The sequence below is a fragment of the Ursus americanus genome, chromosome 13, assembly GCF_024610735.1.
Source record: "Ursus americanus isolate L20-20 chromosome 13, mUrsAme1.1.p, whole genome shotgun sequence".
In the NCBI taxonomy this organism is placed as follows: domain Eukaryota; kingdom Metazoa; phylum Chordata; class Mammalia; order Carnivora; family Ursidae; genus Ursus; species Ursus americanus.
Genome location: NC_142139.1, coordinates 42,352,815 through 42,641,172, shown reverse-complemented (window position 1 = coordinate 42,641,172; position 288,358 = coordinate 42,352,815). Strand labels below are relative to the sequence as shown.

The 288,358-nt window shown below is 39.9% G+C and overlaps 1 protein-coding gene and 1 pseudogene across 1 annotated transcript; both read left to right on the top strand.

The window, feature by feature from the left end:
• The first annotated feature begins 16,540 nt into the window (after positions 1-16,540).
• On the top strand, positions 16,541-19,007 carry LOC148109082 (protocadherin-23 pseudogene; annotated as a pseudogene).
• A 116,381-nt stretch (positions 19,008-135,388) lies between these two features.
• Positions 135,389-257,712, top strand: DCHS2 (dachsous cadherin-related 2). The gene is made up of 20 exons (XM_087866409.1): positions 135,389-135,466; positions 135,984-136,175; positions 153,994-154,225; positions 168,284-168,520; positions 169,666-170,682; positions 173,464-173,651; positions 174,966-175,065; positions 178,431-178,588; positions 180,509-181,352; positions 183,469-183,708; positions 195,699-195,833; positions 196,041-196,250; positions 202,503-203,360; positions 222,659-222,772; positions 232,300-232,511; positions 237,312-237,463; positions 246,183-246,313; positions 248,119-248,405; positions 249,286-249,418; positions 251,556-257,712. The coding sequence occupies exons 1-20, from the start codon at positions 135,389-135,391 to the stop codon at positions 254,174-254,176; spliced, it is 8,139 nt and encodes a 2,712-aa protein (XP_087722535.1). The 3' UTR covers positions 254,177-257,712.
• The last annotated feature ends 30,646 nt before the right edge of the window (positions 257,713-288,358 follow it).

Below are 288,358 nucleotides of genomic sequence, written 5' to 3'. Positions count from 1 at the left end.
CAGCCGATCGTTTCCATGATGAATCCACTTAGACTCACTTTTCAATATTGATTTATTTATAGGGCACGAACTGGTAATTAGTTATTGACTCTGTGAAGAACAAATTATTTATAAAGCATTTATTCTATGATGTCACATGATACAAATGAACTTTAGAATGACCGATGTCTTTTCAAAACAGTTTAGTTTATTCCTAAGTACCAAAGTCCCCAGTGGCTACCATGCTGCTGGGGAAATCCAGTTCTAAGTGATTTGAAAACAATCATTCTGAGTGCAGACTTTTAAAAAAATATGCTAGTATATGTGGTGAAAAATAGTTGAGAAATAGAGTCAAAGAAGGAAAGAGAAGAGCTTAACAAAGCTATTTGTCCAAATCCATATCCAAAAATTTGTGAATTTCTAAGGTTTCCATTTACTTTATGCCCACTCACACCTACTCCATCTTTGCAATGTCCTTAAGTAATTGCTCTGAACCTATTTTTGGTATGTTATTGGACAGGTCACTTCACCTCTCTGCTCCTCCAATATTTTTTTCAACCTTCCCTTAAAAGTAGCATGTTTCCAGGTGTTGCTATTTCTTGGGTCATCAAGATTATAGAACACGTCAATGTTTCGAGATGGACTTGAAATTTCAAAATAAAACAACTGCTTCAAAAAATATTAGAAAACACTTGCCTCCACTTTTGAAGTTGTCACCATATCTGCTCTCCCCTTAGTTATTCATTTATTTTACTTTCTTACCAAGTAGTAAGTAGTTGTCTAGGACTTTTTACATGCCTTGCTTTGCATTTATACTGGCAAATAGAGTCAACACATTTCTCCCCTCCTAGAGCTGAAAGCCATAGTCTAGAGCTCCTATTAGCTTCTCAAAAGACTTCAGAAAGTTCTCTGAACCAATAAGAGACCTAAATCTACAAATGGCACCTAAATAAATGTGTCCTTCGACATCCTTAAATAATCTGGTTAAGGAAATCAATAGAACTCTACAAAAGAGAGTCGCTGAAAGTAGAGACATTGAAAGCAAATTTTGTAATTTAGAGTTTCTAGTGGTAATCGAGTGGCTGTTAATTTTAAGGCTTGGAAAAGGAGCTACTAGGAGAATTTCTCCAATCCTTAGCTCCTCTTGTATATACATATACATATAATATGTATAAATTATATATAAATTGTAAAGGGAGGATCACTTTGCTTTCCACCCTCTCCTGTGATCACAAGATGGCAGTGTTTCTGAGCTTTGCTGCCACAGTAATTTGACTTAAAATGGAATTGGGCAGAATTGCTGTAGGGAAGTCAGAATAAATGATGTGGAGGAAACTTCGCATGTAAAATAAAACCAACCAGCAAAGAAAAAGAAACTGTTCAGGAATTTGCATTTCTGAAGGGGAGAGCTTGTGCCTAGGTCGTGAATATATTTGGATATTTACAGTTTAGTGACCTTTTCTAGAACTCTGAAAAGATTTGAGCTGATTGAGGTCTTGAGAGGAAAGAAAGGTGGTAAGGATGGGAAATAAGCTGGGACTGGATCATGAAGAGCTCTGCATCCCGCACTAAGGAAGTTTGATTCTGGTCCTCAGTGGGCAGCTACTGAAGGGTTTTTAAACAAGGGGAGGGGCAGGAATCATCAGGTTGTGTTTGGAAAGATAGCTCTGGCAGTATTTTATAGGTTGACAATGGCGGAGAGAGAGAATAGATACTGCAGGCAAGCTAGCTAAGTCAAGAAGCAGTCTGATGATTTAAATACGACTTAATTATCTAGATTAAAACAATGTCAGAGAGATGGGCGAGAGATTTGAACCATGTTTAAAACTGTAATCAGGGGCGCCTGGGTGGCACAGCGGTTAAAGCGTCTGCCTTCGGCTCAGGGCGTGATCCCGGCGTTCCGGGTTCGAGCCCCACATCAGGCTCCTCCTCTATGAGCCTGCTTCTTCCTCTCCCACTCCCCCTGCTTGTGTTCCCTCTCTCGCTGGCTGTCTCTATCCATGTCAAATAAATAAATAAAAAATCTTAAAAAAAAAAACTGTAATCAATAGGGCTCAGTGATTATTTGTGACTTTGAAAGAGAGAAATTCCTAAATTAGGCGACTGGTTAGATAGTCACATCATTATAACCAAATGAATTATGTAAGAGAGAGAAAATGGTACATAGGGGTTGAATTGCCTTGCCTGTAAAATATCATTTGGAGGAGACTAGTCACCAGTTGAGAATGAGGAATTAGTGTTTGAGGGGGAAAGAGTGTGATTTTTTTTTTTTTTAAGAGGTGAAAGAGTGAGCCAAGTAGATCTCTGGGGAAGAGCATTCCAAGAGAAGGAAGGTGGTTTATGTGTTCAAGAAACAGTAAGAAGGCCAGCTCAATCTCCTAACATCTATCGATTCATCAAATAGTTCCCGAGTGCCTATAATATGCTAAGCACCAAGCCGGGAGTTGCAGAGAAAAAACTATTCCCTGAACTTCGAGGAGCTACGGAGGAGATAACCACATTAAAAACCATATAGGGGATGCCTGGGTGGCTCAGTAGGTTAAGCATCTGCCTTCAGTTCAGGTCATGATCCCTGGGTCTTGGAATTGAGTCCTCAGTGTGTTCAGGCTCTTGCTCAGCGGGGAGTCTGTTTCTTCCTCTCCCTCTGCCCCTCCCCCCACCCGCTGCTCCGGTACACTCTCTCTCTTAAATAAATAAATAAAATCTTAAAAAAAACAAAGCAAAACATATGGTTTGACTTTGCCACTGCGCCTTCTTTGTTCTAGGACATTTTAAACTCCCTCTCCCCCAGTCTTCCTCTTCCCCACCTCTTTGTTTGATCTCCCTTTTCTGTGGCCATCTCTCTTCTCAGCTGTGACATCACCCCATTTCTTTTTCTCTCTATCTTCTATCTCTCCTATCTTCTCCCCTTCCCCATACTAGCCTCTCCATCTCACCTTTGTCTCTCTAGTTCTCCCCGTCTCTCTTTCTTTTAGGAGTTTTTCCTTACCGTGGTTTTTCTGTAGCCTGAAAATTATATGCCTCGATGTAGTTTTCTTGGCATTTATCCGGCTGGGTGTTCTCTGAGCTTCCTGTATCTGGGGTTTGGGGTCTGAAATTAATTTGAGGGAAATTCTCAGTTCTATTTCTTCTCTTCCTTTTTTTTCTTCTTCTCCTTTTGGCAATCCCATCATGCATCTGTTACATCTTTGGGAGTTATCCTAAAGTCCTTGGGAGAGGGTGTGATCTTAAGTTAGAGTTTGGGGTATCACAGGGTCTAGGAAGAAAGCTGACACCACAGAAGTGGGCAAGTGCCTAGGGTATCAAGAATGAGGGGCAGTTTATCCCCCAAATAATAATCGCCATGGTAATAACAGTATTCTCCATACGACGACTACTATTTCCCGAATCTTATGTAAATCATGAACACATGCCTCTGACAGCAATTGCCTTTGTGTAAATCAGGTGCAAGGGTTACAATGTCCTATTTGTAGCATTCTGAAAACATGAAATCTAAGTAAAAAAGATGTGTTTGCCATACAAAGGCAGTTTTAAGGCCAATTGTCTAATTTCCTCCCCCTCTTCCATCCTGCCAATCACCTTTATGTCCTCCCTATCTACGTTTTAAAGCCAGCCCTGGACAAGAAAACGAGAAGAGAAGAAAGCCAGGGGAGGTGGTCATCAGTCCCGCCTGTGCACCAGCAGCCCCTAGGCCTCTTATAATGACTACACCATGCTTGGGTCTTGAGTATGGAGATTTTGACTCAACAGGTTTGGGAAAAGAAAACCTGGACAGAAAGTTTTTGTGTTAGCCACAGGAAAGGAGGGGCTGGTCAACCTCGTGTGATGCAGCAGACAGACCAGGTAAGGGGCCTAAATGTGGCTTCTGGAAAGCCCCTTGAAGACCTCATAGGAACATTGTCCTTGGGGTGTGGGGAGGATCCCACTTCAGCTAATGGGGGGGTGGTTCTTCTGACTCAAGGAATGGGATTTGCCAATGAAAAAGTTTATTGAAGAGCTGTGGGGTCCCGACTGAAGTTGGAACATACAGATTTGAAATGGTGTCAGTCTGCATTAATTCATACTTTTATTCAATGTTGTTGTAGGCACTGGGGGGGGTGTAGAAATGTAAACAAAATGCACAAAAATCTTACTACAGGCCAAGAGGATAATAAAAAGGTAACCAAATAAAGCTTTTAACTTCACAAAGTGATGAGAAGGACATGGACAGCAGTGATGTGATCCTGAGTGAGAGAAGGATTACCTATAGTGGCAGTTAATGTCTCAAGGAAGACCGAAGCAAGCAAAAAGTCCCTTGTATTAATCCAAAAGGAAAGGCTTGTGGAAGGGGCTAGAGCCTCAGAAGGGTCAAGGGCCAAGGCTGTTCAGGTTGTTGCTAAGAGATGGTTAGAGTAATGGACTGTCTTAGCCAGGCTGGATCTGAATGAAAGCGAAGCTCTCCTTAGTGTTCCATAAGCTTTTTCTCACTCCTTACTATAGCATTATTCACTTTGTAATGTGATTAATCTTCTACTGGTCGGCTCCCCTGGCTGGATTGTGGGTTCTTCTAGGTAAGGGATTTTCTACTACCAGATTCTTCCTTGGATTCCTGATACCTTCTGCTTAGTAGATCTGTATGGTTTCTGGAACGCAGGCTGCAAAACTCTGGCTCTCTCCCCACCTTGCGGTCGCGCAGCATACCCCCATAATCTGCTTGTGTTGCGAGTAGATGACTGAATCCCCCAAAAGGCAGGCAACCGGTTTGTCTATACAATAAAAGAGTCATGTTAGATAAATCCTCAAAAACAACAAAACAGAATTCAGTGGTTTAAACGGTTCATCTTTATGTTGGTTTAAAGAGTATTGGAAGAACCCAAAAGGCAGTCAGGAATGGATTTTGTATATATATAGAAGCCCTCTGCAAGCAGCGAGGAAGACAATTTTTATCCAAATCTGAAGAAAGAGAGGTTAGGATAATTTACCATGCAGTAATTTATTCATTCAATAATACAGAAGATAATTATGTATTTGTCTACCCTGAGACATTATTCTTATTGTTTTACGCCTCTGTCTGCAACTCAGCCCACAAGAGGAAGCTTATATTCATTTAGACGCTTTGCCTTGGGAAGAGCTTTGTAGTCTGATAGTCAGCCTTTCTGGAATTAATAAAGAGATTTCAGACTTTCTTTTTTTTCAATTATTCTTTTAAATGTCTTTTGATTTCAAAAATTACTCATCATAAATGAAAAAAATAAAAAGCTACCTCTAAAAAGAAAACTATAAAATTGAACAGAAATTTAACTCCCTTTTGTAGTTACCCTTAACTGCTCTGTCAAACAGTCCTAGGTCGGGTGTAACACCTTCATTTTCAAATTGACCAGATAGGGACTTCTCAGCTCTTCTGAGTCCAGATCATAGCTCTGGAAGGTTCTGAAGCTCCCGTCCAAATTAGAGATGAAAGCCCCCCTCTGACAATGTGTCCTTAATGTTCCAGCTGCTCATAATTTCTTTCAGCTTCATAAATCAACACCCTACTTCCCTTCAGGGCTGCTAAATCTAAATATAGATATTAAAATTTCCCTTCAAAATCCTTGCTTAGAATTCCGAATGCATTTCTCTCTAGAAACCACATTTCTAACGGAGCACTTAAACCAGCTTAAATTCTAGTTCTGGACAGAAGGGGCAGGTGAGTTTTTCTGGGTTCACGACTGATGTTTTCCTTTGGTATTGCCGGTTTCAAGGAAATAGGTCCAAAGATGTCTTGGTACCTTCCCAACCGCTGTCTCGTGTCCAGTGTTTATTTTCCGCTTCCTTTTCATCCTTCCACCCTTCCATCACTTTCCATAAAAGAGACCCTGTCTTCTCCCATAAAACAAAAAAACCTCAACAGTTTGATGGGATTTAAAGACAAAGTCACCAAGTAGTTTTGCTATACTGTATCGTTAAAAGGCTTCCGAAATAGTAGGCATTATACCTACCAGGGTAATATAGTAAAGCCTTGAATTGTGATCTTTCTTCAATTCTAAATGAAGTGCTATGGGACTCTGCTTCTCTCCCCCCCCCCCTTTTTTTCATCTTTCATTTTTAAAAATCAAAGTAACTGGAGTCACTCATTTACATTACAGTTTATTGACTTGCTGTATTTTGGAGCACATGCAAAGTCATTTTGATATATGGCAATTGAAAATAATTGCTCTCCTCAAAATAGAAGGAAAATTAGCTGGTCTGGTGCATCAGCCTATTTAGGCAATATGTCTCCAATGTCAGCTCGCCGCTCTCCGCACCACCTGCTTGAGTCCCCATCAGGGACACAGACCGATGAGATCACTACAGCAAGCTATAGATCTTGGGCAAGTTAACTGGTCCGTTTTTTGCCTGCTAATAAGGAGAGTGTCTCTGGAAAATGGGAAATTGGAATCTGTCACCACCGAGCCAACTGATGAGTGATTTCTATTGTTTTGCATCTCCGTAGGTTAGCACAGTTTATTAACTATTCCTGGACCCTGAGAGCTTAGTGTTACTCCTATTTTGCAGGCGAGAATCTGAGAAGTATGTGACGAAGCATGATTGTTGGAAACAAAGTGAAGGTGGGCAGTTTTCTGTGAGTCTTAGGAATCTAGCATTACCTGCCTCGAGCAAGCTTAGCGATGGGGAGTGGAGAAGACTTTTGTGGCTAGGATCCCAAATCAAAATTCTCTCAAGGAATGACTCATTTTATCCCTTAGCAGTGACTCTGCTTCCCTAATTCCTGAAATCAAAAGTCACAAATACCCATGCCCATGTGGCCCAAACTGTGACAATATTTTCAAGAGTTCCTGATTGTGATTCGGAATTAGTATCAGAACTATTTTAGGAAAAAAAAACATTTATTTATTAGATCAACTTATTGCAGGGAAGTTTCCAAGTTGTCAGTCCTAGTTTCATTCTATTAAAAAAGAAACTGTGGATAAAATAATGTTTCTTTTGAGGAAAAACTATGAAATCATAAAGTTGGAAAGACCTTCGAAGTAGTTAGTTCCAAACTAGCATTTCATTTTTAAGTTACTAGGTAATAATGAAAAAAACTCTTAGTACTAATTAGGAAGAGAGCACCTATTTTAGTGTTAAACAGTATGCACTGCAGGTGATGTATTTTTTTTAAAGATTTTATTTATTTGTCAAAGAGAGAGAGTGCTAGTGGGAGGAGGGGGAGAGTGAGAGGGAGAAGCAGACACCCCGCTGAGCAGGGAGCTCAATGCAGGCTCCATTCCAGAACTCTGGGATCATGACCTGAGCCGAAGGCAGATACTTAACCCAACTGAGCCACTCAGGTGTCCTGAAGATGTGTTTTTCAACTGCACATCATGACCACTTAGTGGGTCCTGGCCACCATTTAAAAAATTAACAATGAAAAATAACAATAAAATTGGAACAATAAAATTGGATTGTCATGAAACTATTGTTCCAGTTATACTGTGTGTGTGTGTGTGTGTGTGTGTGTGTGTGTGTGTGTGTGTTTGGTGGCATATGGTATTGAAATATATTTTACTACGGTGGTCAGAAAAGTTTGAAAACCACTGCATTTACATCTGAGTATGCTGAGATGAAAAGAAACATTCCTTGTGTGCATTAGCAGGTTTCCTACCTCTTGGGCCCCTCACCCCCCCCCCCCAGTAAGTAGATTTCATGGCCCATTATATAACACTTAACATTGTTTCCGCAGTCAGGATTTATTTCTCTCCACAATGCACCCGGAACCCCATTTTCTGGCTTTGAGGCCATGCATTTTGCTTTAAAAGTAACCTTTGTGTTCCTAGCCCTTTTCCTGAAGACTCTCGCCTTCTTCCGATACATTGTGGCTACCTCTCAACGGGACCCCAAGTGCACATCTAATGAAGGTCGTGGTAAAAGCTATCACGAGGGTGTTTTATTTGCACGGTATTCCTTTACGCTTTCAACAGGAATGCTTTTTGGTTGCAGATATATACTTTTTTAAACATTTTATACAAAGATAAAACTTTGGATAATGCATTTAAATCAAAGAAAAAAATTCATCTTGACAGTATAAGAAACGTTCTCTGAAATGAATCTGCCCACATTTCTAGCTGGAACTAATCCCTGGAGATGCTGTTGGCTGGAAGCAAAGCCAGCGCTGTGGTAACTTCCTCCTTCTTTGCAACTGAGAACTCAGGTGTTTGAGAGACGACAAGACTCTGGGGACATAGGTATCCGCTATGGAGAATGCCAGAAAGAAGACACACCGACCTTGGTACTGTCGAGGGAAGTATTAGTTTCTTGTTGCTGCTGCAAAGAATTACCACAAACGTAGGGGCCTAAAATAATACAAATGTACTATTTTACAGTTCTGGAGGTGAGAGGACTGCCACAGTTCTTGCTGGGCTAAAATCAACGTGTCGACCGGGCTGTGTTCTTCTGGGTGCTCGGAGGAGAATACATTTCCTTGCCTCTTCCACCTTGTAGAGGCTGACTGAGTTCTTTCCCCCACGGCCCCTTCACACGCACCTCTGCTTCCCTTGTCCTATCTCCTTCTCTGACTCTGACCCTCCTCCGCCCACTTATAAGGGCCCATTTCAGTCTCTCCATTTCCATATCCACAATCTGATCCCATGTGCAAAGTCCTTTTTGCCACGGAAGGTGTCACATTCACAGGCTCTGGGGAGGAGGACATGGACATCTTTGAGGGGCGGCATTATGTCACCTCCCACCGGGGACTGCCAGGACGTGTATGTAGGAGCAAGGGAAAGCGAGGTCTCGAATCATCCTTCAGATTACCTTGATTTGTGAAAATGGCTTTGATGCTGGGGACATGCTGGCAGAAGAAGGGCCGAGATCCTGGAATTGTTCACTCCGGCACCTGCGGCGGTCAAGGGTTAGCAGCTCTGGCCCCTCTGCCGCCTCGTGCAGCTCTGCCTCTTCCCCATGGGCGGCATGACGCGCTGGCTCGCAAATGAGCAGTTGTCTCTGTGGGCTCCTGGTTGCTTGTCAGCACTTCATCTTCATCTGGGGCTCGGGAAGGGGGGTCTTTATCATTTGGGTCTTTAAAGCATCTCCTCCACAGGGCATTTTTTATAGCTGTTATTTTTAAGCTTCCCCCTTCTACCTGGATCGGAGAGACCAGGGCTTAGAAGAAAGAAGAAACGGAGTATAACGCCCACAGGTTAAACAGCTGAGCTGGGGATAAAAATACATGAGAAGCTGAGGGCCTTCAAAAGGAATCTTGATATAAAGCACAGAGCAGAAGCTCAGAGGCTGGATGTGTAAGTAACAGATCAGAGATAAAAGCCTGTGAAGGCAGAGGGGAAAAAATATACATTTGCAGACACAGGAAGCTGTGTTTGAGGAGAAACTCCAGCAAATTCAGGAGTGTCTCTTAGTGTAGATACCCTGGAGCGCGTCTGATGGCGAAAACACTCAGTATACAGTGGTCAGAGTGCATATCGTTGACCATGGGACTTAGGCCTGCCTTCCTGCTAGACTGTGGTTTATTCATTGAATGTATGTCAGGCCAAAAGCTTCTGGGATTTCATTCCTCTGTTTTTCTCTCTTTTATAATGGATACAAATAGTCATGGGAAACAAGACATTGGCAGTCAATTGGAGGAAATTTGAGGGGCACTTGAATTCATGAAGCAGTTTCTCCCATTGCCTCCCCAGGTATGGCAAGCCGGTTTTCTGGGGGAAGTTATCCGGTAGAAGAGACTCTCCCAAGACCTCAGGATTTCAGGGCCCTTAGATGTCAAATCTGTGACTTTTCAAAGCAGTTTCTCTCTTTAGGATTAGCTTCAACTGCAATATAAAAACATCTTTAAAAGTATTAAGCACAGGTGGGACGCCTGGATGGCTCAGTCGGTGAAGTGTCTGACTCTTGATATTGGCTCAGGTCATGGTCTCAGGGTCCTGGGATGGAGCCCATGTCCACATCCAGCTTGGAGCCTGCTTAAGATTCTCTCTCTCCCTCTCCCTTGGCCCCTCCACTTGCTCTCTCTCTCTCAAACAAAAAAAGTATTAAGCACTGCTATAATCCTTATAGATTATAATAGCTGTAGGAAACCTCTGCATGACTTAAAGTAGGTAAATACAATAATTATTTAATTGTTGTAAATATCTACCTAATTTCTAGGTTAGTTTCAGGGTCAGTAGTGGTATTTTTATCATGAATCACTGAAAAGTTATATTTGGCAAGTATAGTGAAAATGTTGCATTGGATACAAAAGAAGTTTACATCCAAAAAACCGGAAGTACGTAGAAAATGTAAATTTTCTGATGCTAGAGATACAGGATTTTTTCCCCTCAATTTACATGCTTTCAAAAGGCCTGGAACATTCCTATTATGATGAGGCTGCTGTTTTGATGATACTAAGGAAAATCAAAGCGGCTGTATTCACTTTTTGCATTTCTCCTTACATATACACACCACGAATCTAAAGCATCAGGGCAAGACACTCCGCCCCTGTGTGATCCAGGCAAACCTAATCAAGGAGCGGTGCTGCTGGGGCCCCACGTGCTCCCCGAGAAAAATAACTGAGATATTGACACAGCCAAAATTCTGCGGCATAAGCTTTCTTACCAAATGTCTGTATATCGAAGGAGTTTCTTGTAGATTGTATCTGCACCCAGTATATCCCCATCTGTGTGTGCTAATCGTGAACTGTGCTTGAATCCAGCAGGATCTATTTATTTCCAAAATAACTGTGTCTTGATCAAATAGGATTCATGTGTGCCTGTCGTACCGAGGAGACACACTGGGCCGGATGTGGCTCTTTTCCCTGACTGCCTTGATTCAATGGGATCCAGGCATTTTCCAACTGAACAGCTGTGGCTTGGGGAGAATCCAGGTGTTTTTCTCACTGAATATTTGTGGGATTGGCAGGGTCCTGGGTATTTCCTTTGCTTTCTCTTGCTTGGAATTATTATAACATATATTATGTATATGTATTTTGGTGAATTTTGCTTTGTCCCAGGAAACAGATCAGTTTCCCTTACTTTGCACAAGAGCAATTACACCTAGAAAAATATGGGCAGAATTAACCACTATTTATCTTTTTCTTCACTAACTAAATCCTTCATGCTGTTTTATGTAAATACATGAATATTCTAAAAATCCCTTTCAGTGAAAGCAAGTAAATTACCTTTCTACGCTGAATAATTATCTACTCAGAAGGTGTTGCTTTATTGAATGGGGGTGTCACACCTGTTCCAACATCCACTTGTTAAGAACCTGTTGGACTTGGCTTTGATTTCTGATTGAAGAAGTAAGTCAGCCTCCCTAAATTTGGCAATACATAGACCCTGTTAGAAAATGGTGTGTGGTTTTGGTTTCCACATCTTATACAATATATAGGGAAATTGGAAGGAGTTCAGAGAACAGAAACAAAATGATTAAAGGGTTGGGGAAATAAGGAGCTGGGATTATTTTATCTAAAGAAAAGCTTTCAGGGAAAGCAAGATGGTGTGTGTGTGAGTGAGTGTGTGTGTGTGTGTGTGTGTGCCAAAGACAGAGTCAAAGAAGCCAAATCTTAAAGGCTATGTGTTTGAGCAGGTTTGATTGGCCTTTGTAGGCCATCTGGAGTCTGGTGGAAGGAGTGGGGAGTAGTTGGTCTGCCTTACCAATTATTGAGGAGAAAAAGCAATTTAAGAGAGAGAGGAGACTTGGCAAAAGTCAGGCAGAAATTACTTTAGCTAGGGGTTCTATCTCAGACCTACTTATATTATAATCTTCAAATATAGGGAGAATTTTTGTATATGTAACCCTTACATTCCAGCTTCTACTAGATTTGAAAAATATGATTTGGTATAATATAGCTAAATCTACTTAATGATAAGCCATGTTATCCTTCTCTCCAGCCATATGATGAAATCTTGGGATAAAGTTTTTCTTCATCTTCCCAAAGAGTCAGAGGAAATAACTATATGTTGATATCAAAAACAGAGACAAGTACTCTATAAAATTTAATCACATTCTGTTGGGCTCATAAAATAGAATGGGTGTGTATACAATCTGTGCTCAAAATTTAAAAAGAGGGAGAAGACTATCACCTCTTTTGGACACTTAGATCCTAAGGCAGGAAAGTAGACTTGATTATCTGTCATGTAATCACCTTTCTGGATAAGACCTCTATCATGTCCAGGATTCTGATTTTAATACTTTCAGAACATGAAATATATGTATATCAAATATAGACTATGATAACAGACATTAAATCATTTCCTCTTCTCACAAAGCTCTGTATGTCAGGGTTCTTTAGAGAAACAGAACCAACATATACCCGGTATTTGGCACACATGATTGTGTGGGCTGGTAAGACCAAAATTTGGAGAGTAGACCAGAGGACTAGAAACTCAGGCAAGATTTCTATGTTACACTCTTGAAGCACAATTCCTTCTTCTCTGGGAAACCTCAGTTTACTCTTAAGGCCTTCAACTGATTATGTGAGGCCCACCATATTTTCAAGAGCGCTCTCCTTATCTTAAAGACAACTCATCGTTGATGTCCATTGCATTTACAAATTACCTTCATAACAACATTTGGAGTAGTGCTCTATTACCTATCACACTCGGCACCATAGCCTGGCCAAGTTGGTACGTACAATGTAGCCATCACGAGCTCCATTCATTAGCTCATCCTTTTAGAGAGATAATAACAGGTAAGCCCAAAACAGCAGGGGCATCCCCTTCTGTGAAGGTGTCCTTCCTAGTGTTAGAGGGTCTTCCTTCTCTGGGAAGAGGTGGGAAGAAACCCTCTATCCTCCATAGGCTCCTCCTCCTCACTTGGCTTTAATGCCCATTACTAAATAGTTCCTTCTCGTTGCACTCTCCAGAAGTCACTTCCTTGCGGCCCTTCGCAGATGCCATCCCACCATTCACACAAACATGCTGTCCAGGGTTCTTCCCTCTGCAGTTCAGAAGCCGAAAATCATAGAGGTAATAAATGACCAGTGAAATGCTCCAAAGGCCATGGACCCTGAAACGAAACTCTCTGGGTTTGGATTCCAGTTCCACCACTTAACACCCATGTGACTTTGTCCAAGTTACTTGCAATGCCCTGAATCTCAGTTTCTTCATCTGTATCATGGGATAGTAATTATAATTCCTTCCCTATAGGGTTTTGGTGGGAGATGCTTTGAGCATTTTGAGCATTTAGTAACTGTTTAGACTATTAAGTTAACTAGGGACTATCTACAATCTGGGAGGAAACGTTTTTGGATAATGGACTTCCTGTACTACTTAAACCAGTAACACCAGGTCAAGGTCTGTGCTGAGCTTTTCTGCCCATGATGGCTGCTGTCTGTGATACTGGGAAGTTTTCATCTCCCTCTCCACACTCAGGGGGGCTAAGAAGTCAGAGTTTGATATGACTGAGAATCCCAAAGCACTTCATCCCTAAAATAGTTCAGCACACAAACAAGAGGGGCAAGAGAAGTAATATTTGCTGATGCCTTCTATGTGCTGGTCTACATTCATTGCCTCACTCAAGACTCATAACGTCCTATAAATCAGATAGTACGACCCCCAATTTGGAGAGCAAGCAACTGAAGCCCAACAAGATAGAAATAATTTGCCTACAATTATAGAGCAGAGCCAGGGTTGCCCAGCTTCAATGCCCATACTCCTGCCAGTTACACCATGATACTTCTCCCAAGAGGGCTAGACCTTGACCTATTTCTTGCAAGCTATCGGCTTCTGTACTAGATTCAAAAATAATTTTTTTTTTTGCGTATTTGAGAAATGCTTTTTTTCCCTTAGCCCCACCAAATAGCCGCTCAAGTCATTCAAGGAAGGGTATGAAGTGGGCAGGAGACCTTGAATTGCACATGCGTAAATTATAAAGCCTAAAAACTAATGGGAAAATAGATGTTTGAAGTTTTTGATTTTTCATTTGTTTTTAAACCAAACCACTGTTTACAAAGAACGTCAGTGAAAGATGCAGAATAACTAGCTGCTTTTCCTTTATTTTTAGACTCAAGTAAATATTTGGTAACAATACACTCTGCAAAACAAGCTGAACTTCAAAAATCAGTTCACGAAGCCCTGTAGAATGATTAAAATGAGTAAATTGTGAAGATACAATTCATCACAATAAAGGATTTCATGGTCAATTAATTCTGAATTATGGCTTCAAACCCCTCCTTTAACAGACTTATCCCTCCATCTACCCATCAGCTAAACCAACCATCCCTCCAGTACACATATTTAGCAAATGGAAAGCCATTTATGTGACAGCGCTGATCTGGGTTCTGGGATAAAGCAATGCTTCCAGTCCACGAAGGGGGCTGAGATCACAATAAGCCAATAAACAACTGAATAGAGCAAGCTAATTGCAGGCACCGATAGTTGGTATGAATGAAATCTAATCCGAGGATAAGGGTTTATGGTGGAGAAGTTACTTGAGTAGAGTGGTCATGGGAGGATTCCATAAAGTTGCCATTTGAATTAAGACCTGAATGAGAAAGAGCCAAACCTTCACAATGCAGAAGAAATCACTCCCAGGCACAGAAAGTTTTTAACAATTCAAAAGCACTGTCTTCCTCTGTTCAGGCTGCTGTACAAAGTACCATAGACTAGGTGGCTTAAACAACCGAAATTTATTCCTCCCAGTTCTGGAGGCTAGAAGCCCGAGATTAGAGCACCGGCAGGGTCAAGTTCTGGGGAGGGCCCTCTTCCTGGTTGTGGACTGCTCACCTCTTGTGTCCTCACACGCCAGAGAACAGAGAGCAGCAGGCTCTCCCCTGACTCTTATGACACTAATCCCGTGACCTCATCTAATCCAAAGACCCCGCCTCCTAATACCATCATGTTGGGGGACAGGACAACAACATAGGAATTTTGAGGAAGACACATACATTCAGTCTGATCACATACCAATATTAGAAAAAAAGGCAGTACTTCTGGATCCAGAGTGGTGGTATGAGATGAGGTCGGAAAGGTGGGTAGGGCCACGTTAATTTTATACAGTTGGAAGGAGCCTGAATTATAATCCAAGTACAATGGAAATATATCTGCAGGTTCTAAGCAGGGGGAGACATGATTTGAATTAGCTTTAAAAACAATAATCCAGATGCTTGGCTGAGAATGACTTACAGCGGGGCAAGAGTAGAGGCTGGGGACTAGTTCAAGTGCGATTGAAGAGGTTGAAGTGAAAGAAGATTCTAAAGACTCGCAACTGTTCTCCTTAATGGTAAGGAGACTTCACTGGCCAGAGGCAGCTGAATGTAGTTTAATAATGTCTCTATTTACATGCAGCATATCTGCTTTAAAGTACATTGTTTTGTTATTATTTTGTCAGAGGTAGAGATAATGGTGGAGATTAGCAGTTATATATAATTCCGCCAAATATTAAAAGGCACTTTACTGTTGCTGCCAGGAACCATCCTGCAGCGCTGTTGGTCCTCAAAGGAGCACAACAGAATCTAGGAAATTAATTCTTCCCTTCAGCCTAACTGCAAAATTGCAGAAACCATTTGCTAAATAGGACCAGCCATTCTCAAGAAGGCAGAGAGTCCTTCCTCAGGCATTTTTTATTAGAGGCCATTTATCAATTTCTACCTATCATTACGGATAATTGAAGGGAAACCTGCGACTGGCAATTTATTGGCATTTTTCTTGGACTCAGACAGAAGCTAGTTTGAAAGTGCTGTCAACAGCGGCCCTGGCTGCAAACTTCCTTGCTCAGAGGCGATGCTGAAGTGCAGTTAGGTGGTCTGGCCTGAGCTACCCCATCTTTCTGCCCATAAATCAGCATCGTAAAACATCCTGGAAATGTTGTGATGGCGCTGAATGCATAAAAAAGTGTTCGCACGCCGAATCTATTGTCGTCATTCTCGGTGGCAGAGGGGAGTGACAGGACGCTCACGCGTCGCTGAGTAGCAGCGCGGCATAATAAAGCATGGTTTGCACCCTGGGTATCACACATTTCTCGGGGCTTCGCGAAGGTTTTTCCAAGTTCCGCCTTCCCCTCTTTGCAGTCATCCTGGCCCCAGCTGCGCGTCGGCCTTTGACTCCATCTGTCCTTCCGCTGGGGACGAGTCTCTCTCGCCAAATGCAGAACACAAGTTTGGCTCCCCAAAGTGATTCTAACCCCCACCCTCTGCTCAGCCTGAGCCAAGCGTCAGGCCTGCCGAAGGAACAGTCCAGGGGATGGAGAGAGGAGGGCGTGGAGGGGCTGCTGCTCTCGCCCCCCCCCGCCCACTCGCACGCAAAGCCGGGACAGACCGCCTGCCTCGCGATCCAAATCTGCGCGTCCTTCCTGCTGCGCTCCCCTTTCGGGTCCCCGGCCCCGGCGAGAACGCGCCCCGCTGCAGAGCGGAGACTCGCAGGTTGGAGTTTGCCCGCGTATGCGCCGCGTCACTGGCGGGGAGGGGAAGGGAAGGGGGGCGGTGGGGGCTGGGTCGGAGCTGGAGCCGGGCGGTCCTCTGCTCCCCGAGACGCGGCGGGGAGAGGCAGCCCCCTGAGCCGCCGACACCGCCAAAGCTAGAGCCGCCTCTCCCTCCCTCCCTGCCTCCTTCGCTCCTGCCCGGCGCCCGCACTCGGCCTCCCCGCCCTTACTCCACCCCCTTCCCCAGGCCGACCCCCATCCTCTCCTTGTGTGTGCGCGCTTTAAATAATTTCATCCTTTTTGGCAAACGAAATAATGCACCTGACTTTACCAGGGGGAAACAACAAGCCGAGCAGAACAAGGAACAGATGTAAAAGGAATAAAAGGAGAGAGGAGAAGAGATGAGACTCATTGAAAGAAATCCAGGGGCTGAAGGGGTGGCTGCAACGGCAGAGGCAGCTAGAGCTTCCCTGTCTGCGTGAGCGGCAGGCGGAGGACGTTTTCACCAGTTGCGGATTGAACCTCGGGAACTCCTGGGTATGTTCGTTTGCCAAACAAAGTCTTTTCTTCTTTGGCCCAGACACTGAAGAGGCTCCTGGATTTTTCTGCCACCCCTCCACAAGCTGGCAGTTACCCGGGAGCTTTCCCGATTTGCTGGCGGAGAAATTAGCCCTTCTGGGCGGAGGATGGGCAAAGGGCACCAGCAGCGGGGGGCTCCCACCGGGAAGCGCCTTCTGTTCCCCGGGAGGCGAGGGTCACCCCGCGGGCTGCCGGGCGGCGGCGGCGCTACCGGGGCTCAGCGCTTCCTGCTCGGGCTCTTCATGCACGCGTGGCTGTGGGTGGCCTCGGGTTCATATGCCCAGGTGTTCAACCTCAGCCTTTCCGTGGACGAAGGACTTCCTCCGGACACTCTAGTTGGCGACATCCGCGCGGGGCTGCCGGCGGCACAGCAGCAAGAGGGGGGCGGCTTCTTTCTATCCGAGGATTCGGATGACTCACCGCTGTTGGACGACTTCCACGTGCATCCGGACACCGGCATCATCCGCACGGCTCGTTGCCTGGACCGCGAGCGGCGGGACCACTACAGCTTTGTGGCCGCCACGCTGCTGGGCGCCGTGGTGCAGGTGGAGATCCGCGTCAACGACGTGAACGATCACTCGCCCAGCTTTCCCCGCGACTCCCTGAAACTCGACGTCTCCGAGCTCAGCCCTCCAGGTACCGCCTTCCGCCTGCCAGGTGCCCACGACCCGGACGCCGGCCTGTTCAGCACGCAGGGCTACACCCTGGTGCAGCCGTCCGACCTTCCCGAGGACCCCGCAGGACCGTTCTTCCAGTTGCGCTACGGAACCCCGGGATCACCACAGGCCTCGTCGCCCCTGGAGCCCCTGGACCTGGTGCTGTTGCGACGCTTGGACCGAGAGGCGGCGGCGGCACACGAGTTGCATATCGAGGCCTGGGACGGCGGCCGCCCGCGGCGCACGGGCCACCTGCGTGTGGAGCTTAGGGTGCTGGATGAGAACGACAACCCGCCGGTCTTCGAGCAGGGCGAGTACCGCGCCGCGGTGCGGGAGGACGCTCGGCCGGGCGCCGAGGTCTGTCGTGTGCGCGCCACCGACCGCGACCTGGGGCCCAATGGCCACGTGCGTTACAGCCTCCGCGCCCGGCAGGCGCTCGGGCCACTGGGCGATGCGGCCTACTTCACCGTGGAGGAGCTGAGCGGCGTTGTGCGGGTGCAGAGGCCGCTGGACCGCGAGGAACAGGCCTGGCACCAGCTGGTGGTCGAGGCCCGCGACGGAGGGGCCGAGCCCGAGGTTGCCACGGTACGCGTGTCCATCGCCGTGCTCGACGTGAATGACAACCCGCCCGCCATTCACCTGCTCTTCCTCACCGAGGGAGGGGCCGCGCGCGTTTCCGAGGGCGCCGCACTCGGCGACTACGTAGCTCGCGTCTCGGTGTCCGACGCTGACGGTGATCCGGAGCAGGAAGAGGAGGCCTTTGGGGAGCCTGGTGTTGGCCTCGGAGGCGGGAGCATCTCGTTGTCCTTGGAGGGCGGGGATGGAGCCTTCGCGCTGCGCTCTGGCGGCTCCCCCGGGGTATTTTTCCTCTGCGTCGAGGGGCCCCTGGACAGGGAGAGCCGCGACCTGTATGATTTGCGACTGGTGGCCACGGATGCTGGCTCCCCGCCGCTGAGCACAGAGGAAACGCTGCTGCTTCGGGTTGCCGACCTCAACGACCAGCCGCCTCTCTTCAGCAGGGAGCATTACCTGGCCTCGGTGTCAGAGGCCGCGGCCCCAGGCACCGCGGTCGTGTGGGTCAGCGCCTCCGATGCAGATGAGGCTGGCACAGACCACGCCCGGCTGCGCTACTCACTGGTCCATCTTCCGGTTCGCTGCAACCCAGAAGGTGTGTGGCCCTCGGCGGCGGAGTGTGGACCGTCCTTCACTATTGATCCTGAAACCGGCGTGATCAGCACCGTCCGGAGTCTGGACCGAGAGGTCCAGGAGGCAGTAGAGTTGAGAGTGGTAGCCCAAGACCTCGGAGAACCCCCACTGACGGCCACCTGCCTGGTGAGCATCACCGTGGACGATGTGAATGACAACGAGCCCATCTTCCGGAGGCAGGTGTACAACGCCACCCTTGCGGAGCATGCCCCGGTTGGACACTGCTTTTTGCAGGTGAGTGCATCATGCTTCTGGATCAACCTCTGGATTCCAGAAAGGCCTGGGAAGGGAAGGTAAGGCAAGATTAAGCCCATCCAGGGAAGGAACACTGTGATGTAGGTAGTCGTACCCTGGCTCCAAAAGCAAGGGGGCATGAGCTTCAGTTCCTCCTCTACAGTGAGATGAATGGGTGCCCTCTGGGCACCTAACTTTTCTGTCGGGCTTGCACTGAGTGATCTCGAAGGGGCTTTCTGCTTCCTGTGATATTTGGATCCTGGTTTTGCTTAAGGAATCCGGTTTCCTTCATGCTGGCTCTGTGCACCCACATCGATTTGGGAGGAACCACTCACTCAAACAGTGTGCAAATGGCAGTGTCTCACATTTCTGAGCATCGATGTGTGGCATCTTAGAGAAATAAGGTGGTCCTCAAAAATTATTTTTTTCCAAATAATAATAATAATATACTTTAAACACCAAAACTGTTTGAGTAACTATTTGCAGAGATTTGGTACATGTTGTAACTTCCTTAGAGGCTTACAAAGGCTAGTTGACAACATTAGTTCTTTTTTTTTTTTTTAATTCAGTTGTGGGTTGAGTTCCTCCAGAGACACCTTCAGGACTCTGAGAAGTAGTGGGGCTCAGTTATAAAATAGAAATCTTTACCTTGCTTTTTGGAAATTCTGCCTTTAGAATTCCGATCTCTCCTTCACTCTCAGAATGTTGTGATTTGGCCCCTTCTAGCACCAGTCTTTATTGCTTCCAATTTCCTATTTTTTTTCTCCCTTTCTTTTCTTTTCTTTTCTTTTTTTTTATTGAAGTGTAGTTGACACACAACATTACATTAGTTTCAGGACTACAGCAAGGTGATTTGACAACTCCATACATTATGCTATGCTCACAAGCGTAGCTACCATCTGTCACCATACAACAGTATTGCAAAACCATGACTGTATTTCCCTGTGTGATACCTTTTATCTCTGTGACTTGTACATTCAGCAACTGGAAACCTGTACCCCCATTCCCCTTCACCCATTTTGCCCATCTCCCCACCCATCTCCCCTCTGGATGGGAATTTAAATTGGTGCAGCCGATGTGGAAAACTCTATAGAGGTTCCTTAAAAACCTAAAATTAGAAATACCATATGATTCATTAATTTCACTACTGGATATGTAGCGAAAACACTAAATAGAAAAGCTATAGGTACCCCCATGTTTATTGCAGCATTATTTATAATAGCCAAAGTATGGAAGCAACCTAAGGATCCATCAATACATGAATGGATAAAAAAGATGTAGTATACACACACAACACACACAACACACACACAACACACACACAACACACACATACAACACACACACACAACACACACAACACACACACAACACACACACACAACACACACACAACACACACACACACACAGGAATATTATTCAGCCATAAAAAAAAATGAGCTCTTGACTTTTGTGACAACGTGGATGAACCTAGAGAGTATTATGCTAAGTGAAATAAGTCAGAGAAAGACAGATACCATATGATTTCACTTATATGTGGAATCTAAAAAACAAAACAAATGAACAAACAAAGCAGAAACAGACCAATTTCCAGTTTCTTACCCGGTGTGAGATAAACACATTTCTGAGATTGACTTATTTACTCCAAGATAACTTGAATAAATACAAAGAACCTGAGAGACTAACTAGTGAGCGAACCTCTAACACTTTATTTAGCTCTCAGGCTGGGTTCTTTAGGACCTCTACTGCTTATTTCCCAGTTCTTGGGGGGGAGGGCCTTAACTTCTATACGTTATGTCTCAAATAATAACCTTTAGGTAACCAAGATGCCACTATATTTTAAAAATGAGTTTCAAGACTGCTTCTATCTTCTTAATCTCTTGGATCTGTGAGCAGTAATAATCTCCATCTCCTTCTCTAGCATGATTGGCAGTTCTTTGAGTTATTAGGTTATTCAAAGAAGGCTTGAGAATCAATGAGTGCTTGCTGTTGAAACAGACAAATCCACAAATGTCAGTGAGTAGCACACTGGACGTTTATCTATCTCTCAAGCAGAATTGGATATGACGCAAATTGGCTGGTCTTCCTCCATCCAAGGTAGGGCCAGGCCTGGGAGTGACTTAGATCACGTCCACCAAGGTCGCATTGGCCAGAGCTCAGCTATGTGGCCTCAAGTGCACTCCAAAGGAGGCTGACAAATGTAAACCACCACATGGATGCCAGTGTGCACTGATAATTTCTGCCACGGATTTCTAAAAATGAAGTCATAATAAGTGAGAAGTTGGACTTGATGATTTTTAAGATTTCTTCCATCTGGAAGACCTTGACGATCTTGGTATGAAACAGTACAACTTGGCTCCATTTGAAGGAAAATAGGCAGGGTGAATTAATTGTGATTCCTTTGATTAGAACCTGTCTCTAGAATTGTTTCTAAAATGAGATGATTCTGCCGTGAGGTGTGTTTATCCCGTTAATATTACTCCGTATGTGGCAGATCCATTAGGTGAGCCGAACTTGGCTCAAGGGTAGGACTGCTCCTCCAATTGCAAAAAAACCTTTCCTGTTTGCTAAATATCGCTGTAAATGGTATTACATCGTGTTAATTAGAATTTCTGGAAATTCCAGTGCTCTAGTCCCTCAGGACTGCAGAAACCCTCTTATTCCCTGGCTTCCCTGGTGGCCTTTCCCCCAGCTGTGTGAACTTTCTGTATTCTGTAAACCCACTAGCTGGCTCGGTCCCCTAACTTCCAGGTAAGCCTCACCAGGTGTCTCCCATCTGTTTGTATCTCTTTACTTTCAATCTTTCTTTATACTACTTTGTAAAAAGGAACCTTCCTACCTAGCCTTTGGGTCTCGTGGCCTCTCCTTTCTTCCAGGGCTTTCTTTAATTTCATTGTATTGATCCTTATAACCCTACCTTCTTTCTGTTGCCCTCCACCAGTTTTCTCTGTTTGGACTGCATATCTGCTCAATACTTTGTTCGAATCAAACCAAAACAAAACAAGAAGCAACAGGGGGGAAAAAAGTTGTTTCCTATATTCCCTGCAAGGAAATACCATGTCATCTAGTGAAACAAACCCTTGACCCTTCAAGGTGTCTTGACAGTTAACCCACATTAGTGATCCTTGGGGTTCTTCCGCTCTTGATACTGTTTCTCCTGCCTCCATGGTACTGGCCATCCTCCCACCCCCCACTGCTGCCCAAACCCCTTTATATTCTCATACCCAGATCAGAACTTTACAAAGACTTTAAATGTGGGGCAGAAGGAAGGGATTTAATACCGAATAGGAGAACCGGGAGCAGCTTGAGATCCGTGACCTCTAGTCCCAAAGGGTTTTCCCCCCTCTCAAGCACTCACCTGGATTCTTAATTCCTTTCTTCCTACTGTCCCCCATGTGGAGAGCCCCTTCTTCACAACCCACCCCTCAGGAGCTCTTTCCAGAATCTCTTTATGGCCAAGGCAGAGAGGGATTTCTACTCGGCAGGCACGCAAGGGTTACCTCCCCAAATTCCGTGTCTGGCCTAAAAGACTCTCCTTCTCCTCAGATGACTGTCAAAAAGACTAACTTCAGGGGCGCCTGGGTAACGCAGTCGTTAAGCATCTGCCTTCGGCTCAGGGTGTGATCCCTGCGTTTGGGGATCGAGCCCCACATCGGGCTCCTCGGCTAGGAGCCTGCTTCTTCCTCTCCCACTCCCCCTGCTTGTGTTCCCTCTCTCGCTGGCTGTCTCTCTGTCACATAAATAAATAAAAAATCTTAAAAAAAAAAAAAAGACTAACTTCAGCCGAGTGCAGTGATGTGAACTGTGCTGACGGGCCTTATCGCCAGCGCGTATCCCTGAATCCCAGAAACGCCGTCGCGAGAGTATTGTCTCAGACTGCCTCAACTATCATTACTGTGCATTCACTCATTCATTTATTTGCTCAAACAGCAGCACGGATTGAACAAACACATCATTCCATGAGCAAGTATTTACAGAGAACCTCTTACATGCCAGGAACTGGCCTTCGTGCTGAAGAGGCCCCCGTGAGCAGACCCGGCAAGGTCCCGGTGCTACCAGAGCCTGCGGGGGCTGGTGGGGCTGCTGGGGCTGGTGGGCTCTCTCCTTCCCTCCACTGCCACGGTCCTCACACACGCCCTGCCTTCACCAGCTGATCACCTCGCAGCCTCCTGTTCTCAAAGTTCCCGCATCATTATACTGAATCCTATTTCTCAAAAGGCAGCTGTGTTTTTTTAATTTAAATCCAATCAGCTTTTCTTAATCATAAAGCATTTTGGACTGTGGCCCGCTCCCTCGTGTTTGAATGCGGCCTCTTCTCTTGTCTTACTACCTTCTCTTTCTGCCTCTCTCGTGCCAGGTCCTCCTTTTCCTCTTGTGTCTCCCCACTCAGGGTGGTGGAGGCGGAGCACAGGCCACGGTCTTCCCCTCACTTCTCTCTTTTCTATACCTTCCTGTACATGTTCCCAGGACTGCTTTTTTTTTTTTTTTTTTTTTAACGTATCTACAGGGTCAACCTCTCATACAAACTCACATTAACGTTGCTCTACCTCGTATGCATTTCTACCCGGGGATATTTTGGGCACCTTAAATCTACCGTTTCCCAGATCAAAGTCATTTCCCTTCTAGCACTAGCTTCTTTGTTTCTTAACTTTCGTTCATTACCTCCTTTTCTGAAACTTGCCCATTTTTGTTAGTGTGTCCTCTCCATAGATGTATTTATGCATTTGGCATGTGTCTGCGTGTGTGGGTTTGCGGTTTGTTGCAGTGGTTGTGTTTTGCACTGTTGAAAAGTAAAGTACCAGGGTGAAGAGCAGGTCATGTCTCAAACCGATCAGCTGGGTAACAAGCAGCTCTGAGAGGGCACCTGGCCGTGCTTTTTTGTTCGCTCTTGTGGTCTGACTTTGAGGAACCTGTCTAGGACGGTGTCCCGGCAGTGGACATTAAAGATGGGAAGACCCTGAGGGATGGGAGGACCTGATTCCTCTGGGGCTCCATGGACCAGAAAGGACTAAACTGTGTCTTGTTTCTGACTTATATCTTTTAGGGTTATTTTTTTTTTTTTTAAGTATCTCCTGTTAGTAAAATCTTGCTAAATGTGTTGATTTTGTCTCAACTATACCATGGAGGTAAAAATGGAGACCCCCCCCACCAAAGTCCCCTGGGGGCGGTATGATTTCAGTGAAGGGCATTAATTGGCTTCAGGCAAAGTGTGCAGGGCAAGCAGCCACTCCCCTGAAGTCTGAGTGATGATGAAAGCAGAAATCTGCAAGAGAAGCTGAGATGAAATGGTTCTTACCGTGGTGTGAGGCCCTTTCTCTCCAGGCCTCTCCTAGTGCCTTTGGAAGTAACAGACTTTATTAAGGAAGAAGGTGTTTCCTAAATTCTTAGCATCATCTCTGATTCCTCTGCACATTTGACCACAGGAGTTGACCCATCTTATGGGCTTCAGTATTTCTTACATCCATCCCTTCATTGATGCACATTGCCCTCACCCTAGTTCTGTCCACCATCACTTCTTGTTTTGTATTGCCTATTCTTCAAACTGGAGAGACTGTAGCCATATCTTAAATGCCTCCTCCTCCCACTAAATGTTTTTTCATCTGTCCTGCTCTTTTTTCTTTTTTCTTTTTTCTTTTTCAAAGATTTATTTATTTTAGTGTAGAGACAGGAAGCACGTGCGCGTGCAAGGAGACTGCCCACGGAGCGAGGAGCCAGACGTGGGGCTCGATCTCAAGACCCTGAGATCACAACCTGAGCTGAAATCAAGAGTCAGGCACTTAACTGACATGGAGCCACCCAGGTGCCCCTGTTCTATTCTTTTCTTAATGTTCTTTGTAGTGCTACAGTTGTTTACTTGTATTAGTAAAACAGTGGATTGTAAGACCTTGCCGGGCTGCAGTTTAATGATATTTGAGTCCCCTGTAATTCTTGGTGTCCTCCATCTAATGCATTAGAAGACCGATGACTTTGTTGAATTGTATTGAAGAGTTACACAGTGAAAACAAAAGCTAAGTAAGAGTTACAATGAGTCAGAGATTTTACTTTGTATTTTTCACATTTCATCTGAGTGTATATTACTTTTATTTTAAAGTATATTTCTTCTATATAGTTTATCATTGATCCTTGAAATTTTATGGTCTGAATTGCAGTGCTTATCCCTCACCTTACTACTACCGTACCCTTATTGTTGACCTTATGTGCTTGCTTCCAGACTTACATAGCTCATACCGGCTTTGATGGTCATGTAATTGTATTACCCTTATATGATTGTCCTCTTCTGTCTTATTTATTCATTTATTTATTTATTTTAAATATTTTGTTTTATTTATTCGACAGAGATAGAGACAGCCAGCGAGAGAGGGAACACAAGCAGGGGGAGTGGGAGAGGAAGAAGCAGGCTCCTAGCACAGGAGCCTGATGTGGGGCTCGATCCCAGAACGCCGGGATCACGCCCTGAGCCAAAGGCAGACGCTTAACAACTGCACCACCCAGGTGCCCCTTATTTATTATTTTTTAACTTTTTTCTCTTCTGGCTCTTTTAAATGGACCTGTCCTGTCTGCACACACACATTGAAAGCATGTGAGATTTTGCAAAGCAGTCATTTGCACCTGTCTCCAGGATATGTCTCGATTACCTGCTATCTGTCATCTTCCCTGATTATCCGACTCCTGCTGGCCTTACACCTTAGTTCCCAGCATGTGCTGTATATGCCTCTGGCTTTGCTTTGATGACCTGTTTTAAGCACTGGAACTCAACTGAAGAATTCTCTCTTGGACTTCATCTTGATATTTCTCCTCTTCCTTTCCCCACACAACTGCTACCCAAGACCCATCAGCTGGCTTTCCTTCCTTTTCCCTTTTTCTGTTGAGAAGGGTGATCAGATAATATGTGGATGTGTTACAGGAAGGGTATTGCCTAGAATATGTGGGATGTATCTCTAGTTATGGTCAATATATAACTTGCCAGGAATTTGTCTAGTTCTTGGTTCTATAATTAAAGATACCTGACACTGCATGGTGGAGGGTTCATAGCTTTGAAGGTTAAAATTAAGTTGCATGCAGTGATGAAAAACATAGGCAGACTTTGGGGCTTGAGTGCCTGGGTTTGAATCTCGGTTCCACTACTTACTAGCAGTGTGATCTTGGGCTCTGTGCCTCAATTTCCTCCCCTGAAAAATATGGATAACAATAGTGTCAGCTTGGTAGAGTTTTTGTGTGGACTATGAATTAATACATGTTTGTTTAGACTCATAGTAAGTCCTTAATACATATTATATATTATTAAATGTTAATAAGTAAAACTTCTAGAAATGTTGAGGGAAACTCTTTTGCCTGATGTAGCAATCAGTCATTAAAAATGACATTTCAAATTAAGATTCTCTTGCACTAAAAGGTGGAAGAGGAGCAGAAATATATTTAAATTGTGTATCAGGTTTTAGCTAGATACATATGTTTCTGGCAATGAAAGCAGAAATCTGTTGTACTTAATTTGGACACTTGTAACATCTTATGGGCTTAGGAATCACACCTGCCTTAAGGAAGGCTCAGATGACCTCTGAAGAGCAAGCCTCCCCATCCCACCCCTCAGAAAGTGCCGTGAGGGTCTTAGAGGGTCTTAGAGACACGAGGCACTGTGATGTAAGTGGTGGCCAAGCCCTCTGCACAGTGGATCATGATTCCTCATGGGTCCATCTCAGGGGTGCTCACCCCCACACTGAGACTTAGTGTTAGAACCTGGTCCCTCTCAGCTGGGCAGGGCACAATTCTCATTTTTGAGTGTCTTAGTGTCTTTTTTTCCCTGTTGATCAGTTCTTACTCTTTCAAGTCTTTTATTGGGAAGGCATGGAATAAGACAGCACTGGACTTAGAATCAGAATACCTTGGTTCTGACTTTGACTGCACCACTAGCTCCACTGACTTTTCTGGCCAGGTCCTCATCCATGAAATGTGCATTAGTCAAAAATAAAATGTGTTTCGATGTTATGAGGAATTGGCTCACACAATGATAGAAACCAAGAAATCCCACAATCCGATGATCTGCCGTCTGCAAATGGAGGACACAGGAAAACCAGTGTAAGTCAGTCCTGGCCTGAAGGCCTGAGAAGCAGGAGAGCGATGGTGTGAGTGACAGTCAGGGGGCAGAAGACTGGTGTCCCAGCTAGTACAGTCAGGCAGAGAGACTCCTTCTCCTTTTTGTTCTTTTCAGACCTTCAGTGGATGGGATGATGCCCACACACATTGGGGAGGGCATTCTGTTTTACTCATTCCCTCAATTCAAATATATATATATATTTTTAAAGATTTTATTTATTTATTTAACAGAGATAGAGACAGCCAGTGAGAGGGCGAACACAAGCAGGGGAGTGGGAGAGGAAGAAGCAGGCTCACAGCAGAGAAGCCTGATGTGGGGCTCGAACCCAAAACGCTGGGATCACGCCCTGAGCCAAAGGCAGACGCTTAACCGCTGTGCCACCCAGGCGCCCCCCCTCAATTCAAATATTGATGTCCAGGTGACATCAAGGATTGATGTCTTCCAGAAGCACCTCACAGGCATACCCAGAAATAATGTTTAGCGAGATTCCTGGGCATCTCGTGGCCCAGTCAAGTTGACACATTAACCATCACATGCTAATTCATGTTAATAGCACATCATTGTAAGAGTTTAAAATAATCTATATGATGTGGTAGAAAGTGGTTGGTGTAGGAAGAGTTAAGGGCGTTTGCGGATGAAAGGTTCTTTATGCAGTGGATCAGGATGGAATTCTCACTAGATATCCACTTCTAGTGCACGCTCTCTTTTTTAGTCTCCTGGCCTCTTGTGTGATATATGCTCTTATTTACAGTCCTGCTATGGAAACGTTCTATCATAACTGGGCACTTTTTTTTGCATGCAAAACTATAATGCATTCCTAGGCATGATCACTTCTAAAAGAGAATCATTTCGGATGGATTTCTGAAAGTTGTGTTCGGTGAGATTTCCTTTCTCCGAGGCCTGAAATCTGACATTAAATTAATTTTATTAACACCTTGACACCAGACCTATACTAACGAGCCCCTTGCCTTCTAAATTATAAATTAAAAGTGAGCAACTATAGAAGTAATTTATGCTTTCATAGCCCATTAGGGAAATTATGCTCGATCGTTTTTAGAATGCCAGGTTACTTTTTGAAATCTTACTGAACTCAAATCTTCATGTAAGAGGATTTTGTGCTTCATGGCACAGGTAGATCCGATGAATATCATAACAAATATCACTTTTAATTAAAACACTATTTAGGATTGCGTAGTCCATGTGACACTAGTATGACCTGGAATAACCTCAGTGTGTCTGGTTGCCATGGTGAAGACATGAGAAGAGACAGCCTACAAAAGGACTCGCAGTGTTTGCCTTTGTTATGGAAGCAACCAGGAAAGATGGGAAGTTTTTGAGGAGAGATTGACATATGTCAAGTAAGGTTTCAGGAAGTTCTGTCTCGGGTTAGTAGCAAGAAGGAGACAGGGAACCCAGGCAGGAGAGTCCCAACACTCTTGTCATAATCCCTATTCAGCCATGAGGGCTTGAACTAGGGGAATGGTCGTGCAGGGTAATGGAGAGGGTGGCCTTAGGGGCATTATAAAGGAAGAATTGGCACAACTTGAACAAGATGCGAGGGGAGGCATGCTGGAAGTAAAAGAAGGAGCTGTATTTTCAGCCTGCTTAGTAGGAGGAACAAGAAAAGCGGGAGGTGAGAGTTTTGGGGGAAGGATGCTCACTCAGTCAAGTGTTTGGCACGTTGAGTACGAATTAATAGCCAGTAGTCCAGGAAAAGATGTCCTGATGACTATTTAGATATTTGGAACTAAGGGCAAGTGAGAACCTGAGGTTGGAGAGAGAAACTTGGAAGTCATTCTCGAGGAGGTGATAACCAAAGCTGTGGGAGTGAAGTGGGAATAGTGAGAGAAGAGTCAATGGCTCAGGATGCTGGCTGGCACAGGGGTCTTGCCACCCACATGCAGTGGGAGGTCAGGTCTCTGTGCTGCTACTGCTGCTGTTTTGTTTGCTTGGTCTCTTCTGCCTGGTGGACCAGAGCCCAGACAGACTGTTGGCAGCTTACCCTGTCTTCTGAGCTCTTCTGCACTACCTCTCAAGTACTCAGCATCCCTCTCCGTGCTCCCAGGCTCTAAGTAAGGCCCATGTTCTGGCTCTGCTGTTCTCCCCCCCTGCCCCCAACAGACCTCCTACAGACCTCCTCAGTCCCCATATGCATTTTATTTATTTTTTATTTTTATTTTTAAAGGATTATTTATTTATTTGACAAAGAGAGAGAGAGCACAAACAGGGGGAGCGGGAGAGGGAGAAGCAGACTCCCCAATGAGCTGAAGGCAGATGCTTAACCGACTGAGCCACCCAGGTGCCCCCCTCCATATGCATTTTAGCCATTTTTGTCTCCATTATAACTCTTGCCATTCAGCCACACTGGTCCTATATTTTCCCATTTGGCCCGGTATTGATGTCTTTTGTTGATTTCTACTCCAGGAACCCTATCCCACAGCCAGACTCTAATAACCTAGAATCTCCTAGAACCACTCTTCTCAGTTGTGTATTCCAGACTCTGATCATAGACTTCTGCATTTCAGCTCTCTCAGTCTTTGATTTATACTTTTGAAACTACATTTTCTTCTAGGCCCCTTATTCTTTCTTTAGCTACCAGCCCCCTCCTTGCCTTAGTTCCTTCTCTGTCCAGCTAGACAATCCAGCTATGTGCTCTCCCTCCATACTTGCGCCGTGGAACACTGCTGGAGTAATTCTGAGTGATGGTTGGTTCCATTGCAAATGTGTGGTATCAGCTGGGCCCTCAGTACTGCTGGGCAATCTTGTCTTCACCTTGGCATCTCTTCTCTTTAGCATGTACTGTGCCTCTCCTCTGTTGGCAGTGTTGACCAACCAAGTCTGTGGGTGTGTTGCCCCTGTTTGCTCAACTTCCTTCCTCAGTGCCCCGTAATGATCCAGTCTGACACCTATTGGCCCATCTCTTTTTGGACCTAGCCATATATTAAGAGCCCTTTCTCTCTTGAGGAAGGGTTCTGGAAATTTCTGCTGCTGTCTTCTTTAGTGTCTGGTATCCCTTGATGATGGATTCAACACCTCTAGAGCTAAAGTGGCTTCTTCAACATCTACTAGTATAATGAAGTTGTGAAGAAAATGTAGCTCCAAGTGTGTGGAGGCACAAGTGTGTGGGGGGGAGGGGCAGAGAGAGAGGAGGGAGAAGCAGACTCCCTGCTGAGCAGGGAGCCCAACATGGGGCTCAATCCCAGGACTCTGAGATCATGACCTTAGCCGAAGGCAGATGCTTCACAGACTGAGCCACGCAGGTCCCCCAGTTGTATTTTAATGTGCTCTGTGTACATTTGATATATTAAGATCAAATAAATTATTTTTTATGCTCACATTTAAATATTGAAATTTATGTTTCCCATTTTAAATCATGGTAGTAATTTTCACTGTTGCATTTTTTTCGATGCTTTGCTGGTTTACTTCATACAAAATCCTCAGACAAGAAAATACCATTCACTTGATGCTTTTGGGAAATGCATTACGGCAAAAAACAAGGAAGACCTAGAGCACAGCTTTGTGTTCACAAGGATAGCACAGGGAAAAGAACAAAGCAGAGTTTGGGGCAACTTCTGATCAGTTTGGTTACTGTCAGTTGATCTCAAAGTTCTGTTTGGGAGACTGCTCTCCACCTTTAAAAGCCCTTCTGTTCGGATTATTCTGAGTGGTTTTGTTGTTGTTGTTGTTGTTCGTTTAAATTAGCTGCATAGGAATAACCACTGTTATGGTTATATTTTCAAGAGATTAAATATTATTTCTGGCCTTACCATAAATGGCCTTAAACACTATTTGATTTTTAACGGTTGTCTAGTAAGAAACTTCCGCATCAAGCATTGTGTATTCTGCTTGGTGTCTGCATTTGGGAACATGGAGGACATTATTGTTTACAGAGAGATTGACTTGTCTAGTTCTTCAGAATGTCTGATGTGAAAGAACCGAGTCATGAGGTAAAGAGCAATCTAAGCATATGCACTGTTTACTTTCCTTTGAAGTCTAGATTGTTTTAAGTACTGAACTGTTAAAAAAAAAATACAAAGGCTGTTCTGTTGCATTAGGCATAAACAAGAACACAGTATCTCCGCGCTGGCAGCTACTTTGTTTCCTGGACTCCTCTCACAAGAGTTTTTATATGATTTTTTTTCTTATGTAGAATCTGATTGGCATGCTTATGTCTATTCCATTTTCATTGCCTCTGTCAGTGACCAGCGCAAAGAAGAGAGGTGACGGGAAGTGCAATTTATAAATTAATGTCTGACAGTACTTTAGTAATTTGCTTACATTAAAAATATAGATTCTGTGTTTACAACAGCATATGCCTCATACCACAAGATGAATTTGATAAGTTTATCTTGAGTCTTGAATCTTAGTACATTTTAAAGGAAGGACAGGTGTTTTTTTTTTTTTTTTTTGGAACATGATAATACTCAGTTTTGCTATATATACAGGGAGAACGATTGTGCTCTTGTCCAAATTCATAATACCTTAAGGATGATTCGCTATTATTTCTCTAAATGCATTTTAACATATTACGTGCAGTTAGTACTTTGATCTGTAATTTGTGAAGATAACTGTCCTATTGTTTTTTAAATGAGAAAGTTAAGCTTATTCCATGTATAAAGAGGAATCTTTCTAGAGGCTCTTTTCCCTTTATTTTAAAGTTTTTTTTCCTGCCTCATTCTTTCTTTTCTGTGTTCTTGAGATTCCAAATACACATATGTTAAACCTTTTGATCCGAGGCCTTGAGGTGCTGTTCATTCTCCTTTTTAATGATTTTCCTTCTGTTCTTCAGACCAGATGGTTTCTGTTGCTTTATTTTCAAGTTTGCTGTGCTCATATTCATTCTGTTGTTAAGTACATCCTACAATTTTTTTTATTTCAGACATCGTATTTTTCATTTGTAGAATTTCCAGGTTGTTCTTTCATAATTTCTGTTTCTCTGCTGGTATTTGCTGTCTTTCACTATAATGGCTGTCTTAAAGCCATTGTCTGTGAGTCCCAGCATCTGAATCATCCTGGCTTGGGTTCTTTGTTTTTTTAATCTTGAAAATAGAGCACGTTTTCCTAATTATTCATATGCTGAATAATTTTGCATTATATTCTGGACATTGTGTATGTTATTGTGGATTGTGGATTCTGGATTCTGTTATATTCTTCTGAATCGTGTTGATGTTTTTGTTTAAGCAGGCAATTAACCTGGTTGGACTCATACTGCAAATTCCTGGTGCCAGTACAAATCTCACTTCAGTTCTGCTTTTTCTTAACTGGGTTATTTGCAATCTGCCCCACTCATGTGTAGTTTAGAGTCAGTGAGAGATTTGGGCAAAGTATATATTCAGGATTAGGGACTTGCCCAGAGGGCTTTCTCTCATCTGGGATTTCCCTTCCACTTTCTCATGGTTGTGGTTGCCTGAATTCCGTATTAAAGTTCTTCAATTCAGAAAGACTGTGTTTTTATTGGTGATTTAGTCACCCTGCATGATGTTTTGACTGATACCTGTCCTTAGGTAGCAGGCCAAAATAATAATAATAATAACAATAACAATAATAATAACAACAATAAACTAAACTTAAAAAATGGGAAACCCATTTTTTACCCTATACTTCCAATATTTGACCCCTTGTGAAAATCTGACTACTTTTATTCAGTCCCAGGAAACTTCAGGTATTTTTTTTCCATTTTACTCAGAGTTAATAGTTGTTACATACAAAAGAGTAGGTTTTTGGAGCATACTGGGTCATACCGGAAGCATAACTTCTGCTCTTTCCCTAAACTCAAATCTCTATTAATTTCAATGAGATTCAGTTGATTAAGACTCAATGGTAAAAGCCTTCTGAAAATAAAGCCTGTAGAATTTTGTTCTATTAGATTATGATTGAGTGGCAGCTAATGTGTTCAACTTACAAAGGTTTACTGATTCAATGTTTCAATTAATGTTAGCAGTAGTAAGTGTTAACAGTTTAAAATCATTTAAACGTATTTTAGTTTTACCCAGACTCAAATAATTTCATGTATTTGTAATTCTGTAATTGTAATTGAACAAATGATAATCCTTCATGAAAATGTAGTGATAGAAGTCAGCTCCAGGAGTTATCTGATAATATTTCCCACCATTGAGTTTGGCTGAGAAATATAAGGAAAATAATTTATAGTGACCCATTTGAGGAAAATCAGTTCTTAGCAAGCCCTGTCCAAATGCAAACCACTAACTAGGATCATTAAGACCAAGTTTTTATATGCCATGCCAGAGAATTTTTTTTAATCTATTTTACCCGTATCCCCTCCCACTCTCCCCCTGGCAAACACCAGTTTGTTCTCTGTATCTAAGCGTCTGTGTTCTTGTTTGTCTCTTATTTCTTTGTTTGTTTTGTTTAAGAAACTTGTGTCTAAGTAGAAATTTATTTTCCTATGTTTCTCTTTTTGTAAGTCAAGGCTCTGAGCCCAAATACCTCACAATCATTTTTACCAAGTACATTGTCCCCTTATCATGTATCAGATAGAACCTGACATTGCCTTTGATAAATGCTTTCTTTCGAAATCATCTGTGACACAGATCTGATTAGATTACTCATGCTTTAAAGCCTTCAGTGACTTTGCACTAGTTGTAAGATCAAGTTCAAAATCCTTGCTTAATCCATTCTGCCTGCCTTTCTATCCTTGTTCCAAGGAACTCTCCCCAACTCCTTCATATTTCATGAAGGATCCTGCTCTCTCTCACCTCAGGCCTTTTCTCTATGTTATGGACTGAATGCTTGTCTTATGTTGAAACTCCTGTGTTGAAGCCCCAACTGCACCCCCCCCCCCGCCCTGCCCCAGTGTGATGGTACTTGGAGGTGGGGCCTTTGGGAGGTAACTTAGATGTGGTCATGAGGGTGCCCCTACCCCACCGTATTAATGTCGTTGTAAGAAGAAGAAGACATAGCAAAGGAAACCAGCAACAAAATGAAAAGGCAGCCTTCTGAATAGGAGAAAATATTTGCAAATCATATATCTGATAAGGGGCTCATATCCAAAATATATAAAAAACTTGTACAACTCAATAGCAGAGCAATCTGATTAAAAAATAGGCAGAAGAGCTGAGCAGACATTTTTCCAAAGAAGACATGTGGCTGGCCAACAGGTACGTGAAAAGATGCTCAACATCATTAATTAGCATGGAAATTGCAAATCAAAACCACAATGAGATACCTCTCACTTCATACATGTCAGGATGGCTAGTATCAAAAAGGTAAGAAATAAGTGTTGGCAAGAATGGGAGAAAAAGGTGGTACCCTTGTGTCTGTTAGTTGGAATGAAAATTGGTGCAGCCACTCAAACGAAAAACAGTATGGATGTTCCTCAAAAAATTAAAAATAGAGCTACCTTATGATCCAGCAATTCCATTTCTGGGTATTTATCTGGAGAAAACAGAAGAATTAATTTGGAAAGATATCTGCATCCCCTGTTCATTGCCTACTATTTACAATAGCCAAGATAGGCAAACAGCCTAAGTGTCCATCAGCATATGAATGGATAAGGAAGTTGTGGTACACACACACACACACACACACACACACACACACACACACAATGGAAAATTACTCAGCCATTAAAAAAGAATGAAACCCTGTGTTGGCAACAAAAAGGATGGGCCTCGAAGGCATTATGCTAAGTGAAGTAAGCGGAGAAAAACAAATACCATGTGATCTCTCTTATATGTGGAATCTAAAAAGCATGCAAAAAATTAAACAAAAAGCAAACAAAAACAAACTGAGCTCTTAGAACAGATTGATGGTTGCCCGAGGCAAGGGGTGGGGGTGGGAGAAATGAGTGAATTTTTTTTTTTTTTTAGTTTAAATCCATTTAATAATTTATAATTAAAAAAGAAAAGGGAAGAAGAGACCAGAGCTTGTTCTCCCCACCATGGGAGGAAAGAGTGGGTGTCTGTAAGTCGGGAAAAGGGCTTTCTTCAGGACTGGAAGATGCTGGTGCTCTGATCTCAGCCTTCCAGCTCCAGAGCTGGGAGAGACGAGTTTCTCTTTTTGAAGTCAGCCAGTCCATGGTATTTTATAATGGCAGCCTGAACTAAGGCACTGGTTCTTTTCTTCGCTTGAAATGTCCTGTCTTTGTCCTCTCTGCTATAGGTCTCCCTTCCCCCACTACTCTTACTGGTGCCTTGAGAATCATGTCCTTGGGAAGCCTTCCTTGACCATCTGAGTCTCCTACCTCATCACTGTTAATTAAGTCCTGTACTATAAACACCCGTAGATTATATGCATTCTGCACTAAACCTCTTTCGTAGCACACCTCGCACAGATCAGCTGTGTGGTATGTGCTCTCCTGCTCATGCCAAGCTTCAGGAGAGGATGGTAGAAGCCTTATCTGTCTTGCTTACTGCTAAGTTTTTACGAAAATGCCCAGCACGTAATCACAGTAAGATTTGTCCAATGATAAAATGAAATGACCTGCACCTACCCACGTAGATGAGTGTTGACTGCTTCAGGAATTGAGCATATCCTACAGCCTTCTTACGACTTTCCGAAAAGCAGTGCTGTCACTGAAACATCTACCATAAACATTATAATATGGTAGACAGTACCCTTTTTATGTTGTAATTTAGTACCAGACAATTCTCATTTCATGTAAAAAACATGGTTGTTGTCAGTGTCTCTTTTTACTCTCAGAATATGAAGCCATGAATTTTGCATATTTGCAGAAATACTACTAGAGTCTTTTTGATTCTTAAATTTCTCAAGTTAACAATCTACTGGTTAGTCCTTTAACCTGTCTTCAAAGATACTGTTTGATATATATATATATATATATAATTGTCATCCAAAGAACTAGGGAATGAATTTGGGAATGTAGCAATATTTTAATATTTTAGTTTATTCTGTCTATTCTCTAACTTGAAAAACAAATAAACCAGTTTGAAACTTGAAAAAAAAAAAGAACAATTACAGTAAATGTATTTCCTCTTCTTCTTTTGGAGGAATGCCAGTATTGTAAAGCACTTTCCCAAATCCTTTCAAGCAGAATATGAGCTGGCTTATTAATAGTTCTATGCTCAGTGGGAGACAGCGAGAGGAAAGAACACAGATAGACTTGAGTCTGTCTGGCTCTGCATATTATAGGCTGTGTTCTTCGAACCTCATTGTATTTCATCTGGTAAATGGGATAATAATATGTACTTTGAAGGATTATTATTTTAAACACTAACGTATAGTAAGCACTTAAAAAGTCAGAACTACTTCTTACAACTGGTGACACAGAAACTCAACCACCCATTATTCTTAGGACTGTCCTTCCCGGACTGCGTGATTTCTGCACAAAGCAATGCAGGAAATACTTCCTATGTAACGACAAGGGGAATACAAACCCTCTGTCCGCACGATTAGTTTTCCTTATTTATATTGACTTGCTCATCTTGTGCTAACAAATAATGAGATTGGACACGGCCACAAGTGATACATCATAATTCTGAGAAAAACGAGTTCAAGATATGGCTGCATTATATGCTGGAAGATGTGGCTAATTTACTCCTTTACGATTTCAGCCTATCAACTATATGAACCTACCCTAAATTTATGTTGTTGACCAAGAGTTACTTCACAGCTTTGATGGGCAGAAATTTACAGCACTGATATGTAAGATCCAGAGCTACTCTTATAAGGGGTTCAGTTTATTATTTTTTAAATTTAATTCCAGTATGATTAATGTGCAGTGTTCTGTTAGTTTCAGGAGTACGATATAGTGATTCAGCAATTTTTTATATTACTCAGTGCTCATCATGGTAAGTGTGCTCTTAATCCCCTATTTCCTCCATCCCCTCACCCTCCTCCCCTTGGGTAACCACCAGTTTGTTGTCTATAGTTAAAGCCTTCAGTCGAAATTGTAGTTTTTTTCCTCTTTTTTGATTTTGTTGGGTTTGATATGTTAAGTTTAGAATAAATAGGTGAGTTTATAGGAGGAGTTGAGTACATTCATTCCTTTGATATTTGTAAGGAATAGAAAACCAATTTCATTCCCAGGCTGAAAAATAATTAAGCCTGGAAATTATGATAATGTAATAGTAATTTTTAAAGTATTAGCATATTAATTTCATTGTAATTGGAATATCAGAATGTAACGTAAACTACAACTTATTGCTTTTAGTTTCATTGTTCTGACTTAATGAAAGCTGAAAAAATATTAATCTAAAAATCGAGTCATTCCTTAATGAATACTTTCCCTACAGAAGAAAACATGCCCATAATAATAGCTCATAATAAACATTTATTGAACGTTTACTCTGTGCCAGGCAGTGCTCTAGGAAATTTGCGTGAATTAGCTTGTTCATTCTCACAACACCCCACGTGGAAGGCACTATTGTCATCTCCGTCCTGCACATGAGAAAACTCAGGAGTGGAGAGCTTATGTATTTTGTCCAAAGTTCCGGAGCTAGTGAGTGTCTCAGGTCAAGCTCCCTGGAAACAGATACTGAGAAGGAAACTTGCGTGGAGGGAGTCTTCTGGGGAGAGCGTTTGGGAACAGCACCCCAAAGACAAGAGGGAGCAGAAGGCGGAGGGGAAGCATGACGAAGATAGAGCACTGACCTCAGCCTGTCCTCTAGGGAGCTCTGGGCTGGAGGAGCCCTTCCAATCCATCCTGAGTTGGGTCTTGGGAAGGAGCAATGGGTGAGGCAGCTCTGCAAGTTACGTCCTACCATCCTCGCAGCCCCCTGTGGCTGTTATCTTATTTGGAAATAGGGACTTTGCAGATGTAAGTTAAGGCTCTGGAGATGAAGATTGTACTGGATGGGTGGGTCCTAAATCCAATACCTGGTTTCCTAAGAGAAAAGACAAGGAGGTTTGACACACAGAGGGGGAAGGCCGTGGGAAGAAGGAGGCAGAGACTGAGTTATGCTGCCACACACCAAGAAATTTTGGAGCTCCTAGCAGCTAGAAGAGGCAAGGAAGGATGGTTCCCTAGAGCCTTCAGAGGGAGCGTGGCCCTGAGGATACCTTGATTTCAGACTTCTGGCACCCTTCTAGAACTGTGAGAGAGTAAGTTCTGTTTGAAGCCCCTCAGTGGGAGGGACTTCGTCATGGCAGTTCAAGGAAGTATAGTACCCCATGTGCTTCTGGGGCCCTCTCGCTTCCTATAATAAGTTTATCCCATCTGGGAAGTGCTCCTCCAAGCTTTTGGCTGGTTTCTTTCACTGGGGAGACTTAAAATAGGAAGATCAACAGGAGAAGCCCTGACCCTGCTTGCTGCAGCTGGTTTTCTTACTGTAACTCATACCCAGCACCTCCCTCTTCTTCTGCCCATTCTAGAATCACCTCATGCTTGGCGAATGCCCTCTTGGTCAAGGTGCTGTGACCCAGCTCTCCACCCTTGAGGGGTCTTGAGTCTCTGATTGCCATAGACCTTCTCAGGCTGTATCTGGGGCTTCTGTCCCTTTACTATCAAAGCTGTGCAAGGCAGTACCAACAAATATTTCAGTTTATTTCCTGAGTGGTTTCTCAGGGTTTCTCCCCCTGTCCTCACCGTATGCTATCAGCTCCGCCTCCTCACCATGATCAGGGGCAGTTACTCCTGTCAGGATGGTAACTGCTTTCCTTGCTGCTGGTCACTTGGCACCGGGAGACTGAAGTGACCGAACATCAACATAAGCTTATTTTTTAGTGGGGTTATTGCTGTGTCCCATGAGAAAGTGCTCCCCCATCCAGGGGAGCCGGGATCTCTAGACATACAGAGCCCAGGGTCGTGGTGGTCAGTGTTTCTTTTACTTGGAGGTGGACTGGTCAGCAGGACCCGCTGCACTGAGGGAGTGCTTCGAAGCAGCTATAGACTTGGAATTTCTGGAGCAGTGGCTGAAGAGGTGATAGAGTTCACCTAGTCAACCTTGCTCATTTTAAATATATTTTTTTTCATTTGTTTTTTTTCAGAGAGAACGTGAGCACGAGGGGGGAGGGTGGGGAGGGGCAAAGGGAGAGGGAGAAGCAGACTGTCTGCTAAGCAGGGAGCCCCAGGAAGGGCTTGATCCCAGGACCGGATCATGACCTGAGCCGAAGACAGACAGACTGATGCTTAACTGACTGAGCCACCCAGGGCTCCCTTTAGGCTCGGGAAGGTGCCACAGCTTATCCAGAATAACCCAGCAAAGCAGGAGTTGAACTGGGACTAGAAACACCTTTTCTAGGCAGGTGTCATGCTACTTCCCATTACTTTCTATGGATTAATTTTACTTAATTTAAAATATTGAAAGATTTTCACATTTGGCTTCTAACTGAAATATTATTAGTATAGTTATATAGTATTAGTGAGAGATTCCCATTCTGTGTGTGTGTGAGGTGTGCATATGTGAAGGGGGTGTGGGTGTGTTTCAAGCAGAATTCAATCACCTCTAAAATGTGTATTTAATATCGGTTTTGAGATCCAAGGCGGTGGTGCAGAGTCTTCGTGTTTCCATCCATGTTAGCTGCTCATTTAAAAAATTACATTATAAAATGCATTACATTGTAGACATTTTAATAAGTAAAATCTTTCCTTTCCAGTCAACCAATAAAAAATTTCTGCTAAGTGCTGCATATGCAAAAACGTTAGGGGGCAAATGGGGACTTTCTAATATGTTGGTAGAAAAGCTAATGCTTAAAAACTTAACCTATGACATTAGAATATGTGTGTCTGCTCACCAGTACTTCCAGTCTCACTTAAGTGTGCTGCTTGGTTAAGACCACAGTGGACTGCCGTGCAGACTGCAGTTTGATCTGTCTGTAAGAATATGACAGAACTCATTCCGGGGATCATTTTATTAATGTGAGATGTAGAAGAAAGTAATGGGAATCAAGAGTACTTTCAGACTGTCCTGTAATCACAAATATTAGACTTGGAAGAGATCTCAGTACAGAGTGTTACTGTCAAGGGGGGAAAGCATAGAAGAGGAACGGGCCTTTTAAAACCGTGGATTATTTACATATGTGTGACAGCTGGCCAGAGAGCTGCTCTGTGGTTTCATGTCCTGAAGGTTTGCTGTCATGTTAATTAATAACTTTGTGCAATCCAAACCACCTTCTTTGCCCAGAGCTGTACTTTAAATAGCAAGTTGTTTTTGCTAGCGACTCATAGAACATAAGATACACAGCATTTTCAGTGGAATCCTTAACGGTATCACTTTTAAAATAAGAACATGATTGCATTTTTCAGTCTGAAGACTCCAGCAGGGTTCACATCCCCGACCGAAATGGGCATCGGCTTCAAGATCTGGACTGTGAGCTAATCTATTCTCTGCTTCTGCTAGTATTTTTTTCCACGACACCTTTTGTGAAGATTTAGCATCGATTTGCAGTAATAAGAATTACTCTTCCAGGGAAAAGTTCAGTCTCAGACTCTCAAGCATTCTCTAACATTTAGAGAATGGAAAAGACATGGAACTGATGGCGCACACGTGACTGTGTTGAGGCTTCAGTTCTGGGGATGGCAGAGACGTTTGCTCCCGGAGACCCTTGCTCTCTTAGGCTTGGGCACATATGTCTCAGAAGGGCCAGTGCATCTCAGGAGTTATTAACTGAAAAGTGAAAATCATCTGTGATTGAGGACAGCCAGCAAGGTACTAAGATAAATCATTTCTAACTCAATTAGAAGCATAGCTCCTTTTACAGCTGACCTTGAAAATAAAGGAAAGCATAGTTTGATCAAAAGCGAGAAGGCTTTCACACCAGTTATACCCTCATGCTGTGATATGAAAAGAGCATTATCAGGAACACATTTTTTGAACCATAATTTATTTCAGACCTGTGCTGTAATAAAGCACATGAGCCTTAACAGATGCAAATAATAGGGAGTAATCTTTGTATGAGTAACTTAACACATCGTGTAGATTGTGGAATCATTCTGATACAAAACTGGGCTGTCAGAGGCACTGTGGAGTTGAGACGTGTTTAATGTGTAACCTTAAGTAAGTCAGTGTGTCCTGAACCACATGGCAATGGTTATAAAATCCAGCCAACACATAACAAGTACGTAAGTAAATAAGTAAATAAATAAATGTTAAGTTCTCGGCCAACAAATAGGAACCATTTGTAGGCTTCTTCTGTTCAAGCGCCATGAGTGACTGGATGAAAGCTAAGTTTTGATGATAGATTCTTCTTTAGTCCAGCTGCAGACATCCAGAAGTCCAGAAGATCCTTTTCCAGGTTACTTCTCTTGATTTCTAGGTGTGGTTGCCCAAATCTAGGTGTGGATGAAATTCCATCTATGTTAGAATGATCTTTCGTTAACTTTGACCAAGTATTACCAAGTTTACAATGGAAGTTACAGTGGAAAATGTGGTAATAAAAATCTTTAGAATCCTTAATTCTGCTTTGTAAATGGGGGGTGGGGTGGGGAGAATGCTTTGAAAAACATAAATTTATTATGAATCAAACTTAAATTCAGATGGTAATGACACTTTTAGGATGTTCCCAGTATGGGTTTTCTTAAGATATATATATATAGCTTGTGAGATGAGTGACTGTATATACAATGGCATCAAAATTTTGGGCCCTAAGTGCTATAACATCTGAAACTAATACAACTGACATCCTTGAACAACATGGGGGTTAGCGGCACCAGTCCCGGTGCATGTGGAAATCTGTGTAAACTTCTGACTCCATGAAAACTTAACTACTAATAACCTACTGTTGAATGGAGCCTTACTGGTAACATAGACAGTCAGTTAGCACATATTTTGTATGTTATGTGTATTATATCCTGCATTCTTCCACTAGAGTAAACTAGTGAAAAGAAAATGTTGTTAAGAAAATCATAAGGCAGAGAGAATGCACTTATAGTGCTATATTAATCATAAAAGGTCCGTGTCTAAGTGGACTTGTGAAGTTCAAGACTGTGTTGCTCAAGGGTCAACTGTATACTATTGTAGGTCAACTGTACTTCAATTAAAAAATTATAAAACTAGAAATGAAAAAAAAAAAAAGAGTGACCTAGAGAAACAAACAAACAAACAAAAAAACCCACCACTGCCACCAACAAAAACTCTGGGCTCATCCTAACCATGGTTGAAAATTGTGTATAAGCCATTGACGTCTAAAAATGTTATGCGAGTAATATCAAAGTTAGCTGACAGATCTTACTTAATATTAGCCAAAGAAGCTTGGTTGGTTTTGAGTTTTAAAAAATTCCTTCCTTCCTCTTTCTTCCCTCCTTCCATTCTTCGCTTCACTTCGTCCTTTCATTCTTTCTCTTACTTGCTCATTATTTGTCATGTACTCATTCATTCAGCTAATATTTATTGGCCACCCGTCATGTTCTAAGACCTGGTCTAGGTACTGGGAATACAAGATACAGAGTGAACAACTTCCAGGGGTGTTTTCTTGTGGGAGAAGTCAGAAAATGAAAATAAAAGAAACTAGAACAAACTATTAAATGTTATAGAGAATATAAAACATAGTGATGGGCTGCAGAGTGGTTGGGTGCACGGTGATGCCCCGTTAGTGAGAGCAGAGAGGGAAGGTTTCTGTAGTAGGGTGGGATTCCCGCTGAGGCCTGAATGATGAGTGGAAGGTGCCCATGCTACTCCCTGGGCAAATAGCAGTGAAGGCAGAAAGGAGCAGGGAGTGCAAAGGCACTGAGACAGGTAGGAGCTTGTTATGGTCAGGGTTCAGAAGGAAGACAAGTGTGATTGGAGCTTCATGATCCAGGGGAACATGGGAGGAGAGGTAGGTAGGGGCCAGGTTACGTAGGGTGTCACAGACTATGTGGAGAAGTTGGATTCGTTCTGATGCAATGGAAGGGCATTGGAGAGTTTTAAGCAGGGGCAGGATTTGAAACCTCATGAGTTTGTATTTAAAAGATGTTGCTGAGATTGTCATTCACTAAATCACACATGGCCAATCAGTGAGTATTTGGCAGAGAAACTCCTGTCAAATCTCATATTGGGGAAACAGCTTAACTTATTTTCAACCCTCTCTCTGATTCTTGAAACCGTTTCTCCATTTGGTTTGACTTGTGGAAAATTCAGAGCTAATTTGCAGTTTTCCTCTAGCTATTGCATAGTATACGTTTTTCTTTTTAAAACTTTATTTGAATAGATAAAGATTTATAATACCTAAGAGTGAAAACAATGTAGAAATTTGTATATTGAGAGGGTTTTCTCCCAGTTCCGTCACTGCCCAACTCACCAATACCCCCCCACAGACAGCCTCTTATGAGTCTTTCTAGTGTTTCTTTATACAGATATAAGCAAGTATAAATATATATTCTTACTTCCCTTCCTTTCTTTCTTCACCAAGGGTAGTGTGTGTGTGTGTGTGTGTGTGTGTGTGTGTGTGTGTGTGTGTTTGTGTGTGTGTGTTTGTGTGTGTGTCTGTGTGTGTGTGTGTGTCTGTGCGTGTGTCTGTGTGTGTGTGTCTGTGTGTGTGTGTCTGTGTGTGTGTGTGTGTTTGTGTGTGTGTGTTCTACATCTTGTTTTATTTACCCGAAGTTGAGCCCGGAGATTTTTCATTTCAGCACACATAGCTTTTTCTCTGTTTGAAGGTTTTTCATTGAGTAGAATTGTTGTATCCTCTTTAACCAGGCTTCATTCATGGACTTGGGTTCTTCCTTGTCTTTTGGTATCACAAACAGTGCTGCTGGGAATAACCTTTTCATGTGTCCCTCTGTATTTGTGAGCTGTAACTGTAAGGTAAGTTCTCAGAAGTGGGACTGCTGGATCACGGTGCATTTTTCCTAATATATAATTTTGATAGATGTTTTTATTTTGCTAAATATTGCCAAATTTTCTTTGGTAGGGGTTGTGCCTTTTTGCACCTGCATCGGCAGAGTATGGTAGGTAATGGTGCTCTGATGGGTGGCTCTACTCTTTCCTTATCATTTACCCACATTTCCCCCCCTCAGTTCCAGCTCCCTAATTTACACATTTCTATGCTTCTATGTTGTATATATTTTTGTAGGCCATTTTTAGGCCACTTTCAACTATTGCCCGAAGGAGAAATTGAATAAATAGATAAATTTAACATGCTTTAATTATTGCACTTAACATCCTCTGTTGTTCTTTTGCATTTCCACCCTTTGCCCACTAGACTCCAAGCAGCTCCATAGTAGCATAGTTCATATTTTATTAGTTTTAAGAGACCAGTGCCTGGCAGGTTACTATCTGCAATAAATATTTGTTATATTAATGAATGGTTTAAAGTATAGTAGTATTACTACTAAGCTTACTAAAGGAAGATAATAGCTGGTATTCAGAAAAGAATCAGTGAATAATTCAATGAATGAGTTAATGAATATAGGATTTTTCTTCTAAGAGACTCCATTGTATCAATAGCAATGAAGAAAGATTGTTATGGAATAGACTAATCTTGTTTTATTTAACTGGATGCCATTATAACATAAATTAAAATGATATTCCGTCAGTACATGACTTTAGAGCAAATGTAATCCTATACTATTTGGCAGATGAGAATTTTAATGAAAACATTCATATGGAAAAGTGTCCACTGAATAAATTGGAAGCTTAACATAGAGAATTGGCCAGGCAAAATAATGATTCTGAGGGAGAAAATTCTGCATGAGGGAGCTTAAATGACATAAGTGCTCTACGAAAGGTCTGGAAAACTTTGAAAATGAAATGCTTAAGCTTTTCTATGTGTATAATATGTGATTATAGCTTACGCATTCGGTGATCTTGCTGCATATTATAATATTGGTTGTTTTATGATTTGTATGTAGATGAGCTGCAGAAACATTCTAAATCACTTAAAATGTGACATTACTGCTCATGAGACGTGTATGTGCAATGCAAATCTCTTGTCATTGGGTAAGAATGTCCGGCTAGAGTACTGTGCACGTTTAATAATCCTCTGTATATGAAACAACTAATCGTGGAAGACTGTGGACACCAAACAGGATAGCAGGCAGAGGAGGTTTTGCTTTTAGGATAATGATGGTCAGGCATTAAAACAAACTCTACCTAGTCAAACTAATTTAAATGTGTACCTGCCAGATATTACACATCACAATGACTAAGTGTGCACGTATCTTCAAAATTTTTTGGGGCTTATTCAGTAATCTTGGCATGAACGTATGACAGAATGATTTCATCAGACTTCAGGGATTATGATATTGAATATCACTCTGTAAGCATTCATAAAGCATGTATAAAGACATAGCCTTGCTTTAAACGAGTCCAATTTATAAAAATTCACATATTTTACAAAAAGACTAGAAATGATTTCTTTAAAATTACCTTTAAATATCATTTTTGTCATGCATTTGGATTATAATTCAACCTATAAATATCTGTTTTCATTAACCTTTTTTTCCAGAAACCTGTACATATTTTAAGTATTATTCTTGGAAATAATGATACCACTTAACCTATGGTAACATACAAATATTTCTTAAACTTTCAACATTTCTGCAAGTTCCATACTTCTGAAAAGTTGGCTAATACTTCCCTTGAATATTTTTATTATTTTAGCAATTTTAAAAGATGATCTTCCATGGTCAAATGACTATGATGGCTACAGAGTATGTATATGTATTTAGAATTAAATACTTAGAATTGAAACCATTTAAAATACAATTTTAATAAAAATAAAATATTGAGATATGCGATATACTATCACATAGTATCATTTTATGCCTGGTAATGCTTCTTTACTTGGATAAGACTTAAATTAAATATAGAACAGAAGAGTATGAACTCTATCCAGAGTATCAGACACTCAACAACCAGCACATTTATGGTGTATTAAACTTATAAGTTACTTTTTATTCTGTACTCCATAAACATGAATAGATTTTATATTACTAAACAAATTTCAGTCTTCTCTTTTAAAAAAACGTACACCAGATTAGTTAGAATGATCTCTGGATGTAATTAGAACTTTCTCTTGCTGTGGATTTTCTTTGTTTTTTAAAAATCAGCAATATTGGGTAATCTTCATAAATGTTACAGTAAATGCTTGGAAAACTTTCCTTTCTGTATCAGACACTGACAAAGTATCTGTGTGTAACGTTTAATACTTGTGAATATGGGAAAGAAAGGTAGTTAAACTCTCAACAAAGTCAAGAATTTTGTCACGTATTACTTATCTACCAGCAAAGGAAGCTGTAGTAAAAGAAGAATTATGGTAATAGTTATGTCCTAAGTTCATTTTGTATAAAAATATAGTATATGCTACCTATATTTCTTGAGCTAAAAAAGTTAAGTGTTGGATCAATTGCTTAAGCTCCAGCGGTAATTCTCTTATTTGATCAAGAAACATATTGAGTATAAACAGTCTGGCTTCCTAAGTTGGCAAAGAAGAGTTCAGTTTTTAGAGCTATAATTCTGACCCAGCTGATGTGCTTCATTGTGATGAAAAGTACTTAGGTATAGACGAAGTCAGTTTCCCATAGGTCCTACAAGTCTTGCCCGGTAAGCCAAAAATGCTGGGTCCTGACTCTTTACTTAGGTTATTTATCAGGCAGCATTTGCAGCAAGCAACCTTGAAGGATGAGGTAATGTCTCCATTCAGAACAAAGAGCAGGCTTGCTTACTGCTTGCTCTAAAACAATGGGTTCTTCAAGCTCAGTGTTCCTTTCCTGCAAAGCAGCCCACTGCCTGTGCAGGATCATCTGGCCTGCTACTCCCCCTTAATGATTGCGCATGGGAAACTGACATGAAAATGTTGACATTACGACTACCGCTTTTGCTGTGAGTAAAAGAGTCTCTCATTTCTGTGTGAGAGTCTTGGGTTTTGTGTCTTCTTTCAACCTCTACACTGGGTGATTGTAGCAATCACATTGCTTTTCTCTGCTTAGGGATCACAACTTGAGAAGTGTTGTTTCCTGTATTTTGTCCAGTTTTTTACTTAGCTCATGACAAATTGGTAAGTCCGGTCCTGGTTGCATCAGGGAAGTACATCATGCCTGGAAGTAGAGATCTAGGGCTTTGTTTTTTGGTTTAGAGTTCTATGTGAAAATTCATCATCTTTTTTATTTTTGTTCTCCATGAGCAAAATAGATATATAGCTTTTAAAGCCTTTGACAACTCGACTCCAACATCTGGGACTTTGTGGATCTGTTGTTGTCCATTCTTTCTATTGCATTTTCTTTTTGATCTCTATCTTGTATTTCTTGGTATCTATAATTGCATGTGGCTATTGAATTTGCAGAACTGTTTGTAAAAATAATTTGAGTCTTAGGGCGGTTAGGCAGCCAGGTTCGAAGATGGTCCCTCCCTATGACCCTATTTTTGTGTAGTCTCCTTTGTTGCATGTGGACTGGCTTAGTAAGTCAATTCTGACTAATAGAAAGTGGGAGAAGTAATGGTATGTCACTTTTGAGATTAGATTATAGGTTCATTTTATGCTTTCTGATTTCAAACTATACTACAGAGCTATACTAATCAAAGCAATATGGTGCTGGCATGAAAACAGATACGTAGATCAATGGAATACAACAGAGAGCCCAGAAATCAACCCACACGTATACAGCCAACTAATCTACGACAGAGGAGGCTAGAATATACAGTGGGGAATACATAGTCTTTTCTAAAGAAAAGACTATTATGAAGATTACCCAATATTACTTAAACAAGTAAATGGTTGTGGGAAAACTGGATAGCTACACACAAAAGCCTGATATTAGATTACTACTTTGCACCATATAAAAAAATAAAGTCAAGTGGATTAAAGACTTGAATGTAAGACTTGAAACCTAGAAACAATTTACTCGGCTAGACAAGCATTGTATTTCTACTTTACTTGGATGACGGGAAGCTAAATAGCATATTTTAGAATATATTCTATCTCTTTGAATATTTGTTATTCTATGCATAGTTAATCTTGATGGTTTTTATTTTTTATGTGTTTTCTAGTAAAGTAAATAAGCTTGTGGGGCTTAAGTACCAACTCCAAATCACATGGAATACATATGTTTCTGAAAAATGCCATGATAATAGTTGGGAATCTTAAAACCTTATGTAGGGAATAAGCCTGTAGATATATATATGTTAATTTAGAAAAAAATACCAAGATATATTCTTTCTGGAAAAAAAAGTAGCTTTATATCCAAAACTCAGGGTGTGTGTGTGCGTGTGTACATACTTGTAAATGTATACAAAATGTTTAAAAAGACGCAGAAGACATTGGGGAAGGGGATTGAGAATTTGGTAAGGGAAGAACTCTTACTTTCTCTTTGTACATCTTTGAATTATTTGACTTTTTATCATTTCACATGTCATTTTCCCAATTAACTCGTGGCTTTAAACACTAAGTGGACACACATTAGTAGTATAACCTTACATTAGTTACGAAGAATGATATGCAATTATTTCCTTGTATCATCCTCTTTTATAATCTTTCTCATGGTCTAGGTGAGATATCAGATTTACACATTTATTTGTTTTAAATTGTGGATAGTAGGGATACTATGCCTCTTAAATTATTATTTTTCTTCATCCAAATGTTTAATGCCTTTTGGTTATATATATATATGAGTGGCTCAATCTCCCTAAGTCACATTTCAGACTTGAACAGTTGTCATTTGTAGATACAAAATCCAGAGTGAGAAGTTCTGGAAGGAATTTAAATTCTATCACTTAATAGTTGTAAAACTTTGTACCAGAAATTTAAACAGCCATCTCCCTCTTGTGTATCCCTCAATTCATCCAAGAACATAGAGTCAATATTAACAACTATTTTCCAGGCACTTAGTTTTCTGTCTGAGAGCGTGAATGATGATAAGATTTTTTCTCACTTACCTTATAGGTCCGTGATGAGGAGCAAGATTTGGTATGCATGAGAGCTTTTGTAAATAGGTACAACAACATGCAAACATAAAGTATGATTATATTCAGTCTTTTGCTCCATTATAAAGTGTTAAATAGAGAGCACTGAGTTGAGATGTTCAATTTTCCATATTTTGAAGTAGGAAAACATGTTGAAGGAATCAGTATTTATGAAGCCAAAACTCTAAAGAAAAATGTTAGGTATATCATTTGTAACTTGGGGGGCGGAAACAGGAAAAGATATTGCATGTCAAGGGGATAAACATTCCGGATGATAAAATATGGTTGTTACACTAAAGAGAAAGTAATGGAAGCATCTCATTTTTTGAGGGTGGGGTGGGAGGTAAAGACGGGGTGGGGTAAGAGTGTTCCTGCCAGATGGCTTCTGTCCCTTTCCTTTCTCTGAATTTTATAAGTGTGACCTACCTCTTGTGCCCTTGATTAGTTTAGCATCAAGTGTAGGACTTTGAATATCAGTTCCTGACTTCAGGGAAGACTTTCTGGGAAACTGTGGACATTGAACAAGTATAGTTAAGTCTTCCTTTGGAAATCATCCCCTCCCCCCACCTGTCCCTTGGACAATCCACTGAAAGCTTCCAGGTTCTTGGTCTAGGTTCCTCTAAATGATGAATACAGTTACTGAAGGATTCATCTGATGCAACCATATGGTAATAAGCTTAAGAGTCCAAAGGAGAAAACGGCAACAGTTTTAGCCCTTCTTACTATATATAGATTTAAAGGAGAATATTTATATTTACTTCATTTATAATGATAATTTCTTTTTACTTTGAAGATTTATTTATTTATTTGAGAGAGAGAGAAAGCATGTGTGAGTGGGGGGAGGGGCAGCAGGAGAGACTCTTTAAGCAGACTCCCCACTGAGCAGGGACCCCTTCCCCAACACAGAGCCTGATCCCGAGACCCATGTGATCATGACCTGAGCCGAAACCAAGATTTGGACGCTTAACCGACTGAGCCACCCAGGCGCCCCTGTAATGATAATTACTATTTAATTACCCATATATGTTATTCAGAGTTATGGTGTACCGTTATACCATGGCACAATCTTTTCAATCATATATAATATATATATATATATTTTTTTTTTTTTCCTCTCTCTTGGAAAATGTCCCTAGTAGTATAGAGAATTAAATATTAACTTTTAAAAGATAGGTAAATATAAGTTTCCTGCTGAGATACACTGAATATTGGTATATCGTGAGATAGAAGGTAGAATTATTTGTTTTCATGGTTTTAGAATGATATTTTTTTCTTAAAACTATATCCGTCAGCTTTATTTAACTAGGCCCTGGGCAGCTATATGTTGGACATATAACAAAATGATACTGAAAGAGAACAGAAAATGGTATTTCATAGAAGAAAAGGATCAATGTGTTTTTAATGAAAAACTCTAGGTTCTTAGATAAGATCTAAAATTCTATTTGAATCTCATCTTCGCTGGGGCTGCTGTAACATGTACCCTAGACCGGGCGGCTTCAGCAACAGACATTTAGTCCTCACAGGTTCGCGGGGTGGAGGTTCAGCTGCAGAATGACAGCCTGGCTGGGTTCTGGTGAGGGCTCTCTTCTTGGTCTACAGACAGCTGCCACCTTGCTGTGTGCTGACATGGTGGAGAAAGAGAAAGATGTTGTGTCTCCTCTTCTTTTTATGAGACCACTAATCCCATCGTGAGAACCCTACTCTCATGACCCAATCTAACCTAATTACTTCCCAAATTCCCCACCTTCACATCCCATCCCCCATCACGTTGGGGCTTAAGGCTTAAACATATGAGTCTTGGTAGGACACACAGTCAGACCTTCGGAAATTTTAGTGATGCTATTCCTGATTCGGGGACTGGTATTGGAAAAGCTCCCACTTGTGCCCCCTTCAGGGCTCAGTAGGGCCGGTGGAAATCTTTTCTGGGGATCTGATGTTTCTCAGAACTTCATGCTTCGTATCTTAATCCTTTGCTCACTGAATTACTTCTCCTTTTTCCCTTTTAACTAATTTCAGTTTTTCTTGGTCTGGAAGCTCAATGAGGGACACTGGTATACAATGCTTCAATTATAGCTTTTAGTTGAAATCTCAGGGTAAAAACAGGGTTTGCACATGTTATGTGGATACTCTAGGCTGATGATTTATTATTATTGTTATTTTAATCAGATAATGTATAGGTCAGCGACTTTTGCTCATTGTATTCCTGCCCGGCGACTGGCATGAAGTTGTAGCTGGCAATAAAATAAGAGCTGACATTTACATATTCTTACCATGTGCTAGGCAATGCCATATACTTGATGTGAAATAATCTGATTTAATCTTAACAACAACTCCATAAGGTAGGTCCTGTTATTAAGCCATTTTATAGATGTGGAAACAGAGTCTTACAGCAGTAAAATAAGGTGTGTCAAACATGATAAATGGCATTTTAAGATGTCTTTGTTGGGGACATTACAACTCTCTGGTGACAAAGGGAGTTCCACTTCGCATGCATGGAAAATTTTTGTATCAGCATTGAGTAAATCATTCAAGAAAATATATGTCTAAGAAGGAGAAGTTGGAGGTCAGCAAAATAACACTTAGCATTTACATAGCAGCACTTTTGTTTTGTTTTTGTTTTTGTTTCCTGCAAGCATCTCTAATTAAACCACTGGAAACTTTTGTAGATTAAATCAGTATAATTAATTTCAGATACATTGGGGAAACTGCAGATCAGAGTTTTAGATAAGACTTTAATTTATCTGTGACAGTGGAATGGTCCCAAAGAATTAACTTTTACATCTGGATTGGCTTTTGTAACTTGGAAACAATGAGAGAGAAAAAGAGAGAGAGAGAGAGCGTGAGTGTATGTGGGAGCTAAGACCACAGGGATGCTGCAGCCATTGCTAGAGACACCCCTGGAGGCAGTGAAACACTTTGGGGTTTCCAGCCTGGGGCCCTCCAGTCTCCTGCCACATCCCATTACGCGAACCTCAGGAAGTCAGGAAGCAGGGGAGCCTGTGAAAGGCAGCTTGCAGGGTCATCCTGTGAGACACAGCAGAGCTAGGGAAGGGGTAGGGACTCTTGGGCTTATGGACACGCAAATGACTGGCACAGCATTTGTGGGGACAGCGGTGGGCGCTTGCTGCCTGTGTTCTCCCTTTTGTGACAGGAGAAGAGAACAAACTCCTGGTGTTTGGAATTTTTCATGGTTTTTTGAAATGTCATTTGTTTCCTTTTTAATGAAACATGAATTCCTCTTAGGAATGGGGAGACCCATGGAGGCAGGAGTCTTATTCTTTGGCTGTCGGCTTCAATTCTAACCTTCCTTTGCAGGATTTTTAAACGAGGGTTTCCCAGATGGACCCTGTGCTTGGGAGAATTCTATTTTGGTTGAGAAAATGCCAGAGGAAGCATAACCTCCCCTGACACTTCCAGTTGTGAAATATTATATCATTGATAGGAGCGACTACTCCTGACCCAGCTTCTCTTTACATGTGATGAATGGGAATTCTCCATTAATTCTTCACAGTTCTAGCCTCCATTGGTAACTACAGAGATTTTTTTTTAGAAATATGGCATATTATATAGTTATATAATTATAAAATAATGTATTATATATATATATGCTATAGTGTACGATATCTGTCATATATACTGTATCTGGGGAGCATGCAATTTTGGAAGTGGTTTATCACTACAGTATTTTCTGTTGTTGAGTTTCCATTGACATTTTTTGGGGAAAAGATTTAGTAACTCAAGATACTATAATAATGTGGGTTTTTAAAAATCGTTTTGTAGTATTGGATTTGCTTTGCACGCACGTGTGGAGTGTTCGTGCATCTGGAAACTGCGTCCTTAGAGCAGTGTTTGGAATGAACGCAATCAGACCCGTGAACTTTAGAATCAGTGAGCATTGTAATTTAGGTTTGTTTTATTTTCCTGAGACTTTTAGGCACATATGCACGTATTCATGTATTATGCGTAGCTATTTTGATTGTGACATGGATGATCATTTAATAACTATCTAAATTCAAATTCTAGATTTAATACAGTGTGTGCAAGAGATGGCATATCTCATAATGAACTCACCAACTTCTAGAACTTCGTGAGCCCTGACCTGAATAGCCAATCATCACCTTTTGAGCTTCAAAACAAAACAAAAACCAAGGTGAATTTCATAATGAAAAACACCATGAAGCACTTACAGTCTGAATAATAAAAATTAGCTCTTGTTGCAGCCCCTGGGTGGCTCAGTTGGTTAAGCAGCTGCCTTCGGCTGGGGTCATGATCCCCAGGTCCTGGAATCAAGGCTTGGGGTGAGCTCCCTGCTCAGTGGGGAGACTGCTTCTCCCTCTCCCTCTGCCCTTCCCCTCCATTTGTGCTCTCTCTCTGTCTCTCTCTCTCAAATAAATAATTAAATTGATTAACTAATTAATCTTTAAAAAAACTAGCTCTTCTCTGGGAAGTTATGACTTAGAGGAAGGAAGAGAAGTGCGAAGCCACTGTTTTCTAGTTTGGCCTTTGGAAGCATGAACCTTCTACATACTAAGTTTATGAACCAAGTAACTTGATTCTATAATGAAAATTCCATTCCTCTGGAAATATGGGTCTGATTTTCTATTTACATAGGAAATTTTACTTAAAATCTTAACAAATTGCTGGTCTAGTTTGGGCAAAAGCAACATGTTCTAACTTGAAATATACAATTTTTTAAAAGATTTTATTTATTTATTTGAGAGAGAGAGACAGCAAGAGAGAGCATGAGCAGGGGAGGGGCAGAGGGAGAAGGAGAAGCAGGCTCCCCACTGAGCACCAATGCGGGGCTTGATCCTAGGACCCCTGGATCATGACCTGAGCCAAAAGCAGACGCTTAACTGACTGAATCACCCAGGAGCCCCTTGAAATACATAATTTTTTTTAAAGATTTTATTTTTATATTTATTTTGACAGAAAGAGAGACAGCCAGGGAGAGAGGGAACACAAGCAGGGGGAATGGGAGAGGAAGAAGCAGGCTCCCAGGGGAGGAGCCTGATGCCAGGCTTGATCCCAGAATGCTGGGATCGCGCCCTCAGCCGAAGGCAGACGCTTAATGACTGAGCCACCCAGGCGCCCCTGAAATACATAATTTTTAAAAATAATTTGCATAACCTTAATTCTCTACAGTTACTCACCCCCTTTTGTGTTGTGTAACTTTTCTTCTTCTAACTTATTTTTATTAGCAAGAGGATGAATGAAACTGGAATTTTCATAAAATAATTCATCTCAACAAATATTTATTTCTGTATTTGAGGATTGACGTGGGGCAAAAATGCTTACCAAAGACAGTTGAACATAAAAGCACAGGTCATTCTGGTGTAACTGCAGTCATGGAACCTCGCTGGTGTAATATTTTTGCAACTGGTATCAATAGACTGATCTTCCAGAACAGTGGTTGTCCAGGTGTGGGCCCCAGACCAGCAGCATCAGCATCAATGAACTGGTTGGAAATGTAGATTCTCAGGTCTCTTCCCAGACCAACTGAAACAGAAACCTTTGGTGGGAGGTAGGGGCAAGAAATGTGTGTTTTAACAAACCCTTTGGGTGCTTCTGGGGGTCTGGATTAATTACTGTAACTTGCTATCACTTTTTTTTAATGATTTTTTATTATATTATGTTAATCACCATACAGTACATCCCCGGTTTCCGATGTAAGGCTCGATGATTCATTAGTTGTGTATAACACCCAGTGCACCATGCAATACGTGCCCTCCTTACTACCCATCACCAGCCTATCCCATTCCTCCACCCCCCTCCCCTCTGAGGCCCTCAGTTTGTTTCTTATAGTCCATAGTCTCTCATGTTTCATTCCCCCTTCTGATTAACCCCCCTTTCTTTATCCCTTTCTTCCCCTACTGATCATCCTAGTTCTTATGTTCCATAGATGAGAGAAATCATATGATAGTTGTCTTTCTCTGCTTGACTTATTTCACTTAGCATTATCTCCTCCAGTGCTGTCCATGTTGTAGCAAATGTTGAGAACTCGTTCTTTCTGATAGCTGAGTAATATTCCATTGTATATATGGACCACAACTTCTTAATCCAGTCTTCTGTTGAAGGGCATCTCGGCTCCTTCCACGATTTAGCTATTGTGGACATTGTTGCTATGAACATTGGGGTGCATGTGGCCCTTCTCTTCACTACGTCTGTATCTTTGGGGTAAACACCCAGTAGTGCAATGGCTGGATCATAGGGTAGCTCAATTTTTAACTTTTTAAGGGACCTCCACACTGTTTTCCAGGGTGGCTGTACCAACTTGCATTCCCACCAACAATGTAGGAGGGATCCCCTTTCTCCACATCCTCTCCAACAATTGTTGTCTCTTGCCTTGTCTATTTTTGCCATTCTAACTGGCATAAGGTGGTATCTCAGTGTGGTTTTGATTTGAATTTCCTTGATGGCTAATGATTTTGAACATTTTTTCATGTGTCTGTTAGCCATTTGTATGTCTTCATTGGAAAAGTGTCTGTTCATATCTTCTGCCCATTTTTTGATTTGTTTATTTGTTTCTCGTGTATTGAGTTTGAGAAGTTCTTTGTAGATCTTGGATACCAGTCCTTTATCTGTAGTGTCATTTGCAAATATATTCTCCCATTCCGTGGGCTGCCTCTTAGTTTTTCTGACTGTTTCCTTGGCTGTGCAGAAACTTTTAATCTTGATGAAGTCCCATAAATTCATTTTATCTTTTGTTTCTCTTGCCTTTGGGGATGTGTCATGAAAAAGGTTGCTTTGGCTGATGTCGTAGAGGTTGCTGCCTATGTTCTCCTCTAGGATTTTGATGGATTCCTGTCTCACATCGAGGTCTTTCATCCATTTGGAGTTTATTTTTGTGTATGGTGTGAGATAGTGGTCAAGTTTCATTCTTTTGCATGTAGCTGTCCAATTTTCCCAGCACCATTTATTGAAGAGACTGTCTTTTTCCCACCGGATGTTTTTTCCTGCTTTATCAAAGATTAGTTGCCCAAAGAGCCGAGAGTCCATTTCTGGGCTCTCTATTCTGTTCCGTTGGTCTATGTGTCTGTTTTTGTGCCAGTACCATGCTGTCTTTGTGATCACAGCTTTGTAGTATAGCTCGAAATCCGGCATTGTGATGCCCCCAGCTTTGTTTTTCCTTTTCAACAGTTCCTTGGAGATTCGGGGCCTTTTCTGTTTCTATACAAATTTAAGGACTATTTGTTCCAGTTCTTTGAAAAATGTCCTCGGTATTTTGATTGGGATAGCATTGAAAGTGTAGATTGCTCTGGGTAGCATGGACATTTTAACTATGTTAATTCTTCCGATCCATGAGCATGGAATATCTTTCCATCTTTTTATGTCTTCCTCAATGTCTTTCAAGAGTGATTTATAGTTTCTAGAATATAGGTCCTTTACGTCTCTGGTTAAGTTAATTCCAAGGTAACGTATGGTTTTTGGTGCTATTGTAAATGGGATGGATTCCCTAATTTCTCTTTCTTCGGTCTCGTTATTCGTGTATAGAAATGCAACTGATTTCTGAGCATTGATTTTGTATCCCGCCACGTTACTGAATTGCTCTATAACTTCTAATAGTTTGGGAGTGGCTTCTTTTGTATTTTCCATATAGAGTATCATGTCATCTGCGAAGAGAGACATTTTGACTTCTTCTTTGCCGATTTGAATACCTTTGATCCCTTTTTGTCGTCTGATTGCTGTTGCAAGGACTTCTAGTACTATGTTGAATAATAGTGGCGAGAGCGGGCATCCTTGTCGAGTTCCTGATCTTAAGGGAAAGGCTTCCAGCTTTTCCCCATTGAGAATAATATTTGCAGTAGGCTTTTCATAGATGGCTTTTATGAGATTGAGAAATGTACCTTCTATTCCTACACTCTGAAGGGTTTTAATCAGGAAAGGATGCTGTATTTTGTCAAATGCTTTTTCGGCATCGATTGAGAGGATCATATGGTTCCTGAGTCTTTTCTTGTTGATATGATGTATCACGCTGATTGATTTGCGAATATTGAACCACGCTTGCATCCCAGGTATGAATCCCACTTGATCGTGATGGATAATCCTTTTAATGTACTGTTGGATTCTATTAGCAAGTATCTTGTTGAGGATTTTGGCGTCCATATTCATTAGGGAAATCGGTCTGTAATTCTCCTTTTTGAGGGGGTCTTTGCCTGGTTTGGGGATCAAGGTAATATTGGCCTCATAGAATGAGTTTGGTAGCTTTCCTTCTGTTTCTATTTTTTGAAATAGCTTTAGGAGAATAGGTATTATTTCTTCTTTGAATGTTTGGTAGAATTCCCCAGGAAAACCGTCCGGGCCTGGAGTTTTGTTATTTGGAAGGTTGTTTATCACTGACTCAATTTCTTCATAATTAATTGGCCTGTTTAAGAAATCAATTTCTTCCTTTTTCAATCTTGGTAGTTTATAGGTTTCCAGGAAGGATTCCATCTCTTCCAGATTGCTTAGTTTATTGGCATATAGCTGTTGATAAAAATTTCTAATAATCCTTCCAATTTCAATGGTGTTCGTCGTGACCTCTTCTTTTTCATTCATAATTTTAATAATCTGGGTCCTTTCTCTTTTCTTTTGGATAAGTCTTGCCAGTGGTCTGTCAATTTTATTGATTCTCTCCAAGAACCAGCTTCTAGTCCTGTTGATCTGCTCTACTGTACTTCTGGTTTCTGCTTGATTGATTTCAGCTCTAATTTTGGTCAACTGCTTCCTCGTGCGTGGATTAGGCCTGTCCCTCTGTTGCTGTTCCAGCTTCTTGAGGTGAGAATATAAAAACTGCATTTTAGATTTTTCTATTCTTTTGAGTGAGGCTTGGATGGCTATGTATTTCCCCCTTAGGACTGACTTTGCAGTATCCCATAGGTTTTGGACTGTTGTATTTTCATTCTCATTGATCTCCATAAATTGTTTAATTTGATTTTTGATTTCCTGGTTTATCGAGTCATTCCTGAGCAGGATGGTTCTTAGTCTCCAAGTGTTTGAATTTCTTCCAAATTTTTCCTTGTGGTTGAGTTCCAATTTCAGAGCGTTGTGGTCTGAGAATATGCAGGGGATAATTTCAATCTTTTGGTATCGGTTGAGACCTGTTTTGTGTCCCAGAACATGGTCTATTCTTGAGAATGTTCCATGGGCATTAGAATAGAATGAGTATTCTTTGGTTATGGGGTGTAGTGTTCTATATATATCTATGAGGTCCAACTCATCGCGTATGGCATTCAAAGCCTTTGATTCTTTGCTTAGTTTTTGCCAGGGTGTTCTGTCTATTTCTGATAGTGGAGTGTTGAGGTCCCCTGCTATCACTTTTTTTTTTTTTAAAGATTTTATTTATTTATTCTACAGAGATAGAGACAGCCAGCGAGAGAGGGAACACAAGCAGGGGGAGTGGGAGAGGAAGAAGCAGGCTCATAGTGGAGGAGCCTGATGTGGGGCTCGATCCCGTAATGCCGGGATCACACCCTGAGCCGAAAGCAGACGCTTAACCGCTGTGCCACCCAGGCGCCCCCCCTACTGTCACTTTTTAATTCAGATCTCCCTGTTATAAGCCAGATGTGACAGATGGTATAGATATTCTAAAAAACAAAATCATGGGGTGTCTGGGTGGCTCAGTCGGTTGGGCATCTGCTTTCAGCTCGGGTCATGATCTCAGGGTCCTTGGATGGAGTCCCACATCGGGCTCCTTGCTCATCAGGGAGCCTGTTCCTTCCTCTGCCAGCTCTTCCCCTGCTTGTGCTCTCTCTCTCTCTCCCTCTCCCTCTGACAAAAAGATAAATAAAATCGTAAAAAGAAAAGAAAAGAAATCATTAGGACTAATGATGTTGGTTATTTAATTTGTAAAACTCCTTTCTTGTGGAGAAAACTTTGCGTGAGTACTTTTGGTGTAAGGCAGTGGTAGTACTCCAGATGGGGGCATAGACGCTCTTTGTTGGTTTTGCCATCATAGCAATAAGGCCGCAGTGCTGGGAGCTAGAGCAACCAGGCACGGGGAAGTATGTACTGATTTAAAGTGGGGCTTGCTGGGGCGCCTGGGTGGCACAGCGGTTACGTGTCTGCCTTCGGCTCAGGGCATGATCCCGGCGTTCTGGGATCGAGCCCTACATCAGGCTCCTCTGCTATGAGCCTGCTTCTTCCTCTCCTACTCCCCCTGCTTGTGTTCCCTCTTTCGCTGGCTGTCTCTATCTCTGTCAAATAAATAATAAAATAAAATTAAAAAATCTAAAAAAAAAAAATTGGGGCTTGCTTTCATTTGTCTTGGGCTAGTGGGATAAAGGAAGATATGAAAATGACTTGCGCATTGTAAAAGCACTATATAAATGCGACGTGTGCATTTGTTCAGTCAACAACATTGGCGTGCTCTAGGTACTGGGGAGTCAGCAGTGAAGAAAACCCAAGTACATATACCTTCACAAACTCACATTCTGGGGGGTTGCAGTTGTATCGAAGTAAGCGTATGTTACAATCAATGAAGCCACAAATGGATACCGAAAAGTAAGCTGAGGTCGATCAGTAGACAAAATCACAATTCACACTAGGTCCATGCAGCCATGACAACTTATCTGCTTAGAGCTCACTTATATGACAGTTTCAAGCACGTCTTGCCAGGGACTAAGAAACAGGCCTCTGTAAACCCTAAATACATGTCAGCGGGTCCGTTTACTCTCCCCTGTGCTTTTTACTTGCAGCTCGGACACAGAGTTTATTTTACAGTGTCTTATCTGACTCGAAATTTTTAAACTGTCTATGTTTTCTAAGACCATCAGATCTTGTCATTTCTTCATGCTTTTACTCCTGCTCTTTTCTTTTGTGCCTGTAATGCCCTTACTTTCTCTTTTTGCATTAACAAAGATTGTATGTATACTTCAGCTCAAAACCCCCTCTCAGAGCCCATTCCCAGTCTCCCAGTCCGAGCCACTTGTTCTGGTCTGCATTCGAGTCCGGAGTCCCATTACTGAATTCCCCCCTCTCTCCACTCCTCTCCTCTAGGAGGCTGTGGATTCCTGGGGCCAGCGCAGCGGTCACATCTCATGTACCTGTGTCATCAGCACCTGCTGGCTGTTGGTGACAAATACAAGGGACTCCAAAAATATTTGTTGCATTTGTGAATTTAACTTGGTAGACCGATTTCTCATCCTAAAGCCCTTTAGAAATAATAGCAAATTAAAAGAGAGTTTCCTAGTGGAGACATAGAGTACCAGTGAGGAAGGACCCTTGACAATATTACAACAAAGGACAAAACAGAAAATCTGTTTTAAAAAAAAGATCACAAAAGTATGGCAATCTGGAGAACAAAGGTTAGTCACTTAGTAACACAGAGAATTAGTGTGCAACTTTAAAGGGGGACTTAAATATATTCAAGTATTTAAGATTTACAGAAATGGTTGCCTGAAGATCTAAACCATCAACTCTCCAGGGCGCTTGGCTCTCTGGAGTTTCCAGATACACAGAGCCTTAATGTTTTGTTTTGTTTTTGTTTTTGTTTTTAATTAGAACACTATTTTGACTCACTATAGATTTCAAATATATTTTAAGTAATAACATTGATGATACTGGTCTATCTAGTAGTATCATTTTTCATTAGTTTTAGTTTGATAGCATTCTCTTTCAAAAGAAAACACTATGCTTTGTAATTTAGCTAGAGAAAATGTGCTTAAGTTTTTGAGAGACACAATTTTTTTTTCTCATCTATGTTACTTTTAACCTTTTAAATCATGTGACGTCGTTTGTGGCTAAGAAACACTTTCTTGCATAGCCGTTAAACTGGTGGAGGAAGGAAAGCCTGCTTGATTAAGGCAAAGCTGGGTAGTAGAGCTCTTGTTTGGGCTCTAGTCCCCAGTCTGCCCCAGAGTAAATGTGGGCCTCATCAAATCACTCAAATTCCCCAAGAGCTTTTTCCTTATCTGCTAAGTGAAGCCACGTACAAACCGATAGCACAGGACTGCTTGACAAGTAAATGGAATAGTGTGTGTGAAAAGCATTTTGAAAACAAGGATCCCTTACAGAAACGGTGGGAACTTGAATCACAAAATATCCTATATGGTAAAAGACAGGATCCTAGTAATTTCCAAAAGTATTTACATGTTCCATTCCCAATCTCTTCCTTCCTATGCTATTTCCCATGACAATTTATAAAGTCAGATGATTCTTTGTTTATTTAAAATGGCCCACATCCAGCTGCTCTCATGAGCTGGCCTGGAGCATTCTCAAGTAGGTTTGTTATTGAGCTTAAATGGTTGGTAAATTAATTATAAATCCTAAGAAAGAAATCAGATGTGACGAGATGAGCATTGATGGCAGAAAGTGGGTCTAGACCTGGAAAGTTGAACAGTGGCTGGGATTTTTAAGGCTCGTGGAAGAGCGTTTAGTGCACTGGGCTTCTAACATACAGACAAATTGAATGTTTGTACATCTCTTTTATTTGAAATTTTTGTCTTTACACAATTCTTTAGCATCTGCCTCACATTAACATCTTTGGAGACAAAGTCCGCAGTCACACATTCTGACAAAGAATAGTGAGAAAGCCGTGGTTCAGCCTAACCGTGAAGTCGGCTGTGTTTCACTTACCAAATCCGTGAAGCTTTGCCTTAATCCGTCTGGATCCAGGTCCCAGGGTCAGCTTGGCAGGACAATTTTCACCACAGCCCAGATTGTTTTCTTCCTGAAAAGCAACTGTATTATGAGCTCCTGTCACTCATCAGTACCTTAGCGGACACAAGTTATCTTTACATTTATCAAAAAGAAAAATATTCAGAAGAGAGTGGGACACCTCGATTTGGAAGCTGGTTGAAGGTAAAAGCCTGAAGCCTGAGAGTGCTTTTTGGGGTGTAACGCCTGAAGGGAGCAGTGACGTGCCTGAAGGGGGAGAAGAGCCTGCTAACAACCCCAAAGTAGCGGTGAGACGGGAGAGAGGCATTTGGGAAGAATGTTGAAAGACTCAAAATGAGCAGGCTTGTGTCCTAGGCCACTTCACCTGCTTTTCAGTTTTGCCTCGTTGTAATGTCCTGGGTGCAAACTGAATAAATACGTGTTGTCTGATACAGTTCACACAATTCAGGTCACGAATGTAGTAATTACTCAGTTCATAGGTAGAATCTTATTTTTAAGCCAAGATTTGTGATTAGTCGGGAGATTGCTGACTAATTGATTAAAATCACTTCCCTGGGAAGACCCGCGTGTGTCTGGCTGAGCGCCCGCTTACCCCGGAAAGCAGGGTGCGAGGGTGTGTTGGCGCCATTTGAACTAGGAGGATGGATCCAATCATTGCGCTAGATGAAAACAATTGTAGTTTCCACTTCATGTTTTGTTCTTATCGATTATGTTTGTCAAATCATTTAGTAGTTGGAGTATGAAAGCTAAGAACTATATTAGTATTTGTCACATGAATACTTTTAAAACCAAGCAATTGCTTAGCATTCATGAAATGTAACGTGCTATGTACCTACACTAACGGTATTCTCTTCTCCCCAAACCATATACAAACCAATACAAAATAGCACTGTGGACTATCACGTCAGTTCAGGTGCTCTGAGAAGCAGCCTCTGAGACGGAGTGAGGCCTGCAGATGATTTCATTGGGAGACGAACCTGTAAAGGACAAAAGACAAGGGAGCAGGGATAGGTGGGAAGGGACTCAGATTGTGGTTGAGGTAACATGCCCATGAAAGGAGAGGGGAAAGGAGGAGGGATTAGGTGGAAGGATGCTCGAACTGAATACAGCTCTGAAAAAAGTTTTGGCTAGTCCTATGAGATGCCCCAGAGTGAAGACTGCCCCTTAGAAGGGGCCCTCATTGGGCAAGAATGGCCAGCTCCCCACCACAGTTAGTCATTGGCTGGCAGCAGGTGGGGACGGCATGACCTTGGCCGAGGTGCAGTGGCAGATCCTGAGGGGCGGCAGCTGGAAGCTTCCTCATTCCTCCCAGCAGCTTCTCTCTTGAAGGGAGGGCTGAGCAGTCTGGGATCGTGCTACCATAATCGTGCAGGACGGTAAGCTATTCAACCTATCATCAAGCTTCAGAGTTGCCATTTGAAATATTCATGCATGTAAATGTTACCGCTGGTAATTGGGGATTATTACAAACACAGTGGAGTCATGCAAAATCACAGAATCACCAACCTGAAATTGTACTTTCTCTGCAAACCTACGGTCTAATCTTATTTTATTTAAAGATTTACAACCATTATTACATTTAGTATTTATTTTTACCTATATCTAGGATCTAGAAATCAATTCTCATTTTCTTTAAAAATAGTGTTAATTGCTTTCTCCAGTTTTAAATATGATACATGCTCATCTTAGACAAACTGGAACTATTTTAAAAAACTTTAAAAAAGGAAATAAAAATCACTCTTAATCCCACCACTGAAAATGAGTACATGTTAAATTTTCAAGGTGTGTCCTTTTGTGATCTTTTAAAATAAGTGCATCTAACAGGGACTGTTAGTAGTATCTACAAATATCTATTGAATTAGGGGAGGGCTGTTCCCTGCGAGAAAACCCCAGCGCCACCCCAGACGCATCTCACCTATGAGCTGGTGGCAATGGGCTGACAAGCCTGCCGGTGCCTGGGCTAAGGGGTGAGCTCATGCTAAGAGAAGAGAGACCCAACCAAGGTGAATTTGTCCCATTAAAAAAGCCTCAGACTCCCTCAACTGGTGGGACTCCCTTGGTGACTGCCATTTATAGGTGTCTTTCAGTCCCGGAGCTATGGAACTACGTCTGGGGACCACAAAGACCTGTTTCAAATATGCTTTGGCTCAGAGTATGGCTTTGGGATCATATCAAGTGTACCCCGAGAGAGAGAACAGGGCAACTTCTGTTTTGTCACTGTAGATCACCTCGAAGATGGCGTTTGCGCCAAGCATGTCGGTGGGGCAGGTGCACGCAGGCACTAGCGAGACATGATGGTATTTGGAGGGTGTTCAGCGGATGCCCACAAGATCCCTGGAAGTGCTTAGCTGGAGCGGGAGGATTTGGAAACACACAGGCAAGGTGATGGTGCCCAGAAGTAATGCACAGTTTTGTGCTCCTTTATGAGTAGCTGGGCTGGCCGTTGAAGATGGGCTGTTAACTAGTCTAACCCCATATGGAGCCTGAGAGGTCTACACAGGAAGAAATATACTTTGTGTGTGTGTGTGTGTGTGTGTGTGTGTGTGTGTGTGTGTGTGTGTGTGTGTGAGAGAGAGAGAGAGAGAGAGAGAGAGAGAGATTGAGAGATTGTGTAGTTAATGGAGACCATTTACAGTTTTTCACTGTCTACTTTTTAGCTAACATTACAGTGAATTGGTATTTGTCCAAATCATTAAATATTCCTTGAAAACATGCTTTTAAAATGGATTCAGGATGCTTCGTGATCTATGTGTGCCGGCATGTATTTAATTCTCCTATTGATGCACTGATGTTTGGGGTTTTTTCCTTATTTTTAAAGCATGATGAGCGTATTTTCACTTATATCTTTCATCATATCATGATTATTTAAGATGAATGCCTACAATGAGATTGCTGAGTCAAAGTTTATTCTCACTGTGAGATCTTTAACACATATCACTTAATTGCTTTTAAAATATTTGTTGTTTTTTCTCTCATTAGCAATGTGTGAGATTATCTATCACAAACCCACCTCATTGTTGTATCTATTTTTAAAAAAATCTTTCCAATTTGAGATGTAAAAATATCAGATCATTTAAGCTTTTTAAAAGCAGTTAGATTGGGCATTTTTTCCTGTGTTTTTCTATTTAATCTTCTGTGAGCTCCTGTTCTTGTCCTCCACGGTTTTTTTTCTTGTAGGATATGAACATTGTTCATAGTGATTGGAAAGAGTTCTTCTTACGAGTATCAACTTTTTGTGTTTATTCTTTTTTTTCTCTTAATACGCCTTTGCCTTTTCATTTTATTTGTGATTTTTTTTTTTAATATATAGAAGTTTAAAGCTTTTTTGCAGTCAGATCCTTCTCTCTTTTCCTTTGTGACTTTTGGATTCCCCATCCCTGAATGAAAAAATCGTTTAAGTACTTGGAATAAAATCAAGTTGGAGTCTCAAATTAAACCACATGCCAAAATTAATTCCAGCTGGAATAAGAAATTAAATATAAAAGGAGCCATAAAATTCTGTTTGCCATAGCAGGGATTTGTCGGTCCCCCTCACTGTCTGGTTTGCTGCTGTTAAAGTAATCCTTACAGCTCACAGTGGGAGGACGATGTGAAGCCTGCAGGTTCTTCTCTGACGAGGTTTAAACCCCGGCCCTGAGGGGTCTGCCAGCCAGAAGAACATCTCCAGCTCCGGTTACATGATCCTGGGCCAGTGCAGGAGGAAATTGTTTCTGGAAACTTTGTTTGAAGCAGTCTCTAACTTTTCTCTTGCTAGAAAAGGTGGACACATCTTTGTGATTTCCCAAATACAATCCTCATGAGGTCATCTTTGACCCCACCCTCACCCCTGCCTTTCGCACACATCTAGGATGCAGCATGGCCCCTGTCTCTGTTACGTTACTAGGCAGGGCCCGAAAGGCTCTAGTCTCAGTCCTCTAGCAAACACACAAGGCACTTTTTCCAAGAGTTCTTGAGTGCAGGCTTGACGCCGACTTCTCAGGTTTGGCCAGGAGCAGTCTCAGGTTTGGCTGCCTCCAAAGAGCAGTCTCCTGTCTCCTTGCTTCTACTGCCCTCTGCACCAGGCCTGGCCTTCAGCTTACAGCTCACTGTGAGACCTGCAGTGCCTTAGGCTTGTAATCAGGCCAGTTTGTTTGAACTGTTGCCTCAGGGAGTTTTAGAATACCTAGTCTTCCATACTGCCTGAACTGGAAGTGCTTACCATGATCCTTCAGATGTTTATAAAGCTAGTATCCTGAAAGGATGCTTTTACGATCCACAAATAAAAGGACCTCCAGCTGCCTGGATCCATCACATTCTTTATTTATAGTAAATAACAAATACTGTTTTTTCCCCTGAATACGTTTTTTCCTGGCATACTCATGTAGATATTGTTCAGTTTCAGCTATTTGGATTAATTTAGATTTTTCACTTTTGAGATATGTGAAATGAAACCCAACTTTTGATTCTTTAAGCTTTTTTCGTAGAGATCATTTAAGTTCTTGACAAGCTATTTTTAGAGACTTGGTTCTGACTTTCATTAAATATGTAAACAGCAAATATTCATATTCGTTCTCTTCTATGCAGTGATTGTGCTAAATGATAGTATCAAGTTATATAATACGCAGTATGTGACAACATGGACACCAAACCTATGATGGCAATTGGCCCTGTAGATTTTGTGTGGTGCATCACAAGCACTAGATTATGGTATTAGTACGTCGGCCACGTCGTTCATGAGCTCTTTGGGCAGTGACGGGACATACCTCGGAAAGGTGCTGGTTGGTATCGACGTAGCAGGTCATTTCTCTCCACTTGATTAAAATTCTCCTCTGCTGAAATAACTCTTTGGTGAACATTCAAATGGACACAAATATCTTTAAGTTTGTTTTTTCCCATTTGGAGAGGTCTGTCTACATACCTCTTCCCCAGATCTCCCTCTTACCCCTTTTTCTAATCATATTTCAAGCTCCTGACAACCCAGTCAAACCACTGGCCGCAGCCCATGAATATAGATTCATACCTCTGGCCATGTCTTCCAAGCAAAATGAACAACCGGAGGCACTACTCTTAAACGCTGCCCTCTGGGAAGATTTCCTTCACCACTGTCCTTCATGGATGTTCCAGAAAGGGAATGAGTGTTGTAGCTGTCCAGGTGATGCCTGCATACCATGCAGAACCATCTGTAAACCAGGCCTGAGTCTTTCCTCCTCAGATGATGGAATGGAACTCCCCATGAGATCAGGGGTGTGGGCTGGAAGAGAGGAGGTGAGATAGCAGGAGTGGGGACCATGAGCTTTTGGCACACGTGTTCATGCAACTTACTTGTAACCTCAGGCCATTTGGATCCTGAATATAACACTTGCATTTGATAATTAGATAATAGAGTCACACACAAATGTGACTTACCAATAAGTTTACAGTAGTAGCTACTACCAGAAGCTTTCTATGTGTGTTTAGAATAGTGTCCAGGCATGGTAAGTGCAGAATAAGTGTTACTATTATGATTATTTCTAGGAATTAGTGGAAAAACTTGATGGGAGCAGGTTTCATTCAAAGAAGCCTAGTTGGGCACCTGGGCAACTCAGTCAGTTGAGCATCCAGTGCTTGATTTTGGATCAGGCCATGATCTCAGGGTCATGAGATTGGGTCCTGCATCAGGCTCTGCACTCTATGGGGAGTCTGCTTGAGATTCTCTCTCTCCCTCTCCATCTGTCCATCCCCCCAAAAATAAATAAATAAATCTTAAAAAAAAAAAATAACCAAGCATGGTCTGAACAGGAATTCCAATCTACCTAATACTCTCCATTTTTTAAGATAATACATATGTACACTCTGAGGCAAATGTCAGTAAAGACCCTGGTCCCCTCCCTCTTCTTTGACTTCTCATGACTTTGGGAGACTGGAACTTTCCTACACCAAGAAAATTCTTGCTTTCATCTGTGTAATTTTCCCCTCCTCACTGTCTCTCTCTTTGGATTCCCAAGAACCTCTGAAGTATTCCCCAGGATGACCTTTTTTCAGTAGTTATGCTGCTTCTGCTGCCCGCAGCCTATGAGAAGTACAATTCTTCTCTAAGTATTTTCCTTTGGAAGATCCATTTTCATCGATTTTGTCCTTTCTGTACTCCAAGAAGGGATGGGGGAAAGCCAAGTTGGCCATTGTCTCATGTTGATGGGGGGCTGGGAGGAGGGAAGGCTCTGATGTTTACATGTCAATGATTTTTGTATAGTTACAAATGCTATGAAGAGGCTAATAAAGATATAACAATGATGGTCACAAAATTCAAGGTTAACTAGTTGCCATAAGGGGAGTGTTCAGTATTACCATTTGTTTAATAACAAGTTAAAATCTGAAAATTCTACTTATTATTGAAACAATATAAAACCTCTTATTTATGCACCTTTTTACCTTTTTACTTATGATTATAAGGTTTGGGAGGAAATAAAGATTAATTTAAAAATGATTTCATTTATGCCTTTTTTAAACCTTTTGATTATCTGTGGAATGAACATAGAGAAAACAAATCAAGATTATTTTAGAAAAAGATAATTCAATTAAAACATGCTTAGTGACATTTAAATAGCCATAATAAAAACAATTTGTTAATTTTTGAGATATTTAAATGACAAACTAAATCATGCATGTATTTGTAAAACCCCATCCTCTTCCCCAACCAGTGTGTGTGGGAATGGGAGGAGACAGGAAGGCAGAGGAGCCATTTTTAAACTTACTTTTATGTTTGATGTTATCAGAACTGGTGCATCAGTAGGAGCATCTGAATTCATTGGGGAGCACATCTAAACATGATTCTTTCCTTGTGGAGTTTATGGTCAAGGGAGAGGGCATACATCAGCCAACCAATCACACAAGTAGAAGTTAAATTGAAGTTTGTGAGTACCACAAAGAATGTTCTATGGCAATGCACGAGCCTGTGTTGGAGGATAGCAAGGACAAGCAAGTCTTTCCCAGGAGAATACTGTTTATGGAGTTGGAATCTGAAGTGTGAGAAATTCATTAGGCAGAAGAATTGGAAGGACTGGCTCAGCTAAAGGTAACAGGGACAGAAAAGAAGGCCCACGTGGCTGGAGTAGAGAGAGGTAGGGCCATAACAAAGATTTTTGACCTTATTATAAAAAGCCACTGAATGTTTTAAGCAAGAGGTCACAAGAGCCTTACTTGAAGATAGGGGGTAAGAGTGATGGCAGGGAGATATGTTAGCAGGAGTTTTCTGAAACTCCATCTTGTTAAGAGCAAAACATAGTTTGAGAGATCATTAGGGAAGAGGCTTAAGATAGCAGAGGGGTAGGGCAACCCTAAGCTTGCCTTCTCCCTCAAACACAGCTAGATAAATATCAAATCATTCTAAACACCCAAAAAATTGATCAGAAGTCTTGGAGAACAAAGCTGTGTGTCTATAAACAGAAAAAAAATGACCCATGGAAGCTTCTCTTACCAAGCAGGCCAAAACACACCTAACTTCCTTTATTTACTTTCTAAAAAAAATTTAAAAAATTTTTGTTTTCTTTTGCTTTTTTTTTTTTTTTCTCTGACAATTCAAGATGGAGGAATCACTCCAAAGGAAAGACCAGGAAGAAATGATGGCCTGGAATTTAATTAATACAGATATAAGTAACATGTCTGGACTAGAATTTAAGACAATTATAAGGATACTAGCTGGGCTTGAGAAAAAAAAAGAAGATACTAGAGAATCCCTTATTGCAGAGATAAAAGAGCTAAAAGCTAGTCAAGCTGAAATTAAAAATGCTGTAACCAAGATGCAAACCCAAATGGAAGCCATAACAATGAGGATGGATGAAGTGGAGGAACGAATCAGTGATATAGAAGATAAAATTATGGAGAATAATGAAGCTGAAAGGAAGAGGGAAACAAAGATAATGGATCATGAAGGTGGACTTAGGGAACTCAGTGACTTATTAAAATGGAATAGCATTCGTATCATAAGAGTCCCAGAAGAGGAAGAAAGAGATAAAGGGCAGAAGGTTTATTTGAACAAATTATAGCTGAAAACTTCCCTAATCTGGGGAAGGACACAGACATCAAAAACCAAGAAGCACAGAGCACTCCCATTAAATTCAACAAAAGCCAGCCATCACCAAGGCATATCATAGTCAATTTCACAAAATACACAGACAAGGAAAGAATCCTGAAAGCAGCAGGGGGAAAAAAAGCCCTTAACCTACAAGGGAAGACAGATCATATTCGCAGCAGACCTGTACACAGAAACTTGGCAGGCCAGAAGAGAATGACAGGATAAATTCAAGGTGCTGAATGAGAAAAATATGCAGCCAGAAATACTTTATCCAAAAAGGCTGTCTTTCAGAATAGAAGGAGAGATAAAGAGTTTCTCAAAAAAACTAAAGGAAATCATGACCACTAAACCAGCCCTGCAAGAAATATGAAGGGGGACTCTTTGAGTGGGGGGAAAAAAAGACCAAAGAAACAAGGACCAGAAAGGAACAGAGAACATCACCAGAAACACCAACTTTACAGGTAACACAATGGCACTAAATTCATCTTTCAATAATCACTCTGAACATAAATGTATTAAATGCTCCAATCAAAAGACATAGGGTATCAGAATGGATAAAAAAACAAGACCTATCTATATGCTGCCTACAGGAGACTCATTTTAGAACTAAAGAGCAAACATAGTTTGAAATCCAGCATGGAAAATCCAGGTCTGTTCAAAAGCAGTTTTTCAAAATAGCCAAAACTCCTGAATATATGTAGTTCTAATAATTTGTACCTAAAATTTTTACTGAGATCATTGTAGGTGTACATATAGTTGTGTACGGTTTACTCAGGTTACCCCAATGGTAACCTTATGCAAAATGGTAATATAATAACATAATCAAGATATTGACATTAAATATAACCCATTTATTTAGATATTCCTGATTTTACTTGTATTCGTGTGTGTGGGGAGGTGTGTGTGTATGTGTGTGTGTGTTTAATTCAGTATGATTTTGTCACATGTAGGCTTGCATATCCACCAGCACAGTCAAAAATTTTTGACGAGAGAAAAAGTTAACCTTCTAATTTGGGCAAATTATATGTGAAGTTGTCAAAGAGGAAGCACAGCCAATTTATTTGCCTTCGTTGCACTAGCCAGTGATTTCCTTTGCTTTTGAAATCTGGTCATTTCAAAATGTCTTGGAGAGGCAACATTGCAGGTCCCATCATGGAACTGTGGTGTGGTAGGGTGCTTACATGGAGTCTGGAGCTAGGCTGCCTGGGCTCAGGTTCCAGCCCTATGCCTTTTTTCCTGTGTTCTCCCAGGCAGGTTACCTCACCTCTTTCTGACTCAGTTTTCTTATCTGTAAAATGGAGATGGTAACAGGGCCTATCTCCCAAAGTTGTTCTGAGAATAAAGTAGTGCCTTGTATAAGTCAGAACTATCCTCCTTATTACTTTAGAGTTAATTCCTTCAAGACTATAATCTATACGTCAGTGATAGTTTCCAGAAACAGATTTTGGGACTTCTTCACTCTGTGGAAACCAAGACATTCTCTTGACAGAAGATCTGTGATAACTTTAGAGTATGTTTATCTTTTTTGTACAAATATAAATATGTTGCTGTACATTTGCCTCCCAGAGATGTATCGACTGTGATAAAATATTTCAATTTCAGGGCCATGATGAAACATCTAAAGATAACCCCTTTAACTTTCACATTTTTAATGTAAGCTGTTATAGATTACACTTTTAAATCTTTTCTATTTCTGGAGAAATCTTACTGATTTATTAAGAACTGATACCACATAGGAGACTACTAATATAGACTTGGTTACTGGAAGAAAAGATGAAATGTTTTTTTTCTGACAGAAAAATAGCGATGAAATTATAAGCAATTCTTTAAGGAATTTTCTTATCCTCTGTACATTCAGTTTTGAATCTTGTTTCCAGATTGTACCCGGAGAGATTTTGGAATTATTGTTCAGGGATTGATAAAAACATTGGTACATTTAGGATTCTATAATCAGTTTTTATTCTACTCAGGGGACATGGACAGGTTCAAACAAGAGGGCAGATGACCTATGCTTTCATTGTAGGGGGTAGTACACTTATAAAACAACCAGCTATTTGAGGATAGTCTAGGGTGTCCAGGGAGGAACATGAACAAATATATATATATTCAAATATATATATTCAAATATATATATACCTGTTTTCCTTTAGTTACTTGCAAAAGTGAGATGAAAAATTACCTGCTATCCCAAATACTCTGGAGAAATGGAGTTCCTGTTCACATGATGTAGGTTTTCTCAGCACACAAAGAAGAAAGTTTCACACATTTATTCCTTCAGCAAATATTTATTTATTGAAGCATTATTGGTTCCAGACTCTATCCTAGGCCCTGGAGACATCAGTGAGTCAAATCCCCTCCTTCGGGGAGCCATTCTAGGAGGGGAGAAAGATAATAAAGTAACAAATAATGAATGACATGTAGTGGCAAATGCTGCAGATAGAATTTAAGCAGGACGAGAAGCCAGAGTGACAGACACTACTCTTTCAGATGAGGTGGGCAGGAAAGGCCTTCTGGGGAGGGGACACTGATCAAAGACCAGAGTCAAGTGGGGAGCCAGCTGCCATGCCCATCTCTGCAGGACCAATCATCCAGGCAGAAGACACAGCAAGTGCAAACACTCTGTTGTAGGATCTTGCTTGCTGCCTGTGGGATCACAAAGAAGCCATTGGGACTAGAGCTGAATAAAGAATGAATGGTAAATATGGGAGAGATGAGTTTGGAGAGGTGGTCGAAGACCAGTTGGTAAAAGGCCTCGTATTTTATTCTATGTGTGATTGGAAGTGAGTAGAGACTTTCAAGACCAGCAAAGTTCTATGATCTGACTTATCAAATATATATATATATAATTATGATATATATTTTGCACTTTGTGTGCTTTAAAAATGGACTTCACATGTATTAAGTAAGCTGGGGAAAATACAGTCATTTATAGTATTTAGTTAATTCATGCACTATTAGACTCTCTTTGCTTCCAAGACTGCGGATCCAGTGTCTTCTCTTTCTGGCTCTCAGAGCATCAGTAGGTTGCTACAGTCGATGTAGAAATCTTTTGAACATACTATATTATCATACTGAAGACATTTTGGCCAACGTTTAAAATATGATCAAACCAATTTCCATTTAGCTTTTAAGTCAATGAGGTTTTCCATTCTATTTTCGTACATGATTCCAGCAAAGAGTTAGCATCCTTTCTTTTAAAAGGACCCTAATATCAAAGGACTGTCAGAGCTGCAAGGCCTCTTTATTTTTGCCCTTGCCAGCAAAAGTCTGAGTCATTTTTCTAAAATGCTGGCAAAGTTCAAAGAGACTTCATAGTAACTCTCAACTTACTGGTGATATATATATGTGTGTGTGCCTTTTGCACATTATAACTCCAGGCATCCCATGCTTTTTTTCTAATGACATGTGGTATAATAAACATGTGAAAAACATTATTTGGTGAAACAGAGAAAGCCTAAATTATGTGGCAGGAATGGAGTTCGATTGTGATTTTTAAAAATGCCTCTCTTTATATCCTCTTTATACTGTATTTGGTTTTATACCTTCTTAGTCTGTAGGGATAAAGAGGGTAAGACTGAATTGTTTCTAGAATAATTTATGATTTATATTTCTCAGAATGCACACATGTTCAGTAATTCATAGACTTTCATCTAATCTATGAATCTTTACTGGGGGCAATAATTGGTTTTGCCCAAGAAGGCAAAAATTGGTTTTGGGAGGGGGTTAAAAAAAAAAAACAACCCTAACCCAAAATCTTATACCAATGTTCTTTTGGCCCTCCAAAAGGTCACTGTAAGTAGATATATAGTATATCCCCAAATTTCATGGGAAGGGAGGTAGGAAAAAAATGCCTAAAAATGCTCCTTAGAAGGACAATAATTTTTAAAAAGGTTGAGAAACACAGATATAGTCTTTGAAGATAGAAGGCCCAGCACCAAAATACATGAGGACCACCGGCATGCTGATACAGATAGATTTTGAAAATAAGTTCCAGTTGCATATTCTCTAAGTACAATTTCATTTGGTTTGCTAACTATCAGTCTTAACACCGAGTTTTCCATACATCAGCCTATTTATAACTCATGTTGGCTCCTAATGCGCCAGTGTTCCAAGGCAGAGCATTGGCTGGCTCAGCTTTGTTTCACCCTGTCCTCTCCTCTAGGAGTTGTCTTTTGAGGGGAAATGAGATAAGAAAAGTAAAGCACTTGGCATGGAACACTCTGTAAGTGCAAGTGTAGACAGCTGTGGGATCACAAAGGAAGAAATAGTTAACTTTGTTAGAAGGTGATTGGAAAAGATTCAATAGAGCGATGACTTTAGACCAAGGAGTTTGCAAACTTGGATGGGAAAGCAATTACGTCTTTATTTTCAATTAAATCCGTCAGAAATTTACTGTTTCCTTCAATTATGATGCGGCAAGCTACAGAATTAGCAATATCTGGACTTTGTCACCAATAGAAACTGTAAATATTTCATCGTACATTATGGTTGTTGCAGATATCTTAAAATATAGTTTATAGTCATCAGTGCTTTGAAATTGCAGGAGTTACTAGACCTTCCTCTAGATCTTGTTATTTCATGTGTTAATAACGTACATATCTTGTAAATCTCATATTTAACTATGTAAATATTCCAAACGTTGTTGGACAAGAGGCACCACAAAGTTGAAAGGAACATGGCACCATGTGATGCATATATAAGAGACAAAAGGTATATATTCCTAATAAAAATAGGGGTCCTATGGCAAATTTATAAAATTAAGGAGAAAATTCATGGCTTATCAGAGAGGGGCTATGACAAGACAGGTTATAGGAGAAGATACTGATATGGCCAATGCAAATATAAAAATGCCTCTTAGGTCCTCAGGGAATTATGAATTAAAAAAAAAAATTACATAACATTTTGGCAAATTTGCCAAAAACTGAGAGTGAAAATGTAAAATATAAAGGGTATGGGAAAATGGATCCTTTTATAATGTTGGTACAAAGTGGCAAATCCTTTTTTTAAGACAATTTGATGGTAGCTTTTAGTTTTTGTAAATGCTTATTACTAGAATCCTAGAATCATATCTTCAGAAATCTCTCCTACAAAAATATGTCCGTAGATGTTACGTACTAGAATGCTTGGCAAAGTAATGTTTTCATTGTGAAATATCGGAAGTGACTTAAATGTCCTTTAGTGAAGAAATGCATTGAATACATTATCAGATTCTGATAATAGTATAATAATGAGCTATAGGTATAACTATATCTAGGGACATGGGATGTCTTCTAAGACATACTGCTCTATGAAAAGTCATGGGGAAAATATGCACTATGATCTTGTTGATGTAAAACATAGCAAAGCCAAAAACTCAAACAAAATCCAGAGAGCGTGGAAAATTGTCCTTATGGATACAAGCCCAACTTTTCATAGATGTTCCTGCTAGTGGGAGGTGTGGGGGTTGGCAGGATGAGTGATGAGAGATTTTGTTTTTACTCTTCTGTAATGTTTGGATTTTTTATTCATGCATTATTGCATGATTAAGTAAAAGGAAAAGAATTCTAGAAAATGATTGCATTGACAATGAAAACAAAAGTATAAACTACTTGTGAATAAACCCACCAAGAAATGTGCAGGACTTGTGGAAAGAGAACTATTAAATTTTATTGAGATATATAAAAGAAAGCCCCAATAAATGGGAAATGCACCATGTTCTTGAATTGGATGATTCAATAGAAGTTTATAGGTTTTAGTGCAAATCTAGTCCAAAGCCCTTGGGAAATTAAACTTGATAAAATGATCTTAAAGTTCTTCTGTAAGATAAAAAAAACATAGGCAAGAATAGCTAAGAAAATCTTGAAAAAGAATAATGAGAATGTGTCTGTGCATTCAGATATTGAAGAGTATTCTAAAATTAAAATAATGGAAATAGTGAGCACTTGGCCCATGATTAGACAAGAAAAGATCCATTTAACAGAATGGAAAGCCAGAAATTAGTTGGCTATCCACTGCAACCTCTTGAGCGTTGATTGGCATTTGTCTACTGGAAACTTGCAGTTAGCCTTCCCAGCTCTTTACGATCCCTCAAAACAAGCCAGAATCATCCTTGACTCCTTTGTTGCCTTTCACAACACCTTGTGCCAACTCAGTGTTTGGCACGCTATTGGGCAAGTATGGCAGGCAGAGGGTGACCCTTTGATGGGGTTTACCTGGCAAAGTGAATTTAGGGGCAAGAGTCTTGTGACTGTAGCTCCCTTGGGGAGGGTGATGTAGATGTCTGCCTCGGGTAGTGGGCATTTACAGAGGAATCGAGGAGGGTCAATTTGAAATAAAATTTGACCCTGGAAGAAAAAAGGATTTTTGAAACAATGTGTTTCTAAGTGGACGACTGAGGAGCACTTTTTGGAGGTTTTCTCATATATGGTGATAAAAAATATTTTAGTGAATAGTTGAGAGGTATTTGCTATATAAGTCGTCAAGGAAAAACAAAATAAGCCATGTTCAAAGAATGTGCTACTCAAAATCAAAGTTTATTCACAGGAGCAGCAATAAAGTTAGAGGCTATAGCACAAATTGGTTTTGTAGATTCTGAAATTTGACCCTTCAAATGAAACCTGTAAATGGTAGGAGAGAAACTTACGATATTTGCATTGTCTGATTATAAACATAAGGTGTGTCTTAGCCCGTTCAGGCTGCTATCACAGAATATCACAGACTGGGTGTCTTACAAACAACAGAAATTTACTTCTTACAGTTCTGGAAGCTGGAAGGCTGAGATCAGGGTGCCAGTATGGTCAAGTTCTGGTGAGAATCTTCTTTTGGGTTGCAGACTGTCAACTTTTCTTTGTGTTCTTGCATGGTGGAAAGAGCAGAGAGAACGCTTTCCAGGGTTTCTTTTATAAGGACATTAATCCCATTCATAAGAGCTCCATCCTCATGATCTAATAACCTCTCAGAGGTCTCACTTCCAAATATCATCATTAGGTTTCAGTGTAAGGATGTTGGGAGGGAGACAACTATTCAGTCCGTAACAGACTAATAGGAAAACGTGGATTAATCTTATTTTGTTTTACATTTTCAGTAGATTTCTGCCTCCCTTCCAGGTCACTGAATTTATTTTTCTTAGACTTTTTTCATCATGAGGGTGATGAGTGGTAAGGCCTACATGGCCAAGTTTTGGATGTGAACTAAAGCAGTCATTCTCACTTTATTGTATGTATAGGCATCTTCTAGGAGGGTGTCTTAAAATACACATTCTGATTTAGTAGTTCAAGAGTGGGCCCTAAAATTCTACATGTTTAAAAGCTCCTAGTAAAAGCTATGAGACTGGTCTAGGGACCACACTTTGAGTAGCAAGGACCTAAACTGAAAAGGAGCCGACGAGGGTTAATTTGACTTTAGAATCTAGATCAGCACTCTCCAATGGAAATGTAGTGTGAGTTACAAATATAATTTAAAAATTTCTAGTAGTCACATCAAAAGAAGGAAAAGGAACAGGTGAAATGAATTTTAACAATTTATTTCAATCGATATATCCAGAATCTTATGATTTCAACATGTAATCAATATAAGAAATTATTGAGGTATTTTACATGCTTTGTTTTTGGATTAAATATTTGAAATCTGTGTATTTGATACTTACAGCACAGCTTGATTTCTGCTGTCATACAGATATATTTCAAGTACTCAATACATGTGGCTACTGGCTACCATACTGGACCATAACAGGATGAAAGGAGCGTTTCTGGCTTATACAAATTTTAGCCTAGATGAAGATTTGGACCTATTAGTTTCTACTTTATATATAAAAACTGAATACATGTTTTAAGTGTATGTTTAAATATATGCATGTTAATTCACATATTCCAAAATAAATTCTTAATGGACTAAATATTTTAAATGAGAGCATACAAGTGTATAAAATATAGATGACAGATTTTCTGATCTTGAGAGTGCCACAGGCCTTTATTAACATGAAAAACGTAAGGGAAGAGAAGTCATGAAAGAAAAAAATAGCTAGATTTGGCGACATGCAAAGCTAATTTTTAATTAACCAGAAACACTGCAGCTTGAATTAGAAATCAAGCAACAAAATTGGGAAAAAGATTTATAACAAATATTGCAGTGTAGACTATTTCCTTAACCTTTTATAAAGAGCTACCTCTTATTTGTAAGAAAAATGAGAAGTGTATGTGGTACATAAAGACAAACAAGGAACGAATAAATTAAAAAGAAATTCAACTTCATTATTAAAAAACAAAATTAAAACTAGCAGTGAGGTTCAAATTCTTCCCATCAATTGGGCATTAGTAGGGGGAAAATAGCACAGCAATAGAGGGAAGACTAGCTCAGTAGTTGGGGAGCCCTCTGGCAGAATATCTTTATCAAGCACCGTGAAGAGGGTTACCCTTTGACCCAACATTGGTCCCAGTTTTGCAAATTTAGCTTAATGAAGCAGAGAGGTTCACAAAGTTTGGGTAAAATGACATTTATCACAATGCTATGTATAAAATTGGAAGTTACTTACATGTCTAGTAATAAGGAATTAATAAAATGTATTGTGGTTCATTATTAGTTAGATCAATATTTACTGATATGGAAGGATGTTACACTGTCAGGCAAAGTATAAAAGCTAGCTTATAAAACTGTAAGGATGATATGAGGTAATTTTTTTGTTTATATATAAACATATAAAAAATAAAAGACTCATTAAAATGTTAATACTCTATGAGTATTGATGGAATTTTTGAGGATTTCTTTTTTTCTCTGCTTAACTGCATTTCCTAACTTTTCTACAATGAAACATGTATTATGAAATAAAATGAATCTTGGAAAATATTGAAGGCACAAGGAAATGATCATCATATATTAAATGGAAAATAACAGGTTATAAATGCAGTGACATGATCCTAGTTTGTATTTATAAAGATATATAATAACAAGAGTCTAAAAAAGATAAATCAATATATCAGTGGTGAATATGTTGGTGATGGATTTTTTTGTATTTCTCTATTATTACTAACTGTTCTATAATGAAAATGATCATACCTATAAGCATGCAAAATGCTATTTCATCATTTTTAAGAGAAACACTCATCAGAGAATATATACTTGTGATTATGACAAAATAGTTCATTTATTCAATAAGATCTTCAGTTATTAATAATTACTTTATACTTTCTAAAACTAATATTATAATAGACTCTTTGTATATAGGCTTTACATTGTCATGAAATTTAGATTGACAGGATTTAGCCAATAGTAGTTTGAAGGATAGTTTTGCTGGATGTAGAATTCTTGGTTGAGTCTTTTTCTTTAAGCATTTTAAGTATGTCATCTCACTGCCTTCTGGCATCCTTGGTTTTTAATGAGAAATGGGCTGTTAATCTATTTGAAGATCCATTATGTGTGACAAATTGCTTCTTTCTTGCTGCTTTCAAGATTCTCTTGTTGTTGTTGGCTTTTGACAATTTGATTATAACCTATGTCAGTGTGGATTTCTTTGAATTTTTCCTAATTGGATGTTATTGGTCTTCTCGAATCTACAGATTCATGTATTTGATCAAACTTGGGAGTTTCTGCCTTTATTTCTTAAAATATTTTTTCTACCCCTTTATCTCTCTCTTCTCCTTCAGGGATTTCCATGATGTGTATATTGGTCCATTTGATGGTACCCCACAGATCCTTCAGATTCTGCTTACTTTTCTTCATTTTTTTTTTTGTTTCTCAGATTGGATTATTTCAGTTTGTTTTATCTCCAATTTTGCTGATTCTTTCTTCTACCCTCACAAATCTGCTGTTCAATCCATCTACTAAATTTTTAATTTCTGATATTGTACTTTTCAGCTCCAAAATTCCTTTTTGTTTCCTTTTTATAATTTCTATCTCTGTTGATATTGTCATGGTTTTCATACATCATTTTCCTGGTTTCCTTTAGCTGTTTGAGCATATGTTTGTTATTGTAAGTCTAATGTCTGGGCTTCCTCAGGGACTATTTTGGTCTATTTTTTTTCCCTTTGTATGGACCATATTTTCATGTTTCTTTAGATGCCTTATAATCTTTTGTTGAAACTTTGGAATTTTAAATATTACAGTATGGTGACGGTAGAAATCAGATTTCACCTTTCCCTCAAAGTTTGCTGTTGTTGATTATAGAAAGCTTCACTTGACCATTTGTTCAATGGCTTTTCAAAAAACTATTTTTTTCAAAGACTGTGTGCCTTCTTCTGTGTAGTCACTGAAGTCTCTGTTCCTTTAGTTTCTGCTCAGCTGTTGTTTTGACAGAGAGTTCTTGAATTCTGAGAGCCTAATGAAGGTAGGAGGGGGGAAAATAGAGACAGAGATAGAGATGGAGGTAAAGATAGAAATAGAGATAGATAAATAGGTAGATAAAGAAAATACTTCTCTCAGAGTGTACAGATGGTTTTTTTTAAGGTTTCTTATGTCTAGGATCAAACACTAATATCACTAACAATAAGACAAATTTTGGCAGCTCACATTTAACATTTGTGTAACAAGCCCAAAATAAAATCTTTGAGATTCTAACCTAATTTATCAGTTTTAATTTTTGTAGTTAGTATGTATGATTTGCATTATTTTGCTAGGAGGATAACAGGGAGGTTATAAAATCTGTGCTGTTTGTCTTTTATTGGTCTTTTCTTGGTCATTACTTCTAAAGTGGTATTGGTTTTATGAGTCCTGTAATTTTTAAGTGTTATCTGGCATGGTACCTGTGATGACCAAGAATTTGCTGCTCAACCTTAAAAACTTGGTTTTATTTTTGCTTTTAATAACTTCCAAATCACTTTTTCAAAAAATTTTATTTATTTGTCAGAGAGAGAGCACAGCAGGGGGAAAAGCAGGCAGAGGGAGAAGCAGGCTCCCCAACGAGCAAGGAACCCATTACGGGACTCGATCCCAGGACCCTGAGATCATGACCTGAGCTGAAAGCAGATGCTTAACCAACTGAGCCACCCAGGAGTCCCTCCAAATCACTTTTTAATTTTAGGATAGTTTCAGATTCACAGAAAAGTTGCAAAGATAGTATAAATTTCCCTTACTCAATTTTTCCTATTGTTAGCATTTTTTATTACTGTGGTACATTTGTCAAAACCAAGAAACCAACATCGGTACATTACTATTAACTGAACTCCACACTTAATACCCTAATGTCCTTTTTCCATCCACGATCCCATTCAGGATACTTCTTTACCTTTAGTTATCATGTTTCCTTAGATTTCCCTGGTCTATGATGGTTTCTCAGGCTTTCCTTGTTTTTATGGACTTTGATAGTTTAATGAGTACTGGTCAGGTATTTTGTAGACCCTTAAATTGGGTTTGTCTTAGGCTATTCTCATGATTAGACCGGGGTTATGTGTTTTGTAGGAAAATATCATTTTCACCATCATATCAGGGATACATGCTATCAACATGACTTATCACTGATAATGTTAATCAACTTTGTAATACTCTAGTTTTTTTATGACATACTTCATCATCCTTTCCAGAGTATAGAAAATATATATGTACAGCTAAATGAATTCTATTACAGTGAACACTCATATATCCCTTACCCAGCTTAAGAATCAAACAGCTTGGAAATTTCCTTTTTTTTTTTTTTTTAGATTTTATTTATTTATTCAACAGAGATAGAGACAGCCAGCGAGAGAGGGAACACAAGCAGGGGGAGTGGGAGAGGAAGAAGCAGGCTCATAGCGGAGGAGCCTGATGTGGGGCTCGATCCCATAACGCCGGGATCACGCCCTGAGCCGAAGGCAGACGCTCAACTGCTGTGCCACCCAGGCGCCCCAACTTGGAAATTTTCTGTTGGCTTCATCTCCGTACCTTCAATCCTGAGTTTTGTCTAATCATTCCCATAAATCTTACCACTTAAATATGTATTTTGAAACAATATATTTTATTATTGTGCCAGTTTTGTGAATTTTATAGAAGTAGGTAATTTTATGTATATTCTTCTGTGACTTGATTTTTTTACCCTACTTTAGTTTATGCTGTTTATCTACCTGATGACTGATATTTGGATTTACTACCTTATTCTACCATCTTGTTATGTACTTTCTCCTTATCAAGCTTTTCTTCTATTTCTTTTCCCCCTTCTTTTCTTCCTTTCTATGTTAGTCAAGGTCTTGGCATGAAATGGGTGAACTCTGGAATTGGGTAATTTGAAAAGTGTTGTTAAAGTTACTATTTACAAAGGTGAAATAGGTTTACAGGGTGTAGGAAAACCACGAAAATACTGTGATGGCCTGGAGCTAGTAAGAACAGCAGTCATTGCATGACTCTAGAGGAGCAAGGGGAGTGGATTAGTTTCCCAGGGTTACTGTAACAAATTACTGGCTTAAAGCAACAGATATTTATTGTCTCACAGTTTTGGAAACAAGTCCAAAATCAAGGTTTTGGAAAGCCATGCTCTTTCTGATTTAGAGTAGAATCTTTCCTTGCTTCTAGCTGCTCTCAGAACTCTTTGGCATTCCTTGGCTTACAGGTGGATTACTCCAAATGCTGCCTGTACCATTATATGGCCTTCTTTCCTGTGTCTCCTCTATGTCTGCACCCAAAACTTCTTCTGTTTTCTCTTATAAAAAACACCAGTCATTGAATTTAGGGACCACCTAATTCAGTCCGACCTCATCTTAACTTGGTTACATCTGCAAAGACCCTACTTCCAAATGAGGTCTTATTCACAGGTACTAGGGGTTAGGACTTGAACATATCTTTTTGGAGGACATAATTCAAACCGCTAAGGGAGGGGGAAGTTACAGGAATCAGGACAGCGGGAGGGAGAGAAAGAAAAGGAGAGAGAGAGGCGAATGAATGTGCATAGATCCCCCTTCAGAAGCAGAGAGCCCTTATGAGGATGGTGTTGGGGAATAGATGCTCTGCTTATACCCTTTCTCCCCACTCCCTGCCCCCAGTCATCTACTCTTCATCTTATTGGCCAAGCTCACTGGGAGTCACGCGAGCAAGAGAGTCTCAGGGTGTGGTCCAAACAAGGTCAACCTTGAAGGGCACAAAGCATGGTGGACAAGGCAAGAGACACAATTGGGCACACAGCTGTTGGATTGATTGAGAGGTTTTTTTCCCTCTGTCTCTTCTTTTCTCATTTCATCATTCCCTCTATTATCCTGAAAACTTTATTCTCCATATCTATTCTTTCAGTTGTCACACTGCTTATTTTAACATGCATGTTTAACTCAAAGTCTAAAATCAGTAGCTTTACCCTTCTACTGAGCAATGTAAGAACTTAAACCCCATCATTCTCTTCCAGCTTATTCTCTTCCAGCTTATACAGGATTATGGTTTATTTGAAATTGCTGTTATTATAATACAACTTGATGAGGAGAATGAGGCTCTGGAGGTTATGTGGCCTGCCTTAAGTCAAGCAGTACTCCACTGAAGAGTCTTTAGCATTATTATGTGCTTGACTCTGAGAATAGGAAGGTAAAATATAATACATGCTGTAATATCTAGTAGAGTATGTGAAAAGATTATACTCACTATTAAGGTTGCCCTTGAGGAAAAGTAGCTGAAAGTATCTTGCTTTTTAAAGATTTGCCTTCTGATCTCTTAGAATTTCACATTTACTTTTTAGGTTTTATACACTGTGCTTTATTCAAAATATTTTCTATAGTCAAGACATTATGAAGATGATTGTATTAACTTCTGAGAAGGTGTCATGGGTAGTTGATATCTTGATAAATTTCTTTCTTCACAAACACAAATGATGGCAGAAGAAATATTAAAATAAGAAACTAAAATACATATCCAGGATCAAAAAGAGCACCTTCCTCTCTGTGGAACAGAAATGAAACAGAAATGAAAAATGGTGAGTGGAGCCAAAACCCTAAGCTTATTGGGTTTTGGTCCCAGGATGGTCTGGCGGCAGGAAGCGTGGCTAAGAGTTCAGCTTTTGCAGGTAAAGAGGATTGGGAGTCCGCGCAGCCTGGGGACTCAGAGCCAGTTGACAAAAACTGAACTAGGCTTCCTGTGGGCTTTGAGGCTAGGAATCTGACACCCAATGTCCCCTTGGGACAGGAGCCCTGAAATGCCATTACAAGTTCTAGAAGAGGTTCAGCTGACCAATGTTATTGTCTACATGGAAAAATCCAAGAACATGTATCAACTAATTATGGGATGACTTCTTTGAAGTGTATAAGATTTAATACAAAAACTCAGAAACATTTCTATGTAGTAGTAATAGTGATGAGAATATAGAAGAGAAGGTAACTAACTTTTCAATAAAATATACCTAAGAAAAGATGTGCAAGACATTTTCTGAGAAAAGCACAAACTGGTATTGAGTGATACCAGCACCGCTTGTGATATAATCAAAAAGCAACTTTAGTTTTGTCTCTTATCTTCTTTTTAAAATGCATCCAGCAAAGGAATCTTCCCAGCACCTGGGTTGCAACTTGAGCAGCCCCTGTCTTTTCTGGTTAGTGGTAAATAAGTCTTAGGTTCTCTTTAAGTTACACACACAGTCTTATTTCAGTAAACAGAATCCTCGGTACCTAGTCAGAGCCAAAACTCAGAATTTAATTTAATGTTAAATCTCTCCCAGCTGAGGTCTGTTTGCTCTTTTTCTTTTTCAATATTATAAAGATGTTAATGCTCCCCTAAGCTGACCTGTAGATTCAATGCAATCCCAATAAAAGTCCCAGTGGTTTTTTTTTTTTTAATGGAATTTGATGAGCTGATTTTAAAGTGTGTATAAACAGGGAGAGGGCCAAGAATAACTGAGGCACTTTTGAAGAAGAACGAGGTCAGGGGACTTAAGCAACCAGGAAAAAAGACTTATAATTAAAGCATAGTAATTAAGATAGTGCATCACTGGCATGGAAATGGGCAGATCCATCAGTGGAAAAGAAGAGACTTGTGCCTGTGGACAGTTGATTTATTTTAGAACTGGCACTTTAGAGCCACAGGGCAAGATGGTCTTTTTCAATAAACAGGGCTGGAACAACTGGAAACTTTTAAGGAAAAAACGAAATTGAATTTCCACAAGCAGGTATAGTAGATGATGCTAAAATCGAATCCCTAAATGTAGTTGGCTCAGGTAATGCTGAGATGTATACATTTTTAGGACTCTCACACAACGCATGCTTAGATTTAAAAAGATGCATAATTCAGACTTTGGCTGTGAGAACAAGTCCCAGAAATCTGTGGCATCTTCTGCTCTGCAGAAGAGACTTTATTTGGGTTATGGTTAACTCCTCCTCTTGGGGGATTTGTTCTTACATTCCCTCAGGAAGGATACTATGAGGTCATGTCTTAATTTTATTCTGCCTGGGACCTCCATGTATCTGACCAGAGCCCCTAGAGGACACTGAAATAGATTTTCCCGGGGAGTGCTTTTGAATATTAGACACCCCCCAGGCTTGAAACAAATGTCCTTTGTGCATTTCTCTTTAATCTTAGCCTGTCATCAATTCTGAGGTGAACCACGGAAACTTTTCACGGCCTTAAGACATGGCCTAATTTTTCAGTGGCATAAATGTGGCTAAAGATGAACACCTCATAAATTGACAGGGTAACAGGGTGTAGACTCCCGTTTGTGTCCTGTGTATGCATGCCATACCATCCTTTCCTACTTACAGAATATTGAATAGGTATGCCTCTTACCTCTTTAATTAGATTCCAAAGTGCTAAAGACAGTGATCTTGACTTATTTGAGGAAAACCTACACTACTATTGTCATTGCGTTATAATAATCACAGCTGACATTTAACGCTCACTGTGTGCCAAGCCCTCACATGGGCACTTTACATTATCAAGTTTATTCCCAAGACGTCACCATGAGGTGTGCGTCACTGTTGGGACCCCAATTTTGCAGATGTAGAAACAGGCACAGGGTGTGAGTCACTCACTAAGGATCACACAGCTAGTAAGAGCTGGGGATAGACACAGGGGAGTCCTATGCTAAAGTCCTGGCTGCTCACTATGGCATACTGCTTTTTATTATGCAGACAAGACATTGATTACCAAAAGAAGTTTTCAAGTTTTCAAGTTCTGTGGCCATAGCAACCGACACTGGCTAACTTAAGTAGAAAAAAAAATCTTAGAAGGATATCGGATAGTTTTAAAAATTGATCCAAAGTCCAGGGAAGTAGGACAGGAGTATGGGCAGAAGCCTGGGGAGGGTGGGGCATGTTGCAGAAGTGGCCTGGTAAGTCTGTGGCTGCTAGGTGTCACCGCTGTCACTGAGCTCCAAACTGTCTCCTGGTCCTTGCTTCACTTGCACAAAAATTTTAAGTTTTCTTGTAGAAACTTCTGTTTGGCCAAGCCTCGGACACCTGTGCATGCTCCATCTGCCAAGGGTAAGAGGAGGGAGTCTGTGGCCTCCTCCCTTGGCTTTTGCAGTAAGAAGTAGGACTTGGCTTCCCATCAAAACCCACACATTGAAGGCTTCCCCACAGGAGGAAGGGGGTTAGATGTTGAGCAGCCAAAAAATGACAAATAGTCATAACAGCTCTCCTGTTTGCGGTCTTGTGTCCATCCCACCAGCCAGTTCTGTTCACTGAGAGCGGCCTGCTAGGCACCTGTGTCCCATATCTGGCTCCACGCCAGCAAATAGGAGAGCCGGCTGTGCAAACCAGACTTGGGGTATTAAACAATAGCCCTGTGCTCCCGCGCCGGAAAGAAAGAATCCAGTCGTATATACCACTGCCAGATGGCGCTCTAATTATTGAAGATTATCCCGAATGTTTAGAACCGTTATAATCAAACGTCCCGCTAGAACCTGGAACCTTCTAGAATCTGTTCATCCTTTATCTTTTCAAACTTACTTCTTTTGGGTTCTCTACATCTATCAATAGCACTGTCTTTTGACCCAATTCTCTCTTTTCCGTTCCCTTTGACTTCAACATCCACGAAGTTACCAAACCTTAGCAGTTATATATTTTTTAATGTCTAGAACTGGCTCTCTCTTCTTCTTTTCATCCCGTCCCCCCTTTTTTGCATGACTTACTTTATATCTAATTGGATTGCATATCTCCAGTCTGCCCTCTTCCAATCTGCCCTTCCTTATGGCTGCCAAATGAAGTTACTTTGAAGCACAGCTCTGTCCATGTGGCTCTCTTACTTTCTAGTCTTCTATGGCTGTAGCCTCCTGAGATTGAGTTCAGAGCATAGCATGATGTGGCCCCGGACTACACCCCCAACCTAGTTCTTCACTCACCACCTTCATATTCTGTTCCCTCCAGCCAAGCTGTGAGTGAATATTTGTGTGTTGACTGCTTATAGTGTGTAGGGCAACTGACTGCCTTTGGATATCTACAAAGTCTTACATGAAATTATTTTATTCTTTGTATTTTACAGACGAAGAGAAAGAGAGTTGACATTTTGGGCTTTTTCCATAGGCTGCTCTCATAGGAAATGGTAGAGCTGAGCTTCAGACCCTGTCTTTGACATTCAAAGGTCTTTGTTCTTTCCAGCACATTCTATCACCTCTTTGCATTTACTTTTTAGTGCTCTCTGGAATCCCCTTTCCTTTTTTTTTTTCTACGTGACCAAAACGTCCCCATCTTTCAGACGCCACCTTTTCAGTGAAGCATTCTTGAATCATGGTAACTCCAAGAAATTTCTGCCACCTCTGATTTCCCATGGCATTTCATCTCTTTTATAAAGCAACACTTTGTGTTATGGCCTTTCACATACAGGTCTTATGAGTATGTGACTTCCTGCTTATTCCTGTACATTATCAAGTACTATCACTGAGGGATGGAAGGCTTCCTGAGCCAAGGAATGCAAAATGGGAAAACAGTGATTTTATTTTATTTTTTATTTATTTTTAAAAGATTTTTTATTTATTATTTATTTAAGAGAGAGACAGACAGAGATTGAGAGCACAAGCCAGAGGAGAGGGAGAAGCAGGCTCCCTGCCAAGCAGGGAGCCCAATGGGGGACTCCATCCCAGGACCCTGAGATCATGAGCTGAGCCAAAGGCAGGTGCTTAACCGACTGAGCCACCCAGGTGCCCTATGGGAAAACGGTGATTTTAGAAAATCTATGTGATCCTCACTGTTAATAACTGAAGGCAGCTTTTCTCTATTAGCCAGTCGCTACTACCTTTCCCTTTCTACTACTAAGAAATAAAGTCCAGTGAGATACATCAGTGATATTAAGATGAGATCAAATAAAATGGACTTTTCTCTTGCTTGTTTTTCTTTTCTTTTTTTTTTTTTTAAAGATTTTATTTATTTATTTGACAGAAGGAGAGAGACAGCCAGCGAGAGAGGGAACACAAGCAGGGGGAGTGGGAGAGGAAGAAGCAGGCTCCTAGCAGAGGAGCCTGATGTGGGGCTCGATCCCAGAACGCAGGGATCACGCCCTGAGCCGAAGGCAGACGCTTAACGACTGTGCCACCCAGGCACCCCAACTCTTGCTTGTTTTTCACATGACAACTTGGATAGCAACCAGGACAGCCAAGTGGAGCTGGAGTTGGGGTAGGGAGTGGGACAACAGGGCTGAGGCCCCTGGAAGATTCTGGCATGTGATTCAGGTCTAGGCAGGCAACACATGCATGGTGGGGAAAAAGAGAAGCCAAGAGGTCAGCCAACCAAGGGAACTGAAAAACAGGGCAGGGCCAGAGCATCAAGGGAAAATGCTAGAGATCCATGCAGACTGGGCCCCAAGGTGTCTCAGTCCTAAGAAGCAGGCCGGGAAACAGCTAAGAACGTTTTAGTAATAGAATGGAGTGTGATACTGAACCCATCCTTATTTTTTGCCCAGGGACAGAATGACTCCCAGACTGTGGGTGGGCCTAGCAGAGAAGCAATTAGACACACTTGGCTGGGGTGAGGGTCTGTGGTGTGTGGATTGAAAATCTGATGACAGTATTACTTTTAAAAAAGCCCTGTTTAAAAATTGGTCATGGTTCGTTTAAACACTGTGGCTTTGAGAGCGACCTCACAGCTCTGTGTTTCGCCTTAGTTAAGCGGATCCTGATGAATTAAAAAGGCACTTTCTAGTATATAATGCAGAGATCTGATGGAATAGAAGTGCAGTTCCTGCTAAATGTTCAAGTGCTAAATTCTCCAAATTAACTAACCACCGTGTCAGTATCAGAGCTCCAGCTTTAATGATGAAGGGGACCTGCTAATTGGTATTTGGCTTCTAAATAGAGCAGCGATCTTGTATTCTTACTAGATGCTTTTCAGCAACATTTGGACATAAAAGGGATCTCAGTCAATTAAATTATTCTGTCTGGAAGAAATGTAGCTTTTACTTAGCTTAGGCATTTGAACAGATAAGAATCCTCCAAACACCACTTGAGGGACCAGGGATAACTGGGATCGCTATTTCCAAGCATTTGCATGACGCAGACAGTCCACCAACCTACTTTTTCCTCTGATGGTGCTAGAGCTTTCGAAAAGTAGTTCGTCCTTTCATTCAGCTGCGACTTAGAGAGGACTTTGATGGTAAATCTCTTCACTAACGGGATAGACCCCACCAGGCCCTGTTGCGCAGCCCTGGCGAATCATTTCTGTCGCGTTACTTGGCTGTGATCCCTCGGCCCAGAGACCCTGTTTATCTGCGGCTGTCAAGGTGTGCTTATCAGGAATCTGCTTTCTGCAGCTCAGACTTCTCACTTGCTTGGAAAAGATGTTAATTAAAAAAGAAATAGAGCTGCCAAAAGTGAATTATTGAGTTCCGTGGTTATCTTTGGACTCTGTAGCTATTGTCGATGTCATTATCATGGGGAGAGGAGGAGGTCCCAGAGCTGAGTCCTCCAGCTACCATTCATTACGGGGTGGAGGAGGAGGGAATATTTGCAGATAGTGCAATCCCGAATCTTAAATGAGACAGACTCAAGCGAAGATTACCTTCCAGTTTTGAGTCAGACGTCTGATTTGTGGTAAAGGCTTAGTTAGGCACATAGGCCTAACGCATTTCCTGAGAGCCTACGAGGCTTCTGACAAGTTGCAGTTTTTAAAATTCCTGGTGTCGGTGTTCACATGTTTCTTCACAGTGCTTTTGTGCTGTTTATCCTGAAATCCAAGAGATTCTGGTTTGATTTAGTAATTCAGTTTCACGTCTGCATGATTCATTTTCTCAAAAGAAAATTCATTTTCATTCTCTAGAGTTGTAGCTGGCTTTCATCTTCATTTTCTTGTTCTTACATGTTTTTTTTTCCTTCTTCTATCCACTGTAAATTTTCATCTTTCCAAGGCTGTATTTTCTCATTTTCTTAAGCTCCTTATAATCATTGTATAAAGACAAGTGAGGCTTTTTATTTTCTTTTGCAGATAGTATACACATTTGCTTGGTGTGTTCACAAGTTCTTTCCTTTTTTTTTTCCCAAATATTTTGTTTATTTATTTATTTGACAGAGAGAGACAGCCAGCGAGAGAGGGAACACAAGCAAGGGGAGTGGGAGAGGAAGAAGCAGGCTCCCAGTAGAGCAGGGAGCCTGACGCAGGGCTCGATCCCAGCACTCTGGGATCACACCCTGAGCCGAAGGCAGACGCTTAACGACTGAGCCACCCAGGCACCCCCACAAGTTCTTTCCTGGTTTCATTTTTATTATCGTTTATACTCAGCTCAGTGAATCACTTTATGCCCTGAATTATCGATGTTTAAGACCCAATTTACTTCTTTCTTGGATTCTTTGCTTCTTGAAGCTTCTTGCTTTTATCTGCTGTTTCAGAAACAGCCCTAACTGTTATCGCTTCTAAGGGAGACTTTTAAACATTTGAATGTTCTTTACTCATTTACTAAGTAATAATTCAACCAGTGTTTGCTAAGCTCCTACTGTGTGAATCTTAAGTACAATAATATATCAAAAATGATTTGAACATATTTTTAAATGCCAGCAAGCTTGACAAGGATAAAGCAGGATGCTCTAAGACCCTGCCGCTCAAGGTGTGGTTCCTGGAGCACCAACTTTGGTGTCACCTGGGCGCTTGTTAGAAATGCCAGTTCTCAGGCCCCACCCAAGATTTAGTGAACCAGACTCTGTGCTTAACCAGGGTACCCAGGTGATCTCTATACATTTTAAATTTCAAGCATAGTGTGTAGAGGTACATCAAATGTTAAAGATACATTTGCAGATTTTATTTGGCAATTATTGCTAAAATGTACAGAAATAGATGGCAGAATAAGTTTTATTTCAGTGATAAAAAAAGCTCAATTGGAGTTCTCCGCTTTCCAAATTGGAGTGACACATTGCAGGGGCTTTGAGCCAACCTCACTTTTTTGGTTTGTTGGTAGTTATTAAATCATTTCGAAAACCTCTCTGTGTGATACAGGAAGGAAGGAGACAGTTCTTGGTTTCATGGAACCTACATTTTAGCAGGAGACCACAATTATCCAATTATTAAAAATGGTTTTGAGGACATAAAAAGGAATGATTGATGCTTGCTACGACATGGGTGAACCTTGAAAACATTACATTCAGTGAAAGAAGACTACACATTATATGATTCCATTCATACAAAAAGTCCAGAATTGGGAAATCCAAAGAGAAAAAGAGTAGTTCAGTGTTGGCTTAGGGCTGGAGCAGAGATGCTAAGGGGTAGGGCAGTAATAACCAGAGCGTACAGGTTTCTTTTGGAAGGGATTAAAATGTTCTAAAATTGACTGTGGTGATGGTCACACATATCTATAAATATACCCAAAACCATTGAATTTCACTTTAAGTGGGTACATTTTATGGCGTGTGAATTGTATCTCAATAAGGCTGTTAAAAATTACTTTGGACAGGACTATGGAGAAGGAGCATTGGATGCTGCGAGCAGATATAATGGGGACTTCAGACCTGGTCACAGAGGCTTCTTTGATTGAGGGTCCCTTCGGCTGAGCTTTGAAGAATGAATGGGAACACCTGGACAGGGCAGGGGCATGCAGAGCATTCTAGGCAGAGGGAGCCACAATGCCTGAGGCCTGTGCGGAAAGGTACAGGAAACCAATGAGAACCTGGAAAGTGTGATGGAGCCCAGGGGAGGGGAGAAGAGTGTCATGAGTGAGGCTGGAAGATGATAGGTCCCAGGTGATGGGGGGCCCATAGGATGTAGAGGACCTTGGTCTTTACACTAAAGCATACAGTTACTGAAGAGGTTTAATAAGGAGCAGGTGTGATGTTGTGGTGGTTTAGATCATTCTTGCTTTTGGGTGGAGAATGGGTTGGATGACGACCAAGAATGGAGACTGAGAGACCTCTGGAGATTATTACAGTAGTCCAGAGTTTGGATGGATGTGGTCACAGTGGAGAAGGAGAATGAATCGTGGATGTTTCAGGATAAAATTTGAATATAGATTCGATAGAACTTACTGATGGAGTGGGAGATAGGGCAAAGGAAGGGTAAATCAAGGATGACCATTAGATTTCTGACTTGTACCTCTTGATGAGTTCAGTGTTGGACATACTGAGTTTGTGGAACCTGTGGTCACCCGAATGGAGATGCTGAAGGGTTGGATTTAAAGGACTAGAGCACAAACGAGTGTTCCAGGCAGATGATAAAATTAAAATGCTGTCAGCATATGGGTGGTAATTGAGGTCATGGGCAGAGATGAAATAACTTAAGCAGAGAGTATAGTGTGAGGAGAGAAGACATGTAAGACCAAACCTCTGAGGACCTCCAGCGTTTAAAGGTTGGATAGAAGAGAATGAGTCAGCTTAGGACACTGAAAAGGGACACTTCAAGAAGTAGGAGGAAACCAAGTTCATTGACATCAAGACCAGAAGATGTATCATGAGATAAAATGGTGAACTTTGTTGAGTGATACTCAGAGGTTAAATCAAACAAGAATGGAAATAATATTTATTGGATTTAGCAACATAGAGGTTATTTGTGACTTTAGCATGGGGGGAGGGGTAAACCAGATTGGAGCAGATTAAGGAGGGAATGAGAAGTAAGGAAATATAAATAGAGGGTAATGGAAATTATTTTCAGTTGTTTGGCTGCAACAGGATGGAGAGAGAAAAGGCTATGGCTAGAAGTAAAATGGGTTCAGGGTAGCATTTTAAAGGACTTAAGCATGTTTAAACACAGACGAAAAGGGTCTAGTGGAAAGGGGAAATTCTTGGAAGGGAAAGAAGTGATGCTTTAATAAAGTATTTTAATGCTTAATCAGATTTTCATACCTTATAAATATTTACTGAGTTTTCACTTTGTGCCATTATGCTTAGAACTAGGGTTATAGCAGGGAAAACCATTTTCTGCCCCATTTTACTTCCATGATGTTATTTAGGTGGCTAAAGTTCCTTAAGACCAGGTTCAGTCTTCTTCACTCTGCTTCCCCAGCATCGAGGTAATGCCAGTCATATCAGTGATGTCAATAAAAGTTTGCTGAATTCTGTTAGTTAAGCCCACTACCAGTAGGTGTGACTTTGGAGTGATTTTTCCAATGATAGTGACATACATATTATACCTAGTAGTAATTAGCAAACCACTGGTAGGCACTGATAGTAAGTACCTACCATCCATCAATATCAAAAGAATTACCTTTCCTCCATAGCTACAGACCCAGTAGAATGTCTCACAAGGGACTCCTTTTTGTCCCTCCCCTCCCCTCCCCTCTCCATATCAGCTCCTCATCCCATTGAATCTACTTCTAAATATATGTCAAGTCCATCCTGTCCACGCCACCCTCACGGCCATTACTTTAAGTCTTCACTATTTCTCACCTGTGTTAATCTCCTAACTCATCTGATACCTGAACTGGTGACACAATTTAATCAGGCAATGCAGCCAAGATCTCCTACCTCATCTGACTTATTCCGTTGCAAATCGTCACTCTATTCTGCTGCCCAGACAGTGTTCTTCAATGCAATGTGGATGTCAGTCCCAGCTTAAAGGACTCCAGGAGATGTGAAGAATACAATCCTTCGTCATGTCCTTCTTGCCTAAACAGATCCAGTCTCACCTCCTACCTTCCTCTACACTCACTCGTACCAAAACGCTTGTTCACTCACACTCCCTTCTGTGGCTTTGCTCATCTGTTTTGTTCTAGTTCTAAGACTTAGTTCAAGCATCACCTCGCTTCCTCCCCTGGACACATTTCTTTCTTCTGTGCTCCTAACAGTGCCCTGAACAGACTTTCTAGCGGCACCCTGCACTTCTTAATGTAATTGTCATTTCTCAGTTTCCCACGAAATGTAGGATTTGCTTGAGTTCCTCCTAATTTTGATTGAACGATTCGATATTCCAGTCGATGAAAACCTTACTTCTAATAGTTATTATATATATTTATATATATATATAAGTCTAGAAACTTACTCTTTCCTATGGAAACACAAAACAATTTTCACACTGATTTAATATGCCCTAAATTACTCAGGAATGCAACTACCAAATAAATTGAGGGAAGATTATACTTTGCTGTATTTGTAACCTACCATTTTGCAAGACACATCACTGAAGCCTGCATTGCCTGATTGAATTGTGTCACCGGCTCGGGAGGCCTGGATCAGTCTCCGTGGGTACTACTGTGTGCATACTGACTTTGCGTGAGTCTGTGGGTATATACTTAATTAGCCCTTATTTTAAAATGTCAAATATGAAGCATTCATGGGCAGCCTTCATGCTGATTCTCTGTGTATATGTCTTTATTTAGCCCTTATTTCAAATTACAAAATTTGTACAAAAGCATACTGAATGGTGTCTTCCTTCTCATAATTCTAAACTTGTCTGTTAAAAATATGTGCGAGGATTTTCCTCATTATGTTTTCTGCGGTAGTCATACCCGAAACATTATGTATTGAAATATGTGCTATTTTACTATAAATCACTTTTTTTAACTTTTTCTTTATATTATAGCTAGAAGATGATATTGGTTTTATAAAAGATAGAAAAAGATAGATAATACGAACATTTAACATTCAAGGGGGCATGGATTTGAAGGGGGAGAACAACTGGTATTTAGTGTCAACTTTTTATAGCAAACACATAGACATTTTGTTACATTGATTTTTCTAAAATAAATAGACTTTTTAAAGTTTTTATTTAAATCTCAATTTATTAACATACAGTGTAATATTGGTTTCAGGTGCACACTTAGTGATTCAATACTTACTACAGCTGGTGATCATATTTTTTTTAGAAGATTTTATTTATTTGAGAGAGAGAGAGAGAGAGAGAAAGAGAGCACAAGCAGGGGAAGCGGCAGGCAGAGGGAGAGAGAGAAGCAGACTCCCTGCCAAGCAGGGAGCCCGGTTAGGGGCTTGATGTGGGGCTCAGTCCCAGTGCCCTGGGATCATGACCTGAGCCAAAGGCAGACGCTAAACTGACTGAGCCACCCAGGCGCCCCAATCATATTTTTAGTAAATACTTGTTCGGCCACTTGGATACATTTTCTTGTTTTCTCTGCAGGGGTATGATAATCTCCCTTTTGTAAATGGGGAAAGAGGAAAAGAGCAGCTCAGTGAATAGATTAAAGTCACCTGCTGGCCAGGGGAGACCTGGCAGGGGGCCTGGGGCTAATGGAAAAGTGGTGTCCTGTCCTTCATCAGGCACTGGTCTGGGCCCTGAGACACCTGCGTTTAGTCACTGATACACCAGGGCCATCTGCCTAACGTTGAGCACATTCTTAGAGTTTTCCAAACCTCATTTTCTACATATATAAAATAAAAGGAATAGATTTGATTAATTCGATGTTTTTCACATTTGTTCCAATAACTGTCCCTGCAAGAACACAATAAGAGACAGATGCATTTAAAACCATCCTATTACCTAGGGAGAATTTTACTATCAGAAAATTTGACCATGTAATATAAATGGAACAAAATAAGAACACTTGTCCACGAAAAAGAAAAAACTTCCAAACCAAGAACGGTCAAGTGCTTTTTCCTATTGATGGCTGTTCACTTTTTCTGCCATCAGTTGCCATTGATGGGCAGGTAAGCAGCGCTGAGATGGTTAGGGAAAGACTGCAAAAGAAAAGATTGCAATTGAGAAAAATCTTCCTATTATTTTGCTTTCTGAAGGTTGGGAGAACAGTGTGTGATTCTGTTTTGGTGGTGGGACATAGGAAGAGAATTGAAAGCCTAGTTGATTACTGAGGTTATTTTTATTATTAAGAGGTATTTTTGGCCCAGGTCCCGCTCAGTCCAGGACATTTTTTTTTTCAGGCCATAGTAGGGTTGTTAGATTTAACCAATAAAAATGCAGGACACCCAGTTATGTTTGAATTTTAGGTAGACAACAAATAGTTATTTTAGTCTAAGGATGTTCCCAATGTTGCATGAAACAATCTGATTTCTAAGTCAACTCATGTTATCAGTCCCCTAATGTCTGAGGATTTGAAGTCCAAAAATATCATAAGATTTTTGCCTTGAAGTGGCTTATGGGGTCACGGGTGCTTTGAGGGAGTTAATTCAAACAACTGTTGAGTAAGAACAAAGTACTTTGGCTTGAATAGAAATAGCTGTTGAATTTGGCCAAGGAATTCTGGTAAGGGTTACCAACCCTGAACGTTAAACTGTCAAAAATCTGCTCGCAGTTACACCTGGAAGTGCACAGTATAGACTGGAAAGAGTGACTGAGGCCTCCCGCCCCCCGACTAGCCTCCCACTCAGGACCGCCCTGAGGTGGTGAGAGGTGATCTTCGTGTGGTTTTCACCCTGTGAATCCCATGTGTATGGCCTCTAATCTAGGACAACCCCACCGCGAGCGTGCTCACGTAAATATTGCAATAAAACAGTGCTGCTGGGCCTCTGTGATCCGCGCAGCTGGGGGACCTGTAAGGGGGCTGGGAGAAGTGACGGGGACAGATGGAGTCGGCATTTGACAGGGAAGGAGCAGTTGGAGTTTAGCTTTGGTCTTGGAGCATAAAAACATCTGGGAAATAAAATGAGTGAAGTTGACTGGAAATGTGAACCTTTGCCAAGAGTGTGTAAGAAAGGTGCCGTGAGGAACTGGAGCAGCCGCCACTTCCCTCTTCTCGGCCCCCCGCCTTGAGACTTTTAAAAAACAAACAAAAAAAAACACACAAAAAAACCCCAACAATGAGACATCATGTTGTTACACATGGGAAGATTGGCCATGTTTATAAACGTTAATTTTGGCTTTCCCCAGTTCCCCTTCTGTGGTAATAAGCTGGGTGCTCAGGAGAGGGGGTGGAACTACCTTGGGACCTGAGAGGATGTGGACCCGCAGAGCATGAACCCTTCTCAAATCTTCAGACGTTAGAGCAGTCCTCTCCAGAGGCAGGAACAAGAGGAATTTCAAGGATCAGATGGCAGAAGCGGGGAAACAATAGTGACAAGATTCAGAGAGTGTGAAGACTTAGAAAGAGAGGAAGACTCATTCCTCCCTGGATGGGGACTAGCCCCAGGGACCAGAGGCCTGAAGGAAAAGAAAGGATGTTGGGTGAACACAGCATCCCTGGCCCAGTCAGCTGCTAATGACCAGCTGCTGGGGGGACTGTGAGGTCAGCCATGTCCTTCTGGCTCCTGACAGGCCTCTTCTCCCAGCAGGAAATAGAAGACCAGCAGTGTGTGGCATGCTTCCTCTTCCTAGTGGCCACAGTCCTCCTGTGTCTCAGCTGTGGAGAGCTCCTTCCAGGCTGTTCTCTGAGTTCATGCTGCTCCTTTTCTCTGGTATCTCTTACCCTCCCGTGCCCTGTGGGTGCTCCCCAGACTCTTAGCTCTCTTCCAACCCGTTCTTCTGTGTCTATCTCATTGCTACAGTACCAGCCTTCAAACTTTCTTGAATTTCCTGACTGAATGTACCTATTAACTACAATTTTTGAAGAATCATTTCCAAAATTGTTTATTTCCTTATAAACAGTATAAAGGAATTATGTATGTGTGTGTATAAATACAAGTATGGAATATTACATAGTATTAAAATAGGCATTAAGTATATCTATAAGCTAAAAATATTAAAATATGGGAGTAAAAAACGGAAGAGGTCAAGAAATGATAAAAATGAATTTGTTTTCTCCTCATCTCTCTGTCCCCTTGGCGCAACCTTGGAGTGCTCCTGTGCCGTTTGGAGACCCTGCTGGGCAGGAGCTTCACCTTGGTCTGAATCCAGTCTCATAAGACATTGCCCTCACCAGTGTCCCTCACCTCCTGACTGGCTCCACCTTACTCACATGCAGCACCCGGAGAGACCACAATTCTAGCTCCCAGTACTTGAGATCACTCTTACCTGAGAATCTTCAGCTGAAAGTACTGACTTTCTAGCTTTCCCTCACGAGTCAGTGACAAATATCTGAATAATCTCATAGTGCCTCTGGTTGCTTCTCTGAGCAAGGAGAACTTCTGTCAAATGGCAGCTCATTCAAGAGCAGATCCGGGGATAGGTATGCTTCTAAGTGATAATGCGGGAACACCCCCAGAGGTGATAAATCTCGGAACTGGGAGAAACCTGAGAATATTGAAAGTGAGGCAGAAGTTTTAGGATATTCTATTGCAAATGAGCCAGGCGCTCCACTCAAATGTACATGCAATTAAATTTATATAAAGGTCAAAACGAATTATGAAACATTTCATCAATATTTGAGAAAGAAGATTGGAAATGAATCCTAAGAAGTAATGGCAAGTACCACTCAAATTACTATCACGTTCCTGAAAATACTGTTTATCCATCTGCTGAGTTTCCTCTATTGATTTACACATAATATCAGCTTCCTTAGGTCCAGTGTGGTTCTGACTAGGATAATTCTGTGATAATGTATTTAGCCAAAGAAAATAGCCATTTGTTAGCAGTTGCACAGCTGTTAGAGCTTCTGGGAAGGCATATTATAGGGGACAAAGCTTTGCTCCACCCGCATGAGCTCATTTTGGAACTGCGGACCCAGCTTCACTCTATTAGTGGCTATCAAGAAAGGAAAGCACTTCCACCATTGAATTCCTGCATTCCCCAGTGGCATGAGTGCCCTGGAAGATTTGGAACTTCCAAACTGTTCCCTTTTGTCCATCGACTCTTGGTGTTCCCCCATAGTCCACAAAGCTCATTTAAGAAAGAGGTGGGTAAGGTCTCACTTACAGTCTTTCCTTCACTTCTCAGTCTTGAATACCTAAATTAATTTCTAGGTATTCATGTAAGAAAAGGCCAACCCCTTCTCTTGGTAGGTTTTAATGTACTTTGAAGCATAGCTTTAGGCAGGAAATGGGGAGATGATAGTTGGAGGGCAGTTCAACGACAGTGACAAATTTTTGTTTTGAGTTGGGAAACAATTTACAGGGATGTCAGAGATGTGTCTTGAATTACAGCCTAATTTTTTGGCAAGTATCACATTTCTCTTGGCAAAAAAAAAAAATGCTGCTGAAAGGTATCTTTTTTGTCTTCCTTCTGTATTATACCCCAGGGTTTTTCCGCTTTGCTTCTCTTTGTTAGAAGCTCATCTTTAGGAAAATAATGTAGAGAGCTAAGCATTTTGTGTTTTGATTGGGCTTTAAGAAATGTTGCATTCAGACTCTGAATTAGTGCTTGGTTCTAAATCGTGAAAATATGAGTTAATAACTGACTTAATGGTTTTGGAATCATCTTTTGAACCTATAGATTATAGCAATATTACTTTGAATTGGAATATACATATATATTTATCGAACAAATATTCATTGACTGCCTCTTCTCTGTCTAGCACTGTTCTAGAAGCTGAGAGTAATCGTTGTGAATAAGACAAAATGCCTGCCAAATGGACCGTTGTTCTTTTTTGAGGGATGAGGAGAGAAAGAGTACAAAGCAGTAAATACATAAATTAATAAGATCATTTCAGATATTAAGTGCAAAGAGGAAAATGGAGCAGATGTGTTTATCAGGGTCCCAGCAAGAAACAGAGAGTGCACTTAAGTTATGATAATTTGAGAAAAGTGTAATAAAATCTCTGTTTACAAGGATGTGGACAGGGGCAAGTTATGGAAACCTCATAAATTAATGTAGAATTTTGAGGCTGGTAACAGAAGCAAACCCTGAAACGGAGGACCCACCCAGTTCCTGTAAGGATGGAGAGGACCATGTGGAGAGGGCTGCCATAAGGGGCTCTGACCTTCAGCGGGGCCTCAGCCAGCCCTTGGGTCTCTGCAGGGAGGGAACTGGGGAAGTTGGTTGCCAGTCTTATAGGTTCCCCATTGGCCTAATCCACAGCAAGTCAGAGGGTGGGGAATCTGGATGATGTAATCTATACAGGTCAGTATTCTAGGGCCCGGAGCAGGTGGGAGAAAGGTGAACAGTGTGGACGGAGGGGGCAGCTAGGCTACTCAGCACCAGAGAGAAATGGAACATCATATGAAACATACCATGGGTGGCGATCTAAAATGTCAGAGAGTTTCTGCCACAGAGGCACTCACAGCTTATTGGAGGTGAGCAAAAATAAGTTTATGAAAAGATAACGATATAAAATTGGTTATAGGTAGTAGAAGTGTTATACACCATAACTTGTATTTGAGAACAGGTAGAGATCACTTCTACTTTGAAAGGTGAGGAAACATTTCGTGGAACGGGTGTAATTGGAGTTGAGCTTAAGGAATGGATAGACTATTAATAGTTGGGAAGGAAGGAAACATTCCAGGACTATAAAATGTCCTGGGTCAAAGTGCACAGATGGGACACATTTTAGGAACAATTTGGTTACAGTGGTTGAATGGTTCTCTTTGGGAATCAGAGACTTGTAATGAAAATAAACCTACTCTCTTCTAAACTCCCACTCAGTGTAGAAATCACATCTGTAGGTACTAGTGAGCTTCCTATCTTCCTCCCTCTCTTCCTTTCTCTGCCTTTCTCTCTTCCCTTTCTGAGCTCTGCACCTTCCAGCAAGCTTTTACTGAGTATCCAAAATTTGCAGAGTCGCAATAAGTAAGCAAGAAGACACTGCATTGAACAAGACCCTGTTCCAACTCAGTCAGGGAGTCTAGCTTCGATTCCATCATTCCGGAGGGTCTCTCGGTAATTCGACAAGATCATAATAGACTAGCTAACATTTATTGAACACTTTTTATATACCAGACACTGCTCTTGTTCAAGAAGACTCAGTTTTCTTGTGAAGAATGCATGAAAGACTCAGGAGAAGGGATTATTGATATGATTACACATTTTGGCCCTACAAAGGTGGGTTTGATTGTTTTGCTTTTTTCAAGAGATGAAGTTTATTTTAACTTGTTCTTTTCTTTTTTTAAATTATTATTATTATTCATCATAATAAGTGCACTCCTTAATCCCCATCACCAATTTAACCCATCCCCCTTCCCCTCGGGAACCATTATCAGTTCATTCTCTATGGTTAAGGGTCTATTCCTTGGTTTGCCTCTTATTTTTTTTTTTCCCTTTGCACACTTGTTTTGTTTCTTAAATGCCACATATGAGTGAGATCATATAGTATTTGTCTTTCTCTGACTTATTTCTCTTAGCATTATACTCTTTAGCTCCATCTGTGTTGTTGCAAATGACAAAATTTCATTCCTTTTTATGGCTGAATAATATTCTATTGTATATATGTTTCACATCTTCTTTATCCATCCGTTTATCGATGGACACTTGGGCTACTTCCATGGTTCAGCTGTTGTAGATAATGCTGCTATAAAGTAGGGGTGCATGTGTCCCCTTGAATTAGTGTTTTTGTATTTTGGGAGTAAATACCCAGTAGTGCAATTACTGTTTGTAGGATAGTTCTATTTTTAATTTTTTCGGGAACCTCCATACTGTTTCCTACAGTGGCTGCACCAGTTTGCCTTCCCTGAAGATGGGTGAATTCTCAATTCCAAATTGTTTTAAATGAATCACTCACTTGCTCAATTATTTAATTGATTGGATAACCTCCTGCATATCAAGTGTCCATAAGATTTTAATTTTGCATAAACTTTAGAAGAGGAAGACTTTCTCAGTGAGATACCCGTAGTGATTGATTTTCGGTCTAAAGTGAGTTCTTTCCACTCCATGGGAGCCTGTCCTTCTCTTCCTTCTTTTCGGGATTCCAGGCATCAATTCAGCAGTAAGACAGGCAGATTAAAACTTCACACAGGAATGGCAGGGAATTGAGAGAGTCAGCCAGACTGGAGGGGAGGGGAGTACCAGGAAGGCTCACCTCCAGGAGAGGCTGAGGTCTGTGATGGTAGAGTATTGGTTTGTTTCCAGAGGCAGTAAGAAATCTGCGTTGGCATTGCTGTGGTTTCTCTTTATTTCTGATGTTGACAAGACAGGATTCATTTAGAAAACAGAGCTTCATGATTCACAAGTAGCTAGTGTGTATGTGTGTGTGTGTGTGTGTTATAGTTTTTAGGAACTGAATTTGCCCTGTAACTCTTAGGTCTTTTCTTTTTAACTTAGGCTAGTTTAAAAAATAAGTTATGTATAAAAATAATGATGACCTATTTTAGGAAAGAGCAATATATTTAATTTTCCCTGCTCAACATATATGAATTATAGATTGATCTCCTACGAAAGCGCCTCCAGAACTGTTAACCTTCTTGGATAGACTTTCAGTGTTAGTCTTGTTTAATTTGTTCATTAAACATAACTCCAGCACCGTCATAATGTTTCAATTGGCGTAATCACTGAGTAGCAAATGAGATATTATTAATGTGATTTTAAAATGACACAGCTGACTGTATTTCACACATGAAAGAAGTGTTTTAAATTTGCATTTTTACCACTAAAATCCTGGAACCTAGGTACTTGAGAAATTACCGGTAAGATGGCACTCATGTTAACGTTCTCATTTTCTAACTTGCTTTCCAAGATGAATTCCATATCAAACACGCATGGAGATGAAAGGCGCAGTTGAGAGAACCAGAGGGACTGCTCATGAAACGGGTGGTCTGAGGGTGAGAGATGGACGGTGCTTGGGGTGGGTCAGAGAAGAAATAGGCCGTGTCTAGTTTCAGAAACTCTAGGTTTTAGAAGGAGATGGGAGAGGAAGGGGGACAGGAAAGAGGGGAGCGTGCAGGATGTGGTCGTGGGAAAGCATGGAGACAGCATTTGCCCTGTCCCACTAATAGAAAGTGGTTCCCGTGGCACTGCTGTGGTGTTTCCGGTTAAGCAGGCTTTACATGCGTTGGCACAACCAGCCTTCTTCCAGACCCTTGAGAAAAGAAGCACTGGACAGAAGACCAGGGGAAAAAGAGACTCGAGGTTGTGTGGAGGAGGAGCTCACTGACGTAGTCAGGGATTGTCAGAGCGTGTGCTCTCGGTGTCTGAGGGAGGGCGGCCAGGACCTCTTTGGCTTGGTGGACTGTGTGAATGTTCTAAAGCATGTGGAAGGGCAGAGCATTCCTGGGACAGTTTAAGTCCCTAACTGATTGTTCATAAGCAGGAGAGAAAGGTTCTCTAAGTGTATCAGTTTGAGATGTCTGCTTGGTCAGGGCATATGCTAGAGTCGTGGGTAGCTCAGGTCCCACATAGCCTCTGCTGCACCGCACGCCCGTGGAGCCTCTGAGATGTGCTCTTGGTGAAGCAGATTGGGGTCGACATTAAAAAAAAAAAAAGAGGTAAACAAGTAGCTTTCTGGCAGGAAACCAGGGATGAGACATTTGTTCAATGAGAAATTAAGGTAGATATGAATCCCCCTCCTACAGTGAGATCTGTAATAAGGGAGGGCATGATGGGCAAGGAGGTAAAGAGCTCTCAATTCCAAGCAGAAGGCCCTTGAGGCTGAGAATTTGGACATTTTCGTGTGCATCCTGTCCTCCCCCACATTGTCATAAAGGAGATTTCTGCAGCCACTTATTCTCTCACTCATTGCAGACCCCTGATCTATGTGGAACAGTCTCAGGACAGCATAGGACTTTGGGAGTATGGACGTCTCCATATTTCTGGCAGTATTTGATGTCTAGCTGCATCCGTGAGGGAAAGGATTAGGAGACCTAGCATCTTTCCTCTTCTCTGGTGAAAGAGGCAGACCCCAGAGGAGGAGAAGATTAGAACCTGATGCTGACTGCTCTTTTTCCAAGACAGACACATACCCTAGCTTCGAAATTTGTTAGAAGAAATTTTGGCATACAGTCATGGGCAGTAGGGAAATTGGTAATGTTGCCCAACAGAATAGCAGCAGAAGAAAGGAAAGTGGGAATCTAGGCTGCAAAACAGGAGATTCACTTACCAAAAATAAATTTTTTAAAAAGATTTTATTTATTTATTTGAGAGAGAGAGAGAGTGTGTGTGCACAAGTGGAGGGAAGGGCAGAGGGGGAGGGAGAAGCAGAGAGCCTGTCACTGCAGGGCCAATCCCAAGTGAAGGCAGATGCTTAACCAACCCACTGAGCCACCCAGGCACCCCACCACAGGTGAATTTAACACAGGATCCCTCTGAGAGCAAACTATGTAACAGATTTGTTAGGATTCCAAAGGTTTCTCTTGAAGTAAGGTGTAATGAGATGAAGGAATCTAGTCATTAACATTCCTGTGGGGGGCTGGGGGGGTTCTCACAAAGAAAAACAGTAAGGGCTATCATATGCACTTCTGGCCACAGCAGAGTAATTCTCCCATCATAAACAGGTATGAAAGCAGACAGAATATTCAAGACTACTGTTCTCAGGTGTTAGAGAATAAGCTGAGTCAAGACTTTTCTAAAAGTGGAGAAGTAAATAGGTGCCCAAGAGAGGCAGTGGTCTTGCTGAACTGAGAGGCAGTGATTGGGGTTTGGGGCTGCTAAACTTTGTGGGTAGAGCACTAAAGAAGAGGAAGTTGTCCAGATGGGACCCATAGATCTGAGTAGGTGTTTATTCCCAGTCTGTGGTCTAGGATTGAGCCAAGACTGTTTGAAGCACATCAGAGAGCAATAGTTGCTGTGCGGAAGAGAGGCGACACAGAGAATCCCGAGTTTACCCAGTGTTAGGAGATATTGGGGTTCCATCACAGCGTGGGGAGACCTCACTGAACAACTTGGGTGCTCTTCTGAGATCACAGAAAGGCCACACTCTACAAGGACCATGCCCTCAAGTAATGCCATACCCTAAGAACAAAATACCAACTCTTCAAAGGAAGACAAGATATTTTAGACTCTTTACTGTGTGTCACACACAATACCTAGTGTACAATAAAAAAACCTACCAAGCATATGACAAACTAGGAAAACGTGACCCAGAGAAATAGACCTCAAAATTACCCAGAGGTTAGATATAGCAGATGGGGACTTAAAAGCAGCTTCTATAAATATGATCAAAGACTTAAAAGAAAGGATGGTCCTAGTGAGGAAACAAATGGGGATGCCAGGGAAAAAAAAAAACCAACTATAAAAATAATCTAAATGGGAACTCTAGAAATGAAAAAGAGAATATCTGAAATAAAAAGTCCAATCTGAAGAATAGGGAAAAAATATTTAAAAAAAATGAACGGAGCCTTAGTGACCTTTGGGACAATATAATCTGTTATACACATAATTGGAGTTCCTGAGGGAGAATAGAGTGAATGGAGGAACATATAAAATGTGTATTTGAAGAAATAAGGGCAAATTCTCCAGATTTGGAGAAAAATATCAATGTGCATATCTAAGAACACCACAAATCAGCAAATTAGGCTAAGTAAAAAGAGAAATACACTTAGACATATCATCAAACTACCATAAACTAAAGATAAAGAGACAGTCCTGAAAGTGGTTAGAGTTGGGGTTGGGGCCCATATTATGTGCTAAGGGGGAACAGATTAAAAGATAAGTATAAGAGAGCTGATGTGCAGGGTGCCTGGGTGGCTCAGTCTTTAAACGCCTGCCTTCAGCTCAGGTCATGATCCCAGGGTTCTGGGATCAAGCCCCGCATCAGGCTCCCTGCTCAGTGGGGAGCTTGCTTCTCCCTCTCCCACTCCCCCTGCTTGTGCTCCCTCTCTCGCTGTCTCTCTCTGTCAAATAAATAAAATCTTTTTTTAAAAAAAGAGAGAGAGCTGATGTGGCTTTGTGTTTTCAGATGAGGTAGACAGAAACTATTACCACAGGTAAAGGAGAACATTTCATAATGATAAAAGGGCAGTCAATCATGGAGGTGTAATCATCCTAATGTGCATGCATCTAATAACAGTTTCACAATGCCTGAGGCAAAATCTGACAGAACTAAAAGGAGAAATAATAAAATACAGTTGCGGATTTTAACAGCCCTACTCGTTAATTGATGGGTCAAGTAGACAAAACAAAACAAAACAAAATCATACAAACAACTATCTTGGGGCGCCTGGGTGGCTCAGTTGTTAAGCGTCTGCCTTAGGCTCAGGGCGTGATCCCAGAGCCCTGGGATCGAACCCCACGTCGGGCTCCCTGCTCCGCTGGGAGCCTGCTTCTTCCTCTCCCCCCGCCCCCGCTTGTGCTCCCTCTCTCGCTGGCTGTCTCTCTCTCTCTCAAATAAATAAATAAAATCTTTTTAAAAAATTAAAAAATAAAAAAATTAACAACTATCTCCTTTATTTGACATAGTTGGCATTCATAGAATCCTACATCTAGCAATTGCAGAACACACATTGGTTTTCAAGTACACATGGAATGTTCAACATCATAGATCATATTCTGAGCCATTAAAAAGTCTCAATACATTTAAAAGATTGAAATCACAGAGACTATGTCTTCTGACCACAATGAAATTTAGGAATCAATAACTATAGGATTTATAGGACAAAAAAACCCCCCAAATATTTAAAAATTAAGAGATGCTCTTCTAAATAATCCATGGGTCAATAAAGAAATTGAAAAGGAAATTAGAAAATATTTTGAACTGAATGATGAATATACAACAATAAAATTTGTGGGATGCAGTTAAAGCAGTTAATAGAGAGAAATAAATTATTTTATATACATCTAAAAGAAGAAAGGAATAAGGTAGAGTGAAGTAGTAAATAAAAGGAGGGAATTATAAAGAGAAAGGAGAATTCTATAAACAAGAACATAAATATTAAAGATAATTACCATATGGAAACTTGTTGAAACGATTAATAAAATCGTTTTGTCCCTAGTAAGAATAATCAAGAAAAAAAAAGAGAAAAAATGAATTATCAATAGCAGGAATGAAAATAAGGTATTATTATAGATCCTACATATGTTATAAAGATATTATGTAGAACTCCATGTAAATAAATTTGATAACTTATATGAAATAGACAAATATCTGACTTTACAAACTGACCCAAAAAGAAATAAAAAACCTCAGTAGCTCTGTATCTACTAAGAAATAAGAATTTATAGGGGCTCTGGGGTAGCTTAGTGGGTTAAGCATCCAGCTCTTGCTTTCAGCTCAAGTCATGATCTCAGGGTTGTGAGATCGAGCCCACATCCACCTGTGCACTCAGCTGGAGTCTTCCTGAGAGTCCCTTTCCATTTCCCTCTGCCCCTCCCCCCCAAATAAGTGAATAAATAAAATTTTTAAGAAAAAAGAAATAGAATTTATAACTACCCACTCCCCTCCCTCAAAATAAAATATCTCCAGGCTCAGATGATATTATCAGTGAATTCTATAAGACATTCAAAGGATTAATACCAATCTCACACAAACTCAGAAACTAGAAAGTAAAAGAATGTTTTCCAACACGTAGTGTGAGTCCAGGATAATCCTGACATCAGAATCAAGACATTGGGGGCGCCTGGGTGGCACAGCGGTTAAGCGTCTGCCTTCGGCTCAGGGCGTGATCCCAGCGTTACGGGATCGAGCCCCACGTCAGGCTCCTCCACCATGAGCCTGCTTCTTCCTCTCCCACTCCCCCTGCTTGTGTTCCCTCTCTCACTGGCTGTCTCTATCTCTGTCAAATAAATAAATAAAATCTTTAAAAAAAAAAAAAGAATCAAGACATTGGACCAAAATCAAGGTGTAAGTAAACAAAATTATAACCATTACCTTTCAGAACACAGATACAAAACTCCTCAACAGAATACTAGAAAATCAAATCCAATGTTGTATGAAAAGGATAATAAAACCAAGTGGGGCTTAGTCTAAGAATGCAAGGTTTGTTCAACATTTGAAACTCGGTTTATATTAGCCATATTAACAGGAAAAAAAATGAGAAATTTGTGTGGCTATCTCAATAAGTGCAGAAAACATATTTGACAAAATTCAACACTTATTCAAGATTTTTAAAAATTGCTATCAACAAACTGAAAATAGGACCTAATAAATAATAAAGGGCATCTACAAAAAAATTTATAGCTAACTTTATACTTAATGGTGAAAGGCTTTACCCTTAAGATCAGCAAAAGGCAAGAATGTTTATTTTCACCGCTCTAGTCAGTATTGTACTCTGAAACTGCTTACCAGAACAGAAGTCATGAAAAAGAAATAAAAGACAAAAGTAGGAAAGAATGAAATGAAAAAGTCTTTTCAGAGGTGATATGATTATTTATGTAGAAAACTCTAAGAAATCTACAATTTAAGGCTCCTGGGTAGCTCAGTCATTTAGGCATCTACCTTTGGCTCCGGTCATGATCCCGGGGTTCTGGAATTGAATCCTGCGTCCGGCTCCCGGCTCAGTGGGAAATCTGCTTCTCACTCTGCCCCTCAACCCTCTTGTGCTCTCCGTCTCTCTTTTGTTCACTGAAATAAATAAATAAAATATTAAAAAAAAAATCTACAATTTACTAATAAGTGAATTTAGTAAGATCCCAGGTTATAAGATTAATATACAAAAACCAACTGGTTTTCTACATATTTGCACTAAAAAATAGTAAATGAAATTTTAAAAATTCAATATTTAAATAGCATCGAAAATAGTATAAAAGATATGTAGGATCTGAACACTGAAAACTACAAAACTTTGCTGAAAGGAAATAAAGATGTAAATAAATAGCTAAGCATTTTTGAAAAATATTTTAAGTTGAGAGACATCAAAATAATAAATAAATAGATAAATAAATAAATAAATAAATATTGAGAGACTTGCCCTGATTTAGGACTTTGTATAAAGCTATGGTAATGAAGAGAGTGCAGTATTGGCATAAAGCCAGACAAATAAATTGGTGGGACAGAATTAGGGTCCAGAAAGAGATCCTCACAATTGATTTTGACAAAGCTATCAAGGCAATTTAATAATGAAAGGAAAAGTCTTTTCGATAAATTATTTGTGGAATGATTGGGTATCTCTAAGGAGGAAAAGCTTGACCGCAATCTTACACTATACACCAAAATTAACCTGAAATTTCTCATAGACCTAAATTTAACAGCCCAAACTTTCAAAATTCTGGAAGAAAACACAGTATCTTTGTACTCTTGAGGTAGAAAAAGACTTCTTGGAGGTGACACTATCTCAAACCATAAAAGAAAAAAAAATAGTAAAATTGAACTGCATAAAAATTGGGGTAGTTCTGCTCATCAAAAGGCACCATTAAGAAAACGAAAAAGTAAGCTACATATTGGGAGAATATGTTTGCTATATTTCTATAATTAATAGTAAAATATCAAACACGTCTACAAAAATGGGTAAAATATTTGAAATGACACTTCACACACACACACACACACACACACACACAAAGGCATCTAAGAATGTCCAATAAATCCATGAAAAGAATGTTCATCATCATTAATTATCAGGGAAATGGGGGTTAAAATCATGATATACTACTTTACACCCATTAGAACGGATAAAATTGAAAAGTATGAGAACATCAGTGTTGATAAGGATGTGGGGCAGCTGGAAGTCTTGCCTCTTGCTGGCAAAATACTTGAGAAGTGTCTGGTAGTTTCTCATGAAGTTAAATTATACACCTGCCTCATGACCCTGCAATTCTATGCCTAGATTTTTACCCAGGAAAAATGACAACATATGTCTATAGAAAGACATGCACAAGAATGTTTCTAGCAGCTTCATTCATAATAGCCCCAAACTGGAAACAACACAAATGTTCATGGTGAATGGAAAAATCAGTGTGCTATGCAGATTTAATATAATACTACCCAGCAGTAAAAAACAATGATGCATTAAACATGAAACACTATGGATGAATCTCAAAGTTCTAATGTAGAATGAAAGAAACCAGACACACAAATAATCACACATATGATTTCATTTATGTGAAATTAACAAACTAGCAAAATTAATCTATGTCAATAGAAATTACATGGTTGCATACTGTTGTGGAGAGTGAATGGGTCGAAGAATAAGGAAACTTCCCGGGGTGATTGAAATGCTCTGTATTTTGACTTGTATGATGGTTACACAGATATATTTATATATTATACATTATGTTTAATATGTTATAAATATACATACATCCAAGCTCTTCTCACTATACTTTAAGGTCAATGCAGACCATTGAATATAAATTTCACGGTAATAAAAAAGCGAGGGGAAAAACTCAAGGTCAGAGGCGGACTTCTCCATTTCATTTTCTGAATCTGCATGCATGGTTGGGGGTGAACGGAGAACAATATGGAGATAGGGCAAAGGAAGAAGTGACTGTGAGTGCAACGTAGCATGGGCGAGGGGGAGGGATTTCCTAGCTATCATGACTATGAAACTTGGGCGAAAGGGCAAGATGTGTAGGAAGGCTATTTAGGGAGCTTTGTTTGCAGCAGTGTGAAGACTCATCATCTCTTTAAGAAAACCTGAAGAGCTCCATTTTTCTTGGCTCCCAGATTCACGTTGTTTTGTAATGTCACCATACTGAGACAAGGCATGGTGCGGGTTTCCGACAGCAGGCCCACACATTTTCAACTCCCTTGTTGAGCCACCAACTGAGGAGGGCAGTGTACGTTTCTGGTTTCCTGCCTGAGAAGGGCCATTCAAGGAAGTACTTCAGGGGTCCTTATGTCATCAAACAATAAGGGCCAGACCTGACAATCTAGTTAGTTTAAAAGGAAATGTCACTTGTATTTTTATAAGTGGAAAATCCTGGTGATTTCTTCGTGGGTTGCTTGGACAGAGTGAAGCATCCTGTGGATTGATGCTTTCTTGCAACTTGTTTACGGCAGTTTGGAATTCCCGCTCTATTCTTTTGTTCCCAGGGGGCCCCCTAGGTTTCCCTAACTGTTGTGCCACACCTTGGTGCTGTGGAACCTCAGCAGAATGTTCTGGGTGCAGCTGGAATTTACTTTGTTTCCTGCTCAGCCACTGAAGACCTGCATTTGTTATGGACTGAGTCTGGTGTAGGAATCCCTTTGCCACCAACTCCCTCTGCTGGCCTGGAATTTGCATCCTCTCCTCAACCCTCTTCCCCATCTAGTATGATTGTTATCTCCTTGGAATATAAAGATAGCAACCCCAAACTAAAACAGCATGTTTATGAGGAAACTCAATAAAATTTGGTTACTATTATTCCCAGCTCCCATTTTCCTGCTCACCTTCCCTCTGTTGTCCCACTTTGTGACTCAGTGGTCTTTAACCACCACGTACTGCCCCCCCCCACCCCCAGCATATCATTGTAGGGCTCAGCAATGAGGCATGTCTCAAAAACTGGGTGTTTTTTTTTTTTCCTAAATGCAGAGTACTTAAAAATGTATTTCTATAAAATATTTCTAACTATTAACAGATTTGTGCTCACTAGTTTTTCATATTTCTTGGCAGATTTTAATGCTAAAATCTTGCATGCCATCTGATTTGAGGGAAGGATTAAGAGCAAAGGGGGAAGGGTGGGTAGGTAAAAGCTGACTTATTCTTAACAGTTCTGGGAATGATACCATATTTTAAAATCAATCCAGAATGGAAAATGGAAGTTGCTTTCAGGCATGGCAGTCTAACATTTGCAGCTCAGTTTCTGTTTCCAGTTCTCCCAGAAGACAGATATAATGAAATCTTCCATGAAACTCCAAATCTCTTAAGATGATGTTTTTGGGGCATGGAAAAAACCCACAAACACTGAGGGCTTATGCCGATAAAGGGGAAAGTAAGTCTGTTTCCTATTCTCCTTGGACCTAGTGGGAAGGAGGCGGGAGTGGAGAGGGGCGTCCTCACTAAGGATTTGATGATGTTAAAGGAAAAAATGTCCTTCTAAAGCCTTTGCCAATGTTTTGCTCCAAGCGGTACAGACCTGTAAGGAATTACCTCTATTAAATATAGATCTTCCTCGACTTATGATGGGGTTCCATACCAGTAAACTCATTGCAAGTTGAAAATGCATTTCTTACACCTAACGTCGGAATCTCCTAGCTTAGCCTCGCCTGCCTTAAACTTGCTCAGACGTTAGCGTACAGTTGGGAAAACCATCCAACACAAAGCCTATTTTATACACAGCGTTGCAAATCTCATGTAACTGAACCCTATACTGAAAATGACAACCAGAATGATTGTGTGGGTACAAAACAGTTGCAAGTGTATCGGCTGTTTACCCTCATGATGGCGTGACTGACCCGGAGCTGCCACTGGCCGGCATCACGAGAAAGTGTCATGCCACATATCACTAGGCCAAGATCAGATCGAAATTCCAAATCTGAAGTATGGGTTCTACTGAGCGTGTATCACTTTTGTACCATGTAAAGTTGAAAAATCGTTGAACCATGTGAAGTTGAGGCCCGTCTGTAGAATACCTTAGTGAGTTGTGGGTATGCGTGTCTAGACCCAGGCCTTAGTTTGACTAGGAATGGAGAATTAAACATCTTCATGTAGTAAATTTATATGGCTTTAGTGATAGGGGCTGGCAGTTAGTCTGGAGGTGTCGTACTTGGGAGTTTGCCGGAGTGAGAATGACTGGGAGTGGTATCACCATGGGGATATCCTTCTAAGGACTGGCATCCAATAAGGCTTATTTTCCAAATTATTCAAGAACTTTGGAAGTTATTCTATATCATAAGCACAGTATTTGAGACATGCCTTATTGCCCAGCCCTATGATGATGTCTTGGGGTGTGGGGTTGAGAACCACTGAGTCACAGTGTGACAACAGAAGGTCTGGAGGTGGGACTGGGTAAAGACAGCAGGGTGAGCGGGAAAATGAGAGCTGGGAATAATAATAACTAAGTTTTATTGAGTGCTTATTACGTGTCAGGCATTGGGGACTTTCTGTACATTATTTCACTGAATCTTCACCTTTACCCTGGGAAGTGGCTGCTAATCCCATTGGACACAATTAGTAAATGGTGGGCCAGAATTCAATTTAGTGCCCCAATTCTTTAGAGCATGGAGAAAATTTATCATATGTATTGCTTTATTTGAATGAAATTAAAATCAAATCAACAGATATCCACTGATCATAGTATAAGGCCTTGTGAGGACATAGATTTTGGATTATTCAACAGAAGGAGAGCCTGCATTTGCAACAACATGGATGAACCTGAAGGACATTATGCTAAGTGAAATAAACCAGTCACAGAAAGAAAAATACTGCAGGATCTCACTTATATGTGGAATCTGAAAAAGGTTGCGTACCTAGAAACAGAGACCAGAACAGTAGGTTACCAAGGGCCAGGGAGGTGGGGGAAATGGGAAGGTGTTGGTCAAAGGGTACAAAGTTTCATTTATGTGCGATGAATACACTCCAAAGATCTAACGAACAGCATGGTGACAATAGTTAATAATACTGTATTGTATACTGGAAATTGTGTATGGGTAAGAGTAGATATCAGGTGCTCTCATCACGCACACACGCACACACACAAAGGTAACTATATGAAGAATTGAGTATGCTAATTACTTGACTGTAGCAATCATTTTGGAACGTGTATGTATATCAAAACATCATGCTGCACACCTCAAATTTATACAATTTAATTTTAAAAATTAAGTTAAATTTTAAAAAAGATAAAAGGTAAACATGTATCAGATGGGACTTCTCCCCCTCTACAAAGAAAAGGCAAAAACCAAAGCATATCTATTTCCATACCCTTCCCTTTCTCCTTTTCCAGTCTGTTCTTAGACCATTCAGCAACCTCTCCTTTTCTATGTTCGGATGCTCTTCTTACTAGTTGTATTCCTCCTGCAGGGTTTCGCTCTGTCCAGCACAGAGATGAGCAGCTAGACTGAGAGGAGGGGCCAGATTTTCATTATTTTGCAAATGAAGCAGAGGGAAAATGACTTCTCAGACCTTCCCTCATTTCTTCGTTTTGAGAAGCTGTGGCTGGGAAAGCAGCATACAGAATAGACAGAATTCATTGACAAAGGGGAGACCTGGGGCCCAGGAAAATTTTTTTCACATTTCTCAGGTTGCTTTACTGTCTGTTTAGAAGAGGCCTCTTATAGAAAGTAAATGCTCTGTCTGTCCTCGAGAGAGTTAACCGTGGGGTGGGTACAACTCAGACTGGTCGGCACAGTCAGGCTTCAAGAGAAGGCAGAAGAGTGCCCGTTAAGGGACAGTTGTCTGCAAAACCAAAAGGTGTGTATCTGATGAGAGGGTTGCCACAGTTTTGTGAGAAAGCAAGTTGTATTTGGTAAGAAGCTGAGGAAGTATAAGTGAACTGTTCTTATTTTATATGATGCAATATTTTATTTAAATGGAGCCCATGTCCTAAACTGAGCCACTTTCAGGAATACGTATGGGCTCTCTTCTTGAACGTAGAACAGGTGTTCTAGACCTAGACAACCTTAATTTCAAACTTTGGGATTAATTTATGAAAACAGTTGAGAACAGACATAGAGCAAATAATCAGTCATTAAGTCCTAACCCAAATTATGTATGTAGTGGAGTACGATTAGACAAAGGCGTTGCTTACTTTTTTTGCCCAATACGTGTTCATTTAGATAACATTTTATGTCCCTTCCCTATATCAGCTCTTATGGACTTTCTAGTATTGTTAAAGTACACATTTGACTGCATGTTCTACTTCATCGGACAACGTCCTTGTCTACTCTTGGTTTGTACCTCCTGCCTCCTGGCCTCCTCCACTCCACACAGACCTGGGCTAGATCGCATGATTCTTACTTTTTGCTCAGGCTGTTATTTCACTAAGGATATCTTCCTCTTCTCTTAGGCTGTTCAGTTCTTTGAGATCTTGTTTAAAGAAGTAATGGGAGGAAGGTTTAAGACATACAAATAAATAAAATAGGGAATGGTCAGTATTATAAGAATGGAAGGGGTAAGTGGCTACGGGAATTCAGTGGAAGGGAAGACTACTTCAGCTGAGTGCATCAGGGAAGGCTTCTTGGAAGAGGTAGCAATTGCATTGGGCCTTCACATTCAGATGAATGAATCATGAGTAGGATTTGATTATATTAAAGTGGACGGGGAAGGAATTCCATGCAGAGAGTGCACCGTGAGGCAAAGCCTGGAGCAAGGAGTGTGTGGAACAGTAGATTGTGCATTTTGGTGGAATATAGACATTACAAGTGAAATAAAAGAAAAGAGATTATAAAGGTGGGTTGGGGAGACCATGGCAACTGAATGTAAAGTGTTGGCATTGGGGGCTCAACAAACTTTTTTGAAGTCGGAGGCAATTAAGAGATCACAGTAGTCAACAAATTGTGATTATAATGTCATCATTGTTACTTTTAAAGTTGATTATAGAATGGACTTCTAGACCAATGGCCAAGTGGGCTCACTAATACCTCACCCCTGAATTCAACAGAATTACCAAATAGGCATGGGAAACATTGGGCAACTGAAGACCTATCCTGCACAGTCAGGCCCCTTACCATGGGTCAAAGAGCAGGGATTATTTCCTTCCTTCCTTCCTTCCTTCCTTCCTTCCTTCCTTCCTTCCTTCCTTCCTTCCTTCCTTCCTTCCTTCCCTCCCTCCCTCCCTCCCTCCCTCCCTCCCTCCCTCCCTCCCTCCCTTCCAAGATAACTGAGTATCTGTTATGTTCCAGGTACTCTTCTACATGCTCAGGATAAAGATTTAACAGACAGATGTAGAACTTACACTTGAGAGAGAATTCCAGTATTCCTAAAATAGACCAAATCTGAAAAGAAAATCCCACAGAGGCCTCAGCTGATTGTGCTCAATTTCTTCTCCTCATCTCGGGAGGCTGTATAACCACAAAAATGACAAATGTTTACCTCACCCAATTTTCTAAACTATAAAATGGCAATAAGAATTCTTCCCTTGAATAACTCCTTGATTTTTTAAGTCAAATGAAAGCCCTTTGAAATGTTCGCATACTCTTCACACATAAAGAAACGTTTAGTTAATAAACTTCAGTGTTTTCAGCTTATGTTCTTTTTCTTCTTTTTTCTTAGCAAATCGTTCACTGTAATTCCTCTTTGTCCTCTGATTCATTCTTTAACTTTCCTTCTTACCTTGCTTGCTTTTCTCCACTAAGGATATTTGAATGCCTTCCAAGACAAGCCACCCCAGAATTGCTTCCTGTGATAGTCCTACAACTGCTCGGCCTTGGGAAGAAAGTTTGCTTGTGCTTTGGGAATGCTTTAACTCATTATTTAAATTTGACAAACTTCTGAGTGTAACGATAACACTTGGTCAATGAGAAGAAAATGTTTTTAGTAGAACAGGGGCTTCACTGAGTTCCCGTGTTGGACCAAATACCACGCTCGGCAGTGGGGAATGGCAGTGAACGACACAGAAGTGGTTCCTCTCCTTGCAGAGTGTTTGGTGTGTGAGGGAAAACAGACCACTACTGCGATGGAATAATCCAGAGGGCTATGAGGATAGATGGGAAGCGTCAGCAGGTGCATGTTTTCTTAGCAAAAATGTTCATCAGATTTTCGAAGTAGACTGTACAAGGCAGTGTTATGAACCTTACATTTAGGGGCACCTGTGTGGCTCGGTTGGTTAAGCGTCCGACTCTTGGTTTCAGCTCAGGCTCCATGCTTAGCGGGAGCTGAGGATTCTCTCTCCCTCTGCACACCCCCTCCCCACTTAAGCACTCTCTCTCTCTCAAATAATCTTCAAAAAATCATCTTTGTATTTAAATAAACGGATTATGAACACAGTGTGGAAAGAGTACGTGGTACTCATGCTTATTGATGTCATTAAAATATTCTTAATAATACAAACAGCTAACCTTTTTTTCGTTTTTAACTGCTTACCACTGTAATTGCTAAGCATTGTGCTAAGAGCTTTACACACATTATCTCATTTAAAACTCACAACAGTCCCATGAAATAGCATGGCGGAGTCCAGTGGTTGGCTATCCAATGGTCTCATTAGCATGTTCACCCTTGGCACACAGTCCTTGTTTCCTTTCCCCTTCTCCAGAAGGGTATTTCCTTGTTGGTCCTTCCCCAGTCCTTCCTCTAGAAGCAAATCACAATTGCTTATCTAAACAAATGATAATTGTCTAAGTTGCCTTGCCAAGTAATCGGTTAAATCTGTGCAGGCCATGCAGTCCTGAGACTTGAGGGAAAAGCTGGTAGGACCTTTTGAGAAGAGGTTTCTTGCTCTTAAACACGGTTGCAAGGCAAACATGTTCGCCTTTCCCACTCTGTGTGTTATCACTGGTGAGGGATGTATAGCACCAAATAGCAAACTTGGTCCAAAGTGAGGACCAAGCCCGAGGAAACGAGCTGCACCAAACACGGTGGCGGGGGTGGAGGACCCAAAGCCTTGATGGGATTGTTTAGCTGCTGAGCTAACCAGCCCTGGAATTCCCTCACCCTCAGACTTCTCAACAAGGAGAATAATAAATGCCCTTATTATTTAAGATGTTTTGGTTGGGTTTTCTGTTACTTGCAACTGAACATACGCCTACAGATGGGTTATTTCCTTTTTATAAAATTGAGGCACAGAGAAGTTACTGCTCAAGATAAGGTGCTAAGAGGGGAAACCAGGTTTCAAAGCTACTCTGGCTCCTGAGACAAGCCTTGGGCTTCACCACCAGCTGTAAACACCACTGTACTCACCCTGATCTTTCATTTCTTCACAAGTGCAATAGTGCTGACGTAAGTACATTCCATTTCAAGACTGTATTAGTCTGCTCTGGAGTAAGATGTTGGTGGTCCTAAGGTCTGCCTGGACTCTGGCCCCCTTCATTAGTAAGAGTTATGGAGCAGCAGGAGAGAACTTTCTGTTCTTCACCACCCCTTTATCTGTGCTTTGTGAGAGAATTAATGGATGAATATATATATCATGGATATAAAAACGATGTGATCAATCTCCTTAGATTGATTCTTAAATTCCTGAATATGAATATATCTGAGACCAAGGAATTACCCCTGTGCACATCAAGATTATTTATGCATGTGTTCAATGAGTTGTACCAGCGGGAATACAGATAAGGCCATCTGAAGAATCTCTCCTCGCCCTTATGGAGACATCATTAACCTATGATGTAATTAATTCTGCGTGTCCGTGGACATGTTTGTGGGAGTGGTAAGGAGGTGCTCCTTAGACTTAGAGAGGAACATGTCTGACTCAGGGCTGAAATGGTGGAGGAGAGGGCTGGTAGAACATTTCTGGAAAACTGGGAAGTTTAGACTAGTATGTGCCATAATGAAAAAGTCTGTAGCATGCTTTAGCAGGAAAATACTGCTTTTTTGCTTAAAAGTTTCTTTTAGACATAGCCAGTCAGCACTGACATGGTGCCTGTGGCATTGGAATATGGAAAATCTCATGATTCTCCATTAAGAGCTGATTAAACTATTATAGGAAGATACAGGGCTTGTTTTTTCAATAACCATTTACTCTCCTCATTCTGTCTTTGTCTCGCTTGCATCTGTACTAAAATATGAGGTCATTTCTTTCTCCCAGCCCAAAGCTTTCAGGCCCAAGTGTTTACTGGAACATCGTGGGATGCGTTGAACACCCATGTGAGTGGGACTTTTGTCAAATTGTAGAGGCTCTAATTTGCAAGGAAGAGGCATACTCATTGTAGCTGAGTGTTTAAAGTCATCTTTTCCTCTTCTGGCCTCTATCTCTTAAGTTTGCATTCCTCGGTCAGTTATCGATCGTATAACTGTTAGGTATAACATCTATTTCTATATGACAGTCTTTATTAAGTTAGTGTATTTTGTACTCCACCTAATTAAAAAAATAATAGGAAGCCACTAACAGAACTACATGAGATTGGGAAAGATAAAATTAAGGCAATCAGGGTAAAGGGAACGTGAAGTGGCATAGTAAGATGAAGCCAGGCAGAATTTAGTACGGGGCAGGAGAGTCAAGCTGGTGCGGTTCCCCATAGTGACAAGGATTCATGTAGTCCCCGAGTCAGAAACAGCCCTGCTGCTCCGCAGAAGCATTGACTTTCCTGGAACTGAAGCCCGGGGGAATTTTTTTCCTGTGGGTCTTTGCAGAGGGAACACTGATATGTGGTAGGAAATTTCCCTCAACAGTGCATAGGGAAGATGCAGCTGTGTAACAGTGACTGCTTCAGGGCAGGGAGGCGGTGCCCTGCGGCCCAGGCTTCTGTTCCATCTACATGCACTGTCTTCTCTTTTCCTCCAGGAAAGCAAAGCTGTTAATTGGAATCTAAGTTACCAAACCTTAACACTTGCCAACGGTGATTATGATGCTTTGGCAGGTGTAAAAACAGCCGTCGGCTGTGTTCGAGTAACTCAGGGGTCGTTCTGGAACTCACAGCCTACGTTTAGACCTTGGCCTTCCTCGCTTTGCCTTGCCACCATTTGTCTTTTCATTAGGAGTTTCAAACCGGTGGGTGCCCCTGGAGTGTGGAGTGCACCTGTTTGTGTTCCTAGCTGAGAATGCTCCCTTCTACTGTGAAGACCCTCGCGGGGCATCTATTTAGCGGACCTCTTTGTTCTACAAAACATGTGCAGGAGAGGTACAATTAGATAAAAAGATAGAAGTCACATGATTCTAATTTATGATATTCATTCCCAAAAGAGAATGAGATGCTTTCTTTCTTTCTTTCTTTTTTTTTTTTTTAAGAAGTTAAGAATTCGGGGGGGGGGCGCCTGGGTGGCTCAGTCATTAACCGTCTGCCTTCAGCTCAGCGCGTGATCCCAGGGTCCTGGGATCGAGCCCCACATCGGGCTCCCTGCTCTGCTGGGAGCCTGCTTCTTCCTCTCCCACTCCCACTGCTTGTGTTCCCTCTCTTGCTGGCTGTCTCCCTCTGTCAAATGAATAAATAAAATCTTTAAAAAAAAAAAAAGAAGCTAAGAATTTTGGAAATTACATTTCTTAGAAGCACGTATATATTGCACCCACTTGTCTATAACTACTCCAGAGTGCGCTCATCATGAAACAAGTTCAAAAAATTTTTTTAAATGAAGAGTCTTCAGAAGATTCATTCCTGAATGTAAATAAAAACAAAGTGCAGAAAAACAGTAACCAAAAAAAAGGATGGCTGCAAAAAATTAAGACGTAGGCATATACTCAGAATATATTCTAAAATGGAGAGGCGCAAAGGCCTTTCTCTCTTCTACGTGTGCACTCTGTCCTTCCACACCTTCATTTAACTACACAGCGACTGGCTGAAAGAACGTTTAATGTTTAACAGGAATCCTTTAAAAAAAAATATCTAACAACCGGCTCTGCTTTCGAGACTTTGCAGGCCTTGCAGGGTGTCCTTTGTGGGTGGAGTGGGGAGAATGTGGCCCTAAAAATCACACAACATAGAAGCTTTATATATAAACCAAAGCATGCTCAATAGAAAAGATTGCTTACAAAAACACATCATTTAAAAAGTGAACGTTTTCCATGGATTGCATCCCAAGAGAGAACACCTGTTAGTAGTTTGGGGCATGCTCTTCAGATTCTTATTCTCTCTGGAAATAGTACATTCTTGTAACTCTGCACAGTGGTGCTCTATCTTGAGTTAGGAAGCTGGTCAAAAGGAAGTAGGCCTTACCTTTCAGCAGGTCAGGTGGTACCACGTGGCCCATCGCTTTCACCTGTTGTTCACGTTGAAGGAATACAGGTGATGGTGGGGAAAATCGTATCTGCTCTTCTTCCTCTACTGGTGAACACACACATGGAACCCCAAAGCATGGAAAGTCCCCTTTGTATTTTAAATGCTTTCATACAGTGCAACCCTTATGTTATCGAGAAGGTATAGAGAAGCTGGGCGTGGTGCACCTGGCCGAGCTGCTCATTCGCCTGTCCTCTGGCCTGGCCTTTGTTCCCATGTGCATGGGGCCATTCTCCTGGGGAAGCATTACTTTGCCTCCATCTGTCAGTCTTTCTAATTTTTTTATATTTATATGTATATTTTATTTGTTTTTTTAAATTATAATAATTTTTTATTATATTATGTTAGTCACCATACGGCACATCCCTAGTTTTTGATGTAAAGTTCTATGATTCATTAGTTGCGTATAACACCCAGTGCACCATGCAATATGTGCCCTCCTTACTACCCTTCACCAGCCTATCCCATTCCCCCACCCTCCTCCCCTCTGAAGCCAGTTAGAATGGCAAAAATTGACAAGGCAAGAAACAACAATTGCTGGAGAGGATGTGGAGAAAGGGGATCCCTCCTACATTGTTGGTGGGAATGCAAGTTGGTACAGCCACTCTGGAAAACAGTGTGGAGGTCCCTTAAAAAGTTAAAAATTGAGCTACCCTATGACCCAGCCATTGCACTACTGGGTATTTACCCCAAAGATACAGACGTAGTGAAGAGAAGGACCATATGCACCCCAATGTTCATAGCAGCATTGTCCACAATAGCTAAATCGTGGAAGGAGCCAAGATGCCCTTCAACAGATGACTGGATTAAGAAGTTGTGGTCCATATATACAATGGAATATTACTCAGCTATCAGAAAGAACGAGTTCTCAACATTTGCTGCAACATGGACGGCACTAGAGGAGATTATGCTAAGTGAAATAAGTCAAGCAGAGAAAGACAATTATCATATGATTTCTCTCATCTATGGAACATAAGAACTAAGAAGATCAGTAGAAGAAAGAGATAAAGAAAGGGGGGGTAATCAGAAGAGGGAATGAAGCGTCAGTCTTTCTAATTTTTAATCTTCTCCTTCAGCACATAACTCTTTCCCCACATCTGGCTCTCATCATTCTCTGACCCATCCCTCTTTGCTTCTGGAGTGAAGGAGAGATGATTCTAGTTTTGAGGTGGAGGGAAGGGAGAAAGCCTTCATCCACCTTGGAAAGCTGTGAAATAGCCAAGGAATGTTCGGACATCTCTCACGATGAGGAGGGAGGGGTAATGCCCCCCAGCCCACCCACCACAGTATGCTGAAAGAACCCCATCTCCCGAGGGTCATTATAAAAGCCCTTCTCTTCCCTTAGCCGGTGAGACACTAGAGTCAGAAGCAATAGGACTATTGTATCACATATGTCATTTTTTAAAATCCAAAAGTGGGATCTTATGGCAAATTTTCACAAATTTAAATCTTTTTTTTTTTTTAAAGATTTTATTTATTTATTTGACAGAGAGAGAGACAGCCAGCGAGAGAGGGAACACAAGCAGGGGGAGTGGGAGAGGAAGAAGCAGACTCATAGCGAAGGAGCCTGATGTGGGGCTCGATCTCATAACGCTGGGATCACGCCCTGAGCCGAAGGCAGACGCTCAACCGCTGTGCCACCCAGGCGCCCCTACAAATTTAAATCTTAAAAATATATTCTGGTTATTTTTCTATGTGTGCACACGTGGATCTATCTGCTTTATTCTTTTTAACAAATTCATACTAGTCTGCTGTATTGCTCCAAAATTAACCAACTCCATTTTAATGGACCTTTTGTAATGCTCCCATTTTTTTGCTGAAAAATGAGAGTATCTTCAACATTCACTGGACATAGTCAACACCTTTCATCTTTTCCAATCTGAAAGGCAAAAATAATATAAAACAATACCAAAAAAAGATCGGGTCAGAGAGTACTTAATTATTCAATCATTTTTACAATATTCTTGTAACACATTACGTGGCCTGTATTATCTTACTTCGTATGTCAGCATTATTCCATAACCTCCACTTCTGAGCTAACGGACATAGCCAGTCTACTACTGTTTGCTGGGAATTTTTTCTTAGGAGACAGATTAGAAGGGTCACTCCCAAGTTTTTGACTTGAGCCACAGGATGGGCGGAGATGCTATTTGACTGGAAAAGACAGAGAGAAGTGACTTGAGACAGGGGAAGAAATTAAAAGGTGTGTTTTGGCCATTTAAAATGTGAGAGGCCCATGAAACATGCCTCGTGGGCAGATCATGAAGGTACTTCCAAATGTGAGGCTGGAGCACAAGGAAAGGGGGTTCATACCGGAGAGATGAAGTTGGGGTTGTGCTCCTAGAGGAGGTATTTAAAATCTTAGGCTGGATGAAATCGCCAAAGCAGGGAATATAGAGAGAGCAGTAGACATTTACTCAGTAGTTTGAAAGTACTGATGTTTGTGTGTATGAGGCATATATGAAAAAAAATCCCCTGGTGAAATCCTAGAGGTAGGAAGAAATAATAAAATAGGGTATCCTCCTTTATAATCCCTATTCCTTCTGTCAAATCTCATGTAAGTTTCATATTGGCAAAATGAGTTGATTTTTAAACATTAGTATTGAGTCTACCAGTTACTTTGAACTGCTATGAGTATTTCTGTTTGTTCTGTTGCCACAAGATTAAGAATATCCACAGCCTAAATCAGATCACTGAAATAAGTTAATAAATCAAAGGCAAGGATGATTATTAAGGTACCAATCAGTGGATCAGCTGCTGGCACCCTAATCTCTATGCCATAAATATTAACTAATTATTTATTTTTTTTAGATGACCGTCTTATCTGTGAAGAAAGATAAGACCTTATTAAGACAGCGTCATTGGTGTAGAACAGCTCTGGAAGGAGCCCACCCACGGGCTGTGGGGATGTCTGGCTCTATTCCTCCAACTTTAACTTCCTTTGATTCCTTTTAACATAGGTACACTTGGAAGGCTTGAGGTTATAGTTTTGTGTGATTTGAGTGTATGCGTGTGTTTTATTTATGGTTAAAAGAGTCTTCACGAAAGTGTTAAGGGTCATGTAGAAGATAACATTTTTAGTTTTATTTTTTCCAATGACAAACATTATTAAAAAAAATTTTGTAAAAGATAAAGGCATGGAATGAAAATTTAACTTAGTGAAAGCATTTTGTGTTTTTTTTTTAAGATTTTATTTATTTATTTGACAGAGAGAGACACAGCCAGCGAGAGAGGGAACACAAGCAGGGGGAGTGGGAGAGGAAGAAGCAGGCTCCCAGCAGAGCAGAGAGCCCGATGTGGGGCTCGATCCCAGAACCCTGGGATCATGGCCTGAGCCGAAGGCAGACGCTTAAGGACTGAGCCACCCAGGTGCCCCTAGTGAAAGCATTTTGGCTGGGGACTGGACTGAAGCGGTTTGGGCACATTTTTCTTTCTTTTCTTTTCTTTCTTTTTTTTTTTTTTGATAATTTAGCTTTACTATAGGAACGGAATATGGAGGCAGCAATGAATGCCCCTAAAACCAGCTCAAATACGGGATCTCAGATGAGCCCCTGATACACACTGGATTGAAGTTACTTCAGAGTTACATTCTTGGGCCCAAAGCTCTAACTCTGTTTTTCTAACTAAAGATTTCTCCTTATGATTTAGATCAGGGGGTGACAAACGACGGCACATGGGCCAAATCCAGCCTGTTCTGTTTTGGTGGTACTCATGAGCTGAGAATGACCTGTATGGTTTTAAATGATTGAGAGAGAGAGAGAGAAATGATATTTCATAACAGTGAAAATTATATGCAATTCAAATTTTGGCATATATAAATAAAAGTTTATTAGAAAAATTTTATGAGAAAAAAGCCATTCATCTATATACTGTCTATGGCTCTTTTGTGCTAACATAGCAGAGTTGAATGCTTGGAACCGAGGCCTGACGACCTGCAAAGCCTACACTATGTATTATCTACCCCTTTACAGAACAGTTCGTAGAATCCTTCCGAAGTCAGTGATGCCCTAGGCCTTGTGACTCTCCTATATCTGCCCTTGGTGGGTTGGCAAGAACGAGGTACCAGAGGCCGTCCTCACAGACAGTTGAATAAATGGATGGCAAGTACTTATCGAATGCAATTTTTTTTTTAGTTTAGCAGTTTTGATGCTCAGCTTCTTTTTCATGATATTGTTACCATGAATCTAATTTTACGAAAATGTGGACAAAAACGGAATGGAATGAAAACAAAAATCACTTATTCTCCATGTTACATTACTTCCTGTTGGTCTTGTTTTTATTTGTTTATTTTTTAACTTGAGCTTTATTGAGGTGTAATTGACATATAAAATTGTAAGATATCTAAAGTGCATAGCATGGGGATTTGGTATCCATGCCCATCGGGAAAAGAGTCCCCCCATCTAGCTCGTCAACACACCCACCACCTCCCATATTTATTCCCTTCCCCTTTTTTTGATGAGAACATTTAGTTCTAGTCTCTTAGCAAATTTCAATTACACGATATAGTGTTCTCAACTATCGTCACTGTGTTTGACATTCGATCTTATTCAGTTTACAGCTGACAGTGTGTACCTTTTTACCAACCTCTCCTTATTTCGCTACCCCTGCCCTAGCCCCTGGCAAGCAACTTGCTACCCTCTGTTCCTATGAGTTTGACTCTTTTTTAAGATTCTACATATAAGTGATCATGCAGGATTTGGTTTTGTCTGACTTATCTCACTTAGCATAATGCCTTCAAGGTCCATCCATGTTGTGGTATGTGGTGGGATTTCCTTCCTTCTCATGACTGAATAATATTCCACTGAATGAATGACTATATATATATATCATCTCACACCTTTTTTATCCATTCATCTGTTGATAAACACTTAGGTCGTTTGCGTATCTTGTCTATTATGAAGAATGCTGCAATGAACATGGGAGTGCAGGTATTTCTTCAAGATACTGATTGCATTCTCTTTGGAGATAAACTCCAGCAGTGGGATTTCTGGATCATACAGTGGTTCCATTTTTAACTTTTTTGAAGACTCTCTAAACTGTTTTTCATAGTGGCTGCACCAGTTTGCATTACTGCCGACAGTGGGTGAGGGTTCCCTTTTCTCCGTATTCTTGCTACCACTTCTCATTTCTGTCTTTTGATAGCAATTCTAACAGGTGCTACCTAAAGATGATTTGGATGTGCATTTCCCTGATGATGAGTGATGTTGAGCACCTTCAAAAAGTGGCTGTTGGACAGCTGTAAGTTGTTTTGGGGAAAATGTTTATTCAGATCCTCCTTCTCTTTTGTTATTGAGTTGTATGAAGTTTTTTTTTTTAATATATTTTGGGTATTAACCTCTTCTCGGACAAATGATTTGCAAATATTCTCTCCCATTGTGTAGGTTGCCTTTTCATTTTGGGGATGGCTGCCTTTGCTGCACAGGACCTTATTAGTTTGATCTAGTCCCACTTGTTTCTATTTGCTTTTGTTGCCTTTGCTTTTGGTGTTCGATCCAAAAAATCTTTGCAACCAAGACCAATGCAAAGGAGCTTACCTACTATGTTTTTTTCTAGGAGTTTTGTGGTTTTGGGTCCTATGTTCATGTCTTTAATTCATTTTGACTTGATTGCTGTGTGTGATATAAGAGAGTGGTCCAGTTTCACTCTTTTGCATATACGGCTGTCCAGTTCTTCCAGCGTCGTTTATTGAAGACACTTTTCCCACTGTGTATTCTTGGCTCCTTTGTCACAAATTATTTGACCGCATATGTGTGGGTTTATTTCTGGGCTCTCCATCCTTTTTCACTTATCTTTCTGTGTGTTTTTAATGGAAGTACCATACTGTTTTGATTACCACAGCTTTGTAATGTAGTTTGAAATCAGGACGTGTGATGCTTCTTGCTTTGTTTTTCTTTCTTAAGATGGCTTCGGCTATTCAGAGTCTTTTGTGGTCACATACAAATTTTAGGATTGTTTGTTCTATTCCTATGACAAATGCCATTGGGATCACATTGGATATGTAGCTTGCTTTGAGTAGTATGGACATTTTAACAATATTAATTCTTCCAACCCATGAGCATGGAATGTCTTTCCATTTGTTTGCGTCTTCTTCAATTTCTTTCATCAGTGTTTCATAGTTTTCAATATACAGATATTTTACCTCCTTGGGTAAATATATTCCTAGGTGTTTTATTCTTTTTGATGCCCTTGTAAATGGAATTGTTTTCTTTTTTTTTTTTTTAAGATTTTATTTATTTATTTGACAGATATAGAGACAGCCAGCAAGAGAGGGAACACAAGCAGGGGGAGTGGGAGAGGAAGAAACAGGCTCATAGTGGAGGAGCCTGATGTGGGGCTCGATCCCATCACGCCAGGATCATGCCCTGAGCCGAAGGCAGACGCTTTAACCGCTGTGCCACCCAGGCGCCCCTGGAATTGTTTTCTTAATTTCTGTTTCTGGTAGTTCATCATTACCGTATAGAAACACAACAGAGTTTTATATATGAATTTTGTATCCTGCAGCTTTACTGAATTCATTTATTCTTTCTAACAAATTTTTTTTTGGTAGACTCTTTTGACTTTCTCTATATAATATCATGTCATCTGCAAATAGAGACAGTTTTACTTCTTCCTTTTTGATTTGGTGTCTTATATTTCTTTTACTTGCCTAATTTCTCTGGCTAAGACGGCCAGTACTATGTTGAATAAAAGTGGCAAGAGTGGGCATCCTTGTCTTGTTTCTGATCTTAGAGGAAAAGCTTTCAGCTTTTCATCATTGAGTATGATGTTAGCTGTGGGCTTGTCCTATATGGCCTTTATTATGTTGAGGTGCATTCCCTCTACACCCACTTTGTTGAGAGTTTTTATAATGAATGGATATTGAATTGGGTCAAATGCTTTTTCTGAATCTGTTGAGAGGATCCTATGAGTTTCATACTTGGTTTTGTTAATGCAGTGTATCACATTGATTGATTTTCAGTTGTTTAACCGTTCTTGTATCCCTGGGATAAATCCCACTTTATTATGGTGTGTGATCCTTTTAATGTACTATTGATTTTGGTTTGCTAATATTTTCTTGAGGATTTTTGCATCTATGTTCATCAGAGATATTGGCCTATAATTTTCTTTTCTTATAGTGTCCTTGGCTGGTGTTGGTATCAAGGTAATGCTAGCTTTGGGGCGCCTGGGTGGCACAGCGGTTAAGCGTCTGCCTTCGGCTCAGGGCGTGATCCCGGCGTTATGGGATCGAGCCCCACATCAGGCTCCTCCGCTATGAGCCTGCTTCTTCCTCTCCCACTCCCCCTGCTCGTGTTCCCTCTCTCGCTGGCTGTCTCTATCTCTGTCGAATAAATAAATAAAATCTTTAAAAAAACAAAAAAGGTAATGCTAGCTTTGTAAAATGGAGTTTGGAAGTGTTCCCTGCTCTGGCTTATTTATTTCCTTTTAGTTTTTATTCTGTATGTTGGATACTTTTTGCAGAATGGGATGTCATATATAACTTTTAAGTTGACTTTTTTCCTTTTTTACTAAACATGTGTCTTTAAATACATAATTTTCATGGCTACATTGTATTCTACCTTTGGAAGAATTATAACTTATTTAACAACTCTTACTGTTGGAATTTGGGTTCCAGAATAAATAATACTTAATTTATGCCTTTCATACAAATAGCTGTCTACATATATTTTTAGAAATATACGAACTGGGTCTAAAGAGATGAATATTTTTAAGTTTAGGAGAATGTTTACCATATGCATATGGGAGGAACAAAATTACTTCCCAGATACGCTTAAAAATGACTGCATATTTATTTCATCCTTGTCCCACTTAATGCATTATTTTAATTGGTGCCAATATTTTTAAAATATTGTTTGAACTTTCATTTATTTCATGACTAGTACAGTTATATCTCTCAAATATATATTATTTTTCTGTGACTTGTTTGTTCTTGTCCTTTACCCATTTTTGTTTTATAATGGGAAGTAGGTGTTATTTTTAAAGGTCTATTTCCGTATTAAGGACATTAGCTTTTGTGTATATATAATGCATATATATGTGTATATATTTATAACACAGTTATCATACCTAATTCACCCTTAACTTTTTTTGTGCATGGTATTTTTGACATAATGGAATTTTAAATGGTTATGTACTCATTGTATTGATTTTCTCCTTTTGATTTTTTTCTCCTTTGTGATCCATCTGTTTTAGTTTTGTAATCCTTTTTTGCTTTGAAATTTCTCTCCAATATAAGCATCAGCCATATATTCCCCTGTATTTTTTGTGTGTGCTTTAAATGATTTCATTATTTACATTTCACATATCTGTGTAGAATTTACTTCCATGTGAGGTTATTATCAAACTTGATTCTCCCCCGTGTACTTCACCAATTTTTCTAGCAACTTATGTGGATAAACCTACATTCCTCAGTGGTTTATGATATTTCCTTTGTAATATAAAAATAATTTCGGTTTACCAGATTCCCTTTCAGGTCTTACTTTTGTGTTCTACTGATCTGCCTGCCAATTCTTTTTTTAGATCACACTGTTTTAATTGTTTATTTGTAATACCTCATAAGGCAAGTTACCCCTCACTCCACCCATAGATTTCCTTTTACAAAATTTCCTTTGGTTGCTTTTTTTGAGGGAGGGTGGGGCAATGAGTAGTAGGATTAGTGGTTTCTTAATCCCATTCTTCAATCAAGGCAATAAAAACATGTTATTAGAACAGTGAGGGTTTTTTTTCCCTGCAACTTGAAAATAGATACTCAGTTTATTCATCTAAAGGCTCTATCAACTTCTCTGAAAATACATTTTAAAAGGTGAAAAAAAAAGTACAGTTCTGTTTCCAACCTCTGAATAGTTCCACATGTCTTGAAATAGTTTTTTTTTTTTCCTTTGCCAGTTTTAGCATTTTGGATTTTATTCAATGATGATGTAGTTTGGTTAACAGATTGTGTTCAAGGCATTAAAAGATTATTCCTCAATGAGAGTTTGATGGGAGTTATGAAATATCTTGTTCTTTTGTTGTTGCTGTTGTTGAGTTTTTATTCCATAATCATAAACTTAACTCTGCAATCCATCAAGACTTGGAGTGTGATGAGGAAAAATGGAACCCAAAGAACTGCAGTGTGAATACAAAGATCATCGGATGTTATAAGCAGACAGGGATGAGGGGTGCTCTCCTGAGCAACAGATGGAATGGCCTGGCGGTTAAAATAAAATGCAAGTCAGATTTACTGGGTGTCCACTCTGGGCAATGGTGATCTTTTGTCTGGTCTTGTCATCCTAGACCCAAAGTGTTCCATGGTTTCCACAGTATTCATGCGCTCTTTTTTTTCACTTTGCTGAAGATCACGGGCTTACCATCTAACCATACAGGCTTAGCATTCTTGGGAACCATTTATGTTGGGCCTAGCGTTTGCCATGGACAGGTGCTGGGACCTATATAATTCAGGTTGAAATTCTCATCATTATATTTCTCCCTTAGATGGACTTGTTGCACTGCCATTATGGCATTTGAAGTCACCATCCTGCCATATAAACCCTGCAATAATTTTTTAAAAACAGGAAACTTTACAACCAAATTCCTTCTTCCCAGTGCTCAGAACATGAAAGGTTTCTTTTTTTTTTTTTTTAAAGATTTTATTTATTTATTTGACATAGAGACAGCCAGCGAGAGAGGGAACACAGCAGGGGGAGTGGGAGAGGAAGAAGCAGGCTCCCAGTGGAGGAGCCTGATGCGGGGCTCAATCCCAGAATGCTGGGATCACGCCCTGAGCCGAAGGCAGACGCTTAACGACTGCGCCACCCAGGCGCCCCTGGAACATGAAAGGTTTCTGCTGTCTTTGAGAAATTGTCTGGAAACAGCTCTCAGGAGATGTGGTCAAAGGGCTCATTGGCAATGGTGATGTCAAAGAACATGAGCATGGCTGCGTGGTGTGGTGTGGCCCCAGGAGGTGGTGATGCTGTTTGCAAAGCTATCTTGTTCTTGTTCTTTCTTGTTGTAAAATTTTAATTCCAGTATAGTTAATATACGGTGTTATATTATTTTCAGGTGTACAATATAGTGATTCAACAATTCTATATGTTATCAGTGTTCGTCCATGATAAGTGTACTCTTCATTCCCTTCACCTACTTCATCCATTCCCCCCACACACCTCCCCTCTGGTAACCATCAGTTTGTTCTCTATAATTAAGAGTCTGTTTTATGGCTTGCCTCTTTTTTTTTGTTTCTTTGTCTTGTTTCTTAAAACTACATATGAGTGAATTCACATGGTTATTTGTCTTTCTCTGACGGACTTATCTCACTTAGCATTATGCCCTGTAGATCCAGCCATGTTGTTGCAAATGGCAAGATTTCATTCCTTTTTATGGCTGAGTAATATTTCATTGTATATATACACCAAATTGTCTTTATCCATTTATCCATTGATGGACACTTGGGCTGTTTCCATAATTTGGCTATTGTAAATACTGCTGCGATAAACATAGGGGTACATATATCTTTCTGAATTAGTGGTTTGGTATTCCTTGGGTAAATACCCAGTAGTGTAGTTACTGGATCATATGGTAATTCTATTTTTAATTTTTAGGGGAACCTCCATACTGTTTTCTACCATGGCTGCACCAGTTTGCATTCCCACCAGCAGTGCACAGGGTTCCTTGTTCTCCACATCCTCGCCAACACTGGTTGTTTCTGCTTGTTTGTTTGATTTTAGTCATTCTGACAGATGTGCGGTGATAGCGCATTGTGGTTCGTTTTGTATATCTTTGATGATGAGTAATGTTGAGAATCTTTTCATTCTTGTTCTTCTAAGTTGTTTTCCCAAGGTCAAAATAGGGAGAATAATCATGAACACTATTTCTAAAACATGCTTGCATTTTATGGACAATATTAGAGTGATTCATTAATGCAACAAATATTTATAACATCCTCACTATGAGCCAGGCACTAGCATTATGGGTGCTGGACGTATAGCAAGGAGCAAAATAAGTGTAATACTTGGTCTGGAGATTAAGTTCCAGTAGGAGAAATGAACAAATAAATAAAAATGTATAATGCAGCGTGAAACAGAGGTAAGTACTCTGAAGACAAGCAAAGCAAAGGAAAGAATATGGCAGAAATGAGGATGACACTCTTGGGTAGCGTGATTAGGAAAGGTCTCTTTGATTAAGTGGTCTTTGCAGAGACTTGAAAGAGATGAGGAAATAAATTATACAAGCTGATGGGTTCTGGGACCATTGAGCACATCAGCATATCCAGAAAGGAGTGAGTGAATCGGAAAGTAGTGGGAGATAAGGTCAGAGAAGTAGCCAGGGTCAAATTAAAGGGTCTGATTCTACTGAGGTGGTGATGAGAAGCTGTTGGAAGATTCTGAGCAGAAGAATGACATGATGGGGCGCCTGGGTGGCACAGCGGTTAAGCGACTGCCTTCGGCTCAGGGCGTGATCCTGGCGATCTGGGATCGAGCCCCACATCAGGCTCTTCTGCTATGAGCCTGCTTCTTCCTCTCCCACTCCCCCTGCTTGTGTTCCCTCTCTCGCTGGCTGTCTCTATCTCTGTCGAATAAATAAATAAAATCTTTAAAAAAAAAAAAGAAGAATGACATGATTTGATATCATTTGCATTGTATCTCTCTGGCAGCCTTTACATAAAGTGGATGGTGATGCCATCACTAAGGACACTGGAGAATAGTGGATTTGGGTGGTAGGTATCAGGAGTTCTGTTTGGACATGCCACATTGGAAGTGCCTGTTAGCCATGTGAGAGGTGATGTCTAATTGTAGTAGGATGATGCATGAACCTGGAGCACCAGACAAAAATAGCAATATTGGGACAACATAGGTTGGTTTAGCACTGTGGACCTGGGTCAGCTCACTCAGGGGTATATTCACTTCCTAGGGCTTCTGTAACAAATAACCATCACTTCACTGGCTTAAAACAACAAAAATTGTTGTTACTCATAGTTCTGGAGGGTAGAAGTCTAAAGTCTTGCAGGGCCTTTCTCCCTCCCTTTGTCGCTTCTAGCCACTAATGCTTATTGGTGTTCCCTGGTCTGTGACCCCTCACTCTAATCTCTGCCTCTCTCCTCTAAGGGTACTTGTCTTTGGATTAAAGGCTCATCTGGATAACCCATGATAAGCTGCTTTCAAAATCCTTAACCTAATGATGGTTTACAATATAAGGCAATATTCACTCTTTTATCACACAGGGCAATATCCACAGGTTCCAGGGATTAGGGCATGGACCTGTCTTTTGGGGGCCGCCATTCACTCATCACAGGCAACGGAGTGTGGATGGAAAAGAGAAGTGGCCACAAGACTCAGCTGTGGGGCACCAGAGCATTCAGAGGTGGGAAGAGAAACTGAAAGGAGGTCAGTGAGGTGTAGGAGGAACAGGAGAGTCCGAGCATGGTGTGTGGGGAGGAAGTGTTTCAAAAAGGAGACGGTTTGCTGTATGGAAAGCTGCTGAGTTGTGTAGAAAATAAGGATCAAGCCATGATGATTAGACTTCATAAGATACAAGCCATTGGTGAACTTGCCAAAACTGTGTTCAGAGAGTGGCATACTTGCATCTGTTGTGGTCCTCAGTGCTGAATCCAGCTTCTCCTGGAATACTATAATCCTGTTTTCACTGTGGGACCGGTGGTTGGCCAAGCACATAGAATTTTAAAAGTTATTCTGTCATTTCTTTTTCTTCCTTCTATTTGAAGTTATGTTTGTGAGTGTGTTGTGTCAATAGTTTGGTTTCTTCAAACAAACTGTCATATGCTTATGGTAGAAATTTGGAAATTACAAAAAGAAAAAAATTAAAATGGGTAATTTCATTTCAAATTTCATCTAAACAAGCCATTTTTTTTTGCAACCATTTTTTCTAGGACTTTCTTGTTTGATTGCTCATTTTTTTGATTGGGCTTTGAGGCTTTTTTAGAAATGTCACTGAATTCAGTGATATGATTTCCCAGGAGTAGGTAAAGGACAATGGTGCTCACAATGTGTTGCCCTGTGACTGGGATTAACTTTTAGGTTTTGGGGTACCAGTGTGAATGGCTGGGCAGGTAACCTCCAGCAGAGCTGCCCAGTTGTTAAAAAGAAGACACTCCTCGGAAAACTGAATGGGAAGAAATCAGAGAGAGAGACAAACCATGAGAGACTCTGGACTCTGGGAAGCAAACTGAGGGTTGCTGGAGGGGAGGGATGTGGGGGGATGGGGTAACAGGGTGACAGGTATTAAGGTGGGCACATGTTGTGATGAGCACTGGGTATACTATATGCTGGCTAACTCAACATAATATAAATAAATAAATAAATAAATAAATAAATAAATAAATAAATAAATAAATAGAGACCCTCCCAAATAGAGGAGTCTATGCTGGTGAATGAAGTACAGATAGGTCCATTCCATTTATAGAACATGCAAACAGCATGTATTCAAGAGCCAGGGTTCTCATTTTGTCTCCCCAGATGTTAATATAGGGAGGCAGTGAATTGTTTTGTTGCTTGTTTGTTTTTTGTTTCGGAAAGCTAATAAGGGAATCGGAGGAATCTGAATATCACATTAACATTTTGCATTTTTATAACGTCTGTATTAAATTTGTGAGAGATCGGATTAACGGAGGACAACTCTGACTCAAAGTAAGTTTGAGTAAAAATCGCCAGAGTCATCTCAGTCTAAAGCAGGTAGATTGATGGGGCGCCTGGGTGGCACAGCAGTTAGGCGTCTGCCTTCGGCTCAGGGCGTGATCCCGGCGTTGTGGGATCGAGCCCCACATCAGGCTCCTCCGCTATGAGCCTGCTTCTTCCTCTCCCACTCCCCCTGCTTGTGTTCCCTCTCTCGCTGGCTGTCTCTATCTCTGTCAAATAAATAAACAAAATCTTTAAAAAAATAAAAATAAAAAAAAATAAAGCAGGTAGATTGAGGGTAAGACGAGGAACATAGGAACAACACCGAGAGTGCTGGAACATGGCTTTTTGAGTAGATTCAGGAATAAATCCTCTTGAGATCCCCTCTGGATCCCAAAATTAGCACCATAAGATAGTGATAATAGACTCTGACCAGATGTTTCTCTCTTTGATTTAAGCAGCTATCTCTGAAGAAAAGGCCCAGTGAGCTTACTTACTAATCAGATTTCCTCTTCAAGATCGGCAAAGCTTTCCCCATTTTCTATTATTTAAATTGCCTAAATTTTAAGTCAATGGATACTGGAAAATACAGACCTCATAAAGATGCCAAATTAATTATTGGTGTTCAAAACCAAATACTAGTAGGAAAAATGTATTGTTCTAGAATACTAGGTCAGTATTTTTAGGGCGTTGAGTAAAAAACAGGGAGGAATACATTCTTATTTTATGATTGTGAAGCTCAAAATCTGAGCTGCTGACATAAATTGAGATCAGTATTCTTATCCCACTTTTGACTTTTTCTGTTTTGCCTGCCAAAAGTCCAGATGAGAAAAAGTTCTCGAAAGTGGAAATAAGGAAAGTTATTTTATATAAGCCAAATTACTTGTTAATATGTGCCATTCAAGGCTGAGAATGAGTTTTAGAATTTAAAGCTCATTGTATTTATCTTCCAATCAAGCCAAAATTATTGAGAATACCATATGTTTTTAGAAAATATATTTGGTGTCTTTGGGAACTCAAGGCTACTAAATCATTAACAGCTGCCAGAATGGAATAGACCAAATGTACTTGGAATTTAGTTCTTTGTAGTCGGGAAGTTTGTGGATTTCCTGGTTCAGCCCATCTGATGAGAAGAATAACTCACAAACATGCTAGCTGGTTGCACAGAATAAATAATATTGCCAGAGAATATGAGATACATGGGAGTGAAGAGAAATGGACGAGACTGTGTCATCAGTTGCAGACAAATAAAGGCAATTTAAGAGGGAAGTAATAGGGCCCTTGTTGAGTTTCGTCTGATGCAGTGGCTCTCAGCCTAGCCGCTGTTGACATTTCGGGCCAGATCATGATGTGTTGTGGGGTTTGTCCCGTGTGTTGTAGGACGATGAGTAGCAACTCTGGCTTCCACCCCCAGATGCCACAGCACCCTCTCTCCAGTTGTGACATTGCCAAATGTCCTGGTGGGGGCAAACTTGACCCTGACTTAGAACCACTGTGCCAGACTGCCCAAAATCCTTTTTTTTTTTGATTAGTAGTCCCTTAAACTGCTTCTTTTATTTAAGTGCTATATAGATGTTTGCTGTTACTATTAATTGGGTTACAAATCAAGAGAGCTATACCAAGCCTAGGAGCTCAAAATGTTTTGAGTTCAACATAGACTGTTGTATTTCTCACTGTGTATTCCCACAGTTAGTATAAATAAATTAAGTGCCTTCATAATTCCAATTAGTTCATCTTTTCTACCAGGCACAGGACCACTGCTAACATAAATGGTATTTATGGTCAAAGAGTGTCCTTACCTCTAGGCACTTACAGCTCCATGTCAGTGTTGGGCAAGCAGAGTGGGCTAGATTGCATTCCCAGGCACCCACTGGGCAAGGTGCCTCTGTGTCGTGGTCAGTGAGCATGACTGTGCAGGGTCCTGATGGGGACATTATTCTTGCTGGGAAACCTGGCTCAGAAACTCAAATCTCCTACTCCAGGGTGAATTCTGTCAGCTGGATTGGGTTATTAGTAATCATGCCACTTACTGCCTCAATTTCTCTGCCCTCCCTTGCTGCTCTGAAGGGTGGAGGCGGAGTGTTGAGCCCATCGCTTGAGAAGCTTGGGAATGGGAGGGAATCCACAGATATGTTGTCAAACTGTTAGCATGGGGATGTTTTTAGAGCCTTGAAGTTGGATGGGATCACTTAGGCATAGTGAGAGGAGTAAGAAGACAAAGGGCCGAGGGCTGAGCCTCAGGGAACTCAAACTTTGAAGATCACATGAAAGTGTAGGAACAGGCAAAGGAGACTGAGAAGGAGAACTCAGACGAGGAGGAGGAAAGTGAGGGTGAGCTGTCAACGAAGGTAAAAGGAGAGAGTTAAAACCAAAGTCTATACTTTGTGAATGGATGGCGTAGGGGTAACTCTGTTGTACCAATCATGGTAGTAATTCATGGCCAACTGAAAAGTAATGCTAACATTTCCATTTCCTTACCGACCAACCTCTTGTCTTGTAGGTTAAAGCTTCTGATGCGGATGCAGGACTCTATGGCTTTGTGGAGTATTCTCTTTATGATGGATTCCAAAGCTATGACGCGTCCCCAGCGTTCCAGATCCACCCACATGATGGGCGAATCTGTGTTTCTCAAGATATTGATAGGGAAAGGGATCCAGCAACCTATGACCTCCTGGTGAAAGCTAAGGATGGGGTAAGTGGTCATGCATGAAATCTCAAGCATACTCCACAGTGAACCACTGTGTGCGTATCAGAGAGTATCACTGATTACCAATTAGCCAATCTTGTTTCATAAATCACTACCTCTTTCCTTTGCAAATACCAGACATTATTCTATATCATTTCATCCATAAATAGTTCAATAATATCTATAACAGATAATTACTTTTTTAAAAACATGACAATAAATTAACAATAATTCTTTAATAATATCTAATATGCAGTCCATTTAAAATTTTCTGGATTATCTAAAAATGTCTTTTAAAAGGTGACTTATTTGAATTAAGATCCAAACGAATTCAAAATTGATATGATTGTAATATCCCTTTGGTTTCAGTCCATACAGTCAGCTCCCGTCCCTTACCTTTTCTCCGATGGTATTTGTTTTTGGAAGAAATCACATTATTTGCCCTGTAAATGTTCCACCTTCTGAATGTAGCTGATTACATCCTTGGGATTCATTGAATGTCCTCTTTTATCATATTTCCTATGAACTGGCGTTCTGAGCCGGAAGCCGGTTTCGTTCTGGGTTCGTTTAGGTGGTGCTGTGTCCTTCTCGGTGTATCGCCAGACGCACGCCATTATTCCATTACGGGGTGCAATGCAGGGACTGCTGGGTTCTGTTATTCCTTTTGCATTTATTACCTGGAATTCTTCAACGAAGAATGTTCTCTTATCAGCTATTTGACTATCCTGAAATACAATTCCTAGAGGAGAGGCAGGATAGTGCTTGATTAGTTCCAGTTTATCAGTTTTTAGAATAACAAGTTGGTGCATTTACTATCTCCAAAGGGCGTGGATGATTTTTTTCTAGTGTGATTATAAATTCCGGGATTTTTATATATTTGATGTATTTCATACATTGCTGACATTATTCTCTCTGATGTTCATACTGACTCATCTTAAGTCAGTAGGGGCACCTTCAATTTGACTTTTATGTCTTTTTTTTTTTTTGGTTAACTTTTATTTATTTATTTTTTTATTTTATTTTTTTTAAAAGATTTTATTTATTTATTCGACAGAGATAGAGACAGCCAGCGAGAGAGGGAACACAAGCAGGGGGAGTGGGAGAGGAAGAAGCAGGCTCATAGCAGAAGAGCCTGATGTGGGGCTTGATCCCAGAACGCCGGGATCACGCCCTGAGCCGAAGGCAGACGCCCAACTGCTGTGCCACCCAGGCGCCCCTTTTTGGTTAACTTTTAAATTGACATATCAAATGCATGCATAAAGGTGCACAAATCATAGTACACTTTAGTGGATTTTTGCAAAATTAACACATGCATGGAAGCAGATGAAGAGACATTACCAGAACCCTGGAAGCCCCTCTCTTGGTCTCTTGCTTATCCCTTGCCCCTGCCTTTCAGATTAATCACTATTGACTTTTTTTTTAATTTAAGATTTTATTTATTTATTTGAGAGAGAGAGAGCGTGAGAGAGTGCATGAGCCGGGGGAGGGGCAGAGGGAGAGGGAGAAGCAGACTCCCCGCTGAGCAGGGAGTCTGATGCTGGGTCTTGATCCCAGGACCTTTGGATGATGACCTGAGCCAAAGGCGGACCTTTAACCTAGACACTCAGGCTCCCCCATCACTATTAACTTCTAACAACAAACATCATTTGCCTGTTTTTAAACTTTCAGGGAATTAGATTTGTACACTATGTGTTTTTATTTTTTCTTTTGCCAAACATTATTTCTAAGAATCATCCATACTGTTGTGTATAGCAATAGTTAGTTCATTCTCACTGGTTTGTAGTATTCTTTTATGGGAATTTTTTTATTATTATGTTCAGTTAGCCAGTGTATAGTACATCATTAGTTTTTGATGTAGTGTTCAATGATTCATTAGTTACGTATAACACCCAGTGCTCATCACCACATGTGCCCTCCTTAATACCCATCACTCTGTTACCCCATCCCCCCACCCCTCTCCCCTCTGAAACCCTCAGTTTGTTTCCTGGGGTCCATAGTCTCTCATGGTTCATCTCCCTCTCTGATTTCTCCCCCTTCGATTTCCCTCCCTTCCCCTGTGGTCCTCTGTGCTATGGCTTAAGTTCCACATATGGGTGAAACCGTATGGTAATTGTCTTTCTCTGCTTGACTGATTTCACTTAGCACAATCCCCTCTAGTTCCATCCATGTCGATGCAAATGGTGGGTATTCTTTTATGGGAATTTGTGATAATTTTTTATCAATTCTATAATTGATGGCATATATTTCAGGCTATTATAAGTAGTGCTTCTATTAACATTCTCATACATGTAATTTGGTGAAAAAAATACAAGCATTTCTTTTTTTTTTTAAGATTTTATTTATTTATTTATTTATTTATTTATTTATTTATTTATTTATTTATTTAGAGAGTAGGAGCAGGGAAGGGGCTGGGGTGGGGGTGTAGATGGGGAGAGAAAGAGAATCTCAAGCAGACTCCCTGCTGAGTGTGGAGCCCAACGTGGGGCTTGATTCCATGACCCTGAGATTGTGACCTGAGCTAAAATCAAGAGTCAGATACTTAACTGACTGAGCCCCCCAGGCCCCAAGCATTTCTATTGAGTATATATTTAGGAGTAGAGCTGCTAGATCGTAAGAAAGCCAAACAACTTTTCAAATGGTTGTACCAATTTATACTCCCACCAATAGGATATGAGAATTTCATTTGCTCCACATCCTCCCAGCAATTGATATTTAATGTCTTTTTAATTATAGCAATTCTGGTACGGGTACCGAGTCAGTGGTGTATCACCTTGGGGCTTTACCGTGCATTTCCTCGATGGCTAATGAATTGAGCACTATTTCATACGTTTATTGGCTGTTTGTAGAACTGGTTCTGTGAAGCATCTGTTCAATTCTTTACCATTTTCTATTGTATTATTGGGTTCCTTTCCTGTTGATTTGTATGGATTCTTATATTTTTGGCATTCAAGTCCTTTGTTGTATCTACTTACTGTGTGTATCTTCTTCCAGTCTGTGGCTTGCCTTTTTACTCCCTTAACGGTGTCTTTTGAGGAACAGAAGTTGTTAATTCTAATAAAACTTAGTTTATTCATTTGCTTACCTTTACAGCTAAATTTAGAAGTATTTGCTGTCCTTTTTAGAAGTAACTGCTTACCTTAGAGACATGAGGTGTTACCTTACATTTTCTTCTGAAAACTTTCTTTGTTTAACCTTTCATACTCATCATTTTTTCAGTCTAGTGGGAGGAAGGCTTGTTATTTATTTATTTTTCTAATATGGATACTGAGATGACCGTTCTTTCATCATTGCACCGGAGTATCACCTTTGTCATAAATCATGTAATTATGAATATATGTATTTATTTCTGGACACCCTATTTTTGACCTATTTGTCTACCTCTGTACTAGCACCATACTCTCTTAATTGTTTAAGCTCCATAATAGGTCATGATATTGTATATTCTTTTAGCTTTGTCCTTCATTTTCAAGATTGCCTTGGCTATTCATGGCTATTCCATTCACATTTTTAAGTACATTTCAGAAACAACTCGTTCAATTTCATTCCATTACAGCAAAGATTACCTACTATCTACACACTATTCTGCATTTTTATTTTTTCATTTAGGCTACTTTGGAGACTTTCCTTGTTTCTTTTTTATCTGCTTACTACTCCTTTGTTGGGTACTGCTAACACCTCTCTGTTCTAATCTTTCTCTTTTCAAAATAATAAGCAGACCTACCTACTTAAGATATGAGTTATTGGAAAAAATAAATCTAAATATATATACTACAAGTAAACATGTAGAAACTACCAAGAAAATGAAGTCATTTATATTCGATAAAACTAGCATGGTTTGATTAGATTTTATCAATCCCTGACTATGTGGTTTAGGAATTCTTGCTTCTTTGTAAGAAAAGATGTAGGAGACAAAAATAGGAATAAACAGAGGAATTTAGATCAATTCAAATCTACATGATTATTTAAAACTCAATATATGCACACACAAATATTAATGCAAGACTTCAGAAATATATTCTTTTTTTTTTTTGAGAGCGAGAGAGAGAGAGAGAGAGAGAGAGAGAGTGTGTGTGTGTGTGTGTGTGTGCACATATGCAGGAGCAAACCGCCAGGAGTGGCAGAGGGAGAGAGAGAAAGAATCTTAAGCAGGCTCCACGCTCAGCATGGAGCCCAAAGCGTGGCTTGATTCCATGACCTTGAGATCATGAACTGAGCCGAAATCAAGAGTCAGACACTTAACGGACTGAGCCACCCAGGTGCCCCACAGAAATTTATTCTTAATAGATTTTGAGACAGTTATAAAAGCCCATCCTAGAAGTGAATAACCCGTTTAAGTCCAATTCTTCAGTAGTTGAACATCTGTTTCTAATTAGTTCCTTTCAGATGCTCTCATAAAAGTGTATATAGAAATTATCTTAATAGAAGTAAGATCGTTTAATGCCGGAAATTTTTTATTCCCCAAAAACAGTGCAATTAATTAGGATTATTGGCAGTGGAATAAAAAATCAACCCATATATTTAATTTAAACCTCCTTGCTTTTGTCTGTTTTCATATTGAACCTACTCACCACAGTGATGAAGAATGCTTCCCCTGCCTCTCAGCTCACCAGACTCTGCTGCAACGTTCAAGTGCATCTTAAACCACGCCGTCTCTCCAGGCTCTGACAGACGGAACAGAAGGGACGTACTTTACTTCCCAGCCAAAAGATATTTTATTTTAAAGATAACCAAAAAAGTGTTTACAAACAGACTGTAGGCAGCTTTTCGCTAATTTTTAGAAATCAAAGAAGAGATGATCTCCAGGTTGATGACGCTACGGTCTGAATATTTATGCCCCCCCCCCATTCATATATTGAAAATCTAATACCCAGAGTGATGATAGTAGGAGGTGGGGCCTTTGGAAGGTGATTATGTCATGAGGGTGTAGCCCTTGTGAATGGGATTAGTGTTCTTACAAAAAAGGCCCCACGTAATCCCTTAGCCTCTTCTACCAGTTGAGGACACCAGGAGAAACTGGCAGGGCCCAGCCTTCTCCAGAACTTGGCTCTGCTGCCACCTGATCTTGGACTTCTGGCCTCCAGAAGTGTGAGAAATAAATCTGTGCTGTTCCTAAGCTACCCAGTCTGTGGTACTTAGAGCAGCCAGAATGGACTAGGACAATGTGTGTGCGTTACAACATTCTCTTTAAAAACTCCTTGTGCTGTACAAGGAAAACCCTCCAACAAGGTACAACATGTTTCAGTTTTGTTTGAACAGAAGCAACCTCCCTGTGGGTACTTCATACTCAACATCTCACCCTATCATTCGGGTGATTTCATCTTAAACCAGGCCCTGGCACAGACTGGAGCTGCTCCGTACCCTGAGTGGTTTAATATTGGTGTCATTGTTATTTAGCGATGGGCCAGGAGATGGCTGCCATTGAAAAAGGCAGTTGGTTATACTCACAGATTCAAGATGGGGTTGGGGCGGGGAGGGTAGCATATGCCACACCACAGTGTAGGGGTGGGTATGTGCACAATGGGAAGCACTGGGGTGGGTGAGGAGTCAGAGAGAGAGAGGGGGGAAACTGTGGGCAAGGGCCTTTATAGTGGTTTTCAAGGGAAGAAATGGGAAACGCAGATGAGGCAGGCTTAGGATTGGCTAGTTTGAGTACTTTCAACAAGCACTGGGGCATAGAGGCTGTCTCTAGCTGTCCTGGCACTTGACCCTGGGGTGATTGGGGCAGGTGAATAGCTGCCTAGAGGGGTGAAAGCACAGGAAAGGACGTGGTTGGGGTTTGGGCTCTAGATTGGTTGGTTTGCATTTGAAAAGCTTGCCCACTGGATCCTGGACAATCTTCCAGGATTGGCAAGGCCTGAGGTCAAAGCATCAGTACACAGAAAATAGAAGACGTGGCTAACTCACTGCCCTGGTGCTGCGTCCCCTCTTGGAGAAGGCAAAGGCTCACCAGAGCTCTTGGGATACTTCGGGCTCCGGAAAAGAAAATCTTTGCAGCTACCTTGTTTTACTCAGTGTATTGGAAATAGCACCCAGTGATACTGAGAGAATTCAGTATTCAGTTCAGCTTTTGTCCCCGCGTGGCATCTGAAATCATCAAAGACAGTTTCTGTCACGGCCTGGGCTACTTTCAGCACTTTGCTGTCTTTGCGTCAGGACCCATGTGGTCCCATGCCGGCGTCACTCACCACCGCGAGGTCCTGGGCCGATAGGCCACACGTGTTCTGTCAGGTGCCGCCAGTGAGCGCTCTTCCTCTTGCTCTTCCTCCCCACTTTCCTCTGGGCCTCCTCCTCCTCCTCATCTTCATCTCTCACTCTGCACCTTCTGCCTCATCTCTGTCCTCTTCCAAGTTTATCTCCTTTGGATGATCTTGAGCTTGTGAATCCGTCTGTGCTCAAGTCTTCCATTTTCCCATCCTGTGGGGATCGAAGTAGTACAAATCATTCAGGATAAACGGGCAGTCCCTTGTTTCAGACGTGCCCCCCTAAACAACAGAGCAGCTCATGCTTCTTGGTCAGCATGGCATTGGGGTAGGGACTTGGTTCTGGCAGAGGGCTACTGGCTTCAGCGGAACCGGCTGCCTGCTTCCTGCCTCCTGGGGCGGAGATCAATTGTTCAATGCTAATCATTGCCCCACCCTCTGTGATCACCTTTCTGACCACATGCAGGGACTCCTGGGTGCTGGCTTCCCCACATCCCTGCTTATTATCACTTTCAGGCTCTAGTATGATGATGATGATGGTGATGGCCTTGCCTACCTTTTTTCTTCTCTGACCCAGTGCCTTTAGCCATCCTGCAAACCAGAGGCTCTTTGTGGTGTTACAGAAGTATGAGTCATCAGAGAAGCCAACTTCCAGACTCTGTTCTTCTTCCTCACTACAGACACCCCCCAAAAAGCAATGTCTGATGATTCTATCAAAATGCTAGATCTAAGAGTGAGCTCTGTTCCCCAAGGGGTAATCTAGGTCCATACCCGTTTGCCTTCTTTTCCTTCCTCAGACTTTAGCAGGGCGTATCGGAATGTAGGGTGTGTTTGTCCACCTTTGTTGACTGTTTCCAATAGCTTCGATAGATGATTGTGCTCCCCTATGGAGTGACAGAAATTTGGCCGCCCAATTTGGGTGTGGGCCCTGTGCCTCACAGGACAGCTTGCTCCACGTCAGTGTGTCCAGGTTAAAGTCATGCCTGTCATAGTGATAGATGTGATCCCTTGTACCCTCATGGAAAACACCAAAAAGAATTGACTGTGTCTTCCAGGCTACCATCTGATACCCACTCTGACTTATTGATTTGACTTGGTCTCCAGCCTTGGTTGCCAAATGAAGGACCCAAACATCTGTGTGGTGAATATGGTCAAGTGATCTTTCTCAGGATGATCAGAGAAAAACACATTCAACGTTGGTGAAGGTGGGGGATGTGTGTTCCTACAATCTGAGGGTTTTCAGCAACTCGTGTCTGGAGGTGGGCTCTCAGAGCTTCACGGTCTCCTCCTCCCCCAGCTCTTGGATGTTTTCTTCTCCATCTTAGTGGCCTTCTCTCCTTCTCGTCCATCATGTGGGTCTGAAGCCACACAGGCAGACCCAAGGAGGGAGCTGCTTGTGCAGCCTGCCTAGAAGTGGATCCTCACGGGGGCAGTTCTCGTGATGCATTTTTAAAGACAAACCAGAAAATTTGTCCCCCTACCTCCCAATCATAAGCATTTAACAGTTTACTACTAAAGCACTTTGTTTGGACTTAAAATTGCCTCCAACTTTCCTGTTTGCCTCAGAACGTACAAGAGCAAGCAACATAAGGGCGTATGTGTGTCTACATGTATTATCCAGTGTGAAGTATTTATTCTGTCGCCTGCATGATCTTTATGCATTTTTTCTGTGATGAGCTGTGCGTTTCTACAGGGCAAAGCCTGCATCTGTCATAATTATTCTGTGTGACATCTACTCGCCACATATGTCCCTAATCAAAAAGGCTGGCAACAATGAAGATAACCATCTAGCTTGGATTTGAAGAATAAATGAACTCAGACAAGGTATTTTAGGTTCAAGATGTTGGATTCTAGGCCATAATGAATTTATTTAAAACCATGAACTGCACCTTGACAGAAGACCTTTAACTTTACATAATTACCTTCATAATCTGTGGTCTTTCCTCTGATAATTTCTCTTTCTAATACATATCCTGAAAGCTCTTTGGAAGAAAACTGCTAGGAACCCATTTGCTGGTGGTCACTAAGAGACTGTTATCTGTCGATAGAAAATTTTTTTCTTGTAAAATACCTGGATGTTCTGGGCTGCTTTGCTGCTGTTCTATTTATCCTTGTGTTGACTGTCAATATATTTCTTAGCATAATCACTTCTTCTATTCTACTGGTATTCTGAAATCATCTGTTTGCTGCTACTGCTGCTGCTGTGAATCTCATAGATAGAAGCCACGAGAATGCTGTAAAATTGCATAATGGAAACAAATAATTGGATTACATTGGAGAGCAAGTAGTTTTTCACAATATAGTGCTATAATTAAATTATTCAGTGCTTATCTCTAATTCCTTGTTCTCTTTCCCCATTTATTTTTGCCAAATGAATCTCTCTTTTTGGTATGTATTATTAACATTCTATCTCTATTTTTTGTGACATCTGAATTTGGGAGCTGAAATATGTGTCTGAGATAAGCTATTCCAACCTTATCTCGCCACTCCAGGCTTAGGGGAGAATTGTGTCAGACTAGCGATATAGAAAGTAAATTGAGTTAGCCCTTCACCGTTATATATATTCATGATAAAACTTGGCTATGGAAGTTGTGCTGCAGTTACGTGTAATGCAGATAGATCTCTAGAAGCAAACTTGCTGAGTAAAAGCACATACTCATCTTCCCCCAGCTTTACTGAAGTATAATTGATAAATTAAAATTATATTCATCCAGGTGTACAATATCATGTTTTATTTAAAAAAGATTTATAATTTATGTGAGAGAGAGAGTGCGGGGGGAGGGTCAGAGGGAGGAGAGAGATAATCCTGAGTAGACTCCCCCCTGAGCTGGGAGCCTGATGCGGGGCTGGATCTCAGTACCCTGAGATCACAGTGTGAGTTGAAAACAAGAGTTGGACGGATGCTCAATGCACTGGTCCACCCAGGTGCCCCAAAGTCAGGTTTTGATAGATGTGCACACTCTGAAGGGATTACCACAGTCAAGATAATTAGCATATCCATCACCTCTCATAGTAAGTGGTGAGAACACTGAAGATCTACTCTCGGCCAATTTCCTGTATACAGTACAGTAGAATTACCCATAATCACCACGCTGTACATTGCACTCCAGAGCTTACTCATCCTGCATCACTGAAACACAGAGTGCACGCATTTTAATTTTACTGGATTATGTTATCTCACTTTCCGATATTCGGTTTCTTTTTTCCTATCTTATATTTTACTGATGACCACCCCACTCACCCTGGTTTCAGGGATAAGCTGCTGCCCAGTTGCTCCTGTTTTCTAGCTAGATTGTCTGAACTGTATCTCAAACCGACTGCCTACCATTTTTTAAAATATACTACCAGGATTAATCCCTACATGTCTCAAATACCACTCTACCTCGTTCTTATCACTAGAAGTTTCAGCCTCCCAGCCATCCACTGTTCTCCCTATGCTCATCCCTGTCCCTCTCTGTTCGTCCTTTGATTTGAGACAGTCTCCTGCCACCCTGTCTGCTCTCCCAAATGCTTCTAGCATTCCCTCTGGAACTCAGGAGCCATCACTTAGCAAACTGCCTCATAAACTCAACCTGGTCTCTGACTGCTCCTTTATGGTCTTGCCCTGATTAGAATTCCTGCCCCCGGGGATACCGATTCCTCTCCAGCCTTTCACAGAGAAGCCCATATTCTGCTCATCACAAACCGGGAGGGAGCTGTTGAGGTGGGTGCCTGCCTAATTAATTGCCCATTGCCCCGTCCGGATCATTTCTTCCCCTTTCTCTGTTGAAAACCAATTCGCTTTTGAAGTTTATCTTGTCAGACTATACCATGGACATGCTTTCTTGCTGCTGCCATGTTCTAAGCCTCCTTGTCAGTTAGGACCTCTACACCTTACAGTCTTCCTCTCTACCACCGTGTTTATTGACCCATCCAACCCTGAGCCTCTCACTTCCTGGACTTTCTCACTTCCAAGGATCATCACCCGTAATTGCACCGCCTCTGATACCTTGATCGCAAGCCTGCTGTACTCTGATAAACATTCATTTTTTTAAAAAAAGATTTTATTTATTCATTTGAGAGAGAGAGCGCATAAGCCCGGGGGAAGGGGAGAAGCAGAGGGAGAGGGAAAAGCAGACTCCCTGCTGAGTGACACTGGGCACCACCCCAGGACCCTGAGAGGCAGACACTTAACTGACTGAGCCACCCAGGTGCCCCCTCTGATAAGCATTCTTATCTTTCTGTCTCACTTCCTGTAGCCTCTCCCTTCTAGCCAGTAATTCTCCTCCTAGGTTAAGATCTCTAGTTTAAGGGCCCATCATTAAAGTCATTCAGTTGCAAAATGCCTTTAGTTCCCTCACTCCATAGAACTCTCCAGAGAAAAACCCAGCACTGTCTAAACCCAACTCTGCCTTTTGTCCACAAAACTGCTTGAGGGAGAAGTCCTGAGCTTCCTGCCTACTATCAGCTCACATTCTTTGCTTTCTTTCCTATTAACTTGTTAAAGATGTCTGTTTGCATCAAAAGCAAATCTCTCTAATGTTTGGGGTCCCACCCATTGCAGCTTTCCTAAGGGCACCACTTTTGTTAAGTATTTTCTGTTTCCTGCATCACCAATACCTGAAATTCTATTGAATGTCTCCCATAAGCATACAAAACATAGTAACAGTTTTTATCTTTAAAAAAACCTCTTTTTTTAAATTTCATGTGCCATTTTAGAAAACCATTTTTTCCTTTTCTTTGACAGCAAATCTGCTTAAAATAGTTGTCTCTCCTTCCCTCACTTTGCAGTCTGTCTTTGACCCGTTCTTCCCATCCAGCCTCTCTAATACAAGCACTTTTATGAACACGATTTCTGTGTGCCACATCCTGGCCTTCTTTCTTTGTGTTCATTTTATTCAATAAATACATGAGTTTTCATTGTCAGTGACTTTTAATGACTCTTTGGATGCTGCTTCTCTTGACTTTAGAGACTTTGTTTTCCTTAACAATTCAGACCCTCATTTCCCTTCACCTTTGCTCACTGAATTATGAATTCTAGGACAAAATGCATGGACAAAGAAAACCGCAGCCCACAAGAACTCAGAGATATGAAGAGCAGATATTGACATTCTATGGTTCAAGAGCTCTAGAAGGCAAGAATAGAGACACTGGATAGTAGACGATGGCCGAAGTAGAAAGAGAAATAATGGCAGAAAGTTTTTCATACCTGCTGATTGCCTTAGACAACCAGCCTCCAACACCGTATGCTTTCAAGCTTGGTCCTTTCCCAAAATACTCCCAACTTTCAAGCATGCCTTGATGAGATTGGAATTCAGGTAGCTTGGTTGAGTCTCTGACTATAATTTTTTATTTATTTATTTATTTATTTATTTATTTATTTATTTATTTTAATGATTTTTTATTATATTATGTTAGTCACCATACAGTACATCCCTGGTTTCCGATGTAAAGTTCGATGATTCATTAGTTGCGTATAACACCCAGTGCACCATGCAATACGTGCCCTCCTTACTACCCATCACCGGCCTATCCCATTCCCCCACCCCCCTCCCCTCTGAGGCCCTCAGTTTGTTTCTCATAGTCCACAGTCTCTCATGTTTCATTCCCCCTTCTGATTACCCCCCTTTCTTTATCCCTTTCTTCCCCTACTGATCATCCTAGTTCTTATGTTCCATAGATGAGAGAAATCATATGATAGTTGTCTTTCTCTGCTTGACTTATTTCACTTAGCATTATCTCCTCCAGTGCCATCCATGTTGCAGCAAATGTTGAGAACTCGTTCTTTCTGATAGCTGAGTAATATTCCATTGTATATATGGACCACGACTTCTTAATCCAGTCCTCTGTTGAAGGGCATCTCGGCTCCTTCCACGATTTAGCTATTGTGGACAATGCTGCGATGAACATTGGGGTGCATATGGCCCTTCTCTTCACTACGTCTGTATCTTTGGGGTAAATACCCAGTAGTGCAATGGCTGGGTCATAGGGTAGCTCAATTTTTTAAAGGTTTTTATTTAAATTCCAGTTAGTTAACATACAGTGTAATATTAGTTTCAGGGGTACAATATAGTGATCCAACAATTCTCTACAACACCCAGTGCTCATCACAAGTGCCCTCCTTCATCGCCATCACCTGTTTCACCTATCCCCCCACCCACTTCCCTTCTGAGGGGATTCCCATTCGCATTTTAGTTTTAATCACTTAATCTTCAAAGATGTATTTATTTATTTTAGAGAGAGCATGAGCGGGAAAGGCAGAGGGAGACAAAGAGAGAACATCAAACAGACTCCCCAGTGAGCGCAGAGCCCCATGCGGGGCTCCATCCCAGGACCCATGAGATCAGGACCGGAGCCAAACTAAGAGTCAGATGCTTAACCGACTGAGCCACCTAGAGGCCCCTAATCACTTCATCTTTAAAATTATAGTGACAGACTTTTCTCTCTTACTACGATTTAAACAATTAAGTGATTAAAATTATGTCAAAACAAACCACGATTTGTTGATAGAGAAAGAATAAAACAAAGTTAAGAAATATTCATGGTTGGAATTTATGAGGTGTATTACCTGTTCCAAACTTAGCAGCTTAAAATAACAAACATTTACTCTCAACAATTTCTGAGGGTCAGGAATCTGGGAGCAGCCGTAGCTGTGTGGTTCTGACTCAGCGTGTCTCAGAGGCTGCAGAATCAGGATGGTCTTGACCAGGTAGACAGAAGATTAGTTACAGAGAGCTGGGAGGTGAACACTATGAGGGAAATGAAGAAAAATGAGTTCAGATCAGCTTTCTCCCCACTGTGTTCTGTGGGATACTTGTCTCCTGTTCCTTCCAAAGAGCGTTCTGTGGTCAAATAAGAATGGGGAACACCTCAGAACTCACCCCCCACCCCCGAAATGGGCATAGGAAAGGCCCTGGGAGAAGTCCCAAGGCACAAGACCCATTTGACTTGGTTATTTCAGGATTTGCCCAACTTTTTGACTAAGGGACCCCTTTATTTATTCATTTTTAAGACACATTTTTTAAAAGATTATTTATTTATTTTGAGAGAGAGAGGGAGAGTGTGGGTGTGTGCATGAGCGGGAGGGGAGGGGCAGAAGGAGAGGGAGATTCCCAAGCGGACTCTGCACTGAGCACAGAACGTGACAAGGGGCTCAATCCCAGAACCCTGAGATCAGGACCTGAGCCAAAACCAGGAGTCTCAGATGCTTAACTGACTATGCCACCCAGGCACCCCAAGACACATCTTTTAACTGTTACCTCAAATATCTTTCTGACACCTAGATTTGATCATGCCCCTTCATTAAGGACAGCAGTACTGTCCTTAATTTAAGGATTTGGGAAGAAAACAGAACCTTGAATTTTATCCTTTTTAACTTCATTTTTGTGATATTTTAATATAAATAATACAATTAATATAGTAAATGTAAAATAAATAAGTATGGACGGTGTACCTGCCATTTTTTATTGATAGAATCCACTGGCGTACAGAATAGAGTTATCCTACTTCGCATGTTAGTCAGATTCCATGAATTGGACTCTCCGGGCTTTTCTCTAGACCCTGCCCAAACTCTCCCTGGACTCCCCCATTCCTCTCTAGCCACGCTAGTATGCCGAGCCTTCTTCCAGCCTGGCAGAGAACTTGTTTAAATGCTATTACATTTTCTAGGATATTATTTTCACCTGAAATACCTGTTCGTCAAAAAATTTTTTAAAGAGTTTATTTGAGCAAAAATCGATTTGAATCTGGCAGCACCAAGTTAGAAGTGGTTAGCAGCACTTCGCCATCAGGAGCTGGGGGAAGACTTTTACAGAGAAGAAGCAGAAGCAAAGCTGGGAAATGATTTGATTGGCTATAGCTTAAGTGGTCAGATTCTATTTCTGTTCATTGTCTTTGAGCCTTTGTTATCTATCTGTAAACTGGACTGGATCCTAAACTCTTCCAGTTTCCTCAAATATCTGTCTATGACTCTTCAAACTGACATTTCCAATAATTTCCCAGCCTTCCGAGTTGGAATCACTAACAACAAAGACTGCCCTTGAACCTCTTTGGAAGAGACCATACCAGGTCCTTCTTGATTCCCGAATGGCAGCCAAACTTTAGGGCCTTGAACATTGGGTCCATATCTCCCAATTCCAGAAGGCTCCTCCAGACTCTTCGAACTGCACACCAGCTAGCGATCCAAAATCCCATTTGTTTCTGTGCACCCATCTCGAGGATTCCTTCCGCTGAGGTTTCTCCCCATTTAGTGTTCCAAGTGTGTGCCTACATCTGAATCATGGAGATCCATGATCCTTTATCTCTAGTTCTGAAGCCCCAAAGCTCTCAGATGGAAAGTTTGTTTTGTTTTATTGTTGTTCTTATTTCCATCAATAGCAATATTACATTAGCAATCACAAATAATAACTTAAAAATTTTGGTATAAACTGAAGAGAGCAGAGAGATTGATGATAGTTATGCATGAAGAGAGAATTATACAATACAATTTTGTAAGATTCCAAATGTAAAAGAAATAATAAGAGAGGACACGTAGTCCTGTAGTTGATTAAAACAGAAACCTGGGATGGCCGTTAGAATTGACCTAATTCAACATCCCTTCAAGATGGAAAGTTTTAAAACCTCATTTGGTCAGACACCTGATTTGAACTGACGTGAGGCCACTCATGTTTTTTAAACTCTTTCTAAATGTGTCTATTCATACATTTTGCTGCAGAATATTAAGTGTTTGCACAGTCCCGCCCCAGACCCGACTAGGTATATGCATTATATTGCCTTTCTAAATCTTGAAACATTCTGAGACAAATCTATCTGACCCCAAGTATTTAGGAAAAGGAGTCTGTGAAATCTTATAATTGGTAGCGATTAACCATTATAAATGCCTTCCTACGTATTTTATCTCCCCTTCCAGTAACAAGACTGCAAGGCAAGCAGGTCGCCTGCGTTACAGAAGAGGTAGCCCAGACTCAGGGACTATCTGATTTTCTCCAGTCTGTGGTCCCAGATGCAGGCGGGGCAGACATGAGACCCAGGTCGCTGGCTCCAGACTGTTCCATGGTGCCATAAGCCCAACCGTACGGTGTTTGTTGCACAGTCGCACAGTTTGCAAGTCCCTTGTCAACAGGGACTCTGCCTTCCTTTTTTCCTCTAAGGCTGAGTCCATGGTTGGCTTTGTCTTTCACATAGTGTTTAAACAACCCTTTCATGAAAGGTAGATTTATGCCATAGCAATACTTTAAAAGAAGTCGCCAGGGGCTTTAGGGAGAGATGAGTCTCTGGTCCCGTTCCAAATCTGCAATTTACAGTCTCATTTACCTTGGGCAAGTCACTTAGTTTCTCTGTGGTTTGGTTTTCTTAGCTGTAGAAATGAGGGAAACCATAAAAGTCTTAAAAAGGGGATTAGAGCAATTGAAGGACAAAAACCACGAAATACACCTAACACACATTCGCAAATGGCTATTATGAGAAAAAAGCACCCCCACTGCTGAATTGAGCAGATGACAACTAATTCCTACGACAGGAAACCTGAGATCTATAATAATGTCCCCGCAGAAGGATCCCCTGTCCTATGAGAACAAGCTCTTCGCTTTGTTCATCGGACCTTCCCTTGTTTTGGGCAGCGTCGCCGGCTCGAGGGTCTTCGTGGACAGCCTGGCAATGAACATCTTTGTTTTTAAAGTTCCTAAGGTGGAGTGACGCTCACTTCTTCCCAACTTTCTCATCACTTCTCTCACCTGCTTTCTCATCCCCTCCTCAAACCAAGGTAACTTCTAGAACCCAAGGAGAAATAAAAAAAAGGAAGAAGAAAGGAAAGGTCAAAGGAAAACAGAAAGGAGAAGGCAGGCAGGTTGGAGAAACAGTGGGGTCTCTGTGCGGTGCCCTGCAGGACTCTGTCTGTTGACCATCAGCCTGCAGCCCCTCTTGCTGTCCTCCTCTGCGGACCCGCAGGCCCTCCAGGGCTGCAGCAGACACAGTCCCAGGCTGCCTTGTAAGCACGTGGGCCTTGGGAGGGGGTGCGAGGGAGGGGTGGGGGTGCAGGAAACAACACTTACTTGTTTTCACCGCGGTCCCGGTCAGGCCCCATTTCTCCTGTTCTGGTTGCTAACTGACATGGCCCTGGCACTCTATTCAACTCAGAACATGGAAAACCACTCTGTTTTTGAAGGTGTATTTCCCAATTGTTTTTTAGTCCCCAGTGTCCTGGGTACTTGGGATCTCAGAGCGTGAGAGCCATTTCCAGGTTTGTTGTTAACCTCATCCCAAATGATGTTCTCTTTCTGCCCTCCCTCATTCTAAGTGTGTGCTTCTTCCACCGGCCTCTCTTTGCCTCCTGCCAAACCTTTCTTCTCCAGAATCCTCTTTCCTCAGTGCATCCCTGAATAGTAGGGGAGAGCGGGAGGGAGGGAGAGAGAGAGAAAGAGAGAGAGGGAAAGAGAGAGAGAAGTGAGTGAGAAAGCCCAGGCTCTTGTGACTTACCAAGGATTTTTGTCAAAGATGAAAGTATCCAAATGTACCAGACAGAAATGGAAAATGGTGCTTTGAAGTAGGAACACATGTTTTGCTTTAGAAAAGTAAAAATTGCAGAGGATTGTTTTCTTCTATTGTGTTCTCTCTCCTCTTGGTTTCTAGTTGGAGGCAACACAGAATAAACAGTATGGGATCTACTTCTCACTACTACCACTTACTACTAGTACTACTTTATGCCCTTTATTACCTTTCTAAAACTTGAATAATTCAGAATTCCAAAACAAATCTGGCCCCAGATATTTAGGAGAGTACCTTCACTGCCGCATCCACTCCAGACTTGATGATTCCGGTAGCCTCCCAACTGGTTTCCCTCCTTCCACCCTTGCCGCCCTCCAGTTTATTCTGAACGGTATAGCTAGAGTGACAGTTAAAATCTAAGTCAATTCAAGCCACTCCTCTGCTCAAAACTCTCCAGTAGGTCCTCCTTTCGGAGGCCCATAGAGCCCTCCATGACCTGCCCCTGCCATCCTGACATCACCCCATTGGCTTCTTCGCTGTTCCCTGAACAAGCCTGGGATCTACATTGTACTCCTGCCTCAGGGCCTTTGCACTTGCTCTTTTCTCTGTCTGTTATGCTTTTCCTCCAGATTACTGAAGTCTAGCTCCCTCATATAGGTCAGTCTTTACTCTGCCTTCCAAGTGAGACTCACTGACAACCTTTTCTAAATTACATCTTCCTCCAAAATTGCCTTACCCTTCCTCTTTAGCAGTTAAAAATTATCTTATGAATAAAAGTATTTGGGGGAGGGTGCCTGGGTGGCTCAGTCGGTTAAGTGTCTGCCTTCGGCTCAGGTCATGATCCCAGGGTCCTGGGATTGAGCCTCATGTTGGGCTCTCTGCTCAGCGGGGAGCCTGTTTCTCCCTCTCCCTGCAGCTCTCCCTGCTTGTGCTCGGTCTCTGCCAAATAAATAAATAAAACCTTAAAAAAAAAGAAAAAGGAATCAACGCTGAAGTACGGATACCATGCTATTACACATGAACTCATACCTCAAGGTTAAAAGTAAAATGAATGTGTATCTTTTTTGTTGTTTTAAAATTCTATTCTAGGATCTTTGTCAATTATTACGCATCTCAGTGTTCAGGAGAAATCCGTTTGTAATCACTTCTCATTTATCCAACAGGGTGGACTAAGCGCCCAAGCTTTTGTCCGTGTGGAAATGGAGGACGTGAATGATAATGAACCTGTCTTTAATCCGTCAACCTACGTGATGAGCATTAGCGGCCAGACCCAGCCAGGCACCGAGATCATCAACGTTCTTGCCACTGACAGGGATTCTGGGATATACGGAACAGTGGCTTATGAGCTCATTCCCGGAGACCTGTCATCCCTTTTCACCATCGACTCCACTTCAGGTGTGTGCTCTTGGAACAGTTTGCCTCTGAAATCAACACTTCCACTATACAGCCTGAAAATCGGCAAAAGTGGTTTTTTTATTAGCAGGGATGTTGCGGGACCCACTTCACCTTCCAGAAGGCAGCAAGGTATACTGTAAAGATCAAGGCTTCGTGATTATATGAGACCCGGATCTGAGTTTGAGCCTTGTATCCTACTGGTCTTATAATCCTTATTGGTCTCAGTCTCTTTACCTTAAAAGTAGCACTATCGCTATCAATCCCTGTGTTGCAAGGTTTTGTGAGGATTAGAGGCAGTAAATTATGAGAAACAGCTGGCCGATAATATTTATTTTGCAAATGTTCATTCACTCCGTTCAATGATCTTGCCATCTAAGGGTGATTTCCGTGATTTCAGTGTATTAATAGATAACCTAGTGCAAAGAGCATTGCGTGGACATCCAGAATAGTTCCCTTTCTTGTGCTTGGTCTGGCATTCCCTAGTCTCTTTGAGTCTTAGCTTCCTTGTTTTTATTTATTTATTTTTTTTTTAAAGATTTTATTTATTTATTCGACAGAGATAGAGACAGCCAGCTAGAGAGGGAACACAAGCAGGGGGGGTGGGAGAGGAAGAAGCAGGCTCATAGCGGAAGAGCCTGATGTGGGGCTCGATCCCAGAACGCTGGGATCACGCCCTGAGCCGAAGGCAGGTGCTTAACCGCTGTGCCACCCAGGCGCCCCAGCTTCCTTGTTTTTAAAATAATACCTAAAACTCCTTTTAGTTCTCTAATATGGTAATTGCATATCTGCCCAAGAAGTCCCGTGGACAAACCGAGTCTTTTAGAAATAATCAGAATTTAGGAAGTTATCATTCCCTTCTTATTGGTTTATTGTTAACAAAGTCATGTTTGAAATAGTTGATTACAGGAAAATCTTACATTTCAAGTATATAATATTACATTGTAATACTTTTGAGATATTGGAGATGTTTTTTTTTTTTTAAAGATTTTATTTATTTATTTATTCGACAGAGATAGAGACAGCCAGCGAGAGAGGGAACACAAGCAGGGGGAGTGGGAGAGGAAGAAGCAGGCTCATAGCGGAGGAGCCTGATGTGGGGCTGATCCCACAATACTGGGATCATGCCCTGAGCCGAAGGCAGACGCTTAACCGCTGTGCCACCCAGGCGCCCCTATATTGGAGATGTTCTGGTCCCAAAAATGATGCTGGAAAAAAAAAAAACTTTTTTTCTTTTACATTTCTCCTTCTTTTAAAAAAATTTAATTTGATTTTAGTTTATTGTAGTAAGAACACTTAAGACGAGCTCTGCCATCTTAACAAATGTTCCAGTGTACAGTACATTACTGTCGACTGCAGGTACAATGTACAGCCAATCTCTAGAACTTACTCATCTTGCTTAACTGAAACTTCGTGCTCATTGATTAGCAACTTCCCATCTCTCCCTCCTAGCTAGCCTCTCACAACCACCATTCCACTCTTCGATATTATGATTTTGACTATTTCAGAGACCTCATGTAGGTGGAATAATGTAGTATTTGTGCTTTTGTTACTGGCTTCTTTCATTCAACATAATATCTTCCAGGTTCATCCATTCTGTTGCATTTTGCAGGATATCCTTCTGTTTTAAGGCCAAATACTATTCTGTTGTAAGTATATACCACATTTTCTTTATCCATTCATCTGTTGATGGACATTTGTTTTTACAGCTTGGCTGTTATGAACCTGGGAATGCAGATATCTCTTTGACATTTTATTTCTTCTTAAAGCACCTGACCTCAGCATGGGTAGAATGTGTTTCTATTGTGATAAGGATAATGTCAGGTGCTACAATAGACATTTTCTGTACTTTGTCTTTATTGAATCTTCACGATACCCTCTGCAACAGCCATAGTCACTAGCAACAAACAATAATTTACACAGCAAATCTAATCTACCAAGTTAGTTTGGCTTCTCACCCGACCCCGGTGGGCAGGGAGTTACTGCTTCCTGCTTGGAAGGTGTGCTTGCATCCGATGTGTGTGACTGGCTGGGGGATTAGTTGTTTACAACGGCAGCCTTAATAAGGCAGAACTTTCCTTGCTCAAAATAATCCACTGACATGGCTCCTTTAACATTTCAAAGATCAGAAGAAAATACTTTTTTTTTTAGGAAATTAGTCTGCTTATCTTGGCTTTTTCAAAATCCGTCTAAACAGCTTGTCAAATTGTCAGGCCCTCCAGGTTGCTAAATATTGCCAAAAATATATAGGTCAGCCAGTAATCAGAGCACAGGATCTAAAAACATTTAGTAGATTGTTTTTAAAAGACATCAACATGCTCATCGTCTAGTTTTCCCTGGACGGTCTTGAAGGATGAGCTGTACTGCGTTCTGTTTTTAGAAGAGCTCTCTTGCTGCTGCGCTAGTTTCAGGAAGCCACAGGCTTCCATTCCTGGCACGGGCTGTAAGACAGATGCCATTGTTAATCAAAGAGAATGCTTTACGTGGGTCATTATCTAGGGAAGTATCACGGTATTTTTTTTTAAAGCAAAGACCAAATTGGTAATGGAAGTAGCCTTGGGTTATTATTGTTGGCAATTTTGATGCCCATTCATTTAGGTTGAAGTCATTTTTCTAACAGTGCTCAGATTTGGTTGTGCTTAAAAACAACTCATGAGAAATTCATGAGGCCTGGTAATGCTTTACTTTAACCTTTAGAAGAGAATTAAACAGCATCACGACTAGCTGTGGGAAAAAGTTGCCTAGTGAACAGGCAGTCTTCAGTTTGAACAGTTGAACTCAAGTTCATCTATTGGCTGACTGAAACTCCAAATACATTTTCTTTTCTTTTTTTTTTTTTTAAAGATTTTATTTATTTATTCAACAGAGAGAGAGACAGCCAGCGAGAGAGGGAGCACAAGCAGGGGGAGCGGAAGAGGAAGAAGTAGGCTCCTAGTGGAGAAGCCCAATGTGGGGCTCGATCCCATAACACCGGGATCACGCCCTGAGCCGAAGGCAGACGCTTAACCGCTGTGCCACCCAGGCGCCCCTCCAAATACATTTTCTATATAGTACGTAATAGTTAGGCTTCTAGGCCATGCCAAAAAAGCTAGTTGAACTGTTGATGTTTTCAAAGAGTAGAACAAGGACCTGTATTGGAATATGGTTTTCTTCTTCTGGATCTGTTTTGTTGTTGCTGTTGTTGTCGCTGTTGCTGTAATCTATATAAAGCTGGACTGTTTTGCTTCTGCCATAAGGTCTCTCTTTACTGAGGCTGCCAGTGTAAATGCCGTGTCAAGAAATTGCCTCTATCAATATATATTTGTAGAATGAATGAATAAATGACATCTAGAAATAATTGAAAAGTGATTTAAATCCTTTTACGTATTCTTAAGAAACTGCAAGGGAGTGTCATTGATAACACAGAGCAAAATTTCATTTAAAATCTTTCTGCATCCCAGTGTGGTAGGTAATGCTCTGGCCCACCCCCAATTTCCTCAAAATTCTCCCAAATTCTTTCCACGTGGCTCACACTTTTCTAGATATATATGCTAAGTATACTAAATGTATTTGCATTTATATATAGTTGTATAATTCGATAGATGTATAGCTGTATACTTTTATATTAAATGAGAAGAATATTGAGAATCGATGAGCTAATTTATACATTATTACTTCTTCGTGAATCACTCTAAGAATCTCTCTTAGAGACATTCATTCATTTGCTCACTGGTTCATTCATCCTTTCATTTTGATGCTTCCTCTATCAGACATGCTGTTTTCTAAGCTTGTACACTTTGTGCTGTAGGCTCGTGTTTTTCTGAAGACGGGAGATTGCCCATTGATCTCTTTGTGCCACAGTCAAGACTCATGCTTTAAAAATAGAGCTCTTTGACTTTCTGTGTTCATCTGGTAAGAAAAATGTTTTGGAGAAAACTGGAAGGGGGTGTGGTAATGTCATGGTTGTTTTCTCTTGTGGGTTTATCTTCCTGTTCTGTTTCTGGTTTTCTAAGTTTGTTGTTGGTTCAAAGAACATTTTTGTAAAATGTGTGTAGGCACCAGGAGAGAGATATTGAACTGAGCCTTCATCTCTCTTATTCTCAGTTAGTTGGGTTCCTTTGATGTGGGCACGAGGCAGACCACACTGTTTTGAGTTTTAAAAGAAGGAGACACAAGAGTCATATTTATTAATAGCTCTTTTTATGTTTTTAATCCCATTTTATGAATTGAATGTAGATGTTTTTCTTACGTCGTTTGAAGTATTCTCTTTAGTAGCATGAAAGGAGTAGTTCTTTAGCTTTCGTGTTTGTCCTATTTATTTAGTCATTTTGCACTGAGGCAAACGTTACTGCGAACTCAGATTATTTTAAGGTGTCACATTTCAGACATTCGTGTTGGTCGTTTACAGGAGCCCAACTCCCTCTTTTGTTAGGACTACCTTTGGTTAAATTCTTCTGGTGTGCCTCTCTTTATAGAAGCACGTTAATGCTATAAAGAAAAGTCAAAGTTCTAAAGAGTGTAGCTTATCTATTCAAGGCAGGAAATGGAAGCAAGTTCATCCTATCAAGACATATTCATTCAATGCCTGCAATGTACCAGGCACTGTTTGAAGTATTTGGGAAACATCAGTCAGTAAGACAGATAAAAATTCCCGTTCTCATAGAACTTACAATGAAAGTTGATGTTGCCTTGCCCATTGTCTGTTCTATGTTTAGTCGTGGCGTACACAAAATCCAAGTTTAGCATTACAGAAGAACAAGTAATTAAAAGGGTAACTGAGTGAGTTAAAGGCAGCTATGCCTCTTTGTTTGGTTGTAATCTTTTGTTTGTACAGGGTGCGTGGAGTTTAACCTTGTCTGTGAGTAATGTAGCACAGACTCCGTTTTTCTTTATTTCAAGGGCAGATCTTTTTCTAGTGTTAGTTTTAAGCTCACATTTCATATCATGTAATGATTCTCATAATTCTTCATGACTGCCACTTTCCTACATTTAGAACATTCTGATATGTAGCTAATAAATTAAAACCACATCTCATTCCATAAGGGATGTGAGCCTACTCATGCCAAAAAAAAAAAAAATAATAATGACTTCCTTTTATTTGTAAGACAGAGACTAAGATTAATCACGAACACCTAATCAGTACGTGTTGCTTTCGTGGGAAACAAAAGCATATTAGAGAGTTTTCTTATTAATTTTTCCAGTATAAGATCACAGATTCTTGGGGACCTTACGATTCATCTCCCTTATTTAGTGGAGGAAGAAATTGAGGCTGAAAGGGATTCAGTGACTTGCCTAAGGATACATGGTGAGTAAATGGCATAATCGGACTTAAACCCTCTCCTGGACCCATCATCTGCCCCTTATTGCTCAGTCTTGGATGATGACACCTTTCAATATCTTTGCCTATTTGAGCCTTACATCAACCTATGGCATAAGCAAAGCAGATGCTTTTGTGCCCATCTGCAAATTAAGGGAATAAAGGCCCTCAGAGTCTTAGTGACTTGCTGAGGGACACGGTAACAAACCTGACACTTGAATTTACTTCTTGGACTTCCCCCTTTCAAGGCTCTTTCCATTATTATGCCTTTTTTTCCCTTTTAAAATAAACACAAAGCTAAGATAAATAGAGGTTTCATTGTCTCAACGAAATAAGATAGAAAATTGATCTCTCATTGTGACTTCTTGTAGAAACCTATTTGAAATACCAAATTATCTCCTGATTTATTTGTTCTTTTCAACTGACTATATAGAATTCAGTGGAAACTTCTAAAATGGGTATGTTTTTCTTCAGAATCCTTTTCATTGTCGATAAGAGACAAACTTTTCAGTCCATTCCATTCCTTTGAGTCACTACAACTTAGTAACCCAGATTTGTGTGTGAAATAAATAGTGTAATGTCACCTATTTACTGAACACGTTTCTATAGTCTCACAAACTGAATATAGGAAAGGCATCATAAATACCAATAATCAATAAGATATTGGAATTGACATCCCATTGCTTTTGATCTGTCTCTGTTTTTGAGAAAACCACACATAGATTCCATGTTTGGTGATGGTCATGATTTTATGTTTGTTTGTTTGTGTGTTTGAAGTAGGCTCCTCACCCAGCATGGAGCCCAATGCAGGGCTTGAACTCAAGACCCTGAGATCAAGACCTGAGCTGAGATCAAGAGCTGGATGTTTAACCAGCTGAGCCACCAGATGCTCCTTGTACTTGTTTTTGTTCTTAACTATCCCATAGTTTATAAGTCTAGTAATGACCCACAGGTTATTTTCTGACTATAAGTGACCACCTTGGTTAAGAGCATCTCATCTTTTTCAGGAGTATGGATTTTGAAACTCGGTATTGCTTCATTAGTAGAATTATATGTATATTAGATTTTAATTAAAAGAGGACCTTTGTCTTTAGGTTCTTTTATTAGTCTATTAATTTAAAAATATTTCATCCCAACACTTTCCTCTATATAAATGAGAAGTGCCAAGATAAAGAGCATAGACAAATATTATTGCACATGATAATTGGTATGTAAAAATCCAAGCATTCAGTAATTCAGGCATGAAATAACCAGTGCTCATGAACAGCCAGTAAATGAATCAACTTCTGTTTTTCTAAAGTTAAAGTTTGTCCCCTGCACTGGTGGTTAATGATAATTTGCAAGTGTCATGAAAAAATGAGAGACAATCACTGTACTTTAAAATATGAAAATATAAATCCATAAATTCTAAGCTGACAAATATATAGGCAAACAGAGCTAATCATTTTATTGACCATCTTGTTATTTATTGCATATATAAATACGCATATTTATAAGTAATATATATTATAGAGCCATATATAATATTTTCTGGCCCCTCCACTTTTTTTTTTAAGATTTAATTATTAGAGAGAGAGCATGTGACTTGTAGGGAGGGGAGAAGGAGAGGGAGAGAGAATTTCAAGCAGAATCCAAGCAGAGCCTGACTTGGGGCTTGATCCCATGACTCTGAAATCACGACCTGAGCCAAAACGAAGAGTCAGATGCTTAACCGACTGCACAACCCAGGCACCCCTGGTCCCTCAACTTTTAATAGACACCTCAGTTTATTTAAAAATGTTGGATTCAGAAAGACCTAAATGTGGGACAGGAATTCCTCAAAATCCTAGAGGAGAACACAGACAGCAACCTCTTCGACCTTGGCCACAACAACTTCTTGCAAGACACATCTCTAAATGCAAGGGAAACAAAAGCAAAAATGAACTATTGAGACTTCGTCAAGATAAAAAGCTTCTGCACGGCAAGGGAAACAGTCAACAAAACTAAAAGTCAACTATGGAATGGGAGAAGATATTTGCAAATGACATATCAGATAAAGAGCTGGTGTCCAAGATTTAAAGGACTTATCAAACTCCACACCCAAAAAACAAATAAACCAGTCAAGAATGGGCAGAAGATATGAACAAACACTTCTCCAAAGAAGACAAACAAATGGCAAACAGACACATGAAAAAATGCTCAACATCACTTGTCACCAGGGAAATACAAATCAAAACCACAATGAGATACCACCTTACACCAGTAAGAATAGCTAAAATTAACAAGACAGGAAACAACAAATGTTGGTGAGGATGTGGAGAAAGGGGAACCCTCTTATGTTGTTGGTGGGAATGCAAGCTGGTATAGCCAGTCTGGAAAATAGTATAGAGGTTCCTCAACAAATTAAAAATAGAGCTATCCTACAACCCAGCAATTGCACTACTGGGTATTTACCCCAGAGATACAGATGTAGTGAAACGAAGGGGGACGTGCATCCCAATGTTCATAGCAGCAATGTCCACAACAGCCAAACTATGGAAGGAGCCGAGATGCCCTTCAACAGATGAATGGATAAAGAAGATGTGGTTCAAATATACAATGGACTATTACTCAGCCATCAGAAAGGATGAATCTCTACTATTTAAATCACGGTGGATGGAACTGGAGCAAAATAAGTCAATCAGAGAAAGACAATTATATGGTTTTACTTATATGTGGACTATGAGGAATAGCACAGAGGATCATAGGGGAAGGGAGAGAAAACTGAATGGGAAGAAATCAGAGAGGGAGACAAACCATGAGAGACTCTTAACTCTGGGAAACAAACTGAGGGTTGCTGGAAGGGAGTGGGTGGGGGGATGGGATAACTGTGCGATGGGCATGAAGGAGGGCATGTGATGGGATGAGCACTGGGTGTTATATGCAACTGGTGAATTATTGAACACTGCACCTGAAACTAATGATGTACTACATGATGGCTAATTGAATTTAAATAATAATAAAAAAGAAGGACTTCAAAAGCATGACAGAGAAATTCAAACTTGATTGTAACAGGGAATAAGGAATTACTTGAGAGTTTTGAGCGCTAGCCTGTCGTGGCCATGTTTAAGGAAATTTACCCTGGGAATGGTGTGCTGGGTGGATTATAGGACAGGAAAATTTGAACAGGAAATATATATTAATTAAAAAGGTCTATACGATAATATATTATTGTAATAATCCAGGGATAAACAAATGAGGTTTTACTAAGGAAATAGTAAACAGAAAGGCAGGCACTAATCTGAGGATATTTTAAGAGGAAAATAATATAGAAATCGTGACTAATTTGATTTATTAATGGAAGAGGATGAGTCATACGTATTTTAACTAAATGATGATGCAACTGATGTCAAAATGACAAATGCCCCAGGGAACAAATGCCACCTAGAAAGAGGTGCAGAACTTAATTCCGGTGAGAACGCATGGGGAGATACTAGGATAAAGAAACTATTGAAGCCACAAAAACATATGAATACTTTGATGAAAATCATATGCAGCAGCAGTTTTCAAACATTCTAAAGTATAGAAGACTTACTGGTGGAGATAGTTTAAAATGCAATTCCTGAATCCTTCCCCACATTTACAGATCAGAATATCTAAGAGCCTGAAATGTTTGTTTTTAGAAGTAGCCCTGGTGATTGTGATGCAGGTGGCCAGAGGATACCTTTGGAGACCCTCTACAGAATAAAACAAAGGGCCTAGTACTTAGTAGAGAAATCTTAAAAGTCTGAAGAGGGCAGACCACTGTTGAAATCCAAGCAATTGTTAGGATAGGCAAACAAACCAGCAAACACTGTAATATAACCAAGGGAAGGAACCCAAGAGCAATCAAGGAGCATCATGTAGCAGGTAGATTGTAGGAGTCAAGGAGCATGAGGATGGAGATGACATTCCGTTGCTTATCTTTCATCTGGGGGTGGGGATTATTAAATACTAGATGGTTCTTACCAGAGATAATATGCTTTTAAATAGCAGTGTGACCGTAGTACAGTTATTTATTTTATTAGATTTCACAATTTACTATATGTTATTGTGGTACATTTTGCTAATAGTTTGAGTATTTGTAACATTTTTTTTGTTGTTGTTTGTATCTTGGGAATCACGTGTTCAAGCAGTTTTATATAGATAATTTCTATAGAGCATGATTTAACTTAACTTCAGCAATTCATTGAATCGAATACAGGTCTCCTAAATATATTCATCTGATGGTTCTAAAATTTTAATTGATACATATCCTTGAAACTTTTTATATAATAAGAACCCCATGTTTAGAGAAGAGTTTTGAGCAGTTATTTTTCAAGACACACATTTTAATGTCCAGTCTAAATCTTCACTATTTATCCATTTTCTATATAGGAAGGTAGTAGATATATTTTTATAACAAATATATCTTCTTTTCCTGGATATTTTAATATTTTAATATATATATACATATATATATTTCTAATTACAAAGTTAACATATTGTCTTCGTCCACTCAGGCTGACATAACAAAATACCACAGACGGGGTGGCTTAATAACAGAAATTTATTTCTCACAGTTCTGGAAGCTACAAGTCTGATATCAAAGTACTGGCCAATTTGATTCCTGGTAGGAGGACAGTTGCCTCCTCTCTATTTTCACATGTTTCCTCTTATGAGGACACTAATCCTATAGGATCAGGTCTCCACCCATATGACCCCATTTAACCTCAATTATTTACTCCAAATGCAGCCATATTGGGGCTTAGGACTTCAACATATGAATATTTAAGGGACACAATTCAGTCCACAGCACACATGTTCATTAAAACTATAAGAATTTAAGAGGTAGAAAATGAACTGTCCTGTAATCTCAAACCATAGGAGATGACCTCTCTTTATCATTGTTCAGATGCTTCCATGTTTTTCCAACATACATATTTGTGTGTGTGGGGGGGTGCAAATAAAGTATGTATTAGTATTTATGATTGTATTTTACATATTCTGTATTTTTCCTATATAAAATACAGCATGTAAAGTCTTTCTTGATAAAAACGTGTATATTCATTTTTTTAGATGCCACATTAATGTTCTATTGTATGAATCTACCACAGTGAATTGAACCATTCATTTTCTTTTTGTGCTGTCTCTTTAAGCGGGGGGGGGGGGGGGGGACTCAGTTTCCCCTCACCCTCCCACCTCTCCCAGATCCCAGCTGGCTAATTTTTTAAAATCCAGGTTTCAAGTCCCACTGGTTATAAGAACTCACGAAGTTCAGCCCCTCTGGTTTTCAAAGCCACGTGTTATGGGGATTCATCCCCCCCATGTGGGCTGCCTGGTGTGCGGGTCTATTGCTCTGCCTTCTCTTTGTGGGACTGCCCCCCCTCCTGCATACAGTCTGTGAGTCTGTTTACCTCCAGACCATGTCTCAACCCTTCCAGCCACATCTCTTATTATTAGGATACTAATTTGTTGTTTATATATTTCAAAATGTTATCTTTTGATTTTATTTATAAATCATTAAGTACATTGAAGAATACATGAATGAATAAGAGAGATCAAAACTGTTAATTAAAATACGTGTTAAATTTATGAAAAGCTTGTGTACACAGGCCGCTGTGGGATCACAGAAGGTGGATCTAAAGTGATGTGGAGGGTCTATGAAGGTCACCTGCACCAGGCGAGACTTGAGCTGTGCTTTAAAATGTGACCAGAAATCAGAGAAGATGAAGAAATTGTTCTAGGAAGAGGATACGGCAGTCCAAATGGAAAAGAGCAAGATCTATCCCGGAAGTTATAAATAGTTCACTGTGTCTGGAGCAAAAAGGACTGCACAGAGATGGGCTACAGAGTGAAAAGGGCTTATTTACCAACGACTTGGTCAATATAGATGCAGCATTTGAACTTCACCCTGAAAACCTGGGGAGACACCGACATGTCTAGTCTTGGATTTTAGGAAGAATATTCTAATACAAATGTGAAACATTGTTCAGAAGGAGTCCTCTGGAGTCAGGAAAACCAAGTTGTGGTCTAGTTGACGCAGACATTAATCTTTTCATTGTCATAATTGTCAAGAGTGGAAAATGAAATTTAAAAATTTCTCTGTAATTGGGGCGCCTGGGTGGCTCAGTCCTTAAGCATCTGCCTTCAGCTCAGGGCATGATCCCAGAGTTCTGAGATCAAGCCCCACATCAGGCTTCACCGCTGGGAGCCTGCTTCTTCCTCTCCCACTCCCCCTGCTTGTGTTCCCTCTCTCACTGTCTGTCTGTCTCTCTCTCTCTGTCAAATACATAAATAAAATCTTTAAAAAAAATTTCTCTGTAATTGGAACTGAGTCTACTCTGGGAGGATATGTACCCAGGGAGCGGGGATGACTGGGAGTAGAGGGACTTTTCATTTATTTCTGGAGGCAGAAACTTTTGTATTATTTGAGTTCTTTTTTTAACCAAGCATAGACTTTAATAATAAATAATTTTTAAAGCTCATCAATAACAGATGGGAGCGATCTAATGTAGAAATTGATGTGATAATTATTGAGTGCTTTGGTGGGTCACCAAATCAGTATGAAGCCAAATTTTAATATGGGTGCTATAGCTGGTGTAATAATACTTGGTTACACTAATATTTTATAAGTATTCTAATGAAGAGTGTTTATACTATTTTTTGTAGTAGTCAGATTTTAGCTGGAACCATGTGTTCACCAATCAACTTGGAGCATGTTCAGGAGAAATGAACCATGAGTGAAAGGACTTAAAATCATTTTAGATAAGGAACTGCTACAGAAATTGGGGACGCTCTGCCTGGAGTGGGTCAGACAAGATATTTGACCTCAGTTATTGATGATGAGTTATGCCAAAGAGAAGTAAAAACATATTTCATTACATTTCTAAAAAAATAGAAACAAGGAATTGGGGTTGTAAGAGGACAGATTTAAGAAAGAAATTGAATGGATGTCATCTTTTTTATGCCTAGAAAGCTGACTATTCAGGTATTTTGGCCAGCTTCTCATAAACTGACAAAAACTGCGCTAGTCCTTCATTTAACTTAGACTTAGAGCCAATTGTGTTGTGATAGATTTCACAAAGTTCAGTTCCATTTATTTGTATGTAAATTCATGTGATAAGTTTGCGTGTTTTTTCCTTTCTCATTAAAAAAACTAACATGTTCATTTCTGAAGTTGGTTATATCTGTTTTCAAACTAGCACGTGAAAGGGTGGTGTTAATAATACTAAATAACTGGTTTTCTCAGCATTACTGCATCTTCCCCAACTTAACCATTCACACCTCCTGTCACCCACACTATGTACACAAGCCTAACTTGCCACTCTTGTCCCCATGGTTTTAACACTTTTTTAAGAAGTTTTTTTATTTATTAGAGAGAGAGAGCCTGATGAGTACGGGAGGGGCAGAGGGAGGGAGAGAAGCAGACTCCCCGCTGAGCAGGGAGCCCGATACGGGGCTTAATCCCAGGACCCCGAGATCATAACCTGAGCTGAAGTCAGATGCTTAACCAACTGAGCCACCCAGCACCCCCCTCCATGTATTAACACTGATTCAAGTTTTCTTACCCACAGCCTTCAACATTATACCTTCTTCTTTTTTTTTTTTAATGTTTTTTATTATATTATGTTAGTCACCATACAGTACATCCCTGGTTTTCAGTGCAAAGTTCAATGATTCATTAGTTGCGTATAACACCCAGTGCACCATGCAATACGTGCCCTCCTTACTACCCATCACCAGCCTATCCCATTCCCCCACCCCCCTCCCCTCTGAAGCCCTCAGTTTGTTTCTCAGAGTCCTTCTAACCAACAAAGATAAAGCCAGTTGAAAAAGAGAGCTGCCCTACCATTTAGTTCAGGTCAGGTGTCAAAAACCTCGGAATATGAAATTTGAGTTTCATTCTGTAGATTTAGGATCCTGATACCCGGGCCGATTGGGATCACCATCCAATCCTCCATTAGCTGCGATTACTTTGGGTTATGGGGTCATGCTGCGCTAGCCCACCATCCTGGGCGGGTGATATGGTTGTAAGGCCTAACAAAGGCAACACAATTTATGTTTACTGCTGAACTGATAGACTTCCAAGATATCTAATGTTTAAGCTCTAGGAAAATATTGCTTACCTGACAGAATTTGGACAATCATTTTGCAAATATGCTCAAGTTCTTGGATTGGCAAGTAGATGGGTTAGTTAGGGTTCTCCAGAGAAATGGAACCAATAAGAGAGCTATCTAGCTAGATAGATGTACATATAAAGAGATTTATTATAAGGAATTAGTTCATGTGATTATGGAGGCAAACAAGTCCCTAGATCTGGAGTGAGTTGGTGAACTGGAGATCCAGGAGAACTGATGGTATAGTTCCAGTCTGATGCTTGTAGTCTCAAGACTTAGGAGGAGCTGGTGTTTCACTATAATTCTGAAAGCAGGAAAAAACTAATGTCTCACTTCGAAGGCAATCAGGCATGAGGAACTGCCGTTACTCAGGGAAGTATCAGTCTTTCTGTTGTATGTGGGCCTTCAACTGGTTTAGTGAGGCCCACCCTCATCAGGGAGGATAATCCGCCTGAATTAGTCTACCCCTTTAAGTATTAATCTCACCCAAAACACCATGACAGTAACATGCAGCATAATGTTTGACCAGATGTGTTGGGCACCCCATGGCCCAGTCAAGTTGACATAAAATTAACCATCACAGTAGAGTTAGCAGATCCAGTATTACTGGTCCTCATCAGTATTTATTGCATGGTCTCTGTTTTTCAATTCTTTCTCCCTCCTACCCAGGAATTATTTACTTAACGTCAACTCTTAGCCATTTGGAATCTACTACACTTTTGTTGATGGTCTGTGCTCGAGATGGTGGTGGGCTCACATCTGTCGTCAATGCTGACATCACTATACACATTCTTCAGACAACACTGGCACCGGCTGAATTTGAAAGGCCTAAGTATACTTTCTCAGTTTATGAAGATGTACCTGAAAACAGTCCTGTGGGAACAGTGAAAGCAAAAGAGTCCTTGAGTAAGTACTTACTTCTTATGCCTTGTTAAAATCCATTACTAGAACATTGCCTGTGTTTTCTTCGGCTGTGTAATCTTAAATAAATCTTTTCCTTTCTCCATGCGAGAAGAATGGAGACCACACAATCTGTGGTTTGCTCTTTGTTCTTTCAACATTATTTCTATCCACCAATTTTTCCTGGTCAAAAAAGTAATAGATACTTTTGAAAGTTTAGAACAATACAGAATGACTATAATATAGAAAGTATACATCTATAACCCATTCCTCAAACAGACATATGTGCATGCATACACACACACACACACACACACACACACACACACTCTCTTTTAAATTTTTTGTATGCAAATACATCCTGATGTATTTGTTGTTTTAAAATTACCCTTTACCCTCCACTTTATATATTGAGGACAGTTTTCCAAGTAACTGGACATCATTTTGTCTCATTAAAAAAAGGTTGCATAGTATTTTGACTTAGATATAAACATGTTTTCTTGAAACATTTCTCTTTTTCTATTAAGTTAAATGATTTATAGTCATTTTTTGCTGGTCCAAATAATACTCCAGCAAATATCCATGTATGACTTAGAAAGGTTTCTCTGCAGGGTAGATTCCTAGAAGTGAATTATTTGTCCAAAGATCTTGTTCTGGTCACAGTCCACTTCTTCTCTGTCCTCTTTCCCTTCCCTTAACCTTTGTGGGGAATATTTGCCCATTCACAGGTAGATATCATAGAGAAGTATTAAGCATAACCTTAACTTGGCTTCCCCAAATATGTAAAACAGGCATCTGAATTATTTTCTGAATATCTTTCCGTTTTACTTAATGCAGGATGATTGAAAGGAAGATGGTGAGACCTGTAGCTAGCTCCTTGTCCATTGGACATTACCTTTGCCATCTAATACATCTTACTACTATGGTGCCCACTTTTCAGTAGATTTTGGAGAGCTGAGGAAGATATAAGACATTGCATTGTGTTTTCCATGGATGTAGTATATATCCGTAGAATGTATATGTGTATATACGTGTATGTATATATTAATGCTGTAAGTTTTCAGCTTTTCCAGTAGGTGCATTCCAGTCGGTGCATATGGTGATTGCTTTTTGTTTCTCTCTTTTCTACCCCCCCCCACCCTTTTTTTTAGATTCCTCAGAACCAATTTTTTATAGAATCTCCTCTGGTGATTTGGACAGAAAGTTCTCTATTCACCCTTGGCTGGGCGTCATTCAAACCCAGAAGCCTCTGGATCATGAAACACAGCCCGTGGTTGTGCTCACAGTGCAGGCTCAGCTTGGCAGCCTCCCCGCCTACAGCAGTACAGAGGTCAACATAACTGTGATTGATGTCAATGACAACCATCCGGTATTTCCCAAAGCCTCTGATGAGGTTCAGATTCCTCAGACCACATTGCCTGGCACAGCCCTGTACCTCGCCCGAGCACAAGACAAAGACAGTGGGAAGAATGGATTCATCAGATATACGATCGCAAGCCAGAATCCAAGCATCTTTGCTATCGACTCAGGGCTCGGGGCGGTGTTCCTCAATGAGAGTCTGGGAAGTCACGTGCCCCGGAAATGCACGCTAACTCTCGCGGCCCAGGATCTGGGCGTTCCTTCTCGGGCATCCCTGTTAGTGCTGACAGTTGCCATTGAAGAGCAGGAGCAAAGCCCATCTTTGGCTTTTGAAAACTTGATCTATCAAGTGGAAGTTAGCGAGTGTCTCTCGTTGATGACCCAAATCCTGCAAATACAGGCCTACCCGCTTGGCCCACAGCGCCCAAGCTCGCGGCTCCTGTACTCGCTGGAGCCCAGCACGGACTCCACTGTGTTTGGCGTCCGCCCTGACACAGGCTGGATTTATTTGCGGCGACAGCTAGACTATGAATCCACACAGACATATAATTTTAGAGCGTTTGCCTGGATCCCGGAGGACAGATTGTCGCAAAATGTGAGCACTTCAGTAATTGTTCATGTCCTGGATGAGAATGACAATTCCCCTACCTTCTTGCATGATGTGTTGTTTTTGAAAGTCGAGGAGAGCCCTGTTCCCCAAGGGGTAATAGGCAAAATTACAGCCATTGACAGAGACTCGGGAAAGAATGGACAGCTGTCATATTTCCTTTTGTCTGATGGAAAATTCTTCAAGATGAATCCTAATACAGGTAGCATTTTGTAGCTTCCACTTATTCCTTTAAAATTGAAATGAATAAACCTCAAGTCTTTTAGTGATAACATTACAAACATAAAATTAGTGTCTAGTAGATACCTTATTCAATTAGAGAATTGTGATTTTAAAATGGAGTCAAAATCGAGTAGAATTTTACCTGTAATGACTCATACTTCTCTTGCCTCCCACCCACATATTGCCAATATATGGTTCTTATTCTGAATTAGAGCTACCGTCAGAATTGGATTGAATAGATCCCTGTGCAAAGCCTAATTTTTCCTCCAACCATTCTTTTTCACTTGTGTTTTTTTTAAAAAAAAAGGCCAAATAATATTTTATAAAATATAAATGTCATAGATGTACAGCTAGAAAAAAATCCATTAGGTAAGATTGCAAAATCACTCTCTTGATGTATTTCCCCATTTTCATTCTGTTGGGAAACATGGTGAAAAAGGCAAATATTTCCACTGAGTTTTGGTGTTGTTTTTTTTTTTCAAGTCTTCATTATGAAGTTAAGTATTAAAATGCTATTATATTTTAAAATTTATATTGCAGAAATTTACAAAGATTTTATTTAATTCTGCAACCACCTACAAATGAAATATGTTCATATGGCAACCATAGCATAGTTGAAGAAACTGAGACTCAGAGAGCTCAAAGAACATGCCCTAGGTTAGGGAGCTGGAAGGAAGTAAGAGGAAATCACCACTTGCACAACTCCAGAAGGCACCGTTTATGTTGTAGCCTTTGTAACTGGTACCCCCTGCCCTATAGTGGCATAGAATTTGAATTCAGTTCTGAACTTCAAGCCTTTCCTCTCATAAAGGGCCTGTTGTGTGAATGAGGAACAGGTGCCTCTTCCTCCAGCAGATGGAGCTTTGCACCAGGGCACAGGACTTGCCAGGAAGGCTGCAAAGTGGATTTCAGCTCCCGTTCACGCCCAAGCTAGGCCGCCCTCTGCAGGACACAAACGGCACAGCACTACAGGAAGATCGTTGCTGGTGCCTTCCAGATGCTTGGTAGTTTAGTAGATCTTCTATTTCACTTGGTACTTAAAAAAAAATTAATTAAAGTATATAGTTGGTTCCCCCATGGTTTTCTCTCTCCTATAATTAGTCCAGCACCCAGCTTCAGAAGACCGGGTGTCCTTTCCTAGAGTTGTTGTATGGCTTGAAGCCAGTAGCTTAACCTCAGAACTCAGTTTCCTTAGCAGGAATAGAGGAGATAATTCCTGATGTGCTCCGTGTCCTGCTCGGAGGGGGAAAGAGTTAAAGTCTGTGAAGGGGCTTGCAAGACTACCTTCTCGCAAAAGATTCCCATTCCCCAGGGCTGGGTACAGTGTGGCCACACAGGGGTAGAGGGCACCCTTCAGAGCGTGGCAGGCGTGCCTGTCTTCCACATCTGCACATCCTGGTGCTCTGAGCCATTTGTTGGGACTGGGACTAGCTCCCATGGAGGCCTGCATTGGCGTCCCTTGTACCCAGTTCCAGGCTGAGCTTCACAGTCTTTTCCCCACTGACTTTCCAACTGCTGCTTGTCAATCAGAGTTGGTTCATCAGATAAAAATCTGCTTGCCATTCAGGATTTGGGGTTTTCAGAGCAGAATTATGGTTTGGAGCTTTAAAAATGCAGTTGTTGGGTATGTGAGTTTTGTTAAAAATCACACTTCTCGTAAACCCTGTATAAATGTAGTTTATATAGTAGATGGATATAGTAAACACTGCATTTCAGCTCAACAATTCCGCAACTTCTTACCCAAACGTGAATTTTCCTTTCTGTTCCTGATTTCACTCTTTGTTTTGTTCCACACACCGTCATTTCATTTGGATGAAGAGGGCAAAACCAGTCTTAGAAATGGTCATGTTAGCTGGAAGTTGCTTCGTATTGACTTTCTCACAAATAGATATTTCCATAAATAGTGAGGCAAGTAATGGCTGGTGGAGCTCTGCACCAGGAGCTGGGCTACCCTGAGAGAGCATGTGGCCTCCAGTGGTCCTTGGCATCAGGTAGAAGCAGCTATGATTTTATGCCAGAGTCTCCCTGGCTTGAACCATGAGAGAAGTTGCTAGTAAACAGTTCTGAGGAAGAACATGGAAAATAAAGCTTGTAAAGCATTGAGTTATTTGGGAAGTCACTATCCATTGCTATACATCTGTTTTATGACACAACAATAAAGAACTATTTACATAGAAGATAAACCATTGCCTACAGAATGTATTTGATTTTCAGGAAGGTATTTTGGCATTATTTTAAAGTAACGATAACAACTGTCACATTTGTGATAATTTACAGCTTACAAAATACTTTTAAATTTATGATTGCATTTGTTTCTGGTAGCCCTAGGAGGCAGGCTAGGGAGAGGTCCTTTCACGTCTGAGCTGGGAAAACTGGGACCCAAACCCAGAACTTGTAATGTCAGAGCTGAGGTGCTTTCCGTTATACTATGTGGCAATATGAAGAGAGATATGCTGTAATTTTAAATCTTCTAAATTACTACTGAATTCCCACAGAGTATTTTAACATTTATTTTTATGAATTCATTGTTTTAGTTCAGATGGTGGTTGGTAGATAGTTTGAAATACAAAGAAAGACAAATTGAAAGTGGCGTTTTCAGGAGAAACTTCAGAAAATTTCACAGTAGAGCCAGACTACTATCGTACGTCATCTTAGAAATGGTGCATTTACCCTGAGCTTTATATCCTTTCTGGGAATTCGCTTGGATGGGGTCATTCTAATACACAGTGACCGCCTGTTGGTTCTCCTTCGTGTTCCTTAGGTGAATTTATCAGTTGGGTGGCGCTGGATCACGAGCTTCAGGGGCACCACCAGGTGACTGTCCTGGTGACTGATCATGGCTCCCCACCACGGAACGCCACCATGGTGGTTTACGTCTCTGTGACTGACATCAATGATAACAGCCCATATTTCCCACAGTGTCTCCCTGGAGAGGAATTACACGTCAAGGTTTGTGGAGTGAAGTAGCCTTGCAAGCATTTTGTGATAGTCTTAGTCGTTTGTTTTGAGCACCATCTTGTGGTAAAAAGTGTGAATTTATCAAATCCGTCTCAAGTTGTGGCAATGCATACGTTTCCAGGAGATTTAGAAATTGTGTACATGTCAAAACAAAACAAAAAATGAAAAACCCAAACTCCACAAATTAAAAAAAAATAAAATGGTTTTATGTGCTATTTGGGATCACACCTCTAGTTTTATGGTAATGTAGTTTTGCCTGTTGCATATAAACAAAATGGAGCCCCACTATCAGTAATGCTGAGATAGGGATTGTTTTCCCAGTAATTTGCATGCATCTCTTTGTGCAGAGCTCCTTATGAGCAACTGGTGCACGTCTTGAAGCTGGTGAGTTAAATATAAGGGAACAATCTGTATGTAGCTGTCAAGCAGAAAGATGTGCAACCAGAGACGGTAACATTTGATCTTTGGTAGCGCCGGCAGAAATTTCTAACTATGTGTATATGATTTTATCTTTTTCATTTCCATGTTTCGTATGTTTTATACTATACGTAATAAATTAGAATATTTGTTCATGTACCTAATTAATAAATAGATCTTGGAGGTATTTATACTTTTTTTAATGAATGGGTTATATGAATAAACAGTTGGGAAGCTGGTGCTCCAAAGCGCCTGAATTGGACGTTCAAATTGTGCTCCGATGTGCGCCTTGAACACCTCAGAAAGGTACTGAGACAGTTAATAACTTCAAACTCATCTTCCAAAGCTGTATTTAAAGAAAATCCTGCCAAAGCAAAGCATTATTATAGTATCATTTCAATTTTAATCATATCATGAAAACATCCTATGGCAGGACTTTACCCTTGGAGTTCAGCTCCACATGTACATTTCAATATTCCATGAAAATTTCTGTTAACTAATGAGGTATGTTACCTGGATCAGGTGTGTTTCCTGAAATAAAGGTTTGTATTTATTTTTAGCATATTTTGGACCTTTTAAAAAATGAAGAGATGCTAGAATCCTTAAAATATATCCAAAATCTACGTTTATTTACTCAATCGGATTTTTTTTCTCAAAATTAGTTCAAATGCTGCAGAAAATTTGTTCAAATTGAATTTGTTCAAATTTGGAGTATTGTTTCTTTTCATGGATTTGCACTTACATAACTTTTATGTGGTAGACGTTTGAGTTATAGGTGGATTTTAACATAGTTTAAAAAATGTTTAGTAGTAATGTGTTCTTTCACTTAAAGGTTCATAGTTTTTTCTAAAATTTCACTAATTTTTAAGCCATTTGTTTTAATGACAGGTTCTGGAAGGTCAACCAGTAAATATGTTGGTTACAACTGTGTTTGCAAAGGATTTTGACGAAGGAAACAATGCGGAAGTTGTATATTCAGTATCTTCAGGTAAAAGTCACCCTTCATAAAGGATTAGGAGCTTTTAGATTTTCCTCTTTTGTCTACCAGCTATCTACCTTCTTCTGGGAAAATGGTTAATGTTGAAAATAACACCAGGTACAAACAAAATACATTTGTGATTATCTAGAATCGCCTACATTTAAAAAAATAACTCAAAAGTTTAATGTAAAATCATTGTCATTTTTCTATGTCCTAAATAGAAACCAACCAACCATCCACCTTAAATGGATAATTTTCAATAATCTGAAATGCAAATCAGCTTCTATTGAAAGTAAATTAGTAGTGAAGCAAAATTGGTATTAAGTATAAAGAAATATGATTATGAATGCCAAACATGTATGAATCTCTTGAAGACTAAGAATTCCTAAGGTCAAAGTAAATAATACTTAGAAAATGTCACAGTACATATATATGCGTGTGTGTTGGAACTTCATTGAGAATGGCTCATGTTTATGTATTTCTTTTAGAATGCACAGGTCTCAGATTTGTTCTGGTGATTAGTTTTAGTTGGCACTGCATTTTATACTATTTTTAAAGGTATTTGTTGCTTTGTCATGTTTGTCACAAAATGAGACATAATGTTATTTCTTGCTACTAATGTTATCTCTTTTTCTCAAGAAAGAAAGAAAAAGAAAGAAAGAAAATCTTTTTAAAAATCACCAGCATTTTATTTATTTTTAAAGGTTTATTTATTTATTTGAGAGAGAGAGAGAGTGGGGGAAGGGGGAGGAGGGAGAGGGAGAGAGAGAATCTCAAGGAGACACCCTGTCGAGCACCAAACCCAACAGAGGGCTGGATCTCAGCACCCAGAGATCATGACCTTAGCCGAAACCAAGAGTCCATCACTCAACCGACTGAGCCACCCAGGCACCCCCCAAAAATCACTAGCATTTTAAAAACTAATCAGATTTTCAAAGACCTTGCTCACCATAACAGAGAAAACCATAGGATGTTGGGGCAGATATACTGTGAAGTAATGAAGTTTAAGTTTCAGGTCCCTTCGCTTGAAGGGCTCTCTGGGATGGGGCTAAGGAGCTGTGGACAATTTATATTTGTAATATTGTCCTATTTTTCTTAAACACAATCCCTCACATTATATATTTCAAAACCCCCAAATCAGGAGCATACTGATAGGAGCATAGGAAGGAAAATTTCAATAAAAGACATTCAACACCTTTATGTAGGAAACTACAAATTATTAAAGGAAGACCTTAAAGAAGAATGAAATGAAAAGGCATATCATATTCATGCTTGGGCAAGTTCAAGGTCCTAAAGTGATAATGAGCCTGCTGTGCACACACATACACACACAAACACACACAGAAATTACTATATTCAACTATAATCCTGCTATCATACCATTATCTAGAAAGAAATGAAACCAGGCTATATATTATTCACGAGTATGTGGACTGGAAAGATAAACCACCACTTTAGAAAAGAGGCTAGTTACAGGGAAAAAGGAGGGGAACGAGCTTGGGAGGTATACCCAGGTCCTCTGCCGTAGTGATACTTAATGTATTTATTTAAAGCTTTTGAAGAAATTTTGGGAATTGGCTAATTTGGGAATGTTTACATGGGTGTTCATCATATATTTCCAAATGTTTGAAATATTGATTTTTTTTTAAATTAGCTTCTAAAATGATATTTGGGTGTAGCAATATAAAAAATACAATGGTGTATATTATGTTATTCATACCTTTGCTTTTACTTCATCCAATTGCTAAATAGAGGCAACTACAAAATATAAGAAAAAATAGCAAGATAAAAATAAATATAATGTAGGGTGCCTGGTTGGCTCGGTCAGTTAAGCTTCAGACTCTTAATTTTGGCTCAGGTTGTGATCTCAGGGTTGCGAGATGGAGCCCCCAGTCAGGCTCCACACTGAGCATGGAGTCCGTTTGGGATTCTCTCTCTCCTTTCTCTGCCCCTCCCCCCCACCACTCATGCTCTGTCTCTCTAAAAAAAAAAAAAAAAAAAGAGGGAGAGAGAAAGAAAAGATAATGCAAACAAAAACATGTGTAACATTTGTGAAAATTTCATACGGTATTCATGTAAGAATGAATAAATGGATCAAAGCATAGAAATCACAATTAATAGATGTTACATAATTTCCTGCTGTACCCTCTAACTTTCTTAAGGGCAAGAGTTCTTTTTTATTTGTCTTTATATCTCCTAGGACTGATAAAATATCTGTTCTGTGATAATGACTCATCAAAATGGAACACAAGAATGAAAGAAAGCCACTAACTCAGGCTTTGTCGAGAGTTTTTTGGTTTGTTTGAAATGTTTAAATTTTACTAAAGAATAGAAATCTGTTATTTAACAAAAAACCTATATAATCAATTTGATTAGAAGTACCAGTATGAACTTATGACATATTTTAGTTTGTGCGTGTGTATTCTCTGTCCACTGAAAAAAGCCTAGAAACGATGACTGGCCTGGAAGCAATACGCACCCCCTCACATTCAGAATATAGCCTCCCAATACCATGTTCTCCAAAGGGAATCAGGAGTCCTTGAAAAAATGGCTGACTCCATGTCTTGGACAGGAAATCTTTACAAGATGAGTCTGTGCCATTTTGTCATACCAGATACAAGGAGGTTACTAAAGATGACTAGGATCATATTAGAAAAGTTCAGGAATCAACTTTAAAAGAATCCCAATGTTCAAAGACGGGACAATCTGAACATAGATAAGAATAATAATGGCAATAGATTGAAACCCTGCTGATGTGTTTAAATTCATGCTTAATGAGTCTTAAAACAGAGGCAAAGCAAACTTCTAATTATCACAGTTGGAGCCCAGGAGGGGGATGTTAGTAACCAATCCATTATTTTGAACGTTGTTAAATAAAAGCTTAGCATCAAGTTTTTACCCTGACTTTCCTATAATGACTTGTTACCCTGGGTTACCAATAAGTAGAGATGCATGTTGAAATATATCCAGAAGAAATAACAGGATTTCTGGGATTTTCTTCCAAAGATGATGGTAAAGGGGAATATATGAGTAGGGAAGAAAGATTGGTCATGAGTTGCTAATTATTGAAGCTAGATGACAGGCACAGTCATCATCTCAGTGCAGTCTCAATATAAGGTCAAAGTCATCTTTGTGCGGAGCTCAGTATAGCATTCTGTCTACTTTTACATACATTTGAAAATTTCCATAATAAAACATTTAAAAATCTGTTATGTTTCTTGTCTATATTTTAATATTATTTTATGTTCATACACTCTCAGAGCTTAAAACAAACAAATCTTCCAAATTATCACAGATGTATGTACATTCATTAATTCTGTTTTCTGCATTGTCAGTTAACATTGATTTCTTAATTTCTGTGTGTGTGTGTATAGAAGACAGTTCTGATCACTTCAAGATTGATGCCAACAGTGGTGAAATAAGAACAACCACCATGCTTTCATATGACCGTAGACCTTCCTACAGGATGACCGTCATTGCCAGTGACCAGGGAGTGCCTCCTCTTCAAGGCCAGGCAGTCATTAATATCCAGGTAATGTTTTGAAAAAAATGCTCAGCATCACTCGGCATCAGAGAAATACAAATCGAAACCGCAATGAGATACCACTTCCCACCAGTCAGAATGGCTGAAATTAACAAGACGGGAAACAACAAATGTTGGAGAGGATGAGGAGAAAGGGGAACCCTTTTACAATGCTGGTGGGAATGCAAGCTGGTGCAGCCACTCTGGAAAACAGTACGGAGGTTCCTCAAGAAGTTAAAAATAGAGCTACCTTACGACCCAGCAATTGCACTACTAGGTATTTACCCCAAAGATACAGATGTCGTGATCCAAAGGGGCGCCTGTACCCCAGTGTTTATAGCAGCAGTGTCCACAATAGCCTAACTATGAAAAGGGCCCAGATGTCCATCGACAGATGAACAGGTAAAGAAGATGTGGTCCATATATACAATCGAATATTACTCAGCCATCAAAAGGATAAAATATTACCATTTACATCAACTGGAACTGGAGAGTGTTATGCTGAGCAGAATAAGTCAATCAGAGAAAGACAATAATTGTCATATGGTTTCACTCATATGTAGAATATTAGAAACAGTGCAGAGGATCATAGGGGAAGGGAGAGAAAACGGAATGGGAAGAAATCAGAGAGGGAAACAAATCACAAGAGACTCTTAACTATGGGAAACAAACTGAGGGTTATTTGGAGAGGGATGGGTAACTGGGTGATGGGCATTAAGGAGGGCACGTGATGTGAAGAGCACTGAGTGTCTTATGCAACCGATGAATAACTGAGTTCCACATCTGAAACTAATGATATACTACATATTGGCTAATTGAACTAAAAGATATCCAGGTAATGTCCCGTCATCACGATAAAGTGTGAAAAGTTGTTCAGAAGGTTTTTGTTAGATTTTTATACAAATGTGTACAGTGAAGATACCTTAAATACATGAATACTATTTTTAGAGAGCATTGCAGATTTATGTGTGTCTTTTTATTATCACTTGAGAAATGATTAGACCCAAGTAACTCTTACTTTTAACTTTGTACAGTTCCTGACAAGATAGTTATCTTTATCACTACATAGGCGTTTATGTTGCTTTGCTTACGAAGAACAAATTGTCTTGTCTTTTACTTGTTCCTAATTGCAAGGACCTCGTAAATTTGCGGGAGAAACTTGTATGTAAACAAGTGGCCAATAATATATCACATAGTTCTATGTAATTGTTTTTAAATTTAGAAAAGTCACTTGAGAACCATATTTTAAGGCTTTTCTTTAATCATAATGAGCAAACAACTTGTGGGAAGTCTTCATTGTAGGAAAAATTCACACTAGCCAGTTAAAAATGAGATCATTGTGCATAACTAGATTTCTTCGTTCCTGAGCATGACAATCACTAATATTAATACAGATATGTACAATAATCAAGAATATATATCCCTAAGAATTCTGTTTCTAAATTATATTCTTTATTGATTGAGAATATGCGGGTTAGTAGAAAATTCTATATCGTAATATTTCCAAGTCTCTGGTTTCAGATAAACAAAGACACATGATACATAAATGTGCACAGATGTTGTCATTATGGATATATTGGTCTCTAGGATTTAGAGTAATTTGGAGAACTATCTATTTCACATTCTCATTGAAGAATCACAAAGCTACAATTCAGTTTAACTATAGAGTGGTCTCACCAAACCTCATTTCACGCATTAGAACAAACAGGGAAATGGAAAATTCCGTACTTTCTTATCTCCTGGATGTTACGAAATTTTCAATCTTCAGAGACGTATTGGAATTATATACTAGAAAAAGACATTTTCTCACCAATTAACATATGTGTATCATACAAATGGAAGGAATTAGCTTCAAAGTAGTATCATCACACCTATTGAGTCAACTGTTAAAAAGGACCCCAAATTAACAGCTCCTTTTCATTCTTTCAGGTGATACCACTATCTAAAGGGAGAGCTATCATTTCTCAGAATATTAGACACTTAGTTTTACCCGAAAACTTGAAGCCTGCAAAAATAATGAGCTTGATAAAGTCACCCGATCACCTTCAACAACATCATAATGGAAAGTTACATTTTAGTATTGCTGAAGACGACAAGGATGGTCACTTCGAAATCGACAGTTCAACAGGGGACTTGTTCCTTTCTAAGGAACTTGATTATGAAATGACATCTCATTACCTTTTCAGGGTGGTTACTAAAGACCACAGCAAAACCCCTCCCCTAAATAGCACAGTCTTCCTTAGTATTGATGTGGAGGATCAGAATGACCATTCCCCATTTTTCCAAGAAGAGTTCGTTGTGATAAGTGTCGAAGAGAATGTCCCTATAGGGACTCTGGTGCATATCTTCAATGCCAAAGATGGGGATGGCAGTTTTTTGAACAGTAGAATTCAATACTTCATTGAATCCCACCACCCTGGAATGAGTCCATTTCTCATCCACCCCTCATTTGGCACATTAGTCACTGCATCCCCCCTTGACAGAGAGAGGGTTCCAGCTGTCATCCTGACAATAACTGCATCGGATCAGGCTGCGAATGTGACAGACCGGCGATTGAGATCACTGATGGCAAAGGTCGTGATTTTGGATGTAAATGACCACAGCCCCACTTTTATGTCTTTCCCCATTGCCCACATCAAAGAGGATGCCACGGTGGGCTCCTTGGTGCACCACGTAAGTGCTCAAGATCCAGATGAAGGAAGGAATGGACGAGTGACATACAGCATCATCTCAGGAAATGAAAACATGGCCTTTATGCTAGACAAGTCATCAGGTACTGTCTGTCATCAGTTAAAGTCTCTGATCACTTGCTCACATTTGTCTTTTCATTTTTGCCCCTAAAATGACAGTTCTCAAGATGAATAAGCTTTAAAGAAATGTGACTTGATTTACTGTGTAACTTACATCTATGAAAGGCCCAGAGGTTGTACTCAGACAGCCACCTGTGATTGGCCTGTTGGTTAGCATCGACAATGCTTTGTTGCTAGCTCACATTTCACAAGATGAATATGCAGTAGCGAACTTCCTTCCTGCTTTGCACTGTGGATCCTCACAGGGTAGGAGATGGTACCAAAGTGCATCAAGACGGAGTATACTAATCATCAGCATTATTCAAAGACTTTAGAAGGGAAACTTATCTTTAAGATCGTACAAATATTCATTTGGAAATAGCTGGAAATACTGTATTTTTAAATGGTTCGATTGATTTGGGGCATTAAGACCTTTACTTCTCACATCAGCTGTAACATTTTATTTTTTGCAGAAGCATTTATTCACTGTCCACTCTGCAGAAATGTCACTCACTGTCACTTCGCTTGTCTTGCTGTCACCATGTTGCCAGATAACATCTCCTAAAAGTTTTGATGCAGTTTGATGGAAGGCTACATGCATAAAGTGTCATTCTTGTGAAATTGGAAATGAACACCCCTCAACCTGATTTTCAGGAGATATTGAAGAGATGGACTACCATCTCATTCTCTAAAAAATAAAGTCATTTTGCATGAGTCTTAGAAAAAACATCTCAGATGTATACCAGTTGGCCCAACTGTTCGTTAAGAACATTCTTTGGAATGGGACTGAATGTGTAGGATTTGGAATCATGATTATAGGCCGGCTATATACTGTTGGAAAATTTCATCAAAATATTTATTAAATCCTGTACATATGGTTCCATTCTGAGTCATGCATGACCACCACCAAAAAGCCCAACTGACAGAGAGATAGTCCAGACCCAGCTGCTGATTTCTGTGAGAGCTGGGGTCTCCAAGGACCTGTTTCAACGATACTTAAAATGTTTTCCAACATGGCTAAGGAAGGTCTATTTCAGATTGTTAAAGAGGATGGATAAAATTAGAATCGCGCCTCAGTAATATAGGTGTCATGACTCTTAAACAATTTTACTGGCTGTTTCAGTTGAGGTATTTTTCAAAGACATAAATGATCATAGCTGAATGCATTCAGAGGAGAAGGGCTATTTTCCTTCACAAAGCTCACATTTATTATGAAGAAGACACAGTTTTGCAATGGCTTTGGCTCTGAAATACAGAGGGATAAGTAATGATTGAAAAACTACCTTATAAAATCTGAATCAATAAGCTTCTTTGATTATTTGAAAGTAAGTTCTCATAGGATGAGCATGTGTTAGAGAAGCAAACAGCAATCCTCAAAGAAAAAATGTGACGATTGGCATCATGTGACAGCTCTATGTGTGCAAGACTTTATTTTATCACACTTTGTTTAGACGAGTTACGTGCTTAAATGGCAGTCCGATGGAGACTATTTGTTCTATTTGTGAAGTTTATTTCCTGAGTTATAGAGCTTTTCTATTTTTTGTTTGGAAATAAAGATCGTTAACTGAGATATATAAAGAGACTATAACTCTTTATCTTAAGGAATGTAGCCAAACTCACCTTTTTGTAAATGACATGAAATGTCATTTGACATGGAGGTGTTTACTGTTATAACCTAGATTTTTTGTTTGTTTTTGTTTTGTTTTTTAAGTAGGCTCCATGCCCAGCATGGAGCTTGAGCTCATGGCCCTGAGATCAAGAGTTGCATGCTCTACCGACTGAGCCAGGCAGGTGCCCCTAACCTAGATTTTGTTTTTAAATGAAGGTAGAAAAATAATTTGGTGTAATCATCTCCGTAGGTAATGGGATATAATAGATTATTTCTGAATTCTCATTCATCTTTATAATTTAAACCAGAATGAATCTTTTAACTAAAAAGTTATGATAATACATAAACTTCACATTGATTTAATGATTTATTCTTTAACAAAGAAAGCTTCTAGATCTTTAGCAAGTTCAGTACGATAGACAAAGGTAGAGTAACCACAACTTCTCTAGAAAATGTTTATTCTCTATTGCTCTTCTCCTCTTTCAAATCAGGCTTACTCACAACCACCTGTCCTTTGGACTATGAAATAAAAGCTCAGCACATACTGACCCTTCTGGCCCTGGATGACGGCATACCAGCACTTTCTTCATCCCAGACTTTGACGATTACTGTTCTCGACGTTAATGATGAGGCACCTGTGTTTCAGCAGAAGCTGTATGAAGCTTCAGTTAAAGAAAACCAAAATCCAGGGCAGTTTGTCACAAGGGTTGAAGCTATGGACAAAGATTCAGGTAATTTCAAAATATGGAAACTTGGTAATTAATGCTAAAAACAAAAATTCGCATACATGAAGCCAATTATGGCCCAAGAAAATGAAGACGATTGCTAGTTATTTCAAATTTCTAATACCTCTGTAATTAGCATACACATAAAAACATACACATGTGAAGGTAATGTGTGCTTTTTTAAAAAAAAAGATCTATTTGTTTATTTTAGAGACAGAGAGACAGAGAATATGCAGTGGGGGGAGGCAAAGGTAAAGGGAGAGAGAGAATCTCAAGCAGACCCCCCACTGAGCGAGGAGCCTCAAGCCTTAACCGACCCACTGAGCCCCCCAGGCACCCCTCGATAATGTGTGCTTTTATATGACATTTGTTTCTCTTGATTTATATTATTATTTATGGTAGAGTGATACCTAATTAACATAATTTTTTATTTGATCTTGATAGTAAACTGCAGTATAGACAAAGCATCACATTTTTTTCAGAGTGCGATGGTTGGATGCATCCCATACAAAAAGGTCAATGGATCCGTATTTCTTCTCTGTAGAGCGCAACGGAAGAGAGAGGAAGCTGGGCGTCAGATTGCCTTGGTTTGAATCCTAGAAGTACCCTTTACTTCAACTGTGTAACTTTGAACAAGTAGCTAATTCTCTCTCTTCCTCTGTTTGCTTATCTGGAAAATGGGCATAACGATAGGGCCTAAGTTCTAGTTATGTTATGAGGATGAATGAGTTATTATGTGTAAAGAGCTAAGACCAGTGACCGGCACAATAAGTGGTCAATAAAGGTCAACTTCTATCATTACTATTATTACTCTTATTAATGTCAGCCACTATGTCCAGACAAATAACTGTGAAGTGAATAGTTACTATAGCTGGGAATATGTAAATGTCTTAGAGTTGCTTTTCAATATCACGGTGACTTTTTTGGTTTAGTAATTTAATAATATTTTTTATATTTTAAACAAAATAATTCTAAAAATTACGTGAAAGAGCATATGCCAGTTGTTTCCATCTGAGTTAATATGAATAGTTTAGTAAGTCAGTCTTTTTACCTCATGTATATATATTCTTTTTATTGTATGAGTTTCAGGTGTACATTATACTCTGACATCAGTATACACTACAAAGTGATTACCCCCCAAAATCTAGTTACTATAAGTCACTTGACAATTGACCTTGTTTACCCTTTTCACACACACACCCACCCCCATTCTCTGTATCTATGAGTTTCTCTTTGGTTCATTGTATTGGTTTGTTGTCAGATTCCACATACGACTGAATCATATCCATCTTTCTCCTTCTGACTTATTTCACTTAGCATAGTATCCTCAAGGTCCATCCATGTTGCTGCAAATGGCAAGATTTCATTCTTTCTTATGGCTGAGTAATATTCCATTTCACATTCCACATCTTCTTTATCCATTCATCTATTGATGGACATTTAGGTGTTTTGTACATATCTTGATTATTGTAAATAATGCTGCAGTGAACATAGGGGTACATCTGTCTTTTTGCATTATTTTCATTATCTTCGGATAAAACCCAGTAGTGGAATAACTAGATCATATGGTAGTTCTGTTTTTAATTTTTTGAGGAATCTCCGTACTGTTTTCCACAGTGGCTGCCCCAGTTTGCATTCCCACCAACAGTGCACAAGGGTTTTCTTCTCTCCACATCTTCGCCAACACTTGTTATTTTTTGTCTTTTTGATAATAGCCATTCTCATAGATGTGAAGTGACATATCATTGTGGTTTTGGTTTGCATTTCCCTAATAATTAGTGATGTTGAACATTTTTTCATGTGCCTCTTGGCATCTGTATGTTTTCTTTGGAAAAATGTTTATTCAGATCCTCTGCCCTTTTTCAAATCAGGTTGTTTGGGTTTTTTTTGTTGAATTGTATGAGATTATTTTTAAAGATTATTTATTTATTTTAGAGAGAGAGAGAGAGAAAGAGAGAGCACAAGCAAGGGGAGGGGCAGAGGGAGAGGGAAAGAGAGAATCTTGAGCAGACTCCCCACTGAGTGGGGAGCTGGATGCAGGGCTCGATCTCATGACCCTGAGATCTCAACCTGAGCCAAAACCAAAAGTCAGACACTCAACAGACTGTGCCACCAAGGCATCCCTGTATGAGTTCTCTATATATCTTGGATATTAACCTCTATCAAATGCATAATTTGCAAATATCATCTCCTATTCTGGAGGGGCTTTTTTGATGAGGGTTTCCTTTGATATGCAGAAGCATTTTGGTTTGATATATTCCCATTTGTTCATATTTGCTTTTGTTTCCCTTGACTTTGGAGTCTGATTCACAAAAACATGACTAGGACCAATGTCACAAAGCTTATCGCCTGTGTTTTCTTCTAGGAATGTTATGGTTTCGGGTTTTATATTCAACTATTTAATTCATTTTGAATTAATTTTTGTGTATGGTGTCAAATAGTGGTTCAATTTCATTCTTTTGCATGTGACTGACCAGTTTTCTCAACACCATTTATTGAAGAAACTGTTCTTTGTCCGGTGTATGTTCTCATAAAGTAATTGTCCATATATGTGTGGGTTTATTTCTGGGATCTCAATTTTGTTCCATTGATCTGTGTGTCCGTTTTTATCCTGGTACTATATTGTTTTGATAATTATAGCTTTGTAGTATAGTTTGAAATCAGGGGGCATGATACCTTCAGCTTTGTTCTTTCTGAAAATTGCTTTAGCTATTTAGGATCTTTTGTGATTCCTTACAAATTTTAGAATTATTTGTTCTAGATCTGTGAAATATACTGTTGGCATTTTGATAGGGATTGCGTTGAATCTGTGGATTGTTTTGGATAGTATAGCCATAGTAACAATATTAATTCTTCCAATCCATGAATAAGCCAGTCTTTTTAAATTCACATTCATATATAGCAAGTAGCATTACATAATCATTATAATTTTTCTTTACAAGAATTGTAATAGATGTGTCTATGGAAATAATAGTATTAACAGTAGCATTTTCTTCCTAAATTGTTCATCTAGGGGATAATAGATTTCCTTGAGCTTTTAAACTACGTTATATGCCATTTTAGATGCTTTGTCCTTTTGGAAAACATCATCTTCTAATGAAATGCATTTTACATACATTCGTATATGATGCTACAAAAATTTTCTTTTCAAAGACTAACCTAATTTTCTCTCTTTTCACCAGAATGGGGCAGTATGATCACAAAATTTTTCTTACTATGCTCAAAGACACATGACTGGAGTGTGGTAACAATCGCTCCTCCCAACTTGTACTTACAGAATTTATTTAGCACATTTCTGGCAGTACAGTTTTAAGGGCCGTAGAAACAATGGAGAATATACATCAGCTTTGTGTTTCACAGTAGTTCAATGAAGTTCTCTTAGAGTACTCTCTGGTGTAAACTGAGCAACATAGGGCTCTGGGCAACACAGAAGCTACTTCTCCAAGTTCACGGACAGACGCTGAAGCTGCCACTGATCAGTGCAATAGTTACTCATTAGCAATTATTAAAATTTGTGAAATACTTCCTCCGCTTGACCTGACTTTATCTTACTAATTTTATTTTTTGGTAATGGACACTCCTACGGAATCTCTCATTTTAATGTCTGAAGAGAGAAACGCATTTCTCTCAAATTTTTGCATGTATCAACAAAAGATGATTGCTGTAGATATGCATTCGATTTTTACAGTCAAGGTGCCCCTAGTGTCAGTGTTATTTTCTTTTAGAATGACCGGTCTGCGACCTGTTAGTTAGATTGAATTGAAGAGTTTATTATTCTAGAGATTATGGTTTGCCTGATGGAGCGTTTAGATGCAAAATTATGGTTTTGCTGGCTTTGCATTTATGGATGTTGGAAATACGCACCAGCATCTTCAAGGGTCTCAGGCACCTCCACACGTTGTGGAGACAATCTGGGTTTACTGTTAATCTCAGTGTTTTACTGTTTTCGTGAGGCCAGATCTGTTAAGCAAGTGCTTTCGCATACATTTTCCCTCAATCTTTTTGTTGTTGTCGTTGTTTTGTTTTTTATAATTGCTTGTTGGGTTGAAACAATGGAAAAGAATTATGCATAAGAATTAAATGTCATCATCAAGATTTTAACATAACTGGCATCACACTGGAATTTATGAATGGTTTACTTTATAGTCATGTATTTTTAAAAATACTATAGCATTACTTAATATTAGAAAGCTGAACATATGTTTTCTAGCATTCTACAACGCAGTTTTTAAAATCGTAAGCCTACACTGTTGTTTGGCATTCAAAACCCGTGGGACTTCGAACACTGCATGTTTATGATGTATGACTCACACTAGTTCTAGCAGGAGTTTTTTCATGTATTAAAAGAGAAAAACAACTACCAGGTTTTAACTAAGATATTAAAACTGCTACAGCTTTTGGTAGTACCAACAAGAGTTCTATTGTTAGGGAGAAAAGATTTACCCCCAGGGTGCTCCTCCCCCAGTCCCAGGAGAAAGGGCGCCTCACCAGGGAAGATGACTCACTCCCTGCTGATATATTTGCTCAGTGGTGGTGAATACAAAATAATTTAACAGCACATTGCCCTGCAAAAATGCAAATTCTATAATGAGATCTTGTTGTCTATTCCATAAAAAAATGTACAGTTGACCCTTGAACAACCTGGGGTTTAGGGGAGCTGACTGCCCCTCCCACAGTCAAAAATCCATGTTTAACTTTTGACTCCCCAAAAACTTAACCACTGATAGCCTACAGTTGGCCAGAAGACATAAGGATAACATAAACAGTCAATGAACACATATTTTGTATGTTATATGTATTATATATTGTATTCTCTTTTTAGATACAGAAAGAGAGAATGAGTGGGGGAGTGGCAGAGGGAGAGAGAGAGAATCTCAAGCAAACTCTACACTGAGTGCAGAAGGGGGTGGGGGTCTTGACCTCACCACCCGGAGATCATGACCTGAGTTGAAATCGAGAGTCAGACACTTAATCAACTGCACCACCCAGGTGCCCCTCTATACTGTATTCTTACAATAAAGTAAGCTAGAGAAAAGAAAAAGGTTTTAAGAAAATAGAAAGAAGAGAAAATACATTTACAGTGCTGTACCATATTCACTGAAAAGAATCCACGTGTTAAGTGGACTTGTGCAGTCCAAATCATGTTGTTCAAGGGTCAGTTGTATTCTCTATCTGGGTTTATTTTGAATTCACTCCAGATCTGATTGCCTGGAAAATGTCCTGTGCCGGATTACAACTGCGCACAACAGCCTACACTTGAAGCAAGGGAGAAACACTGCCGTGACACTATTTCATCTGTTCGATTGACTCTAAAACGCTAGCAATTGTAAAATGCATCGAACTTCAGAAATGTTAAAATGCAGGGGAGATGTGTCTTAGAATTAATGAAATAGCATGAAAAATAAAAGAAGAACCACTTAACAATTTCACTCGCCCAGAGACAATCACTATTAAAACTTTGATTTAGTCTTACTTCATGTAATATAGGGTACTGTAATTGTTTCATTGTTCGCCTGTCTGCCTGCCCTGTAGGCAGTGAACTTCTCAGGGATTCAGAGCATGTTTTACTTACTGTTATCCCAGGTCCCTAAGACAGTGCAAGCTAAGACATAGGAGCTCGGTAAATATTTTTGATTCTGTGATCTGAGAGATTGAAGCTGTTTCAAGCTGCCTTCGCTCTTCAGAATTCATTCATTTATTTATTTGCTCATTCAATCAGTCAGGCATGGGCCTGTTTTTGCCTTAGAACTTTCTGAGTCGTGTGAGCATTGTACAGTTGAGGAATTCATGAGAAATGATCTTCCTAAAAAGTAAATCTGAAAATAACACTCCCATGGTCAGAATTCTTTATTAATTCCTCATGGTTTCAAGGATGAAGTTTTATTTTCTTTTGCTTAACAGCCAGGCACTTTATGAAGTGACTCTAGCTTTCCTCTCTATCCATAACTGCTATCACTCTCCCACCCTTGACTCTGGCTCTGCAAATGTTTCTCTGTCGGCAAGATAGTGAATATTTTAGGCTTTGCGGCCCATACAATTTGTTACTCAATTATGACTTTGTACCAAGACAGCAGCAATAGATAATACATAAAGAAATGAGTGTGGGTGTGTTTCAGTAAAACTTTACACAAGTGGGGGCATGCAGGATTTGGCCAGTGGGCTGTAATTTGCCAACAGATGGTCTAATACATACATGTAATTAAGATATCTAAGTTCCTTGCTACTCTCTGCGCATTAGCTCCAATTATGATGTCATCGAAACAGTGGGTCAGTATGACGTTCTGTTGGATGCCAAGATGAGCAATATCTCTGCCGAGCAGATGATGGCCAATAGTGGAAGAGTTTCCCTAAAGATGTATTCTGTTGTTTCTGCTGGATAAAAGCAAATCACTTCTGATTATTTTTTCAAGTTGGTATAGAGTGTTTGATCTCAAAAGGTGGTCTCCAGGACCAGTGGCACCATCATTCATAGCCTCCAGAGGCCAGCTAGCAGAGGGCTTTTAAAGGATCCTCTAACCAGTGTCTTCCCCAGGGTTTTTATAAGTAGAGTCTCCTGAACTCCTGGGAACTGTCATTGGGGGAAGGTGGTGGGCGTGTCCCACATGAGGTAAACTCATCTTAACATTTCTGGCTCTTCAAACTTTTGGGTTCTTCCTGTACAGTATGCAAGCGATCTGGCATCTCAACCTTAGTGAGGCTAGACCACTATTGAATGAGTCCATCGAAGAAACTGTTGAGAGACATAGCCAATAGTCAGTTCAGAATCTCTGCTAGGCACATGACACCAATAATTCCAGCCTAAACCAAAGTTCTATTTTCCAGTTCTCACATCCTTAGAAATGACATCCACACAGATTCCCTTGGTTTATTCCAATATAACTTAGAAAAATACTGCCATTCTTTAGAAGGAGAGTCAGATTTGTCCATGGCTGCCTGCAAACTGTTGGGATGACTCTAGTTATGGGTCTTCTTGTGAGTAAACATATCCTTGCTAGAAGTTACCTGTTGTATCTGCCATTTGGCTTGGGTCTGATCTTCAAGATTAATTTTCAGGCTCAGATAGAAGCTTTCTGGTTTTTAACTATGACTGAACTGCAAGCTCCAGCTTCAGCTTATAGTTTTCTTTCTGCAAGTTCCTAGCACATCCAGAAACAGCCATCTGCCATCACAATCCCTTTTACTCACCTACGGCCAGAGTCATTTGGTCCTCTACGGAACTTGAGTCCTTTGATAGTGACTTCCTCACAATCAAACACAGGTGATAACTTAATCGATTATGATATCACTGCCAGTCATCAATTACTGGTATTCCATTTCCCATGGTCAAAGAACTCAGCACTGCATGCAAGACCAAGACACAACCAAACCCAGAATCTCTGATACCTGAGACCCACTCCTGCTGCCAAGTGCTCCATCAGTCAGGAAAACCAGAGATTATAATATAGGTGTTGGAAGGCTGAGTAAGCAAAAAGGGAATCCCGAAGCAACCCACGAAAAATTACCATAGGAACAGCTACCACCCCTAACACTGGGGAACAGAAGAGGTCAAGGTTATCTGAATCTAAAAAAAAGGGAACCAAAAGAGAAAATGAGAGGTTGGGCCTTGCCGAACCTGGTTCAGGGGGTTCTAGAAGATTGAGAGCCATGAGCGAGCTGCAGCAGGTGCAATGACAGTGCTGACAAGGACAGTAAGCAAACAGAAGGGGGTCCTATCTCCTCTCCTTCTGACTTTCACTATCTCCTGGGGTCCCCTTGCAGCAGACTCAAGGAGAGAGGAGTTGGCGAGAGAGAAATGTGGCTTGCAGATGCTTGGCCCCAACATCACAGGGCAGAGCAAAACAGAATAGATTTAGATCCGAGACCAATAGTTGCATAACTGGGCACCATGGAAAGAACTGAGGGAGGAGCAGCCAGAGGAAAGAGCAACTACTCAGACCCCAACAGAAGGAAACGTGGCACGTTCAAGACACAGAAGGGAAGCCAGCAGGTGGACTGGGAGCCTAGCGAGCTAGCAAGTATATGAGAAGAGGTTGGGGAAATCACCAGAGCCCATATCATATGGGACTTTGTAGACTGTATTAAGTGTTTGGATTTTACTTTTTTTTTTTTTAATGATTTTATTTGTTTACTTGACGGAGAGCACAAGCAGGCAGAGCGGCAGGCAGAGGGAGAAGCAGACTCCCAACTGAGTGGAGAGCCCAATGCAGGGCTCGATCCCAGGAACCTGGAATCATGACCTGAGCTGAAGGCAGATGCTTAACCGACTGAGCCACCCTGGTGCTCCTGGATCTTTCTTTTAATGCATTCAAGCATTCTTCTTTCTTACTTGTTAAATCCTATTCATCTTTAGAGGCTCAGCTTATACAGAAGGCAACCATAGTTTACCAGTGATGTCTTATATGGAATCATAATTGCTGGCTTACTTCTCCGTGTGCAGTGCGATACTGCAAGCACTGTGAGGGTAGAGAATTTGTCTTTCTGCCAGCAGTTATATTCTTAGCACCTGGCATGGTACCTTGGCGCCTGCTCTCACTTTCTCTATATGTTTATTTAATGAGGTGATCAATGAACAGACCATCTACTGGGGTAGATCTTCCCTGGTCCACTTCCTCAGTGAGTTAATGTATTCGACCACACTGTTTACAATTCATTGATTTAATTGTCTCCCCACTAAAGGTGAACTTTGAGGATCAAGATAATTACTTATTACTCGAGGGTACCTTTCTAGTGCCTGGTGCTCAGTATATGTGCATTGCATGAATGAACACGTGAATGAATGAACACATGAATGAATGAATGAATGAATGAATGAATGAATGAATGAAAGAAAGAAAGAAAGAAACAAACAACCAAATAACTGGAGCTCAATGCAGACACATGGGTGTTATCTGCAAATGGATAGAAACTGAAAACAGTGAATCGGGAAGGAGACAGAATGAATCCCCCCCCTGCCCACCTCCTTCCTTCTCTCCTTTCTTTTCTCTCTCCCTCCCACCTCTCTCCCTTTGTTCCTTCCTTCCCATCTTTTTAAGCATCAGTCATCAATATCTGAAGCCACAGAGAAGACAAATCAGATAAAAACAAAAATGACCAGTAAATTCTATAAACAGAAAGAGTAGCTAGGTATGACAGTTTCAAGCTCAAGCTGGCTGCGGAGAATGGATGGCATTTTTAAAAGAAGCTTGGCTATAAAGAGAAGGAAAAAACATTGATTCCTATAGCTAGAGAAGAATGTAATTTAAGGGAAAAAATTAATAGAAAGGCTAGATATAACAGGAAAATTCCAAGAGGGAGCACCTGAAGAATTACTTTTGCCACCAAAACAGAAACCAGGAGTTAGAATTGAATGTAGACACAAAGTTGAGGGAATGCTTTCCATGCCTTCATTTCCTCCAGGGAATAGGAATGAAAACAATCTGCAAGAGTGAGCCAGGAGGGCTGGGTGGGACACATGAATGGGAGAGGGATGACACAGGAAAGCTGGAAAGACTGCCAGATGACAATGACATTTCCGTGGCCCCAGTCTATGATGTTGTGACATCTTCTCCAGCCCCAGTTATCGGCTGGATATCCTGGAAGGGCAGAGAGATGGGTTGAGGTTTTGCTGGACGTCTTTGGCAAAAAGCCACAGGACTGACAAAAGTTGCACAGTTGCAAAAGTGATCATTCATGGGGCTGGACTGGAGAGGGACAGAAGGGAATTGAGAAGGGTGTCCTAAAGAGGAACAAATTAAGAGGTCATAAGTTGTAGGTCTTGAGGTCTAAGAGCAAACCAGTATGTGTATCCATACCCCTTCACTAGGTGTGTGTCGTATCACTGAATATCTTCAGATCCCAGTTTCCACTGTGCTTAGGAAGGTGATGAAATTAGACTAAATAATCTCTATTTTATTTTTATTTTCTTGGTTTCACATCTCATATGCTGTTTGTCCTGGATGATTGTAGGTTGTGAGGAGAAAGAAGCAGGACACTAATTAAATTCTAAAAGAGCCATTGTAAAATATTTTAAAGTTATTTCACATAACTTAAGTTATGAAGTTACGAAGCCATTGTAAAATATTTTAAAGTTATTTCACGTAATCTAAGTTAAGAAGTAAAGTTTGGAGTGTGAAAATGTATGTAAAAAATGTATGCATGCAAACTATGGCATAATTGAGAATCTTATTTATTCTTAATATACCAGGGGCGTTGAAGGTGAATGGCTTATTATCTCAGGAATAAAAGCTGTACAGCATAATGGAAATAATAAAATCTGAAAGTTTCTAAAAAGTCAGGCACATATTGGGTAGAAGGTTAAAAGCACATGACAGAATAATGGGAACAGTGGGAGGAAGGGAAAACATAAAGATTTGAGTTTATGTTTAAACATTTCCTAGGTTTGACAGGTATTGGGAATTAAAATATTAAATATTTTAAATAAATATTAAAATTATATATAATGTAATATATAAAATATAACATCATGTATAATGTATGATAAAATCATATAATAAATGAGTCCGTTGATTTAAAAAATAAAGGGTCCAAAATTAAAAGGTGCTATTTTCTGTGTAAGGTCCCTGAAGGTTAAGGCCATATCCATATGATTCACCACTGTCTCTTGGGCGAATAACTCTGTGCTTGACATCTAATTTTGCTCACCAAATATTTGAGGAACGGGAAAGTAGATGTAAGATGGTATTGTTCCCATTTTCCTCAGGTACAAAGAGATACACAGGAATAACAAATTTAACCTGGAATTTTTAGAATTTGTCTTGGCTATAGAAGAGAGTATGTGATCATTATGAGACCAAAGTAATCACTATGATTATTAGATAATCACTAATGGAATAATATGCCTAATGTCTACTGATAGAACGGTATTTTTTGGTGACCTCTGACCACACCATAATCTTATTAGACTTTTTTTTTTCTCTTAAGGTCCTTAAAATGCCTGCCGACTATGTTAAAATATCCTTTCTCTTTCAAGGACATAGTAAGAAGGCAAAAATATTTATCCTTACATAAAATTAGACTTATGTTACACTCCCTCCAGCACTCAGGCTTATATTATATCCAGTAAATGTGGAATAAAAATTTTTAAGACTGGCAAGATGGAATTTGTAATTGAAGTTGTTGGTTTTTGTTTGTTGTTGTTGTTGTTAAGACCAAAAATAGTATTTCACCTTCTATTGACGTATACAATCATATGTTCTAAGTACTATGTCTGTTCATAAATTCTTGTCAGTTAAAAAAGAAGATGGAAAATAATTGAAAGGAACTTGCGTAAGGTGCAAATGAAGTACCACGGCATGGGATAAACTCATTAAGTTAATGATATGAATGATCTTCAGAATCAGTGATGGAAATGACATGGTGCTTTTCTCAGGAAAGAAATGAAACCACAGAAAAATGGGAAGCATTGTTTTCAAAATGCATGCTAATGTGGTACCACATTTGTCACTCCAGATAAGAGACTAAATACTAAGTAGAAAATAAAACAAAAATATGCATATAAGCAAGTCTATGTGCTTGTCTCCTGCGCTGGAGAATAAACAGAATACCGTAACTGAGCACAAGCTTTTAAATAGGGAGTTGATCTGCAGAAATTGTCATTTGCCCCATAAGCTCACAATTATGTCATTAAATCACAATCAAGGGTGTTAGAAGGAGTAATTAGGAATATATTGTAGGGTTGCGCACTCATAAGAAATTTTTTATGGGAGGGAAAAAATCTTAAGCATTCACTGTGGGGAAGTCTCCTAAGACTTTTGAAAATCAAGCATTTCAGCCCATGAGGCTTTTATTTAGCAAGAACAGCCAAAAGAGGTGTGTGTGTGTGTGTGTGTGTGTGTGTGTGTGTGTGTGTGTGTGTGTTTTACCTTAATTTGAAGGTTGTTTAAGCACCTTGCTGTTTTCATCTCTGGCCTAACATGTTCATAAGAGAAAGAATAGGAAAACGGACAAATGTTTTCCAAAGGGATAATTACTAAGTTTTTCCTTCTATGTTTCTTAAGGAATCAATTCCAAGTTTCAGTTTGAAATCATGCCAGGTGCTTCATCTGGGTTCTTCAAGATAAATCCTGACACCGGAGAGGTAGTGACCACCACCGCACTTGACAGAGAAGTTCGGGAAGTTTTCAGCCTTCGAGGTAAGGGATGCCTGACAATGCTAACAAATGAAAGTAGGCAGCAGGAGGTTAGTGGTGAAATTTTATATTTCTGTGGCGTGTCTTTACGTAAACTGTTACTGACCCAGTGCTACCCAGTTAGTTGGGTCTGGTGCAGCCTAGTTGGGGCAATATATTTTAGGCATGAATTCATGGCCAAGGTCTGTGCCATCTTTTATGTCTCATCAGTACTTGTACGAGATGGAGGAGTCCCTTCGTTATCTGGCACTGCGACAATTCTCTGTACCGTAGAAGATGAAAATGATCACGCACCAGAGATTATTGTCCCTGGTCATGACATCGAGGTTCTGGAAAACCAGGGGCCAGGGGTTGTCTACACTGTTTTGGCTTCTGATATGGACGCTGGCAATAATGGAGCTGTCAGGTATCGCGTAATTGGTGAGTACTTTCGCCACTAAAATTCTCCTCGGGACACTAAGTTGACACACTGGTGATGATTCTAAGTATTTGGTGTCTGTTGCAGTGTCTACAGAATACACACTCAGTAAGAGCTGTTTGGTGCCATGTGTGTCCTTTCCACAGATGGCCTGAGCCACTGGCCTCCAGATTCTTAAATCTCCCCTCAGCAATTCCTGTGAAGTTCTCTGTGGTAACATTAGTGGGTGTGCAGATGGAACACATAAATTTTTTCTACTTTTGTGTCTTTCATTTGATCCCTAATATTCTTATTATTTTAGGCCAACAAGACTTCTGTCAGTCTTTTTTTCTTTTTTAAAGATTTCATTTATTTATTTGACAGAGACAGTGAGAGAGGAAACACAAGCAAGGGGAGTGTGACAGGGAGAAGCAGGCTTCTCGCCAAGCAGGGAGCCCGATGCAGGGCTTGATCCCAGGACCCTGGGATCGTGACCTGAGCCAAAGGCAGACGCTTAAAGGTTGAGCCACCCAGGTGCCTGTCAGTCTTTTCCTAAATGGAATCTAGAGGATGAAGAGATAGACAGTTCCCAGAACTGAATACCAATGTAACACTTAAGAACTACAACCATACCCCACCCTTGATCGGAATCTGTAGGAACTTCTACCCAGAAGATAATTTTGTGATATGGCTCCCTTTGGATCAGAGGCATAAAAATTTCTGGCAGAATAATGTTAGCATTCATATGGAGAGAGCCACATTTTCTTCTTCATCTAAAAGAAAAAGTGATTTTTGGTATATATCGGCATGCACATAGAATGATAGGAGTTGAGGAGAGAGTAATGCTTCAGAGACTGCTTCTGATGGGGAGAAGTTGCTTTTAGATCTTCTAAGAATGGTTTTGGGACTAGCTTCTGGAAGCTATCACTTTCTGTTTGCTAAAAATTCTATAACCAGTGGCATTTTCTGTGTGCCATCCATTTTACTCCAAAATGAGAATAGCCTTATTGCCTTTTTGCCCAGTTATAAAAGTGATATATAATTGGTGTAGAATAGGTACAGGTTTATGAAGAACAAAAGCAGTAACATAAAAATTTATATCTTGCAGAGGTAACTCATTCATTAGTTTGAAAAACACTTCTCCATTACCTTGGTGAATGGAGACGTCAATTTTACATATATTGGACAATTTATATATGCTACTTTGTTACCTCATTTTTCAAACTCATTTTTTATTTATTTTTATTGTTTATTTATTTTTTTAATCAGAGAGAGCACACAAGTGGGGGGAGTGGCAGGCAGAGGGAGAAACAGGCTCCCTGCTGAGCAAGGAGTCCAATGTGGGACTCGATCCCAGGACCTTAGGATCATGACCTGAGCTGAAGGCAGCTGCTTAACCAATTGAGCCACCCAGGCATCCCTAAACTCATTATTAAATATACTATGTGAGTCTTTCATATCAGTACATATACATATATGTTAGCATTTCTAATATTGTCTCTTCTTACTGCATATATAAAATATCGCTTATTTCATCCATCCCCTTTTATGGTCTTTTAAATATTGACTGTAATAGCAGTCTTACAATTATAAAAGTGCTGCAGTTGAACACTTACCCAATTATTTCCTTATGATAAACGTAAGTGAAGTTCTCATGTCCAAGGGCATACATATCTTAATTATTTATGTGTATTGCCATACTTTCATCCAGAAGAATGATACCCTTTCAAACTAACTTGTATAAGCAAGCCCAATTTTACTTCTTTTCTACCTGTTGCATTGGGTACTTTCCTTTGTAAACTCCACTTGTTTTCTAGAACTTTCCAAACAATCTGTGATTAAGGACCAGGGTTTGAATTTTTTTTTTTTAATTTTCAATCTGTTGTGCACTAAAACTTTTGTAAAATACAATAAATATGAATTACTGTAAGGAAAAAAACAAAGGCATACAAAATGCAAGCCCCAGTTATTTAAATCTATTATGGTATTATTCAGGCATAAAATTATTGTCAAGTCTCTGTAAGATTTTCTAAATGCTCACTTTCAAATTCTGTGTTTATCTTGTTGAGCACCGATTACAAACAATCCCCAGAGTGCCACCCACTCCCCTTCACTGCATCAGGGTTTGCTCTTTCACTTCTTTTTCCCATACTGTCCAAGTTTCGCCTTCTGTTGGTTTTACTCATCAATATTCACCAATCCTTCCCATCTTGAAAAAAGTCTTCCCTCAGATGCATCCCTTCACTGTCTCTTTACCTTCACAATCAAGCTGCTTAAAAATCATTGTGTACATTCTGGTTTCTGTGTCTTTGCCTTAGTTCCATTTCTTAGCCTGCTACAATATGTATTCACTGAAACTACACTTGCAGAAAGACACTTAGGATCTTGTTGTTGCTAAATCCACTGGATCCCTGTGACTTCTTAATTTAATTGTACTGCTTTATGCCTTTGTGCACCATGCCCTGGACACTTGGTTCCACCTTGACTTCAGAGAGTCACTTTCTCCTGATCCTTCATCTGCCTTTGTAGACAAGCCTTCCCAATGTCCTTGTTCTGTGTGTGGTCCTCGAGTTTCCAGGGTGTTTTGTGCTTAATTTTTTTTTTTTTACTTTGCTCATGGATGCACTCTTACTGCATCATTTCATCCAGTCCTCATCTTCAGCTACCGCTGACACCCCTATATCTCCCTGTCTTTATCTGCATCTGAGATCTAAGTCCCATTAAAGGACATTTTTTAAAAGTAAAATAATGACTTTCATACAAATACAAAATTAACAACTGCCAAAGATTTTTTATTTAAGTCATTAATTAATGAGCAAACCAAAAAGATGTTAAAATTGGTCCAAGGAGAATTCTAAGACATGCACGCGCACACACACAAACACACACACACACACACACACACACACACACGGGAAATAAGGAGCTCTGAAATGCAGGTGAGGTCTCTCTGCAGGACAATAACCAATGATATTTCACTAGACATAATAATTTGCAATTCTGTGGACAAGAATCACCATTATCAATTTTCAACAATTTACAGAGTGATAAAATAGATGGAGCACGGTGGAAAGCCAATTCAAATGGCAAGTCCAGACCCGATATTCACTACTCATTTTTTTTTTTCACCCTAGCACATCCACTTATCTTTCCCTCACATTTCAGATTGTCCCACCTCAAGGACCCTGTTGTTATGCCCAACAGCTTTGCATTACCAATGTGTCCCCAACTGCATTCAGAATCACTTCTCACTACCCCCCATCACAGTCCAGCTTCTCCTAGAGTTTCTCCGGTGACTTCACTCAACTTACCCTTAGTGGAATCTTGAAAAACCATGTACTCCCAACACACATATTTTTAAGTAACTGACTAAAAATTTTTATTAGGAGTTTAACTAGTGTCTCTCAGAACGTCATAAATATTGACACATCACAATAAAGGCTATACCACCTTTTAAAAATATCAAATATAATTAAAAAATACTTTTTGAAAATATATGCAAACAACTTCCCAGGCAAGGGAAGGCTCCCATTCAAGGCAAAGCCAGGTTCCTTACCTGCCCTCAGTCCCATGGGTGCTGCCCAAGCCGAGGACACCTGCGGGATCAGGCCCACAGCTTGGAGTCCTGTGTCCTCAGACACTGAGAGACTCAGAAATCTTTCTGGAAGCACTCTGGACCTGCAAAGCCACCTGTCAAGGCACCATACTTAAGAGAGAGATTAGAGAGGATGCTAAAGGTAACAATGTTAAGGAATGTGGAGGGGCACCTGGGTGGCTCAGTCGGTTAAGCGTCTGCCTTCGGCTCATGTCATGATCACAAGGTCCTGGGATTGAGTCCCTGCATCAGGCTTTCTGCCCAGCAGGGAACTTGCTTCTCCCTCTCTCTCTGCCTTCTGCTCCCCCTGCTTGTGCTCCCTCCCTCTTTTGCTCTCAAATAAATAAAATCTAAAAAAAAAAAAAAAAAAAAGAATGTAGAAAAGACAAAGCCACATGATATTAGGTGATTTCTCAGGCAGAACAATTTTAGGAATAAGAATATGTCAACTGAGCTTCTGGAAATTACCTTAAAACTACCAGTTTCCAAACACTTCTTAGAAAACTTCATATAACCCCAGGGGTACTCTGACCTCATTTTAAACACGACTGTTCTAAACACCCTTCACTCTTTCACCTAAGCCCCATCATGAATCCTTCATCCCCTCCTCCTTACTTTTCTCCTTAATATCTTTGGGATGTGTCCACTTCCTCTATGCCTGTATTCATTTAGAACCTCCCGGTTGCTCAAGCAGATTACTGTATTAACCTCCTAACTTTCCTGTATTCTTACCAAGCTTTGACATTGCCACCCACCCCTCTTCCTAAAACAGAAATGAGATTCAGGACCCTTTCCCTTCTAAAATCCTTCAGGAGCTCCCAGTGGATGTTAAGGCAGACTCTTGAGCAGTATACACAGGGTGCTTCAAGATTTAACACCCTGCTTATCTCCTAAATTCACGTCTTCCCAGCTGCCAACCCTTTCCCTGCCTCTCCACGCAAACCCCCAGGGAACCCCGTGTTGTAGTTACACTAAAACATTTGCAGCCGTTAAGTCCTCGTATTTCTAAGGCTTACTTCCCTCAGGCTCTGCCCTCTGCCTAGAACACACTTTTCAAAACTTTTAGCCTGTCTCCCTCTGCTTTAGGAACCAGTTTTGATGTCACTCTTTCTAATAAGCATTCCTGCCCATCCTAACACAGGACTGTGTGTCCTTCCTCCATGCTTCTGGGCGCCCCGTGCCTATGATTTTCACACCACACTTTAATGTCGTGGTACTGACCCAAATTCCTCCTGGACTGTAAATGCTTGGAGGCTGGGATCATGCCTGACTGTCCTCATATTCCCTGCATCCCGCACACCCTCGGCATGTGGCAGGTTCTCCTTAAATGTCTGCTGAGCGAATGAGTCATTTTATCAACGACAAATGCCACAGAAATGTAGGTTTGTCTGATCACCCCTATATTTGGTACAAATTAATTGTGTTTTATGAACAAAATCCAAATGCAAGTCCCTTGTCCTCAGCCCCGAAAGCTACTTATGGCTGTTGTTTTTTGAACGCTGTTCTACTTCTTCCCCACATGCTGTTGGCAGACTCCAGTAAATTCCCACTCTGTTTTTTGTTTTTTGGGGTGGGTTTTTTTTTTATATATATTTTATTTATTTATTTGATAGAGAGCGAGAAATAGCAGGGGGCAGCAACAGGAGAGGGAGAAGGAGGCTCCCCTCTGAGCAGGGAGCCCGATACCGGGCTTGATCCCAGGATCCTGAGATCATGACCTGAGCCAAAGGCAGACGTTTAACTGACTGAGCCACCCAGGCGCCCCGATCCCACTGTTTGGAATAGTGTGCTTCATCCAAGAATATGCCCCTCATCCAAAATATGCCCAAAAGGTCATTGAACTATATTTTTCCTGACTAATTTTTAGGATGACTTTAAGATATCTTTGAAGGCTTTTTGTCTCTGTGTTCAGGTTTAACTTTTCTTCTGCTTGGTACCATGGGCAAGAGTAAAGTGAAGATTTTTTTTGGAGTATACGGAGAAGAATAAAACCTCATCATTCCTTAAGTTAGGGAAGAAACAGACCAGTGTTCCCCTATCTCTTACAGAAGTGTTATGATTCATGCACAAGGTTCACGGGGCTGTGGAAGAGAATCTCACTGCATCCACAATACCACTATCAACCTGTCAGTTTTTTATTGATACCTAAAAATGGACGTTATATCCTGTTTCTTATTCCTGCCACCAGGAATTTTATTGCAAATAAAACATACATTTTAATCATCTCAAGAGGAAAAATATATGAATATAAAAAGTTGTAAATGCAGACACAAAAATCCATACTGCTGCAAATCAGTCAAAGCAAGTGTTCTGATTATTCGAATTAAGAGAACTATTGAATTATATTATTTTGTGTATCCCTGATAATAGAGGCTTCATGAGGGCAGGGACTTCATCATGTTCACTGTTATATCCTCAATACTTACAAAAGTGCTAGGATGCAATAATCATGAAATAAATCTTTGTTGAATGAATGAATCCTGTGTATGTGTGTATATATATATGTATAGGTATATATCTCATATACACATATATATGTATATATCTCAACACATGTATGACTATACATAGCACATACACATATATAATGAATCATATATATATGTATATATAGCTAGCAAAGGGCTGCCACTTCTTCAATTCGAATGAATTTTGAATTTGAATTTGTTTTCTTTAACAGATGGAAATACGGACGGATACTTTGCTATTAATGAAACTTCAGGAGAACTCTCAACCACTCACGCTTTGGACCGGGAGCAAATCAGCAATTTTACCCTAGTCATCCTGTGCTCTGATCTGGGGGATCCGCCGAGGAACTCTCTAGTGCAGCTGCAGGTCAGAGTTTTGGACGACAATGACCACGGCCCGTCCTTCCCCACGCTGCTTTACCAGGCCTCCGTGAGAGAAGATGCTCAAGTGGGCACAGTGGTTCTTGCGCTGTCTGCCGTGGACAGGGATGAGGGTCTGAATGGACAAACTGAGTATTTTCTGGTGGATGAGACTTCCGGTGCATTCACCATTGATGCCGTGGCAGGTACGTTGAGAACCCGCCACACCCTGGACCGAGAAGCCAGATCTCAGCATACGTTCAGGGCTGCGGCCAGAGACTGTAGTGTCCAGGGCTCAAGAAGCACCACTGTCATTATAAAAGTACACGTCACGGATGTCAATGACAATGACCCAGTTTGGGAGCAGAACCCCTTTGAAATTTTTCTTTCCCCCCAGTCACCTACTAACCAGACAACTGCTGTTCTGACAGCCAGCGACCCTGACTTGGGACCCAATGGAACTGTCATTTTTAGTTTTGCAGAGACCCAGTCCATGTTTTCTATTGATAAATATACAGGAGAAGTCCGACTTCGGCACCGCCCATCTTCGGAATATTTTCCAATCTGGCTGCAGTTACAAGTTAGGGACCAAGGGGTCCCAGCTAGGATGACCACTGGCCTCTTAGTTGTTCACATGGAGGGAGAAGATGTAAAGATTTCCTTCAGCCACCATCTGTATAAAGGGACTGTGACCGAAAATTGTGATACAGGTGAGTGTCCCCTCAAATTTTTATATATTGTACCTGTTTGGGCAAAAGACATAAAACTAAGGATTATACAGCAAGAGTGCTATTGCAGATTCAGTCACAAATTTCTGAGTTCAGCCAATGTTTGGTAGGCTGACGCTCACCCATCATATAGTATTAGAACAGGACCTTCAAATATGGTAAAACACACATACACACACGCACACAACCCTTTAAAGACAACAAAGAGTAAAAATACTGAAAAATAAATCATTTAGGGCTTTTGAAGTTTCAGTTAATTTAAGTTTACAACCTCAAAAAAAAAAAACCACCTTAATTTAAATGTATCTGAATTCCTTAACAAGTGTACATTTCCTAAAGTGCTTTCTTAGAAGTACAATAAAAGAGGAGGTCTGTTGTGGTTAAATGCCTGGGCTCTGCCTGAGTTTAAATCCGACGTAAGTTCACCGCACCTCCTTGGGCAGCGGTATCTGTCTGAGCCTCAGTTTCCTAATCCATAAGTTGGGGGTAAGAATCATGCCTACCTCATTAGGCTTGGGGGCTGAATAAGCCAGTTTCATGTACAGCACTTAACACAGCGTCTGACACAGAGTAAGCATGTCCTAAATAGAAACTACGAATACTAGTATCTTTATTCATCTTGATATGGTCAGCAGGGACTTTCAAACAGTGCAGTCATAGCTGATCCTCGAAGGATTCAGGGCAGCTCAGTCCAGGCTTCTGTGAACAGTAACTATTTTTCCTCATAACGCTAAATTCTTTTCCAATTACTACCTTACCTTTATGTCATAATGGGAAACGTAAATAAAAAATCAGTTTTAATTGTCTTTCTAACCCAAAAGTGAAAAACCTTCTATATAGATACTTGTAAATTGAAAGACATTTGACCTGGGTGATTCAAGCTAACTAGAGAGCGGAGCAATGAATCTACTGACTCTTTCCGCCCACCAGGCAAAGCACATGGACTCGAAGAGGAGGCACTTGGTTGCTAAAGGTGTGCTGTGCCCTGTGCACCTGCTTGTGGCATTCTTTTGTCTGTATTTTGTCATTTTGTCATGATGCAATTTCACTTTCCCCATACCTACAGAAGCCATTATTTAAAAGACAACCGGCATTTTTCTGAAATTGTCTTATTCATTTCATAGTGAAAATATCTATGTTACACGTTTTATACTGCCTTCTCTATGAAAAGAGAATATTCAATTTAATACTGAATATTAAATGAGGGTTATTTTCAGCTGCAGATTATTAACTTGACATTGACCCTTTGTGAAATTATGGGTATCCCGTAAGTTGCTTCCTCAGAAGGCCTCTCATTATTCTAAACATTATTAAGAGTGAATTGTAGTTATCTGCATTAAATGAAATAATAGTGACTTCCAAACTAAGTCAGAAATTTCCAACTTATATTCTTACAGGTAATGAGACTTCCACAGAAGCGTTACATGTTAAACAAATGTTAAACAAATGAGATACTCCTTAAAGCTCTATTTCTATTACTCTTAGGAGGGATACATTCCAACACCAGAGCAGAGCCTGATGGAAAGTCAAGTTAACATTTTCTAAATAATATAGCACAAAATGCAGTATAGTAATCAATCTTGAAATTGATCTGATACAATTAGAGAATCTTTGAGCCCAGCCTTCATCTGCAGTGCAAATATGAACATTTCTCGAAACGTCCTTGACACTTGGTCTTTCTGTCTCTCCTTGAATATTTTGGTGACTGAGTTTAGAAGGGTGGTTCTAGAAATTGGGTGTGAAACAAATGATCTGTAACCCACCCGTGAAGGTTCTGCCTCATTAGATCCGGAGTCCAGGAATGGTTTTTAACAAGCTCTGCGGGTGATTTGACTGCAGGGCAAAGCTGGAAAATCTCTTTATTTGGAAAGTCATTCATATGTTGAACCCAGCCCTGCCCCCTTTCTGTCTCTCCATAAATCTAGCTCTGCCTTCTGGGGCCCTCCACTGCTCTACACAGTCACTCTTCAGGTATTTTCTTTGCTCTTACCACGCATTTTTCTTTAATGAGTATTAAGTATCAGGTACTTTACTTTTCTGGTGGGATGTATTAGTGAACTTGTCCTTGTGAGGCTTACGTTCTAGCATGGATAGAGGGACAGTGTTCAATGAACCTAATAAACAACTATAGCCTATTTAGATGGTGACAAGAGCTGGCAAGTAAAGAAAAAGCAGAGCAAGGGAAGAGGGCATTGGGAGGTCTGGGCTGGGGGAAATATTGCAGTTTCAAAGAGTAGGTAAGAGCGGACATCGTGGAGCAGGCACATTTGGGCAAAGACCTCAAGAGAGGAGACAGTATATTTGGGGTAGAACATTTCAGAAAAAAGGGGAAAAGGTAGTGGGAACCTGCCTGGTTTGTTCAATGAACAGCAAAGAGGACTGTGTAACCGGAACAGAGTAAGCAAGGGCAAGGATAGTAGGAAAAGAGGTCCGAGGACCAACAGACCACGTGGGGCCCTGTCAACCACTGGGGAGACTTTGACTTTTCCTCAAGTAGTTTCCCCTTCTTTAATTCATTCAGTTGTCCTTCACCTTAGAGGGTTTCCAACCACTGCTAGTGAACATTCACATCCAGTATAAATCCGGCAGAGTAATAGGCATTAAATATATTAGTCCTCAAAAGAATTAGCATGGACGTCATCATTGTTACCATGCTTTGTGACGTTAGCGAATGACATTTCTGAATATTAAGTAACGTGTCTGGGCTTCCCCTAATTGTTAGAAGAGGATCAGTTTGTTTGCAGAATTAAACCTAAGTAAAAGTCATTATCTAAGGCACCCCAAAGAAGACATTCCAATATGAAATTAAGTTATGGCTTAGTAAGTATAATATTTGTGGTTGAATTCAGAAGTGAATTAAAGTCACACTAATAAAAACTGCCATGGGAGTGCAAGATTTGCACCTGTTTTCATTTTTGCCATGTGCCATTCATTGGGATGTCGTAGGTTCACTCGGCTGATAGGAGAAAACCATTATGGCAGGAAGCGACCTTGATTTTAGCCCATTGCCCATCGCTCAGGCAGCGTCTCATCATATCTGTACACCTTCCATCTACTCACAGCCATTACAATTGGATTAATCAATACAGTTAAGAGTAACCTAGTCTGAGATAAAAAGTGAGGGCAGAAGACAGTGAAAACCAAATTACTTTCTCACCTCTGAAGGCGGGCCTCTTGTTTGGGATTCAATCAGGAAAGCTAATGAGTAAATGGATGGGAAGCCTTCATCCTCCTGTCCACGTCACTCTGTCTTCTTTCACCCCTGATCAGAGTTGTCCTTCTTAATCCTCTTGTATTCAGAATTACGGAGTTAAATTTGACTGTTACCTTTTAATAGAACTTAAGGCTCTAAAAATCTCGTTATTAAATCTTACCCATAAAGACGACTAGAAATACTTGTGGCAGTACTACGAGCATACAGAATTCATAAACATTCAGGTAAGTATACATTTCAAGACATCTGAAGCAACAGGTTGGGGCCTCGCTGTGAAGAGTGACCATGACGTGTATGAAGGGCATAAAGTCTACACTGAGAGAGAAGCTAAACTTTGGCATCAGGTAGGAAGGAGAAAGAGAGAAGGCAAAGATGACAGTTAAGGAGACCCTTGAATTTGATTAGATTCAACTAACCTACACCTGGCTCGGCAGGATTTCCTAACCTCCTATGAAAACAGTGACACGACGCATAGCATATTGATTGACATTTCAAGCTGGCCAAAACTTGGCCCCCACCCGAATTCACAGACCACCAGATCATATCCTAGACACCAGAAGGTGATTTTTTTTTTTTTTTGCTTTTAAATTCCAGTGGTTTTAAAAGACTGTAAATCCATCGATTAGTGCTAGAATGGTGTTGATATAAATTATTTAATAACATTTTATGGCTTCCAGGATTGCTTCCTCCCAAAATATGTCTTCAATTTTTATTTTCAAATGAAAAATATGTGCTTATTGGAAGTTTACATTTTCTGTGGGTTACTCAAATACCCTATCACTAGGTATCGCTTGACATCCTGAATGAATTCTTTTTTGTATTATCATAAATTTTCATCACCCCAAATTAATTTTAACATTTCAATATTCTTTTAAGAAAATGAAAAGTTAAAACAAATAACTCTAATCTATTTATATTTGTTTCACATTTCTTTCTTGGAAAGCTCACAGGTTTGAGTCTTGATTAACACTGCATTCATCTGGGGGGCCTGGGGGGCTCAGTCGGCTAAGTCTCAGGTCATGGGCTTAGGTCATGATCCCAGGGTCCTGGGATCCTGTCCCATGTCAGGCTCCCTGCTCAATGGGGAGTCTGCTTCTCCCTCTGTCTGCTGCTCCCCCTGCTTGTGTGCTTTCTCTCTGACAAATACATAAATAAAAATCTTTGAAAAAAAAAACAACATTGCATTCATCTATTGACAACATTAAACTTAACATCAACTGTTTAAAACGATAAATAGTTCAGTATATAGTTACCTTTGAAAAGCAGCTCTTTGATAGGTAAAATCTTTTTAAGAGTTGGTCATGATAGGGGCACCTGGGTCGCTCAGTCATTAAGCATCTGCCTTCGGCTCAGGGAGTGATCCTGGGATCCAGGATCGAGCCCCGCATCGGGCTCCCTGCTCTGCTATGAGCCTGCTTCTTCCTCTCCCACTCTCCCTGCTTGTGTCTCTCGCTGGCTGTCTCTCTCTGTCAAATGAAGAAATAAAACCTTTTTTAAAAAAAAAAGAGTTGGTCATGATAGGTTCATTTACTCACAGAAAGCCACTCCCCGGATACCATTTGCCTCTACAAGAGAGGCTGCCGATACAGCAACAGGAGAGAGAGTTGAAATCCAAGTGATTCCCCTCTCTTTACTTTTACCACTCTTCCTCTTTAACCCAGATGAGAAGAAATCGAACTTTCCTGAATTTTTTGAAGTAAAAGATAAACTATGGTTGTCTGAGGTGTTTCAATCTGTTAAACAATTTAAATGAACCTTCTAGAAGCCAGCATTTATTTCTTGTTTCACTCCCAATGCTTTGGATATCCTGATGAGGCTGAATCACCAGTCACAGTCCCCGGTGTGGACTATTCACAACTCCATGCATTTCTTTTGGTCACCATGAAGGCGAAAAATGAAATTATGAATTGTATAGATGCTGCGGTTGAAAGTAAATACTCAGACCTTAAAAATCTTGAAATAAAATGAAAACATGATGACCCATGGGGTCATTCTAACTAGTTATTATGTATATTTAATTTTGTATCCTAAACAAACCTGATCTTGGTGGTTCAGAAGACAGCCCCTTCTTCTGGACCTTTGGCAGTCGGTCCAGTAAATTTTGGTTCTTACTCTTGGTAAGCTGGGCACATGGATGTGGAGTATGGTGTGAGAGAAAGTAGTGTAGCTGGGCGGGTCCCACTCACAGTGAACAAGCTCTCTTTCTCCTTCTATAAAGAGGACAGGATAATGATTTCCTCAGAGGGCTACTGTAAGGATTAACTGAGGTCATATAGTGTGCTGGTCATTGTTTTTATTCTTATTGCTGTCCTCCTCTGTCTCAAATCCTTCATCGAAATCTCTCAAGTTCACTGGGTATAAATTCCTGCCAGAGCAACCAGTTATTACACAGCAATTCTATAACAACAGTGAAATACTTGCAGTGTTTAAACCTTATTATTGCATTCTGCCCCCATTCTGTGTCCAAACAAGATAACAATTATACTTTTTAAGGTGAAAGTCCCCATAACGATGGAAGTGATGGGAAGAGTTCCCATAATCTGTGTTACCCACAAACTTGGAACAGGGCCCAACATACACATTTTTATGATCATGAAAAAAAGAGAAGCAATTATTACTCATCATCCCCTTTTCATTATTTTATTTAAAGCCAGTCTCATATTTGGAATGAAACTCATTGACGTGAGTGCTATCTAGCCAGCTGTTTACAAACAGAATGGAATTTCTTCACCTTCCTACCACTGTGATAGCTCTGGAGGAGATAGAGAAGAATGCCTTAGGTGGGGGTCAGCCTGTCTCAGGAGAAAATAAATACTTTGGGGTGCCTGAGTGGCTCAGTCGGTTAAGCCTGGACTCTTGGTTTCAGCTCAGATCATCATCTCAGGGTCCTGAGATCAAGCCCCACATCGGGCTCCCTGCTCAGCTGGGAGTCTACTTGAGATTCTCTCCCTCTCCCTCTGCCCCTTCCCTCATGCTCTGTTTGTATCTCTCTAAAATAAATAAAAATTTTAAGAAAGAGAATAAGGCACCTCTCATCTTTGCAAATTAACCCCAGTCTCACATCCGGGCCTCAGCCATTATAAGTTCAAGACTCATCTTATTAACAAGCCGGGGAGTCTTCCCCTGGGTTGGGACTTACTAACCAATATGAAAGAGCCTGATATGTAGACCGGGCTGTCAGTTTTCATGTATATGAAGAACTATGATTGCCATGTGGATTACAACCGTCATGCCAAGATGACCGGTCTCTCTTTCTAGGAGAAAAGACACAGGAAGCCAAGCTCATAATCAGATAGTCGCTCATTAATCCTAAACAGTTGAAGCGGCTCTTGTGAGCTTTCTAGTGTGATGTTGACAGCCTCGAAATTACCAAAAGAGTGACAAAACATCTTTTATATCTAGCTGACTTTGGAGGTCTCATCAAGGACTGAGGAGAGATCTGAGTTAGGAGGGTGATATGGTAATACACATGGTAAATCACCATAGAGACACCAGGGGAGCTTTTAAAAATTACTGCTACCTAGACATCCACAACCCCCAACCAATTAAATGAGATTTTTGAAGATAGACCAGACTTTGTGAATTGGTAGAAACTCCCATGTAACTATGCATGCAGGCCAAGGGTAGGGGTTGAGAGAGAGCCTAGAAGAAATCTAAAGTAATGGCAATATTTTATAGGTGTTGAAGTAATGAATCTATCAGAGAGACTGAGGTGGAGGGGCTTGCAGGGGCACCACTGACAATTCCTGGGAGGGTGGTGTTAGAGGGACAGGAAAGCGATACATTCAAGAAGCAGGAAGTGGTCAGCAGCTTTTAATTTGCAGCAGAGATTAGTTAAGATAAGGACTGAAAGGCGACAGCTCCGTTGGAGGCCTGTCCCCAAAGCGGAAGTACATGAAGTGATGGGCTGTCACCCACTACTCAAAGAACCTCTCATCCATGGAGGTGAGGAGTGTTGCCTGAGATGGTCTGAGGATGCCATCTTGGTGTCAGGAGATAAGAACATGGTAGAAAGGAAGGCATGTCTAAAAAGATAAGTCCATGCATCAAATATAAAGGATAAGAGAAAATGACACAATTAGCCACACCAGGGGCTGGGAGAGTCCAGAAAGGAAGGTCTGAAGAATAAGTTTGCTCTGGTAAAACGGTTCAGTATTTGGCCAAGAATAGAGACCAGGAGCTGAGACCACCTAAATGCACTCCAGAGGCAGCTGTGGCTGCTTCCAGAGACTGTGTGCCCCCAAATAGAATTTAGCAACTTTGGAGAGGATTGGGAACAGTAGGGAGAATGAAGTGTCTAGAAATTTGTTTTAGAAGCCGAAGTACAGGGAAGTGCAGAGCAAAGTGGGGGTGGGGAATTCTGTTTTCACAAAGCTCTGCTGTGAAGGGTGACAAAGGAACGTGGCGATGGCTTGGGAGTCCTGAAGATCAGAGGGGCATTTTGTTCTGTATTTGGAAGTTGGAAGAGATTTGGACATTTGTGATTGATAGCACTGTAAAGTTTACCAAGAAATGTCATTTATCTTTCAGCAAGAAACAGAATAAAAGGCTTAGAAATATCAGGATTTCCTCTCTTTCCTTTTTGTTTTCAATTAGTATCTGTTATTTCTGGATGTTGGACCCTGGTTTCAGATTTATCTATTTTAAGGACAGCAATGCATCTCCCTAAAACTGTGACAATAAAATGGAATCATTGAAATAGTTTAGTGTAGTACTCATTATGTGGCATCTCAAAACATCTTAAAAGGCATTTCTTTAATCTAAGTAAAGCATATTTTTAAGATTTTTTTGGAGACATTTTCATTGTTTCTTGAAGTAATTGGAAACGTGCTGGGTATCTAACAACCAAAATCGAGAATCACTCGTATAGAAAAATTGTGCAACCTTTCTTTCTGGACACAGGTAGGCTCTGGGTTCTGGCTGCCTTGGGAGCTGCAAAGGAGAAAAAGGATAGTTCTTGCAAATGAAAGAAATTTGAAGTCTGGTCATCAGCCTAGGGATGCAGACTAGACAGGGGATCACCTGCAAATGAGGGGAGACTAGCAGCATCGGGTCCACAGACAAGACTTAGAGTCTGATCCAACATTGAAGCAACACTGACAATTCTCAAGCTCATGCTTTAAATATGGTCTTCTGTAAATCACAAAATTAGAGAGGTAGTAGGAACATCAAGGGATCACTTTAGCACCTGCTTTTCTCTACGTTGTTATGAGTGAATTTCAAAGGATTGAATCCATTTATAGATAATCCTCCTTTTAAAAAATCTGGCCACTAATATCTGTAATCCCATTAAAAATAACATTTCAGATAATTTTGTTTACTCCTTATTTCATGTACTCTATATTGGTTTTCTTCCACATCTCTCTTTTCCTAAAGCTCAGAAAAGGTCAATAAGCACTTTGTCTAGCTTCCTCTATTATTCCCTTAGGTGTTCACAAAAGCAAATGTGTTCAAGATTGCATGCCATTTATGTTTTAAAACATGGTTTTCATCTGTTCACAAATTATGGAAAATTATTTGTTTTGAGATTTTCCATGCTTTGTCTCATCCCAGGGGTGAATTTTTTGGAAAGCTTTAGTAACATATGTTCAGTCATTTTTGATGATGGGAAGGTGGGAGGGAAAAATCAACTTTTCTTCCTTTTTTTATTGTGGTAAGAAACACATAACATAAAATTTACCATCATAAATAATCATTTTTAAGTGCACAGTACAGTAGTGATAACGCTGGCCCATCATTGTGCAATGGATTTCTAGAATATTTTCATCTTTTAAAACTAAAACTCTATTCTCATTGGACAACAAATCATTTTGATCCTTCCAGCCCCTAACAAGCACCATTTTATTTTCAACTTCTACCTCATATAAGTGGAGTCATAAATTATTTGCCTTTTTGTGACTGCTTTATTTATGAAATGAAGGTTCATCAGTGCCTATGACAGGATTTCCTTCTTAAAAAAAAAAAAAGATTTCTTTGAGAGAGAGAGACTGCATGAGCTGAGGGGTGGGGTGGGGAGGACAGAGGGAAAAGGAGAGAATCTCAAGCAGACTCCCCACTGAGGACAGAGACCAAGACCCTGAGATCATGACCTGAACCAAAACCAAGAGTTGGTCGCCCAACCAACTGAGCCATCCAGGCGCCCCAGGATTTCCTTCTTTTAAAGGCTGAATAATACTTTACTGTATGTGTATACTACATTTCTTTATCCACTCATCCACTGAAGGACATTTAGGTTGTTTCTATCTCTTGGCTGTTGTAAATAACGTTGCAGGGAACATGGCTGTGCAGACACCTCTCTGAGATCCTGTTTTCAGTTCTCTGGATATACACCCAGTGGGATTTCTGGATCATATGACAGCTCTAATTTTAATTTTAATTTTTATTTTATTTTAAAGATTTTATTTATTTATTCGACAGAGATAGAGACAGCCAGCGAGAGAGGGAACACAAGCAGGGGGAGTGGGAGAGGAAGAAGCAGGCTCATAGCAGAGGAGCCTGATGTGGGGCTCGATCCCATAACGCCGGGATCACGCCCTGAGCCGAAGGCAGACGCTTAACCGCTGTGCCACCCAAGCGCCCCTAATTTTAATTTTTAGAGGAACATTTATAGTGTGTTCCATAGTGGCTACACCATTTTGTAACATCACCAACAGTATCCTAGGATTCCAATGTCTTTGTATCTTCACCAACACTTGTTATTTTCTGGTTTGTGTTTTGGTTTTATAGCAACCATCCTACCTGGTGTGAGGTGATATCTCACTGTGGTTTTGATTTGCATCTCCCTGATGATCAGTGATGTTGAGCATCTTTTTAAAACTCTGTTGGTCATTTTTACGTTTTCTTTGGAGAAATGTCTACTCAAGTCCTTTGTTCATTAAAAAATTTTTTTTTTTCGGCTCTTGAGTTGAAGGAGTACCTTATATATTTTGGAGATTAACTCATTACCAAGTACAGGGTTTGCAAATATTTTCTCCCTTTCCATAGGTGGCCTTTTCACTCTGTTCATGGTTACTTTTGTTGTGTAGAAGCTTTTCATTTTGATGTAGTCCCATTCATCTATTTTTTGCTTTTGTTGCTTGTATTTTTACTCTCATATCCAAGAAATCGTTGCCAAATCCAAAGTCATGAAGCATTCCCCCTAAAAGTTTTCTTCTAGGAGATTTACAGTTTCATGTCTTACATTTAGGTCTTTAATCCATTTTGACTTAATTTTTGAATGTGTGGTAAGGTAAAGGTCCAAACACATTCTTTTGCACGTGGATATCCAACACCATTTGTTTAAGAGACTAACCTACTCCCATTGTGTAGCATTGGCACCTTTGCCAGGATCCTTTGAAAATATGCATGAGGGTTTGTTTGTTTTTTTCTGGAATCTCTGTTCTCTACCATTGGTCTCTATGTATCTATCTTTATGCCATTACCATACTGTTTTGATTACTGTAGCTCTGTACTGTTGAAGTTAGTAAGTGTGAAGCCACCAGCATTTTTTCCCCTCAAGATTGTTTTGGCTCTTTGGAGTCATTTAAGATTCCATATGCATTTTAAAATTCTTTTTTTCTATTTCTGTAAAAAATGCCATTGGGATTTTGATATGGATTGCATTGATTCTGCAGATTTTTTTTGTAGTAAGCCTTCCATTCCATGAACACAGAATATTTTCCCACTTATTTGTGTCTTCTATAATTTATTTGAGCAATATTTTGTAGTTTTTAGTGAACAAGATTTTCACCTCCTTGGTTAAGTTTATTCTATTTTTTTCATGCTATTGTAAATGGGATTGTTTTCCTAATTTCTTTTTCAGATCGTGCACTGTTAGTGCATAGAAACACAGCTGATTTTTGTGTGGTGATTTTGTATTCTACGACTTTGCTGAATCCATTTATCAGTTCCAACTGGGTGTGTGTGTCATCTATAGGGTTTTCTATATATAAGATCATGTCACTAAATACAACATTCATTTTATTCTCCCCCCCTCCCCGATTTTGATGCTTTTAATTTCAAAGTCTCACTTCTCTGGCTAGGACTTTCAGTACTATGTTGCACAGAAGTAGTGAGAGTGGGCATTCTCATCTTATTCCTGGCTAAGAAGCTTTTTGATTTCACTGTTGAATAGGATGTTAGAGCTATGGGCTTTTCTTCTATGGCCTTTATTATGTATGATAATTTCCTTATGTTCCTAGTTTATTGAGTGTGTTTATCATGCATGCGTGTGTTGAATTTTGCCAAATGCTTTTTCTGCCTGTATTGAGGTGATCACGTGATTTTTATTCTTTATTTTGTTAAGGTGGTGTATCACATTGATTTTCATACATTGAACCATCATTGCATCCCAGGGATAAATCCCACATTGTTATAACATATGATCCTTTGAATGTGCTGTTGCATTCAGTTTGCTGGTATTGTATTGAGGACCTTGGCATCTAGATTCATCAGGGATATTAGTCTGTAGTTTCCTTGTGGTGTCTCTGGTTTTGGTATCACAGTAATGCTGGCTTATAAAATAAGTTTGCAAGTGTTGTCTTCAATTTTTTTGGGAGAGTTTGAGAAAGATTGGTGTTAATTCTTCTTTCAATGTTTGGTAGAATTCACCAGTGAAACCATCTGGTCCTCTTTGTGGGAAGGTTTTTGATTATTGATTCAATATCCTGACTAGATATACATCTATTCAGAATTTTTTCTTTCTTCAGATTCAATTTTGATAGAGTGTATGTTTCTAGAAATGTATTCTTTTCTCCTAGGTTATCTTATTTTGGGGTGTGTCATTGTTCATAGTAGTATCTTATGATACCTTTTGTTTCTGTGGCATCATTCATAATATCTCCTTTTTCATTTCTGATTTTTGTTATTTGAGGCTTGCCTAGGATTTGTCAATTTTGCTGATATTTTTTTAAAAAGCTTAGTTTGATTTTCCTCTTGTTTTTTTACTCTGTATTCCACTTATTTCTGTTCTAATATTTATTATTTCTTTCTTTCTGCCCACTTTGCTTTTAGTTTGTTCCTTTTTCTAGTTCCTTGAGATGTAAAGTTAGGTTGTTGATTTGCAGTCTTTCTTCTTCTTCTTTTTTAAAGATTTATTTAAAGGTGGTGGAAGGGAGGGAGGGAGGGGCAAAGGAAGAGGGAGAGAGAGATTCTTCAAGCAGACTCCCCGCTGAGCACAGAGCTGGAATCAGGCCCAAACCCAGACCCTGAGATCATGACCTGAGCCGAAATCAAGAGTTGTCTGCTTAACCAACTGAGCCACCCAGGTGCCCCTCTTTCTTCTTTTTTTAATGTAGACATTTATTGCTGTAAAATTCCCTCTTAGTATTGCCTTTGCTACAGCCCATGTTTGGTATGTTGTGCTTTTGTTTCATTTGTCTCAAGGTATTATCTAATTACCCTTTAGATTTCTTCCTTGACCTATTAGTTGTTCAAGAGTGTATTATTTCATTTCCATGTGTTTATGAATATTCCAGTTTTCCTTTGCTATTGATTTCTACTTTCATTCCATGGTAGTCAGAAAAGATATTTGGTATGATTTTAATATTCTTAAAGATGTTAACCCTAGTCCTGTGCCCTAACATGTGATCTGTCCTGGAGAATGTTCCATGTGCACTTGAGTGTATATATGGGAATGTGTAATATACTTGAGAATGTGTATTCTGCTGTTGTTGGTTGGAGGGTTCTGTGTATGTGTCTTAGGTGCAATTAGTCTATAATGTTATTCAAGTCCTCTGTTTCCCTATTGATTTTCTATCCGTTTGCTCTATCCATTATTGAAAGTGAAGTATTGAAATCGCCTACTATTATTGTGTTACTATCTGTTTCTCCCTTCAAGTCTGTCGGTGTTTTCTTCATATATTTAGGTGCTCTGCTGTTCAGTACACGTATATTTATAATTGCTTTATCTTCCTGATGAATAGAACTTTATATGTAGCATCCTTCTTTGTCCCGTGACAGTTTTTGACTTCAGCTCTATTTTGTCTGATGTAGGTATAACTACCCTTCTTGCCTTTTGGATACTATTTGCATGGAATATCTCTTTATCTTCCCCCCTGCAGCCTGTATTTGTCTGTATATCTAAAGCGAGTTTCTTGGTGGCGGTCTATACTTGGATCTTGTTTGTTGTTGTTTTTAAACCCATTCAGCTATTCCATGTTTCTTGATTGGAGAGATTCATCCGTTTACGTTTTGAAAAATTACCGATGGGGAAGGACTTAGTACTGCCATTTTTAAGTTATTTTCTGTATGTTTTTCATTTTGTTCTTCTTTTCTTCTCTTGCTGCCTTCCCTTGTGTTTCACTGGGTTTTTTGTAGTGACATGTTTTGAGTCCCTTCTTATTTCCTTTTGCGTTTCTTCCATAGATACTTTCTTTGTGGTTACTGTGGGGAGTATGTAACACATCTTATAGTTTTAACCGTCTGTTTTAAGCTAGTAACAACTTCCGTCACATCCAAAAATCGGTTCCTTTACTTCTCCTTCCCACTTTATGTTATTGATTTCATAAATTACATCTTTTTATATTTTTATCCATTCACATAGTTTTGTTTTCATTATTTTTTATGTTTTTATCTCTTAAATTTTATACCGAGATTAAGTGATTAATGCATCACCACTACAGTGTTATGAGATTTGGTGTTTGTCTATATATTTACCTTTACCAGAGAGCATCATATTTTCATATGCTTTCACATTGCTGTCTAGTGTCCTTCCATCTCAACTGGAAGCATTTAGCATTTCTTGTCAGGCAGGGTTAGTGGTGGTGAACTCCCTCAGCTTTTGTTTATCTGAGAAGATCTTTATTTCTCTCTCATCTCTAAAAGGCAGTTTTGCTGGATATAATATTCTTGGTGGCAGTTTTTTTTTCTTTCAGCCCTTTGAATATATCATACCACTCCATTCTGGCCTGGAGTTTTCATAAAAGGTTTTTGGATCATATACTGTTGTTGTTCATTCAGTGTCTCTACAGGGGATGAGGTTTCAGGCTTTATTCAGCCATCTTGCTGACCTCACTCCTGACTTTTTTAAATGACTGAAATATGTTCAGCATTCCAGTGGCTGGATGATTAAGCTGATGGACAATTCAAAATCATCCAAATGTTTAAAAAAAATCTCAAGTCGGACATCAATAAGAAAATACTTGCGTTGCTTAGAAATGACAAAAATAAAACTCTAGAAATATTTACTCATGAACAGCTCTGAATAAAATGTCTTTTTTATTATTATACCTAAATACTTCCATGAATATTGATTTTTCTAGTCACATAACATTAATTGTTCCATAATCCTGCTTTTAAATAGTTCACTGCTGCTGTAGATGGTTTTAGTTTTTTAACTGTATTTTTGTAAAGAAGAAGAAAACAAGAACATTGAATGTATTATACTTTTTGATGCAATGTTAGACTGAAAGTGAAATTCATAAAAGCTGAAAATGTAAATTTTTCTGTATGTTTCACTTGCCTCATGGGAATTAAAGATACAGTGTTGGTTTTCATTTTGTCATTTCTACCTTGCTGTGAAATGGACAATAATTGTAAATCTTCTTTAGATGCCCAGAGACAGATTTTTATCTAAAATGTGCATTGGGTGCCTGGGTGGCTCAGTCGACAGAGTGTCTGCCTCTTGATTTTAGCTCAGATCATAATCTCAGGGTTGTGAGGTCAAGCCCCATGACAGGCTCCATGCTCAGTGGGAAGTCGGTTTGAAATTCTCTCTGTCCCTCTCCCTCTGCTCCTCCCCCAGCAAGCATGCTTTCTCTCTCTCTCTCTCTTTCAAATAAATAAATAAAGAAACAAACAAACAAATAAAATGTGCACAGTAAGCTGGGGTGTCTGGCTGACTCATTTGGTGGAGTGTGCAACTCTTGATCTCAGGGTTGTGAGTTCGAGGCCCTTGTTGGGTGCAGAGATTACTTAAAAAATAAAATCTTCAAAAAATAAATTAAGTAAATTAAGTAAAATATGCACAGATAAGCCAAGACCTAGAAGGATTCATGGTCCTTTAGTTATTTCCTCTTTTTTGGGAGCAGTCTCCAATTTAAACTTCATCTGAGGAAGAACATATACAAATATTTGCAGCTCTTTGCAGACTTTAGCATCTAGTTTGAAATATTTTGAATGAAATTCTTTGTGTGCTACAATTTCATTTGATATTATGAACATTTTATTTGCAATAAAAAGATGATTGTTCCTTTATGAGGGAGTACATATGTGATTCTTATTTACAATTCTGTGCTTGTCTTTGTTTTCTTGCTTGCAAAGGATCTCCATGTTTTGTTTTGTAATCAGGCGTATAATTAAAGCATCCTAAGCCGTGGAGAAAAGGCCGTCAGCAAGACCGTACGTCTTGCCTGCATAGCTGTTTCTCTTCTTACTGCCATTCTTAAGAGCATATGACAAGCCAGTGGAAATAAAATTTCCTGTGTTTAAAAACTAAATTGTATCAGGAAGCACAGAATTGTGATTGAGTGCTAAAGATAAAACATACTGCATTACTGTTAAGGCATAGTCCTACTGAAAATGGAAGGCATTTTTATATTAGCAGTATGTCTCCTAAAAATGTAAAAAATAAGCCTCAGACTATAATGCAATTTGAGAGATTCTCAACATGTGCAGCCACTCGATTCCACGATGATTAATTAAAACCCTTTACATTGTCACTAAATGACTTCATAACTGGCTTGAAAAGAACCACCTTTTGGAAGCCTCGATAAATGATTTTAAAACCTTGTTACAGTTTGTATTAAACATAACATTTTTAAAGAGAGTAATATATCTAGTTGTGGTTTTCCTGTTCTTTCTCCATAATGAGTCTATTTTATGCCTTTTCTCAATGACTTTCCAGTTTTGAGAACAATACCACATACTTGTTTCCTTTAATATGTCCAGTGATCATTGCATTTGTCTTTGAATGTTGTGTTGAGAAGGCTCCTGGGGAAAATATTATGTGTTCCATGGCATTTTCTTTCTTCTCTTCTTTTTAGTGGAACCCTTTTAAGTATCCAGGAAAAAAAAAATGTATGTATTGATTTTGGCTGGCTTAGGGATTTTTTTTTTACTGTAACCTGTAGCAAGATGGCTTTTGAGCTTGTTTCTTGGGGCCTGCACAGTAGGAATCAATGTGGAAGCCCAGCAGAAGTCTTGAATAAGTGTCATTTTTTTTTAACTACTGCAAATCCCACTATCAGAAAGTGTATTATAGCAGTGAGTGATTTTTTTATTTAGTTAATTTATTTTTTTAAAGATTTATTTATTTATTTCAGTGAGAGAGAGAAAGAGAGAGCACAGTGGGGAGGGACAGAGGAAGAGGGAGAGAATAATTCAAGCAGACCCCAAGCTGAGCATGGATCCCGAGGTGAGGCTCAATCTCACCACCCTGAGATCAGACCTGAGCAGAAACCAAGAGTTCGAGGCTTAACCAACTGCATCACCCAGGTGCCTCTGATTTTTTTTTAAATAATTGCTTTTAAATAATTATTTTTTAAATAATGGCATTCTTTGAGACTCTCAGGCTAGAATACTTCAGTGAGCATCTTCATCCCATACTTCCTCTGTCTCCTCTATTACCTCCTCTCTTCCCACACTTATTGAGCACCTACCATGCACAAAGGAATAAACTTTTGATATAAAGAACAATATGATTGATTCTCAAAAGAGCATGCTAAGCAGAAGAAGGCAGCCACTCTGTGATTTATCAAGTATATGAAATTTTAGAAGCAAATCTAATCTGGAGTTGCAGAAATATATAGAAAACCTCTTGTGCTCTCAATGAACTTAGTCCAATTTAGTGGAAAGATAAGATCAGTCTACAGCTTTGTTCAGTACAAGTCCATGGATGACAAATCAGTACCATAATCTAAATGCTAGAAGGGCTCATAACAAAAAGGAGAGATTCGTCTTCTCTATCAGGGATGGCATGAGCAGACTCAGACCTGTAGTTAGACGACAGCTGTGTTTTGTTCAACCCATATGATGGCTTATGGTTCTCCCCCAAATTAAATTATTTTCTGACACTTATGAATTGGGAGATTTCACGGGAAAATAAATATGAATTTTTGAGCTTCTCTTTTTAAAAAGACCAGAATTTCAAGCATCCTAAAGCCTGCTTTCTCTTCCCTACTGGCTGTGATGAGTTGAAGCTGAGTGTTTTAGGCACATCAGACAGTCTCTGGCTTCCTCCACCCACCTGGCTCCTTCGTTTGTCCACACTTCTTACTTTTACCCCAAAACTTCGGAGTTAATGATCCCTGCTCTGTTCTCATCTCTGACAGCACGTCAACACTTGTGTTTTTATCAAATGTTTCCTTTGACTTTTCCTCTTGTGCCTTGATGACACCATCCTAAATCAGGCCCCCCCTTGCTGCACACTTAGCAGGCCGAGAGCATCTTGCAGAGCCCGCCCTTTTCCCATCTCCCAGTCAGTACAACATGCATACCTTCGCCAATAGGTGACATCCTGCCAGGCAGCATGGAAGTGAGAGGAGAGGCAGGGGTCACTGCCCGAGTGGGCATCCAAAGACGATGCTGTATGTTACAGGCCAAAAAAAGAGGACTAGAACCAATAAAGAACTATGAAAAAGTTTCTCAGAAGTGGTGGGTAAATAGAGAACAAAAGCCAAAAAACAAAGACGAATCTTAAAAAAGGGTGAAAATGACCAATAAGCACATGAAAAGATTCACAACATCATCAGATATCAGGGAAATTGAAATTAAAACCACAGTGAGATAACTAGCACACAACCACTAGAATGACTAAAATTAAAAAGACTGGCAATACCAGTGATATGGAACAACTAGCATTCTCGTATGTTGCTAGCAGGAATGTAAAATGGTATAGCACCACTTTGGAAAATAGTTTGTCAGTTTTTTATAAAGTTAAACATGCACTCACTGTAGGTGTTTACCCATGAAGAATGAAAACATGTGTCCACACAAACACTATTACATGGATGTTCATAGCAGCTTTATTCATAATAAAACTGAAAACCATCCAAATGTCTATATATGGAAAAATGGATCAACACATTGTGGTATGTCCATTCAGTAGATTACACTCTACAATAAAAATGGAATGAACTCTTAATACTCAGAATAACATGTTTGATTCCTAAAAAAAAAAAAAATGCTGATCAAAAGAAGAGAGATACTATATAATTTTTATGTGCATAAAATTTTAGAGGCAAAACAAAGTGAAAGAAAGTAAATCAGTGATTGCCTGGGACCAGAAGTAAGAGAAAACTGACTGCAAAAGGTCAAGGGGGAATTTTTTGGAGTGATGGAAATATTCTACATCTGGATTCTGATGGTGGTTACGCAGGTGTATATAGTTGTTAAAACTATATACATATATAACTGTATACATATGTATGTATATATGTGTATACATGTAGCTATTATACTTAAAATATGTGTGTGTTATTGTATGTAAATGTTACCTTAATAAAGTTGATTAAATAAAAATATAATTTAAAAGGACAGGCAGTTAAAGGTGGTGGACAAATGGGCAACCAGGATAGGAAGTAAAACAGAGGTGAACAGCAAAGGGCATGAGATATTACACGTGAAGACAACAAAAAGCTAACTTGAGGCCGGACTGGACTCTTGAGAACCTTCCAGTGAAATCCCAGTTCTAATCACACCAATTGTCTCATTGCCTCTATCAGTGCTTGCTAATTCTTCTTTCATGCTGGTAATCAGTTTGTTCCCTATATCTTGAAATGTTATATGTCTGCCCCCCACCCCCATAAAAAAGTGTTTTCTATCACGTTACATTGGGTTTTTTTTATTCCAGGGAACCTAGCACATCTGAAATCTACTTTGATTATGTATTTGTTTAATGGTTTATTGTCTATCTCCTTCCTTTAGTTAATAATCAGCATAAAGATAGAGATCTTTCCTAACTTGTCACTCTGTCTCCAGCACCTAGCATGGGATCTGGCTTATTGAAGACACTCAATAACGAATCATTGAATGAATGAACAAATGAAAATGTAGTAAGCAAACAAGAAATACCCAGTGTTTGCTCTTGTTTTTCCCTGAAATTTTCTTTTCCTAAAGTTCTTTCTTTTTTTTTACTTAATTTTTACAGGTACTTCTATTGTGACTGTAGAAGCTGTTGCTCCCGACCCAATACAAGACAGCATTAAATATTCCATTTTTAGTGGAAATGAAGATGGGGCTTTTTCCCTGTGCTCCAACTCAGGTGATCCTTCTCTCTCCTGTCATAGCTTTATTTTCTGCTCCATTTAATGTTACTAGTAAGAAATCCTTCTGCAAAGGAAACTCAAAATTTGAAAGATAGAAAAATTAGAGGTAAATAATTTAAAAGGTAAATAAGAAACCATTTTTTATAGTAGCTGATGAGAAATTGTGGGAAATCAAGACTACTTGTCTGTTTACATGTACTCACTACGAATCCTGTTCTTCAGATTTCCAAATTAGGCAGTACCTAGCCTACCCCTTGAATTTTTGAAGATAAATTGGTTTCTACTTATAATTTACTCATCTCCTTGGGAAAATGGGAGGTAGAGTAGGGAGACCATCAATATTGAGTTTGAATTGAAAATAACCACACATGTCTAGCCGTAGGGCATTTTCATCACGAGATTCTTCTAATTCGCCACTGAATGTCAACAATGCAACAAAAAAGGACAGCTGGAAAGGTTTCTATGTGGTGGTAAAGAAATTACTTCCAAATACAGCATGTATTGAATTTAACTTTAATAAGACCATTATTGTGTTTTAAATGAATACCAATTGATTATTTGAAACATACTCTTTGAGTAACAACTATGTAGTAGATACAGATCTGCTGCTGCATTGTCAAACCTCAAGAAGACTGTTTTTAATAATTTCTGTATGACCATAACTGCCTTATGTAATCTGTACTACAGGCACATGGGAAGAATGGAGAGGGAGTAGTTTCTTAAGCAAAGGCCTTCTCATCCCAGGTACCGTTGCCACTCTTTGGTCTGCACCATCTTTGGTCAGCAGCCTTTCTGAGGTAGCCTGCCAGGTCTTTACCTCTTCACCCCACCATTTGGTTAAAGGATGATGGGGGAAGCCTGTTGACAAGAGAGCGATTTGTGAACATCATCCAGCCTTAAGCTTCTAGAAGTCCAAGTGTGTGAAGGTCCTGGGAAAGGAGCTGAGATTAGAACATTGAGAAAGAAGGAGCGTAGCAGAGCTTGTACGATTTCCCAGGCTCCCCACATCCTCCTGCCACCTCACCTTAACACGGCCCAGGTTTGGCCTTATTTTTTCTGGAGTCTCTCATTAAAATTCAGGTAAAAAATGCCTAGGGTTAGTCCAAAGGGGACGTCCACAGAAAACTCTTCACTTTTCAATTAAGTATTTATTTATGTTGAAATTTATTTCACAAGTTTATTGTGAAACAGCTGCAAGATGATATGCTAAAACATAGAAAGCTGTTTAATGGACATGTACTTGCTATCCATCTCCAGAGATGAGACACTACTAGAACCTCAGGAAGTCCCCGTGTGTCTCGCCCCTCTCACGTCTCTCTTTTTTGACCCAGGGCAATCCATAACCAGGCGTCTGACTTTGGCATTGATCACTGCCTTTCCTTCTTGATAATTTTCCAACTGTGTCTGACTCTCTAAATCATGTGTTATGTCATTTTACCTTGATTTAAACATCATGATAGAATCATGCTAATGGCCTCTCGTCCATGACTTAATTCTTTTGCTCGACATTTTGGCTGTGCTTTGTAGTGCATAAGTTGTTATGCACACATTAAAGAGGAACAGCAAAGAAGGTGTGTCCCTGCCGCCGAGGTTATAAACCAGAACACAGCCACTATCATCAACGCTCCCTCTGAGCCCTTTTCCCATCGCTTCCTTTCTGTCCACTGCTGCAGGCTGACTAATGTCCCTACTTCAGGAATAATCGTTCCCTTGTGACTTACAGCAAATGCATTTCTATACAATAAAACTGTTCAATTTGGTTTATTTTTGCATTTTATATAAATGGATTCATAGTGTCTGTATTTTAATGGGATTCAATGTTTTTATTCAGAATTAGAATCTTTCATGTTAATGCGTGCAGATGGGTCTCTTTCATTTTCAGTTCTTTATGGCCTTCTGTTTTAAGTCGATGTCATAACTTATTTATCCATCCCACCGTTGATGGTCAGGGAGGTTTTCCCATCTGGGGGTATAATAACAAGTGCTGGGAGGAGCAACCCCATGCGTGTCTTCTGGTGCATATGTGAGGAGTTCTCCCGGCCCCAGAGCCTAGGCTGGGCGTATACATCAGAGGCTGCGTATGTTCAGCATTACAGATGGTGCAAAATTGTTTTATGAAGTGGTTTGTCCCACTTCACATTCCACCAGCCCTGAATGAGAGCTATCGCGGTTGTTTACGCCCTGTTTTCTATTGCCAGTCTGGTGGGTGTGAAATGGTATCTCACTGCAGTTGTAATTTGCATGTCTTTATTGCTAATGAATGTGAGCATTTTTTGCATAGTGGATTGACCATTCTTGTTTTCTTCCACGTGAAATGCGCATTGATACACGTTGCCTATTTTTCTACTGGTTGTTTGTGTTTCTCTTTCTGAAGTGTTAAGGATTGTTCATATATTTTCGTTAGCATGTCTCCTTTGATTGTTTTTGGTTGCAAATATTTTTTACAGTTTGTGACTCGTCTTGCCCTCTCTCACTGGTACATTTTCATTTTGATGAGTTAGAATTAACCAGTCGTTTTACTTTATGATTTTCCCATTTTGTAAGTGAAGAGTCTCTTCCCGATCCTGAGATCAAGAAAATATCGTTACATTCTCTTTTAAAATTTTTAAGTTTTCCTGTGTTTCATATTTACATCTATTGTGCATCTAGAATTTATTTTCCTGTTTTACAAGAGTGTAGGGATAACTTTCCTTTTCCTTCTTTTTTTTTCTTTTTTAAGGATTACCAGTAATTTCAGTAGCAGTGACCTTGCTATGTGACCTGAAATACCCCCTCTGTCATACGTTGTTTCCATAACTCTTTACAGGATCCTTGACTCCTCTGCATTCATCTCTTTGTCTATCCACACACCAGTACCACTCTCCCTTAATCACATAGACGTTATAATCAATCTTCATACCAAGGAAGCAGCCCCATTCTCATGTTCTTTATATTAGCTGTTATTGACCCTTTGCTCTAATATGAATCATTATATCCACTTGCCAAGTTTTCACACATGTGTACACACACATGCACACAGACACACACAAACATATGTACATACATACTTACACACACACACACACACACACACACACACACACACACACACACAAGCCTATTGGGATTTTTTTCCCAAGGAAAGGAGATTTGTTCATAAGTCTTTGGGTGACGTAAGAGCTGCCCACACTTTTCATGCATGAAACCCAGGTAATCGTGACATGCACATTTGCTTTCAGGTGAAACCTCACTCGAATTAACAAAGAAAATGTCCAGAACAATTGCATAGCCTCGATCTAGAATTTAAGGCACTAAATCATCAGGCCAAAGTATCCTCCTCACAAAGCCCGTAGAGCGGTGCACTGTAACTAATAATCATTTGCCAATACTCTTCTTTCCTTTTTAACCGTGGTAAAAACATTTAACATGAGATCTACTCTTTTAGCAAAATTGTAAGTGTGTACAATACAGTATTGCTAACTCTAGGCACAGTGCTGTCCAGCAGGTTTCTAGAACTTATGCATTTTGCATAAGTGAAACTTCATACGCACGGAACAGCACCTCCCCATTGCCATCGCCCCTCCCCTATCGCACCTGGCAGCCGCCATTCTACGCCCTGCCTCTAGGAGTTTGGTTATTTTAGATACATCATATAAGTGGAATCATGCCATGTTTATCTTTCTGTGACTGGCTTATTCCACTCAACATAGTGTTCTCGGGGTTTGTCCATGTTGTCACATATGGCGGCATTCTCTTTGTTGAGACTGAATAATATGCCGTTGTGTGTATATGCTACACTTTCTTTGTCCATTCATCCATCAACAGACATTTAGGTTACTAGGATTTTTTGTTGGAATTGTATTAATTCTAAACATCAGTTTGGGAAAAACCTATATCTTTATAGTATTGTCTTCTAATTCAGGATGATATAGAAAATCACACCAATTGTTTCCTTAAATATATTTTAATAAATTTTTAATTTTTTGTAGCAGGCTTACAGGGTTTTTGTTAGATTTGGTCTAAATCCTTTATACTTTTTCTTGCTAAGGTAAGTGAAAAAAATGTTTTTTTCTGACAGTGCTATTAGGTATACTTGAAAATGGCTTTCATATTTTGATTTTGTATCTAGCAAACCTGTAAACTCCTATTGATTATAATATTTTTCTGAGCATTCAGCATATACGATCATTACCTGAAGATGGCCATTTTCCCCTGTGTTTGTTGGAATTATATAGCTATTTATTTTCTTTTAGTGGTTAGCCTGGTTATTTTAACATATATAATTGAAGTCTAACATTAATCAATATCCTTCTTCTGAATAATATAAGAGACTTAGAAGTCTTATCACCAAATATCCCTTTTTCAGCTTATAAGCTCCTGTGGGCCACAATTATAGTTTTTTCAAATCAGACATTATTAATTTTTTTTTAAAGATTTTATTTATTTGACAGAGATAGAGACAGCCAGTGAGAGAGGGAACACAAGCAGGGGGAATGGGAGAGGAAGAAGCAGGCTCATAGCGGAGGAGCCTGATGTGGGGCTTGATCCCATAACGCCAGGATCACGCCCTGAGCTGAAGGCAGGCGCTTAACCGCTGTGCCACCCAGGTGCCCCCAGACATTATTAATATTTTAAAATAGATTTCTGTGCTTCTTTGCTAACTGTTCTTTCTTACATCTCGGACTTGCCTCTGGTGTCATTTTCCTTCTCCCTGAAGTACATCTTGTAGTGAGGGTCTATCGTAGTAAACTCGTTCAGGTTTTGGTTGTCTGCAAATGTCTTTATTTAATTCTTATTTTTTAAAAATATGTTTGCCGGTCTTAGAATTCTAAGTTCACAGTTATTTTCTCTCGTCACATTGAAGATATTATCCCAGTGCTTTCTGGTTTCCTATTGTCGCATTAAGAAGTCAGCTGTTGATCTCAAGGTCTTTTTAGAAGTCTGGTGAGACAAGTATTGAGCCAGGCACTCTCTCCTACCTCGCTTTTGCACATTTTTCATCTCCTTCACTTTTCCTTCAATCTAGGGAACTATATTTTTTATTTCCAGAAGTTCCCTTGGGTTCTTTGTCAGCAATTCCTGGTCTTGTAAAAAAATCATCTTTTTTAAGAAAATTGAAGTATAGTTGACTTACAATGCTATATTAATTTCAGATACAACATAGTGGTTTGGCAGCTCTGTATGTTATGCTGCTCTCTCCACGAGTCTAGCTACCATCTGTCACCATACAATGTTATTATAGCTTCATTGACTATATTCCCTATGTTGTACCTTTTAACCCCGTGGTGATTTATTTATTCCATAACTAGTTGCTTGTAAAAAAGTAATCTCTTCTTCCTTGCTCATGTTTCTAAACTTCTTTTTTATATATTTAAACATATGTAATAATTACACAGCCTGTGTCCAATAACCCAGCATTTTAAGTCTTTGAAGATTTATTCAGCTTTCTCTAGATTTGCCAGCTCTCATTCATGGTGCCTTGTTTCTCTGTGATTTTCATGCTTGTTAACTATGAGCTGCTCATTGTCCTTACAACTTTTTCTCTGAGGGTTCTTTGAAGACTGGATTGAACTCGTGCCCTTTAGAGAGGATTTATTTTTCCTTCTGCAGATCACCTGGGTACATCATCAAGCAAAGACTAGCTTAAATAATTATTGAGGATTTTAAAAACACATAGATGTGATAGTATGGCTACCATAAATTCAGGCTTACATCAATGAATCCACAGCAGAGACTTTTTCTCCCTTCCAACCAACACCAAGGTCAAGAAAAGCCGGTTTCTGTGCATCCATTTTGAACTTGTTTTTGTTTTTTGAATATTGATCACTCACTTGGAACATATGTAGCCTTTGGATTTATAGCTTCATGCTGGTTTTCCTATTAGATTCTGCATCTTTTGTGGGTTCAGTTTTCTTCCCTTGTTTCTCATACTCGGTGCAGCTATCAGAGATGAATTGCAAGGAAGAAGGTTGTGTTAGAGACCTTTGGAACAAAAATGGGCTTTTAGTGTTTGCTTACCTTCCTGGATTACTGTTTTCAGTTCTTTTTTGTCCTCTCAAGATTCCTTACTAGTATACCAACTCAATCATGCATTTCAACACACACACAAGTTAGAAAGCATTTTAGTTGTTTTTGTTATGAGGTTTTCCATACTGCTGTCAAGAAACCTTTTTAAAAACCTTTAATTATGATATTAAACTCATCTTTCACATCACCTTTGGCACATAACCTTCAAGCTTATGTGTAAAGTTACCTAACATAGGTTTTATGAATATATGTATTTTAAGCCATATAACAGTTAAAACAGAAAGCTGGTGTGTGTGACAAATCAGTAAAGATCTCTAAGGTTATGGTTACTCTTCTTAAGGGTAAAAATGTGAGAAGGCCATTTTATTAGTTACTGACTTAAAAGTTCTGATAAGAAAGATCTTTGATGAGAACCTTATATTCTGTCCATTTGTGCCAGTCTTTGCTCTGTCCCATAGTCACAAACCAAAGGTTTATGTTTGTGTTCAAACTGCTTGTCACATCAGCCTAAAAACATCTACTACTCACTCTACACCAGCAGGAGTGTTGGAGTTTTACTCACATCGTCTATGTAAATAAATGGTAGTATTCGTCCATGATTTGGTAGGTTGACATAAAACAAAAATGATCAAACTTGCCATGTGTGAGGTATGTTGTTTTAGCAGGAGACGGTTTCAGAGCTGTTGGGTAACATAAATATTTATCACATTCTGCTTCGGGTACATTCATATGCACGTGCACAGTTTGTAATGGATTGACATTACCTGATTGTGCTGTCGAGCAGTTAGCATTTGAAGAATCTGCATCTCATTTTGCTGTGTGTTTTATAACGTGGGCAAAAGCTACATGTGTACATATATGAGAAAGAAAATAGTACTGCAGTTTCATTCTCAAGCTATTCTAGAACTTGCGCGCTAATGCGTAAGAATGAACATGAAGTCGATACCCGTGAGGCTTGTACTGGAAGGAAAACGTGGACTTCTGCCCAGACTGAGAGCTCAGTAGTTCTTGCATCTCACCGGTGATGATAAATCCTTGATATCTCTGAGAAAAATATGCGTATAGCATCCCAGGCAAATGTGGGTCTGGTAGGTGTGCCAGCCTTGAGTCATCTCAGAGATGGGTTATTGTCTTTCCTACTTACACAACTTTCTCAGCATATGCCAGTTATTATGCCAAAAATAAAAGCCAAGCAAGGAAAGCATTAGAACTGCAGAGCCATTCCAAGTGCAAAATTCCAATTATCAAAGCCTAAACACAAGCCTTTTATTAAAAAATCCACTTTGATCTGTGCTATAATTGGCACACTTTCTACCAAGTGACACTGGCAATTTAGTGTTGCGTTTCTATGTTATTTTTCTTTGGCTAAGAGTAACAGAACATGATAGCAAGGGGAGTGCTCTGCTCGGTGGAGACGGAGTGCTGGATGAGAGCTTGGAACTACCTCGGCCTGGGGCTTCTCTGCCCTTTGGGGGTGCCGGCTTAGCCTTTGTTTCACAGAGGTTTCTGAAGACCAGTTTGTTTCATTACTAGTTCATCAAAATGCATCTTAATGAGTTTTCCAGCTACCAATGGTCAGATCTATCCTAAATTTTCTGCCAGGGGTGTCGGTCACATCAGACTGTGGCCCGTCGAAGTAATCTGGTTTTCTGAATTGATAACTGATGACAATAAATGAAAGTGAGTTTATGGAAATTTTACATTTTGTGGTATAGTGAGTTCCTCATAGAAAATATATTTAGTTGCTCTTAATAACAGAAGAGAAGCTATAAAAATCTGAAAACACTCAGTACCGAAGTTAGAACACTAGAGCAGGGCATGATTCCTGTTAACTTCCAGGTAAGTATGCAAGAGCCTGACATTTTCTTGGACCAAGATGGTTGTCTAAGGAAACTGGTTCAGATAGAACAGTAAGAACTGTGGCTTCCAGGCCTTATTTCTGGAAGCAGTACAGGTTCTTCGCCTGAAGATCAAGCTTTGATTAGTCCATGGCAATTAAATGTTTTCTTTCTAAATTCAGAGCTTTTGTAGCTCTTCAATCTATACCTGATGATGAAAGGGAAGAGGATCATGAATGGGGCACTGGAATCTGTATCAGGTTCCTACACAGGAACATTCGAAATATGCATTAGAGTCCTTCTCCTGCAACTCGACAAAGTCATTACTAATATCCCCATTTTACAGAAGAGGAGGCTCAGCTCTGTAGAACCTGATAACTTCCCCTGGGTCACAAATGTAGTGGTGGTAGAGCCAGGTAATTTCCCTAAACTAAGTAGCCAGGGCTAGGATTTTACATGGTTTCAGGTGTCTCAGCCTCCCAATCAGTGTTCCTTCAGTGAATCTCTATTCGATGGAATTTCTGACAGTGAAGCAAAGTAAATAATAAGATAATAATAATAAATTCAGTAAGAAATTTGACAGTAAAAGGGAGAACAAAAACAGAACAGAAAGTAGAGAAGGAAATTAAATCAGGAGGAATTTTCTTAATTTGGGGGAGAAAACTCGTACAAGGCATAAACCCCAAAAGTCAGTTTCCCTAATCTGTTACTACTTTGTAAATGAGGGTATAACATGTATTAATGGATGCCTTCTGTAGGCTAGACCCTGAGCTAGGCACTGGGAACATGACCGTTGGTGTAAGAGATAGGCACCCATCCACACCTTGTAAGCTTCTAAACCAAGAGGAAGAACCAGTCTGAAATAGGTGAGCACAGTACACGCGGGTGCTCTGTGAGAGTCTGTTACAGGCTGACCACAGTGACGGTATGGGGCTGGTTGGTCTGGAAAGATCCCTGAGGAAGCACAGAGGTAGAGACCATGCCAGGCAGATGGAAAAGCATGCATGGTGACTCTAAAATGAGCCTTTGAGGAACAGAACATTTATGAGTGTTCTGAGCACAGCAGAGAGAGCAATGTGGGGAAGGGCAGGAATGAGACTCCCGAGGCAGGAGAGGCCCAAGCACGTCCATCCTATGGAGGTTAAAAATGCTGAACTTCGTCATAATCATCATGGAAAGCCATGGAAGAGGTTTCTGTAGGACAATGACAGTGTCCATTTTTATGATTTAGTTCAGAATGGGAACTGGATTAGTAGGGAGACCAGATGAGTGATGCCATGGGGCCCTTCATGCAGGGGAGAAGGTGGGAAATGCTGGTGGCTCGGAGGAGGATAGCAGCAGTGACGATGGAGGGCGGATTCAAGAGATGTTTGAAAGGTAGACTTTGCAGACATAGGGATGGACTAAATATGGAGAGAGAAGGGTGATTTCAGAGACAGCTTCCACATTTCAGCTATTTCATAGTTTCTTTCCCTCCTACATGTTGGAACCTTGCAAATACCCCCACATTCTCAACTTTTTTCCCAACGACCCCAGTGAAGAGGGAAGGGCAGCCAGCCAGCGGGAGACTTTGAGGGACAGACGAGCTTGAGAGCATAGGAGTGAAAGATGATTTGCTTTTTAAATAATGAGTACCACACCATTTTCTTTTATTCTTTTCTCCCTCGGAATCAAAATAGGAGAACTCACTGTGAAAGAACCCAAGTTTCTCGATTTTGAAGTCAGACATGAAGTACAACTCATCATTTTAGCGGAAAGCAGGGGGCACAGAGCCTACAGCAAAGTAGCAGTCCTGATACAAGATGTGAATGATAACTTACCATGCTTTGAGCAAAGCGTTTACCACGTGTCAGTGTCTGAAGGCCAGTTCCACAATGCTCCCATCATACAGGTAACAGAAATGGGTTTTGTGTATGTGTATGTGTGAGTGTGTGGGAATTATCATCAGTCTAAAGCCTTTTTCTAGGACATAAATTAAATGTTTCTAGGGCATGTACAATGTTTAATGAACTGGTTGAAACCTTAGTTCGAAGGACGTCTGGAGTTTCTGAGCTCACTCTTCTTCCTCTCTTCATCCGGTGCTGTTAGTGCCCCCCTGCTTCCTCTCGGGACTAGGGACTCTGGTGTCCAACACTAGCAGCGAATCCGTAGGGGCACAGAAGTCAGCTCAGCTTATCATGTATACAGCTAAGAGGGGAAGTCAGAAAGTAAACATAAAATTTAAATGCATGTAAGTCATGTTAAATGGAAGTGCCCATTTAATGTCATGAGAGAAAAGAGGAGATACAGACTTTTCCTGGAGGAAAAGCGTAAGACTTCACAAAAGAACGGTATTTGCACTTGGTCTCCAAGGGCGAGCAGGCACTCGCCAGGTGGAGCTGCAGCCAGACGAGTAAGGATAGAGGCACGGGCCCATGGAAGAGCTCCCTGCGTTCAAAATTTGCAGACATTTCACTCGAAAGACACAGATCCACTGTTCCTGGGCCTTACCCCATCTCAGCAAAAAGGCCTAAGCCATGAAAACGAAGATCTGTTTTGAAGGCAGTCTCATTCAGGCTCTAACACCCACTCACCCTTGATAGTCTCTCTACCTGCTTCAGGACTTGGACCCAGTTCTACCTTTCCCTTCACAGTTGAATTGCTATTTTGTCTTCAAGACCCTGGACATTAGGAAATGGACAACCTCTTGAGATCCACACAGGAAATCTGTACAAAAACCCCTTCCTGGCAAAGTCAGCAGCACACCGGGGCTTTCCCTCTGGCCTCTGTAACCCCACTGCTGCGATCCAACACCTAGTGATGATTACCCCCCTTCCTCTCCGGGCGATGGGGTCGGGGAGCCAGATGACATGTTAGTACACCTTCCGGCCCAGACCTCCCACAGTGCTCCACTCTGCAGCTACCTCCACCTGCATCTTCAGAGACACGTTCCTTTGACCTTCAGTCCAGTTCCCAGATGCACAAGTTCCCCTCTGTTGGTGCTGACAAGACCAGTGAAGTCTCGGCCATCTTGGAGTCTTGGCTCTGTGTCCCTGCCACACTCCCCCCCCCCCCTCCGCACAGTCCAGGATCCCTAGGATTTCCTCCGCTGTTCTTGCAGACTTGTGTTGTATGACAGGGCCTTGATCGCTCCAGTCTCCAGCCTGTTGCAGAAATGCTGTCTTGACTTTCGTTTCAGCCATGACTGAGAAGAAGGGGAGGGCATTCACTTGCCCCATCTGTATCACTCTGCACAATGATACCTGTTTAGGAGGGGATGGCAGAGGCCTCCAGTGCCACTGTGGGGCCTGCTTTGTCACAGAGGACCCCTGCACCCGGGCTCTTTATTGTTCATGCTCACTTGGAGAGAGCTAGGCTGCTCCATATGGAACACAAGACGGGGAAGACACCCCTTCCAGATAAAACAAATGGAAAGGAGCCTGGCCCATCACTGTGTCAAATTAGGTCAAACTTTAAGAAGGCTGAGGCAGGAACAGATACAACGAACTTTGTTCTTCACGTCTTTAGATCTTTTCATTTTTTCCAGGAAACCAAAACTGCCATTTTCCTGTGTTCTGTTCAGATAAACAGGAATGTCGAAGGCTCTGGAGTTCTGGCACTTGTGGTGGTTCTTGCTTTTGCCACCACACTGCCCATGCTCCCCGCTTTTGGTGACAGCCCCGTCAGCTTCCTTTAGGGACTGCCCATCCTCTGTCAGCTACAGTCTTGGTGAGACTGTCAGTCAAGGTGGTGACCTGTCCTCTGCCCCCTGCCAAAGTCGTTGCCATTTGCCTCAGTCTCGTGTAGGCTTTCTCTCCCTAGGATTTGAATCTCGAGTGGTAAGACACCAGCACAGAAGCACATTCAGCTGATTCGTCTTGGTGGCAACAACTCAAAAGAAACTGTGCCCCTGGGTGGCCCAAGTTCTTGGCCTTCACCCAGGCACTATCTTTTTGATACGTTTTTCCTGGTTAAGTGAGCCATTGTGGATATGGGCTGCTGGCATCCTAAAACCCTAACGGATCCACCTCCTGGGAGACCTGCTCTTGGTAACACTTTGAAGCATGTGGACCCAGGGGACATGATGGATCTTATTCTGTCCAGATGCAGATGAGTTTCCTTTCCGGGTGACCTCCAAGGAACTGTGTATTGCTGCCTGTCTTTACTAAGTAGCTGGTTTGTGTGCCCTCCCGATGAGGTCCTCGATGTCCCACTTGGGCCACTCAGGATCCCCTGAGATCTGGCAATAGCGCAAAGGATAGATTGAGAGCGGAGGGAGTTCAAGGCCTACACCCATCAGGACATCGGTGTTGGGACAGGACAGAGGATGATGGGAATGTGAGGTCAGGCCAAGGCTGAGGGGCACAGAGGATGAAAATAAGTAGAGGGGCGCCTGGGTGGCACAGCGGTTAGGCGTCTGCCTTCGGCTCAGGGCGTGATCCCGGCGTTCTGGGATCGAGCCCCACATCAGGCTCCTCTGCTATGAGCCTGCTTCTTCCTCTCCCACTCCCCCTGCTTGTGTTCCCTCTCTCGCTGGCTGTCTCTATCTCTGTCAAATAAATAAAGAAAATCTTAAAAAAAAAAAAGAAAATAAGTAGAAAAAATTGTAATTAATCCATCGACTTACTCTTAAGTAAGATCTTAAAATCACTAATAGAATTAGTTTTTGATTAAAATGTAATGCAGCCTAAATAATAGATCTCCATGGAGAGTGATGCAAAACTTTTGTCTCATCCTCAACACTACTTTGATAATTTACCAAATAAATGATCAGGATCTAAATCTGTTAGCACTAAATCTAGGCTGTTTTATTAATTAAAAATCCTTGTAAAATGAGACTTTCAATAAGATATTTAAAAAATCCACATACGGCCTATTTCACAGGCAATACTTTCAGCAGGAAAAACAACAAATTAAAGATCACCATTCACTCTGCAGAGATTTCTTTCCTTTTCTGGTACTGGCATGAATCTAAATATAGCTGGAAATCTATTCAAGCAAATTAGAATTTTTTTCAAGTACAGCACCTCATTTTATTTTACTTTATTTTATTGCACTTCACAAATATTGCTTTTTTTTTTTTTTTTTACAAACTGAAGATCTGTGGTAAACACGCATCAAACAAGTCTATAGGCACCATTTTTTCAACAGCATTTGCTCACTTTGTATCTGTGTCACAGTTTGGTAATTCCTGCAATATTCACACTTTTTCATTATTATTTTACTTGTGATGGGGATCACCAGATCAGTGGTTTCTTGAGATGGAATCTCTACCTGGTGAAGTTGCTGTGAAAATTGTTGAAACGACAGCAAATGATTTAGAGTATTCCATAAACTTCGTTGATAAGGCAGCAGCAGTAGGGCGTGAGAGGACTGGCTCCAATTCTGAAAGAAGTTCTACTGTGGGTAAAATGATATTACCCAGCATCACACGCTACAGAAAAATCGTTCATAAAAGGAACAGTCAATCAATGTGGCAAACTTCATTGTTGTCTAATTTTTACAAATTGCCACAGCCACCCCAGCCTTCAGCAGCCACCACCCTGAGCAGTCAGCAGCCATGACCCTCCAGGCCAGACCCTCCACCAGCAAAAAGATTACGACTCACTGAAACTCAGATGATGGTTAGCATTTTTTAGCGATCAAGTATTTTTAAATTGAGGTATGGACATGGTTTTTTTAGATATAATGCTATGCTTGTTGCACAATTAATAGACTCCAGTATAGTGTAAAAACTTTTATATGCACTGGGAAGCCAAAAATTCCTTTGACTTGCTTTATTACAATATTTGTCTGATTTTGGTGGTCTGGAACTGAACCCTCAATATCTCTGAGGTATCGCTGTGTTTTCACCTCTTGCCTAAAATTGTAGTTCAAAACATGTGCTACGCCGACTGAACATTATTTGCAAGTCCTTTGAGTGAGACTGCAGAACACTTTGCCTGCCCATTACCTACTATATTATAAATGTGAGCCTTGGCCATTTGTTGCCATCACATTGATGACTGTTCTTAAAGTGCGTGTGACAATCGGTGATTCTTTCATGGTGCATTTGTCTGAAAAACAGCCCTTTTTTTTTAATAGCATTTTTTTATTATATTATGTTAGTCACCATACAGTACATCCTTAGTTTTTGATGTAATGTTCCATGATTCATTAATTGCATATAACACCCAGTGCACCATGCAATATGTGCCCTCCTTAACACCCATCACCGGCCTATCCCAATCCCCCACCCCCCTCCCTCTGAAGCCCTCAGTTGGTTTCCCAGAGTCCATGGTCTCTCATGGTTCATTCCCCCTTCTGTTTACCCCCCCTTTTCTTCTTCCCTTTCTTCTCCTACTGATCTTCCTACTTCTTATGTTCCATAAATGAGTGAAACCATATGATAATTGTCTTTCTCTGCTTGACTTATTTCACTTAGCATAATCTCCTCCAGTCCCGTCCATGTTGCTGCAAATGTTGTGTAATCATTCTTTCTGATGGCTGAGTAATATTCCATTGTATATATGGACCACAACTTCTTAATCCAGTCATCTGTTGAAGGGCATCTCTGCTCCTTCCACGATTTAGCTATTGTGGACAATATTGCTATGAACATTGGGGTGCATAGGGCCCTTCTCTTCACTACGTCTGTATCTTTGGGGTAAAACAGTCTTAACCCATCTTGCAGATTAAATCCTGACCTAATGGAAGAGCTGCTTCCTCACAGGTTTTTGCAGCAGACCCGGACAGTGGGATGAACGGCCGCCCTGAGTATTCCATTCTGTCTGGCAACCAAGGGGAAGCGTTCCGCATCGACACGCTGAGCGGTATGATCACAGCAAATGCGCTTCTAGATTACGAACTCACCAGCTCTTACAGGTCTGTCCCAGGTTTAGATCCGTTCACTTCTGTATTCTGCTTATTTCTGATAGAATTGTTGCTTTGGCCATGACTTCCTGTTATGTAAGCTTCATTGTAAAATGTGATTCCCTTTGATCGAATCTACGATCACCCTTTTGATATGCTGAAGGAGTCTTAGAAAGTATTTGCTATTTGGAAAAGGTGATTAGACTAGAAGAACTTTAGGGTTCCTTGTAGTTCTTAGCTTTTATGAATTTTTGCTGCTATTAAGTACTAAATGAGAGACGTTAAAAAAGACCGTATTTGCAAAATGCCTACTGACCGACACAGCACTCCGCAACTGGTTTTGGTTCTTGTTTTTAAAAATAGTGAAGACTGAGTGACATTTCTCTTTTTAATTCTTTACTCGGTTTCATGGACGAAAGTACAACCCCGTCATCAGGTCCTTGTTGCAGTACTGTGTTCTAATAGAAGTGATCTGATGAAACACACATTCAACATTGAGTATATTTTGTGTAGAGTTCCAGGTGTACAGAATTATGCAGAATCTATAAAAGAGAATAACGGTGTCTCAGGTCTTCTAGTTATTTTAAAAAGTCAGTGCTACAGAAGTCTAGCTATACTTACAGATATATTTATGGCATCACAGTCTATTAAAAAAAAAAAAAAAAGGAAAGACTCTAAGGAACCAAACATGTCCGGGCGTGGGGATTGCCTCAAACATGGTGGCTCAGCCTTCCATGGAGTTCCACCCTTTGACAAGAGAAGGTGGTTTCCCTGTGAGTGCCACTGAGGACACAGCCCTAGCTATAGGGCTGAGTGGGGGAAATAACAAGGTGCATGCGCTACAGGGTTTATTCTCAGGGTCTGTTGGAGTCAAGGCACACTCATGTACTGAGACGACTTTAGGAAGAAAACCTCAGAAATTTAACCTTGTCGCTCTCTGGAGAAGTGGTCGCAGCGGGGGTAGGGGGGCCAACTGGGGTCAGAGGCTTGGCTTTCTCATTGTGCGTTTTAGTATATTCATGTCATATTTTTGTATGTTCTTCCAAAAGGCCTTGCACATACAGTGTTTCCTTTAATGCTTCCGGTCTCCTCCCGAGGAAGCCCACTTAGGCATTCTCTCCTCCACTGCTAAGACAACTGACACCCGGGGCCTTGCGGGGCGGCAGATCCATTTAGTGATCCAACAGGGTCAGGCCCCAGGGCTCTGATGGTGACTCACCCTGTTTCCCCTGTGCAAGCTACGGAGCAGACCTTCCACACGGGGAAAAGCAGGCAGACCAAAGACCTGAGTGCCAGCGTTCTCTTAGGTCAGACTGCTTTCACGCGTAATGAAGGAAAGTGGGTAGATCCCTGTGGTTGAGCCGTGAGAGCCGATTACAACGGGATCTGTTACAGGGCGGACTGGACTAATTAACCTCTGAAAACCTTCCCGGCTCTCAGAAGTTGATTGTTTCATTCTTTTTGTTTAATATATTTCAAAATATTACTTCAAAAGCATTTAAAAAGTTTAAGACCTTACCCTGTATTAAAGAGTAGGATTTTTTCAGTAATATTTTAATGTAATCAATTGTTATGATGCTTATTGTATGAATATATTAAAACCGGCTGTCTAAATATGTTAAAGCCCACTGCGGCTACGTTGTTTCTACAGCCATCTTAAGCATCAAGCGTTTTCCTCTCTCTCTAGATGACTGCAGGTCAGTCTCAGCCTAGTGGCACCTGCGTGATCACAGATTCAGAGGTTATGGAAGGTCTGCTGCGTCCCAGGGACTAAGCACTTCGGGATTGTAACGGCTTTCCGTCCTAATGTTCTTCTTACTCAATGGAGCTTAATTAGCAATTAAACCAGACTCCTTTAAGCTTTTTCCTATTTGCGTCATCGTTTCAATGTTCCCAACATCTAAATTGGTCCCAATATTTAAAAGTGTCCCTTTCCAATTCCCCCTGAGGAAGAGAAGCAGGAGCTGAGAGAATTTTAACTATATGCACTCTGCCACAGGGAGATACAGACACACACACACACACACACACACACACACACACACACACACACTCTCACACTCATAGTCTCCACCATCACCAAAGTGAGGAACTATTTTAAACCTCCCCCCTGTTCAGGTTCTCCCCTTCCTCCACTCTTCCACTCCCTGGAGGCTTCTCCTCCTCTTTAGTGCTTTCTCTAATACTTCAAGTAGTGGGGAATACAGGATGATTGTCTCCTAGTCTGCTCCATTGTTAGCGGATGCTTTGGAAATGGTAGCATTCTGTTTTTAACTTTACTTTTGAAGTATTGCTATTTTGTCCAATTGAAGAAAATATTCCCAATTCTAACCCTCTGTTTTACAATATAAAATGGGGGGGGGGAGATATTCTCAGTTATGATTATAGTCAATATACAACAAATAAAAAGTTAAATAATCTTTGGGCCTCATATTAAGCTATGTATAAGAAAACTCAGTGGAGAGGTGATGGCCAGCTGTAAAACAGACCCTAAGTTCTGTCTGGCTGACATTTCTGAATTTTAAAAACTACTTGTGAAGCCTGAGGCTGGAGATGTGGAGACACATGCAACTTTCCTGTTTTTAGGGAACACAAAAATCAAGCCCCATTATAACCCATGGCAGGAGGCATATTAATAATCACAGTAGTTGCCATTTATGGAGCTGCTTTATATGTCGAATTCTCATAACAGATTAAGATTTACAGAAAGAGGAAATTAAAGTTCAGAGGATAAAGTTGTTCGCCAAGAATACACAGCTAGTGAACGGTAAAACTGATGGGATTCTTGCCCGGGTGAGTGGTCCTAGTAGGGCTTCATAGTGTATTATGTGGATGCATCTGCAAAGTGCATACCTGTGTATTAACGAAATGCAAAACAGGAAAGAAAAACTTTAGGCAAATAAGAGTTAATTTAAAGGTTTAAATATTCAATTTCTGTAGCGTAAATATTCAAGTTCAAAGAGCACTGTATTGCCAGGAGCAACGCTAAACTCATACTCTCCACTGAGAGCTCATTATGACCGTGAGAGAAATACTGAGAAACAATTATGTATACAAGGTAGGAAGTTGACTGAGATGTTCATTATTTTTTCCAAAATACATGACTCATAAACAGCAGAGCTGGGATTGCAACCCCGTTCTGTTGACTCTCCATGAAAAGAATAAAAGACATTTCAGGCAAAAAGCAGGAAAGTCATGGATATGCAAAAGTATTTATATGGTATGTTTGGAAGTAACAAGTGGTACAGTGCACCCGAGAAGCACCTGAGTGTGGGGTAGTGAAAAAGAGATGGGGATGTGGAGGAAGAGGAGGAACGCGGCCAAAGGTACAAAGTGTCAGTTACAAGATAAATAAATACTGGGGATGTGACCCACAAAATGATGACGTCGTTAACACTGCAGTGTGGTATAGTTGAGAGTTGATAAGAGAGTAGTTTTAAGGGGCACCTGGGTGGCTCAGTCAGTTAAGCATCTGCCATCAGCTCAGGTCATCAACCCAGGGTCCTGGGTTTGAGCCCCGTGATGGGCTCCCTGCTCAATGGGGAGTCTGCTTCTCCCTCTCCTTCTGCCCCCTGCTCATGCTCTTTCTCTCTCACTTTTTCTCTACCTCAAATAAATAAATAAAATCTTAAAAATAGAGTAGTTTTAAGAGCTCTCATCACAAGAAAAATCATTTCTCTCCTTTTTTGGTATCTATATGAAATGATGGATGTCAACTAAATTATTGTGACAATAATTTCACAATATATGTAAGTCAAATCATTATGTTATCCACCTTAAACTTACACAGTGATGTATGTCAATTATACCTTAGTAAAACTGGAAACAAACTTATGATGATCTGAAAAACAAAACAAAACAACAACAAAAAAGAGGCTGGTAGGTCGCAGACAAGTTTCGAGGGACTTTATATCCCATATAATGGAAATTGTACTTGATTCGGCAGGCCATATAAAAGTCTAAGCAATTGAGTGCATGTATTTTTAAAAGACATCTGGTAACAGATGCATTGCCAGACAGAGGACCAGCAGCAAACAGATTAGTTAAGCTAGATGATGGCTCTGAAGGGTCTGCTAAGGAGGACGAAGCAGTGGGGATGGTAGGAGGGAACATACTTACTACGTGATTCAGGTATGGAATCCATAGGAACATGGTCAACAGTTGAGTTTATTCAACAAGGAAAGAGATAGAAAATGATTCTGAAATTTCTTCATAGGAAAGGCAGGAATTAGAATTGGGGTTGGAATGGGGTTTGGGATTGGGATTGGGATTTTTTTTCTGGGTATTTTGAGTTTGAAGGGCTAGTGCAAGAACGAAAGTTCAGACATTCCTTAGGCGTTTAAGATACTGATCTGGAGCCCGGGGAAGAGGTCTTCATCCACGATTTAGATTTCAGATTCATCCAGGGAAAATATGTAAAATGGAATTACCCAGGGAAAGTCTGCAAGATGAGAATGTGGGGGATTCACACTACTTGAGGATCAAGCAGACAAATAGAAGCCGGTGGAATAGAGTCAGGGTATAAAAGGAACAGAACCTGGAAAAGACGGTCATGGAAACCACAGGGAGAGGTTGGACTCCATAAAAGAGAAAGGTTTCAAATGTGTTTGGATTAGAATCAACTAGAAGTGTTCCTTATTTTAAGGAATTTAAGGAGATGTTATATATATATATATATATATATATATCTTATTTCCACGAGCTCTTTCTTGATCTTTCTGCTTTTCCATAGCATCCTGTTCTTGTTTCATGCCTGCATTGCCTTCTGATATCTCTCCAAGGACATTAATTAGAATTTTTATATTTTCTTTTGTTCTTTCAAGATCTTCATTTCTGTCAGGTTTATTTCTTCTCCTTGTCTGTTCTCCACTCTCCTTTTCATGTTGGAGAATTTCTGTAAGTAACTAACGATCTTCGGTTCTGAGTGAGGCAAAGCAAAGTCGTCAGAATCTCTGAGTGGGCTGGCAGAGCTGATCGACCAGCACACTTCACTTTCAAGATGAACCAGAGAGGAAGCTGACTACTTTGCAGGACAACATACAAATGACAGTATAGAGAGTTCTTTTTTTTTTCTTTGGGGTGGGGGGGCTTTCATTTCTCCAGGGACAGATCCTCAATATTATTTACTTTGAGGATGAAAATCAGACATCTTTTTCCTGGGAGTGAAGAGAAATGGGCAAGGGGACTTGATTGTTCTGTATTTTGAGTTTACAAGAATCATCAACCTATTTTTAGCTCAATATCTCACTCCACCCCTTGTCATGTCTTGTGTCTGTCATGGTTAGGTGGGGGCAAATCTGTTCCCCACTCATCCTTATCTCCCTCCAAATATATTTCACTCTGTGGTTTCCTGTAACCACTCCCAAATCTGCTTGCATTTTCCAGAAATTTGTTGAAACATCTCACTACTTCATCCACCAAAATCTTCTTTCATTTTCTGGTAGCCTTATGGACATATACCTTATTTGACATTCTCTGCTATCATTATTGTAGACTCTCAGGAGGAAAAGAGATAAACCTGTGTAGTTCTAACCAGAAGTCGTAGCTCTTCTTTTCATAGGTGTTTCTGATGTTGGCTGATATTTTTGTTTTTCGTAGAATTTCAGAAAGAACATGTAATTCTGGGTAGACACTTAAGATGCTGTTGAGAGGGACTTTTGAAAAATCACCTACCACCTTCAGTATTTGTTAAGACAATCAGTAAGGATACTGCCTTGTCAAGGTCCCATCTAAAGCTTAAGGTGATAAAAGAAGCTTCCCGTGGTTGGTAGAATAGGAGAAATATGCTCTGAATTAGAATGGGCCGGTTCTAAATCTGGTCAGTTTCATTTATAATCTCTGCTGATGTACTAATCAGGGCAGCAGTTCTCAAACCTGGAGCCAGTTGGACTGGTTACAACCAATAGTTTTACAAAGACTGCCAAGGAGCCATCACAGAAAACTTGAGGTCTCCCAGAAGTCATGCGTAGAATCTTGGTGGATCTGCCTTCGTAATTTTCATCTGTTCTTCAAGCTATTGATGAACTGTTTACTCATCTTTTTTATCTTGAAACTGAATTGTATATTTTCCTCCATAGCAAAGATTCTCATTTTTTTTCAGTTGACATATGCATTATAGAGAACCCTTGACACTGTAGCGTTGTAAAAATCAGGGTGGTTGCAGCTATAGTAGAAGCATTGACAGAGCCATAACTTTGATGTTGTCTTGGCTGAGCTTTTGGTATGACACTGGGGAAGGGCAAGCCACAGAGGCAGAGAACATTATGATTTGTTTATTTTTAGTAAAATATTTCCATATGTACCTGACTTATGTTCATGCTAACAAATTTTCCACATGGAATGATTCCTAAGCTCCAGAAGTGTGAAATTCAAGTAGTTGTTTTGCTGATGTCCCAGCTCTGATAGCATGGAAGGCAGCCTGTGTACTTCACGAATAGTAGACAAACAGTGATTATTTGCTATTAAGTGGGATTGAAGCCAAGACACAGTTGATGCTTATTTTACATCATTTTCAAATGCAAGATTGGAAAGATAGAACACTCATCAGGTAAGCTAAGGAAAAAGAAAGTAGAAATGGGTCAACTTCCAAGACTCAGTTTCTCAAAGGGTAGTCTCAACCACAGGCTAAGACTCACACCACTTCTGAGGTAAGGATTGTCTTCTGATTGACAACTCGCATCATTCCTCAGCTACCCTCCTGGCTTCATAGTGTTTAGAGGGGAGTGAAACGCTAATGATTATACATTAGGGTGGAATAGATGCAAGGTAAGAGAGGCATATTGAAAATATATAGTGGAGCTCAGACAGAACACAGGCTTTCCAGTCAGTCAAGACCTGGGCTTGAATCTTGGCTCTGTCCTATAATACATTCATAATCTTAGACAAATCTTGAGAAACCAGCCTTCAACCTATATTTTTAAAAAATCAAGTAAGATAGCTCACCTGCCCTCAAGCAACTTACAGGAGAGGCAGATAATCAATCAGTAAGAACAAAGGGTGAGGACTACTGTGTCAGGAGAATGTACAGGGTGCTGTGGGATAGAGAAAGGGGCATCCAAATCAGACCGGAAGTCAGGGAAAGCTTCCCAGAGATGTGAGCTTTGGAAGATCAAGAGGGTAGTATAGGGACAGGAATTCCAGGCAGAAGCCAAGTCATTGGAGGTCATGTGTACGTGCTCAAGACCTGGACTGCATCTTCTAGACATGGAGAGCCAAGGGAAATTTTCAATAAGGAAGTCAGGGTTTCAATTCAGGATGTTGGATGGAGCAGTTGAGTGGCAGCGTGGGGAATCGACAGGGGCAGATGAGACTTGCAGTAGGAAGATTGATGAACAAACAAGTACGCCAGGTGGGAAAGGATACAATGAAGATGGAACATTCCAGGTAAAGATGATGAGGGGTTGAGGATACAGAGACCAACTTGTCTTGGTTTGCCCAGGACTGTCCTGGTTTAAAAAAAACAAAAACCTGAAAGTCCCATGTCCCAGGAAACCCTTCAGTCCAGGAGGGTTGATCAGCCTACCTGAGCTCGGAAGGCAGGACAGAAATGGTTGGGAACACTGAGCCAAGTGTATTCAGGAGGTAAAATCGGTAAGACTCACAATTAGCTGGGTTTTGGAAGGTTGGTGACAGAAATGGAGAAGTTGAAGACACTGAGAAGGTTTTGAATTTAGTTACAGGAGAGAGTTGTACCATCATCTAAGAGAGAGAAAATCACTGTGTATAAATTCTTTCAGCTTGTCGACTTTTCCCCCTACTCTGTAGTTCTAACCAATCATGCATTTTTGTATGTGTATTAATCATGCTGCATCCTCTCGTAATTCTACAGTTTCTATTGATTTTGAATTTGGATCTAAAAAAAAATAGAAATGCAAAGCAATCTCTTAGTGGCTCTATCTTTTGTTGGTACAGTAAAATGGACACGTTGTAATATCCAGGCCATGCATGGTAGGGTGGAGGGAATCTACTTAACCAAATAACACGTATTGGTGTTTGTGCTTTTTAGGTTGTCCTTGGTAGGAAAGGACTGAATTCTACAGTCTGTCTCCAGAAATGGCTCATTTGTTTTAAATGCCACATGACCCCTCCCCCCCGGTGGCTTGCTGGATTTGATGCTCTAAACCCATCAAAAATAAATAAATTTCAGGCTACCATTCTTTTTTTTTTTTATTTTTTTTTAAAGATTTTATTTATTTATTAGACAGAGATAGAGACAGCCAGTGAGAGAGGGAACACAAACAGGGGGAGTGGGAGAGGAAGAAGCAGGCTCATAGTGGAGAAGCCTGACGTGGGGCTCGATCCCATAACGCCGGGATCACGCCCTGAGCCGAAGGCAGACGCTTAACCGCTGTGCCACCCAGGCGCCCCCCCCCTTTTTTTTTTAAGATTTTATTTATTTATTTGAGAGAGAGAGAGTGAACAAGAGAGCACAAGCTGGGGGGCGGGGGAGGCAGAGGGACAAGCAGACTCCTTGCTGAGTAGGGAGCCCGACACAGGGCTTGATCCCAGGAGCCAAAAGCAGCCATTTAACTGACTGAGCCACCCAGGCACCACCAGGCTACAATTCTGATGAAGTAAAATTTTAAATGATGCTGTTTAGAAAAAGCTAGGGGGAGAAATAAAAGTAGCTAGTCAGCTCATTTTTACGTTTTCAACAGGATATTTGATATTTATGTTGTTTTTCTAATTCTCTGGATAATGGATTACATTTCTTGATTCTTTTCCAAACCAGCTTGACTGTGCAAGCCACAGATAAAGGGATGCCCAGGCTTTCTAGTACAAGTGTGATCAAGATACAGGTGACTGATATAAATGACAACGCCCCAGCTTTTCTCCCCTCTGAAGCAGTGGAAATTGCAGAAAGTAAGTGTGCCGATCTGGAATCATGGTTTTAGCTTGTGTGATATCATCTAGGCAGGCATTCTATTCACTATGAGGGCTAATCCTCAAGAACCGTGCAACATGGACAGCTTCTGTCTTCGTTTTACGGAATAGAAAATGGACGGCCAGAAGTTAAATATCAGATGTCAAAGACGCTAAATGTTGAGGCTGGGATTTGCCTTTAAGTCGTCAGGAGCCCAGTTCCCCCGCTCAACCTGCCATTCCACACCGATGCTTTTGTGTGTGCCAACATTTCTCAAAAGCAAAATCTACTCCATGGAGGAGCACACTTTATTGACTGTGACGATCATTCTAAAGCTCCTCTGAGAAGAAGCGATGTCCTTAGACTGACAATTTTGGCAGTCTTTGCAGTGAACGAATGGCAAGTGATAAGTGAAGGGATGTGCATTTCAGAGTCATCACTTTCCTCTAGTGTAAACTCAACTTCAGCATTGACAGAAAAATTTTACCCACATTCATGGAAGGGGTAGAAAATACAAAAGTTTACGCGATATGCTAATTAACCCCAGTTGTTTGGGTCCCTGGGTTCTGTGACCCCATAGTATGCAGTCCCGAAGCTTGTCCATGGTCAGTGGCTGTAATGGTAAATCCGACCCAACTCTATCATTGAAATTGCAAAAAGTGCGGGCACCTCTCTTGCCTCTCTCCTTTCACTCTTAGTATCCAACTCATTCTTAAGATGTTTTTAACATTTTAGATGTTCAGTTTCCAAGCAAATTACCACTCACCGAGAGATATATTTGTAGATGTATAGGGATGCTTACAAACACTCTAAAATAGTCTACAAAGAAAACATTCTCCAGTTCTGCCGCCTCTCACCCATTCGATATGCTTCCATTTGTTTTTACTGAAGGTCCTATTCTTAAGTATGTGCATTAGCCTCAAAATGCAGCAATGTGCCCATTATAAACACATCGCAAGAACAAATGGCACAAATCAACACATATACTGAATAGTGTAAGGAGTGGTTGATGCCCGTCGGAGTGTTCAAGCCTGAAATATGAAAATTACAGGAGTCTCATATATAGGGGAACTATTCTGAGTAGCTTGGCATCCTCTTTCTACCTGCACCGTACTCGTAAGCTTAAAGACGAGGTCCCTTTTATGACAGTTTAGACTAAAAGAACAGATGTCGTGTGTTAGGCATTTAGCATGCCATCTATTTTGTGATATTAGAGATTTGCTTTTATCACTAGCACGACGTATATTTTGTCTTTCCATAGTCTGGATAATTTTGAGAGTCAGATTTTAAGAGAAGGAAGCGCACATGTGCCACTCCAAAAGCAGTAGTTTTATAAAAATACGTATAAGGAACTAAGTATTTCTAACTTAGTATACACGTATTGTCATTTACTGTTTCAAAATTGTATGCTTTGTATTAACGTTCTGAGTAATAACCTTCTTCCCATCCATATCCCCCATGAATACATGATTTTAATACAGAAACTACATAAGACAAATAAGTGGCTGAGAATGTTTCTTGGTCCGGAATTGTGTTGCACGCATATGATAAAAAAATGCAATATAAAAATCGAATATACTCTACCTCCTCAATTCCCTACTCAGTGGTAAATTTGCACTTTATTGGGCTCATAAATTCTTCAGAGTTTTTGTTCAGCTCGTAATGAGCTTTGTATGAGAAATCATGCCAAGAAATAGCAAATCATGTTGGACTTAAAGTAAAAATGTTTGGGTTGAGCTATTAAAGAAAAGTATTTCAAAGGATGAATTTTAATGGAGGCTGACATTGGTCATGACTATTGCAGATTCTTTGCCTGGTGTAGTTGTGACTCAGATATCAGTTCATGATGTGGATTTGAATCCAGCTTTCATCTTCAATTTCGCCAAAGAGAGTAATCCTGGAACCAAGTTTGCTATTGATCGAAATACTGGAACAGTGGTGCTAGTGAAAACATTGGATTTTGAAGAAACTTCCGAATATGAGCTGTTCATCCAAATTTCGGATACCATGCATGAAACAGAGGGAATGCTCATTGTCCGTGTGGTGGACGTCAATGATAACCCACCTGTATTTTCTCAAGATTCTTACCAGGTAAAGAGCTGAAGGAGATCCTGAAAGCAGAGCCAAAGTGGAAAAGAATAAGGAATAATGTAAGCTTACCGGTGTTGACAGACTGATGTAGGCAGACAGTATCCATAGGTTTTAGTGCCTTAGTTGTTGCTGAGGGCTGGATATTCAATATCCTGGAAGCTCATATGGAATTGAAGAGCTCATTCAGTTCGGTTTCTTAGGGACTTATCGCTTTTTTTTTTTTTTTTTTTTTTTTTTTTTTTAGTTTGTAGGGATTAGAGTCCAGTTGTTCATAACAATCAGAACTGGCCTAATATTTGCAAAGGTATCAGACAGTACGGTGGTTTGGATTATCAGCACTTAATTTGGGAAAACTCTCTCTTTCCTAGGCATATTTTTGGAATATACTGATGAACATTTTGCAGAAACAAATCATGAACAAAACTGTGAAGTGGAAATTTTATTTTTTTTAAAGCTTTGTATATGTTTAGAGAAGTAAGGACAATAATAGCATTCAACTAAACCCTTGGAAGTGGGCTTCAGGACTTCTGAGTTAGCAATGCATGGTTTAAGCGTAAACACAGAAGGGAAACTAACCTAAGTAATGGTCTTCTGTATGTAATACGACAGTAGTGGTTTTATTAACTATCCTCTACCACGCAGAAATAATTTAGATGGATTTTTTTTCATAATAAAAAAATCAAAACTAAATGAAATTTTTAAATTGTTGTGTTTTTGAATTCTGAAACTATAAAACAATATCCTTAATATATCAACCCTATGAATTACTATTTGTGTTTTCCATAAATAAAAGGACTGCAAGGATTTTACTCTCGGGCCCTGTTCATGAAAATAGCTCTAGCTTGTAAGCACAAGGCTCATTTCTCTCTTTTTCCTTCAGGTCACTGTTCCCGAATTGGTGCCTGTGGGATACTCAGTGCTGACCGTGGCAGCCACGGACCTAGAAAGCAATGAGAACATTACTTACAGAATCCTTTCCTCTTCTAGGGAATTTTCAATCGATCCAATGAATGGTGAGTTATTTATTGTGGCTTTAGTGTTCACGGGTTTGAGTTACAGGGTAGAAGCCTGAAATAATCTTTTCCAAATGCTCCTAAAATGTTTCCACCTCACCCCCCTGATATTATAGATGCCACCCTTCTTATTTCTCTTCACATCAAATGCTGTGGTAGCAAATGCTGCTGTTATTTCTCTTCTCCAACATCTCAATGGTTGGAAAGCAAAAGGAAATGATTACATGCTGGCAAAGGCGCAGAACTTCAGAGACCCCAATGTAGTAAACACCCAGCTCATCAGTCCAACCAAGGACAGTTTAGGTAATTATCCTGGGCCTCGACAAGCATCAGAACGAAAGCAAAGGGATTAATTTGGTACTGAGGACTTCGTGTTGCGAGAGTGTGGAGGTTTTTTTCCCAAGCCAAGTACATGCAGTTCAGTAATAACATAATACATTCAATAAGGATAAGAAATTTAAAAAATTATTTGAGCATCTCTACTGAGAACAATTATTGCGGTATTTCAGTTTATTTGATGCCTTCCAAGGTTCCTTATATTGGTATCAGAGAGCAAGTAGTTTGTGGTCATGACATGCATTCAGGGAAGTGATTTCAGATTAGAACAGTTAAGAATTATATAGCGGAAGCATAACAATGGGTAGACAGTAAAAATTAAATTTGATGTGATATTATGATTACCAAAACATTGTCCCTAGCAGAGCACACTCTAGAAAAGAGCAGGGCCTGGGACGTGTTACACCAAGTGTTCCGCGTCTCTACACACCGCTGCATTATTTCATAAGTGGGAGCTGATTTAACAATGAACCTCAGTTTGACGGATGGTAAGTAAACTTATTGTGGGGATCACTTTGCAATATATACAGATATCAAATCATTAGGCTGTACACCTGAAACTAGCGCAATGTTATATGTTAATTATATCTCAATTAAAAAAAAATTAACCTCGGAATTGCCCCAAAGAAGAATTTAATCACAAAATGGCAGTATGAGGCCCATGGAGTGTTGTAACAGGGAGAAGTAGGTCATGTTGCCACACAGCCTGTGGAATGTTACTGTACGGATATAAACATGTCAGAAACTTGGCTCTTCTTTTCTCCTCTCTCTCTTTTTTTGGGGGTGGGGGATGCACAGTGCTCAGATGACATCCACTGCTGTCCTGGCCACAACACATCACAGTGTGTGAGGTGGTCCCTCTGAGCACTTAATCCCAGCAACATTTTGCTTGCATGCATGACCAACAAGCTTTGCAATACTGATTAGAATGTTTTTAAAACATTAAATGGGGGCTTCTGGGTGGTGCAGTCGATTAAGAGTGATTTCAGCTCAGGTCACGATCTTCGGGTCGTGAGACCGAGCCCACGTCGGGCTCCGTGCTCAGTGTGGAGTCTGCTTGAGATTCTCTCCCTTTCTGCCCTTTCCCCTTCCCTTTCTCCCTCTCTTTCTCTCTAAAAATAAATAAATCTTTAAAAAACATTAAATTTTACCAGATCAATTTAGTTCCTGGTGAAACTCTAACTACATATTTCTATATTAAAAATAATAAAATGCATTAAATGTATTTCATCAATAAGAGGGAAATCCACTTGCTGAATTAATGAAGAGCTTTAGGAAAGACACTCCATAAGTAAGCAATAGTTGTAACTCTATACTCACTCTATACTACTACTAGAGGTAGTAACTCTGTATACTACCTCCGTTTGACTAGAGTGAATGTCAACCAGTGTTTCCAGAATCAATATCTTTATACTAGAATGTCTCTATACATGTGTCTATGAATAGTAGAATGGGATATAGATTTTTCAAATAAGAATACATTTTCTTAAAAAAATGGTAACAAGGCAGCTTATTATACAAAAATAAAGTTAAGAGACATTTTCGGCAAAGTCATCTTCAAGTGGCACATATATTTAATAGAGTGAATGCCAGGAGACTATTACTTCTGGATCTTAAGTGTTACCAAAAAATAAATATAAAAATTTAAAATTTCTGTTTGGATTTACTCTTAGTTGTACCTTGAATCAACAAATCTAGCAAATAACTAAACTCATTAGTAAATATTTGATAAATGTTTACTGACAACTGGATCCTGAAAATTTAATTTCACAGCGTTAAAATGCTATGTCTTGTTTTTCAGGCACAATATTTACTATCAATCCTATATTACTTCTGGATAAAAAATCAACAGTTCAGTTTCTTGTTGAAGCCAGTGATGGTGGAATTCCTGACCTGAGGGCTCTCACCTTAGTAGAGGTAGAAATACAAGATATGAACAATTATGCTCCTGAGTTTGCAGTAGAATATTATAATCTCAGCTTGAGGGAAGATGCTCAAATTGGAGGCACGCTTGTCACATTTTCCACCATTGACCATGACTGGACCCGTGAAAACACACATGCTGATTATTCCATCATCAGTGGTAATTCACAGAACAATTTCCATGTGGAAACTAGTTTCATTCATTCAGAATATCCTTATAAGCAAGTTGGTTACCTGGTGTTGCTTCATAGTCTGGATAGAGAAGCAGCTGCCAGTCACAAGCTTGTCATTCTGGCATCTGACCATGGCTTCCCTCCATTGAGCTCCACAGCCACTGTAGCAATAGAAGTCCTTGATGTCAATGATAATCCTCCGAAATTCCACGGTCTGAAATACCACGCCCATGTCAAGGAAAGCACCCCCCTGGGGAGTCACATCACTGTGGTCTCTGCAACTGACCGTGACGTGGGTTCACATGCAGAAATCATCTACCACATAATCTCTGGAAATGAGAAGGGGCATTTTCACTTGGAAGAAACAACTGGGGTTCTTTATTTGATTAAACCTCTGGATTATGAAGAAACGACAAAATTCACTTTAACTGTTCAAGCTTCAGACGAAGGAAAGAAGCATTTTTCTTTCGCAGTTGTGTTCATCAATGTCCTGGATGATAATGACCACGCACCCCAGTTTATGTTCTCAAGCTTAACTTGTGCCGTTCCTGAAAATGTGCCTGTTTTCTCCACTGTATGTTCCGTACGTGCTTCGGATTCTGACGCGGGTCCTTACGGAGAACTGGTCTATTCTGTGTTGTCGCCCTGTTCCGTCCTTCGTGGGCTGCCTCGTGATCGTGATCCCTTCCTCATTGACCCTTTAACAGGAGATATTCACACTCAGCAAGTCCTTGACTATGAAAATGACAGTAAGTACTGTCTCACAGTGCAGGCAAAAGACAAAGGGGACTCAACAGCCACTTTAATGGTTTGGCTGGATATCGAAGGGATAGATGAGTTTGAACCCATTTTTACTCAAGAGGAGTATTTTTTCAACCTTCCAGAGAAGAATAAAGCCAGAGAGCTGATTGGCAGAGTGGAAGCGTCAGATGCAGACGCGGGTATGGATGGAGTTGTTCTCTACTCTTTGGAGACTCCATTGCCTTTCTTTCTAGTGAATAAAACTAACGGAAATATCTATTTGACTGGAGCACCTCCCCTAATAAGAAGTCAGTTCCATGAACAAGACGCCATTGAAATGAAAATCATCGCTCATAGCCCCAAACCAGAGTCCAAGTTCACACTCTGTACTGTTTTCGTGAACATGTCTTCTTTCTCAGAAGGACAACACTCAGTCGTATCGGGCAGTGGCTTTTCAGTCAGCCTCATGGTCTCCTTTTTAGTGTTTCTGATACTCATCTTCATTCTGATTGTACTGATTTTAAGACATAAGCAAAAAGACGCAGCAAGCAATTACGAAGAAAAGAAAACATCGTCATCCTTAGATATCAGTTTGAGACTGACCACAGACGGCAGCACGCTCAAGACCTTCCAGAAAACTAACGAGGGCAGTAACGAGGCAGTGCCTGCGGCCTCCCTGCCTGAGTGGTTGAGCTTAATAAGTATCATGGAGAAGGACATTGTGAATCTGTACAGGCACTCAAACTCCAGTGGCCACTGTTCTGTGGAAGGAGAAACTGCAGAAGATAAGGAAATCCAGAGGATAAACGAGCATCCTTACAGAAAAGATGCTGGCTCAGCTCTGAGCGACCGGGAGTCCAGGGTCCCAGATTCTGGAATCCCAAGGGACTCGGACCAGCTCTCCTGCTTGTCTGGAGAAACCGATGTGGTGCTCATTGCTGAAAGAGCAGAAACCAGCCACGCATTTGAGGAAGAAGATCGAGAAGGCTGTGGCACAACTTATGTTCAAAGTAATGTGTTAACCCAGACATTAAAGAGGAGAGAGATAAAAGAGAGCATCCAGGCTGATGTCAGGAGAGCGTCTGTCTTTATTTCAGAAGATCAGGAAGCAAGGTGCGTGGCTCCTTCTACCCAGAGAACCTCTAATCACGATGTGAGAGGCAACTACCACTGGGATTATCTCCTCAGCTGGGAACCCAAGTTCCAGCCTCTCGCCTTGGTATTTAACGATATTGCAAAACTAAAGGACGAACATTTACAGACACCTGGCATTCCTAAAGAGAAGTCTTTGGTTTTCCCACCACCTTTGATTACCGCAGTCGCCCAGCCCGGGATTAAAGCACTTCCACCACGAATGCCAGCCAGAATCCCAGGGCAAGTGTTTCACAAATACCCACACTCCCCACTTCCCTACCATCTCACTTCTCTGCCCGAAGCCATGACTCCCAGCTTTTCTCCATCTCTTTTCCTGCTGACCGCACAGACCCCTGCCGTGACCCCACGGTCGTCACGTGGGGAATCATCGGGAACACATCTGAGTGGTACATGCCATGAACTTAAAGCAGAAGATGAAGTTGAAATATAACATGATTGTGATGTCAGAGCAGCTGCCCACCATTGGTCGTGAATGGTTGAACAAGACATTCTTAAGCTAGCTCTTCAAGATGGGTTAAAATGCAGTCAGGGTTTTAATATCTCCTCATTTAAGTTTCTCAAATTTCGTCCAGCCTTAATGAGAAGTTACCCCCTCTTTTAACCTTTCTGTTTGCTCTCAGGACTCAAGTTTGTATATATAAGTGGTGTATATCCTGTCATACCTGGTTTTCTGTATGATTAAATCTCCAAAGGACACCATGAGCTAGACTGACTGCCAAAATGTTTCCAGGAAAATAAATGGAAAATAAGTATAGTGCAGTCACATTACTGCTGATTACACTGCTATATTTAAAATAGATTAGCAAAGACTGAGTAAGGAGTGAATGTAGGACAGAAAATAATGGAGAGGGGAAATGGGAAACAATAAACTTAAATGTTAAAATGAAGTGATTTTTCTGTAGATCTGGTGTGTTTAGAGATATATTTCTCTCCTTTCCCCATATGCCACACTTAGGGAGTTTTGCCATAATTTCAATTTTAATATGGTGTCTTTTGGAAATCTAATGAGAAATTAAGAATGAAGTCTATCATAACTGTGCCAAATAAGAAAATTATTCCTGATTAAGTGAACCAGAAATGCATGTTCTTGACAGAGGGCCAGGATTGATAGAAGCAATAAGTACATGGTTGACGGCCGCCCAGGACATATTTGCTTGGCCTTCATTATAAGCAGAATGATGGTTTGTTTGTTTGTTTTTCAATGCCCTGTCTTATAACATGGTACAGACACAGGCATTAAGTTTTAAAGATTAATTTGTAGGTATTCTTCATTTATTTCCTTCTAGAAACAGTAATTTTGGGTGTGAAATAATTTATCCATTCAAAAATCAAAGTTTGCCTAGATAAAATTATGTTATTAGCTAATAATAAATTTCATAGAGTAATTTAGCACTATATTTTTAAATGAAGATTTTTTATATAAATATTTCTACTATAAAAATTAAGAATGGATGTCAGGAGTCTCTCTTCCATTTGTTCATACTCACCTTTAGCTTTAACTGTCATTAGATGGGGCAATTTGGCACCATGGTTAAAATAATTGTTTTGTACAGTTACCGTTTCAGATATATAGTGGTGTTGTGTGGTGCTTACATGCAATGCTAGATCCTTCTCTCTGGTGAGCTTGAGAATCCACCGAAGATTCTTATCCCTTCCAGGAAAGCAGAGCGCATGATGCTGCTGATGGTCCAGAAGTCATCCGTGGTAGGCAACATGGCCAGGATTTGGGATAAGAGTATAGGATTCTAATGTCAAGTCTAGAAGGCATCTGACATGGTTTTCGTAATAGTTAGTGTGAGCTGCTGCTGTAGAAATATTTCCTTTATTTTTTTTTTCAATAGGCCTCATCTGTAAAATTATGTGAGGTACCTAATTTCTCTTAACTAGAAAACCTTGCAGGGTGTCGTGTTTCATATCTGGTTTTGTAGATAAATAATTCTAAGGCTTCCTGTGATGATTTTATTAATTATGTATCTGCTGATTCTTAGATTGGGAACAAGTATATAAAACCACATCAGAAATTGTATGAAACATGAAGGCTTTCGGACGAGCTTAGAAGCCTAAGGAAAGTCATTTAGTCATGGAACACTTAAATATTAAAGGATAGATGCGTGTCTTTCCTTTTTTTTCATGGCATACAGGGAAGAAGATTTCATGGTTTTCCTAAAAAAATTAATCATTTTAGTGTTCCAATATTTATTCTCTCTTTGACTTCCTTCAAAAAATTACTTAGAGCCTAAAAGAAAACCTGTACTGACTTTTTTTTTCCTAATTATATATGGAAGTCTTGTTTTGCAACAGATTGATTTCTAAGAACCGAAAACATTTTGTTGTTTTTAATTAAACAGGTTCTTCATTTACTTATGTTTAAAAAAGAGTCATCCATCTCATTCTCCCCTGAGTTATTGGCCTGTGATTTATTACCCATTCCAGACACAATTCTGCATTTTTCTCGAAGTTTAATAAAAACAGAAGACATGAAGTATTTAGAGCTCTTCCTTACCAATATCTGGTGGATTTTTAATTGATGACTTTATTATACTGTATGCAGTGTTCCCCCACCACCGAACAACTGCAGCTAGTGGGGTTGAAACTGAAAATGTGAACCCACTGGCTAAGTGTTTGCAGTCAATCCTATGGCGGCCCTTTCAACTAGAGTGCTTTTTTCCCTAAGTAAACAATTTAATTCGTATAGTTTTCCTTCAAGTTTAATATTAACTTGCCTCATATGTTCTGTGTTACTTTGCTGATCTACACACCGGCTTTAGCACTCTGGAGGGGGTACAGAACTTGTTAGTGGAAAATCATATTAAGCCCCAAATTCATAAGCTATAAAATAAAAGACAGTTGTCTCTTGCGGAATTTTGGCTGCCTGAAATTCTGGACTTTCTTGTTGGCAGCCTTAAAAATACTGGTGTAAATCATTACCAAATGTATATCAAAATTCCATCTCCTAGTCGTAATCATTGAATTGGCTTCCAAAACAGATTCTTGGGCAAAGAAAGGGGGGAAAATGCTGTATCTTTAGGGATTTGGTCATTTAACTGTTCTTTAAGAATATTAAAACGTCCTACAAACTACTGGCTGCCTGCACGTACTCATAGCTCGTCTGGGATCGCTGTCCACTTGGGACAGGAGCTGCGCTTCTCTGCACCTCCAGCCGCAGCTTCACAGCCCCCCTTGCTGTGTTTTCCACAAGTTCTGGACATGAAAATGAATTATTGATTTTAAAACTATTTCCGTCAAACGTATGTTTTGTTCCTCTTGTTTTGCCATTTTATGCATACCCTAACTTTAGCTAAAAAACACAAAACCTAATTAAAAGGATCTAAGCTGACGATCCACCTCAAAGCAGTGAGGTACATGGAGTGAGTACGGTTGGCGGATTCTCACAGGATAGTACGGATAAACACGTTGGGTTTATCTTCATGTGTCGGTTGAGCTCCTGAGTCTATGGCGCCATCTGTTTGGTCACAGCGTCAGGGTGAGGAGACTTAGGAAGAGAGTTAGGCTGGAAAAATCATTCTGTCCAAGAGGAATATCAAGATCAGTGAAGCTTCAGAAGCTTGGTTTATGACCAAAACTGGGCATCCAGCCCGAGTCACTGAAGGTAGGTTTCACCCATTATGGAGGTGGAGGGAGAGAAGGAGGGAAGGCTGGAAGAGGAAATAGAAGAGTCAATCTGAAAAAGAAGAGTTTAGGGCACAGGTAGAGAAATGCAAGAAGGCAAAAGGTTAGGACTTGTAGAAACTATTTTCAAGTGTAAAGATTTTGCTGAGTCATTTGTCCTTCATAGGATCATAGGAATTTTTTTTTTTTTTGAATCTCTTTTCTCTTTCTTCCTTTCCGTTCCTTTCAAGTATCTCCCTTCATTATCTGAAAATTTAGGTTTATCAAGTTGTGAACCGAAAGCTATGTGACAATGACCAAGAATACATTCTACCATGAAAAGGTGAATTTGTTGTGGTTTTGTTTGGGGGTTCTGGAGTGTGTGTGTGTCTGTGTGTGCGTGTGTGTGTGAATTATAGTATAAAAAATTGGGAATGATTACTTTACCTGCTCACACCACATAACTTTTTTAGTAGGTGACTTTACACGTATACCAAGTAATGGATAGTTTAAAAAGCAGAAAGCAGTTGGAACAGAATATAGAATTTTAGTACCTAGTCTTTTTTTCTGATAGCTCATCCTTTTTAAAAATGCGTGCTTGCCTGATAGCTGTGATTTATATTAAAATATCATGTTTTATATAACTTAAAACCACAGATTAACACACAGACATGGTCGATAGTGTTCGAATATTGTGAATTCTATTTGAGTTCTGGTGGTATACATTATTTTGATTCCACATAGGTCAAAGAAATGTGTCTCTTAGAAACAAAATTATGGCGGTCTTAGTCCGATCCAGCCCAGCGTGGCTGGAGTGTCAGACTATACCTTTCACTTATAAACTCAGAACTTGGCTATTTGATGACAATTTAGCACTTCCTACTGTTTGGGCTACATAATTTTTCTCATTTCACCCAATATATTTGCGAAACCAAAACTGTGAAGTGAGTAATAGAGAGGGAGAAAGCATACCAAATAAATAACAGATGCACGAGTGCATCTCTTGAATGCGAAAGCATTATTTTGGTTAGAAAGCTAAATACATGGATTTCGTTGTTAGATAGTAAACCCTCAGGGCAAAGGCCTGGTCTCCACTTGTATTATGAAATACAGATGTTTCTTAGAATGAATGAGTACATATGTGAATGGGTACAGGGGGTGCTGTAAGGTGAGGGTGTGATACATAGGCCTTGAACCCATTAAGTGAGAATTCAAACCTAGTTCTGTGATTTAGCCAATCAAAAGGCAGAAAGAAAGTAACTGTACGATCTTGTCAAAATATTATAGAATATTTTAGAGAAAATCAAGTGACTAGAAATTTTTTCTGTTATCTGGTTTGTTTTCTCTTTCTTTCTCCCTTCCTCACAATATTCCTACGTTTCTTGGGAGTTTTAGATCTAATAGATGACATTATTGATGACATTAAAAACATATTGTTTGAGACAGCAACATTACATGACCAAACTCTTGGTTTCATTTAATTTCAGATCCTGTAATAACCATGGCTGCCCTATGGCTGACAGAATCAAGTTCTGTCAATATGAAAAGAGAGTGCAGTTCTGTAGAAATGCCTAGAATGTTTAAATCAAAATTTATTGATATTTAAAGTAAAAACAATATGAGGAGTTAATGAAGGGTATGCTATATGTGCTGAAAGTGATATTTTAAACAGGTACAAGGTATTTAATAAATGTATACTAAGGAGGAGGTAAATATGAAGTTATTTATCCTCATACCATAAACAAAAATTACTTCTAGTCAGATTAATGAGTAAAAATTAAAATGAAACCATAAGAACTGGAAGAAAAGCACAGAATAAAATTGAGAAAGATCTTTTTTAAATATAAAAGCAAAGGTAGAGTACTAAATTTGAACTTAGGACAATAGAAAGCACTGTAACAAGTTATAAGAAATAAAAACTGAGAATGTTTCATGAATTTAATCAACAAGTATGTACTTAGTACCTCTTGTGGACAAGGTATGGATCTGGGCTCCAGGAATACAGGAATCAAAAGAACAGAAAAAGCCAGTGTATTTACAGTGCTTACATTTTACTGAGGGAGACAACAATAAAAATATGCTTTCAAGTACTATTAAGTGTTATGATATGAAGAAAACTAAAGAAGGGTATAGGGAAAAGCAAAGAAGAGGTTGACAAGGTGGTAGGGGAATAGAGCAGTACTATTTTGATTGAATGTTCTGGAGAGATGTCTCTGATATGATGCTATTTGAGATGAATGAAGTGAATGAGCCATCTAAAGATCCAAGGGGAAAGCAGTGAAGGTACACGTGTCAGCAAGTACGGAAGCCCTGAGGTCAGAGCCATGTGGAGTGTTTGGGAAAGTATAAGCCAGCATGGCCTAAAACCTAGTGGGAGGAAGAGTAGTAGGCAGTGAGGTCATGGAGGAAACTAGAGTTCAGATCCTTTTGGACCCTATCAGTAGGCATGGGAGAAGTTTAGTGCAATAATAGTACCCCTGTTAATTGGTTATTGCAGTAATCTCAGCTAGTGATGATTGTAGCTCAGCATGGGCATTATAATGGAGGTGAACAGAGTCAAGTTATATATTGAAAGTAGTGTTGCTAACTCTTCATAATGAATTGAATGTGAGGTTCAGAGAAAATCAGACATGAGTCTAGGGTTTAAGAGAATTTAGGGCTGTAGAAAAAACTTTTGGAATCATCAGACTATGGATAGTAAAGTCATGGGATTGGATGAGATCACTGAGGAGTAAGTGTAAATAGAGAAAAGATCCCAGGACTGACTCCTGAAGCACTAAACAAAAAGTCAAAAAAAGAAAGAAGAGCGGCATCTGTGTGGCACAATCAGTTGGGCATCCGACTTTGGTTTTGACTGGGTTGTAATCTCAGGGTCATGGGATCCAGTCCTGCACTGGGCTCTGCACTCGGGGGGAGAGACTGCTTGGATTCTCTCTCCCTCTCACTCTGCCCCTCCTCCCCTAAAATAAATAAATAAATCTTAAAAAAGAGAGAAAGAAAGACCCAGCAAATAATTCTCAGGCAAAACTAACTTTTGAAGAAAGATAGAAAAGCAGGGTAGTCCAATATCCCAAAAGCCAAGTAGAGAAAGAGGTTTAGATTGTAGTTGGGGCAACATGCCAACATTAGTATAGATTTTAAATCTTCCCAATCACCTTACCAAATAGAGAATCTAGAACAGTAAAAGTAAAAACTCATGGACATCATCTTTAACAAAAAGTGAAATCATTTCTACAAATTCTAGAATATGAGCAGGTAAGTAAACGCACCAACTATTAGCAGTAACAGAGGGGAGAAAGTAGGAATTTCTAACTTTCTTTCAGCCTGAAAACAAAGAATCACCAAAAGTACTTACCTACTTAAGGAAAGGTCTATTCTTGGAGAAGAAACCTAGCAGGCTGGTCTGAGAATAATTATCAAAACTGGGAAAGGGCTACAGAGCTCCCACTTAACTACGGATGAATGTAGAAAGACTAAAGTATAAACTATATTATGCTGATATGTCCAAGTTTCCAGAATTTCCAGAAATACACAACCAAAACTTCTAGAAGAACAGAATCCCACACCAAGTAAAGTCTACTGAAAGTAGAATTTAAATTTATATGATTAGTAAAGGGAGGGAAATCCTAGATACAAAACAGAAAAGGGGACCAGAGAAAGTAGAAGATACAGTGAGGTCCTACTTATAAATACTTCGCAAGAACAAGAGAAGAGGGACTCTAGAGCGACGAATCTAGGAAAGATTCATGTTCTGCCACCACCCCACATGCTAACTTCCTAAAACAGGAAGTCCCATCTCAGTAAAGCATGGGGAACAGAAAATAACTTCAATATAAAATATGTTATAAGCGAAAAGACTAATTCTCTGAATGATGTGCCAATGTACAGTGAAGACATATCAGAAAATATGGCAAAAAAGGTCAAAGACAATTGTGACAATATGTCAAAACTAGCTAAAGGAAATTAAGAAAACAATAAAAACTATAAAGTTTGTATAATCAGTCAGAAAAGTTCGGAGATAAAAAGACTAGCTAAGAAGAGGACATTAAGTGAAAAACAGTTCAATGAATAATTAAAAAAAATTCAGAAGACTACACTAGAAAGAAAAAAGTTAATAGACATTAATGAAATTATAGTAAGTGAAATAAAAAATGGAAAGCAAAAATGAAAAACATTAAATGGAATTGAAAAACTGATAAAAGTTTTAGAGTTGATAGATTTAGCAGGATGGAAAAAAAAAGATTTAACACATGTCTAAATGTAATTCCTAAAGGAGGGAACTAAAGAAATGAAACAGAACAAATATAAAAACTGTAATTCAATAAAGCTTTCCAGACAAAAATCCAAAATTTGAATTTACATATTAAAAAGGTATACAAATCAACAGACAGCAGTTAATACCAAGATATATTTTAAAAATCTATTGGCTTCAAAGAGAAAGAATATATCCTTTGGACCTCCAGATAAAAAAGCCATGTTACAGGAAAGGAATGTAAAATTGACTTGCTTTTCAATAGCAGTATTTTAAGCCAGAAAACTGTAGGGTACTATTTTTAAGATACTTGAAGATAATGGAAGCCAAAAATGTGTATCTACCTAAACTTATCTTTATCTGTCATGAGTGAGGCTATGAATATGTAAAACCTCAAGGAAAATTCCTGAAGAATCAACTAGAGAATGAATTCAGACAACTGAGAAATACTGGGAAAGGTTCACCATAAGGACATTAAATATACTCAACTGTAGAGTCAATGGTAGATGTAAAGGTAATAGAATAGTATATATTTAGTATATGTCCTCACAATAGGAATAAATTACAAGAAAACGGAGGCAGAAAAAAAAAGTATATGGAAATAGAATACTTGCTAATTGCCTTATAGATACAAGATGGGGTAAAAGTTATTAAAATTAGAAAGCAGCTAAAATTTAAAAGAAAAAAATTAAAGGTTAAAACAAATTAGTGAGTTAAAAAAAAACAAGTAAAAAGAAATCCACAGAGCTTATGAATAAATAAATTGGTTCTTTAAAAATCAATTAAATTAAATCAGTTACACAAATGTGAGAAAAATACAAAACAGTAAAATAGTATATGAAATAAAATAATATACAAAATAAGAAATAGCAAAGGGGAATAATGATAGCTGTCAACAGAAAGGAAGTTAAATCAAAAGACACTTTTCTGCCCAACTCTATACAAATTTATTTGAAACCCTAAAGGAAATAGCTAATTTTCTAGGAAAATATGATTTACCAAAGTTGACCCTAGTAAACGTAGAGAATCTAAACAAAATAAATTTAAAAGATAAAATAAAGGTATAAAGAATCTTCCCACAGATAGCTCTATAGTGAAATTTTACCAAACCTTTAAAGATTAGATCACACAAATACTATTTAAACTATTCCAAAGCATGGAAAAGTAAGGAAAATAATAAATATAGAATTGATATCAAAACCTAAAAATATTGCACAAAACAGAAAACTATAGCCTATTCCCACTTATAAACAAGTATGAAAAATTCTTAAATAAAACATTAGCCAAAGGTTAACACAACATTAAAAAATAATGCATCATAACATAAAGAATTTATTTCAAGAAAGACAAAGATAATTAAATTTTAAGAAATTTTCATGTTCTAATTGCTTTCATGTTTATTTTATTTTATTTTATTCTATTATAATAATTTTTTATTATGTTAGTCACCATACAGTACATCCTTAGGTTTTGATGTAATGTTCCATGATTCATTATTTGCGTACAACACCCAGTGCACCGTGCAATATGTGCCCTCCTTAATACCCATCACTGGCCTACCCAATCCCCCATCCCCCCTCCCTCTGAAGCCCTCAGTTTGTTTCCCAGAGCCCATAGTCTCTCATGGTTCATTCCCCCTTCTGTTTACCCCCCCTTTCATTCTTCCCTTCCTTCTCTTACCGATCTCCCTGCTATTTCTTATGTTCCATAAATGAGTGAAACCATATGATAATTGTCTTTCTCTGCTTGACTTATTTCACTTAGCATAATCTCCTCCAGTCCCGTCCATGTTGCTGCAAATGTTGGGTAATCATTCTTTCTGATGGCTGAGTAATATTCCATTGTATATGTGGACCACATCTTCTTAATCCAGTCATCTGTTGAAGGGCATCTTGGCTCCTTCCACAATTTAGCTATTGTGGACAATGCTGTTATGAACACTGGGGTGCACATGGCCCTTCTCTTCACTATGTCTGTATCTTTGGGGTAAATACCCAATAGTGCAATTGCTGAATCATAGGGTAGCTCTATTTTTAACTTTTTAAGGGACCTCCACACTGTTTTCCAAAGTGGCTGTACCAACTTGCATTCCCACCAACAGTGTAAGAGGGATCCCCTTTCTCCACATCCTCTCCGACATTTGTTGTTTCTTGCCTTGTCAATTTTTGCCATTCTAACTGGTGTAAGGTGGTATCTCAATGTGGTTTTGATTTGAATTTCCCTGATGGCTAATGATTTTGAACGTTTTTTCATGTGTCTGTTAACCATTTGTATGTCTTCATTGGAAAAGTGTCTGTTCATATCTCCTGCCCATTTTTTGATTTGACTGTTTTTCGTGTATTGAGTTTGAGAAGTTCTTCATAGATCTTTTATCTGTAGTGTCATTTGCAAATATCTTCTCCATTCTGTAGGCTGCCTTTTAGTGAATTAGAAACCAGGAGCACAGTAGAGCAGATCAACAAAACTAGAAGCTGGTTCTTTGAAAGAATAAATAAGATCGATAAGCCACTGGCCAGACTTATTCAAAAAACAGAAAACGGACCCAAACTAATAAAATTATGAATGAAAGGGGAGAGATCACAACCAACACCAATGAAATAGGAAGGATCATTAGAAACTTTTATCAACAATTTTATGACAATAAATTAAACAACCTGGAAGAAATGGATGCCTTCCTGGAAACCTATAAACTACCAAGACTGAAACAGGGAGGAATTGATTATTTAAACAGACTGATTAATTATGAAGAGATTGAAGCAGTGATAAAAAACCTCCCCAAAAACAAGAGTCCAGGGCATAACGGATTCCCAGGGGAATTCTACCAAACATTCAAAGAAGAAATAATACCTATTCTTCTGAAGCTGTTTCAAAAAATAGAAACAGAAGGAAAACTACCAAACTCATTCTATGAAGCCAGTATTACCTTGATCCCCAAACCAGGCAAAGACCCCATCAAAAAGGAGAATTACAGACCGATATCCCTGATGAATATGGACGCCAAAATTCTCAACAGGATCCTAGCTAATAGGATCCAACAGTACATTAAAAGGATTATCCATTATGACCAAGTGGGATTCATCCCTGGGATGCAAGGGTTGTTCAACATTAGCAAATCAATCAGTGTGATAGATCATATCAACAAGAAAAGAGTCAAGAACCATATGATCCTCTCAATAGATGCAGAAAAAGCATCTGACAAAATACAGCATCCTTTCCTGATTAAAACCCTTCAGAGTGTAGGGATAGAGGGTAAATTCCTCAATTTCATAAAAACCATCTATGAAAAGCCTACAGCGAATATCATTCTCAATGGAAGCCTTTCCCTTAAGATCAGGAACACGACAAAGATGTCTACACTCGCCATTATTATTCAACATAGTACTAGAAGTCCTTGCAACAGCAATCAGACAGCAAAAGGGGATAAAAGGTATTCAAATTGGCAAAGAAGAAGTCAAACTGTCTCTCTTCGCAGATGACATGATACTCTATATGGAAAACCCAAAAGACTCCACACCCAAATTACTAGAACCTGTAGAGCAATTCAATAATGTGGCGGGATACAAAATCAATGCTCAGAGATCAGTTGCATTTCTATACACGAACAATGAGACTGAAGAAAGAGAAATTAGGGAATCCATTCCATTTACAATAGCACCAAAAATCATACGTTATCTTGGAATTAACTTAACCAGAGACGTAAAGGATCTATATTCTAGAAACTACAAATCACTCTTGAAAGACATTGAAGAAGACACAAAATGATGGAAAAATATTCCATGCTCATGGATCGGAAGAATTAACATAGTTAAAATGTCCATGCTACCCAGAGCAATCTATGCTTTCAATGCTATCCAGATCAAAATACCAATGACATTTTTCAAGGAACTGGAACAAACAGCCCTTAAATTTGTATGGAACCAGAAAAGGCCCCAAATCACCAAGGAATTGTTGAAAAGGAAAAACAAAGCTGGGGGCATCACGTTGCCGAATTTCAAGCTATACTACAAAGCTGTGATCACAAAGACAGCATGGTACTGGCACAAAAACAGACACACAGACCAATGGAACATAATAGAGAACCCAGAAATGGACTCTCGGATCTTTGGGCAACTAATCTTTGACAAAGCAGGAAAAAACATCCAATGGAAAAAAGACAGTCTCTTCAATAAATGGTGCTGGGAAAATTGGAGAGCTATATGCAAAAGATGAAACTTGACCACTCTCTCACACCATATACAAAGATAAACTCCAAATGGATGAAAGACCGCAATGTGAGACAGGAATCCATCAAAATCCTAGAGGAGAACATGGGCTGCAACCTCTTCGACATCAGCCACAGCAACTTTTTCATGACACATCTCCAAAGGCAAGAGAAAGAAAAGAAAAAATGAGCTTGTGGGACTTCATCAAGACAAAAAGCTTCTGCACAGCCAAGGAAACAGTCAAAAAAACTAAGAGGCAGCCTGTGGAATGGGAGAAGATATTTGTAATTATTTTCATGTTTAATTGTACAGACTGATTTCTACAATATTAGATTATGGTGGAGATATGAGGCATATTGTCTTTTTCTTGGCTTTTGCTGCAAAGAATAAATATAATTCATCAAATTAATAGAGCTATGAAGAAAAAATAATACAAAAATGTTCTTTAATGGCAAAAGGTGCTTAACAAAAGTATGTAAAGTAATCAGTAGTCATTAATGGTTACGTTCTTAGATACTTCCTTAAAATGATACAATGATATGTAACCCAAAAAGCCAGTATCTTCCCCAAAAGGGATACGTTTGACCCTTTGCTGCAAAAGCCATGAACAAGACAATATGCCTAGTATCTCCACCAAAATCTAATATTGCAGAAATTAGAAATTAATCTGAACAACTAAACAAGAAAACAGTTAAAAACATAAGAATTTGGAAAGAACAAGGTTAAATCTATTTTATTTGTATATACTACATTACTGTCTTTCTGAAAAACTTAAAGTAATTGATGGAAAACTATATTGACAATGAAAGAATTCAGTGAAGTTGGAAGATACAACATTACTATGCAAAAATAAAATCAATATTCTTCGCATATATGAAAATATCAATTAGAAGATGAACGGAAACAAATTTCATTTACATCAGAAAAAAAAATCTAAGTAAAGCCTTAACAATACCTAATATCCACATGAAGCAAGTTATAATATCTCCTGAAGGACACAGAGGAGACTTAAATAGATGTTTTTGGGTTTTTTTCTGGTTTTGGTTTTTGTTTTTTAAATATTTTATTTATTTATTTATTTATTTATGAGAGAGAGCAAGAGAACACAAACAGGGAGAGTGGCAGGCAGAGGGAGAAGCAGACTCCCCACCAAGCAAGGAACCTGATGCAGGGTTCGATCCCAGGACCTTGGGATTATGACCTGAGCCAAAGGCAGATGCTTAACCGACTGAGTCACCCAGGCGTCCCTAAATAGATGCTTCTGAATAGACTCAATGCTAAAAAGATGTTGAATGTTCCTAAGTAAATTTACAAATTTAACCAGATCCTAAAACAGACACCAAATTTTTCTGGAATTAAGTAACTTGATTATACAGTTTATTTGGAAGAATAAACAAGAAAGCAAACAAGAATAGCTAGGAAACCCTGAAAGAAATATGAGCTCTGTGTGTATGTGTGTGTGTGTGTGTGTCTGTGTCTGTGTCTGTGCATGCAAGTGTGCATGCATGCACTAACCCTATCAGATATAAAATTATATCATAAAGTTTATAATTAAATGGGGTGGTATTGATGCATGATTAGATAGACTAATAGAACAGAATAGAAAATCCAAGAATCCAAGTGCAAGTAAAGGCTTCCTGTAATGATGGATTAGTTTGTTATATAGCAACTGTCCTGTAAAGAATAAGTAAAAAGCTGAGTAATATAAGAAGGAAAAGAAAAAGAAGCAGTTTTGTGTTTCATGTGTGTAAGAAGCATCAGAGAACTGCCAAGGTAGTGAAGACTTGAGAAACCATGACTCTGGAGAGAACAGAAACACAGAGAGGTATACCTGATATACTGTGTCTCAGACCCCCTTGAGGCTGAGTGGAAAATGTCAACTGCAAGGTTGAAAGACTAAAAAGAGCTCCTGTCAATTTTATGGGGACAAAAATTAGAGTTAAAGTCCTATCATGGAGGACAGGCTCTGATAAATACACCAGCCTATTATAAATTGGAACTCACAGACCGCTACCCCAGGAGTAAGAGTAAACCAGAAAAGACAAGCCCTCATTTAGTCTATAGCCAAGCTTTGAATAAAATCAATTACATATTTGCATATGGTGATCTGCCCCTACTCTCAGTGCTTGTCAAAAGTAATATTTAGTCCTCTACAGAGAATAAAATTTTTCCGAACCTTTGTCATTATTCATAACAATATCTGTCACTGAATCAAAATGGTTAGGCGTACTGAGGAAAAGGAGATATGACCAAGGCTAAAGAAAAATATGATAGAAACAGACACACAGGAGATTCATATATTGGCATTATCCTATGTGGACTTTAAAATAAGTTTTCAAGAAATTGGATGCCATATGGAGAACTTCAGGAGATAATTGAACTATAAAAAGTATAAAACAGAAAAAAAATACAGAAAACTATTTTTAAACTATAAAAAAAGGAAAAGGAAATTCTAAAGTATGAAATACCACTGCCATTCATGATCTTTAGGGTGGCTATAATAAAAGATACAGATAATAATAAGTGTTGGTGAGGATGTGGAGAAATTGGAATTCTCATAGCCTACTGATAGTGATATAAAATAAGGCAGTCTCTATGAAAAACAGTCCAGGAGTTCCTCAAAAGTTAAATATACATAAAGTTACCATAATGACCCAGCAATCCCACTCCTAGGTATATACCTAAGAGAAATGAAAGTTATGTTCATACAAAAACTCAACTGTGAATGTTCATAGCAACATTATTCATAATAGCCAAAATGTAGAAATAACCTGTGTCAGTTAATTGATAGATAAACCAAATGTATAGCCACACAACAGAATATTATTTAGCAACTAAAAGGAACTAACTACTGACATATGCTACAGCACAGAAGAATTTGAAAATGTTATGCTAAGTGAATGGATTCAGTCACAGACCACATATTGTATGATTCTGTTCATATGAAATGTTCAGAATAGGCAAATACATACAGACAGAAACCAGAATAGTAGGGCCTAGGGCTAGGAGTATTTGGAGAAGATGGGGAGAGTCTACTAATGGGCGTGAGGTTTCTTTTTGGAGTCAAAAATGTCCTAAACTTGATTGTGGTAATAATTGTACAACTCTGTGAATGTACTAAAAACTATTGTATTGTCCATTTTAAATAGGTGGATTATATAGTACATCAGTTATATCCATAAAGATTGATACAGTAATTATTAAATACAGTAACTTAATTATTAAAAATTATAAAAATACAGTAATCTAAATAAAGAACTCAGCAAATAGGTTTAACAGATGAAGAGAAGATGAATAAATTAGAAGATTAGACACAGATGAAGAGAAGATGAATAAATTAGAAGATAAATTGAAAGAACATATACAGACTAAAACCTAGGGAAGTGTTTGGGAAATACTGAATAGAGATTAAGACATGTATGGAACATGGTTTAAAAGTTCTAACGTGTGTAATTGGAATCCCAAAAGAATGGAGCAAATAAGCCAGGAACAATATTTAAAAAGATGGTGGCTGAGAATCTTCCAAAACTGACATTAAATAACAATTCAGAATGTGCTACAAACCCCAAACATGATAGAAGAAGAAAAGAAGAAGAAGAAGAAGAAGAAGAAGAAGAAGAAGAAGAAGAAGAAGAAGAAGAAGAAGAAGAAGAAGGAGAAGAAGAAGAAGAAGGGGAAAAAACAACTATGACCAGATACATCACAGAAAAATTTCTGTAAAACAAAAGGAAAAATATTTAAAAGATTCAGAGAAATGACACATTATCTTGAAAGAATAAGTGCATATGGAAATATAACACAATCAAGACAGCACATCAGATTAATGAAGAAAGGGAAGAATTTCTTGGTAAGTATGGTGGGGAGAACTGGAGAACCACGTCAAATTGATCTATTCTTCATACTACACACCAAGATAAGCCATACAAATAAATACAAGTAAACACAAAAAGGAAACTTGAGTGTATAGTTTTATAAACTAAGAATGGAAAAATCTCCAAGAGTCAAAATCCAGAAGCAAGAAGGGAAGTGAGTGATAAATTTGACTAAACAATTTGCACGGCCAAAAAACTCTCTGAACCAATCACAATGTTCAGGAGGATGAATTCTCTGGCTCCATGTTCAATCTTGTGGTAAGAGAGATAATGCCATGTGATTGGTAAGCACTTGACAGAGAAAGGCCAGTTCCTGAAATGAACAGAAGTCTATCACCATTACACCATGAATTAGATGCTGTTTTTCACATTGCATGTTCCCTCTGCAAATGTAGTTTTTTGGCTAAACCATGAATAGGCCAGTTTCAAGTGGTATTTCACAGGGTAGAGTTTGCTTGTATACTAAGGCAAAGGTAAAAAAAAAAAACAACTTATAATGTTAGTAACTGAATCTTTATTTGGTGTTTAAAACTGATTTCTCTTCTTCATTTTTAATTACCTTCTTTCCTTTCCTGTCATTTCTAATCTGTCACTTATTTTTTCTCTTCAGATAATGTAATAGACATAATTTGCCTAGTGTTAGAATACTAAAGTAATTCTCAACAATGAGACAAAACTCATTGGACTTTATTTTATAAAGTTTTACTTTTTCTGATTTAATTTATTTAAAAATATAGATTCTGCTTCCTATCTAAAAACTCTGAGAAATCCCTGTACTACATGCTAATTACCTAAAGCATATGTGCTTAATTTTATGAAATGGACAAATTGAAAGTAATGAAAATAAAAGGCTTCAGATTATTGTCAGATGATATGTCATATAAAAGGGAACTATATTAACCTTTGTGAACTTAAATAAATAATAGCCAAATTTTATTGAGTGTTCATTATGTGCCAAACATTTTGCTAAATGTTTTATGTGTGCTCTCTTTTGTTTAATCTTCAAAATAACCCTTTAGGGTAGAGACTAATATGGTCCCTTTTTACCAATAAGGAAACAATGGTTTAAAGAATTAGTAATTGGTGGAGCTTGGAATGCAACTCACTGGTGTTACTAGAAGTTCTTCTCTTAGCCCCTTCACTACATTGCCTCATACTTTAAAGTTCCTTAAAAATGTCTACGTTTGTTTGTCTGTTTTAATTTTTAATTTAAATTCAATTTAGGTAACGTATATTGTATTACTAGTTTCAGGGATAGAATTAAGTGATTGTCTAAGGTTTTTTTTTTTTTAATCATAAACTTCTATTGGCTCCATTTTAAAAATCCTTTAATATGTGCAGATCATGTTCAACAAACAACAAATAAGCCATATGGCAACTGGACAGGTAGTTTTCCTATATTGGAATCTGCAGGCAATTTGTAATTTAGGAATTATTTTGCTAGACACATAATAAGTATAATTTTTCTGATTCTCACTTTTTGTTACGTACCAAGGAAATTATTTTAAAAATAGGGCCAATAATATTTCTGAACAAATGGCTGTGAATGTTTGCACATTGTTTCAGTCTCCACTGCAAGCAAATGGCAACAAGAGATAAAATGTTTTAAGCAAAAATAAAAGGAAAAATGACAGAGGTTCAAAAACAAGATAATCATCTCCATGGCAATATCTAGTAAAGCTGAACATATTTCATCCTACAAGTTGGTTCATTCCACTTCTAGGTGTATATGCTAGAGACAAATCTCCCAAGATACTGAACAAGCATAAAACATAAGCTCAACAGAATGGGTGTGGCAGATGTTGGGGCTTGCTCTACTCCAGGAAGTAGGCATTACTAGACATGGGCATTCAGGAAAGTGCTATAAAAGGTCTATGTGAGTTGAGAATCATTACTAGACTTAGTGCTTAATGCCAGGGGCTGCGTCAGGCTGCTGAGCTCCCTCACCCCATAAAAGGATGGACAAAGATAGGTTGCTGATAGCCTGGGATTTTGGCTGTTAGTACATTGGAGAACTTGAGAACCTGAAGGTAAGTACTCAATCTCATGAGGAAGAACTAAACCAATCTGCCCACAACTCCGTGATTACTCTACAACATCCCATTATTACTGACAGTAGTACTACTTTGAAAGCCACAGAGGATCTGGTTCTGGAATTAGCATTCCCATTAATGTCAAGAATAATAGATCTCTTACATGACTATTTCGAAGTGTACCTGTAGTGGTATGTAATGCAATAGGACTAGAGAAAAGAAATAAGAAGTACGTGTTTGGAAAGAAAAAGACAAAACAATCTTTATCTACAGACAATACCACTCTCCAAACAGGGATTCTATATGTTAATTATTAGAACTACTAGAGAATTCAGCAAGTTTGTGAATACGAGATCAGCATCAAATATCATTAACATCCTTATATGCTGTCAATAATTGTCTGAAACATGTAATAGAAAAAATCTCACTCATAATAACAATGAAGACGATACAATACCCAAGAATAAATCTCACAACATCTTGAAGACATTTTGAAAAATTTTAACAATATTGTTGTAGGAAATAAAAGACCTAATTAAATCAAGGCATGAGTGAAAGGGGAGACTCCATAATTTGAAGATGGTAATTCCCTGTGAATTCATCTACAAACTCAATGCAATTCAATCAAAAGGCCAGTGTGCATTTCTGTAGAACTGGACAGTGCAATTTAAAAATTCATACAGAAGAGAAAAGACTCAAGAATAACGGAGATAACACTGAAGAAAAAGAGAGGATGGGGAGGAAGGAGTCACTTTTCCTATCAGATATAAAGAGATGGAATAGAATGGAGAGTCCTAGAAATAAAAAATATGTATGGACATCTCATATGAAGATGGCTTACAAAATTAGGAAAGGTTGGATAATTTAATACATGGTGCTAAATTAATAAGTTATTTGTATAAGGGGCAACTGGGTGGCACAGTTAATTGTCTGACTCTGGATTTCAGCTCAGATCTTGGTCTCAGTGTTGTGAGTTCAAGCCCCTCGATGCACTCACTAAAAAAAAAAAAAAAAAAAAAGGCAAGTTATTTGTATAAAAATGACATTGAATCTCATCCTCTTACATACAAAATTAAAGTAAAAATTAAAACTTTGAAACTTTGAAAAGAAAATATAGGAGAATATGACTAGAGTAGAGAAGACTTCATTAAACAAGATATAAAATGAGTATTGAAAAAAAGACACATGATCGAAGTTATAAAAGAATCCATAATACAGAAGAAGGCATTTACAATCTATATTATGAAAACAAGCTTAATATCCATAACTTTTAACATTAATAAGAAAGTGGTAGTTTAATAGAAAAAATGGGCAAGGACAGGAAGCTTGTATGGTCAATAAACATATATATGCTCAATGAGATATACTATTACACACCTATCAGATTGGCAAAAGCAAAAAAATCTGACAGTAGTAAATGTTAGCAAGATTGCAGAGAATCAGGAACTTTCATATGATGCTTGTGGAAATTTTATAGTTTTCATATTCCGTTAGTTGTCATAACCATTTTGTGAAGAGCAATTTGGCAATATTTAGTAAAGTTGGAGATCTTCTCTCTGACAATATAGTTAATTCCATTTCTAGGTACAAACTCTCTATGCATTGTCTAGAGACAATCTCTTTTATGCATGTAAGGAGACACATAATGTTTATCGCAGAGCTGTTTCTAAAAGCAAAAACTGGAAACGACATAATTGTCCTACAAAAGGAGTATTGACAAATATTTGTGGTATATTCATAATGCTAGAGTGAGCTAGAATAATTTGTTTCAATATGAATAAGTCTCTAAAACCTTGTACTGCAGAGTAAAAAATACCAGATGATACACTTACATAAAGTTCAAAACATGAAAAAACAGTGCTATAGAAATTCTCTATCGCTGTATACATGCGTAGTGTATGTGTAGCATTAGTACAAATACATGCTTAGGCAAATAAACAAATTCACCATGATGCTTACCATTGGAAGAGAGGGGCACTGGGTCTTCAATTGTGTTTGTAATATTTTACCACTTTGAAAAGTCTGAAGCAGAATCTGGCAAAATATTAAAACTTTCCCAGGGCTGGGTTGTTAGTAAGATTTTTTAAATTGAAAACATATAGCACGGGTTACAGATATCAACATCACATAAAAGGCTTTTCCTTTAAAAGCATGGCTTTATCTAAGTTCGCACGTTTGAACTTGCAAAACATGGATTTGTCTTCTCAAGGACACTGCTTTCCCCACACAAACTGCAGCAATGAATCCAAGCATTCAAGCGCTGTGGAAAATTTTTTAGGCAGTATGCTTTAATCAGCATCTTCTGCCAATGATTTTTCTTTTCTTTCCCATTACAAAGGATGCCAGTAGAGCGAATGCAATCATGTAACTGCACAACATTACTAGGGGCGAACCACAGAACCTGAGAACTGCCGGGGGGGTTTAAATACACATTTTAATTTTGAGTAAAAGGGTCCCTTGTTTCCCTGATGAATGTGATGTGGCGTTTTCTGATTGGCAAGTGACCCATAGAAAGCACCCAGGGAATAATCATGTCACAGTCCAATTTCGTAATTAAGTGTAGTTTTGTTTGCGGCCTTAATTGCATTTGTTGGAAGCTGCGTCCTTGATTTCCCAATCATGTCTGTGTTTTTACTTGCCCCATGTAAAAAATGAACAAGAGGAGTTGGTCTCCAAAGCAATCCGGATCTGGGAGATTTGTTTGGTAGGGACAGCAGTAGCATGTTTGTCTCATTATGTAGCGGCCGTCGTGCTCCCGGGAAAAAGCTGAGGCTTCAGATCATGTGGGCCTTTTTACTATAACGGGGAATGCGTCCTGTCCGCTAAATGCGGCTCACCTGATACGTCTCCCTAAATTCTGTCACCTCCATTAATAAATGGGCTGGCGTAAGGGGCTAGCTCCTTTGTCGAGCTTTATAGAGAGAGAGAGGTTTCCTCCCAGCACGACCCTCACTTTCACCTTCCCTCCGGAATGACAGAAGAAAGTTGAAAAATATGAGAATGCCTACGAAAGTGCTTTGTATGCTGGAAACTGTTTTACAAGTGTAGTAACACCATCCTGGATGTAGGGAAGCGGCACGTTTGCGGAACTCCATGTCCCTTTCCCTCTAAAGGAAAAGGGATACCTACTGGCTCTTTTGAGCACGAGGTTTCCTTCAAGGAGAGGTGGGTGGAAAGAAAGGGTATGGTATTCACCATGCCCAAGCAAGCCCCAATTTTCTCACGAGGATGAACCATCCCAAGCCCGCAATCAGTGTCTGGCAAGCAGCGGGGTCCCAGCGTACCCGCGCTGATTCCAAAAGCATTGTGCGCGCTCCCGAAGCGAGGACACGGGCGGAGCGCAGAACAGCCCATCCGCCGCTGAGCCGGCCAGACTGGGTGCAGAGACAGCTGGGCTCCCCCTGCAAACCGCTTTGTGTGCACTTTTCACAAGCAGCTCTGCGGCATGAGGTGCCCCCCGCCCAGCCCCCGCCCCACACACCTCCCCACCCCCACATTAGCCTTTCCGAAGCTCTTTTCTAAGCCGGAAACAGATTGTTTTGAGCAAGAGAAGGAAAACAAATGATAAACAGCACAACCTTCTGCCATCCCAGGAAGACAGTGCAGCTAGAGGAAAAGAGGTAATACTGGTTCAGCATTAAGTTGCCAGTGGCGGAGGAGGGTCGGAGTCGAAAAGGAAATGTTTGTTCACCTCTGTACCCTGTGAAGTGTGTTGTGATGCCATTTGACAAGCCAGTTCAATCATGTAAGTTCATTTACTTAATTAACTCCTCAAGAGTACCCGTTCTCGAAAGTGATGTCATTCTCCCTTAATTGAGACATGAATGAATGCATCAGGATTCAGGGGAGGCCGCCCTTCTGAAATGCTGGTACCTAAGAGGACACAGGAAAGGCCCCCTTTAAGTCAAGGGGAAGACCACAGAGTGTCCCCTGAGTGACGGTGGCTATTGTCGATGCACTCACTCTGAATTTCTTCTAGGACAGTACCTTTGGACAATAGTAGGTAGTAGTTAGTATTCATTTCCATTTCTTCAAGACTTATGTGGCCAAGCAGAGCCATAAAAGAGGCACCCCTCCTGGCCAATCCTCCCTCTAGAAGGCACTCACCTTCCTTCCCACCTGCCTTTGCTCTTTCCTCCACCAGAGACAACCCTTCCTCTGGCATTCCGTTTGCAACGTGTGAATTGGGCGGGGGGGGGGGGGGGGGGGAGGGGGGGCAGGGGCAGGGCGCAGACCACAGCAACAGTGTTGACAATTTATTTTCACTGAAAATAAAAGATCATTTAAAAGTCCAGAATGATCATAACGGTTGTCACTGCTAGCCTTGTTCATTGCAAGGGGACAATTTGAGATAATAAGTTGATATAAGATAATTTAAGGATTCACATTTTCTTCATTTAGTAGAATATTAGTTAATCTAAAATGGTTATCTCTTAGGAACAAAGATAATAAGCATGAAATTTTTCAGACGAAAGGCAGTATTATATAAAAGAGCAAACTCTGGACCCAGACTTCCTTATGAGCTGTGTCACCCAAGCAAGTTCTTAACCTGCTTTGCCTTAATTCCCTCAGTAGTATAATCAGGACAGCAATAATGCCATCCTCGTAAGGTTGTTAATCCATATAAAACACTTAGGACAGCATCTTGCTCATTAAGTGCTCCATCAACATTAGTGCTATTTTCTTTAAAAGAGCATTAACTTTATCTATTTTTTAAGATTTTATTTATTTATTTATTTATTTATTTATTTATTTTATTTATTCCAAAGAGAGAGAGAGAGCACGTGCATGTGTAGGGGGAGGAGCAGAGGGAGAGGGAGAAGCAGACTCTTGCACTGAGCACAGAGCCCAGTGCAGGGCTCCATCCCCGGACCCTGAGATCATGACCTGAGCCAAAAACAAGAGTCTGACGCTTAACCGACTGAGCCACCCAGGTGCCTCTAACTTAAGTTTAGAAGTAAAAACAGCTCAGAATCTATAGGAACACTGACCACATATGCCTGATATCTTTCTCTCATGGGAGTCAAGTCACTTTAGAAGTCGATGGTTTCTGTGGGGTCTGAAGTTTGGCATTTAATAATGTCAAGTGGCTTCCTATCAAAAGACTCTCCACGGTATTTGTCACTAGAATTTGCACACAACTGGTAACACATGAGCACTCCACTAGCAAATATATTTACAGAGGAAGCATGATATATTGAATTTTTTCTTTCATCTAGGGAGACCACTTCCCTAGATTTAATCAGTTTTAACCAGAAACTACAGACATTCACGTAGAGATGTAAGGAAAATTTTTATGCGAATTCCTCAAGGAACAGAAATGGTATATTATTTGAAATATAATCAAAAGCTAATTTTGCCACAATTTGAACCTCATCAATATATTATAATACTGCCTAAGAGAGTTTTAAAATACTCATCCTGGGCTTGACCCTATAAGAAAAGTAACAAAATTTAGAAAGAAACACAGTTTTAAAATTGATTTTGTTCACATTTTTATGTTTTTGATCTGTCAGCTTTTTCCATCCCCAAAATACTACTATCAAGAACTTTCCTTTTCCTTAGGAAAAAAAAAACAAAGAATGCTATGGGAGTAAATAAATAAGGTGGTCAATAGAAACAGCTAGAAATTCTAGATGCCAATTTTTATTAGGGAATTTTAAAATAGATTTTTTTCCTACAGTTTCCCCATATTACAAAATTACTTCTTCTATTTGGTGGACATTCTGAAGAAACAATCTATGCATCTCTCCTCCTGGCCCCACCCATTCCCTTCCCCTGGCCAGGAGACTGCTGGAAGGAGCACAGTTTGAGAGCACAGCTAGGAACTTCAGTTCCGGTCCCATCATCTAACATCATGGCCTTAAGCACTCACTCAACCTGTAAACCCGATTCTTCAACTTAAAATTAGCAGTTGGAGAGTAATGATCTTCAGGAGCCCTTCCAAATGCTCACATTCTATAAACGTAGCTTTTAGGAGATATCATTAGCTGTTCTACGTCTGCTAACATAGGAATATTTGTCCTTGAAAGTTTTTTTTTGTTCTTGTAACTGAACCTACATGAGACGGAGCCCAGCCTACACAATGAGAGGCCCCTCTTGTGGGTCTTCCTTTCCAAATACTCCCCAGCTTCTTAGAATAACGGAGCATAATACCCCCATGAGAGCAGTAGCCTTTGAGGGCAGATACCACATGGAAGGACAAAGAAGGATAAACAACATTTTGATATCATCAATTTGTGGTTTTAACAATTATTTTTATTTACAGAGTTTTATATTTTCAGCACAAAATTTCAGCCCAGCATAAGGTAGAAGCACTTGAACCTAAGAAGCTGCTTGATACTTACAAACCTCTAAAAGTGTGCCCGAGAATGTTCTGGAAACTGACAAGCTCCCAGCACAGCCTCAGAGAACTGAGTGACCCACTCAAGTCCCAGGCACAGTGAAGGGGAGAGCCTTCTGCTGTGACTCCTCTGTCCCCAGTCCCTGCATTCCTCTATTCTGGGGGGCTGGGAACACCGAGGTTCTATGACTTGTACTTGTTTTCTGTAACTGGACTCTCCTTGGCCTTCCCTTGGTCATACTCATCTTGTACTCCAGCTCTAATGACATTATATAGATCTTGTCCTCAGGTGCTCTCCTGAATCCTAGCTGGCTCTTAGGTGTGTCCCTGCCCGCCACTGTTTCATAGCTTCCTGGAAAAAAATGGTGTCCATTCCCAGAAGTTTGGGTAACTGTGCTTTTACCGTGGCTGTCAAACCATTCAGCTATTGTAACCCTCCCTTTGAGGCTTTGGTCTGAAGCTGTCTGGTTCTTGAAGTCTATGCCACTCTGTTAAAAGAGCATGAATCACACTGAGTGTAGCCCCACAAATTGTAGTGTGGCTATGAGATAACTGGCTCCGTGTGAGGCCTAGGGGTACAGTAACAAGAAGGAAAGTGTTCTTGTCTGAAGTTGCTAACAGTCTAGGGCCGGCGTTCTCAGTCTGCGGCTTCAAAGTCGTCAGAGTCTCCTAACAAGCCACATGGACTCCTGGCCTTTTCAACCAACATTTCAGGAATTTGAGGGGTTTTGTTTGTTTGTTTGTTTGTTTTTGCCTGTGTCTGTTTAGCATCTTTTTTGGGAACATAGCACACACACTGTCTGCTTACCAAATGTAATTCAATGATAAATTGAGATTGGAGTTTTGTCTAACTTCACTGGAGAAGATTCCACTGTTAAACGAAGGCATGGTCATTTTCATTTCTTTTTAATCTGTCACCCTTTAAAAAAAATACTGTTAACAGTAGACTTGCATTACATGATTAAAATGTTGTAAGCCATTTGATACATTGTCCCCAGATGGGAGATGCAAAATAGGGTGTTTGCCTGCAACTCCTCTTCCAAAGCTTAGCCGACAAATTGGGTAGAAAAGAGTGAAAGAGTCTTCCAATTCTCTGGGTGTATTTAACTCATCTGCTTGCAAAATATTTCTGTATCTCATTTTTAAAAATATTATCCCAGGAAGAGAGTGACAAAGAGAGTTACAAAATTACCACTTTATACATGAAGAAACTAAGGATAGGTAAGTCAGAGGGTCTCCTGGGAGGAACAGGTTCATGAGCCGTGGTGTCGAGCCCAGGAATGGGAACTCTGGCATGGATGAGAGAGGTGTGACGGGTGTCTTTCCAGTTCTGCTTCTTGATTCCGCCCATTTTTTACTCGTCGCATCCCATGGGCTTAGTGATCTGAATGGCCCTTTGTCTCCTGGGTCCGTCATCTAGATGTCCATACAATAAGGCTCTTGTTCATTTTTCATCACATCTGCCAGCGTCTATGTGCAGCCCCAAGGGTACATTGATCATTAGGCCCTCCCCATTCCCTGAGAAGGTGGTCAGACCCAAGGGATAGCTCCCAGAGATGCTCTGAAACTCTGTCCCTAACATTATTCTCAGGGACCTCGGGGATGGGGGAAGTCCATAGAACTTGGAGTTTCTGTGCCTGTAAGTACAGGTAAACTCAGGAAAGCTCACTTACCTCAAAGCCAGACAAAATTCTTACCTTCAGGAGAGAACCCAACAAGGATCTGGGACAGGGCAGTCCTAGATGGGCACAGTTATGTCCGTCTCCCTTGGGACCAGTGAATTTACCGGCTACTGCCCTCCTGAATGCTCAGCCCCTATCTATTGCACCTTCATCCCTGGTTGCCCCGGGGGAGGAGTGGTGGAGAGGATAGGCATAGAAACAGGTCTGGTGCTGACCACAGGACATAGCATCCAGAAAGAAAAAATAATCTGGATTGTGGGGGGATGTAACAAAGCAAAAGAAGGATTAATTGATCTAATTATTACCTAAAATATCACAGGATCTCACAAAAGATTTCTTTGTTCATTGCTTACTTGGGGTTCAGGGACCCAAGAGTAAATGACAAATATATCACAGTCTGACAGAGTCCAACCCACCATCTGATAGAAGTGAGTGTCTTTGCTCACAATGCTTGCACTGTTTAACATCGAAATGAATATATTTTGCTCTTAACATAAAAAATTTTCTTCACCTTCCTTTGCCCTTTGTCATTGTGGTAGTGGAAAGTAGAGGTGGGAAAAGGACAATTAGAGGGCACAGGAGGACAGGGAAACCATCCAGAGTCTAGGCTGGCATCCTTCAGCTCCTAGATCCATTCCTAACAGAGGTCACCCTATATTTCCTTTGCCTGCTCCCCAGGGCTGAGATAGGGACAGGATCCCATGTGGAAGCCAGCTAGGGGGTCCCTGCCACCCCGTGTAAGAAAATAAACCACAAATCAACAGCAGGAGATTTGCATTCAAGAAAGGAGATTCTTCGAATAGTTCCCAGTCCCATTATGGAACCAAGTACGTCAAAACCAGATGATTTCGTTTGTGCTGATCTCTGGAGGAGAGGGAGGAGAAAACATGTGACTTACCACATTCTGAGGGATTTGCCAAAGCTTCTTTATCAACCATGCATGTATTGCATGACTCTTTTTAAAAAGTCTGCAAACCCTTTAAACGGTATGACAAGGGCAACATCAACACTGACCAGTAACTTCATCCTTTTAACCCACTAGACACTATACAATGCAACTTCCAAACATTTCTACTGAAGGAATTGCTTAAACAATGGGCAAAACTCTGAAAGAGCAAGAGTTGCTAGTTTTAGTAAGCACAAGTGTCCAGGATCTGGCTGGCTGTGTGTGAGCTTGGGTCTATTTTTTCTTCTCTCCATTCCAAGTATCTATCACTCCTGGGCACACAGCCCACTGCGTCTGGGAAGTACTTCAAGGGATCACGTTCTGTGATCATCCTCACCCTCACACCAATTTTTCCAAGGAATGGTAGCCAAGGAGATTTTAAAAGCATCTCAGTGGAGGGGCCACATAAACTCAACTCTCGAGGCAGATGGCCACCATAGTGAGAATTAGCTTCTCAAGGGCAGAAAATGCAAGACAGTCACACAGCTCCACAATCCTGTAGACTGTTCCCTACAAAGTCAGAATTACAGAGAGGAAGGGCTGGGTTTCTCTGCAGCTCTCCCCGGGAGTGCACTATCAAAAGGGACCGGAGTCTTCTTGGGTTGAAATGGGGATTTAGTCGAAAGACTGGATGGTAAGAAAGCCTAGAAGTGGAAAGGAAGCTACCATCTGGTGATGGTGTGACTAAGGTCGAGGTATCTAGAAAGTGTGGTGGTATGACAGGATTATGTTTGCTAACTGATTGCTGCCTGGTGAGTTGTGAGAAGGTCTCACATTTATTTTCCTGTAGTAGTCGCTTGGTAAGAGTGAAGAGGAAATGAGTGGCAGAGTCCTACAATAGTAGTGGGTCCTAAAGGGCTCTCTACTCTAAGCCATTCTTTAAAAAGACAAAACATAGTGGTGATTTTTGGTCAACTCCAAGTGCTGAATGTCACTGAATTGTACACTTAAAAATGGTTAAAATGGATTAAGAAGACGTGGTCCATATATACAATGGAATATTACTCAGCCATCAGAAAGAACAATTACCCAACATTTGTAGCAACATGGACGGGACTGGAGGAGATTATGCTAAGTGAAATAAGTTAAGCAGAGAAAGGTAATTATCATAGGTTTCACTCATTTATGGAACATAAGAAATAGCAGGGAGATCAGTAGGAGAAGGAGGGGAAGAATGAAGGGGGGTAAACAGAAGGGGGAATGAACCACGAGAGACTATGGACTCTGGGAAACAAACTGAGGGCTTCGGGGAAGGGGGAGTGGGGGATTGGGATAGGCCGGTGATGGGTGTTAAGGAGGGCACGTATTGCATGGAGCACTGGGTGTTACACGCAAATAATGAATCATGGAACATTACATCAAAAACTAAGGATGTACTGTATGGTGACTAACATAACATAATAAAAAATTATTTTAAAAAATGGTTAAAATGGTAAATGTTATGTACATCTTACCACAATAAAATAAAAACACACAAGTATGTAGAAATGAGACTATCTCAGGCAAAGCATGAGATGTTTTAGAGACCAAATGAGAGAACCAGAGGGTTCCGTTCAGTTTGACTCTGGGAGCTGGACCAGAACACAGAAGAGCTCATCCTGGAGTCACAGTACTTGTAGGAGATGAACACTTTTTTTTTTTTATGTGATACAAATCATTCCCTTTGGGTTTTGCTATGATAGAGATGGAAGATAGAATTAGGGCCTAGGATTCAGAGCCATCATTGGAGGCAGATTGGGCTGCCCAGATGTCTTCAAAAGAGTTCACCTGCTCTTTACTAAATTATAAAACAGAGGTAAATCCAAAGCTATTTCCTCTGCTTAGCAGGAGTTCCCTGGGTAGCCTTTATACTTCATTTTCTATTATTTCTATTATTCTATTATTCAAGGATGCCTGCTATCTGGTAGACTGGGCTGGCTGAGGAACCAAGAAGCTTGTTCTAAGAGCAGGAATACCAGGAGACTGGACCCAGGCACAGCAAGCGAGCCTAGACAAACACATCACCTGGGAGTCATGGGTCCAGAAAGCAGGGCCATGAATATCAGGAAAGGGGGCATAGCTGAAGCGGGAAAGTCACAGTGGAACAGGGTTCCCAAACCAAAGCCTGTTGCCCAGGAAAGGGTCAAGAGCATCAGTCCACCTTACTGAGAAGGCAATTCTCAAGTCCTGGAAAAATTGTAAGGGAGACTGAGAGTTAAGAGAAAAAGGACAAAGGAAGTATATGTGCTAGTTAATAGTAGCAAAGATTACATCCGTATATGGAGCAACAACGATGTGCCATACTGAGTGCTGAGCAAGGACACATAAGTCTATTTAACCTTCAAAGCACTTCAGGGAAGGTGTCACTGCTCCTATTTTGCACATAAAAACAGGTTCAAATTAAGAGAAGATGCAACTTGATTGGTAGGACCTCTCATAGTTTTATTCGAGGGAGAAGCAACCTTATCCTATCCTACTTAGTGATTTTCAATGGGTGGCGAGAGTGAGACCCCTTCGGCATTTGACCTGGACAACCCTTTCCTACATAGGACTGTTCCATAATTACACGGTACTTAGCAGCCATGGTTCCCATTCATTAGATGCCAATGCATTCCTATCTCTACATTGTCAATTCTGTCACCAGTGAATACAAACAGTCTTACTTATTTTCAAATGTATATGAATTTTCTTTTGTTTTGTTTTTGTTTTTCCCTGTTTTGTTTTTGCTTTATTGCACTAACCAGAGCCTCTAATACAAAGCTGTTTAGAAATGATGAGAGGGAACCTTCTTGCTTTGTTACTGATCTTAAAAGGAAAGCATTCAGTCTTTCACTATACGGTATGATGTCAGCTGCAAATATTTTTAGGTGTCCATTTATCAGATTAAGAATGTCTTCTTCTATACTTAGTTTGCTGACAGTTTTTTAGTCATAAGTGGGTGTTAAATTTTATCAAAGCTTTTCCTGAATCTGTTAACTGTATGGTTTTCTGTTTTAGTCTGTTTATGTGGTACATTACACTGATTGATTTATAAAGTTAAACCAAAGTTGTGTTCCTAGGATAAATCCCACTGATCATAATGTATTATCATTTTTTTATATCTGGCTAGACTTAGTATGTTAAATTTTCACAAGAAAGTTTGAGTCTGCATTCATATAAGAGATTCGTTTTTGTTTAGTGTATATCTCTGGTTTTAGTATCATAGTACTGATATTCATAAAATGTTTCTTCTTCCTTTTACTTGTCAAAGAGTTTAAATATAAATCTGGCATTATTTCTTCTTTTAATATTTGATAGGATTCACCAGTTTAGCAATATGAGCATGAAGTTTTCTTTATGGAAAGTTTTTAAGCTATGAATTTAATTCCTTTAGTTCTGTCAAGCATATCTATTTCTTTTAAATAGAGCCTCAGAGCCTTAGTAGTTCTTTCCTTCTTTTAAGAAATTTGTCCATTTTGGGGCGCCTGGGTGGCACAGCGGTTAAGCGTCTGCCTTCGGCTCAGGGCGTGATCCCGGTGCCTTATGGGATCGAGCCCCACATCAGGCTCTTCCGCTATGAGCCTGCTTCTTCCTCTCCCGCTCCCCCTGCTTGTGTTCCCTCTCTCGCTGTCTCTATCTCTGTTGAATAAATAAATAAAATCTTTAAAAAAAAAAAAAAGAAATTTGTCCATTTCATCTAAGTTATTTAATTTATTTGGTTTAAAGTTGTTAATAACATTTCTTTAATATTAATGCCTGTAGGATTTGTAGTGATGTCTACTCTCTCATTCTTGACATTGGTAATTATTGCCCCTCTCTCTGTCTTTTTCCCTTGAACAACGTGAATAAAGCAGAGTTTCTCACCTTTGGTGCTGTTGACATTTTGGTCAAACAATTCTTAGCTGTGCGGAGCTGTCCTGTGCATAGCAGAGTGTTAGCAGCGTCCCTGGCTTTTACCCACTAGATGCCAGTAGCAACTTCAGCCCTCCTAATCCTGTTGATCCAAGATGTCTCCAGACATTGCCAAACGTCCCCTGGTGTGGGAGTAATCACCCTTTGTTAAGGACCACTGGGCTACAGGTTTGTAGATTTTTGTCACATTAATTTTTTAAAATGTATCTTCTGGTTTTTTATTTCATTATTTTCTGCTCTTTATAATTATCTTCCTCTTATTTACCCCATGTTTCATTTTTCCAGCTTCATTAATTTAAAATCTTCCTTTTTAATACAAGCATTTGGTGTATATGTCTCTCTTTGCACTGCTTTCGCTGTCTTATAAATCTTACATATTATGTTTTTTGTTTTCATACAGTTCATGTTATTTTATAATTTCTCCTTGGATTTCTTTAACCTAGGGGTCTCAGTCTGTTCTGGCTGCTACAACAACATACCACAGATTGGTGTCTTATAAACAACAGAATTTGTTTCTCACAGTTCTGGATGCTGGAAGCCCAAGATCAGGGAGCAAGTATTGTCAGGTTCTGATAAAGGCCCTCTATTACTAACTCTCTATGTTCTCTCAGGGCTGAAGGATCTAGGGATCTCTCTGGAATTTTTTTCTAAGGGCACTAGTCCCATAGATGAGGACACTGCCCTCATGACGTGATCACCTCCCAAAGGCTCCACCTCCTAATACTATCACATTGGGCATTAGGTTTTCAACATATGAATTTTAAGGCAACACAAACATTCAGACCATAGCACGGGGGTTATTTTCAAATATTTGGAAACAATGACCGATATCTTCCTGTTATTGATTTTTAAATTCATTGTGACAGCCATATTTTTTATTATTTCAAAGTTTAAAAAGTCCTTGAGACTTGTTTTTATCTCAAAATATATAGTCTATTTTAGTGAGTGCTCCATGTGCACTTGAAAAATTGTGTATTCTGCTGGTGTTTGGTGGAATGTTCTACAAATGCCTGGTCAGTTTGGTTGTATTTTTAAAGTCTTCTGTAATGCTACAGATTTTCTTTTTAACTCTTCTATTAATTAACAAGTGAGAATTGTTATAATCTCTGTATAATTGTGGACTCATCTATATCCCTTTCTAGTTCTACCAATTTTTGTTTCATATATTTTAAATTTTTGTTATTATGTAGATACACATTTGGAACTCATCACCTTGATGAATTTACCTTACTAAGCATTATGACCTTTACCTTGATAATAGTTTTAGTTCTGAAGAAGTCTACTTTGTTAGATATTTCCACAGCCAGTACAGTTTTCTATAATTAGGTTTGCATTTTATAGCTTTTCTCCATCTCTTTATTTTTAAACTATGTGTGCCTTTATATTTTCAGTGGGTTTCTTACAGACTGCATATGTTTGGGTCATGCTTTTTTAAAAATCAAAACAGACAATCTGTGCCTTTTAATTGGAGTGTTTGGGACATTGACATTTAATGGAATTATTAATATAGTTGGTTTTGAATCTACCATCTTGCTATCCTTTTCTGCTACTGCCACCATCTTATTCATTTGTGATTTGTTTCTATTGGTCAATTTTTCTCCTGCTTATGGGTCATATTTTCCTTTTTTCATCCTTGCTAATTTTTGATTGGCTTCTGGACACTGAATCTGAAGGATTTTACGTTGTAGGAAGCTAGACTTTGCCATATTCCTTTAAGTAGGATTAAACTTTGTTGTAGTGTGCAGATAAGTTACTTGAGATAAGTTTGATCATTTTGAGACTCACTTTCAGATTGTATTGGAGTAGATAGAGAGCAGCCTTTACTCTGGGCCTAATTTATCTCCACTGTTTTGGTAGTGCCTTTCTGAGGACTCCACACAATGCCTTTTGCATTATGATGTCTCTCCACTCTGTCTGTTGGGAGTATTCTTAGCCCTCAGTTACAGGAATTGTTTAGCTACTGCTTCGAACTTTCTTTCCTGCACCTTGAGTAATTTCCTCTCACTCATGTGCAGATTAGGGTTTAGCCAAAGATTCAAAAAGATTCTTCTGCAGAGTTCATTTTGTGTTGGGGGGAGGATGGAGGCTGGGTGGGTAATGTGTGTCTAGCAACTTCGTCTATGATACTCTTACCCCAAAAATTCTAGCTGACTTGTCCTTCCTGAAATCCAATCTCCAATCTTTCTCTCCTGAACTCAATGAAACTGAGGGGTTCCTTTTTAGTTTCCCTGCCTGCCATGGTCCTGCCCCTCAAAACTCCCTTTGGCCATTAACTGGGGCAGTTGTAGGGCCCACCTTATTGTGTTTCTTTTCTTTCAGAAATCGCAATTCTGCACTGCCTGATTTACAAATGTTTGAAAACTGGTATTTCATATATTTAGACCAATTTTCTAGTTGTTTAAAGCAAGAAGGTAAATCCAGGGCCTGTTACTGTATTATGACTGAGTGTGGAAATCTGCCACCTTCATTTTTACAGGTTATTTTCATTAAATATACAGTTCTGGTGGTAACTTTTTTTTCTTTCTGATTTTAAAGATGTCTTTTTACTGTCTTCTAGATTCTGTTGTTTCAAGTGAGAAAAGAGTGCACATTTGTATCATTGTTCCCTTGTGCATAGTATGAAAATTTTCTTGGGCTGCTTTCAAAATGTCTTTATCTTTGATTTCAGGCAGTTCGATTATGATATTTGTAGGCAAACTGCTCTTTGTATTTGTCTTGTTCCTGTTTTGCTGAGTATCTTGAATTGTAAATTTATGTTGTTCCCTAAATTGGCAGAGGTTTTAGTCATTATTTCTTCTAATTTCTCTCTTTTACTTCTGGGGTTCTAAGTTCATGTATGTTTTGATATTGTCCAAAAGTCACTGAGCTTTGCACATTTTTCTGCAATTTTTTTCCTCTCTGTTCCTCAGATGGTCTACTTTATATGACACTTTATTCAAGTTCACTAGCACTTTCTTCTGTTATCTCCAATCTCCTGTTTAGTCTATCCAGTGGATATTTTATTTCAGATATTAATGTTTTAGTTCTATGATTTTAATTGTTATTTTTAACATTTTTTATTTCTCCTCTGACATTCTCTATTTATTCATTTACTTGAACATATTTTCCTTTACGGCATTAAGCAGTTAGGAAGTTGCTTTAAAGTCTTTGTTAATTTCAACATCTGGGTCATCTTTGAGTTTGTCTTCATTGGTTGGCTTTATTTGAGCAATGGTCACATGTTCTTATTTTTCACGGGTCTACTAATTTTGGATTATATCCCAGACATTCAAATGATATGTTGTAGAGGTTTCAGATTCCCATAATCCTTCTTTAGAATATTGAATTTTGCTTTAACAGGCAATTTTCTTGACTGCCCTCAAACTATAAATTCTGTCTTCCCTATTGCGTGAAGCAGCAGAAATCTAGTTATTTTGTTAAGCCTTTGTTGGGCTGCTTGGAGCATACCCTATGCATGTGTAGTTCAGGGATCAATCAGGGATTTAAGCAAAACTTTAATATACAAAATACAGGGCTCCTCCTCCAGGTTTCTCCTTTCTGAGGTTTCCTCTTCAATTTCTAGCTGCTACAGTGCCCCTGAAATTTGTCCTCTGATTCTTCATGCCAGTAGGACTATGGATTTTCTGGCCAAATTTTAGCCACCCTATCTGGACGGGACTTCAGGAAAAAAGTTAAGAAAAAATGAGAAACTTATCCTATAATAGTTCTTCCTTCTGTTATCAAGCTTCTACCTGCTTTTTGCTTGCTTTCCAGTGCTTCCAGGTAGTTGTTATATTGTCTCTACAGTTCATAGTTATCTAAAG

What these genes read in the sequence shown, in the direction of transcription:
- DCHS2 (XM_087866409.1), top strand. Translation starts at nt 135,389, where the DNA reads ATGACTGTGCAGGGTCCTGATGGGGACATTATTCTTGCTGGGAAACCT. An exon ending in CACCATCGACTCCACTTCAG is followed by an intron (nt 154,226 to 168,283) that starts GTGTGTGCTCTT and finishes CCTCCTACCCAG; the next exon opens with GAATTATTTACTTAACGTCA. An exon ending in AGCTATGGACAAAGATTCAG is followed by an intron (nt 183,709 to 195,698) that starts GTAATTTCAAAA and finishes ATGTTTCTTAAG; the next exon opens with GAATCAATTCCAAGTTTCAG.